General features: G+C 37.6%; 2 protein-coding genes across 2 annotated transcripts in view; both read left to right on the forward strand.

Annotated features, from left to right (window-relative positions):
* The first annotated feature begins 6171 nt into the window (after positions 1 to 6171).
* On the forward strand, positions 6172 to 143339 carry LOC150088174 (uncharacterized). The gene is made up of 6 exons (XM_090370601.1): positions 6172 to 6649; positions 59505 to 59624; positions 78748 to 78791; positions 113211 to 113364; positions 127337 to 127441; positions 143243 to 143339. Exons 1-6 carry the CDS (start codon positions 6251 to 6253, stop codon positions 143321 to 143323), a joined length of 903 nt encoding a protein of 300 aa, XP_090226727.1. The 5' UTR covers positions 6172 to 6250; the 3' UTR covers positions 143324 to 143339.
* Positions 143340 to 212120: 68781 nt separating this feature from the next.
* Positions 212121 to 235938, forward strand: part of LOC150088175 (uncharacterized) — a 32291-nt gene continuing 8473 nt past the window's right edge. The window contains exons 1-2 of the mRNA XM_090370057.1: positions 212121 to 214207; positions 219040 to 219148. Of these exons, the coding sequence (XP_090226183.1) occupies positions 212121 to 214207; positions 219040 to 219148 (2196 nt within the window). The remainder of the gene's footprint in view (positions 214208 to 219039; positions 219149 to 235938) is intronic.

The following is a 235938-nucleotide window of genomic DNA, read 5'->3' on the forward strand; positions in this document are numbered from 1 at the left end:
ACTGATCAGAGTCATTAGGTCTATAGCACACTCCTACTCTCAATTTTGATCTCCCAATGCTTATGTCACACCAAACTGACTCGACACTGCATTGTCCAGCGATGTCGACTGGCTTCACTTCCTTGAATTTTAAAATGTAAGGTTAAAGGGTGGAAAGATCTGTGCATGATGTGAGGAATAGCGATCGTTCGGGACTCATTTTCAAACTTGCTAGGAATAAGTTCAATATAAGTAACGATGTATACTGTGGAAGTGAAAGGAGTGGAATTCTTTGATTGGGTAACAACGGAAAAGGCAATTGTACTGAAGCTCTTTAGGAGGGATCGTCAAGAGAATGATGATGAATGGCAAAAAGAGGTTAGAAGACTGAATGTTAACAGGAGAGACTGCTTCTACAGGGAGGTAAAACACACAAATAGAAAGGTTGCAACAATTTTTGCTGATGCTATCGATGCAGAGTCAGGTGGGTCGGAAAACTGCTAGCTTGGGTGGATACAAGGAATAATAGATTAACAGTAGCCGATGGCAGACGTAAAAGTGATTCTTCAACTACTATTGAAATGCAATTGAGCAGCTGCCTGGAAAGCAAGGCTATTGGAATTTTCTGGACTGGTGGGAGTCCTCGTAGAACAAGTAAATACATGGGCTGTGTTAGGGTAACTAAGATCAGAAATAGGTGCATATATACTTTCATGTACACCACTGCTAGGGGTATAGTTAATAAATTCGATGAGGTTGAAGTGCTAGTCAAAACATCAAAGGCAGATATTGTTGGAATATCAGAGACATGGTGTCACACAGACATAAGCAGTGCAGAACTGAAATTTGGGGAGTACAATGTGTACAGAAAGGATAGACAGGACAGGAAGTGAGGATGGGTTATGTTGTTAGTTAAGAAACACATAAAATTTAAGTAAGAGCATCCAATTAATGTTGGTGACAATGCAATGTTGAGCCTGTTTGGTGTGACATAAGCACTGGGAAAGGAAAAATGAGAGTAGGTGTGTGTTTAGCCCTTGTGAATCTGAGGAGTATAATGAGAGATTGTGCAGAGAAATAGAGTGGGCCAGTAAATTAGAGTGTCTTATAATGGGGGATTTTAATTTCCCGGATATTGACTGGAATTTGTGGGTTGGTCACCCACACACTAGCAAGGCTTTTGTGAATTTATTAGATGATTGTTTTCTACAGCAGCATGTTCGGGAGGCAACTAGAGGGAGTAATACTCTTGATCTGATTATTCATGCATCAAGAATCTGCAGATAAAGAAGTATTAGGTAGCAGTGATCACAGTTTGCCGAAGTGGGATTTACTCAAAGCGAAAGCTACCATCAAAAGGGTAAAGGGAAGGGTTTTTGCTTTCGTAAAAGTGACTAGGGGGGTCTGAGACAGTATTTAAATTCTATACGGTGGAAGCTTATGCTGCACCATTATAGTAGTAGTAGTAGTGGCATGTGATGCAAGGAAGCAAGTGTATGAGTTTAAGCTGCATTAGCCAAAAAAAAAAAAAAAAAAATTCACACCATTCCCTCTAAATGCGTGTCCAGTTCCTTCTTAAATTTATTTAACCTATCAACTTCCACAACGAAAGATGGAAGTTTGTTCCAGCAGTTAACCACCCGCTGGCTAAAAGCAAATTTCCGCACATCTATTCTACATCTGTCTTTTTTTAATTTGAATTTATGCCCCCTTAGCTTCGTAATCTGAACAACTGGAAGGATCCCATCAGAATTCAATGTGCTCAATCCATTCAAGGTCTTATACACCTCAATCAGATCACCGTGCAGGTGCCTAGTCTCCAGCCACTGCAATTTGCAGAATTTAAGTCTTTCTTGGTAAGAGGATGCCTTCATTCACTCACCAATCTTGTTGTCCTTCTCTGTACACGCTCAGTGGTGGATTACCCATTAAGGCAATGAGGCACGTGCCTAAGGAGCCCCAGGCTTTGGGGGGACCCACAAGCCAAGACATTTTCCTATAGTGTTCTAAAATGGATTAATGTTTTCAGTAAACATCATAAAAATCTTGATTAATTTAAACGAAAATTTAAGCAAAAAATTCAAAAGTACAAAATTTCATTTATTTGCCACCTAACTTTTAATTATTTTTTATTCTTTTTTTTTTTTTATTATTAATTATTTTGGTGGCCCCAAATATAATTTGCGTAGTGGCCCCAACTATCAAAGCGATAACTACCATCAAGGGTAAAGGGAAGGGTTTTTGCTTTCGTAAAAGTGACTAGGGTGGTCTGAGACAGTATTTAAATTCTATACGGTGGAAGCTTATGCTGCACCATTATAGTAGTAGTAGTAGTAGTAATAGTAGTAGTAGTAGTAGTGGCATGTGATGCAAGGAAGCAAGTGTATGAGTTTAAGCTGCATCAGCCAAAAAAAAAAAAAAAAAAAAAATTCACACCATTCCCTCCAAATGCGTGTCCACTTCCTTCTTAAATTTATTTAACCTATCCTTAATCCGCAAATGTATTTGCTCAAGCAAAACTACATCCTTCCTAAAATGAGGCCTCCAGACCTGTACGCAGTACTCAAGGCGTGGCCTGACCATTGCCTTATACAGAGGGACAATCACCACCTTTTCGCTGCTAACAAAATTCCTATATATCATTGACAGAACCCCATGACCTGCCCTGGCAGCCTGTCTGCATTGATCAGAAAACTTCATATCTGACTGCACAATTACTCCCAGGACTTTTTCAATTTCTACCACCTTAAGTGTAGTACCACAGAGTTAGTACGTTTCTCTGACGTTACTTCTACCCATATGCAGTACTTTGCATTTGTCTAGGTTAAACTTCAGTTGCCACTTCTTAACTCATCTGCCCAAATTATCTAGATCTTGTTGCAGTAGCACACTGCCATTACTGTCATTAACAACCCTGCCAACCTTTGTATCATCTGCAAACATCGACACAAAGCCTGATATACCTTCATCAATATCATTGATAAATATACAAAACAACAGAGGACCCAACACTGAACCCTGTGGGACTCCACTAATAACATTAGTCCAGGAAGAGGAGCACCCATTCATTACTACCCTCTGTCTTCTCCCTCTTAACCATCCTTTTATCCATTGTAGCAACTTACCCTTAATACCATTCTGCTCCAATTTGTACAATAGTCTTCCATGCGCAACAGTGTCAAAATCTTTCCTGAAATCCAAATATATATGATATGAAAATTATTTTTTGCAACCAGTTCCTTTGTAACCACATCATAATATTCTATCAAATTTGTCAGACAAGGCTTTCTCTTAACAAACCCATGCTATGTCTGAATTATTGCTGCAGGATCATCTTGTCTAGATGATCCTGCAATGCATCTTTAACCAGTGACTCCATTATTTTATCTGAAACAGAAGTTAAACTAACTGGTCTGTAATTACTCGTGTCACCCTTCGATCCCCCTTTGTGAATTGGGGATACATTTGCACATCTCCAGTCCGTGGGACCTCCACTGAGTCCGAGGATGCTCTCATAATTATGGCCAATGGTTTGCTTAGTTGCTTTGCCGCCTCCTTTAATATAACTGGATAGATCCCATCTACCCCAGGTGCATTTCTTATGTTTAACTTCAACAATATCTCCTCCACTTTGCTCTCAGTTATTACAAAATTATTAAGCACCTTGCTACAATTTGATAACCTTCTGGCATTTTCAAACCTTAATAATAACTCCTCATGTGTGAATTGTAGATGCAAAATACGCATTCAGTTTGTTTGCTCTCTGAGCAGGATCATCCCCCATGGGCTCACATCTGGTGAGTGTGGGCTTGGCACACCCAGGGTCCTGAGCTGGATATCATCATTCTTCTCTTTCTTGCTGATTCCCTTTTGACCCTCTCTCTCTCTTAAGTGTGACTCGGGAATTTTTTTTTTGGCTGGTGCAGCATAAGCCTCAGGCTTCCTTGCACCATAAGCTAATAATAATAATAATAATAATAATAATAATAATAATAATAATAACAGTCGAACTATCGATATCAAGTGGACCAATCAGATTCATCCCCTTCCTTTTAGAGTTTATATAAGTAAAGAAATCCTTGCTGTTTTTCCTAGCATCTTTTTGCCAAAGATTTCTCGTAATCTGCCCTCGCCTGCCTCACCTCCTTTGTGACCTGATTACAGACTAACTTATATCTGCCATAGGCTTCTGAGGCGCTTGATAATTTATGTGCATCCCATGCATTTTTCTTCTCTGTCACGAGTCTCATTAGTTCATTTGATAACCATTTAGGTCTAAATCTTGAACAATATTTCTTAATAGTTATGAAACTTTTAGTAGCATCCACGATTAATTCCTTGGATACTTCGCACAACAGTAGAATTTACTGTTGGTAACATCGGGTTAGTGCTTTAACTAGCGAACATTGACTGCAATACGTTTATAAATCCAGGCAGTGCTCTACCTAGGTACGGGCTCACCGGATTTTCGCCGGAGGGTCGAAAATGCAAAGGCCCCTGAATTCCGATGGTATTTTAATTTTTCTAAAAAATATAAAAATAGTTGTTTCTAAATATAATACTTTAATTTTACAAAAAAAAAATTCAATATTGCAGTAAATTTATTTATTTTTTAATGAGATGTTAAAAGAAATTAATTTTTACCTATTTTTATTATTTAAACCTAGTTTTAATGCAACAAAAAACAACAATAATGCAGATTCACATTTAAAACTGTTCGCTTTGATCTGAATGTAACGATATCAGTTATGAGATATTGCAACTGCATTAAATGAAATCAAGGAACAGGTCAGATGTAAATATGAAAAATGGCAATCTGTATTTCAGTCTGCAATGCACAAAAACCATGCATGGGGGGGGGGGCCGGATTTAGGTATTGCGGGGCCCCTAAGCACAAAATGTTTTGGGGCCCCCAAAAGTTTAATTTAAAAAAACCTAAAAAATACACTTATTATTATTATCTCTTTATTTTTTTCCGGGGCCCCCGATGGGTGGGGCCCCTTAGCTACTGCTTATTTTGTTTATACGTAAATCCGGCTCTGCATGCAATAAGATCTTGTTTCGATCCGGCGAGTGATACAAGAAACTTTCATGGGACGGGCCGTTTTTCACATCGTGGCTGAGTTCGTCTGTCTGAGGCGAGGAGGGTAAGTTTTAGTTTCTCCAGGAACCCAGATGTTTTCGTCCGGCAAAAAAAAACCAGACAACCCGACCAGAGGATGCACACAATTCATGAACATAATGCACATGGGCGAATAAGTTTGCTTCCCTTAAACAGATCAGATGTGAAATCTTTATTTTTATCAAAACTTGCCGATGGCGCCAATTTTCGGGCTCACGTATGATTCTCAAATATCTTTTGCCGACCCTGAACATAAAACATGAGCCGACAGCCTTTTGTGCGCAAGATAGCCGAGTGGTCAGTCGCGCGGGTACATTAGTACACATGCCTTGAGTGACCAGGGTTCAAACCCGTGGCTGCTAAATACGGTGCTGTTTCTTGTTTTCCTCTCTATCATGTGAATTCCTCTGACCGCGTGGTCGTCCCGGAGTATAAACAGAAAATTTATGTCATAATATGAAAACTGTGGCGCAAATATTTTGAAAAGTGATGTACCAATTATACGAGAAAAAGAGTACCCGTTTTTAGCTGATCCACCCTCATAATTCTCGGGCCTGCATTTGCAACATATGGTGAACATGACATGAAAATTTTGTTTGTGCGTCGCAATTTATATGTTATTTTAGTGTCTGTAACAAATACGTTATAAAAATGCTTCTAATGTTCTAATTATTAATGCAGTAGTAAAATTTTTGTGCGTGCTAATATTAAATGAAAATATGTGTAGAATGTGGTGCGGAGTGTGCTAGCATCACGAATTAACCTGGTTTGTAAATATAGCCGGTTTGTGTTTTTTTTTCTTCGTCCATTTATGGAAAGCTTTTCATTGGGATATTTCCTTGCCTTATATAATTTATTGAAGTTATGATAATTAGAAAATAAAAAAAAAATATATAGAGCGGAAAACATCTCCATAAGCAAATTTGAAAAGTGAAGATTTTATGGAATACTCCTGAATACAGAACTCAGCTTCCTTTGGTGAGACGTCAGTCAGCTGTGATTAGCGAAACTGCTTTCAATATTAGTGTTACTAGGACTTCTAGACAGCAAGTGTAATACATAATACAGCAATTGTGGTTGCAATGACATCATTTAAGTAGTGCATCTTAATTGAAGAAACTTACATTTGATATTGTTTTTAAGGAGAGAATGGCTTCTAGTTCATTAAGTCAAGAAGATTTCGATCATGAGTTTGAGCTTTCATCGAGGCGATCTCGAATTAGAAGTGCACGTACAAATACCAGGAGTGTGCCATCATCTCGAGCAGCTTTAGATTCAGGTAATATGGCTGATGGCGAAGTTGGCTCAAGTGTTGCCGGATCTGTATCTTCTACAAGTTCAGGTCAAGTAGAATCTGTTGACATTAGCTTGTGTGTCAGCACACTTGGTATAGTCGATCATGATGCCTCCCCTAAACCTACTACTAGGTCCAAGGACAAGCGATGTCCTAGACCTAATCATGTAAACAAAGGGAAAGCACAGCGAGAGAGGAGAAAATTAAGAGAGAAAAGGCGAAGCACAGGTGTTGTACATCTTCCGTCCACAGAGGTAAATATTTATGTTGGTCGTGCAATGCAGCACAGTAATTATTGTATCAGTATGATGATGCTAAGTACAATTACAGTCATTTTAAAGTTTAATCAAAGGGGGAAAAAAACGTATGCGTTTTAAAATTATTATGAAGCTTTTTAGGCGAAAAATGCACGAACAAAATAATATACAGATAAAATTCACTTCATATGCATAGTATTGACGACTGTTACTCTGTTTCTTAGGCAGCTTATCGAGTCTCTTTCCTCCCTCGCTCGAAACTAATCAGACATCAACCTTTGCTGAAGTTATGTTTGAGTGTAAAATCCAATTATGAATTTTATAATTAGTAATAAATACGTAGTGATAACTATTCGTTATCAGTCGAAAAGCTTATTAATTTTAACCAGTTAAACATTGAATAAAGTTTCACCTGAAACTTTCAACTGTCACAATTGGAGCAACTTATAAAATGCTGATTTTGAATTTAAATTAGTGTGGCAATCGATGTCTAGATTAAAATAATAATATTATTATTATTATTAACCATATGGTGCAAGGAAGCCTGAGGCTTATGCTGAACCAGCCAAAAAAAAAAAAAAAAAAATCCCAAGTTACCCTCAGAGTGAGAAAGAGACAGACAGAAGTAGAAAGGAATCACCAAGAAAGAGAAGAATGATGATATCCAGCTTGGGATCCTGGGTGTGCCAAGCCCATACTCACCACATGTGAGCCCCCTTTTTTTTTTTAAAGTGATCCATATGAAAATGTAATGTTATGGTGTGTGAAAGATATAATATGCACAGAGTGATCTTAAATTGTTAAATTGAAGAATTTCTATGAAATGGCACAGATAATAATAATGAAGTGAATAGGTCCACCAATATTTTATGTTTGGAGTGTTGACAAGTAGATGACCATAAGTTACATGATGTCATTTCCTAGCATAGTTTTCAGAAAACACAAAACAAGAATATAAAGATGTTTTCATAGTTTTGGCATTTGCAAACTGGCGGCATAGTTCCTATAACTTGAAACCAAAAATATCACTAATTGTTTATTTCCTAGAATTCAAGGTAGCATACCGCAGTTTTGAGAAACGTTTAACAAAATATTTGAGCATGGACAAAATCATACATCATTTTAATGTTGTTACATGTCAAATAGCATAACAGCTGTTGTCTTTTGAATTTGAGACATATCAAGAGTGTTTCATTCTGTCCTTCAGTTGCAAGATGAGTTCTTCCATCACATTGGCTAATTTTTTGATATTGTTTTCTTTGTGTACCATACCATTAGTTTTCCCCGGTATCTTTCTGTTATTTAAGGCTTTCACTTCACTATGTTGTTATTATTATTATTTTATTAGCCATATGGTACAAGGAAGCCTGAGGCTTATGCTGCACCAGCCAAAAAAAAAAAAAAAAAAAATTGCCGGAGTTACCCCCTGAGAAAGAAAGGAGAAAGAGAGAGAGAAAAAAAAAAAGAAAGGGAGAGAGAAGTACAAAGGAATCACCAAGTGTTGTATATACTGTATAATAATATGATTTAACCCCGGGGGCTCACATCTGGTGAGTATGGGCTTGGCAAACCCAGGGTCCTGAGCTGGATATCATCATTCTTCTCTTTCTTGGTGATTCCTTTGTACTTCTCTCTCTCTCTCTCTCCCCCCTTTCTTTCTCAGGGGGTAACTCGGGAATTTTTTTTTTTTTTTTGGCTGGTGCAGCATAAGCCTCAGTCTTCCTTGTACCATATGGCTAATAATAATAATAACAACATAGTGAAGTGAAAGCCTTAAATAACAGAAAGATAACTGGGGAAAACTAATGGTATGGTCAGGGCTAATAATAATAATAACAACATAGTGAAGTGAAAGCCTTAAATAACAGAAAGATAACTGGGGAAAACTAATGGTATGGTCAGGGCTATTATCCAATAGGCACTATTCACTATTCCCTGCACCTACAAAAACAAAAGGGCCTTCAAAGAAAAAAAAAGTTGACTTTTTTTTTTTTTTTTGTAATTTATATAATAAAATTTGACACATTTTTCTTCTTGAATAAATCTATATGCAACGAGGACAGGCATAATATGCTATTGGATATTTCCATTTCTGTAAAAACGTGTAAAGCTTTTGAGATTATTTTATGTTCCGGTGTTTTTTTTTTTTTTTTTTGTTTTGTTATTTTGGTAAGAGAATTATTTTTAGGAGAATAAAAAAATATAAAGTTACAAACTAATGAGGTACTCCATATGAACTTGTCAGGATCAAAACATTTCTGTGATATATTGAAATTTATGATAAAATGAGGTTCAGTAGGTAGATAGGGGTTTTACTGTGGTTATTTGCTTGTCATTGCTTTAATGATTTCTTCAGTATACAATAATTAGCATAAAAATATGCACATGTAATGGTATTAGTACTACTACTTTAAACGTTTTTAATTCATAAGGGCAAAAGAAATATTACATTCAGCATAGTTAAAAAATCAGCTGTTAAGGCCTGTTTACATACTGTTTTGCTATCTGAAAAAAATTATTCAACATAATTCTGATTACCCATCCTCCTGTAGACTTATTAAAAAATAAAAATCAAAACAAAACAATATGCCTAAAAATGCATCCGCCTAACCTAAACATTTCTGGTCCCTATGAAACAGAAGTGCCTGGACCTACGGGAAAAAATCCGGCCTTGGTTCTGGTTGTAATCATTCATTAGAGCTGGAGGGAAACTGAATTACTGGATGTTCCCCATTACTAGATGTTATGAAGATTGTAGAAAATACAATAATGTGAGTAAATGGGCCTGTTTCACTGGAATCCATTGTATATAAGAAGATAATTATGTATATCCAGTAAAACATAACTTTAATTATAATAAAACATTAAATACAAACTATTTGTATTTAATGTTTTATTATAATTAAAATTATGTTTTACTGGATATACCTAATTATCTTCTTAAATACAATAATAATAATAATCTCAAGTACATAAGTATATAAGATTAATCAGGAGACCTTAGAATAGAGACCAGCAAAGTTTTTATCTATGAGAAAGGTAATAAATTAAGATCAAAATTAGAAGTTTAGATGATTAATTATTAAGTTTACTGAAAGCCCAATGTACATTTTTACATGAACATATATTTTTTAAACAAATGCCTGTGTTTATTTTGTGGAAACTGGTCCTACCTGCTGAAATAGAATGTTTATGCCTGCAAAGAAGCGTGAAAAGCTGTTGGTTTTACGGGCATGTGATGATCGAGATGCAGCCACAGCAATTCAACTTTATGAGGAATGTGTTTTGAATAATAAACATCTAGACCAGCAAATAATTTTGAGAGTAGAGAGTTAACGTTGGACCTGAGGAAGGTTTGTCATTGTAGCTGTGGATAGTGAACATTCTCACACCTTGAATACCACTGGAAGAAAAGATTTTGATTTGAATCATCACCCAATACAAGCACTAGGGTGTGATAGTAAGGTAATTCTTCTTCTTCTTCTTTGGTCCTTAGCTAGCAGCTGGGGAGGCGGTTGGCCACGCAACCAGTATGCTGCTGTAGGTGCCACAGGGTTTCGGACTTGCTCTGTGATGTTCTTCCATACCTTACGATCCATGGCGTCAGTCCTGGCCTGGTTAAGGTCGAGACGTCGGCTCTTCAAGTCATTTTCCACTTGCTTGGCCCACGTTTTCCTAGGCGCGGTCCGTTGGATGCTCCATTGGGTGGGTCGTTGTCTCCAAAGGAGTGTGGATGGTATTCTGTTCGTGCCCATTCTACATACGTGGCCAAACCATCTAAGCCTTCGCTTCTGGATTTGGTCGGCAATGGTTGGTTGCTGTTGGCATCTGGCGCGGATGGTATCATTAGTGATGCGGTCGCGAAGAGAGATGCCCAAGATCTGCCGCAGGCATCGCATTTGGAATACCTCAAGTTTGTTCAAATCTAACTTGAGACAAATCCATGTTTCCGATCCGTAAAGAAGAATGGGCAGGATCAAAGTCTGGAAGAGTCGGATTTTAGTCTTTGTGGAAATGTTGGTCCTCTTCCACAGACACCATTTGAGCGAGGCGAACGCAGTGGCCGCCTGTCCAATTCTGCTGTGGATTTCCATGGTGGATGCAACTTTCTTCTCCTGGACCAGCGACCCAAGGTCCTGCACTTGCTCGATCTGGACGCCTTCGAGATAGATGGTGGCTTGCGACCCATCTGTTGTCAGGGCCTTTGTCTTACCAGCATTGATCTTCAAACCGTATGGCTGGGCAATGCGGGCAATGTCGTAGAGGATGTCCGTGGCTTCAGCGTCGTTACCGGCAAGGTAATTACACCAGTAACAAAGCGAAGTGTAGAATATTGTGCATATAGATTGGCCAATACCCCTATCATTTTATAAGAGTGCATGCCTTATTCTGAGGCGCCTCCGTAGCCAGGTGGGAAGGAGCAGCAGTGCGTAGCACACCCTTCTTGATTAGACCGGGGTTCGAGCCCGTCACCACCAAATACGGAACATGCGGAAAGGTCAGGGAATGACCACCGCACCGGAGCAATATGGCCTTAGTTGCTAATGCTCCTAAAAAACCAAATAACAACAACAACAACAACAGCCTTATTCTGAAGGATGTGCTGAGAGGTGCAGGCTTACATCAACCGGTGTTATACCACCCCTTTGCTTATTGGAGGCTTGAAGTGGTGAAACCCACATTTATTCCCTAGAGAAAAGTTTTCGGCATCCCCCACCCCCATACTACCTCTTTAACCCATGCATGGTACTAAGTACTATAGGTTTTGATACCTTTTGTGTTTGGGGTTTCATGAAAAAAAAAAAAAAAACCAACAAACTATTATAATAATTCTTTAGTTTGGTCTCTGGCAGGCATATGGAGTCATAATGGGCAATATTGGGCTCAACATAAGTTATTGGATGATGCATCTTCTCTGATTTTGCCACTTTTCACATGTTGAGAGAGAGAAAGAGATCCAGATTGAATTGCTGTCAGCAATGTTTAAGCAATTCTTAAAGGCCTCTTTAATTGAGGCATAGTTAACCAATCTCAGGTAGAGGCAGCAGAGTTTTCAGACTAAAGAACATGCAAAAGCTCATGAACACACTTGTACTGACATAAGTCATAATTATATATATAAATAATTATAAGAATAATAACAAACTGGATGATGTACACTCTCATTTTCTGCACAAATTTAGATTTAAAATATGGGCTGGCATTATTAGCACAGCTGCACTCTACAGGCATTATTAGCACTCTACACAGCTGCACTCTACACTCTTTATTAACACTCTACACAGCTGCACATATTTCACCTTGTTCTGAAATGACCTGCTTTTTTAGAACAGCTCCCTTGATAACTGTAGATGGCTGTTGTTCCAGCTGATGGTGCTGTGCTCAATTTTTTGCCAGTCAGAGTTCATTTTTATGTGAGATATCAGTGTAAGTGGATTGGTCAAAGAGGATATGTAGCATTGCCTCCCTTGCTGAAAAATTTCCCAACCCCACGATTTTTACATTAGTTATTATTTTTTAAAGTTCCATTCAATGAATGCACCAGGAAGTGATATTACACAAATTTAAGTGATATTTATTTGTAAATGATAAACAGTAGTTGAAAAAATTTAGGCATATGTAACTTATTGACCCTAAGTTGCATGTTTGCTGACATCAATCAAAATTACACTATTATATTGTTGGTTTGAATTATTGGTAATCATGATAATGTTTCTCATTTGCTGCCACTACTTGTGATTGACAGCAGCTGTCAGTCAAATTGCACACACCTTTTAGCAAATTTCCTTAATCTTGTGTACCATAATGAATAGCAGAAATTTATTAATTTCAGCTATTAAGAAAACAGAGACTGGTAAACAAACACATTGTATTTTATTTTATGATCAATAATAAAAGCAATATTCTGAGGAACGATGGTTGCAGGTAGATGTGTGGAAATTTGCCTTTGGCTAGCAAGTGCTTGATTGTTGGAAAAAATTTTCATCTGGTGTATTAGAGGTCTGTAGTTTGAATAAATTCAAGGAAGAATTAGACAAACTGTTAGAAGGGATTGAAAGATGCAGTGGAAAGTGGTTAGAAGGGATAGTCAGGTGCAGTGCCACTACTGATGCTGATGTTAACCTGACAATGGTTGCACCCTGAGTTGTAACAAATACTGTCACTAGCACCTTATATGCCTAAATTTATTAATTATTATATATATATATATATTTTTTTTTTTAAAATTAATTTGAAAATTATGTTGTTTTCACTGAAATAACTTTTTATTAATTCTGCCCTCCAAAAAAAAAATAAAAACATTATAAACATAAAATATTAATCCCTTATATTTCCCAGTGTATAAAACTATTAATAGTTTTATACACTGGGAAATATAAAGGACCTGTGTGTACCAAGCCCATTCTCACCCCCCCCCTGGGGGCTCACATCTGGTGAGAATGGGCTTGGCACACCCAGGGTCCTGAGCTGTATATCATCATTCTTCTCTTTCTTGGTGATTCCCTTCTATTTCTTACTCTTGTTCTTTCTCTCTCTCTCTCTCTCTCTCTCTCTCTGAGGGTAACTCAAATTTTTTTTTTTTTTGGCTGGTGCAGCAAAAGCCTCGGCTTCCTTGATGATAATAATAATATGAAATTTAAAAATTGTACATGCACACATATTTCTGAGTAATGTATTATATATATAAATATTTTCAAAAAATATTTATTGAATAAATATTAAAGATATAGTTTTTATATATATATATAAAATTTATATTATCAATTAAATTTATTTACAAATGTATATAAGGAAAAACATGTTCAAATACATAATTTTGAAATTAACTTGAAAATGGAATCAATATGAGTCAGTATTGGTTTAAGTTGAATTTATATAAATATTAACCCTATGCTTGCCAGTGGCATCTGACAGAAGGCACTTTTTTAAAAACAATTTTCCTTTTCTTTTTTTTTAAATTTAATTTATAAATGAAATCAAATCCTCCTGTATATATTTTACCAGCATTTTCTAAATTATTATGTGGTATTTTCTGGTTCCATTTTCATATAGATATGACAAGGTGTGATATTGTTGTTATGGGTGCATAAGCAAGGTGTGATAGATAGTTATGATAGGTATCACCACCTCAGAGTAAAAATGCTGATGGAACTGATATTCAGGTCACATTTGTGAGTCAAGTGGACAAAATTTTGATTATGTCCTGTCATTTTGTGACAAACAGATCCTTTGCTTGCACCTTCACAATGGTGAGACTGTTAGTAACCCTGGGTGTACCCCTGTGTGCAAGTTTTGAAATGCTGCACCTGGTATAGTGGAGGGGTTCACACAGATTTGAACCAACATAAGCGTGGGTTGAAGTGTGGTGTCCATTCCACACAGAGGAATGCCATCCCTGTGTCACCAAGTGATACTAGGTGGTAGATGACTCATCAATCACTGCAATACTCTACCATCATTTTGCTTATTGGCAGCTTGAAGTAGTGAAACCCATGTTTAGTCTCCAAAGCAAAGCTCTGACAACCCATCTCTTACACCATGCAGTATGATTGATGTATTTTGAGTTTATGAAGGTCATCACTGTGAGATCCAGTCTTACATCTTGAGGGTACAGCTCAAAAGGTGTTTGCAGACAAGCTGCTAGATAGTCCACCAGATTGAACATATTTGTAACTCTTTAGGCGGTATCTACATGAGCTAGTGTATAATCACTGTCTCTACTCTGCCAGATTGTGACTAGAGGGAATCTGAGTAGTGTGTATGCAGAAGGGGAGGCATTGTTGAGGACACGTTATGTCAAAGAGTTGGGTATATTCTTGCTGTGTGCTGCATGCCATATCCAAAAATTTTATTTCATATAGTATGCCCCCCCCCCCCACTATTTCTTTACACTGAATACATCACGCATAATCAAACTAACAGAACAAACTTAACTGTGAAAAGATCTAAATCTCCTAAAAACTTACTCATTCATTTCACAAATATGGTGGACTCCACTTTACGATATTAATCCGTTATAGAGACATCGTATCATAAAAATATCGTAATGTGAACCCAATAACACATTTTGTAATTATTGTTTTTTGGTGATTTGTTCCGAGACATCGGAAGTTGAAATATTTGCTATGTAACTAGGCTATTTATCTCTCCAAAAGTTGATTTTTATAATAGAAATTGTACATATTGATTAAAACTAATATATTGATGAAAGCACAACACAAAAAATGAACTAAAGGATGCAAAGATAAAACACTGGGCCAACACATTTACAAATGCTGCTATTGGCTGAGAGGAAGGACCATGTGGTCCGGTTGGAGACAGTCATAAACTCATCTGCTAGTAATGTGAAATAAGTAGGCACTGGTTAACGTGATCACTAGTTAGTGGAATCAGCCGCTTTAATTTCAAAAAACCGAATTCAAATCATTAAAATGCACTACACTTTCATTGTTATCATATGTTCAGTTATAAGAATCAATTTTGAAAGCCTTCATGATATTTTTTAAAGCACATTTCTGGAGGTCACAACCATAAAACAATAAAAACAATTTGCAGTTTCCGGTTTATTGGGCTTTTCTGTTAGTGCAATCTGTTATAAATGGGTAGTAAATTCAATCTTATTGCATTTGCGATAATACTGATAACTGGAATTCTGTTGGTTTTTACATTATTGTGGTGAAATGTGTTTCCCTTTCCTCTTCAATCATATAAAAAACATAAAAAATTATCAGAATCTTCTCTTCGTACCGACTTTTTAAGCTTCGTAAACTTGTTACTCCATATCTCACTAGCATGTATCGTGTTAGTTGCAATTTGTTCGTTCCATGTTCTTGATTGCTTATCTTTTTTATTGTTTTAAATTTTACAACCCCCAAGAAAATGTTAGTGAACAGAAATATCAATTAATTAGTATTTGCACATTACAGTAGTAATTAAGCTATGTATGTAGGTATAACTTTATTTTTATTTTACTAACCTGTGGAAAATATTCCTCCGATTTTCACGTATAATTTAATTTTGAGTAATAGTGAATCATATAGGGAATGGTATTTTATTATGGTGAGTCCATCGTAAAGTGATTTGATTGTATAGTGAACCAATTGTAAAGTGGGGGTCCACTGTATACAGGGTCTCAATTTCAATCTTAATGATGCCCATTTTGACCTGCAGCCTGTCAAATCCCACTTTTTCTGACAGGATCTCAATTATTGGTTGCTTTAATGCTCATCACAGTTATTCCAATTATTTGCTGTGGGATTCCTTTCACTTCAAGGGTGATACTTGTGCATATGTTTACTCTGATATTCCTTGTAAAATACTTAATTAGCATTAGTAAGGGGACATGATGCAAGAAAGCAAGCTAATGTAACATCAGCCAAAAAGAAAAAGAAAAAGAAAAAACACTCTTTTCATTTCACCCATGCACTTGCTCCAAATGTTTGTCTAGTTCTGCCTTGAATCTGTTTAAGCTATCAACATCTACAATGACAGATGGAAGTTTGTTCCACCAGTCAAACATCCGCTGGCTAAAGGCAAACTTCCGCACATCTATCCTACAACTGTCGTTCCTCAATTTGAATTTATGCCCTCTCAGGCGATTATTCTGACCAAGAGGAAGAATCCCATCAGCATTGAGCCTGCTCAAACCATTCAAGGCTTTTTAATAAACCTCAATCAGATCATCTCGCAGGTGCCTAGTCTCCAGACACTAATTTGCAAAACTTAAGCCTTTCTTTGTAAGAGCAACCCCTTGTTCCATTCACTAATCTTGTTGCCTTTCTCTGTACTCGTTCCTACATCCTTCTTAAAATGAGGCCTCCAGACCTCCTGTATACAGTACTCTAGGTGTGGCCTGACCATTGCCTTATACAAGGCGATAATCACCTCCTTATCCCTGCTAGAAAAATTCCTGTATATTATTGACAAGACACCATGAGCTACTCTTGCAGACTGTCTGCACTGCTCAGAAAACTTCATATCTGCCTGCACTCTCAATGTTGAACTTCAGTTGCCACCTCTCAGCCCATCTCTGTGCTCAACTTTTCTAGATCCTGTTGCAGCAGCGTACTGTCATTAGTGTCATTAACAACCCAACAGACCTTGGTATTGTCTGCAAACTTGGATATTAAGTCTGATAAACCATCATCAGTATCATTAATGAATACAGAAAACAACATGGGCCCAACACTGAGCCCTGGGGGACTCCATTAATAACATTAGTACGCAAAGAGCAGTGTCCATTGATTACCACTCTGTCTTCTCCCGCTCAACTATCCATTTATCCATAGCAGCAATTTGCCTCCAATGTGACACTGTGCTCCAATTTGTGCAGCAGTCTTCTATGTGTAACAGTATCAAAAGCCTTTCTAAGATCCAAATATAGCAGCCTCTCGATTTACCGGGATCGGATTAACCGGGACACTTCAAGACTCCAAATTAAAAAAAAAAAAAAAAAAAAAAACAACAACCAGAAATCATAAAATTCAAGTAATAACTAGAATAGGTATAAACAGATGTTTTGCAAGTCGTAAATAAGCGACAAGAATTGGCGTTAAAATAAGTCGTAATTGGGAGATTAGTGTATCTATTATCTTGCAACCCCCGCTGTCTTCACATCCGCAGCTCAAAAAAAAAAAAAGAGAGAGAGAGAGAGAGAGACCAAATGTTTGTTTTAGTGCGTCGCATCGATTGTTGTATTCAATTAGCACAATAAAAGGCAAATTTTGTTTCGTTATTTATGTGAGGGATATCGGAATCTTTATTATTATTATTTTTTTTTTTTTTGTTCAGAAATCGCGAAAATGATGGGCAAACGCAAGGGTTGCGCTTTCACAAAAACTTGAAATTATTCAAAAGTTTGAAAACGGTGCATCCGTTAAATCTTTAAAGAACCATTCTAATGTTGGTGATCAAACCATACACGACACTGTAAAAAATAAAGGAAAGCTATTAGATTTACAATCGACATCGTAAAAAATAAAGGGAAGCGTCGTATCGGACACGCGAGTAGCACGTGGTAAGTTTTTTCATCTATCGCAATACTTTTTACGTAGGTTGCTGAACATTTTTCGATACAGTTAGTCCCTGACTTACGTTACGTTATTTATATATTTTTTATATGACTGAAGATTTCAGTGAAGGGGACACACACATTTCACTATAATACTGTAACTTAAAAACCCACAGAATTCCAGCTATTGGTATTATCGCAAATGCAATAAAATCGAGTTTACTACCCGTTTATGATGAATTGCAGTAACAGAAAACCCCAGTAACCCGGAAAGTGCAAATTATTTTATTGTTTTATGGTAGTCTTCTTCAAGAGGAGTGTTTCCATTTATAATGGGTTTCCTCAGCCTACAAGTTATTTTTAGTAGGAATTTTTCCCGCCATAAAGTGCGGTTCAAGGTGTCTCGGTCGGTTAAGCCTCGGGCTGTCACGCAATCCCGTACTCCATCCATCCCTGTCCTCTTAGGTCTTCCTCTTCTCCTTCCACAAGGTATCTATTCTAGGATAGCCTTTGGGTATCCTTTGGGTGGTAGTGACCTCCAGAAATGTGTTTTAGTAAAATGTGAGCTTCCATGGGGGTGATAATAGTGAGTTTTCGCCTTAACCCTGTGAAGTTCTTTTCAGAAAACTTATTTTTGACTGTTATCATGGTGCAGACTAAGAAAATAAGTGACAGCGGTACTAGTAAATCTATCAAGAAAAGGAAATAGATCAAGTTGGATCAGAAAATTAAAATAATAAGGAAGTATGAAAATAGCCAAACATTAACAAGTATCACAAGGAATACAGATTTGTCAGTGGCAACGGTGAACACAATAATAAAGGAGAAAGACAAAATACGAGAAGCAGTGAAGGGATCAGTACAAATGAAGTCAACTATAACAACCAAAGCTACGAAACACATATCAGTTTTTACAGTACAAAATCATGCATTTTTTCTTTCTTTTGTTTTATTTTCTTATGTGCCACTCTGGCTACTTCATCGCCATCCCCAGATAAAGTCTTTAAATTGAATTAATTAAAAATATATAACTATTTTTCTTCACTCTTCTGATGATATTATGTGGTTTTTGTAATTTTGGCATATCGGGAATATAGTAGCAATGTTTTATTAGTTATTCCAGAGTTACTTAAGAAGTCCTGGAAAGTATCTCTTACGTATGTCGTGGACTTGCTGTATTTTTGGATTAATCAGGAAATTGATTATCCAGGAATTTTTTTTTTTACCCTCTATCCTGGAAAATTGAGAGTCTACTATATACAATATCAAAATTATTTTTTGCATCCAGTTCCTTTGTGACTACATCATAGTATCCAATAAAATTGTTCAGACAAGACTTCACCTTAACAAACTCATGCTGTGTCCGAGCTATAAGTGAAGTCTTGTCTAGATGATCCTGCAATGCTTCTTTAACCAGTGCCTCCATTAATTTCCCTGGAACAGAAGTTAAACTAACAGGTCTGTAATTACCTGTGTCTCCCTTTGATCCTCCTTTCTGGATTGGGGCCACATTTGCACATCTCCAGTCCATGGGTACCTCCCCTGAGGCCAAGGAAGATCTCATAATTATGGCTAAGGATTTGCTTACTTCCTTTGCTGCCTCCTTTAATATAACTGGATAGATTCCATCCACTGCAGGTACCTTTCTTATGTTTATCTTCAACAATTTCTCCTCCACTTTACTCTCAGTTATTACAAGATTATCTAGCTTACTGCCAGAGTTTAATAAACCTCTGGCATTCCCCTCCCTGAATAACTCTCACGTGTGAATGTAGATGCAAAATATTCATTTAGTTTGTTAGCTACCTGAGCAGGATCATCAACACTTGAACCATTGATATCAAGTGGACCAATCTGATTCATCCCCTTCTAGAATTTACATAAGTAAAGAACTCTTTGCATCATTTGCCAAATATTTCTTGTAATCTGCCTTTGTCTGCCTGACCTCCTTTGTGACTTGGTTACAGACCAGCTTATATCTATCATAGGCTTCTGTGTCATCTGTTAATTTATATGTATCCCATGCATTTTTCATCTCTGCCACATGTCTAATTAGTTCATCTGACATCCATTTAGGCCTAAATCTTGAACAATATTTCTTACTTGGTATGAAAAGATTGTAGCTTCCAAGATTAATTGTTTATTGCTTCCCATTTTGAATTTGCTGTTGGTAACATCTAACATCATTAGTTGGTTCCACCATATAGAATTTCAATACTGTCTCAGACCACCATAGTCACCTTTACGAAAGCAAAAGCCCTCTTCCCTTTACCCCTGATGGTAGTTACCTCTTTGAGTAAATCTCACTTCAGCACAATCTGATCCTAGTGGTTCCTTATCTGCAGATTCCTAATGCATGAAGAATCACTACTGATAATCAGATCAAGAGTATTACTCCCTCTAGTTGCCTTCCAAACATTCTGATGTAGAAAACAATCATCCAATAAATCCACAAAAGCCTTGCTAGTATGTGAGTGATCAACCCACAAATTCCACTCAATATCTGGAAAATTAAAATTCCCCATTATAAGACACTCTGGTTTACCTGCCCGCTCTGTTTCTCTGCACAATTGCTCATTATACTCATCAGATTCCTTAGGCCTATAACATACACCTACTCTCATTTTTCCTTTCCCAATGCTCATGTCACACCAAACAGACTCAACATTGCATTGTCCACCAACATCAGTTGGATGCACTTACTTAGATTTTATGTATTTCTCAACTAATAGCATAACCCCTCATACCTGCCTGTCCTGTCTATCCTTCCTTTACACATTGTATTCCCCAAATTCCAATTCTGCACTGCTTATGCCTGTGTGACACCACGTCTCTGATATCCCAACGATATCTGCCTTTTATGTCTTGACTAACAATTCAAGCTCATCAAATTTATTAACTATACTCTTAGCATTGATGTACATGCAAGTATATATACACCTGTTTCTACTCTTAGTTACCCTAACACAGCCCATGTATTTACTTGTTCCACTATGACTTCCAGCATTCCTGTAAATCTCCATTGCCTTGCTTTCCTGGCTGCTGCTCAATTGCATTTCAATAGAAGCAGTGCAAGTATCACTTTCACCTCTGCTAGTGGCTACTGTTAATCTATTAGTCCGTATATCCCCCCAAGCTAGCAGTTTTCGACCCTCCTAACTCTGCCTTGATAGCATCAGCAAATATCCTTTCACCCTTTCTATTTAAGTGTATCCCATACCTGCAGAAGCAGTCTCTCTTGTTAACAAGCACAGACCAGGCTGAGAAAAATTCTACCCCTTGAGCCTTGCACAGTCTCTCGAGGGCCAAATTGATCAACAAGGCTCTCATCATATACTCCGCCCTATCATGTCTGGGCAGAATTGCAGACACTTTCAAATTCAACCCTAACTCACGGTTTTTTTCAACTTTACATTCATTAATTGAATTCATAAATTCGATTAATTAATGAATTAATTTCATTAATGAATTAACATAATGAATGTTATAATGAATAATAATGAACAATAATGAATTTACATTCATTAATTTTGAATCCCCAGTATTTGATCTTCTCTGAATTTGAATCTCGATATTCTGTAGTCCAGCTGAGAGAGAGAGAGAGAGAGAGAGAGAGAGAGAGAGAGAGAGAGAGAGAGAGAGAGAGAGGGGGGTGATTTTAATGTTCACAACTCCAGCTGGATTCAATTTTCTAGTTACACGGACCCAGCCAGTCAAAATGAAAAAGCTTTTACGATTTGTAATGACTTCATAGTGTCCTTTTACCTGCCAGAATACCAGACAAATCTTAACCACATACTCAACATTTTTCTTCCCTTGAACACCAGCAACTCTTCCACTGGTCCGCTTAATGGTCCTCCAGCTACTTCAGATCATAGCTTGCCAGTAGATTCTTGTGGAATTTGTCAAGTAATTTTTCAGTTTTGTTGCTGGTTAGCATTCCTGTAATGCTAACCAGAAATGGGATGGTCTGCTTGATTTCTATTCTTATTTTACTTGGCTGGATTATTGCTTTAAATCTTATGAATTCAATGTTTGCTCAGATTAAGTCAGTGAAATTATTCTTTTGGGAATGAAATCCTGTATTCTGCATCACACCCTAAAATCTCGTCTCTCCTCTAAACCTTTCCAGTAATTGTGCCAAGGATCTTTAAGATAAGAATGTGGCATATCACATTCTTGGATACAAGATTTGGATATAAGTCAATGTGGCATATCACATTGACTTGTATCCAAGTACTGGCTTCATTTGTTTCATTTTCTTTCTAAACTAAATTTTGTTTAAATTGTAAAAAGATAAAATAAAACAAAAAAAAAAACCCAATCGAAACTAATTTTTGAATAAGAGTTTAAACTTTCTTTTTGCCCAGATCGCAGTTGAACATTCTGGTCTCTTGCCAAAGCTATTGGCTGCAATTCTGTCTATTAGTGCTTCTGCCTCTTACAACCGAAATGTTCTCTTGCATTTTCGGCTAAAGACAAATTTGTTTACTGGCATTCTGTTTTTCTTCTAGCTCTTATATCAACAGTCTTGGTAAATAAATCTCCTTCTAACATACCCAGTGCACTCAATTCAGTTCTTCCCGTGGTCTTCTGGCATAACATTGTTAGAAGAATTCTGAACAATCTTGATGCTAAGAAGGTGACATAATGATGTTAGAAGAATTCTGACAAATTTTGATACTTAGAAGACTTGGGTCCTGATATTATTTACATTTTCTTTTCCACTGGCATTTTTTCTTCTGCTTAGAAATTTGCTCATATCCAACCAGTTCCTAAAAAAAGGATGAAACATTTCTCTCTCCTGTTATTTACCTGTTGCTCTTGCCTCTACTCTTTCCCAAGTAATGGAAAAATCCAACTGCAACTCTTAAACTGTCTTGAAACCTTTCATCTGATCAATGGTCACTAATATTGATTCCATAAATGTCACTCCACTGGTGATATATTGGCTTGTGTCTCATCTTTGGACAAATTTGATAGTAATATTTGGTGAAATTCAAGCAGCCTTGCCATTTCTAATGCTTTTGATTGTGTTTTGCTTAAAGGTCTTCTAAACAAGCTTCTCATCTTATGAATTGCTGACTATTTTTTGCAATTGAGTATCCAGTTTTCTCTCCAGTCGCTCTCTGTGGGTAATGGCAAGTGGCTGTCCTCTGTCTTTTGACTTCTACATTGATGTTGGTGTGTCCCAAGGTTCAGCTCTTTCTTACATTCTTTTCCTTTTATGTATTAATGGCCTTCTTTCACTGACTAGAAATTCTGTCCATAGTTTTACTGATGACAGCACATTGCATTCTACCTTCCAGTTTGAGAAACTTTCCCTTCAGAAACCCTAACTTTCAAATATCCACCATGAATTCCTTAAATTCCTATTTCCAGGAAATTTTCCAATGGGGTAAAGAAAACTTATTTAACTTTTATCCTTCCAAAACTCAGTCTAGTCTTATTTTTTATAAAAAAAAAAAAAGGCCTTTGTTTACATTTTCATCTCTGATACTGATATTTCTAGACAAGATCACATATTCCTATTAGGGATTACCCTCACTTTTATTCTCTCTTGGAATAAGAGAGATTAGAAGTCAGGGTAATCCTTAATAGGGATGTGATCTCACACTTGGCATTATTATTTTTCTGAAGAGCTGCTTGCTGTACAGATCTGAAATCTGCCCTGCTGTGGAATATTGTTCCCCTATTTATGGCGGTGCACCAAACCTCCCTCAATCTTTTAGACCCTATTCAGAAGGAGGCAGTTCAGTTAATCAGTGACTTGTCTTTTATGGAGTCTCTCATTCCACTCTATCTCAGAGATATTCAGTTTCTGCTGCTTTTCTATAGATATTTTCATCTGCACTGTTATTCTAAATGTTATTCATGATTCTCCTTCTCTCTTCCAAACCAATGTAAACATGCTGCAAGCAGTCAGCATCCATTTGCTATTCACCCCAAACTAATAAAACCAACTTTTCCCCTTCTTCATTTGTTTTTCCCTTTCCACATTTGTTTTCTGTAAAAACTTTCCTTCACATGTATTTCCCAAAAATTACAACATGTAGAAATTATTATTATTATTATTATTATTATTATTATCCATATGATGCAAGGAAGCCTGAGGCTTATGCTGCACCAGGAAAAAAAAAAAAAAAAATGTTCCCGAGTAACCCTGAGAGAGAGAGAGAGAGACAAAAGTAGAAGGGAATCACCAAGAAAGAGAAGAATGATGATATCCAGCTCAGGACCCTGGGTGTGCCAAGCCCATACTCACCAGATGTGAGCCCCCGGGGTTAATTCAAGTCTAATACTAAAGTACTTTCTGTCTTCTCAGCCTACAGCTGATGCATTGTACCAAGTACTATAGGTACTAATTCCTTACATATTTGGGGGATTCATTAAAAAATAATGATATAAAGATGAAACTGTTGATCTTGATCTCTTCCATTTTCCAGTTTAAAAAAACCATTAAATGCAGAAATTTCCAAACTCGCATATGTGCATATATTTATTTTTATTGAATGTATAAATAGTTTAAAAAAAAATAAAATAATATACTGTATATATATATATATATATATATATATTATATATATATATATATAGGTGCAAAACCGTGTTATACGGCACTAAGGACCTGTAGAAAAAAGTTAGGTTCCAAAAGCTAACAAAAAAAAAATCATTTTTTTTATAACAATTAGAAGCTTAATTTTTATTAAAAATAGTAAAAACTGAACAAAGGTCTTAAACTGAGATACATATATGTCGGATAATGTACATTCATTTAATTTTCTTCCTCTTCACTGCTGCTAAGCAAAATCAAATGAGAACGTTTTCTCTGTTGCAGAATATCTTCACCTTTTGAATTTTCTTCTGCAGCTTCTAGATTTCGTGTATCTTTGAAGTTCCATTTGAACTTTGTGCTCCTTTTTGATCTGCATTCAAAAATAAGATTCTAATTACTTGGCTAAGTTTATGCCTTCCTGTACGCTTTTTAGTGTAAAATTTGAAACTTCAGAATTTTCATCTGCACTATCATCCTCTAAATTGATTTGCTTACCTCCGATGCTATTTCCACTAAATCCGTTTCGCCAGCCTCTTTTTCTTCAAGTAATTCTTGAACGTCTTCAGTAGTCATACCACGAAAATCTTCCTCTCCTATCGACTTAGCAAGTTCTGTTATTGCACCTATTCCGTTTTCTGCTGGTTCGACCATATTTTCTGAATGAACTGACTCTGCCTGTACATTTTTCCAACATGGACATGTTGACAGTTTTACTTCTTTGAGCGTTAAATTCCAGCACAGTCCACAAATGTTTCCATGCCTCCATCACTTCCATAGATTCAGAATCAATTTTTTCCAAAATCTATTGTAACGATTTTCTGATGTAATGAGTTTTAAAGGTAGATATAATGCCTTGATCAAATGGCTGAATTAAATAAGTTGTATTAGGTGGTAGGAATATTACTTCAACTTTTGGGATGACTTAAATCTTTTTGATGGACTGGCATGTTATCCAATAGTAATAAAATTTTGAAATCTAGATTTTTCCACTTTTAAATTGTTTTCCACAGCTGGTACCATTCTTTAAATAAATCAGCAGTTATCCAAATTATGCCTAAATTCCTTATTCATAATTAGGGCTGGAATTAGGTAATCTCCAGTGGCCACTTAACAGTAGCCACTGCAGAGGTGAAAGAGATTCTTGCACTGCTTCTATTGGAATGAGCAGAAGCCTGAAAAACAAGATGCAGGATATTTCAGAGACTGCCGGGAGTCATTGTGGTACAAGTAAACACATGGGTTGTGTTAGGGTAGCTAAGAATAGAAATAGGTGCATGTTTACTTGCGTGTACATCAATGCTAGGAGTTTAGTAAATAAATTTGATGAATTTGAGGTATTGCTCAAAACATAAAAGGCAGATATTGTTGGAATATCAGAGACGTGGTGTCACACAGGTATAAGGAATGCAGAACTGGAATTTGGGAAGTACAATGTCTACAGAAAGGATAGACTGGATAGGAAGGGAGGAGGGGTTATGCTATTAGTTAAGAAATACATAAAATCCAAGGAAGTGAAGCCAGTGGACATCGCTGGACAGTGCAGTGTTGAGTCAGTTTGGTGTGACATAACTGACTTGGTGTGACATAAGCATTGGGAGATCAAAATTGAGAGTAGGAGTGTGCTATAGGCCTAATGACTCTGATGAGTATAATAAGAAACTGTACTGGGAAATAGAGTGGGCCAGTAAATCAGAGAGTCTTATAATGGGAGATTTTAATTTCCCAGATATTGACTGGAATTTGGGGGCTGGTCACTCACACACTAGCAAGGCTTTTGTGGATTTATTGGATGATTGTTTTCTACATCAGCATGTTTGGGAGGCAACTAGAGGGAGGAATACTCTTGATTTGATTATCAGCAGTGATTCTTCATGCATTAAGAATCTTCAGATAAATGAACCACTAGGTGGCAGTGATCACAGTGTGCTGAAGTGGGATTTACTCAAAGAGGTAACTACCATTAGGGGTAAAGGGAAGGGTTATTGCTTTCTTAAAGGCGACTACGATGGACTGAGACAGTATTTAAATTCTATACAGTGGGACCAACTGATGATGTTACCAACAGCAAATGCAAAATGGGAAGCATTCAAAGAACTTATCTTGGAAGCTACTAGGCTTTACATACCAACTGAGAAATATTGTTCAAGGTTTAGGCCTAAATGGATGTCAGATGAACTGATGAGGCATATGGCAGAGAAGAAACATGCATGGGATACATACAAATTAACACATGACACAGAAGCCTATGATAGATACAAGTTGATCTGTAACCAAGTTACAAAGGAGGTTAGGCAGGCGAAGACAGATTACGAGAAATCTTTGGCAAGGGATGCAAAGAAAAACAGCAAAGAGTTCTTTACTTATGTAAACTCTAGAAGGAAGGGGATGAATCAGATTGGTCCACTTGATATCGATGGGTCAACTGTTGATGATCCTGCTCAGGTAGTTAACAAACTAAATGAATATTTTGCATCGACATTCACACATGAGGAGTTATTTAGCGAGGGGAAAGCCAGAGGTGTATTCAACTCTAACAGTAAGCTAGAGAATCTTGTAATAACTGAGAGTAAAGTGGAGGAGAAATTGTTGAAGATAAACACAAGAAAGGCACCCGGGGTGGAAGGGATTTATCCAGTTATATTAAAGGAGGCAGCAAAGGAAGTAAGCAAACCCTTAGCCATAATTATGAGAGCTTCCTTGGACTCAGGGGAGGTACCCACAGACTGGAGATGTGCAAATGTGACCCCAATTCACAAAGGAGGATCAAAGGCTGACACAAGTAATTATAGACCTGTGAGTTTAACTTCTGTTCCAGGAAAATTAATGGAGGCACTAGTTAAAGAAGCACTGCAGGATCATTTAGACAAGACTTCAGTTATAGCTCGGACACAGCATGGTTTTGTTAAGGGGAAGTCTTGCCTGACCAATTTGATTGGATACTATGATGCAGTCACAAAGGAACTGGATGCAGGGAATAACTTTGATATTATATACTTGGATCTTAGAAAGGCTTTTGATACTGTTGCACATGGAAGACTGCTGCACAAATTGGAACAGTGTGACATTGGAGGAAAATTGCTGCTGTGGATAAAGGGGTGGCAGAGGGGGAGAAGACAGAGAGTGGTAATCAATGGACACTGCTCGTCGTGGACTAATGTTATTAGTGGAGTCCCACAGGGCTCAGTGTTGGGTCCATTATTGTTTTCTGTATTCATAAATGATATTGATGATGGTATATCAAGCTTAATGTCCAAGTTTGCAGACGATACAAAGGTAGGCAGGGTTGTCAAGGACACTACTGACACTATGGTGCTGCAACAGGATCTGGAAAGTTGAGCAGATGGGCTGAGAGGTGGCAAATAAAGTTTAAGATTGACAAATGTAAAGTACTACACATGGGAAACAGCAACCCCAGAGCAACATATCAACTCTGTGGTACTATACTGACAGTGGTAGAGAATGAAAGGGACCTGGGGGGTGGTTGTGCAGGCAGATATGAAGTTCTCTGACAGTGCAGACGGGCTGCAAGAGTAGCTCATGGTGTATTGTCAATGATATAAAGGTATTTTTCTAGCAGGGATAAGGAGGTGATTATTCCCTTGTATAAGGCAATGGTCAGGCCACACCTAGAGTACTGTATACAGGTCTGGAGGCCTCATTTCAAGAAGGATGTAGAGCTGCTGGAACGAGTACAGAGAAGGGCAACAAGATTAGTGAATGGAACAAAGGGGTGCTCTTATGAAGAAAGGCTTAAGTTTTGCAAATTACAGTGTCTGGAGACTAGGCACTAGCGAGATGATCTGACAGAGGTGTATAAAGCCTTGAATGGTTTGAGCATGCTCAATGCTGATGGGATTCTTCCTCTCGCTCAGAATAATCACCTGAGAGGGCATAAATTCAAATTGAGGAAAGACAGATGTAGGATAGACGTGCGGAAATTTGCCTTTAGCCAGCAGGTGGTTGGTTGGTGGAACAGACTTCCATCCCTTGTTGTGGAAGTTGATAGCCTAAATAAGTTTAAGGCTCAACTGGACAGGTATTTTGAACGAACAGAGGGGTGAAGTGGAAATGGTTTTTTTTTTTTTTTTTTTTTTTGGCTGATGCTGCATAAGCTTGCATTCTTGCATCAAATGCCTCTACTAATGCTAATGCTAATCTCATGCCACCATAGCATCTCTAGCACTCTCTCTGTATTGCTAAGAGAAATTTGTATCTTGCTGTTTAAATTAGCATTAGCATTTTTAGCATTAGTTGAGGCTTATGATGCAAGGAAGCAAGTTTACACAGCATCACCCGAAAAAAAAAAAAAAAAAAAAAAAAAAACCCTCCCATTTTGCCCACCTGATCACTCCAAATGTTTGTCTAGTTCAGCCTTAAATTTATTTAAACTATCAACTTTCACAACAACAGATGGAAGGTTGTTCCAACAATCAACTACCCGCTGGCTAAATGCAAACTTCCGCACATCTATTCTCCAACTGTCTTTCCTCAATTTGAATCTATTCCCCCTCGAGTTCTTAGTCTGAGCAAGCTGAAGAGTCCCGTCAGCATTGAGCCTGCTCTAACCATTCAACGCCTTAATACACCTCAATCAGATCGCTTCACAGGTGCCTAATCTCTAGATGCTGCAACTTGCAGAACTTAAGCCTTTCTTCGTAAGCACACCCCTTTGTTCCTCTCACCAATCTCGTTGCCCTTCTCTGTACTCGTTCTAGCAACTCTACATCCTTCCTAAAATGAGGCCTCCAGACCTGTATGCAGTACTCAAGGTGTGGCCTGCCCATTGCCTTATACAAAGGGATAAGGCAATGCACTGCTCAGAGAACATCTCTGACTGCACAATAACACCCAGGTCTTTTTCATTCTTCACCTCCTTGAGACGCTTCCATAGCCAGGTGGGCAGGAGCAGCAGTGCGTTGCACATGCTTCTTGATTAGACCAGGGTTCGAGCATTTGACCACCAAATACAGAGGATGCGGTAAGGTCAGGGAATGACCTCTGCATATCCCTGGAGCAATATGGCCTTAGTTGCTAATGCTCCTAAAAACCAAATAAAAACAACATCCACCTGCTTGAGTGTAGTACTACACAGTTGGTATGTTTCTTTTGGGTTGCTGCTACCCATATGCAGTACTTTGCATTTGTCAATGTTAAACTTCAGTTGCCACTTCTCAGCCAATCTGCCTAACTTTTCTAGATCCTGTTGCAGTAGCATACTGTCTTTACTGTCATTAACAACCCTGCCAACCTTTTTATCATCTGCAAACTTGGACATTAAGCCTGATATACTATCATTGATAAATACACAAAACAACAATGGGCCCAGCACTGAACTCTGGGAGACTCCACTAATAACATTAGTCTACGTAGAGCAGTGTCCATTTATTACAACTCTTTTCAGTCTCCCACTCAACCATCCCTTTATCCATTGCAGTAACTTGCCCTTAATGCCATACTGCTCCAGTTTGTACAGTAGTCTTCCATGTGCAAAAGTATCAAAAGCTTTCATGAAATCTAAGTATAAGATATCAAAATTATTTTTTGCATCCAGTTCCTTTGTGACCACATAGTATTCAATCAAATTGGTCAGACAAGACTTCCCCTTAAAAAAAACATGCTATGTCTTAACTATTACTGCAGTCTTGTCTAGATGATCCTGTATCACCTCTTTAACCAGTGACTCAATTTTTTTCCCCCCAAACAGAATTTAAACTGACAGGTGTATAATTATTTGTCACCCTTTGTGAACCCCCTTCGTGAATTGGAGATACATTTTCACATCTCCAGCCCATGGGAACCTACACTGAAGATGCTCTCATATTTATAACTATGGGTTTGCTAACTTCTCTCGCTGCCTCCTTCAATATAACGATAGATTGCATCCACCCCAGGTGACTTTTTTATATTTTACCTCAACAATTTCTCCTCTACTTTGTTCTCAGTTATTACAAAATCACTTACTCCCCATATAGAATTTGATAAACATCTGGCATTCCCCTCCTTGAATAGCTTCTCATGTGTAAAGATGCAAAATACTCAATTCAGTTTATCAGCTACTTGAGCATGATTATCAATAGTCAAACCATCTATGTTAATTCTTTGAGCAGTGCAGACGGGCTGCAAGAGTAGCTCATGGTGTCTTGTTAATGATATACAGGAATTTTTCTAGAAGGGATAAGGAGGTGATTATTCCCTTGTATAAGGCAATGGTCAGGCCACACCTTGAGTACTGTATACAGGTCTGGAGGCCCCATTTCAAGAAGGATGTAGAGCTGCTGGAACGATTACAGAGAAGGGCAACAAGATTAGTGAATGGAACAAAGGGTTGCTCTTACGAAGAAAGGCTCAAGTTTTGCAAATTACAGTGTCTGGAGACTAGGCACCGGCAAGGTGATCTGATAGAGGTGTGTAAAGCTCAATGCCGATGGGATTCTTTCTCTTGCACAGAATAATCTCCTGAGAGGGCATAAATTCAAATTGAGGAAAGACAGATGTAGGATAGATGTGCAGAAATTTGCCTTTAGCCAGCGGGTAGTTGGTTGGTGGAACAGACTTCCATCCCTCGTTGTGGAAGTTAATAGCCTATATATAAATTTAAGGCTCAGCTGGACAGGTATTTTGAACAAACGGAGGGGTGAAATGGGAGTGGTGTTTTTTTTTTTTTTTTTTGGCTGATGCTGCATAAGCTTTCTTTCTTGCATCATATGCCTCTACTAACGCTAATACTAATTGGACCAATCTGATTTATCCCCTTCCTTCTAGAGTTTACATATGTAATGAAATCTTTGCTGTTTTTCTTTGCATCCTTTGCCAAAGATTTCTCGTAATCTGCCTAACTTCCTTTGTGATTTGATTACAGACTAGCTTATATCTGCTAATAATTTATATGCATCCCATGTATTTTTCTTCTCTGCCACAAGCCTCATTAATTCATTTGACATAAGGCCGGAACCTTGAGTAGTAGTTCTTAGTTGGTATGAAAAGCCTAGTAGCCTCTAAAATAAAGTCCCTGAAGACTGATGATGTTACCTACAGTGAATTCCCATTTAGAATTCACTGTTGGTAACATGATCAGTTGATTCCACTGTATAGAATTTAAAAACTGTCTGAGACCACTGCAGTCACCTTTATGAAAGCAAAACCCTTTTTCCCTTACCGCCGATGGTAGTTACATCTTTAAGTAAATCCCACATCAGTACACTGTGATTACTGTCACCTAGTGGTTCCTTTATATGCAAATTCTTAATGCATGAATAATCACTGCTGATAATCAGATCAAGAGTAATACTCTTTCTGGTTGCCCCTCAAACATGTTGCTCTAGAAAACAATCCTCCAATAAAACCAGACAAGTCTTGCTATCATGCAAGCGACCAACCCACAAGTTCCAATCAATATCTGGAAAGTTAAAATCCCCTATTACAAGACATTCTGATTTACTGGCCCACTCTTCCTTCTCCACAACTGTTTGTTGTACTCATCAGAGTCATTAGGCCTATAATGCACTCATACTTTTATTTTCCCTTTCCCAGTGTATATGTCACACCAAACAGACTCAACATTGCACTGTCCACCCATGTCAACTAGATGTACTTCCTTAGATTTTGTGTTTCTTAACTAACAGCATAACCCCTCCTCCCTTCCTACCCTGTCTAACTTTTCTGTACACATTGTACTCCTGAAATTCCAATTCTGCACTTCTTATATTTGTGTGACACCATGTCTTTGACATCCCAACAATATCTGCCTTGGATGTCTTGATCAGTACGTCAAATTCATCAAATTTATTTACTATGCTTCTAGCATTGGTGTACATGCAAGGATACATGCATCTGTTCTTACTCTTAGTTACCATAACGGAGCCCATGTATTTACTTGTTCCATGATGACTCCCAGCTGCCCTTGAAATCCCCAGCAAATTACTGGGGATTTCAAGAGCAGCTGCTCATTAGAATAGAAGCCTGCTGCTCATTACAATAGAAGCAGTGCAAGAATCACTTTTGCTTCTGCCTACAGCTATTGTTAATCTTTTAGTCTGTGAATGCCCCCAAGCTGCTGTTTTTCAGCCCACCTAACACTGCCTTGATAGCATCAGAAAATATTCTTGCACCCTTTCTATTTAAGCGCATCCCATCCTTGTAGAAGTAATCTCTCCTGTTAGCAAGCATAGACCACGCTGAAAAAAATTCTACCCCATGAGCCTTGCACAGTCTCTCCAGGGCCGAATTGATTGACAAGGCTCTCATCATATAATCCATCCTATCATGTTTGGCAGAATTGCAGACACTTTAAAATTTAACCCTAACTTGCAACTTTTTTTCAGCATTGACCTGTACTTTTTAAGTAAATCTGCAGATCTCTTACTGTTAAGGTCATTAGTGCCCAAGTGTACAACAGTATCACCTTTTGTGCCCTTAAAAGATGATATCTGTGCTACAACGTCATCAACTTTTGCCCCTGGCAGACATACCCTGGTCCTGTTTCAGCTATCCTTTTTGCATAATATATTCTCGTCTCCCTGACAATAGAGTCACCAATAATAACTACTTCCTGTAGGACCAGTGCATTCTGCTTTGGAGATTGCTGCTGTGTTGCCTGATGCACATTAGTGAGCTCTGGAGTTGAGTTGGTCAGCGGAGAGCTTGATGAGCCCCTGATATTAATTTCTTTGAGGGCATATACCCTACACCTCAAACTCTCATAGATACCCATCAGAATGCTGAGTTGGCGCCTAATTTTTTCACAACCTCTGCACCTAGGACACACAAAGACATCCTCCTTAGCTAGATCATATCCTGTTCTAGACAGGTCTGCGAACATTTCTCAAATTTGCACATTTTTGGCCCCCTTTGGTTCTCCTGCAAGCCATAGTACTACTGCTACTTCGTGCTCGCTGCTTTGCTGCTGTAGTCTGGGCCATCATTCTTTTTAAGTATAATTTAATTAAAAATGAAATTTAATAAGATTAATAAATTTTACTCATTAATTGATAATACTATACTAATCTAACAGATTTCTAATACAGTGCTACATATTTTGCTATTTAGTTTTATGTTAAAACTTTACGCTATGAAGTTCGGGATTTACGTTATGCTGTTCGGATGTTCGGATCGTATAACAATGACAGCAAGTTACAAATTGTAAGATCTACCTACATTAAGTATTAACTTTCAAAATCTCTATCCAAATTCAAATAAACCAAGGAGCTTGACTAGGACTATAAAGCTACTTAGAGAAAATAATTTTGTATAACAATAAAGTCAATAAAACGATTAAATATATATAAAAACTTAGCATTCGCCGGTGCTGTAAAAATCTTGACCAAACACAGTAATAACCTTGTACCCCTCTTGATATCTCTAGATCTTTTTTATTCTCTACTATCAGTGTGATACCACGCAGTTGGTATGTTATTCTGGGAATTCTATTACTCATGCGGTCCCTTTATTTGTCAATTTTAAACTTAAATTTCCACTTCTCAGCCCGTCTGCTTAAATTTTTTTTGATCTTGTTGTATAGCATACCCTGATTTCTGTCATTAACACTTCTGCCAACCTTTGTATCATCTGCATGCTTAAAGCATTAAGAATAATATGCCTTCATCAGTAGTGTTACCACAGTAGTCCAGGAAGAGCAGCACCCATTGATAACTACTCCGTCTTCTTCCACTCAACCAACCCTTCATTCATAGAAGTATCTTTCACCTAATGCCATACTGCTACTATTTGTACAGCAGCCTTTTGCGTTGAGCAGTGACAAAAACTTTACTGAAATCTAAGTATACAATGTCAAAATTATTTTTTTGCAACCATTTCCTATGTTAATAAATCACCTTGTCTAATCAGACTTGACAGACAAGATTTCTCCTTAACAAATCCATGCTGCAATTGTCGTATAACTGCATTCCTGTCAAGTGATTGCGTATAACTTCTTTAACTACTAAACCATTATTAAAGTCAAGCTTATAGGTCTAATTACGCACTTGCCCTTTGATCCCCTTTTGTGAATAGGAGAAATATTTGTACATCTCAGATCACTTGGGGTCTGCTACTGTTAATATTTGGATAGATTCCTTCAGCTCCAGCTGTTTTATTTTCAACAATTTCTCTTCCATTTCCTTTTCTGTTCTGTTATCACCAAAACATTTACCTCCTGGTTATATCATGGTATACATCTGATATCCCCCCCATCCCCTGAAGTTATTTAGCTTTCATTTGTTTGAAACTCTTGGCAGATCTTGCCAGTATTGGCTGTTACAGTCACATTAGACCCCCATAAAGTGTTCCCTACATGTATGGAAGGCTTGCAGTCGTGAAAATTTCATAAAAAGAAAGGCATGATATTTGCCATTCCCTCACCATGGGAATCTCTGGATCATATTAACGGTGGATACTTTTGTTCAGTTAGTGTAGCAGGTTTAACACGAAGAACAAGCCGAGTGTGTACTCCCCAACAACGTTACTTCAACTGTAAGGCCTCCCCCATCCCCTGAAGTTATTTAGCTTTCATTTGTTTGAAACTCTTGGCAGATCTTGCTAGTATTGGTAGTATTGGCTGTTACAGTCACATTAGACCCCCATAAAGTGTTCCCTACATGTATGGAAGGCTTGCAGTCGGGGAAATATCATAAAAAAGAAAGGCATGATATTTGCCATTAGTAAGTGTAGTAAGTTCAGTAAGTGTAACAGGTTTAACATGAAGAACAAGCCGAGTGTGTACTCCCCAACAATGTTACTTCAACTGTAAGGCCAGTACCCTGAACTATCAGTACTGCCTCCACCAGTTGTTCTGGAACATATACCATCAGATCCTGAATCTGACACTTGTATACTATAGGATTGTATAAACTATTGCGTCGAAGAAATTCACAACTCTGAACAACAACGACATAAACTTGTGGTGTATGCAAGCATTACTTACTCATACCATCAGGTTAATTCATATCTGTATTAACCTTATCTCTTTCTCTCCTGCCATCTAACTAGCAGTTTCCCCGAAACTCTAAGGTTCGGGTTCCAGTATCCACAGTGATACTGGAAAAAAACCCACGACACTTTTGTTCAAATTTATTGCATTATTTAAAAAAAAATAGATTCCTTTTATGTACACATTCAGACAACACTGATAAAAAAATGTCTCCCCAAAAGGTCTGCAGAGCCCCCTTGGAAATCCACAAGTCTTTTAGCATACAATTCTCCTACCTGCTTGGGCAGATTTGCAGATAGTAGTAGTAGTAGTGGCACATGATGCAAGAAAGCAAGTGTAGGAGCTTATGCAGCATCAGCCAAAAAAAAAAAAAAAAAAATCACACCATTCCCTCCAAATGCCTGTCCAGTTCCTCCTTAAATTTATTTAACCTATCAACTTCTACAACGACAGATGGAAGTTTGTTCCAGCAATTAACCACCCGCTTGCTAAAGGCAAATTTCTGCACATCTATTCTACATCTGTCCTTTCTTAATTTGAACTTATGTCCCCGTAGGTTGGTAATCTGAACAAGTGGAAGGATCCCATCAGAATTCAGCGTGCTCAACCCATTCAAGGCCTTATAGACCTCAACCAGATCACCGCGCAGGTGCCTAGTCTCCAGCCACTGCAATTTGCAGAACTTAAGCCTCTCTTGGTAAGAGAATCCCTTCATTCCCCTCACCAATCGTGTTGCTCTTCTCTGTACACGCTCAAGCAAATCTACATCCTTCCTAAAATGAGGCCTCCAGACCTGTACGCAGTACTCAAGGCGTGGCCTGACCATTGCCTTATACAGAGGGACAATCACCTCCTTTTCCCTGCTAGCAAAATTCCTATATATCATTGACAAAACCCCATGACCCACCCTAGCAGCCTGTCTGCACTGCTCAGAAAACTTCATATCTGACTGCACAATTACTCCCAGGTCTTTTTCATTTTCTACCACCTTAAGTGTAGTACCACACAGTTGGTACGTTTCTCTGGGGTTACTTCTACCCATATGCAGTACTTTGCATTTGTCAAGGTTGAATTTCAGTTGCCACTTCTTAGCCCATCTGCCCAAATTATCTAGATCCTGTTGCAGTAGCACACTGCCATTACTGTCATTAACAACCCTGCCAACCTTTGTGTCATCTGCAAACTTCGACATTAAGCCTGATATACCTTCATCAATATCATTGATAAATACACAAAACAACAGTGGACCCAACACCGAACCCTGTGGGACTCCACTAATAACATTAGTCCACGAAGAGCAGCACCCATTGATTACCACCCTCTGTCTTCTCCCACTTAACCATCCTTTTATCCATTGTAGCAACTTACCCTTAATACCATTCTGCTCCAATTTGTACAGTAGTCTTCCATGCGCAACAGTGTCAAAAGCTTTCCTGAAATCCAAGTATATGATATCAAAATTATTTTTTGCATCCAGTTCCTTTGTGACCACATCATAATAACCAATCAAATTTGTCAGACAAGACTTTCCCTTAACAAACCCATGCTGTGTTTGAATTATTGCTGCAGTCTTGTCTAGATGATCCTGCAATGCATCTTTAACCAGCGACTCCATTATTTTACCCGGAACAGAAGTTAAACTAACTGGTCTGTAATTACTCGTGTCACCCTTCGATCCACCTTTGTGAATTGGGGACACATTTGCACATCTCCAGTCCGTGGGAACCTCCCCTGAGTCCAAGGATGCTCTCATAATTATGGCTAAGGGTTTGCTTAGTTGCTTTGCCGCCTCCTTTAAAATAACTGGATAGATCCCATCCACCCCAGGTGCCTTTCTTATGTTTAACTTCAACAATTTCTCCTCCACTTTGCTCTCAGTTATTACAAAATCATTAAGCACACTACTACAATTTGATAACCTTCTTCCATTTTCAAATTGTAATAATTCCTCACGTGTGAATGTAGATGCAAAATACTCATTCAGTTTGTTTGCTATCTGAGCAGGATCATCAACAGTCGAACCATCGAAGATATCAACATTCTGTCATAACCCTTGTCATTCTTTCAGCATTGTTCTTTATTTATTCAAAAAATTATCATTTCATGGGTTTAATATCATTAGTTCCCATGTGAATGATAAATGCTCTTCTTTATCTCCCCTAAAAGCTAAAGCTGACAGTCTGTTGATAACATCATCAATTGTTGCTACTAGTCCACTCATATTTATTGCAATAAAATGTTACTCATTCCACTTATAATGGAATCTCCCAATAAAGCTAAATCCTTTTGAAACAGAGCAGTATGCAATTGACTATTCTGTTTGGATGGGCACCAAATTGGAGGGAGAGGGTCCATCATTTGCCAGTCACTAGGTACTTGATTCCTTAATGAGTTTCCTTTTGTATTTGTCTCTAGGGCAACACCCATTTCTTCAGTGACTCAAATTAGTAATAGTAATTAAAAAAAAAAAAAACTCACTTTCCACATCACCTGTCCATCACTTCTAATAGTTTGTATATTTATTTTTGACTTTATACAAAGTACCCACTTCTACAACACCTGATGGAAGTTTCTTCCAATAATCAACTGCCCATTTGCTTAAAGTAAACTTGCATGCATTTATCCTGCAAACATTCTTCCTCAATATAAATTTGTCTCCTCATGTGTTATCTGAACTAAAGGAAGCCATCAGCATTTTGCTTACTCAATCCATTCAAATTCCTAAACACTTAAGTAAGATCCTGTGGGTGCAATTTGCAGAACTGAAACCTTTCTTGGTAAGAGTATCCTTTTGTTATCCCTCACTAATCTTGTTGCCATTCTCTGCACCCATTTCAACAGATTGCATCCTTCTTAAAATGCAGCTTCCAGACCTGTATGCAGTACTGAAGATGTGGCCTAATCATTGCCTTATTCAACAGGATAATCAAGTCCTTATCCCTTCTGGCAAAATTCCTGTATGTTCCTGACCAAACCCCATGATCTGTCCTGGCAGCTTGTCTTCACTATTCAGAAAACTTTGACTATACAATTAGCCTGAAACCATTTTCATTTTCCATTACATTCAGTGTTGTACCACATAGTTAATGTGTTATTCTGAGATTACTGAAACCCATATGCAGTACTTTGTATTTGTCCATGTTAAATTTCAACTGCCATTTCTTAGTGTACCTGCCTAATTTTTATGCATCTTGTTGAAGTGGCATACCCTGATCATTGTCATTAATCACCCAGCCAATCTTTGTATCATTTGTGAATGTGGACATTAAGCCTGATATGCTTTCATCAGTATCATTAATAAATATTGAAAAAAAAGAGAAAAAATGGGCCCAGCACTTGACCACCTGGGGGCTCCACTAATAACATTAGTCCAAGAGGAGCAGTGTCCATTGATAACCACTCTGTTTTCTTCAGCTCAACCATTCCTTTATCTATAGTAGTAACTTGCCTTTAATGATACTGTGCCAATTTGTACAGCAGATTATTATATGGAACAGTATCAGAAGCCTATCTGAAATCTAAGTATATAATGCAAAAATTATTTTTTGCATCCAGTTCTGTTGTTGCTGTGTCATAGTATCCAATCAGATTGGTCAGAGAAGATCTCCCATTAACAAATCTTGGCTGACTACCATATGTCTGCATTCCTATCTAGATGCATTACTTCTTTAATCAGTGACCTCTGTATGCTTTCAGTCACTATCATTAATAAATGTTTAAAACAATAAAGGGGCTCAGTGAAGCCTATGGGATTCCACTAACAATATTAGTCCAATAAAAGCAATGCCCATTTATAACTCTCTCCCTCCCCCTCCCTCCAAATAATCTTTATGATTTTTTTTTCTCCAAACACTGCTTTCAAATACAGTGCATATAATTGCTAGTCCTATGCGGAACCCCATCAGGCCATGTAATGCTCTCCATTTTGATTTTTAGGCTACTGAATGTCAAAATATTTTAATCAATTTCACCTCTGCCTGCTGTTAAATTATTAGTTTCTACATTCCTCCCCAGAAAACAAGAATTTTTTTGACCCACCTAACACTGCCTCAGCAGCATTGGAAAATATTTTGCACTTGTTCTATTTAAGTGTGCCCCTTGTAAAAAACAATCCTGTCTGATAACAATCACTGGTCATGCTGAGAAAAATTCTACTGTGTGAATCTTGCTCAGCTTTTCCTGGGTCGAATTTATTGATTGACAAGGTTCTCATTAAACTCCCTTCTGTTGTATAGTGGTAAAATTTCAGATACTTTCAAATTCAGCTCCTAGCTCCTGGCTTTTTCTCAACATCATTTCATACTTATCAAGTGAAGCTTCAGCGTGCCTATGCTTATCATTATTAGTACAAATATATACAATAATAGCATCTTTTGTGTCAGATGATGATAATTGTTCTAGAATATGATCGACTCCTGCCTTCCCCACAGCAGATATACTTTGGTTCTATTCCACCATCCTTATTGCATAAAATATTTCCTGTTTCCCTGACAATAGAATCACCAAGCATAACTACCTCCTGCGGGATCTTTATCCTGTTTGTGGTGATCCCACCATGCAGCAAGATGCATGAAGTAGCTTCTAATGTTAATGTGGGTGTCTCAGTGCTTGATGAATCTTCTGATTTAATTCCTTCTGGAACAATGACTTTCTTCAAGCATTCAAATTCAAAAAAATACTAAATTTCCACTTAATTTTCTCACTGTCTCTGTACCTAGCACACAAAGGCATTTCCTGTGGCATTATGTCCAGCCACATAATGATAATTATTATTTTTAAACGCGCCCAAGTGTAACGTATAAAAGTATATTATGTCTGTGTAAGTGTGTATTCAAAGGCCAATTTGCATATATGCAGGCTGAATGACTTTGAATAACTCATAGGGAACCTTACTCCCTCTGTCTGAGATCAGCTAACTGTAGCCTCAAATAAAATGGTTGAAGGATATAGTTATGTATGCAGAATTAAGATGTACACTGCACTACATTGAATTAACTACATTGTAACATAACATAATTAATTGTCAACAGAAACATAGGTAGAGTTACTATCCCCCATTCTGAATAACTCTTTTCAGTGTAATGTCAACTAGAATCAGTGACAGACAACAAAATAACAGCTGTTGGAATAACCCACAAAATAATCATAACTCCAAAAGTAGTCTCCAGACACTTCCAGTTTAGTTAAGTTTTCAGACCAAGTTGACAATTTGGCCAGAGGCAAAAATGCCTCCAGCAGCAGCAGTTTACAAGAGCAACTTCCCCACTCCCTCGTGTTTTTTACAGCTAGCAGTAAAGAGAAGCCTTATGTCAATCAAGAAGATGCCAAACTGACCACCTGACCCTTCTTTCATTGGATACTCTTTCTCGTTCTGCTTCACTGTGCCATGACGGGAGGACTATATGCACTATTTATTCTGGACTTTAGGCAACTTAGGAAGTAATTTCAAAATTGTATATTTATTCCAATTCCTGAGATGAAGAAACCACGGTGTTTCAAAATGTATGGGTTCTTGTTAATGTTCAGTTACTAATTAATTAAATTTCTAAATTATATTAATTCAGTGCAGTGTAAGTCATAATCAAACTACAGCCTCGATTGAATGGGATTTTAGAAATTCCTCCAGTCACTGGTGGGAATTGAGCTCAGACCTTACAAAATTAGAGGGGTGGCAAAACATCATACCATCACAAAAGAAATCAGCTATAGTCAGATCTGCATATATGCTACACACATAATGCATGCAATAAGGCCTTGTTTCATAGAAGTGTCATTTCCATAATTAAGGCACTTAAAATTATTCCTTTACTATGGATTACAATGTTTATTAAGCAAAAAAGTCTCCAAATTATTATAAAAAAAAAGTCCTGAATTTACAAGCAAGTTGAATATCCACCACTGTGGATATTACTGTAATGCTGGATACTACAGAAATTAAGTAATATCAGAGAATAAAGAATGTTGCTTGTAAATTTCACACCTCTAACACTCTTTTACTCAAAGGTATTCACACTTTTGTGGGTTCCCATTTAAAATGATCACATTTTACTTTGATGTTGATAAGAAACACACACACACACACACACACACACACACACACACACACACACACACACACACACCCCTCCAACATGTATCAGGACACCTTAAAGGTTAATTCCAAAGGTAACATGACAAGTAGATGGCAATACTATTTATAAGTAGGGTCTAAAAGGCATGCACACTAAATGACAGGTAGGAGGGATAGAAAAAAGACCTACATACTTTCATAAGTGGTGAAAGTAGTTGTTAATAGTAGTTATCAAATATAAATAATAGATATATCCATTAACCAAATAGCAGAAAGAGAGTACCCAGAATCAGCTGTTGGAAACAGAATACACCACTGGAACAAAGACAGCAATGTCACCATTCATCTCAAGCATGTAAACTACCACTGGTGATCCTATGTTAACTGCTGATATAGATAGAGAAAGTTGCAATGGCCTTAATTAACTGACTCAAGAGAGAGTTGACAGAACTGTGATAAGTGTAAAACCAATAATCATCAGAGAATAATTTGAATGAGTTACCATGGTTAAGCAGCTGATTGCAAGCTAAAATTATTTGCTACTTGTACATCTCCATTTATCCTGAAAGAGAATGGAAGCATAGTACATTACAGAAATAATAAAAAGCAATATGAAGTTAGCATTAGCATTAGTAGAGGCATATGATGCAAGACAGCAAGCTTATGCAGCATCATCCAAAAAAAAACAAAAAAAAACTTCCACTTCACCCCTTCGTTCGTTCAAAATATCTGTCCAACTGAGCCTTAAATTTATTTAGGCTATCAACTTCCACAACAAGGGATGGAAGTCTGTTCCACCAACCAACTACCCACTGGCTAAAGGCAAATTTCTGCACATCTATCCTACATCTGTCTTTCCTCAATTTGAATTTATGCCTTCTCAGGTGATTATTGTGAACAAGAGGAAGAGTCTCATTGGCATTGAGCATGCTCAAACCATTCAAGGCTTTATACACCTATCAGATCACCTCACCGGTGCCTAGTCTCCAGACACTGTAATTTGCAAAACTTAAGCCTTTCTTCGTAAGAGCAACCTTTGTTCCATTCACTAATCTTGTTGCCCTTCTCTGTACTCGTTCCAGCAGCTCTATATCCTTCTTGAAATGATGCCTCCAGACCTCCAGACCTGTATACAGTACTCAAGGTGTGGCCTGACCATTGCCTTATACAAGGGAATAATCACCTCCTTATCCCTGCTAGAAAAATTCCTGTATATCATTGACAAGACACCATGAGCTACTCTGGCAGCCCATCTACACTGCTCAGGGAACTTTATATCTGCCTGCACAATTACCCCCAGGTCCTTTTCATTCTCTACCACTGTCAGTGTAGTACCACAGAGTTGATACGTTGCTCTGGGGTTGCTGTTTCCCATATGTAGTACTTTACATTTGTCAATGTTAAACGTCATTTGCCACCTCTCAGCCCACCTGCTCAACCTTTCCAGATCCTGTTGCAACAGCATAGCGTCAGTAGCGTCCTTAACAACCCTGCCAACCTTTGTATCGTCTGCAAACTTGGACATTAAGCTTGATATATACCATCATAAATATTATTTATAAATACAGAAAACAATAATGGACCCAACACTGAACCCTGAGGGACTCCACTAATAACATTAATCCACGATGAGCAGTGTCCATTGATTACCACTCTCTGTCTTCTGCCCCTCAACCATCCCTTTATCCATAGCAGCAATTTGCCTACAATGCCACACTGCTCCAATTTGTTCAGCAGTCTTCCATGTGCAACAGTATCAAAAGCTTTTCTAAGATCCAAGTATATAATATCAAAGTTATTCCCTGCATCCAGTTCTTTTGTGACTGTATCCAATCAAATTGGTCAGGCAAGACTTCCCCTTAACAAAACCATGCTGTGTCCGAGCTATAACTGAAGTCTTGTCTAGATGGTCCTACAGTGCTTCTTTAACCAGTGCCTCCATTAATTTTCCTGGAACAGAAGTTAAACTCACAGGTCTATAATTACTTGTGTCAGCCTTTGATCCTCCTTTGTGAATTAGGATCACATTTGCACATCTCCAGTCTATGGGTTCCCCCCCCTGAGTACAAGGAAGCTCTCATAATTATGGCTAAGGGTTTGCTTACTTCCTTTGCTGCCTCCTTTAATATAACTGGATAGATCTCATCCACCCCAGGTGCCTTTCTTGTGTTTATCTTCAACAATTTCTCCTCCACTTTACTCTCAGTTATTACAACATTATGTAGCTTACTGCCAGAGTTGAATACACCTCTGGCATTCCCCTCGCTGAATAACTCCTCATGTGTGTCGATGCAAAATATTCATTTAGTTTGTTAGATACCTGAGCAGGATCATCAACAGTTGAACCACTGATATCAAGTGGACCAATTGATTCATCCCCTTCCTTCTAGAGTTTACATAAGTAAAGAACTGTTTGCTGTTTTTCTTTGCATCCTTTGCCAAAGATTTCTCATAATCTGCCTTTGCCAGCCTAACCACCTTTGTGACTTGGTTACAGACCAGCTTTTATCTATCATAGGCTTCTGTGTCACGTGTTAATTTATATGTATCCCATGCATTTTTCTTCTCTGCCATGTGTCTCATTAGTTCATCTGACATCCATTTAGGCCTAAACCTTGAACAATATTTCTTAGTTGGTATGCAAAGCCTAGTAGCTTCCAAGATAAGTTCTTTGAATGCTTCCCATTTTGAATTTGCTGTTGGTAACATCATCAGTTGGTCCCACTGTAAAGTGATGAATCATGATACAGTTCACTCATCAGATGGAGGCACCTGAGGTATATGCCCTGAGAATGGTTTTATCCAGATTTTATTGTGCCAGAAGTTAAATGCAGTGGTGGCCTTTTCACATGGTTTGAACTTGGTCTGTCATTTATAAAACCATGAATGCAATTGTCTGTTATGACGATATGAACAATAGTGGAAGTCCTTTAAAGAAGGGTCATATTTATATTAGCATATTTGGGAGAGTAATGTGGAAACATGCCATTTGCAATACAGAGCTCAAATATGAGTGCAACTTAACATCTTTTGGATGTTGTGAATATCTGTGAATAATAAATCTTGTTCACTGTTAATAGAGGTAAGAGTGTAACAAAGGTAAGCCACTTTGTTTTCTGTGAGTGAAGCAAAACAGCATTCTACTTAAAAAAGAGCTAGAAAGGAAAAAACTAAGATTATTACTACAGAATAATTTCTTGTGCATAAATCTTTTTTTGACTGAATTCAAAAAAAGGCTTTGTTATGTGTGCCTTTTCTTTTTTTTAACTTAAGAAATTGGGCTAAGATTGACCAAGAAATTTAAAATTTTGCTTGTTTAAAAAGAAAACAAACAAACAAACTGGATTATATTTTACACCCTCTTGTGCTTGAGCTGCAATACCATTAAGAAAATATTGCACGAGGGGGATGCTGAAATAGATAAATGCAAAGTTCGCCAGGCTAATAGAGCAGAAAAAGATAGTATGGCCAGTTACAGAGAGAGAGAGTACTGAAGTACTGAAGACTACAACAGCTACACGTTAATCTGTAATAGTATCAGAAATAAGGTTAGGGAAGCCAAGGCTGCATATGAAAAAGCACTGGCTAGGAGAGCAAATAATGGGGAATTTTTCATGTATGTGAAACGAAGAAGAAAGCGAATCAGATTGGACCCTTGTGTGCTTGGTGTGGGAAAGTGTTAGATAACCCAGCTGATGAATTGAATAGGTACTTTGCATCGGTCTTTGCTGATGAACTCTTCATGTTAAGAAGAGGCTGTGCCATATGAAATTAGTGATTTTGAAATTGCAGATGACTATTTATTAGAAAAACTTTTGAGCATAAGGCAAGTAAGGTTCCAGGAGTTGATGGCATATATTTTTTTTTTTTTTTTTTATGTGAACCCCAAAACACAAGCAGTATTAGAACCCATAGTACTTAGTACCGTGCTTGGGTTGGAGGTTGAGAAGACGAAAGAAGATATTTGTCGACATTGGACTTGAACTTCTGTAGATTATAATTTTCAGGAAATATATGAAGGAAGGTTGTTCCAGAAAACGGCAGTTGAATGAATAAATGAGAAGATGAAAAGTTGGTTCTGTGGGTTTGAAGTTGGACAGTAAATAGATGTTGGCTGGTGGCGGCACGTGTTCGGACTGTTTTGAAAGACAGAGCGGGAATTATAGAAGCCAATTCAGAAGAACAGTGCCCATGGAAGTATCTGTAGAAGAGGCATGCAGCAGAAACAGTACATCTATGAGAAAGCGAGTGGAGAGACTCTGTTAGAGATGAATCATTAATTAACCTAACTGCCCTCTTCTGAATGGAATCAAGAAGCCTGAGAGGGGTTTTGGGGGCACCACCCCAGATGTGGGAACAATATTCCATGGCAGGGCGGATTTGCGATTTATACAGAGTGAGCAGCTGTTTGGAAGAAAAGTAACGCTGAGAGCGAAAGAGAAAACCAAGTTTTTTAGATGCAGAGGAAGCAATATTTGTAATGTGCTTGTGCCAAGAGAGATTAGAAGTCAGGGTAATCCCCAAAAGAGATATCATTTTGCCTAGAAATCGGATTGTCACTAAAGATAAGCATAGGAGCAGAAGAATTTTTTTTGCGAGATATAAGACAAGACTCAGTTTTAGAAGGTTAACATTAGCATTAGTAGAGGCATTTGATGCAAGAAAGCAAGCTTATGCAGCATCAGCCAAAAAAAAAAAAAAAAAACACTTCCACTTCACCCCTCTGTACGTTCAAAACACCTGTCCAGCTGAACCTTAAACTTATTTAGGCTATCAACTTCCACGACAAGGGATGGAAGTCTGTTCCACCAACCAACCACTCGATGGCAAAAGGCAAATTTTCGCACGTCTATCCTACATCTGTCTTTCCTCAATTTGAATTTATGCCCTCTCAGGTGATTATTCTGAGCGAGAGGAAGAATCCCATCAGCATTTAGCATGCTCAAACCATTCAATGCTTTATACACCTCTATCAGATCACCTCGCTGGTGCCTAGTCTCCAGACACTGTAATTTGCAAAACTTAAGCCTTTCTTCATAAGAGCACCCCTTTGTTCCATTCACTAATCTTGTTGCCCTTGTGTGTACTCGTTCCAGCAGCTCTACATCCTTCTTGAAATGAGGCCTCCAGACCTGTATACAGTACTCTAGGTGTGGCCTGACCATTGCCTTATACAAGGGAATAATCACCTCCTTATCCCTGCTAGAAAAATTCCTATATATCATTGACAATACACCATGAGCTACTCTTGCAGCCCGTCTGCATGCTCAGAGAACTGTACATCTATGAACTGTACATCCCTTTCATTCTCTACCACTGTCAGTGTAGTACCACAGAGTTGATATGTTGCTCTGGGGTTGCTGTTTCCCATGTGTAGAACTTTACATTTGTCAATGTTAAACTTCATTTGCCACCTCTCAGCCCATCTGCTCAACCTTTCCAGATCCTGTTTCAGCAGAATAGTGTCAGTAGTGTCCTTGACAACCCTGCCTACCTTTTGTATCGTCTGCAAACTTCGACATTAAGCTTGATATACCATCATCAATATCATTTATGAATACAGAAAACAATAATGGACCCAACACTGAGCCCTGAGGGACTCCACTAATAACATTAGTCCACGATGAGCAGTGTCCACCACTCTCTGTCTTCTCCCCCTCAGCTACCCCTTTATCCACAGCAGCAATTTGCCTCCAATGTCACACTGCACCAATTTGTGCAGCAGTCTTCCATGTGCAACAGTATCAAAAGCCTTTCTAAGATCCAAGTATATAATATCAAAGTTATTCCCTGCATCCAGTTCCTTTGTGACTGCATCATAGTATCCAATCAAATTGGTCAGGCAAGACTTCCCCTTAACAAAACCATGCTGTGTCCGAGCTATAACTGAAGTCTTGTCTAAATGATCCTGCAGTGCTTCTTTAACTAGTGCCTCCATTAATTTTCCTGGAACAGAAGTTAAACTCACAGGTCTATAATTGCTTGTGTCAGCCTTTGATCCTCCTTTATGAGTCACATTTGCACATCTCCAGTCTGCGGGTACCTCCCCTGAGTCCAAGGAAGCTCTCATAATTATGGCTAAGGGTTTGCTTACTTCCTCTGCTGCCTCCTTTAATATAACTGGATAGATCCCATCCACCCCACGTGCCTTTCTTGTGTTTATCTTCAACAGTTTCTCCTCCACTTTACTCTCAGTTATTACAAGATTCTCTAGCTTACTGCTAGAGTTGAATACACCCCTGGCTTTCCCCTCACTAAATAACTCCTCATGTGTGAATGTCTATGCAAAATATTCATTTAGTTTGTTAGCTACCTGAGCAGGATCATTAACAGTTGACCCATCGATATCAAGTGGACCAATCTGATTCATCCCCTTCCTTCTAGAGTTTACATAAGTAAAGAACTCTTTGCTGTTTTTCTTTGCATCCCTTGCCAAAGATTTCTCGTAATCTGCCTTCGCCTGCCTAACCTCCTTTGTAACTTGGTTAAAGATCAACTCGTATCTATCATAGGCTTCTGTGTCATGTGTTAATTTGTATGTATCCCATGCATGTTTCTTCTCTGCCATATGCCTGATCAGTTCATCTGACATCCATTTAGGCCTAAACCTTGAACAATATTTCTTAGTTGGTATGTAAAGCCTAGTAGTTTCCAAGATAAGTTCTTTGAATACTTCCCATTTTGCATTTGCTGTTGGTAACATCATCAGTTGGTCCCACTGTATAGAATTTAAATACTGTCTCAGTCCATCGTAGTCGCCTTTACGAAAGCAATAACCCCTCCCTTTACCCCTAATGGTAGTTACTTCTTTGAGTAAATCCCACTTCAGCACACTGTGATCACTGCCACCTAGTGGTTCATTTATCTGCAGATTCTTAATGCATGAAGAATCACTGCTGATAATCAAATCAAGAGTATTCCTCCCTCTAGTTGCCTCCCGAACATGCTGATGTAGAAAACAATCATCCAATAAATCCACAAAAGCCTTTCTAGCAGGCTTTTGTGGATTTATTGGATGATTGCTAGTGTGTGAGTGACCAGCCCCCAAACTCCAGTCAATATCTGGGAAATTAAAATCTCCGATTATAAGACTCTCTGATTTACTGGCCCACTCTATTTCCCTGTACAGTTTCTTATTATACTCATCAGAATCATTAGGCCTATAGCACACTCCTACTCTCAATTTTGATCTCCCAATGCTTATGTCACACCAAACTGACTCGACACTGCACTGTCCAGCAATTTCCACTGGCTTCACTTCCTTGGATTTTATGTATTTCTTAACTAATAGCATAACCCCTCCTCCCTTCCTATCCAGTCTATCCTTTCTGTAGACGTTGTACTCCCCAAATTCCAGTTCTGCATTCCTTATATCTGTGTGACACCCGGGAGCGGATTAAGGTCGGTTGAGGCCCCGGGCGCAGAAGAAAATATTGGGCCCCATTAAAAAAAAAGGGTGAGACAAGGAAAATAAAAATACATATTAATCAATTTTTTAAATAAATAAAAAATATTATGTACTATTAATGTTTTATTTCCAATAAAATTTGAATATAATATATGTATAATATAATTAATAATAGCATAATTATAATCACGAAGTTTTGAACTAATATGTTCAACTAATTTGTTGGGGGTTTTGGGTGGGCCTTCAGAAGTCGGGGCCCAGGGCGCGCGCCCGCCATTAAATCCGCCTCTGGTGACACCACGTCTCTGATATCCTAACAATATCTGCCTTTGATGTTTTGAGCAATACCTCAAATTCATCAAATTTATTTACTAAACTCCTAGCATTGGTGTACACACAAGTATACATGCACCTATATCTATTCTTCGCTACCCTAACACAACCCATGTGTTTACTTGTACTGCAATGACTCCCAGCAGTCTCTGAAATATCCTGAATCTTGTTTTGCAGGCTTCTGCTCATTCTAATAGAAGCAGTGCAAGAATCTTTCACCTCTGCCAGTGGCTACTGTTAATCTATTCGTCTTTGTATTCCCCCAAGCTAGCAGTTTTCCGACCCACCTAAAACTGCCTCGATAGCATCAGCAAATATTCTTGCACCCTTTCTATTTAAGTGTATCCCATCCCTGTAGAAGCAATCTCTCCTGTTAACAAGTACAGTGCAGGCTGAAAAAAATTCTACCCCTTGAGCCTTGCACAATCTTTCCAGGGCCGAATTGATCGACAAGGCTCTCATCATATACTCCCTCCTATCGCGTCTGGGCAGAATTGCAGACACTTTCAAATTCAACCCTATTTCACGGCTTTTTTTCAACAGTGACCTGTACTTGTTAAGCAATTCTGCCGGTCTCTTTGTCTTTGTCTAAGTTGTCTTTGACCCCCTGGAGAATTACCTGAAGATCGGCATTTAAGGAATTGGTAGCAGATTTTCGAGAAGTTGAAGCTGATTGAGCAGGACAAGGTTTCTCAAAATGGAAAGTGGAATGCAATGTGTTATCATCGGCAAAACTATGGATAGAATTTCCAGTCAATGGAAGAATGTCATTAATATACAAGAGGAAAAGAGTGGGGGAAAGAACTGAACCTTGGGGGACACCACCATTAGTGGAGAAGTTAGAAGGCAGAGAGCCATCTACCATCACCCTCAGTGAGCGATCAGAGAGAAAACTGAATAACCAATTAATAAAAACAGTCGGTAAACCATAAGATGGAAGCTTGTTTAGAAGATCTTTTGCCAAACACGATCGAAAGCCTTTGAGATGTCAAGAGCAACTACTTGTGTTTCACCGAACCTTTCCATTGAATTAGTCCATAAATGGGTAACATAAACCAGAATATCACCAGTGGATCGACACTGACGGAATCCATACTGGCGATCGTTGATCAGACGGAAGGTTTCTAGGTAGTTTAAGAGTTGGCGGTTAATTGATTTCTCCATTACTTTAGAAAGAGTAGAAGTAATTGCAATGGGACGATAATTGGATGGGAGGGATTTGTCACCCTTTTTAGGAACTGGCTGGATATGAGCAAATTTCCAAGCAGAAGGAAAAACACCTTTGGAATAAGAAAGTGAAAATAGGTGGCAAAGAATAGGAGTAAGTTCAGTAGCACAGGTTTTGAGAACAAGTGGAGAAATACCATCAGTACCTGGAGCTTTTTTAGCATCAAGATTCATCAAAATCCTTTTGACGGAAGACCACAGGAGGCATTGAATGGAGCGTGTTGGGAATGGTGTGAGGTGTTTACCAAGATCGTTAATGCATGAGGTGGAAGAAAAATGGGATACTAGCAAGTCAGCTTTATCCTTGGTTGAAGTGACAACAGAACCATCTGGTTTGGGCAGAGGTGGGATCAGAGATGGGCAAAAGTTGCGGCCAATAGCTTTGGCAAGAGACCAGAATGTTCGGCTACCATTATGGCAAGAAGCAAGTTTTCTACTCTTTGCCTGTTCAAACTCTAGTTTGGACTGGTTAAAATTGGACCTAATGGATGTTTGTTACATTTTTTCAGTATTAATAAATATTTCAAAATTTATATTTTTTTAATAAAACATCTTCCCACTCTATTCCATTTCTTAAGAAACTCCCCCACCCCTGCTCCCAGCTTGAGCTAAGGTGTGGCTTTTCGGATTCTCTCTTTTTTTAATTAGATCAAAAATTGCTCTTCACTCAAAGAAGGTTGCTGACCCCTGTGATAGTGGATCTGTTTCCCATTCTAGTCAGGACAATGCACTTATTGCTACAGCTTATATTCCCCACCATCTGGGTGTATCTGTTCATCTTGCCAAGTGGTGTATCTTTACCATATTGGTTGTGTGCAGCAACAAGGCAGGGAGCTGCACACAACCGATGTTATGGTCGATGCTGTCTGAAGTTAAACTGACTACTCTATTATTATATAATGCAAATGTGGTTTATCGTGTTTCCAGCCCAGATTGTGGTTTTTTTTACATTAGTGAGTCTGAATGTAGACTCTGTGATCATTTTTCCCAAGCTTAATGGGACTATTTGCCAGGCTGATTTTGGCTGCTCAGCCATTGAAAAGCATTATTAGTGTGAGCAGCATTTCAATTATAATCCATGACCCAATGCTGAAATATTAGATTGTTCCCATGATTCTTGCTGTCTCTCATGGTTTGAGGCACTCCATATAGCTGTGAATGGGTTTCCACCATTAATCGCAATGCTGGGAGCCGCATATATCTTAATATGGAGACCCTTATCTTGCAATATTACAAGAGATAGTGAGTTAACAATATGGCTAATGTGCGCTGCACTGTTTCAGCAGAGTCTGACAGCAAAATGTCATCTTTCTTTCCCTTTCCCTCCTTCCCCTTACCCTTTCCTTTTTACTTTTTATCGTCCACGATCTGCACCTGAATGATGTTAGTGCATCAACGTGTAGGGCTTTGCCTCTGCATAATATGATGACCTAGTCTCCTGTATCTTGTTTAAGTTGACAAAGAGGCACACTTCCTTGAAAGCTACTTGATGTATTTTATCATTTTCTTTTCTCAGTGCATTTATTTATTGCTTTTACCATATCTTTGTATAAATAGTTTATCGTTTTTGTTTATTGATTTTACTATACATTTTTCCATTTTAATTGTATTTTAATAAACTCTGTTGTATTTTATTTTAACTGTTTTGTCTGTTGTTGTTAAAATGATAAAATTTATTTTAACATGATTATTCTTGGCACCCAAGGCGTTTTTTCTAATACTCTATCAGCATGGTAATTCAGTATGAAAACACAGAATGTAAAGTTTATAAAGTTAGACATATAGTTCAGAATAGTGTTTTCTCAATCTTTTTGGAACTGTGGATAAATAGCTGACCAATGGGTGGATCCCTTTTGAAGTGTTATTAATTTTGTGGATCCCCTGTTAAAATCAGAAACGGGGAGTGAGGTTATAAACCAATCCTTCTGTTTTTATTTGTCTCTGATACTATTTTATTTGAGAAAATGTATATAATAAAAGTGAAAGCTTAATATGATACAGAAATAAAACAAATCGATTAAATTTCCTTTATTAAAATACACTTATTAGCACTGAACAAAATAAAAAAATTAACTAATGTGATTTTTGTTCTTGAACTTTTTTTACTTTTTTTTTTTTTAACAAATCCAACTTGTGTTCAGAGGCATAGTTTTGATTTCTACAAAAATAACTTCAGTACATTTATTTCTTTTCTACTACACAAGCGTCACAAAATACACTACTTGATTGTTCCAGTTTTTGACCACTTTATGAAACATTTCAATAATATAGCTAACCAGTGGGCGAGAAATAACCTAGGTAAATGTATGACCTGTTTTCAATTTACCAGGCACCATAAAATTGTGACTTGTGAAAATTGTCATAATTATGAGATCATTATCCTGTTGTTATAATGCAATGGTTAGGCAGTATGTTGGATACTGTATACAGGTCTGAAAACTTCATTTTAGGAAGGATATAAATCTGTTGGAATGGGTGCAGAAAAGGCAAATATTAGTCAGGGGCACAAAAAGTATTTCTTATCAGTAAAGACCAAATTCTTTAAATTGCAGCACCCGAAAAAACAGGCACCTGCAACAATGCTTGATTGAAGTGAATCAATCTATTTAATCAATCCAAATTGATTTAAGGCTTTAAATGGATTAAGTAAACTAAATGCTAAGGTCATCCTTACTCTTTCTTGGATAACACACATATAAGGTGACAAATTTCAATAAAAAAAAAAAGATGATCACAGGATAGAAGTGCAAAAATATGCTTTTAGCAAGAGCATAATTGATTGTTGGAACAAACTTTATTGTGGAAGTTAATAGTTTAGATAAATTTATTATAGGGGATGGATGGATGATACTGTATGCATCACTTGCCACTACTAATACTGATAATACTATCTAATTTTAATCTGTGATATGTCCATATACAGTAATCCATAACTGGTTCAAAACAACTGTAGGCATTTTATTTAATTGAAGAATGGTATAACAGTAACAGTGGAACTTTATTGCAAACAAAAAAGGATTGTGAGGGTGGAGCATATTCTCTCAGATTTACCTCTGCCTGCTGTGCGTAACACAGCAGGCAGAGGTAAATCTGAGAACATTGACTTTCACGTATTACTTCATATCTCTCTCTCTCAATGGTTAAGATTACTGCATATAATCTTGCAAATTATGGGGTTGCTGAGATGGACATTAGCTGTTTCAAACATCTCAAAAGAGGGGAAAATCCAGGAAAGAAACAGCACTGTCACACCCCAGTCAGCTCCCTGTCAATATTGTATCTGAACCAAAGATATAGCATAATGTTTAATCCAGAGGCTTTGAAGAATCATTATCAGCATGCCTTCCAATAGTAGTGGTAGCATGTCATTCTGTAATGATGTGTAGGCATTAGAGGTCAAACAGAAACAAATATTTTAAGTTATGAGGTATCCAAGTGGTGGCTCACCCACCTTTAGTGTAAATTGTGTATAAACTGGCGTGTTCTTTTATTAGCTTGTATGTTTGCTGGATGAAAAATCAGTTTTTATGGGAGATAAACTTACAACTTTTGTTTGAGGTTGACTAACTTGGTGACTGCCCAGGGGCTCACATCTGGTGAGTATGGGCTTGGCACACCCAGGGGCCTGAGCTGGATATCATCATCATCATCATCATTCTCTTTCTTGGTGATTCCTTTCTACTTCTCTCTCTCTCTCTCTCTCTCTCTCTCTCTCTCTCTCTCTCTCTCTCTCTCTCTCTCTCTCTCTCTCTCTCGGCACCTCCATAGCCAGGTGGGCAGGAGCTGCAGTGCATGGCACACGCTTCTTGATTAGACCGGGGTTCGAGCCTGTGACTACCAAATATGGAGGATGCGGAAAGGTCAGGGAATGACCACCGCATATCCCCGGATCAATATGGCCTTAGTTGCTAATGCTACTAAAAATCAAATAACAACATCTCTCTCTCACTCACTCTGGGTAACTCGGAAATTTTTTTTTGGCCGGTGCAGCATAAGCCTCAGGCTTCCTTGTACCATATGGCTAATCATCATAATAATAATAATTGTGCTACCTGCAATGTATAGAGTCTATTGGTATGTGGGCTGAGATCATGTCATACATATTTGTCCAAGAACAGGAAGTGATATTATAAAGCATTCATGCACTGTATCTTGGAAATGGTACCTTAATCTAGGTGGAATCGGGGATAGCTTTGGTGGGCTTTTGCAATTCCCTTTTAAATTTTTGGTTATTATTCAAGCCCCTTGCTAAAAAATGTGTGATTAAATTTAAGACTTTAAATCGGGGATGATCCTTAGCTGAAATTATTCTTGAGTGATCCTCTTTTTAACAAATTGGCAGCACAGCCCTGTCTAAATTCAGAAATTACCCAGAGTATTTTTGTCTTATTTTTCTTCAAGCATTTGATGTATAATGTTTTCATACTTGATTTATTGTACATCTCTATATGTGTTTATATAATTTTTCCTTTTCTCTCTTATGTGTTCACTGCATTGGCATAAATTCTTCATGTGATTCTTCATGCATTAAGAACCTGCAGATAAATGAACCACTAGGTGGCAGTGATCACAGTGTGTTGAAGTGGGATTTACTCAAGGAGGTAACTACCATCAGAGGTAAAGGGAAGGGTTTTTGTTTTCGTAAAGGCGACTATGATGGTCTGAGACAGTATTTAAATTCTATACAGTGGGACCAACTGATGATGTTACCAACAGCAAACTCAAAATGGGAAGCATTCAAGGAACTAATCTTGGAGGCTACCAGGCTTTACATACCAACTAAGAAATATTGTTCAAGGTTTAGGCCTAAATGGTTGTCAGATGAACTAATGAGACATGTGGCAGAGAAGAAAAATGCATGGGATACATACAAATTAATGGGTGACATGGAAGCCTATGATAGATATAAGTTGGTCTGTAACCAAGTCACAAAGGAGATTAGGCAGGCAAAGGCAGACTATGAAAAATCCTTGGCAAAGGATGCAAAGAAAAACAGAAAAGAGTTCTTTACATACTTGAACTCGAAAAGGAAAGGGATGAATCAGATTGGTCCACTGGATATTGATGGTTCAACAGTTGAGGATCCTGCTCAGGTGGCTAACAATCTAAACGAGTATTTTGCATGTACATTCACGCATGAGGAGTTATTCAGGAAGGAGAATGATGTAGGTAAAGTAAACATTGGCAGTGAGCTGGATGATTTTGTAATAACTGAGAGGAAAGTGGAGGAGAGATTGTTGAGGATAAACATAAAAAAGGCACCTGGGGTGGATGGGATCTATCCAGTTATATTAAAGGAGGCAGCAAAGGAAGTATGCAAACCCCTAGCCATAATTATGAGAGCTTCTTTGGACTCAGGGGAGGTACCCATAGACTGGAGATGTGCAAATGTAACCCCAATTCACAAAGGAGGATCAAAGGCTGACACAAGTAATTATAGACCTGTTAGTTTAACTTCTGTTCCAGGTAAATTAATGGAGGCACTGGTTAAAGAAGCACTGCAGGATCATCTAGACAAGAATTCAGTTATAGCTCAGACGCAGCATGGTTTTGTTAAGGGCAGGTCTTGCCTGACCAATTTGATTGGATACTATGATGTAGTCACAAAAGAACTGGATGCAGGGAATAACTTTGATATTATATATTTGGATCTTAGAAAGGCTTTTGATACTGTTGCACATGGAAGACTGCTGCACAAATTGGAGCAGTGTGGCATTGGAGGCAAATTGCTGCTATGGATAAGGGGATGGTTGAGTGGCAGAAGACAGAGAGTGGTAATCAATGGACACTGCTCAACGTGGACTAATGTTATTAGTGGAGTTCCTCAAGGTTCAGTGTTGGGTCCGTTGTTGTTTTCGGTGTTTATGAATGATATTGATGATGGGATATCAAGTTTAATGTCCAAGTTTGCAGATGATACAAAGGTTGGCAGGGTCGTTAAGGACAATACTGACGCTATGCTGCTGCAACAGGATCTGGAAAGGTTGAACAGATGGGCTGAGAGGTGGCAAATGAGGTTTAACATCGACAAATGTAAAGTGCTGCATATGGGAAACAGTAACCCCAGAGCAACGTATCAACTCTGCGGTACTACACTGACAGTGGTGAAGAATGAAAAGGACCTGGGGGTAATTGTGCAGGCAGATATGAAGTTCTCTGAGCAGTGCAGACGAGCTGCAAGAGTAGCTCATGGTGTCTTGTCAATGATATACAGGAATTTTTCTAGCAGGGATAAGGAGGTGATTATTCCCTTGTATAAGGCAATGGTAAGGCCACATCTTGAGTACTGTATACAGGTCTGGAGGCCTCATTTCAAGAAGGATGTAGAGCTGCTGGAACGGGTACAGAGAAGGGCAACAAGATTAGTAAATGGAACAAAGGGTTGCTCTTACGAAGAAAGGCTTAAGTTTTGCAAATTACAGAATTTGGAGACTAGGCACCGGCGAGGTGATCTGATAGAGGTGTATAAGGCTTTGAATGGTTTGAGCATGCTCAATGCCAATGGGATTCTTCATCTTTCTCAGAATAATCACCTCAGAGGGCATAAATTCAAATTGAGGAAGGACGGATGTCGGATAGATGTGCGGAAATTTGCCTTTGGCCAGCGGGTGGTTGGTTGGTGGAACCGACTTCCATCACTTGTTGTTGAAGTTGATAGCCTAAACAAATTTAAAGCTCAACTGGACAGGTATTTCGAACGAACGGAGGGGTGAAATGGGAGTGGGTTGTTTTTTTTTTTTTTTTTTCTTTTGGCTGATGCTGAATAAGCTTGCTTTCTTGCATCATATGCCTATGCTAATGCTAATGCTAATTAGTTGTCATTGCTGCTTCTCACTGTGAAATCCACTGTTGTAATCTCATTAATTGGCATATAAATTTATTTAGAAAAGAATTATATCACTGCATTGAAATAATTTTTCTAGTTATGTCTGTATTTCATTGCTTCTCACATATTGGATTTTTTTTTGTTTATGATGACTGATTTTTCTTTTCACAAAGTTCAGGTGATTTTGATGTGTTTTTTTTGGACAGTGTGTATCGTTGTGAACAGTAGATTTTTAGGGGTAATCCTGAGTTCATGTATGTGCTTGTACATTCCCCCCCAAGCCTATGAAAATTCTGAGACATTAGAAAATAGTAGTATGACTTCCTTTTCACGAACTTCATGCAGATTTTGTTTTGACATTAGTCACTATTTTTATTTAATGTAATAAATTTATTACAACTATAGATCACAAAATGAAGAAAGTTATATTTTCATTTTGTCCTTGCTGTTTTCTTTTCTTTTGAACAACTGTTAACCTACAAATCATAAATCCTGATTGCTTTACAGAGCTCTTACATTGAAATGGCTTGAAAGCTTCTCTGAAAATCATCAGCGCTCCTTAAAAGAAAGCAGTTAGATTAATTAATCACACCCCAAACTGATGCAGTCAATTTCATTCTACACAGATTTGCAGTTTTTACTACATGCCTTTTCTGTACTGGTTTCCATGGGCATTATTTTTTTGAATTGTCATCTTTATTTCTTCAACCTTCTGAATCTATTAGAATACAACCTTGAAAAATCTTTTTACAGTTGAACTTAAAACTTACTGGACTAATCTTTTTTTTAGATATTTATATCTTTTATACACTCTGCTCTCTAGATAATCATCATCAGTATATGTTTTCACTAAAATTATAATTTTTGAAGTTCGTCTAATATTAATAATTTCTTTCTTTTGTTATATTTTGTATTTTAATCAATGAGAGAGAGAGAGAGAGAGAGAGAGAGAGAGAGAGAGAGAGAGAGAGAGAGAGAGAGCAAAACACAAAAGGCAGTATCAGTGACCAGTAGAAGAAATTTGGTTTTTTTTCCACCTTCTGATGTCATGCACTGAATTATGACCACCTACCTAATACTTCGTAGATCCTCCTTTTTCCCTCAGTACAGCAGCTATTCCATGTGGCACTGATTCAACAAGATGTTGGAAGTGTTTGGGAGGTATGGCCAACCAAGCTGCATGTGATGCGGTCAGCAATGCAGGTATGGAGGTGAGTAGTATATCCAGACTCCTAATATGCCTTTCCATAGTGTCCCACAAGTACTCTGTGGGATTGATATTGGTGGAGTTCGGAGATCAATCGGTATGCTGGAAGTCAGAACTGTGTTCCTCAAACCATTCCTGCACAAGTGCCCGATGGCTCGGCACATTGTCATCTTGGAAGACACCATCACCATTTGGGAAAAAGTGTAACATAGCGGGGTATACACAGTCAGCAAGCAGTTGATGATAGCGAAGACCACTGATACTTTGTTCCACATGCACCGGGGGTCCAAGTTCCTGCCATTGAAACATGCCCCACACCATACAACCACCTCCACCAGCAGTTGTATGGTTGTGCAATGGTCATGCCAGATATTGTTCAGGGCTGGCCCATGTTGTATTGGGTAATCAACTCTTCAACAGTGCTGTACAACTTGTCGGACCTGGTGCTCACCTCTAACATCAACCTTTCACTAAACTTTGCAGTTTTGCCATTGGGTCATTGTTTGACCATTTTGACGCCAGTCCTGGTACACTTTAACTATAGTGGCTCTCGAACACCCCACCAGTTCAGACATTTGGGAAATCAAGGCACCAGCTCGTCGAGCACCCACAATCTGTCCTTTATCAAAGTCTGATAAATCCTTCCTTTTACCCATCATGCTCAGAATTTTAACCTACTGAACCACTGACACCTTATCTGTGCTACGTAGGTTGACTAACTCCGGACTCTTGTACTTCACGTGGTCAGCGGGTCGTATTCAGTTTTCATAGGGGTGGTCATAATTCAGTGATCACTCAGTTTATATCTTAATATTAATTAGTTTTTAAATGACAGATCTCATGGCAACATCTGTGTAGCTATTGAGTAGACAAATGCCTCGAGTTGAGTAGTAAATGTAATGTACATTCCTTAAAGTAAATGTAACAAAACCCAGTTGTGAACTGATAATTTTAAGTTATCATTAAAATTACAACAGTTAAGATAAGATAACTGCCACAGGTGTGACCATTTAATGCATAGATTAAGTTATGTTGTTTCATCCAATTGTTAATATTAGTTTTGCTAAAAAGTCTTTATGTATTAATGTATTCTTACTGAACTGTTTGCCCCTACTCTAATTTTTAAAGCCTAAACTATGCAAAAAATTAAGCAGATTGGTATATCTATTTTAAAGAATTGCTGTATTTGTTTATTTTAAGCTTCTTTACTAACATTTTTTAATAGTTAAAAAAACCCCCAAAAAAACTACCCCTTACAGATAAGAAATTTATGTGATTACTGCTTTGCAGAGCACTGGAGGTAGCACAGGAGAGGATGAAGATGAACTTAATTTGTGTTCAGAAACCAGAAAGAATACTGCTTATAATGAGATGCCACAGGATAAGGATGAAATATCAAATGGCCCACAAGTAATGATTAGTTTATATTATATTTTATTTATTTTTTTGAAAATGACAGCCTTTTTACCTTGTAGTTGAAATATATCAACTTTAGCCGCCTTATTTTTTATTTCTATTTTTTTTTGTTGTATCTATAAGTCCATTGTATCTATAAGACCAATGTGCAATAACTGCATATGTCATTGCTGTGGAAATTTTAAAACTTAATGACATTATAATTATTAATATTTAACTTATCTATTGGAAGTTTTAAGACAGGCAGGCAGTTGAAATGAAATTAAAAATGAGAGAGAGGAAGATCACAATATATATATTAGGTTTGAGAATTACGAGAGAGTGATGTTGCATACCATCAAAGAGGACTATAGTTTCAGCTTGGCTGATTAAGATATACCCAACTGTGTTCATCAGTTGAAGCATTTCACATGCAAAGCAATCCTCCACAGGTGATTAAATATAAACAGGGGCCAGGTTCTCATCCCTCACACCTGGATAACATTATTTAGTAATAAAAGGATATTATGCTTCCACAAATAGCATAACATTTCGACAATTGGAATTTCTCAGTAACACTCCCAATCCAGTCCATAACTATCATCAGAATAATTATCAGTATTCTACAGAGGTAATAATAACATACCAGCCAAAAAAATAAAAAGTTACATTTCCGACCCATATAATAATTTTTCTAATTCTTCCTTAAATTTATTCAAACTGTGCACTTCCACAACACCGGATGATAGTTTATTTCAACAGTCAACTACTTGGCAGCTGAAGTTTCTACCTATCCAACCTGCTACCAATCTTCTTTAATTTAAATTTATCATCTGAGCAAGAGGAAGGATACTATCAGCATTTAGCATACTTAATCCATTCAAAGATTCAAAACATCTCAATCAATTTCCTCACAGGTGCCTAGTTTCCAGATGCTGCAATATGCTGTAGCACCTGTTCCAAAAGATCCACATCCTAAATTGAGGCTTCCAGACCTGTATGTAGTTCTCTAGGTGTAGCCTAACCATTACTTTATAGGACAGGATAATCGTCTTATTCTTGCTCGCAAAATTCCTGTATATCATTCACAAAATCTCATCAGCTGTCCTGGCAGCCTATTTTAAGCAATCAGAGAACTTCATTTATCTTTAACAATTTCTCCTCCACTTTGCATTCAGTTATTAAAAAATCATCTAGCTCATTGCCAGAGTTTAATTCACCTCTGGCATTCTCCTCCCTGAATAACTCCTCATGGTGCCTCCGTAGCCAGGTGGGAAGGAGCAGCAGTGCGTAGCACACGCTTCTTGATTAGACCGGGGTTCGAGCCCGTCGTCACCAAATACGGAGGATGTGGAAAGATCAGGAAATGACCACCGTATATTCCTGGAGCAATATGGCCTTAGTTGCTAATGCTCCTAAAATCCAAATAACAACAACATAACTCCTCATATGTGAATGTAGATGCAAAATACTCATTTAGTTTGTTAGCTACCTGAGCAGGACCATCAACAGTTGAACCATCAATATCAAGTGGACCAATCTGATTCATCCCCTTCCTCCTAGAGTTTGTATAATTACTTATGCAAACAGCAAAGAACTCTTTGCTGTTTTTCTTTGCATCCTTTGCCAAAGGTTTCTCGTAATCTGCCTTTGCCTGCCTAACCTCCTTTGTGACTTGCTTACATACCTACTTATATCTATCATAGGCTTCTGTTTCACCTGTTAATTTATATGGATCCTGCATTTTTCTTCTCTGCCACTGGTCTCATTATTTCATCTGACATCCATTTAGGCTTCATCACTTATTAAACCTTGAACAATATTTCTTAGTTGGTATGAAAGGCATAGTAGCTTCCGAGATTAATTCTTTGAATGCTTCCCATTTTGAATTTGCTGTTGGTAACATCATCAGTTGGTCTCACTGTATAGAATTTAAATACTGTCTCAGACCACCGCAGTCACCTTTACAAAAGCAAAAACCTTTCCCTTTACCCTTGATGGTAGTTGCCTCTTTAAGTAAATCCCACTTCAGCACACTGATCACTGCCACCTAGTGGTTCCTTTATCTGCAGATTCCTAATGCATGAAGAATCGCTACTGATATTCAGATCAAGAGTATTACTCCCTCAAGTTGCCTCCCAAACATGCAGCTGTAGCAAACAATCATCTAATAAATCCACAAAAGCCTTGCTTAGTGTGTGAGTGACCAACCCACAAATTCCACAAAATATCTGGGAAATTCAAATCCTCCCCATTATAAGACTCTCTGATTTACTGGCCCACTCTATTTCTCTGTACAGCTGTTTATTATACTCATCAGAGTCATTAGGCCTATAACACAAACTGACTTGACACTGCACTGTCCAGCCATGTCGACTGGCTGTACGTCCTTGGATTTTATCTATTTCTTCACTAATAGCATAACCCCTCCTCCGTTCTTATCCTGTCTATCCTTCCTGTATACATTGTACACCCCAAATTCCAGTTCTGCATTCTATATATGTGTGACACCATGTCTGTCATTCCAACAATATCTGCCTTTGATGTTTTGACCAACACCGTAAATTCATCGAATTTATTTATCAAACAACTAGCATTGGTGTACACGCAAGTATACATGCACCTGTTCCTATTCTTAGGAAGTTTAGACTGGATTGCAGGAAGTTTTATTTGAGCCAGCGAGTAATAAATTACTGGATTAAGTTACCTGCATGGGTGGTAGAGGCTGACAGTTTGAGGAAATTCAAAGGTCAGCTGGATAATTACCTATGGGAGGAGGGAAACACTTAGGTTGTCCATTTCCTTTTCTCTTATTTAATAATTATTATTATTTTAAAAAAATATATTTTCTTCTTTTTATTATTATTTTATTCTTAAATTTTATTTTATTTTTTTGTTATTTTATTATTATTGTTATTTATTTTTTATTATTATTATTATTATTATTTTTTTTGGCTGATGCAGCATAAGCCATAGGCTTCCTTGCTATGACCATGTGGCCATTACTAATACTAATATCCTAACACAGTCCATGTATTTACTTGTTCCGCAATGACTCCCAGCATTCCCTGGAATCCCCTGCACCTTGTTTTCCAGGTTGCTTCTCATTCCAATAGAAACAGTGCAAGAATCACTTTCACCTCTGCCAGCAGCTACTGTTAATCTATTAGTCTGTGTAACCTACTCAAGCTAGCATTTTTCCGACCCACCTAACAGTGCCTTGATAGCATCAGCAAATATTCTTGCACCCTTTCTATTTAAGTGTATCCCATCCCTGTAGAAGCATTCTCTCCTGTTAACAAGCACATACCAGGCTGAGAAAAATTCTACTCCTTCAGCCTTGCACAATCTCTCCAGGGCCAAATTCGACAAGGCTCTCATCATATACTCTCTCCTATCGTGTCTGGGCAGAATTGCAGACACTTTCAAATGCAACCCTAACTCATGGTTTTTTTCAACAGTGACCTGTATTTGTTAAGTAATTCCGCCAGTCTCCTACTCTTAATTAATATCATTAGTGCCAACGTGAACAACAATATCATTATGCCTTTAAAAGATGATATCTGCTCTACAATGTTATCAATCTTTGCTCCTGGCAGACATACCCTAGTCCTGTTCCACCTATCAAAATTTTCAACTCTTTTTAGATAATTTAAATCTTAATATATATTTTTAATTATTTAATTTGCTTATGTTCTAATATCTTTTGCTATGCACCTGAAATCCAGAAAGCCTTTGGCCCCAAGCTTTCTGGACAAGGCATCCTTTATGTATATAAAATGTACTGTAATAGCAATATAAAAAAATATGCATTAAAAAAGGTGGGATTGTTGCAAAGCTCTCACTGATATTAATTTTGGAAAATACTCTTTTTAAAGAGTATTTTAATATTAAAGTAATTTATTTTTTGATAAAAATTAAAATTATCCATCCAGATAAACATTATATTTCTACATAGTATATTTGGTCGTACTCTGTATTACACAGAATTGATTGCCAGTTTGAATGTATAAAAGATATTAAAAAACACTAAAATATATTGATTTATACGAAGAAAATTTTGCCAGAAATGTATCCCATAACCAAAACATGTATCCCTTTGCTAGAAATTCAGTAAAGTACGGCAGATATGAAAACTCAAAATATTTTACATATTGACTAAAAATTTTAAAGAATTTAGTGTCTGTAGTCATAATTTTGAAAAGATTTCAGTATTTGAATGGTTGAAGGTTATTCCAGTGGTTTCCCTTAATGCTGTATAATTGAGATTCTTCTCAATCTTTTGTTACTGTTAAGATTCTTTTAACTGATTTCCTCTTTAATCCTTCTATTTCTTTCATGTAGAATTGACACATTTAGCTGGTTTTCATTTTAGTGTTTTGTCATTTTGTTTCTATAATTATACTCATCTGATGTCTGCATTGCATCCCTGCTAGTTGCTTAATCATCATCATGAACTTGATCTGGCTTAGGTCTTTTAAGACCTGTTCCGTTGTAACTCTTGTAGGTGGTCTTGATCTCACCATTGTTGTCTTGGTTGACCCATATCTCTTTTGCCTGTAGGTTTGTAGTTAAAGGCTAATTTTGAGATCTGGTCTGAGTTTATTCTTTCTATGTGACTGATGCATTTTTTCTGATACCATTTTACGTCATTTACTATTTTATCTACTCTTAATTTCTCACGAATATCTAAATTTATTCACAAAATGTATCCCCAATTCACAAAAAGGGGGATCGAAGGGTGATACGAGTAATTACAGACCAGTTTAACTTCTGTTACGTGTCAAATATTGGAGTCACTGGTTAAAGATCCATTGCCGGATCATCTGGACTAAGCAATAATTCAGACACAGCATTGGTTTGTTAAGGGAAAGTCTTATCTGAAAAATTTGATTGGATACTATGATGTGGTTACAAAGGAACTGGATGCAAAAAATAATTTTGATATCATATACTTAGATTTCAGGAAAGCTGTTGATACTGTTGGGCATGGAAGACTACTGTACAAATTGGAGCCAAATGGTATTAAGGGTAAAAAAAGTAAAGTAAAGTGCAGCCATTATCAACCCACTGCAGGGTGGAAGCCTCCTCAACAATTCATGCTGAGGGAAATGGACCATAATCTGCCACGCTGGTCCAGTGCGGGTTGGCAGATCGATCGTATTCAGCAGTCAGGGGCTTGAACCCCGGTCTACTCAAAGAGCGTGTGCTACTGCACTCACGCTCCTGCCCACTCGGCTACGGAGGCCACGGTATTAAGGGTAAGTTTGTTTGTTTGTTATTTGGTTTTTAGGAGCATTAGCAACTAAAGCCATATTGCTCCGGGAAATGCGGTGGGCATTCCTTGACCTTTCCGCATCCTCCGTATTTGGTGGTGACGGGCTCGAACCCCGGTCTAATCAAGAAGCGCGTGCTACGCACTGCTGCTCCTTCCCACCTGGCTACAGAGGCGCCGCTAAGGGTAAGTTGCTACAATGGATAAAAGTGTGGTTGAGTGGGAGAACACAGAGGGTGGTAATCAATGGATGCTGCCCTTCGTGGACTAATGTTATTAGTGGAGTTCCACAGGGTTCGATGTTGGGCCCACTGTTGTTTTGTATATTTATCAATGATATTGATGAAGTATATTAGGCTTAGTGTTGAAGTTTGCAGATGATACAAAGGTTGGCAGGGTTGTTAATGACAGTAATGGCAGTGTGCTACTGCAACAGGATCTAGAAAATTTGGACAGTTGGGCTGAGAAGTGGCAGCTGAAGTTTAACATTGACAAATGCAAAGTACTGCAAGTAACCCCAGAGGAACGTACCAACTATATGGTACTACACTTAGGGTGGTAGACAAAACCCCATGACCTGCAAGAGCAGGTCATGGGGTTTTGTCAATGATATACAGGAATTTTGCTAGCAGGGAAAAGGAGGTGATTATCCCTTTGTATAAAGCAATGGTCAGGCCATGCCTTGAGTACTGCGTACAGGTCTAGAGGCCTCATTTTAGGAAGGATGTACATTTGCTTGAGCATGTAAAGAGAAGGGCAACAAGGTTGGTGAGGGGAATGAAGAGGTCCTCTTACCAAAAGAGGCTTAAGTTCTGCAAATTGCAGTGAGTTGAGCATGCTGAATTCGGATGGGATTCTTCTACTTGCTCAGATTACGATCCTAAGGGGGCATAAATTAAAATTGAGGAAAGACAGTTGTAGAATAGATGTGTGGAAATTTGCCTTTAGCTAGCGGGTGGTTAATTGCTGGAAGAAACTTCCATCTGTCGTGGAAGTTGATAGGTTAAATAAATTCAAGGAGGAACTGAACAAACATTTAGAGGGAATGGTTGTGTAAATTTTTTTTTTTTTTTGGCTGATGCTACATAAACTCATGCTTGCAGGCTTGCTTTCTTGCATCACATGCCTCTATTACTATTTCTTTGATGATATAGTCTTGTAAAGCCTAATAACTGTCTTAAAAATTTCATTTGTGCTGCTTCTAGTTTTTGTGCATCTTTTTTTATTTATGACTCAAGTCTCACAGTTGTAGAAGAGGGCTGTTTTTGAAGTGATGTTGTGTAATCATAATTTTGTTTCAGTTGTCTTTTTTTTTTCCTTTCATTTTATTATATTTTTGTAGTTTAGTGTGGATGCCTTTCCCTTCATTTGGTATTAAATTGCCTAAATAGATATTTAGGCAATTTAATATCAAATAATAGAACAAATCAAATATTTGTTCTATTATTTTGTCATCAATAACAATTTTGATTCTTTGTATGTTTTTTCCACATAATCCCATTGATTTTGTTTTTGCAGTGGAGATTTTCATCTTGTACTTTTTGTCTATTTTATTCAGTTCATTAGCTGCTAGGCGCCTCCGTAGCCAGGTGGGCAGGAGTGCGTAGCACACGCTTCTTGATTAGACCGGGGTTCGAGCCCATGACCACCAAATGCGGAGGATGCGGAAAGGTCAGAGAATGACCACCGCATATCCCCGGAGCAATATTATTATTATTAGCTATATGGTACAAGGAAGCCTAAGGCTTATGCTTCACCAGCCAAAAAAAAAATTCCCCGATTACCCTGAGAGAGAGAGAGAGAGAGAGAGAGAGAAGTAGAAGGGAATCACTGAGAAAGATGATGATATCCAGCTCAGGATCCTGGGTGTGCCAAGCCCAAACTCACCAGATATGAGCCCCTGGGATCTTGAAGGCATATGTCACATTCTTTAAAATAATTTGTAAATGCTTAATGCACAAAAGCATGGATATAATGCTTTGAACCACGGAAATAAGAAATTCAAAATATAATAAAAACATGTTTATTTTTTAAGCTTACAGGTTAAAATCTTACAAAATGCTTCAAATTTACCTCATATGCCTTACTAGTCGTAAGTACCTCATGCTACCTGTAACACTGCCATCTATCAATATGGCCTTAGTTGCTAATGCTCCTAAAAACCAAATAACAACAACAATTAGTTGCTATCTGTAGTTCGCCTTCCGATTTTGCGCTTATAACTTGATCATCAGTATATAATATAGTTTGGATTTTATTCCTATTGTTCAACTGTATTCTGTTGTTAATTGTTTGTTTCCATTCTTTAATAATTTTATTGATGTAGATATTAAATAAATTTGGTGATAATCCACATCCTTGTTTGACTCCTGTATTGGTGTTAATTGGGTATGATAGTTCGGCCGTTAGAATATTTTATGCAGACTTTTGAGTTTTTATATAGGCTTTGTATCGCTTTCAGGAGTTGGGTTGGGATATTTTCTTCGTGTGGAATCTTCCAAAGTTTTTCCCGGTTTACATTTTCATATGCTTTTTAATAATCCATAAACAGCAGAAATGTTGGTAGGTTAAACTCTCTTCTTTTCTCCAAAATTTGTTGTAATGAGAAAATGGCATATATTGTGCTTCTCTCTTTTGTGAACCCACATTGTTCTTCTTCTAAGAATTGTTCACTGTATTTATTATGTTTATTCTTTAATATATTAGAGTCTAGCTTTGAAGCTAGTGATAGCAGTGTTATCCCTCTGTAGTTGTTAGGGGTTATTTTTGGAGCCTTTTTTGTGTAAATTGATTACTATTCCTGTTTCTCAATCTTTGGGTATTTGTTGCTTATCCAGTATAACCAACAAATACCCATATATGTTAAATAATTTTAGTAGTGTGTTTTTTAATAAGGTGCAACCATATTTAAATAGTTCTACATTCAAATTTTCTATGCCTGGGCTTTTGCAGTTTTTTGATTTTTGTAATATTAACTCTAGTTCTTCCATTGTTATATTTTCTTCAACTTCGGTTACCACAGATTCATCTTCCAATTCCCTAGTGCCAGAGCTATACAATAGTTTGGAATAGTGTTGCTTCCATTCTGTTTGAGAGATGGAGTTGGTTTTTATTTGATCATTTGTGTCTAGTTGTAATTTTTTAAAAATTTTGAGACCTCTTCTCTGTGGGCCGTTATATCACGTTCTAAGGATTTAACAAATTTATCCTAGTCATCTCGTCTGATTCTTCTGGTTAGTTTTCTGGCTTCTGCTCTAAGCTTTTTATATTTTATGCCTAGATGTAGGTCTTTAGTTTGTAGGAACAGTTTATAGGCCTTTTTTTTTTTCCTCATCAATTATTTGTTTCAATTCTTCATTCCAAGTTCTTAGCCAGTTTTTATTTTTTTTAGGTTTATATCCAAGACTTTCTTCAGCATCTCCCAGAATTGATTTTTTCATGTTTGACCAGATTTCCTCAACATTATCACTCTCATCTGATTTGAGTTTATCTTTCAATCAACTTTCATACAGGAATTTAGTGCTTTCATCTTCCAACAAATGTATTTTTAATTTCTTATTAGGTTTTGTTGGTATTTTCTTCTTTTTATTAAGATAATTTCTTTTTATTTTGAAAGTGCTTTCTAGTAAGTAGTGATCACTGTCAATTTCACTGCCTCAGAATATTCTAGTGCAGTGGTTTCAACCATTTTTTTTAATAATGGCACCCCTAAGTAATTTATTTTATTTGTGGCACCCCTACTCAATTTTCTTCCTGTTAGATCCAATTCTCTGTGTGTGTGTGTGTGTGTGTGTGTGTGTGTGTGTGTGTGTGTGTGTGTGTGTGTGTATATATATATATATATATACACACACCCTGTACCCTCCTTTTTATTTTTTATTAAGTAATACTTCTTTTCCAACATTATTTAAATATAATTATGTGTGTGTGTGTGCGTGTGTGTGTGAGAGAAGTTATGTAGAGAAATAGAGATAGAAAAAGAGTATCAGAACAGATAGCCTCAGCTAATTATTGAGTGGATCTAGCCCTAGTTAACGTTCCATTCAATGTATTCATATATCTATAATTAGCTACATCATTTTCGGTCCTTGAGGTTGTCACAGACATTCTCTCAGATATGCCAGACAAGCTGTTCTTGCTACCTGGGAGTCTAAAACGCTGATGGAACTGATATTCGGGTGACACTCAAGTCAAAGTGGACCCAATTTCGGCGAAGTCCGGACGGTCTATGACAGCCAAATCCTCTGCTCGCACCTTCACGATGGTGGGACTGTTAGTAATCCTGGGTATAACCTTCATGCTCAAGTACATGGTGGGTGACCACCCAGGTGTGAACCAACGTAAGCAGGGGTCGAGGTGTGGCGCCCACACCACATGGAGGAACGCAGCCCCTCTATGTTACCAGGCAGTACTAGGGGGTAGATGACTCTCATCAACCGGTGAAATACCACCACTTTGCTTATTGGAGGCTTGAAGTGGTGGAACCCATGTTTAGTCTCTAGAGCTAAGTTCCGGCCAACCCTTCCCTATCTCTTCCATCATGCAGTATGATTGATGATTTTTGAGGTTATGATGAATGTCGTGGCGAGATCCAATATTCCTTACATTTCGAGGGTACAGCTCTAAAACGGTGTTTGCAGGCCGGCCGCTAGTTAGCACACCGGACTGAACCTATTGGTAACTCTCTAGGAAGCTTCCGGATCAGCTAGTGTATAATCTTGCTACCTCTACTCTGCCAGATAGTGACTGGAGGGAGTCCGAGTAGTGTGTATGCGGGGAGCATTGTCGAGGCCACGTTATGTCAAGGATCTGGGTATATTCTTACCACATGTATGCCATAGCCAAAAATTTCATTACTTCATACAGCATGTCCCACCCACTTTTTCTTAATATTGAATACACCATGAATTGTCAAAATAGTAGAGCAAGCTTATCTGCGAAAAGATCTAAACCTCCCAAGGACTTCCTAATTCATTTCACAAATATACGATGTCCATTTCAACGAAATCTCAACGATGTCCATTTCCACTTGCAGTCTTCCAAACCCCATGTACTTTTTCTGACTGAATCTCAGTTATCAGTTGATTCAACTACTGCTCATCTCAGATGTCCAAATTATTTGCTGTATGATTCTTTCGCCTCAAAGGTGGTACTTGTGCATATGTCCGTTCTGATATTCCCTGTCAGAGACTTGGCAATTTGGAATCTCCTCTCTTTGATCTTCTCTGGCTTAAAATCTCTCTACCTCATTGTGTAAAATTCATCTGTTGTCGCTACCGTTCTCCTAACTCCACTAATCACTTGGAGCTCTTTGACTTCCTCTCTTTGCAACTTGACTTTCTCCAGTCCAACTTTCCTAACAGTGAGGTAATTTTCCTTGGTGATTTTAACGTTCACAACTCCAGCTAGCTTCCGTTTTCTAGTCACACCGACCCAGCAGGTCGAGATGCTGATGCTTTTGCAATTACTAATGACCTAGCACAGATTGTTCATTTACCTACAAGAATACCGGACAATCCTAATCATACAGCCAATACGCTTGATCTTTTTTTCACAAACAACCCTTCTAAGTACAAGGTTGAAGTGAGAGGTCCTTTAGGCACTTCAGATCACAACTTGGTGATTGTCTCTTCTCCAATGGAACCTTTATCTCACGGCTATTCCCAACCTCGTATTGTTTGGCATTACAAGAATGCAAAATGGGATGACCTGCGTGACTTCTTTTCTTCTTTTCCTTGGTCTGATTACTGTTTCAAAACTTCTGATGTCAACGTTTGCTCAGATCGTGTCAGTGAAATTATTCTTGCAGGAATGGAATCCTTTATCCCACACTCCACTTTAAAATCTCGTCCTTTATCTAAACCTTGGTTTTCCAATAAATGTGCTAAGGCTGTCCAAGAGAACGTTGCATATCATAATTGGCTTGTTTCTAATTCTTCAGTTTCATTTTCTGCCTACACCAAAGCTCGCAACAATTGTAAAGCAGTTATTAATCAGTCCAAACTAGAGTTTGAACAGGCTAAGAGTAGAAAACTTGCTTCTTGCCCTAATGGTAGCCGAGCATTCTGGTCTCTTGCCAAAGCTATTGGCCGCAACTTTTGCCCATCTCTATTCCCACCTCTGTCCAAACCAGATGGTTCTGTTGTCACTTCAGCCAAGGATAAAGCTGACCTTCTAGCATCCCATTTTTCTTCGAGCTCATGTATTAATGATTGGTAAAACACCTCCCACCATTCCTAACACGCTCCATTCAATGCCTCCTGTGGTCTTCCGTCAAAAGGATATCAGATGGATTTTGATGAATCTTGATGCTAAGAAAGCTCCAGGTCCTGATGGTATTTCTCCACTTGTTCTCAAAACCTGTGCTCCTGAACTTACTCCTATTCTTTGTCGCCTTTTTTCACTTTCTTATTCCAAAGGTGTTTTTCCTTCTGCTTGGAAATTTGCTCATATCCAGCCAGTTCCTAAAAAGGGTGACAAATCCCTCCCATCCAATTATCGTCCCATTGCAATTACTTCTACTCTTTCTAAAGTAATGGAGAAATCAATTAACCGCCAACTCTTAAACTACCTAGAAACCTTCCGTCTGATCAACGATCGCCAGTATGGATTCCGTCAGTGTCGATCCACTGGTGATATTCTGGCTTATGTTACCCATTTATGGACTAATTCAATGGACAGGTTCGGTGAAACACAAGTAATTGCTCTTGACATCTCAAAGGCTTTTGATCGTGTTTGGCATAAAGGTCTTCTAAACAAGCTTCCGTCTTATGGTTTGCCAACTGTTTTTAGTAATTGGTTATCCAGTTTTCTCTCTGATTGCTCACTGAGGGTGATGGTAGATGGCTCTCTGTCTTCTAACTTCTCCACTAATGCCGGTGTCCCTCAAGGTTCAGTTCTTTCCCCCACTCTTTTCCTCTTGTATATCAATGACCTTCTCCCGTTGACTGGAAATCCTATCCAGTTTTTCCGATGATAGCACATTGCATTCAACTTTCCATTTTGAGAAACCTTGTCCAGCTCAATCAGCTTCAAGTTCTTGAAAATCTGCTGCCAATTCCTTAAATGCCGATCTTCAGGTAATTCTCCAGTGGGGCAAAGACAACTTAGTTGATTTCAACCCTTCTAAAACTCAATCTTGTCTTATATCTCGCAAAAAGGATTCTTCTGCTCCTATGCTTATCTTTAGTGACACTCCGATTTCTAGGCAAAATGATATATCTCTTTTGGGGATTACCCTGACTTCTAATCTCTCTTGGCACAAGCACATTACAATTATTGCTTCCTCTGCATCTAAAAAACTTGGTTTTCTCTTTCGCTCTCGGCGTTACTTTTTCCCAAACAGCTGCTCACTCTGTATAAATCGCAAATCCGCCCTGCCATGGAATATTGTTCCCACATCTGGGGTGGTGCCCCCAAAACCTCTCTCAGGCTTCTTGATTCCATTCAGAAGAGGGCAGTTAGGTTATTTAATGATTCATCTCTAACAGAGTCTCTCCACTCGCTTTCTCATAGACGCACTGTTTCTGCTGCATGCCTCTTCTACAGATACTTCCATGGGCACTGTTCTTCTGAATTGGCTTCTATAATTCCCGCTCTCTCTTTCAAAACAGTCTGAACACGTGCCGCCACCAGCCAACATCCATTTACTGTCCAACTTCAAACCCACAGAACCAACTTTTCATCTTCCTCATTTATTCATTCAACTGCCGTTTTCTGGAACAACCTTCCTTCATACATATTTCCTGAAAATTATAGTCTACAGAAGTTCAAGTCCAATATCAACAAATATCTTCTTTCGTCTTCTCAACCTCCAACCCAAGCACGGTACTAAGTACTATAGGTTATAATACCTCTCGTGTTTGGGGTTCTCATAAAAAAAAAAAAAAAAAAAATTTACTATTTTATTTTATTTTATTATATTTTATGTATTTATAGGGTACAACAAAGAAGACCAGCTTAGGTTACCTAAAAAAAACTTGGCCCTTTGATCTAATGGGTATAGTGTTCACCCCCTAATACTTATATTCTGAATTCTCCAATTTATCCAGCTGGTATTATATTTAAAAAAATTAAGGTTATATATATATATATAACCTTAATTTTTTTAAAATTATAATACCAGCTGGATAAATTACTGTATATATATATATATATATATATATATATATACAGTAAAATCTCGTTAATACAAACTACTTTTATACAAAGTACTTGTTTATATGAAACTACCATTCCCCCACGAAAGGATAGGCTTTTCTATGTAAATATATTTGTTTATTTCAAAATTCGGTTAATATATATTACAAAGTTCTTTTTCACCCCGTGAGAAATAAGTATTGTGATTTTGTACATTTAATACAAATCCTGGCAGAGCTGTCCGATTATTGCCCCTATTATTACCTCTGGCCACCTGGCTCCCTACTTCCTGTAGGATGGCACTGACTTGTTAGAAATTAGTTTTGTGAAAACAAAAGCAGTTTATGGTAGCTACAACAGCAAGTGTACTCTGAAAAACATCTTTCTGTAGAATGAGTTGTTAAATTAACAAAAGAATAAAAAGTTTTTCTAAGTTGTTTATATGCACTCCCATGCTCTCCAAGGGAATAAGGTCAATTGCAATTGTTACCCCAGTTCAAAGTCTTTTGCTACCGTATACAGCAATCTAATTTTTGTGCCATTTTATCTGAGCTAATGTCTTTTTCGGAACTTGTGTCTTTAAATTAATTTAAAATTTGTTTATATTAAATCTTATCTAGCAGTGTTATGGTAACAAAATGTAAATGGACGGAATTAAACCTGGAAATTAAACTAAAAATTATACAAGAGACTGATAGGATGGAAAGAAGCAAAATGGACATTGCAAAGGAATACAACATCCTTCTACCTACTTTATTAACAATACTGAAAAATTGAAAAAGACAGTTCGTGACATTGGAGCAGCGATGAAATTTGTGGTGCAAAACACGAGGAGCTTGAAACAAAACTTTGAGTGGTACCAACAAATGCATGCATCTAATTTGCCAATAACCAGGTCTGATTTTTCAAGAAAAGACAAATTATCTAGCTCAGCAACAAGGAATTAGCAACTTCAAATGCAGCAGTGGCTGGCTCCAAAGATTTAAAGGCAGGAATAACTTGGTTTCGCAAAATGTTTGTGGTGAGACTAGATTAGTTGACAAAGAAAAGGCTGCAGACTGGTTGTGTTCTGTACAGTTCTTGAAAAATATGAGGCAAAGGATATTTTTAATCTTGATAAGACAGGTTTATTTTATAATTTGCTGTTCGAGGAGAGTCTTGTCATGGTGAAAAATTTAGTAAAAAAGATACTGTTTCGTTATGCTACAATTCGGATGGCAGTACAAAACTACACCCACTTGTGATTAGTAAGTTTTTCAAGCCAAGACGTTTTAAAGCAGTTAACCAACTTCCCTGTAATTATGAGGCCAATAGAAATGCTTGACTTACACTCAAAATTTTTCAGTCTTGGTTATCAAAAATGGACAGAAGAATGGCTTCAGAAAAAGGAACATTTTGATGATTCTAGATCGTTGTACAGTGCATTCTGTCGAGACACTTAAGTTGACAAATATAGGGCTGTTGTTTTTATTCCCCAGTACCATCAGTTTAATGCAACCACTGGATCAAGGCATTATTTATAACCTCAAGAGAGCATACAGAGCCTGCCTGATAAGGTACTTGATCTGCAACATAGGAGGGAACATTTACAGCCAAATTGGAATGTCTTGGATGCTATCTGTAATCTTGTTATTGCTTGGGACAATATTGCACCAAGTGTAATAATCGCTTTGGAGAGAATATCATTGAAAAACATGGTCCAGCAGAAGAATGTGAATGGATTTTGTTGGCAAATTTGAAGAGCTTGTGAAGGTGGATGATGAAGTTGCTACCACTGCAATGCCAGCACCAGAAGAGCTGCTGAGCACCACAAAATGATGATGTTTTTGTTACCAGCGACAGCAAAAGTGAAGAAGCGCACACACCACCATCTAAAAAAGATGCCCAAAATGTATTGAACATAATAGAGAATGTGTTGGCCTGCAGTAACGTTGATAAAGAAAACTATTGTATTTGATAATGTCTGTGCTGTAGTTAAAAATGCATATAGGACAAAAACTGTGCAATCAACATTGGATTCTTTCTTTAAATTAGATTAATTTATTAAAAAGTTAATGGTTTGTATGTCTCCTTTTATATTAAGATTGTAATTCTTTTTACTGTAATACTAAAATATTGTTTATATCAAAATTTATACTGTACAATATTTTCATTTCCGTTAATTGCTTTTTTTTAGTTTATCTTACAAATAAAATAAAATAAAATCTTTAAAAAATATGTTATTCCTATTACTGTATTATTAAACGAGGTTTTTATTTTATTTATATTATTTTATTTTATTAATTTAAATTAATTTATATTGGTCTTAGATATACAATATGTACAAAAAAAAAAGGTACAATTTTGACACTTTTGGGGGATGTTGTTATTACAAAACATGAAAATTTAGGTCCCTTGAACTTTGTGTTAACGAGATTTGACTGTGTGTATATATATATTTGGGCGTCTCCATAGCCAGGTGGGAAGGAGCAGCAGTGCGTAGCACACGCTTCTTGATTATACCGGGGTTCGAGCCCGTCACCACCAAATATGGAGGATGCGGAAAGGTCAGAGAATGACCACCGCATATCCCGGAGCAATATGGCCTTAGTTGCTAATGCTCCTAAAAACCAAATAACAAAAGTGTATGTGTGTGTATATATATATATATATATATATATATATATATATATATATACAGTGGATTCCGGTTATTTGGGCCACTGGTTAATCGGAGCAGCCGTTTATTTGGGGCAAATCTTAAAAAACAGAACCCAATCGAGAAAATAGCCAAGGTTTACTTCACTTAATTGGGACAACGTGCCGTTTAATTGGGGCAGGAGACCACAGCACTGGAGATTACCCTACGATTGTCTCCGACCGTACCACATGGTTTGGTCAGATTTCTGGAGGTCACAACCATAAAACAGTAAAAACAATTAGCAGTCACCTGTTTATTTGGCTTTTCTGTTTGTGCAATTTATCATAAACAAATAGTAAACTCGATCTTATTGAATTTGCGATAATACCAACAGCTGGAATTCTGTGGGTTATTACGGTGAAATGTGTTTACACTTCCATGAAATCTTCAATCATAAAAAAATTAATTTTCAGAATCTTCTCTTCATTCCTATTTTTAAAGCTTCGTAACTTGTTGCTCCGTTCTAACTTGCGTGTATTGTGTTACTTGCAATTTGCGTGCGCCGAGTTCTTGTTATTGATTGCTTATCTTTTTACTGTTTTAAATTTTAACCCCCACCCACATTTGTGGGTGGGGGTTAAACAGAAAAATGTCATCTAGTTAGTATGTACATATTACAGTATGTATTAATTATTCTGATTATCGCTTATATTCTTCCGATTTTCATTTATCATTTAATTTTTTAATTGGTATGGTAATAAAAGGTAAATTTGTGCTTAATATATCTTTACTTTTATAACCTGTGGATAATATTCCTCCTATTTTCTCTAATTAGAATCTATTTTTAATAGAATTAAAATTCAAATCACAAAGGTGATCAATGACCGGTGCTTACTACACATCTTATAGTGAATGGTACTTTACTGTGGTGACTCCATTGTAACATGATTTGATTGTACAGTGAACCAGTTGTAAAGTGGGGGTCCATTGTATTTTTAACTTTTTTAATGTGAAACTTCGGATAATGGGGGCAGTCGCTTAACGGGCCAAAATGCACTAGTCCCGATGTGTCCCAAATAACCAGAATCGACTGTATATATATATATTGGAATTATGTCAAATGATGTTTAGGTTTAAATAAATATTTAAATAAAACAAAAAAAGTTGGGGTCACTACAAACCTGACACTCCCAAGTATATATATATATATATATATATATATGATAGTTATTACAATATATGATATATGACATATGATAGTTATTACAATATATGATATGTGACATATATGATAGTTATTACAATATATGATATGTGACATATATGATAGTTATTACAATAATATAGCTATAAACAAAATTACAATTCACAATACAAATTATGCATATAATTTTATTCTTTATATAGAGGTACTAAATAAACATCAATTATAGATCACCATAAAATTAAAAAGAAATGGTACACCTTTTTATAATGAAATAAATATATAAATTTTAAAAAAATAAGTTTAAGTAACTTAAACCCAAATTGCGTGGCACCCCTGGAATGTTGTTGCGGAACCCCGGTTGAAAACCACTGCTCTAGTGTCTCTAGTTTTGTTATTTAAATTTTCGTTATTGATAATATAATCTTTTATAGACTTTGTGTTTCTTGCTTCTCATGTGAATTTATGGATATTCTTGTGTCTGAAAAAAGTATTTGTAATTTTAAGTTTATTAAAAATGCAGAAGTCTATCAAGCATCTTCCCTTATTGTTGACCACAGGTTGGCCTTCTGATCCTGTACATTTTTCTATTGATTGAGCACCAACTCTTGCATTAAAACCTCCTGCTGGTATGAGGTATTCTTTTTTGTTAGTTTGGTCTACAATCTCTTGTAATTTGTCATAAAATTCTAGTTTCATCAATGTTGCCTTCTACTGGTGCGTAGATGCCAATGATTGTTGTTGTATATGATAGAATTTTTAGTCTTAATTTCGATATCCCGAGTGATATCCAAGAGTAGTCTAATATTTTGTTTTTCCATTCTTTCCTTATTATAACAGTAACTCATGATGATGCCCACATTTCACTTGATATGTTTAAGTGCATCATTATGAAGTTACCTATTTCTTTGGATCCTTTGTTGTTTTTTTTTGTTTCGGTAATGACTGCTTTGTCAATATTTCTATTTTCTAATTCCATGGTCAATTCATCCAATTTATGATTTATTTCCCTAACGTTCCAAGTTGATACTTTAATGTCCTTAATCGTAGTTCTATATCCATTGCCTAGGTCAGCGGTTCTCAAACTTTCTGAGCTCACGCCTCCCTTGACCTGTAATATTTTCCCAGTGCCTCCCTTGAAGTAAAACATCTATAATCTTACAATTTCTTATTTTTAATATGTTAATACAATAATTCAGACTCGTGCAAGGTTAAATAACGTGCGAATATACCTGAACCAATCGCTTTAGTAACCGGATCCCAAAAATACGGTCAGGGAACACAATGTGTTCTCTTCATCAAAAATACTCCAGATATTTTCTATTATTTACATTAATAATACAGATCAAATAGTAGTAGATACCTATTAGTAATAAAAATCATTCTCAATATATTTTTAATATTTTCATGGAAATCTTACATAAACTATTACATTGTCTACGATGCCCCTGATAAATTATGGCACCTCCCCAGGTGCCATATACGCATAGCAATGCCCTCCCCAGGGCATTGCTATGCATAGTTTGAGAACCCCTGGCCTAGGTCGTTATCCTTGAGATTCGGCCAGTTTTTTTCCTTTGAGCTTATTTGAGCATTTGGAATGTCCCCTGGATAGGTTACCAGCCTTTCACGGGGTAAGTCTAGTGGTGGTGGTGGGCTGCCACCTTATAGCCTCTGGACAGGCTTCAGCTAGTTTCTTAATTGATTTTTAAATAATTAAAACTATAGAATTATTAAAATTACATAAATGGATTAGTTGTTGAAGCCCTGTGAGTGCTTAAAATCAACAGATATGTATGTGTAAATGTAAAATTTTGGATGGATGATACTTATTGTTTTGATGTTCTTGGAATTATTGCACAGAATTTAGTACTTATACTGAAGATATATTTGTTTTTAGTCAACAAGCCAATCAAGAGTTTTTCCTCCAAGAATTAATAAAAGGTAAGTTTTTAAAATAATAATAGAATAAAAGATATGATAAAAAATGTATATATATAAATATTATAAAAGAATAATAATTTTAGATATTTAATGTATAGGTAGTCATTTAAATACAATTAATTTTAAAAATGTATTATTTTAAATGGACTTTGAATATTTCAGATATACTAGTTTGAAAATATTAAATAATTTTAATGGGATGATTTCATCATATAATGTAGCACTTAGAATGTAGAATGACTGTTTAACAAACAACTGTGAAACATTTTTTAGTTTTGAAATAATTATGATGAATAACAAATTAAAATTAATAAAATGTAATTTTGAATAATTTTAAACTTATTTAGTTTTAATCAAGTAGAGGATTGTTATTTTCTATTCATTTTTATACATATTGTTAATTTCTATACATATCAAGTATACATACGTATAGAAATTTTAATATAGTTTAAAATTGTTATACTGAAATTGTTCTATTGAATATTGCTGAAAATTAAAAGAATGATTAATTGAAAAGAATTATTTTCAGCGAAAACTTTTCATTGAAAACATTTCATTTATAAAAAATACTACACATTCAAAAATATTATATAGTAGATACAACTTATAGTTACTTTCACATATTAATACATGAATTTTTGCTTTTAACGTTGACACTTTAAATTCTCTCCATTAATATGGAAATTCAACTTTAGTGCAGTTGAAAATATATGGATTCAACTAGCATCAAGCTGAATTTGATTACTACTTCTAATGCGTTTTTTTTTTGATGATCAAGAGCTTTAGTTTACATGATTGTAAGCCAAAGAGCTTGAAATTATGAAAAATGCAGCCTCTTTCATTACTGCCTCTTACTTTTTGCGTGTGTATTATATATATATATATATATATATATATATATATATATATATATACAAATACAGTTATTACTTTTATTTATTTATTTATTTTGTGAAACGTCACTGGAATGCTGTATCAGTTGCAGTTGCCTTGTTGGGAATGGGATGGGAGGGAAACTGTGAACATCTGATTCATTCAAAAATGTGAACAATGTAGAGGAGGAGGAGATGTTGAATTCTTTTTTCTTATTTTTTAAAACGCATATTTTTATTCAAGTGGATGCTTCCATAACCATATTTATAATTTGGACTATATAATGCCATTTGTAATTTTTAAAAAAAATGTTTCTTTCATTATAAATTTAGGCATGGTAGACTAAAAATAATGCGTTATACTGAATTTTTTCACTCAAAACTATTTCACTCAAACGAGACTTACAAAACACTTATAATAAGGGAATTCAGCCAGGACCTAGAAATATTTTGGTTATAGTAAAAATTTCGTTAAAATGGTATTCATTGTAAGAGAATTTTACAGGAAGTTCAATGTGAGCTGCATGGTAGCTCACATTGAACAGTGTCTCTACAAATATTTTATCAGATGTTTACAGGATAAGATAGTTCTGAAGGCATTTTATAAAGAGGGAAATGTCACTCATTTTGTAATCATTGAGTCCTGCTGGATTGGTTTCTTAATATTTTGAATTATATTTAATTTAAAATTAAATTTGAATTAAATTATAGAATATTATGTTGTTTTTTTTTGTAAATTGTGACAGATCTTAAAGAATTCCAGATTTGTAAAGCGCTATATTTTGCAACATTTACTGTCATTCACTCAGAGGTTTTATTTTTTCCAGCAGCTTGAATGCAAGGTGTCAGGATTCAAGATCTGCTAAGGGACACTCATGGAACAAGCAAATACATGGGCTGTGTTAGGAGCTCTGTAAATAAACTTGATGAATTTGAAGTAGTGGTCAAGTCATCAAATGCAGATATTATGGGGTTATCAGAGACACAATGCCCCAAGGATATGAAGGATTTAGAATTTGAATAAGGGGAGTATAATGCATACAGATAAAGTACTAGTGCAATGTTAAATCAGTTTGGTGTGACATAAGCACTGAGAAAACAAAAATGAAGATAGGCATGAGTTATAGACCTAATGACTGTGATGAGTACAATGAACAACTGTGCTGACATATACTAGTAATGACTTATAGTGGGGGATATGAACTGGACCCTATGTGTTCACAAAAGTCTTGCTACTGAGTCCTGTAGCAAGACTTTTATGAATTTATTGGATAATTGTTTTTTCTACACCAGCCCGTTAGAGAGGCAACAAGAGAAAGCAATACTCTTGATCTAATAATCAGCAGCCCTTCATGCATTAAAAATCTACAGATAAAAGACCCATTAAGTGGCAGCAACCACATTGTATTGTTGTGGGATTTACTTAAAGAAGTAACTACTGTTAAGAGCAAAGGGAAGGGCTTTTGTAAAAGTGACTAATGTGGTTTCAGGCATCTTTTGAATTCTATGCAGTGGCAATCACTGAAGATACCAGCAGCAAATTCTAAGTGGGAAGGATGCAATCATAGAGGCTACTAAGCTGTTTATACCAAATAAGAGATATTATTCAAGACTTAGACCTAAATGGATGTCAAATGAACTGATAAGACTTGTGGCAGAGAAGAAAAATGTATGAGGTGCATATATATTATCAGGTGATACAGAAGCCTATGGTAGATATAAAGTAGTCTGCAATCAAGTCACAAAAGAGGTTAGACAAGTTAAGGCAGATTACAAGAAGTCTCAGGCAAAGAATGTGAGGAAAAGCAGCAAAGACCACTTTATTTATGTAAACACTGTAAGGAAGGGGGTGTATCACATTGGGCCATTAGATATGAATGGTTTAACTTTTGATCCTGCTCAAGTTGTTGGCAAACTGAATAGGTACTTTGCATCTAAATTACACGTGAGGAAATTTTTTAGGGATGAATATGCCAGAAGTGTGGTCAAATTCTGACAGAGTTGAATGATTTTGTGATAACTGGGAAGAACTAAAAAGCTGCGAGCTGATTTCCAGTGGCAATTTCAACAAGATTCTCCAAAAACAAGCACTTTTGCCATGGTAGAAGAAACTCTTTAGCACAGGAAGTGTAAAGGATAAACCAAGAAGTAGGCGACCTTCAACAAGAGCAGTGCAGACAAGTTGAGGAGTCTGTTGTACTATTGCCAATGAATTCAATGCATAAAAAAGCGTAGGAACTTCGAATCCCCTGCTTGACAATGCAAAAACATGAAAATTGACTTAAAAAATTGCATCCATGTTATCCTCCATTTGTTCAAGAATTATCTGACAGTGATTTAATTCAGACAGAGGCATGTTCCAGATTACTTCAAACTTTCTGCACAATTCCAAATCATGGTAAAGTCATTTTTAGCGATGAATGTGCCATATATTGGAGTTGTTGGTCATGAAATGTGGTGTTTTGGTTGAAGGAAAACCCTGACTTTTATGAGGAATTAGAACACTCCCCCCTCAAGTCCTGATATGGGCCGACAAATTGTTTGGACAGTGGATAGCAGGTTAACAATTGAAGTGGATAATGGTTAAAGTGGATAACAAGTGCTACAAAAAAAAAAAAAAAAAAAAAAACAGAAAAGTCAAAGCCAGATTGAAAATAATGGAAAATGACATAGCTTGGACCACTGGACTGCGAATTGGAACACTGAATATACTTTCTTTAACAGGCAAGATGGAGGAGTTAATTGATATGATGAATAAAAGGAAATTGGACAATTTCCAGTGAAAAAGAGGAAGAATGGGAAATCACCTAGAGTTGATGAGTTACCAGTTGAAGTTATTAGGGCAGTATTGCCCTAATAACTTCAACTGCAGGCAATATTGGATTAAAAAGGCTGTATGATATTGTCAGCCTAGTTTGGAAAGAGAAAAGAATACCAGATGATTGGACAAAGGGAATCATCATACCAATTTTTAAGAAAGGGTCCAGAAGAGAATGTAACAACTATAGGGGAATCACTTTATTATGCTACTGTGCCAAAATTTTTGAGCGAATACTTAAGCCAAGATTAAGGAATAAAATAGAAGAGAGAATGAGGAAAGAACAGTATGGATTTAGAAGAGGAAAGTTAATGATTGACTTGATATTTGCTGTAAGAGAATTGCTAGAAAGACATTGAGGAGTTTGCCGAGAGCATCTTTCTGGTATTTTTAGACCTTGAAAAGGCATATGATAGTGTGCAAAGAGAAAAAGTGTGGGAAAGTCTTGAGAAAATGATAATAGACAGGGAGAAGGTTGTGATGATTAAAAATATGTATTCAAAGTGTGAAAGTTGTGTGAGTACAAAATTTGGGGACTCAGATTGGTTTCTGTTATCCAGTGGATTTTGAGAGGGTAGTGTATTGTTGCCATTACTTTTTATTATTGTCATGGACAATATCCTTGTAGCAGTGATAAAAAAGGTGGAACAACTGTGTTTGCAGATAATGTCCTCTGGGCAAACAAGGAGGAAGAACTTCAAGAAACACAAACACATTGGGAAAGTGTAGTCAGTGAATATAGTCTAAAGATAAGTAGCCAAAAAAGCAAAGAGATAGTGATGGACAGAGTGGGAGAAGTGAGTGTAAAAGGGATAAAATTAGGGAAAGAAATGTTGGAAGTGGTGAACAATTTTAAGTACCTACGGAGTAGGGCTTACAATATTGGGGTCCCGGTCATTTTTTTCTGGTATTCAAATCCCGGTATTGATACAAAAATACCAGTTTTTTCGTACTAATTTAAAAAATAATTATCCATGATTTATTCACATAAAGGTTATAAAATCGACAACAATAAATCATTAATACTGTTGAATTTGGAAATGAGGGATTGTTATACACAATCCCTCATTTCTGTTAGTGGCAGTACAAATGCAACGGAAACCTGAAAACAACATAAAACTGTAAGACATAAAATCTCTTAACTGTGTTGTTTTGAAAATGGTACTTAGATAAAATGGGAGATTATTTTAGAGTAAGGTTGAAGTTGAAGAAACACGAGAAATAAGGAAATGTTTAGTATTGAGTTGGTTTGTTACATGGAATTGTTAGCATTAAGTTAGCGACTTATGGATTGCTGTTGTGAAGAGAATTGATATTGGTGATTAAGAGAAATATGAGGAAGTGATTAAGATTGAATTAGTTTAGTGTTTGAAGTTGCAGAGAGAGTTGATTGTTAATTGAGAGAAATTTTATGGAAATGATAGCATCTATTAACAGATTAAATGAGAAAAATGAATAGATTAGATGTAAATGAACAACCCCAGTTATGCATTGTAAGTAGATTTGTATGATAAATGACTTGTTTTATATTTATGTCATTGCTCTTGAGAAACTGACACCTCACATATAGTATATATAATATATATACTCGTGTAAGGGGAAAATCCCTCAGCTCCTGGAAATTCTCATTTTTTAATGCAGTCAGGTAGCTTGTGGGGCTTAGTTTTTGAGGAAAGCTGCTGTACGAAAATCATAACAATAGCCACTGACGGCGATACTAAGGTACAGGAAAATAAAAATAAATAAATAAATAAATAACCCTCCCCACAACTTAGATTTGGTTTCCTCACCAAGCTTAACTGTTAGTCCCTTTCTTTCGTTAATATGGATGTAGTGCCATAAAAAGTCAAAAAGGAAATATTTTTTATTTTTGATAAAAAGGAAATAAGATCTTTTGAAGATGAGGGAATAAGGGGGGGGGGGGGTTAAACTGCAACTCGTCTATGACTATCTCAGTACAAAGCACCAACCAGCACAGAATCCAAAAGGAAGTTTTCTGCTGCTAATTAAATATGTACCAAAATTAGATTCAGTTTAAACGATAACATTATTGAGTTTCTTAAGAGCTCACTTTATTCGGACAGGTAGTGTGGATGCTTATTTTTTGTTTTTAGAATAAATGTATGTTTAATAATTTTTGCTAGAATATTTATTATTGTAATAAAAGTTTGATTTAAAATGTGAATTCAAGTAATTACTGTTTTTTCCTTACTTTATTGCACCTAATTGTCATCAAAATGTATTGCGAAAAATGTGTTTTTTTTTGTTTTTTTTTTTTTTTTTGGAATACCCATATTAATACTGGTATTAAGATTTTGACCAGTATTGTGAGCCCTACTAGGGATTAGCAAAGGATTGTAGCCTTGATATAGAAATAACAAGGAGAATAGCAGCTAGGCAGAGTTTCTTCTGTAATGTTAACAGCATGTTATGGGCTAGGGAAGTTCCAATGAAGTGTAAAAAGCTGATAAATAGGACATATTTTGTTCCTATTTTGACCTATGCTGCTGAGACATGGAGGATGAATAAAAAGGTTACCAGCAGAATCCAAGCAATGGAATCCCACCCTGGTCTCACTTTGGGACTTGATGGCACTAGTAGAGGGGATAGAAATGGGAGTATTACATGTTCGATCTTTATTGTTTTGCTTAACTATGCTAGCTAAAACTTGAAGAGACAAAATTAGAAATATTGACATTAGAATGAACTTGGGAATAGAAAATTTGAGGGAGAAGATGACTGCATCATATTTGAGATGATTTGGACACATGAAGAGAATGAAGTCAAACAGGCCGAGAGGAAGACCCAAGATGGAGAGATCAGATTAGGGAAGATATGGAAAAAATGGGAATTGAGTGGGAGAGAATGACAGAAGATAACATTTGGGAAGATAGAAAAAGATGGAAGGATTTGATTCACCTGGCTTAACCTTAGGTTGGAACAGCAAGGAAGATACAGAAACGGTTGTTTGGACCTTACTTTTTTGATGCTGTGGTTAATCGCGACTGATACCTGGACATGTTAAGGAACTAGTTTGTACCCCTGTTGAATAACCTTGGAATCAGAGAGGAATGCTGGTTTCGACAATGGAGTGCCAGCACATTATGCCATCCCAGTACACAAATATCTCAATGAGGTGTTACCACAATGCTGGGTTGACAGTGAGTCACCTGTGTTGCCACCTCAAAGCTCTGACCTGTCATCATACAATGGTTCATTATGGGGATTCATAAAGGATACTATTGCACACCAACAAAGTTATAATACCACTGATGAGCTCAAAAAAGCTATAAGATTTGTTTGTTTTCAAATGCTGAATTAAGGAAGAGTTGGACAGACTGTTAAAAGGGATGGGATGGTTAGTTCTATGGGAAGTTTTGGCCTCTTTTTTTTTTTTTTTTTTTTTTGTTGATGCTGTATAAGCTTGCTTTCTTGTATCATTTGCCACCTTAATAATAATAATTTGGGGGGCCACCATCAGGTTTATTATCAAACAACCCATTGGACAAGAGAATTTTATTTATTTATTTTTTTATCATAATTCCAAAAATGAAAGATTATTGGAACTTGCAGTATACTCTAGTACTGTGTATGAATTTGAGGGTTAAGAAGAAAGAAGATACTTGTTGACATTGGATTTGAATTTATTTTAATTATAATTTTCCGGAAATTCATAAGAAACAAGACTTCTAAAGAGCAAAAGTTGAAGGAATAAATGAAAAAGAAGAATTACCATTAATTTGGAGAGCCTGGAGAAAAACTGTGAATAGATATTGGTTAGCTGATTTGCAAGTTCTGACTTGTTTGAAAGAAAGAGCTGAAAATTATAGATATTAACTGAAGAACATTGTTCATGTTCCATGTTCTTCTAACATACATGAAAAATTGGAAATATTTCCATAACAAAGAAATTTTTGCAGTAGGAACTGAATGTGGAAAATAACAAGTGGCATGAGTTTGTAAGAGGCAGTCATTAATTAACCTGAATTGTCTCTTTCATGTAGATTTCAGGAATTTTAAATAGGGTATTCATAAAGATGTGGTTCCTGTATAGGGTTTGTAGAGTTAGCAGCTGCTTATATAAAAAAAAAAAAAACAAACAAACAAACTATTGCTTAGAATCAAAGAGAGAGCATAGTTTTTAAATGTAGAGGATGTAATATTTGTGATATGCTCATTCCCAGAATCAGGGTTCTTCCCCAGCAAATAAAAGTGCTCCTGCCAACAGAAAGCTGAGTTGTACTGAAGGTGAGCATAGCAGTAGAGTAACTTTTTGTTGTTGTTGTTATTGTGAAAAATAAAATGCAACTGAGTTTCAGGTTTAAAGTTGACTTACGTTTTGACCTCCCTATTAGGAATAACAAAACAGCATTTAAGGAATTAATGGTGGATATAAGGAATGCAGAATTGGAATTTGGGGAGTACATTGTGTACAGAAAGGATAGACAAGGTAGGAAGGGAGGAGGAGTTATGATATTAGTTAAGAAACACACAAAATCTAAGGAAGTGCATCCAGTTGATATGGGTAGACAGTGCAGTGTTCAGTCAGTTTGGTGTGACATAACCATTGGCAAAGCAAAATTGAGAGTAGGCGTGTGTTATAGGCCTAATGACTCGGACGAGTATAATGAACAACTGTACAGAGAAATAGAGTGGGCCATTAAATCAGATTGTCTTATAATGGGAGATTTTAATTTTCCCAGATATTGACTGGAACTTGTAGGTTAGTCACTTACACACTAGCAAGGCTTTTGTGGATTTATTAGATGATTGTTTTCACAGAAACATGTTTGAGAGGCAACTAGAGGGAGTAATACTCTTGATCTAATTATCAGTAGTGATTCTGTATGCATTAAGAATCTGCAGATAAAGGAATCACTAGATGGCAGTGATCACAGTGGGCTGATGTGGAATTTACTCAAAGAGGTAACTACCATCAGGGTTAAAGGAAGGGTTTTTGCTTTCGTAAAGGTGGCTATGGTGGTCTGAGACAGTTTTTAAATTCTATACAGTGGGACCAAGTAATGATGTTACCAACAGCAAATTCTAAATGTGAAGCATTCAAAGAATTAATCTTGGAATCGACTAGGCTTTTCATACCAACCAAGAAATATTGTTCAAGGTTTAGGCCTAAATGGATGTCAGATGAACTAATGAAACGTGGCAGAGAAGAAAAATGCATGAGATACATATAAATTAACAGGCGACACAGAAGCCTATGGTAAATATAAGCTGGTCTGTAATCAAGTCAAAAAGGATGTTTGGCGGGCAAAGACAGATTACGAGAAATCTTTGGCAAAGGATGCAAAGAAAAATAGCAAAGAGTTCTTTGCTTATTGTAAACTGTAGAAGGAAAGGGATGAATCAGATTGGTCCACTTGATATTGATGGTTCAACTGTTGATGATCCTGCTCAGGTGGCTAAAAAACCAAATGAGTATTTTGCATCTACATTCACACATGAGGAGTTATTCAGGGAGGGGAATGCCAGAGGTGAGTTAAAGTAAGCAAACCCTTAGCCATAATTATGAGAGCTTCTTTGGACTCAGGAGAGTTACCCATGGACTGGACATGTGCAAATGTGACCCCAATTCACAAAGGAGGATCAAAGAGTGACACAAGTAATTACAGACCTGTTAGTTTAACCTTCTCTTCCAAGGAAATTAATGGAGACACTGGTCAAAGAATCATTACAGGATCATCTAGATAAGACTTCAGTTATAGTTCAGACACAGCAGTGGTTTGTTAAGGGCAAGTCTTGTCTGACCAATTTAATTGGTTACTATGATGTGGTCACAAAGGATATCTCCAAATAGGCCTACAAGGCTGGGACAATTCATATTGAACACTTAGACTTTACACCAGCCGGTATTCAAATAAACAAATTTCAATCCTGAAACTAAAACACTTTATTTACAATAAAATAAAATACAAGCATATAAAATGAAATAAAATATATAGTAGTCTAAAACTGATGTGATTTAATTTACAATAAAATAAAAAATATATATATAAAATAAAATATGATGATAAAGGTGATAAAAACAGTTAATAAAATACCGTAACAACTATAGCTTTCGGAGACAGCGGTCTCCTTTCTCAACAGCATATTTCTGCTGTGTGGCACATCCTTAAATAACAGATCCACGGCACTCATCACATGGTTCCTTGGGAATATGGCTGGAATTTCCCATTTATGCACCGGAACCGGAAATGGCTCGGGAGCACGCTAGCTGAAGCCGTTCATCTCGCCCAAGAACAACGGTTTCAAAGAGGGGATGTAAGCGTACACCCTTGTCTCTATTAATGGAATTGCTAGCTGCCCCCAATATGTAAACTCTCAAGCCATTTACGGTCCCAGAACCCCTGTGCATGATCCGTGATGACAGCATCCTGCAGGGAGATTTGATGTTGTTTCTCCCAGAAGTGTTCTGCCACGGCAGACTTCCCATAGTTTGCAGACTTTATTGCATTCATATGCTCCCCCAGACGGTCTTTCAGTCTTTGCCCCGTCTCTCCTACATAACACAATCCGGGCATTTAATTTCGTATACCACCCCACTGTTGGCTTCTTTCGTTATGGGGTCAATAAAAGGGGAGAAGCTATTAAATACATCAAGTATCTGATCCTCCCCCCCCTTTTGTATAATGGTGAATGTGTCATCAACAAATCTTTTCCATTTATGCATGGGAAATTCCAAACCCTCAAAAATTCTAACTTCCAACTCTTCCATAGCTAAGTTAGCCACTATGGCACTAATGGGGGAACCCATGGCTGTGCCATGGACCTGCTTATACATGACATCTTGGAAAACCATGGTGGTACTGGATAAACAAAACTCCACACCCTCACAAATATCATTAACACTAAGAGGAGACCTAGTACTTAACAAAACATCCTTTTCTAATGCCATTCTAACACATTACTCTGAATTTAATAGGGATAAAAGTGAACAATGATGTAACATCAAAAGAAATCATAATTTCGTCTTCTTGTATAGTCTGTCCTTTTATAAAATCCACAAACTCTTTGTTATTCTTGATAACAAAGTTGGAAAGTCCTACTATGGGTGCGACCAACTTGGCTAGGCATCTTGATAGAGCATACGTGGGACTATTTACAAATGATACAATTGGCCTGAGTGGTACGCCCACTTTATGTATCTTGGGGAGCCCGTAGAATCTGGGTAAGCGGCATCCAGCAGCATGTAATGACCAATATACCTCCTTGGATATCCATCCTGACTTGTGCCAACACTGTATAAGGTTATTCACTTGTCACTCCAAACTAACCAACGGATTTCTACGGACGACTTTAGACGTAGTGGTATCTTGCAATAATTCCAAAGCTTTATTAAAATATTGCTCCTTGTCTAAAATAACTGTAGCTCTACCCTTGTCCGCGGGAAAGACTATGATTTCGTCATCTTGTTTAAGTTCCCTCAAAGCCCTTTTTTGACTAGTTGGAGGGGGCTGACTTGTCCTGGCTCAGGATAGACGCAGTTCTAATGCGTACTTCATCAGCCAGGATCGCTGGTAACTTATAAACAGCTCTCTCGATGCCCATGGCTATTTCCGCGATGGGAGGTTTGTTGGGCATCAGAGCAAACTTGGTACCCAAGCTTAAAACCCCCTCCTGTTCCTTAGCAGCTTTCTACTGAGATTACAAATAAAATTAGTATTAACATGGTCATGTGTAATCACTGTCTCCTCTAATAATCTATTAAATTTGCTGATTTGCCTCTGTTTATATGCATCTGAAACCCTAGTTGTTTTTTCCAAGACTAATTTCACTACCAATGATTGATGTACAGATATATTATTAACACATTCTAGAGCCGAACCAATTTGTCTTCTGGTAATTAGCATTAGTAGAGGCATTTGATGCAAGAAAGCAAGCTTATGCAGCATCAGCCAAAAAAAAAAAAAAAAAAAAAAAAAAAAAACCCACTTCCACTTCACCCCTCTGTTCGTTCCAAATACCTGTCCAGGTGAGCCTTGAACTTATTTAGTCTATCAACCTCCACCACAAGGGATGGAAGTCTGTTCCACCAACCAACCACCCGCTGGCTAAAGTCAAATTTCCTCACGTCTATACTACATCTGTCTTTCCTCAATTTGAATTTATGCCCTCTCAGGTGATTTTTCTAAGCTAGAGGAAGAATCCCATCAGCATTGAGCATGCTTAAACCATTCAAGGCTGTATACACCTCGATCAGATCACCTCACTGGTGCCTAGTCTCCAGACACTGTAATTTGCAAAACTTAAGCCTTTCTTCGTAAGAGCACCCCCTTTGTTCCATTCAATAATCTTGTTGCCCTTCTCTGTACTCGTTCCAACAGCTCTACATCCTTCTTGAAATGAGGCCTCCAGACCTGTATACAGTACTCTAGGTGTGGCCTGACCATTGCCTTATACAATGGAATAATCACCTTATCCCTGCTGGAAAAATTCCTGTATATCATTGACAATACTCCATGAGCTACTCTTGCAGCCCGTCTGCACTGCTCAGAGAACTTCATATCTGCCTGCACAACCACCCCCAAGTCCCTTTCATTCTCTACCACTGTCAGTGTAGTACCACAGAGTTGATATGTTGCTCTGGGATTGCTGTTTCCCATGTGTAGTACTTTACATTTGTCAATGTTAAACTTCATTTGCCACCTCTCAGCCCATCTGCTCAACCTTTCCAGATCCTGTTGCAGCAGCATAGTGTCAGTAGTGTCCTTGACAACCCTGCCAACCTTTGTATCATCTGCAAACTTGGACATTAAGCTTGATATACCATCATCAATATCATTTATAAATACAGAAAACAATAATGGACCCAACACTGAGCCCTGAGGGACTCCACTAATAACATTAGTCCACGATGAGCAGTGTCCATTGATTACCACTCTCTGTCTTCTCCCCCTCAACCACCCCTTTATCCATAGCAGCAATTTGCCTCCAATGTTACACTGCTCCAATTTGTGTAGCAGTCTTCCATGTGCAACAGTATCAAAAGCCTTTCTAAGATCCAAGTATATAATATCAAAGTTATTCCCTGCATCCAGTTCTTTTGTGACTGCATCATAGTATCCAATCAAGTTGGTCAGGCAAGACTTCCCCTTAACAAAACCATGCTGTGTCTGAGCTATAACTGAAGTCTTGTCTAAATGATCCTGCAGTGCTTCTTTAACCAGTGCCTCCATTAATTTTCCTGGAACAGAAGTTAAGCTCACAGGTCTATAATTACTTGTGTCAGCCTTTGATCCTCCTTTGTGAATTGGGGTCACATTTGCACATTTCCAGTCTATGGGTACCTCCCCTGAGTCCAAGGAAGCTCTCATAATTATGGCTAAGGGTTTGCTTACTTCCTTTGCTGCCTCCTTTAATATAACTGGATAGATCCCATCCACCCCGGGTGCCTTTCTTGTGTTTATCTTCAACAGTTTCTCCTCCACTTTACTCCCAGTTATTTCAAGATTCTGTAGCTTACTGCTAGAGTTGAATACACCTATGGCATTCCCCTTGCTGAATAACTCCTCATGTGTGAATGACGATGCAAAATATTCATTTAGTTTGTTAGCTACCTGAGCAGGATCATCAACACTTGACCCATCAATATCAAGTGGACCAATCTGATTCATCCCCTTCCTTCTAGAGTTAACATAAGTAAAGAACTCTTTGCTGTTTTTCTTTGCATCCCTTGCCAAGGATTTCTCGTAATCTGCCTTTGCCTGCCTAACCTCCTTTGTAACTTGGTTGCATATCAACTTGTATCTATCATAGGCTTCTGTGTCACGTGTTAATTTGTAAGTATCCCATGCATTTTTCTTCTCTGCCATATGCCTCATTAGTTCATCTGACATCCATTTTGGCCTAAACATTGAACAATATTTCTTAGTTGGTATGTAAAGCCTAGTAGCTTCCAAGATAAGTTCTTTGAATGTTTCCCATTTTGAATTTGCTGTTGGTAACATCATCAGTTGGTCCCACTGTATAGAATTTAAATACTGTCTCAGTCCATCGTAGTCGCCTTTACGGAAGCAATAACCCTTCCCTTTACCCCTAATGGTAGTTACCTCTTTGAGTAAATCCCACTTCAGCACACTGTGATCACTGCCACCTAGTGGTTCGTTTATCTGCAGATTCTTAATGCATGAAGAATCACTGCTGATAATCAAATCAAGAGTATTACTCCCTCTAGTTGCCTCCCGAACATGCTGATGTAGAAAACAATCATCCAATAAATCCAAAAAAGCCCTGCTAGTGTGTGAGTAACCAGCCCCCAAATTCCAGTCAGTATCTGGGAAATTAAAATCTCCCATTATAAGACTCTCCGATTTACTGGCCCACTCTATTTCCCTGTACAGTTCCTTATTATACTCATCAGAGTCATTAGGCCTATAGCACATCCTACTCTCAATTTTGATCTCCCAATGCTTATGTCACACCAAACTGACTCAACACTGCACTGTCCGGCAATGTCGACTGGCTTCACTTCCTTGGTTTTTATGTGTTTCTTAACTAATAGCATAACCCCTCCCCCCTTCCTATCCTGTCTATCCTTTCTGTAGACATACTCCCCAAATTGCAGTTCTGCATCCCTTATATCTGTGTGACACCACGTCTCTGATATCCCAACAATATCTGCCTTTGATGTTTTGAACAATACCTCAAATTCATCAAATTTATTTACCAAACTCCTAACATTGGTGTACACGCAAGTATACCTGCACCTGTTTCTATTCTTAGCTACCCTAACACAACCCATGTGTTTACTTGTACCGCAATGGTTCCCAGCAGTCTCTGAAATACCATGCATCTTGTTTTCCAGGCTTCTGCTCATTCTAATAGAAGCAGTGCAAGAATCTTTCACCTCTGCCAGTGGCTACTGTCAATCTATTGGTCTTTGTCTCCCCCCAAGCTAGCAGTTTTCCGACCCACCTAACACTGCCTCGATAGCATCAGCAAATATTCTTGCACCCTTTCTATTTAAGTGTATCCCATCCCTGTAGAAGCAATCTCTCCAGTTAACAAGTACAGTCCAGGCTGAAAAAAATTCTACCCCTTGAGCCTTGCACAATCTTTCCAGGGCCGAATTGATCGACAAGGCTCTCATCATATACTCCCTCCTATCGTGTCTGGGCAGAATTGCAGACACTTTCAAATTCAACCCTAATTCTCGGCTTTTGTTCAACAGTGACCTGTGCTTGTTAAGTAATTCTGCCAGTCTCCTACTCTTAATATTATTAGTGCCAACGTGTACAACTATATCACCTTTTGTGCCCTTAAAAGATGATATTAGCTCTACAACGTCATCAACCTTTGCCCCTGGCAGACATACCCTGGTCCTGTTCCACCTATCTTTTTTACAAAGCATGTTCCCCGTTTCCCTGACAATAGAGTCACCAACAACTACTAGTTCCTTCGGGACCAGCGCATTCTGCCTTGGGGGTTGTCTCTGTGTCACGCGATTCCCAAGTGCAAGCTCTAATCCTTAGATCATCATGTAGTTTGTGGATCCATATACACAAAATCCTTTTTTGGAACTATTGGTAGCTCTAACTAAACGATCATCATCAAAAGGCATCTTTATGCGGAACCCATATGGAACTAGGCCAGGTGCTGTACATCTGTACGCAAATCTTAAATGCTGTTTCTGTTTGGCCTCTGTCATGCTATATCTCTCAAATTCGCGGATGCGCCGCACTACGGAGTGACCATAGTTATTAAGGATATCTCCAAATAGGCCTACAAGGCTGGGACAATTCATATTGAACACTTAGACTTTACACCAGCCGGTATTCAAATAAACAAATTTCAATCCTGCAACTAAAACACTTTATTTACAATCAAATAAAATACAAGCGTATGAAATGAAATAAAATATATAGTAGTCTAAATCTGATGTGATTTTATTTACAATAAAATAAAAATATGTATATAAAATAAAATATGATGATAAAAGTGATAAAAACAGTTAATAAAATACCGTAACAACTGTAGCTTTCGGAGACAGCGGTCTCCTTTCTCAACAGCATATTTCTGCTGTTTGGCACATCCTTAAAAAGTCCAATTCAGCCTTAAATTTATTTAGGCTAACAACTTCCACAACAAAGGATGGAAGTCTGTTCCACCAACCAACTACCCGCTGGCTAAAGGTAAACATCTGCACATCTGTCCTACATATGTCTTTCCTCAATTTGAATTTATGCCCTCTCAGGTGATTATTCTGAGGAAGAATAATCACCTGAGAGGGGAAGAATCACATCAGCATTGAGCATGCTCAAACCATTCAAGGCTTTATGCACCTCAATCAGATCACCTCGCAGGTGCCTAGTCTCCAGACACTGTAATTTGCAAAATTTAAGCCTTTCTTCGTAAGAGCAACCCTTTGTTCCATTCACTAACCTTGTTGCCCTTCTCTGTACTCGTTCCAGCAGCTCTACATCCTTCTTAAAATGAGGCCTCCAGACCTGTATACAGTACTCAAGGCGTGGCCTGACCATTGCCTTATTACAAGGGGATAATGACTTCCTTATCACCATTACAAGGGGGTAATCACTTCCTTATTCCTGTTAGAAAAATTCCTGTATATCATTGACAAGACACCATGAGCTACTCTTGCAGACCATATGCACTGCTCAGAAAACTTCATATATCTGCCTACTCAATTACCCCCAGGTCCTTTTCGTTCTCTACCACTGTCAGTGTAGATACCACAGATTTGATATGTCACTCTGGGGTTACTGCTTCCCATATGTAGTACTTTACATTTGTCAATGTTTAACTTCATTAGCCACCTCTCAGCCCATCTGCTCAACTTTTCTAGATCCTGTTGCAGCAGCATAGTGTCAGTAGTGTTCTTAACAACCCTGCCAACCTTCCTATTGTCTGCAAACTTGGACATTAAGATTGATATACCATCATCAATACAGAAAACAACAATGGACCCAACACTGAACCCTGAGGGACTCCGCTAATAACATTAGTCCACGATGAGCAGTGTCCATTGATTACCACTCTCTGTCTCCTCCCACTCAACCATCCCTTTATGCATAGCAGCAATTTGCCTCCAATAGCACACTGCTCCAATTTGTGCAGCAGTCTTCCATGTGCAACAGTATCAAAAGCCTTTCTAAGATCCAAGTATATAATATCAAAGTTATTCCCTGCATCTAGTTCTTTTGTGACTGCATCATAGTATCCAATCAAATTGGTCAGGCAAGACTTCCCATTAACAAAACCATGCTTTGTCCGAGCTATAGCTGAAGTCTTGTCTAGATGATCCTGCAGTGCTTCTTTAACCAGTGCCTCCATTGATTTCCCTGGAAGACGAGTTAAACTAACAAGTCTATAATTACTTGTGTTGCCATTTTATCCTCCTTTGTGAATTGGGGTCACATTTGCACATCTCCAGTGCATGGGTACCTCCCCTGAGTTCAAAGAAGCTCTCATAATTATGGCTAAGGGTTTGCTTACTTCCTTTGCTACATCCTTTAATATAATTGGATAGACTTTAGTTCAACTCCACTAAGTGTATAAGTTATTTTGGGGTTACTGTTCCTGAGGTGTTATATCTTAAAATTTGCTGGATTAAAGCACAGCTGCCATTTTTTTTTGACCGTCCCTGAAGTCTATCTAAGTCACTTTGAAGAAGCTCTACTTGGCAGTGATCATTATCCACTATTTCTTTCAAAACAGTCCGAACACGTGGAGCCACCATCCAACATCCATTTACTGTCCAACTTCAAACTCACAGAACCAACTTTTCATCTTCCTCGTTTATTCATTCAACTGCCGTTTTCTGGAACAACCTTCCTTCATACGTATTTGCTGAAAATTACAGTCTACAGAAGTTCAAGTCCAATGTCAACAAATATCTTCTTTCGTCCTCTCAACTTCCAACCCAAGCACGGTTCTAAGTACTATAGATTCTAATACCTCTCGTGTTTGGGGTTTACATAAAAAAAAAAAAAAAAAAAAAGCATCACACACATTCCATCTTGCATGTCAGCACACTTCTTTGTCAAATTGCAACGCTCCTTATCACCCAATCACTCCAAAAGGAGGTGCATATTGGATGTTCAACAACAGCCTTATATAAGATGGAATATATCTCAAAGCTACATAACCTAATATCCAATCTCACCCAACTCAAAGACAGAATGGAACCCATCAACACATGGTGGCCCAGATTTAAAAGTGAACTGAAATTCTTACAAATCTAGAACCATCAGAAGAGTCAACAAAAGCATGTTAACCTCTATCAATTTGAGCAGGGACTAAAGCAACTCCTACCTGATAGCAAGCTGATCAGTCAACTTTACAGGCCATTCAAACTCACATGGAATATTCTGCAAAAAGTGGCCTACTGAGATCAAGACACTCACATAAACCTATCTGATGCCCTTGCCAAGTATTTTTTTCTCAGTAGAAACAGACATCACAAAGCAAGTATCAAGAAATATATAGCCCTAAAGAAACATCTACAAAGTCAACCAAGGAAGTTGTTTTAGGAATTAAAAAAATCTCCCCTTATGGCTCAGTGCAGTACAGAAAACCAATGATTCTACAAGAACTGAGAGCAACATGCAAAGAGCCAAAGAACAAATATCCAGGTCTAGATGGATTGACTTCAGAATTCTCCTAAGCCTTTTGGGATCCACTTGGAATGCTACTCTTATGAATGCTTGAAGAAGTACAATCCCATGGACTGCCTGGTTCAGTCACTACCTCTGTTGCATGACTTATTCCCAAGAAGGAGGATCTCAGAAACCTCTAAATCTGGCACCCAATATCCTTAATGAACAGAGATTGCAAAATAATTTCCAAAACCATTGCCAGTCGATTGAATTCCACTCTACCTGATACCAGAGGGCGCGGAGAACCTGGCCACCCGCAGAGGTAGTCTATCTAAGACATCAATACCAACGGCTACGCAATGCCTACACTGAAAAAATAAAGAAAAATAAGAAAGCCTCCTGGGAGTGACTAGTCTCTGCAACCGGAAATGAGGACCCCTGGGGGGTTGTATACAAAATAACCACAAATAAGCTCCCCAGGGGGGAAATAATGACGGCAACAAAAACGCCTCAAGGATCCCTCACTAAAACATGGGATGATTCAATTAATAATATTCTAAATACAATCATTCTAGAACCCCCAGACAACCTCAGTGACAAGCAAGAAGAAATCTCCCAAGCGAACGAGGCATACGCATCGCAACAAATGGAGCCCCTTCTGAAGGAGCTACAAAATGCTGCGGCACAGATGCGAAATAGGAAATGCCCGGGACCGGACCTCCTGGAGCCGGAGCTGATCAAAAAGGCTGTGGAACACATACCTGGCCTCCTGCTCAAACTTCTAAACTGCTGCCTGCAAGCGGGGAAATTTCCGACATCCTGGAAAACCGCAAATCTGAAACTCATCCTGAAGAACCCTAACAAGCCACCAGAACAACCGGATTCCTACCGACCGATAGCTTTACTGACTACCCTGAGTAAACTATACGAAAGGCTGTTGCATAAAAGAATTATGAACCACTACAAAGCTGCAAACCTAGAATCACCAAAACAATATAGATTCAAACCGGGATTATCAACCATAGAAGCAGTCCAAAACGTTATATTCAAAGCAACCCAATGCGACAGGAAGTACTTCCTAGTCATTGCAGTGGACTTCGCAGGGGCGTTCGACACCCTGTGGTAGCCGAGCGTCCTCGGCCGGCTCCGGGAAGCAGCGCTCCCAACAAACCTCTACAAGTGTATAAAGGATTACCTAACTGACCGAAGAATTGAGGTGGTAACACCTTTTCGAAAAGTGGCTCGATGGGTCCGCAGGGGCTGCCCCCAGGGCTCGGTCTTGGGGCCACTCATGTGGAACATTGTCTTTGACGACTTCCTGGCTCAGGACTTGGGCGAAGTGAGCTGCCAGGCCTTTGCTGACGATTTGGTCCTGATGGTGGAGGCGGACTCCAGATCGGGCCTGGAGACTCATGCAAACCAGGCAATACAGGTGTTACAGGATTGGGCAAAGCTACACATGTTGAAGATCTCACCCACGAAGAACGAACTCGGTTCTACTGAAAGGAGTGCTTGACATCCACAGACCACCGCAAATAAAGATAGCAGGAGCAACCATCAAACTTGCAAAACAAATGCGATACTTAGGAATTACAATCGATAGTAATTTATCCTTCACCCCTCACATCATCCACCTGAAAGAAAAACTAAGGAATTACGCAGCATTAATAGCAAGAGTCTCACGCATTGACTGGGGATTAAACAGAAAAACCCTGTCCCTGTATTACAAAGCAATTTTCATCCCAGCCATTACCTACAGATCCCCGATATGGTACAAAAAAGCAGGAACAGTAGTAAATAGAAGATACCTGGACACAATCCAGCGTAGCATTATGCTCATCATCTCTCGTGCATGCAGAACAGTGAGCACGCACGCCCTCCAGGTCTTGACAGGAGTCCTCCCACTGGACTTGGAGGTGACTCGCTGTGGGCTCATGTACCACCTGTCTAAGGGAACACCCACTACCATCTATGGACTCACCCTAGAACCAAACAACAACCGCAAAGCAGAAAAGCATAGAATCGTGGCTCACCTGCTACAGCTGTGGCAGGACAGATGGACAGCATCAAACAAAGGCGAAGTGACGAAGAAATTCATACCACTGGTTGGCAAGACGTATCCAGAAGCCCTCCCCCCCCCATGGTTTAACCCGTGGTTAAATGCAACGTACTTACTAACGGGCCATGGCCCATTCAAGGCAAAATTGAACATGCTGGGCATAACGGAGGAGCTAACTTTCAACTGTGGTGAGCCTGAAACATGGCATCATATAATGCACGACTGTGAGTGCTATGAGGAACACAGAAGCCTGCTAATAACTAAAATACAGTACATACCAAAAAATAAAGAACACCATCTCTTGGACACAGAAGACGACTACGCGGCTTTCAGCCAATTTGCACGAGAAGTCTTTGACCGAAGAAGAACGGAAATTGCCATCCACAATGAATGAAAGTAAATTACATGCTCGAAGAAAATCGACCACCCCACAAGACTGCAAAGAGTAAGAGGAAATCAAAATGAGCGTGGAAGAAGACAACCCCGACCAAAGTGAGGCCATAAATGGATCAAAGGACCCAACAGGACCCTACAAAGATCAAGAAAATAGCAAAGTGACAAGGAACCTGGTCAGACACTGCCATAGGAACTAACCGACGAAGATGATTACATGCAAACAAACCAAGTGACAAAAAGCCCGGACTGGACATAAATGCAGGAACTACTTGCATTACACTATATGGCGGTCCGAATAGGACTCCCTAGTCCCATTCAACTTTAATTCCCAATCCCCAGGCAGGGGGGAGACGGTTTCCTGTTTTCCCCCTGCCACTCCCCGCTTCTCTACCTCTGGTGGGGCATGGGCCTGCCCCACTGCTTTTGGGGACACCTACTCTATTGTCCCCATACTTCTGGCTTTTCCCCCCAGTCTTTAGTCTCCCTCACCTACTCTGTCTATACACCAGCGAACGTCCCACACAATGTTAAAAATTAAAATATGTCCAAATTCAAACCGCGCACGCAAAACTCTTTCGGCTTAAACCTTTTTCAGCGATTATTTTATTTTATTTATTTATTTATTTTTTAAGGCCCTAGCCACTGAAATCTCAGGAAACTAGGTAGCAGGGCCTGCCAGAGTAAAATATCAATTACTGGGTACCTGGTCTGCCTCCACGAGGCTAAGTGTGGACAACGTTGGGCCCCAGCAGGGGTCTAGCGGCTAAATGGCCAGAAGAACAACGAAACACAACACTACACTTACAAAATCCATACACTTTTAAATCTCTGGCCTTTACAGTGAACCGTTACACCTACAATGAAAGCAACGCGGAGTTGGGGGAAACCTCCGGTGCTGCTAGACACGAATACACTTTACACTTTAATCAACAAAAAATGCACTCTATACCATGAAGATCAATACACAACTATCTTCATCTGATCTGTGACTTCCTCTCCACTGCAACATCCAACAGGAATACCTAACACTAATTAGCTTTGACCAGGAAAAGGCTTATGACAGAGTAGAGAACAGCTACCTTTTTGACACTCTGAAAGCATTTGGACCCTACATCATCCACACAATCCATCTGCTATACAAAGAGGCCAAATTGTACTTGAAACTGAATAATAAGCTCACCCGCACCTTGCCATACTCTAGAGGGATAAATCATGGCTGTCCACTCTCTGCACAACTTTACATACTGGATATAGAACATTCCTAAAAAAAATTTCCACCAGTCTACTATTCCAATGAATGCTGCTGAATAATTGTGGCATCATCTGCTGCTCTGCAGATGATATCACAATTATTATATGCAATGAGAGTGAGTGAATTTGAAATCATCCAAAACACATAATCTCTACACTGAAGCATCAGGTGCAAAACTAAACAACTAAAAGACCAGTGGTCTCTGAGCTGGGTTGGAAAGCCAGAACTGACTCCCCCATCCAATGCAAATGTTAGAAGAAGAGGAAGAAGAAGAAGAAGAAGAACTCTTTATTGCATACAAAATGCACATGCTGTACACAACCCTTTATGGCTACAAGCCAGGGGTTTACAGTAAAGGCTAATACAAGGTTACAAAGGCTAATACAATATTACAGTAAAGGCTAATACAATGTAATAAACAAGGATGAGATAGGAGAAAAAAATAATATTATTACTAATTATACAAGTGTAGGAAAGCAAATGAAAACTTTACATATGAACATATATACACAACAGCATGTTATCATGTTAAATTATTCTCCAGGGAGCAGTCTTTTTACAGTGCTGGAGTCATCTAAGCAGGAGCAGAAAGTTGGAACAATGTAGTGAGGGATCCATGGAAGTGATGGATAGGTCCTTGGGAGCAGGTTCTAATGTCCTGTGACATGGTCCTGAGAAGGAAGTGGATGGAGTAAGTTCTGCCTGTATTTTTTATCCAATGCGAACTTGTGGAGGTCGCCATCCGAGGAGTATATGTACTGCAGCATTTGCACGGTTAAGAACTGATCGGATAACTTTAACTGGATTGGCCCGAAGTCTTGGGACTGGGATCCTCCAACCGCAATCAGCCCAGAAGTCTGGGTCCGAAATAATGCCAACGATCATTTTTACAGCAAAGACGAGTCTTCTCTCATGGATAATGGCAAGAAGACAGCTGATGTTTAGAGCTGCTGCCATCTTTTGGTACAGGGGGAAGCCGAAAATTCCATATGGCCCACTTCAATAGCCAAAATTCGCCTGCAAAAATCCGTCTCAGATGCGTTGCGGCAGTTGAGGTCCAGACTTCTGCTCCAAAATGAATGACTAGATAGACACATGTCTTAATATACCTGCATGCAATGGCCTGGTCATGGACATGCATAAGTTGTTGCCTAAGCATCCACAGGAGTCAACAGAATTTTTTTTTGCAGATGGTCTATGTGTGGTAGAAAGGAGAGCTTCTGGTCAAAAATAATGCCCAGATCGGTGTGTTGCTGAACAGCAGAAATCGCGGATCCTCTTATATTGGGTTGCACCATTGTTGGGTTCCGTTTGAGCGAGAAAGTCAACTGTTTCGACTTCTTAGGATTGATGTGAAGGCCGAAACCGGAGAGGAAGGCCTCGAGGTTCTGTATTTTCTGTACGATTAAGACATTTGTATAGTCAGCAGTGTCTCCGGGGTTGATAGCAGTGAACAGCTTTATATCATCAGCGAAGGTGATAAATATCAGTTCGGCCCGTCACGAAAGGCAGAAGAATAGTTGAGAACAAAATACCAGAGAGGACCCCACCTTGTGGGACTCCAGCTGTAATAGTTCTGGTGTAGCGCAGAGCACGTCTCCGCCAATGAGGTGTAATACTCACGTAATAGACTTACCAACGCATGAATGGATACGGAATCAAATGCTGCCTGGACGTTGATATAAGTAACAGTGATTTCTGAACCGTGCTCAAAAGCCTCGAGGATCTTGGTAGTGGTGGTGACTAGATTTGTAGCGGTGGATCTTGACAGGGTGGCATAGTGGATCTGCGGTGGCTGATGTGGCATTATTTGCGTGGTTAACGTTTTCAGAAGAGATTTCTCAAATATCTTTAATAGGTTTGATGCAGAAGAAATAGGACGGAAGTGACTGGGCTGAGAAGCAGAGCGTATTTTTGGCAGTGGTCTTACTAGATAGACATGCCATATAGGAGGGAAGAATTTTTGATGGATTTTGTTGAATAACGACAGAATGGGAACAACAATAAATGTACTCGGGCATTTCAGCATAAAGTGAGGAATCCCGTCAGCGCCGGATGCAGCCATAGGTGCTAAACTATTTATTGCATCAATCAGTTGATATTTGGTGAGTTGAACTGAATTTAAGGGGTCTGTTCAAATCGGACTGATTGGGAATTCCATTGGTGTAGTGGATTCTGGCTGAGCTGCAAACCTAGTTATGTGGTCGAGCCAACTGCTCAGATTGAGTGAGTCGATGGCGTCCTCTGATTTGCTTCTATGGAAGGGCTTCCCTTTATTTATGGTAGCCTCTAGGTGAAGTTTTATTGTCTCCCTCTTGTTTCTAATAAAAAGAGCCCTAGCTCGAGAGAATGCAGTTCTGTCCGACGGTGAGCCGGAGTTTTTCCACCGCTTGTGCATGTTCTGTTTGACGTGGAAGCTTTCAGAGACTTTTGGACTCCACCAGGCCCTTGAATGCTCTGTAATGGTTAGCTTCTTTGTTGCAGCATAGAGAGAGAGAGATAGTGGATATCCATCTTGTCATTAGGTCAATTCCAAGTTCAGGGTCGCATTTCTCAAGGACATCCCATGGAATTGCCTGGGCGGCATAAACACACCTTTCGGGATCGAGGTATTTGGGCGCTGTAATTGTTTTGGCTGTGACTTTCCTCCTGCCAGAAGTGATGAGCATTTCTGTTTGCACAGAGAGAATGATCAGACTGTATGTTGCTTGTCGGGTTTTGATTAGCTACACAATTTTCTTACGCAAACACGAGGTCCAATGTGCTTTCACCCCTTGTGGGTGGTGTGCTCACCAGTTTAAGACCTAATATGTCTAGATGCTGACTCAGTCTTCTCTTGAGACTCCCCAAGGTATTTGGGAGATTGAAATCCCCACACACGATATGCTTCAGTGATGAATGGAGATGGTTAATCAGCTAATTGAGGAGTTCATCAGCTACTTGTGCGTGTGGAACTGGTGGGATATACACTGCGATAATGTTGAGAGAAATGTTCTGGCTGTTGTTGTTTTTAGGTTTTAGTGTGACTAGAACTGCCTCAAAAAAATCAGACTGGCTCGATACTGAGTGGAGGATAGAAAATACCTGCTCATTGAACAAAATTGCTACTCCTCCTCCCCTGCGGTTTTCTCTAGATGTACACACCATCTGATATCTTGCAGGCCAAGTAGAAGAAAGTGTTTCTTCACTGGGATCAAGTCAAGTTTCTGCGAAGCAAACCACGTCCATTGAACTGGACAGCAAGAGCTCCTCAACTTCATTCAATTTGTTCCTCATGGATTGCACATTTTGAAATAGGAGTTGGAATGAAGCGGGTCTCCTGACCTTGACGAGGGATGTATACTGTCTGGTCCACCTGTGATGAAGACGGACAGGGATCGTAAAATTCGTAGATAGAGATGATGGAGATTTTGAGTAGTTTTCAATCACCGTTGAGTCCCTTTTCCGTAGGTATGTTAAAGGCGAAATATGGAATTGCCCTTTTGCTATGGCCAATCCCATGTAGAGCAGTTCGGTTGTTAGTTGGGAATGGATATACATCGTCTAGTCAGAGTCTGGACACCTCTGACGGGTATTGCTTCTTTTCTGCTTCGTGTTTCATAAAATGGCCTGATGATGGTGCTGAGGGGCCATTTGGTACACGTTCCAATCCTTTCAAACTGGCTTCTGTCACAATAGATGCGAAAAGAAGCATAAGATGTGCTATGAGTGTTCAGTTTCTGAATCTGTAAATTCAACTGGAGTTCCTCAAACAGTACATCAGTGATGAGTTTTTCTGACGTATCCGTAGCCAAACGTGATACAAACAAACTGCTTGGGGAGAGTTGGGGTGATGAACCAACCGGTTTGAAAGGCTGAAGCTTCGAAACTAGTGCGGTGCCCATCCAAATGTTTTTGTTCCTATTCGAACTGTTTTGATTGGTAGTCTGGGCATTTTCCGGTTTGGCATCCAACACCAAGTTGGTGGCAGACCTGGTAGTGGTCCGGGTTTGTTTAGGGCTAAGTGACGAGTGAATTCCTGCGTGCAGTTCAAGGGCGTGTGATGTGGCATTTTGGTTTCTGTACTGATCAGGACTTACTTAGTCGGGTGGCACATGAACACCATTTGTTTCCTTGGGCAGGTTTAGCTTGAGCACATTTGAATATGATTTAGCTCTCTCAGAGGGGTGTTCAATGCAATATCTTGTTTCTCTATTACGCTCATGTTCCAGCGAGTGACACAAATATCTGGGAGTGTATCTAGGCAATACCCCGAATTCCTCCCAAAAAAACTGGTGTGAATAGATAAACCACTTCAGTGGAAAACTAGGGAAATGAAGAAGACTGTGTGCTAGATCTTCGCTGAGAGGCAGAGTGCTAGTTATCAACCAGATTGCAGCAAGTGTTCTTTGGCATGCTCTCAAAGTTCTAACTCCATCAACTCCAAGCATCCATCAGAAGCTTCCTCTGGAAGAAATCCAACTGGATATCCTTGTCTAAACTCTGCCAACCGCTCACTCACAGGGACAGGGGTTAGTCTTCTCTGAAGACAAAATCACAGCATTCTGGACCATTTTTCTAAAGACACTAAATTAAACATACATACTCTGTCACTACAGATAAACTACTAGCAACAATCACTACGGCTAAGGTGCCTCCATAGTCAGGTGGGCAGGAGCAGCAGTGCGTAGCACACGCTTCTTGATTAGACTGCGGTTTGAGCCCGTGACCACCAAATACGGAGGATGCGGAAAGGTCAGGGAATGACCACCGCATATCCCCGGAGCAATATGGCCTTAGTTGCTAATACTCCCAAAAAAAAACACTATGGCTAACTCTGTCAACAATCATAAGAATGGATATGGCCCAGCATCACTCCAACTACCTTCTTTCTATAAAGATGCACTCTAAGAAACTAAATCTTCATCACTCCCTTGATGGAACATCACTTCCTGCCATACTCTCAGAACTACTTTTCCCTGTACCTGCAACTGATGACCATTTCCTTTTTTCTCCATGGAACTGGGCACGACCAAGGACCATAGGTGACCTCCTATCATTGAAAGGCTCAGAAGATTTGTCTGTTAAATGTAAGGAAGAAACACAAACTTTTGAAATCAGCAATTGCAAAAGTTGCTTCCAGACATCAGCAAAAGAGATTGAAAATGTCACCAGAAGCCATGATATCTTTGCCACCTACTTGTTCCAAAAAAGTATATCAGCTAATTATGTCATGTCATGCAGTTATGATTTTTCCATCGTCCACCTGCAGAGCTCTCTCCACATCCTCTTCCACACACCACGAACCACCATCTTACTTTCAGTGGAACCTTCCTTAGAGGCAGCAATATTCTTAATCCCAGTTACGCTACACTGGTTCAGATTATGTGCCTCAAATTACTGCTTCTGCATCTCTCCAGGAACTCTGGAAAACACATACCTGGCCTATCCTGTGAACAAAATGATTGAGTTATGCACTGGATGCTGCAAGGCTTACCTACAAGCACTTCCACACTCAGGAGAGGACTACTAGTACCTACTTCACTCTGAACAGACAACACACACACCATATGCAACTACTTATCGATTGCTGTGAAGGCCATCATTTACAACTTCTACTTAAAACATACAAGAGCAGTGACAATGTGCCTTCTGTTCACACATCAGCAGAACATCTCAAGTGGAGCCTATGGAGGAAGTTGCAGACCAGAATTCTGCTCATATTTCACCATCACAGGCCTCAAGTTTTCATTCCTCTCAACAGAGAATGGAACAGTGTAGGTCATCTTTTCATCATCACTGAAGAGTCTATCACAGAGGTTCCCAAACTTTCTCAGTTCACGGAACCCTTAGTGTCCCAGTAATTTTTTCACGGCACCTCTAGGCCAATAGAAATACCTAACACAGTGGTTTTTGATCTTGAGAGGGAGATGTGCTTCTTGTCAACCAGATGGTGGTAAAAGTGCTATGGCACACCCTCAAAGTTCTACCTCCACCTACCGACATCCTCCAACTCCAAACTTTTGCCCAAAACTTCCTCCGGAACAAAACCAATTGGATATCCTTCTCTAAACTCTGCTAGCTGCTCATTCATGGGGAACAGGGATTGGTCTCCCTTCAAGACAAAATCACAGCATTCAGGACCAATTTTCTTCTAAAGATACTGCAAATGAAGCAGACATACTCTGTCACTAGGGATAAACTATTAGCAACAGTCACTAGAGGGATAACTCTATCAACAATTCTAAGAATGGATATGCCACCAGCATCACTCCAATTATCCTCCTCCTATAAAGATGCATTGCACCACTGGAAGGAGCTAAATCTTTATCACACACTTGTTGGAACATCACTTCCAGCTGTACAACATTTGATCAGTCTCTTCTTTTGGTCACATTCAACATGTGATCTTAAGAAGAGAATGATCAAGTGTCAAGACTAATTTCTTGAAGTGAAAATGTTCTCTCCAAGGTTACTTTATCTTAATTGTAAATAGAATGTAAATAGATTATTATACACTGAAAATGTATTTACTGTAAATACATGTACACTGTGCTGCCACTTTATTAGGTACACCACTGCTGTGCACACAAATGGTTCATCCCGCAACGTTGCAAGTCACATGACCACAGTTGTGGATATTAATGCAGCAGAACAACCTTTCTAATATAAGTTAAGTGTACAAACCGTAGTAAGAATGGGAAAAAGGAATGATCTAACGGACTTCGAATGTGGCATGGTAGGTGCAAGACGTGCTGGACAAAGCATCTCTGAAATGGCAGTTCTCCTGAACTTTTCACGCACCACAGTTTCAAGGGTGTATCAAGAATGGTGCAACGAACAAAATATTGCAACGGATCACTAGTTGCACTTTGTTGCGAATGGGCTAAACAGCCAACGGCCACATCGCGTACCTTTGTTATCAATGAAGAATGAGAGCATGCCTCCTGTGGGCACAGCAACACCAGCACTGGACTATCGAGGATTGGAAAACAGTTGCTTGGTCTGATGAGTCAAAGTTCCTGGTGCATCATGTTGATGGAAGGCTCAGAATTTGGCAAAAACAACATGAATCCATGGACTCGTCATGTCCGACAACTACTGTGCAAGGTGGTGGGGGCAGTGTTATGGTGTGAGGAATGTTTTCTTGGCACACATTGGGTCTATTGATACCCATAGATTCATGTCTGAATGCCACATCGTACCTAAACATAGTTGCTAACAAGTGCATCCGTTCGTGTTGACAGTTTATCCTCAATCAGATGGTTACTTCCAGCAGGATAATGTGCCGGTGCAAAAAGCCCAGATCACTATGGAATGGTTCCAGGAACATGGCAATGACGTTTCTTTGCTGCAGTGGCCCACTCATTCTACGGATCTCAATCCTATTGAACATCTTTGGGATGAGTTGGAAAGTGCTGTTCGCTGCATGCCTAAACCTCTGTCAAATCTCAAGGAACTGTGACACACTCATGTCTGCATGGTACTCCACTGCTGCAAAACATTTTCGGCATCTTGTTCAATCCATGCTTAGATGAATTCAGGCTGTTTTGAAGGCTAAAGGAGCCTCAACACGCTACTATGTAAGTGTACCTAATAAAGTGGCAGCACAGTGTATATACAGGCAGGTTCCACATTACGAGATTTTTTTCCAAGTATCAACAAAATCGAAAATATGAACATTAATTGTAAAAAATGAATGTTAAACATTCATAAATACTGCATTTCAAACCACGCACTTTGGCTATACAATACAGTGTACCCCGCTTTACGATATTAATCCATTCGAGAGACACCATCGTATCGTGAAAATATTGTAGTGTGAACCCAGTAGCACACTGTGCTTTGGTAATTGTTCCACAACCTCGGAAGTTGAAATTTTCGCTATATAACTAAGAGGTGTTAGTTCTAGGTGGTAGATGACTCTCATCAACCGGTGCACCACTTTGCTTATTCGAGGCTTGAAATGGTGGAACCCATGTTTAGTCTCTAGAGCTAAGTTCCGGTCAACCCTTCCCCATCTCCATCATGCAGTATGATTGATGACTTTTGAGGTTATGATGAACATTGTGGCGAGAACCAATATTCCTTATATTTTGAGGGTACAGCTCTAAAACGGTGTTCGCAAGCCAGCCGCTAGTTAGTACACCGGATTGAACCTATTGGTAACTCTCTAGGAGGCTTCCAGATCAGCTAGTGTATAATCTTGTTCCTCTACTCTACCAGATAGTGACTGGAGGGGGTCTGAGTAGTGTGTATGTGGGGAGCATTGTCGAGTCCACGTTATGTCAAGGATCTGGATATATTCTTACAATGTGTATGCCATATCCAAATATTTCATTACTTCATACAGCATGTCTTGCTCTATTAGTTTGTCATTGCCAAACTAATCGAGCAAGCTTATCTGCGAAAAGATCTAAACCTCCCAAACACTTCCTAATTCATTTCACAAATATACGTGGTCTCAATTCTAATCTCAACGATGTCCATTTCCACTTGCAGTCTGCCAAACCCCATGTACTTTTTCTGACAGAATCTCAGTTATCGGTAGATTCAACTACTGATCATTTCAGATGCCCAAATTATTCGCTGTATGATTCCTTTTGCCTCAAAGGTGGTACTTGTGCATATGTTCATTCTGATATTCCATATCAGAGACTTGGCAATTTGGAATCCCCTCTCTTTGATCTTCTCTGGCTTAAAATCTCTCTACCTCATTATGTCAAATTTATCTGTTGTCTCTACCATTCTCCCAACTCCACTAATCACTTGGAGCTCTTTGACTTCCTCTCTTTGCAATTTAACTTTCTCCAGTCCAACTTTTCTAACAGTGAGGTAATTTTCCTTGGTGATTTTAATGTTCACAACTCCCGCTGGCTTCCATTTTCTAGTCACACCGATTGTTCATTTATCTACAAGAATACCGGACAATCCTAATCATATAGCCAACACGCTTGATCTTTTTCTCACAAACAACCTAAGTACACGGTCGAAGTGAGTGGTCCTTTAGGCACTTCAGATCACAACTTGATGATTGTCTCTTCTCCAATCGAGCCTTTATCTCATGGCTATTCCCAACCTCGTGTTGTTTGGCATTACAAGAATGCAAAATGGGATGACTTGCGAGATTTCTTTTCCTTGGTCGGATTACTGTTTCAAAACTTCTGATGTCAACGTTTGCTCAGATCGTGTCAGTGAAATTATTCTTGCAGGAATGGAATCCTTTATCCCACACTCCACTTTAAAATCTCGTCCTTTATCTAAACCTTTGTTTTCCAATGAATGTGCTAAGGCTATTCAAGAGAAGAATGTTGCATATCGTAATAGGCTTGTTTCTAATTCTTCAGTTTCATTTTCTGCCTACACCAGCTTTTCCAACTTTTCTAACAGTGAGGTAATTTTCCTTGGTGATTTTAATTTTCACAACTCCCGCTGGCTTCCATTTTCTAGTCACACCCGATTGTTCATTTATCTACAAGAATACCGGAGGTTATGATGAACATTGTGGCGAGAACCAATATTCCTTATATTTTGAAGGTACAGCTCTAAAACGGTGTTCGCAAGCCAGCCACTAGTTAGTACACCGGATTGATCGCAACAATAGTAAAGCAATAATTAATTAATCGAAACTAGAGTTTGAACAGGCTAAGAGTAGAAAACTTGCTTCTTGCCCTAATGGTAGCCGAGCATTCTGGTCTCTTGCCAAAGCTATTGGTCACAACCTTTGCCCATCTCTGCTCCCACCTCTGTCCAAATCAGATGGTTCTGTTGTCACTTCAGCCAAGGATAAAGCTGACCTGCTAGCATCCCATTTTTCTGCCAACTCATGTATTAATGATCTTGGTAAAAAACGCCTCCCACCATTCCCAACACACTCCATTCAATGCCTCCTGTGGTCTTCCGTCAAAAGGATGTCAGAAGGATTTTGACGAATCTTGATGCTAAGAAAGCTCCAGGTCCCGATGGTATTTCTCCACTTGTTCTCAAAACCTGTGCTCCTGAACGTACTACTGCTCTTGACGGCCTTTTTTCACTTTCTTATTCCAAAGGTGTTTTTCCTTCTGCTTGGAAATTTGCTTATATCTAGCCAGTTCCTAAAAAGGATGACAAATCCCTCCCATCCAATTATTGTCCCATTGCAATTACTTCTACTCTTTCTAAAGTAATGGAGAAATCAATTAACCGCCAGCTCTTAAAGTACCTAGAAACATTCTGTCTGATCAACGATCGCCAGTATGGATTCCATCAGTGTCGATCCACTGGTGATATTCTGGTATATGTTAACCATTTATGGACTAATTCAATGGAATGGTTCGGGGAAACACAAGTAGTTTTTCTTGACATCTCAAAGGCTTTTGATCGTGTTTGGCATAAAGGTCTTCTAAACAAGCTTCCATCTTATGGTTTGACAACTGTTTTTAGTAATTGGTTATCCAGTTTTCTCTCTGATCGTTCTCTGAGGGTGATGGTAGATGGCTCTCTGTCTTCTAACTTCTCCACTAATGCTGGTGTTCCCCAAGGTTCAGTTCTTTCCCCCACTCTTTTCCTCTTGTATATTAATGACCTTCTTCCATTGACTGGAAATCCTATCCATAGTTTTGCCGATGATAGCACATTGCATTCCACTTTCCATTTTGAGAAACCTTGTCCTGCTCAATCAGCTTCAACTTCTTGAAAATCTGCTACCAATTCGTTAAATGCCGATTTTCAGGTAATTCTCCAGTGGGGCAAAGACAACTTAGTTGATTTCAACCCTTCTAAAACTCAGTCTTGTCTTATATCTCACAAAAAGGATTCTTCTGCTCCTACGCTTATCTTTGGTGACACTCCGATTTCTAGGCAAAATGATATATCTCTTTTGGGGATTACCCTGACTTCTAATCTCTCCTGGCACAAGCACATTACAAATATTGCTTCCTCTGCATCTAAAAAATTTGGTTTTCTGTTTCGCTCTCGGCGTTATTTTTCTTTCAAACAGCTGTTCACTCTTTACAAATCGCAATTCTGCCCTACCGTGGAATATTGTTCCCACATCTGGGGTTGTGCCACCAAAACCTCTCTCAGGCTTCTTGATTCCATTCAGAAGAGGGTAGTTAGGTTAATTAATGATTCATCTCTACCAGTCTCTCTGCACTCGCTGTCTCATAGACGTACTGTTTCTGCTGCATGCCTCTTCTACAGATACTTCCATGGGCACTGTTCTTCTGAATTGGCTTCTATAATTCCCGCTCTCTCTTTCAAAACAGTCCAAACACATGCAGCTACCAGCCAACATCTGTTTACTGTCCAATTCAAACTCACAGAACCAACTTTTCATCTTCCTCGTTTATTCATTCAACTGCCGTTTTCTGGAACAACCTTCCTTCATATGTATTTCCTGAAAATTATAGTCTACAGAAGTTCAAGTTCAATGTCAACAAATATCTTCTTTCATCTTCTCAACCTCCAACCCAAGCATGGTACTAAGTACTATAGGTTCTAATACCTCTCGTGTTTGGGGTTTACATAAAAAAAAAAAAAAAAGAAAGAAAGAAAAAAAAAGAGTTCGTTTTTATAGCGTAAATTGTATTAGTTGCCAATGGAAATCATTAAAATGCACTGCACTTTCATCATTATCATATGTTTTGTTATTAGAACCAATTTTGAATGGCTTTGTGATATTTTTCTAAAGCACATTTCTGGAAGTCACTACCATAAAACAAACAATTTGCACTGTCCGGTTTATTGGGCTTTTCTGTTACTGCAAGCAGTTATAAATGGGTAGTAAACTCCATGTTAATGCATTCATGAAAAAATACTGATAGGTGGAATCACAGAGTAGTAAGATACAGAGTGGACACTCGCATAGGCGATAATGTTAATTTCTTTTTTTTTTAAGCTTTGTAAACTTGTTACTCCGCACAAATCGTGTTAGTTGCAATTTGTGCTTCTGTTAAAGAATGCCTATGCATGCTATTGAAATTTATAAAGAAAAGAGAAGATTATCTTGGAGACAAATGCCTCTTGAAGCATTTCTGAAGAAGACGAATCCTTGTGCAACAAACCGAGTGTCAAGCCAATAATGAGTGATCAACGAGTGTGCATTTAGTCAATGATGAAGAATAAACATTCTTTAAAATTTGTAAGTCATAAATAATTTCCTTATTATTATAATTTGCTTGATTTTACAGGTTATGTTTTCATTTCTTTGGATAAATCAATCATTGTTTAAACACAAACTAATTAGCTAACTAATTTCATTGTTGAGAACGTAACCCGTATTTTTAACATTATGTCTATGGGAAATAAATTCCTGCTTTACGAGCATGCGTTAGGAACGAATTAACTTGTAAAGTCGGGAACTACCTATATATATATATGTGCATCATTCCAGTAGTATGTAATAAAGTCACTGCAGTAGAGTCAATTTTGAAATATTCTGTGCTGCCAACTTTGTGTGCAATTTTTAAAACATTGATTTTTTTTGTTAGTCCTTCGGATCTGGATGCTGATGATGAAGATAACCAAGATTATGATAGTGCTGTCAATCAATCAGATTCCACTGTTAGTCTTATTCAAGATGATCATGTAACTCCCATGGTTAATGGTCGACCTATAACACCTTGCACCAGTAGCATTGAAGAGGTAAGTAAATATAATTATTTTTTAACTGAAAGAAATAACATTATCACTGTAGATGATAACATTAATTATATGATTACAGTTAACAGAAGCATAAGTTTTCAATTTGAGCAGTACTTTGAATCACCATATGGCTACAAAAAAAAAAAAAAAAAGAAGTAAACTAGAAGAAACTATTTACAGTAAATGAACAAAGTTTATAATACTATACTTAAAGGAAATGATTATCAGTTTAGGCATTGGCTTTCAGCGCCACTTTTCAATTTCATATTTTCAAAAGTCTTCATTCCTCTGGACTGCAAGATCACCAACCTGATGGTGATTGATACTGCAGTCCATGCATAAACAATTAGGATAGAAAATTTCTATAGTGACCTGAAAGGTCTGCTAATTAATTCAAATGCTTAATAAAATTTTCTTAAAGCAAAATTCAAAAGGTTGTCACTGTTGCAGTTAAAAGAATTTTAAAATTTGACAAACCCTTACTATATCCCTTTTAACTTAAAAACTTAAAAAAAGTTTTTTTTTTTTAAAATAATTTTAACTATGGCTTCCCTGTTTTATTTAACACAGGTCCAATCACCTAAGTGAGCTGTAATTGAACTTCTTGTGTAATGAACTAATAAAAATAAACATTCTTGTTAAAAAAGCAAACTAGAATGAGTGTATTTTCTTCATAAATAAAATGTACAATAACGTTTACCAAGAAGTGTAGTGAGATAGTTTAAACATTTTTTTAAGATTTAAAAACTACAAATGATTTGGTGGCTGCCTGTTTAATTTCTAAAAACTAAGCAGTATTTTTGACATTTTAAAACTAGGAATAATAATGACATTTATTGCCATGCAATTCCCTTTAATTCACTTGCATTGTTTCTTTTAAAAGCACTTATGTTAATGCCATGTCCATTATTGACCACCTTTATAAGAATGATTGTCTTGATAGCAGGTGATTCCGTGTCAAGTGGCCTAATTTTGAAGATGGCCCCTGCTTGGCCATCTTCGATTTTGTTGAAACTTTGAGTAGATGTTTAAACAGGTTTCCAAAGAAGCTGCGCAAAAATTCAGTTCAAAAGATATTATGCTTGAGACACTAGCACCTTTTTAGGAGTTCACTTGTGTTATGCAGAGGAATTCAGAAAAAATTCAGTTTTAAGCGTTACTGTTGCACAACATTGAGAGGTATTGCTCTGAAACTTGGTATACCTAGTTAACTTTTGGCAGAGAATGCAAAACTTTTGGTGTCCATGCTCAAAAACCACATTTTTTACAATGCGGTTTAAAATTAGCACCAAAAAGTTGTTGCGACAAATTTAAGCAAGACTTTGAAATAAAAACTTTTGATACCTTCTTCTTTGGGCATTCCATTTAACATCTGCATGAATTCAGCACAACTAAATATGAGCTCTTATACTTGTTTGCTGGCTGAGATATTTTCCTTCAAAGATAGACTCAATATTTGAAAGTCAAAATTTGACCTATATTTAGGGGTAAATATTTTAATGTGGGACACCTTCCATTCTCTCGTTTTTGCCACCATTGGAAAGAGCAGGTTTTAAGCTACAAGAATCATGGTTTTTCAGTTTTGTATCTTGCTACTTAAGGCCTAAAAAACGGTCTTAAACATTTTATATTTTCCACATAATGTTTGCGTACCTATTTGATGGTGAGGTTTCACATCTCAATAAGGACAGAACTATTGCATTTACAAGAGTGAAATTTTTTATGCAGTTTACTCTGCCCTTTGGTTAAAGGAGAAAGGATATATTGCCAATGCACAAAAAGATCTGTATTTTTTACATTAGGGGTGCAAATGGCAAGAAAAGAAATTGCATGGGTTTGTTTAGTGCAAGTTCCCAAGCCTGAAAAGTGGTCTTTATTCAGGATTCCAAGCATAAAGATGATGTTCTATTGGTTTCTAAGCTTGAAAGAAGTTATAACTGTAACAAACTTTATTTAAAACACAATACAATTTGAAATAAGCAAGTGAGTGTGAGGATATTGAATCACTGCTCTGTAATGGACGGGAATTTTTCATTGATGGTTGATATTACTACTTCAGGCAAGCTATATTGTCATCCCATTGTTGTTTTTGGAGGTGGAAGATTGGCAATAATTTGTTGTTCAGGAATCCAGCAGACATGTATAGCAGGCCAGTGAAATGAGCGAGTTACTCATTTCACTGGAGTAAATTCCACTTCAACACACTGTGTTGAAGTGGGATTTACTCAAGGAGGTAACTACCATGAGAGGTAAAGGGAAGGGTTTTTGTTTCGTAAAGGCGACTATGATGGTCTGAGACAGTATTTAAATTCTATACAGTGGGACCAACTGATGATGTTACCAACAGCAAACTCAAAATGGGAAGCATTCGAGGAACTAATCTTGGAGGCTACCAGGCTTTACATACCAACTAAGAAATATTCTTCAAGGTTTAGGCCTAAATGGTTGTCAGATGAACTAATGAGACATGTGGCAGAGAAGAAAAATGCATGGGATACATACAAATTAATGGTTGACATGGAAGCCTATGATAGATATAAGTTGGTCTGTAACCAAGTCACAAAGGAGATTAGGCAGGCAAAGGCAGACTACGAAAAATCCTTAGCAAAGGATGCAAAGAAAAACAGAAAAGAGTTCTTTCCATATTTAAACTCAAGAAGGAAAGGGATGAATCAGATTGGTCCACTGGATATTGATGGTTCAACAGTTGAGGATCCTGCTCAGGTGGCTAACAATCTAAACGAGTATTTTGCGTCTACATTCACGCATGAGGAGTTATTCAGGAAGGAGAATGATGTAGGTAAAGTAAACATTGGCAGTGAGCTGGATGATTTTGTAATAACTGAGAGGGAAGTGGAGGAGAGATTGTTGAGGATAAACATAAAAAAGGCACCTGGGGTGGATGGGATCTATCCAGTTATATTAAAGGAGGCAGCAAAGGAAGTAAGCAAACCCCTAGCCATAATTATGAGAGCTTCTTTGGACTCAGGGGAGGCACCCATAGACTGGAGATGTGCAAATGTAACCCCAATTCACAAAGGAGGATCAAAGGCTGAAACAAGTAATTATAGACCTGTTAGTTTAATTTCTGTTCCAGGTAAATTAATGGAGGCACTGGTTAAAGAAGCACTGCAGGATCATCTAGACAAGAATTCAGTTATAGCTCAGACGCAGCATGGTTTTGTTAAGGGTAGGTCTTGCCTGACCAATTTGATTGGATACTATGATGTAGTCACAAAAGAACTGGATGCAGGGAATAACTTTGATATTATATATTTGGATCTTAGAAAGGCTTTTGATACTGTTGCACATGGAAGACTGCTGCACAAATTGGAGCAGTGTGGCATTGGAGGCAAATTGCTGCTATGGATAAGGGGATGGTTGAGTGGCAGAAGACAGAGAGTGGTAATCAATGGACACTGCTCAACGTGGACTAATGTTATTAGTGGAGTTCCTCAGGGTTCAGTGTTGGGTCCGTTGTTGTTTTCGGTGTTTATGAATGATATTGATGATGGGATATCAAGTTTAATGTCCACGTTTGCAGATGATACAAAGGTTGGCAGGGTTGTTAAGGACACTACTGATGCTATGCTGCTGCAACAGGATCTGGAAAGGTTGAACAGATGGGCTGAGATGTGGCAAATGAAGTTTAACATTGACAAATGTAAAGTACTACATATGGGAAATAGTAACCCCAGAGCAACGTATCAACTCTGCGGTACTACACTGACAGTGGTGGAGAATGAAAAGGACCTGGGGGTAATTGTGCAGGCAGATATGAAGTTCTCTGAGCAGTGCAGACGAGCTGCAAGAGTATCTCATGGTGTCTTGTCAATGATATACAGGAAGTTTTCTAGCAGGGATAAGGAGGTGATTATTCCCTTGTATAAGGCAATGGTTAGGCCACATCTTGAGTACTGTATACAGGTCTGGAGGCCTCATTTCAAGAAGGATGTAGAGCTGCTGGAACGGGTACAGAGAAGGGCAACAAGATTAGTGAATGGAACAAAGGGTTGCTCTTACGAAGAAAGGCTTAAGTTTTGCAAATTACAGAGTCTGGAGACTAGGCACCGGCGAGGTGATCTGATAGAGGTGTATAAGGCTTTGAATGGTTTGAGCATGCTCAATGCCAATGGGATTCTTCATTTTGCTCAGAATAATCACCTCAGAGGGCATAAATTCAAATTGAGGAAGGACGGATGTCGGATAGATGTGCTGAAATTTGCCTTTGGCCAGCGGGTGGTTGTTTGGTGGAACCGACTTCCATCACTTGTTGTTGAAGTTGATAGCCTAAACAAATTTAAAGCTCAACTGGACAGGTATTTCGAACGAACGGAGGGGTGAAATGGGAGTGGTGTGTTTTTTTTTTTTTTTTGGCTGATGCTGAATAAGCTTGCTTTCTTGCATCATATGCCTCTACTAATGCTAATGCTAATACTCCATGATGATGTTCTTCAATACATCATGTTCTTCAAATGGAATTTCACAAATATTTTCAATCCACCGATTTTTGTCATAAATACAGGCAATATTATTGGTCAGGTTGTAAATTAACAATTGGCACATTGAATATTGGTTTCACTAGTCTGATCTACAAATGTGATGGTGTGTCATTTGATACTCTGCAAACATGAATCTGTCTTGCATCACTAGGAATGAACTGACGATTTTCTCTTGTTCCAGCAATAGTGACCGTCCATGAATCTTTTCTCTTGAAATGGCCTTACTTGCTCAATTTCCTCTCTAGAAATAAAACAGAATTTTATTCCAGTCACATGCTTGTCACAAAATTCAAACATGTTTCTTGGTGTCAGGATTTGGTTTTCAATTGGCCATTGGAGACTTCCACGTGCTGCCAATCATTTTATTGTTCCACCAATTTAATTATATAGTGACTTGCCATGGCTAGTGCCAAAGAAATTCCATTCAGCACTAATATCAAAATCCTTTTGATGATGACACAAATTAATAAAATTCTTGAAATTCTTGTATTTTGCTACAGAACCATCACTGAAGTAGTAAATGTGCCTGATTTCTGTCATGAAACTCTTCAAATATTCAATTAAGTTGGTTAGAAAAACATGCACTGCAATTGTGTCATGTCGAAGGCAGTCACTGATTATGCAGAAACTTATATTCTGAAGTTCAACATCCTTGTAATAAATGACAAATGAATGCAATGTATCATGGCTATTCTCCGAGTGGAACCCTTGAACAACATCTTGCACAACAAATGAATAATTTTCTGCAAAATACATCAAGATGACCAATTCTCCTGTCATTAGGCTTTCCTTTGTTGACTTCAAATGGTAGCTTTGATGTTTAGCAATGTAGTGATGACAGGAAAGATTAAACATCTTTGTACTCAACTCTTCAATAAAATCTTCTGTTGTTAATTGCTTTGTGTCCAGTGTATCTCTGTCATTGTTTAAATTCATTAATATCTTCTGGTTCATTGTTTTCAAAAATATTCTCTAGAAACTTTTTTAATTCATCTGTTCCTGGACATTTTTCACACTGATGAAGCATACAATCTTTTGATTCCAAATCACACTGTTTTACCAATGAGAACCGTGTAATCACATTCAACAGGACTTGCTGCTAGCATTAACTTGAAATTTTGATGGATTGTGCATACACATACAGAATATGTTCCTGGTGCACCGAATTGACACAACGACAGATGGAAGTTTGTTCCAGCAATTAACCACCCGCTGGCTAAAGGCAAATTTCCGCACATCTGTCTTTTCTTAATTTGCATTTATGCTCCCTTAGGTTAATAATCTGAACAAGTGGAAGGATCCCATCAGAATTCAGCGTGCTCAACCCATTCAAGGCCTTATACACCTCAATCAGATCACCATGCAGGTGCCTAGTCTCCAGTCACTGCAATTTGCAGAACTTAAGCCTCTCTTGGTAAGAGGATCCCTTCATTCCGCTGTAGCCTAGTGGTCAGGCGCGCAGGTGCATAAGTACACGTGCCTTGAGTGACCGGGGTTCAAGCCCGTGACTGCTGAATACAGTGCTGTTTCTTGTATTCTGTGTATCTTGTAAAACTCCTCTAACCGCTTGGTCGTCCCGGAGTATAAAGAGAAAATTTATTTTTATTTATTCCCCTCACCAATCTTGTTGCCCTTCTCTGTACATGCTCAAGCAAATCTACATCCTTTCTAAAATGAGGCCTCCAGACCTGTACGCAGTACTCAAGACGAGGCCTGACCATTGCCTTATACAGGGGGACAATCACCTCCTTTTCCCTTTAGCAAAATTCGTATATATCATTGAAAAAACCCCATGACCTGCCCTGGCAACCTGTCTGCATTGCTCAGAAAACTTCATATCTGACTGCACAATTACTCCCAGGTCTTTTTCATTTTCTACCACCTTAAGTGTAGTACCACACAGTTGGTACGTTTCTCTGGGGTTACTTCTACCTATATGCAGTACTTTGCATTTGTCAAGGTTAAACTTCAGTTGCCACTTCTTAGCCTATCTGCCCAAATTATCTAGATCCTGTTGCAGTAGCACACTGCCATTACTGTAATTAACAACCCTGCCAACCTTTGTATCATCTGCAAACTTCGACACTAAGACTGATATATACAAAACAACAGAGAACCCAACACCAAACCCTGTGGGACTCCACTAATAACATTAGTTCATGAAGAGCAGCACCCATTAATTACCACCTTCTGTCTTCTCCCACTCAACCATCCTTTTATCCATTGTAGCAACTTACCCTTAATACCATTCTGCTCCAATTTGTACAATAGTCTTCCATGCACAACAGTGTCAAAAGCATTCCTGAAATCGAAATATATGATATCAAAATTATTTTTTGCATCCAGTTCCTTTGTAACCACATCATAATACCCTATCAAATTTTTAAGACAAGACTTACCCTTAACAAACCCATGCTGTGTCTGAATTATTGCTGCAGCCTTGTCTAGATGATCCTGCAATGCATCTTTAACCAGTGACTCCATTATTTTACCCAGAACAGAAGTTAAACTAACCGGTCTGTAATTACTCGTGTCAATCTTCGATCCCCCTTTGTGAATTGGGGCTACATTTGCACACCTCCAGTCCGTGGCGACCTCCCGTGAGTCCAAGGATGCTCTCATAATTATGGCTAAGGGTTTGCTTAGTTGCTTTGCCGCCTCCTTTAATATAACTGGATAGATCTCATCCACCCCAGGTGCCTTATTATTATTATTAGTTATATGGTGCAAGGAAGCCTGAGGCTGATGCTGCAAATTCCCGAGTTACCCTGAGAGAGAGAGAGAGAGAGAGAGAGAGAGAGAGAGAGAGAGAGAGAGAGAGAGAGAGAGAGGTAGAAAGAAATCACCAAGAAAGTGAAGAATGATGATATCCGGCTCAGGACCCTTGGGTGTGCCAAGCCCATACTCACCAGATGTGAGCCCCCGGGGTTTATTTGTTATGTTTAACTTGAACAATTTCTCCTCCATTTTGCTCTCAGTTATTACAAAATCATTAAGCACCCTGCTACAATTTGATAACCTTCTGCCATTTTCAAACCTTAATAACTCCTCATGTGTGAATGTAGATGCAAAATACTCATTCAGTTTGTTTGCTATCTGAGCAGGATCATCAACAGTCGAACCATCGATATCAAACGGACCAATTAGATTCATCCCATTCCTTTTAGAGTTTATATAAGTAAAGAAATCCTTGCTGTTTTTCTCAGCATCTTTTTCCAAAGATTTCTCGTAATCAGCCTTCGCCTGCCTAACCTCCTTTGTGACCTGATTACAGACTATCTTATATCTGCCATAGGCTTCTGAGTCGCTTGATAATTTATATGCATCCCATGCATTTTTCTTCTTTGTCACAAGTCTCTTTAGTTCATTTGATAACCATTTAGACCTAAACCTTGAACAATATTTCTTAATAGGTATGAAACTTTTAGTAGCATCCACGATTAATTCCTTGAATGCTTCCCACTTAGAATTTACTGTTGGTAACATCGTCAGTTTATCCCACTGTACAGAATTTAAAAACTGTCTGAGACCACTGTACTCACCTTTACGGAAGCAAAAACCCTTTCCTTTACCCCTGATGGTAATTACACCTTTAAGTAAATCCCACACATCAGTACACTGTGATCACTGCCACCTAGTGGTTCCTTTATCTGCAAATTCTTAATACAGGAATGATCACTGCTGATAACCAGATCAAGAGTATTACCCTCTCTGGTTGCATCTCGAAAATGCTACTGCAGAAAACAATCATCCAATAAATCCACAAAAGTCTTACTAGTGTGTGAGTGACCAACTCACAAGTTCCAGTCAATATATGGGAAATTAAAATCACCCATTATAAGACATTCTGATTTACTAGCCCACTATTTCTCTGTACAATTGTTCTTTGTACTCATTCGAGTCATTAGGCCTATAACTCACTCCTACTCTTATTTTTGCTTTCACAGTGCTTATGTCACACCAAACTGACTCAACAGTGCACTGTTCATCTATATCAACTCGATGCACTTCTTTTGATGTCTACCTTTGTTGGGTCTTTCAGGTAGTCTGTCATTGACAAATCAATTGGTTGTAAACTTTTTTTCGCCATATGATTTTTCTTCTAGAAAGGATTGCAACATGAACGCTGAAAAAAATTCAAATTTTGTCAAAAGCAAAGCTTCATGATGTAGACATTGTCTTGTTCACCTAGTTTAAATCCACGATGTCGATCTATGAGCTGTTGTTCTTCAAATTCAAATTCTTTAAATAATTTTAACCCAGTTTTGTATAGGATAGCACATGACATTTAGAATTATCCATATCACTGATGGTGCATGAGTCAAACAATAAAAAATAGAGAAACAAAATAAACAAACTGTTCATCATGAAGATAAAACACATTAATAACAGCATGGTTCAAATAAGAGCCATTTATACTTTTTTTGTATGTTTCTAGAATGTTCATCAGTTTTTTTTTGTTTTTTTTTGGAATTATAGAATATTCCATAATTTTTGGGTATTTTGCTAGAATATTCCAGAACTCTAGAATATACTCTATTTCTAAATTATTCTAAACATTAGGCAGGATTAAGGAAGTGTTCTGCAACAAAAAAGATCTCACAAAATAACAATATGGCACATAAAACTATTTGATGATTAGGCTTAATTTTAAGTCCTTAAATGCAAAGACACAAAACAGATAAACCATGATCCTTGTAGCTGAAACTCTGCTGTTTCCAGTGGTGGCAAAAACAAGAGAATTGAAGGTGTCCCACATTAAGATATTTGCCCCTTAAAATAGGTCAAATTTGACTTTCAAATTTTGAGTCAATCTTTGAAGGAAAATATCTCAGCCAGAAAACAAGTATAATAGCTGATATTTAATTAGGCTGAATTCATGCAGTTGGTAAGTGGAATGTCCAAAGAAGAAGGTACCAAAGGTTTTTATTTCAAAGTTATGACTTTTAAAAGTCTTTCTTAAATTTGTCGTGGCAAATTTTTGGTGCCAGTTTTAGACCGTATTGTAAAAAATGTGAAGGTTTTTGAGCCCAGACAACAAAAGTTTTGCATTCTTTCTCTGCCAAGTTTACTAGGTATAGCAAGTTTCAGAGCACTGCCTCTCACCATTGTGCAACAGTAACACTTAAAACTGTGAAAATGTTTTGTGATATATTCTGCATAACGCATGTGACCTCCACAAAAAAGATGCTGGTGCCTCAAGCATACACCATATTTTGAACTGAGTTTTTGCACAGCTTCTTTGGAAACCTGTTTAAACCTCCACACCAAGTTTCAACAAAATTGAAGATGTTCGAGCAGGAATCCCTAGGCCACTTGACATGGAATGAACCTAAGCGTCTTGCCAAAAAATCCTTGAATCAAGCTTGTTCTACCTTTTTCTTGATTAATGCTTCTTTAGTTTTATAAAAAATATATCTTTTAATTTTTTCATTTCATTTTTGAAAGTTTCAAAAATGAAGTGTTTCATTCCTTTATAATAGAGCTACATTTAATTATCCTTTTCAACTTGAAATCCTTGTTCTCTTATAACATTTAAACTTAGTTTAGTTAAAAAATATTTGCTGAGAACTCTTCTTTCTTCTCTGTGTTGTGCACTCCTGGTGTGTGTATTATAGTTTCAAAAGTAGTGCAGCCTGTGTGAGACAGAGCTATTTAGTTAAAAAAAACATTTGCTGAGAACTCTTCTTTCTTCTCTGTGTATTATAGTTTCAAAAGTAGTGCAGCCTGTGTGAGACAGAGCTATTGTATTATTGCTTAAAGTGGTGATTAAATTTTTTGTCTAAAGTGTTGAACAGATATAAACCAGCTAGTTAATAAGTAATAAATTCACAAGTAAATACAAATGCAGTTCTGTATTTCCTAAAATATGTATTGTTTTAGCATTAGTAGAGGCATATGATGCAAGAAAGCAAGCTTGTGCAGCATCAGCCAAAAAAAAAAAAAAAAAAAAAAAACCCTTCCACTTCACCCCTCCATTCGTTTGAAATACCTGTCCAGCTGAGCCTTAAATTTATTTAGGCTGTCAACTTCCACAACAAGGGATGGAAGTCTGTTCCACCAACCAACCACCCGCTGGCTAAAGGCATATTTCCGCACATCTATCCTACATGTCTTTCCTCAATTTCAATTTATGCTCTATCAGGTGATTATTCTGAGCAAGAGGAAGAATCCCATCAGCATTGAGCATGCTCAAACCATTCAAGGCCTTATACACCTCTATCAGATCACCTCGCTGGTGCCTAGTCTCCAGACACTGTAATTTGCAAAACTTAAGCCTTTCTTCGTAAGAGCAACCCTTTGTTCCATTCACTAATCTTGTTGCCCTTCTCTGTACTCGTTCCAGCAGCTCTACATCCTTTTTGAAATGAGGCCTCTAGACCTGTATACAGTACTCAAGGTGTGGTGTGACAATTGCCTTATACAAGGGAATAATCACCTCCTTATCCCTGCTAGAAAAATTCCTATATATCATCGACAATACACCATGAGCTACTCTTGCAGCCCATCTGCACTGCTCAGAAAACTTCATATCTGCCTGCACAACCACCCCCAGGTCCCTTTCATTCTCTACCATTGCCAGTGTAGTACCACAGAATTGATACGTTGCTCTGGGGTTGCTGTTTCCCATATGTAGTACTTTACATTTGTCAATGTTAAACTTCATTTGCCACCTCTCAGCCCATCTGCTCAACATTTCCAGATCCTGTTGCAGTAGCGTAGTGTCCTTGACAACCCTGCCAACCTTCGTATCATCTGCAAACTTGGACATTAAGCTTGATATACCATCATCAATATCATTTATAAATACAGAAAACAATAATGGACCCAATGCTGAACCCTGAGGGACTCCACTAATAACATTAGTCCACGATGAGCAGTGTCCATTGATTACCACTCTCTGTCTTCTCCCTCTCAACCACCCCTTTATCCATAGCAGCAATTTGCCTCCAATGCCACACTGCTCCAATTTGTGCAGCAGTCTTCCATGTGCAACAGTATCAAAAGCCTTTCTAAGATCCAAGTATATAATATCCAAGTTATTCCCTGCATCCAGTTCTTTTGTGACTGCATCATAGTATCCAATCAAATTGGTCAGGCAAGACTTCCCCTTAACAAAACCATGCTGTGTCTGAGCTATAACTGAAGTCTTGTCTAGATGATCCTGCAGTGCTTCTTTAACCAATGCCTCCATTAATTTTCCTGGAACAGAAGTTAAACTAACAGGTCTATAATTACTTGTGTCGCCCTTTGATCCTCCTTTGTGAATTGTGGTCACATTTGCACATCTCCAGTCCATGGGTACTTCCCCTGAGTCCAAGGAAGCTCTCATAATTATGGCTAAGGGTTTTGCTTACTTCCTTTGCTGCCTCCTTTAATATAACTGGATAGATCCCATCCACCCCAGGTGCCTTTCTTGTATTTATCTTCAACAATTTCTCCTCCACTTTACTCTCAGTTATTACAAGATTCTCTAGCTTACTGCCAGAGTTGAATACACCTCTGGCATTCCCCTCGCTGAATAACTCCTCATGTGTGAATGTCGATGCAAAATATTCATTTAGTTTGTTAGCTACCTCATCAACACAACTGTTGATGATTGATATCAAGTGGACCAATCTGATTCATCCTCTTCCTTCTAGAGTTTACATAAGTAAAGAACTCTTTGCTGTTTTTTTTTTTGCATCCCTTGCCAAAGATTTCTCATAATCTGCCTTCGCCTGCCTCACCTCCTTTGTAACTTGGTTACAGATCAACTTGTATCTGTCATAGGCTTCTGTGTCACGTGTTAATTTGTATGTATCCCATGCATTTTTCTTCTCTGCCGTATGTCTCATTAGTTCATCTGACATCCACTTAGCCCTAAACCTTGAACAATATTTCTTAGTTGGTATGTAAAGCCTAGTAGCTTCCAAGATAAGTTCTTTAAATGTTTCCCATTTTGAATTTGCTGTTGGTAACATCATCAGTTGGTCCCACTGTATAGAATTTAAATACTGTCTCAGTCCATCGTAGTCGCCTTTACGAAAGCAATAACCCTTCCCCTTACCCCTAATGGTAGTTACCTCTTTGAGTAAATCCCACTTCAGCACACTGTGATCACTGCCACCTAGTGGTTCATTTATCTGCAGATTCTTAATGCATACAGAATCACTACTGATAATCAAATCAAGAGTATTACTCCCTCTAGTTGCCTCCCGAACATGCTGATGTAGAAAACAATGATCCAATAAATCCACAAAAGCCTTGCTAGTGTGTGAGTGACCACCCCCCCAAATTCCAGTCAATATCTGGGAAATTAAAATCCCCCATTATTAAGACTCTCTGATTTACTGGCCCACTCTATTTCCCTGTACAGTTTCTTATTATACTCATCAGAGTCATTAGGCCTATAGCACACTCCTACTCTCAATTTTGATCTCCCAATGCTTATGTCACACCAAACTGATTCGACACTGCACTGTCCAGCAATGTCGAATGGCTTCACTTCCTTGGATTTTATGTATTTCTTAACTAATAGCATAACCCCTCCCTCCTTCCTTCCTATCCTGTCTATCCTTTCTGTAGACATTGTATTCCCCAAATTCCAGTTCTGCATTCCTTATATCTGTGTGACACCACGTCTCTGATATCCCAACAATATCTGCCTTTGATGTTTTGAGCAATACCTCAAATTCATCAAATTTATTTACTAAACTCCTAGCATTGGTGTACATGCACCTGTTCTTTTTCTTAGCTACCCTAACACAACCCATGTGTTTACTTGTACCCCAATGATTCCCAGCAGTCTCTGAAATATCCTGCATCTTATTTTCCAGGCTGTGGCTCATTCCAATAGAAGCAGTGCAAGAATCACTTTCACCTCTGCCAGTGGCTACTGTTAATCTATTAGTCCTTGTATCCCCCCCCCAATCTCGCAGTTTTCCGACCCATCTAACAGTGCCTCGATAGCATAAGCAAAAAGGGTGCATTCTTGCACCCTTTCTATTTAAGTATATCCCATTCCTGTAGAAGCAGTCTTTCCTGTTAACAAGTACAGACCAGGCTGAAAAAAATTCTACCCCTTGAGCCTTGCACAATCTTTCCAGGACCGAATTGATCGACAGGGCTCTCATTATATACTCCCTCCTATCGTGTCTGGGCAGAATTGCAGACACTTTTCAAATTCAACCCTAATTCACGGCTTTTTTTCTACAGTGACCTGTACTTGTTAAGTAATTCCACCGGTCTCCTACTCTTAATATCATTAATGCATATTATAAATATTTAAGCACTTCCAAGCAGCCATATGTTTTTAGAATTGAATACCATTTACAATTAAAAAAGTGATGGCGTGTGTAATGGAACAAAAAACATATATATATTTGCATAGCATATACTATTTCTATGATGAAGAATCTCAAATGCCTAAATAGCCTTGGGAAAGGTGGATATACATTTATGTTAAAGTTTTTTTTCTTTTTTACCAGCTTTTGGAGAGAGCTCAAGAAGAAAATAGACACCTTTTAGAGCTGATAAAGCAAAAAGATGACAAAATTGCTTTCCTGGAGCAGAAACTTAATTCATTACTTAAGGTATAGTATTAGATGTTTAAGATACTTTTGATAAGCATTGCAGAAATTTAAGTTTTATTGTTACCATATTTTAGAAAAGTAACAATACCAAGTTCCCAGATCAGTTTTTGGAAGAAAAGATGACAAAAATTGTTGAATTTAGAAATATTTCAGGAACTTCACAGCATGAATGTAAAATATTGAAAGTCACTAGTATATGTAATGACCTAAGATCTGTTGATTATGCTTGTTAGGAATATGATATTTTCTTGAATGAAGTGTAAACTGAGAGTTTACACATATCATGTTCTTCTATAAACTATGAATAGCAATTACGGTAGAATCGGCAGGGTGTTTGTTTTTTTTTTTTTTTTGTTTTTTTTGTGAAATATAAACTTTTGGAACACTTTAGGAAGACCTCTTCCCCAGCAAAGAGCCATGGGGGAGGGGTGTCTTCCACCAGGAAATTTTTTTAGAAAATCAAGGTGCCAACAGCATTTAGTAATAATAATTAATTTTTATTTTAAAAGAAATATATATTTTTTAAAATTTAAATATGTGATTTTTCTTTTTAACTTCTGGAATACTGTTCCAGCAGAAAAAAGTCATAAGGATCAGTATGTGAAAGCTGCAAAACTTTTGTTTTAACTAGATCAAATGCCTGCCAAAAATGGTTCTGCCTTTATATTTAAATACTTGATATTAGGGCTTACAATACCGGTTAAAATCTTAATATCGGTATTTCAGTATTTTTAATCTATGAAATCAGGATACCAGTATTCCAAAAACAAACGCTTTTCTCAATAAATTTTGATGACAATTAGATGCAATAAAGTAAGGAAAAAAACAAGTACTGTAATTACTTGAATTCATGTTTTAAATAAACTTTTATTGCAATAATAAATATTCTGAAAAAAATCATTAAAATACAGTTATTCTAAAAGCAAAAAAATACATATTGTTACTGCAAAGTTTAGTTATGTTTAAGCATCCACACTATCTGTCCGAATAAAGTGAGCTCTTAAGAAACATAAGCAATCAATAGTATGATCATTTAAAATGATCTAATTTTGATACATGCAGTATTTGATTAGTGGTAGAAAATGCTCTTTCAGATTCTATTCTGGTACTATTGTACAGAGATAATCGAAGATGATCTCAGTCCATATTTTCTAGGCTTCGAACTTTTTAAGCAAAAATAGTTAAAAGTATTTCATTAATTTTCGACTCAAGTTCATCTTTTAAAATCTCATTGGAGTCAGGCAATTTCTTATTTTGGAAAGAATTTGCTGAACACTGATGTTCTGTTCAATGTTGGTCTTCCATGGTTGAATTATGTTCATCATTTTCTGAAGGAGAAAGAAGTTTTATTAAGCGAAGTATAATTTTCCCTATAGTATCTTTACTGAGTCCGGGAGAGAGCAAAGAGTGGAGGTAAGGAATAAAAAGAGAGCAAAGAGTGCATTTAAGGAATTCTTCACATATATAAATGCAAAGAACAGAAGGACAAATCAGATTGGACCCTTATGTAATGGGTGTGGGATAGTATTAGATACCATAACTGAAGTTGCAGATGAACTCAACAGTTACTTTGCATCGATATTTACATAAAAAAAACCCTTTGTGTCAATGAGATATTATGGAAGTGAAGTTGAAAAAAATTTAATTAATGATGTTGAAATTTCAAATGATTATTTAATGAGAAAACTTTTGTGCCTACAGGTGAGTAAGGCTCCTGTGGTTGATGGCATATACCCTATAATCTTAAAGGAGGTGGCAAGTGAGTGCATTGAACCATTAAGCCTAGTTATGAGAGCATCACTGGACAGGAGAGATTCCGTTGGATTGGTGTAAATTGGAACATAAAGGCAGTTCTAGGAGTGTAACGGGAAATTACCGACCGGCCAGTCTAACTTCAAATTCAATTCAGTAGTAGGGAAAATCATGGATGCAATGATCAAGGGTGGAATTCAAGATCATTTAGATGGAAATGGAATTCTGTAGGATAAAGGGAAAATCATGTTTAACAAATCTGGTTAGCCATTTTAACAGGTCACTCGTGAGCTGGATTTAGGGAATAATGTTGACATTGTTTATTTGGATTTCAGCAAAGCATTTGACTCAGTCCCACATGAGTGGTTACTTTATAAGTTGGAGCAGGCTGGAATCATAGAGAAAATCCTTAGATGGATAGCACGATGGCTTGAGGGCACCAGGCAGAGCATTGAGATATATGGTTATTCCTCAAATTGGGGTAATGTAAGTAGTGGGGTTCCCCAAGGATCAGTATTGGGACCACTGTTGTTTTTCATTATCTTAAATGACATCTATGAAGGGATGGAGGGCATGAGGTCTAAACTTGCAGATGATGTAAAGATCAGTAGATAGTTAATGATCGCCACCAAGCAGAGCTTCTTCAGAGTTACCTAGATAGACTTCCGGGATGGTCAGAAAAGTGGCAGCTATGCTTTAATCCCAAAATAACTTATACACTTGGTGGAGTTGAACTAAAGTCAGTAGTGGAGTAACAGGACTTGGGAGTTACGATACTGTCAGACATGAAGTTGTCCGAGAATTGTCGACAGGTTGCAATGTTACATGGTGTCCTATCGATGATTTATCGAACATTTGCTAGTAGAGATAATGATGTCATAATCAGATAAAGGTGATTTTATAACCTTTATGTGATTAAATTATAAACAATTATTTTTAAAAAAATTAGTACCAAAAAACCGGTATTTTTTGTATCAATACCGAAAAAAAATGGCCGGGATCCCGGTATTCTAAGCCCTACTTGATATACAGTTTGATATAAACAGTTAGCTGACAATAGTCAAACCCATTAAAACATTTTGCACATTTTTTTATTTGCCTATTGGGGTGTTGAAGGTTATTCTAATGTTCTTCACTTCCATCATTCTCTTTTTCCTTAAAATCAGTATTATTACTTAGCTAAGATAATAATGCTAATCTCATACAAAAGGAGCTTTAGAATTCTTTGCATTATCTGAGAATTAATATATTAGAAGATATCTTTAAAATGCTTAAATTTTAATGTTTATAGTCACATCATCAATTTTATTTTGTTGAAAGAATGAGGGGAAAAAATTTTGTATAGCTGGATTTAAACAATCCTATCCCTAAAAACAACATACACATATAGGTTATCCACTCAGCCATTACAACACATGCAAAAAATAATGCTAAGTTGGTGTTACTACCTTTTATTCTTTGTATGTATAAAAATGAGGCAGAATTATGTATACAACACCTTAAATAGCCATTTTGAGTTGAGAGAATGACCAATTAAATTAAAAAATTGTTCATTTTAAAGCCAAAATAAATAATTAGGTTTAATTAATTTTATATTGCAGATTTCCTGGTGGCTATTTATTACACCACTCTGTATGGATTTCAATGTTTGTAAACTAATAGATATTTTTAACTCAGTTTTTCATGCTGATTTCAGAAATGCTATTCGTTTTTTCTATCATATACTGTTTTTGCACAAATCACATAAGTTGATGTCATGAGTATTATTGAATATTAGCATTAGTAGAGGCATATGATGCAAGAAAGCAAACTTATACAGCATAAGAAAAAAAAAAAAAAAACACTTCCCATTTTACCCATCCATTTGCTCCAAAAGTTTGTCCACTTCTTCCTTGAATTTATTTAAGCTATCAACTTCCACAACGACAGATGGAAGATTATTCTAGTAATCAACTACCCTCTGGCTAAAGGCAAATTTCCGCACATCTATTTGACAACTGTCTTTCCTCAATTTCAGTTTATGTCCTCTCAGGTTTGTAATCTGAGCAAGAGTAAGGATCCCATCAGCATTGAGCCTGCTCAATCCATTGAAGACCTTATACACCTCAATCAGATCACCCTCACAGGAGCCTCATCTCAAGACATTGCAATTTGCATAGGGGCACCCCTTTCTTCCCCTCACCAGTCTTTTTGCCCTTCTCTGTACTCATTCTGCAACTCTACATCCTTCCTAAAATGAGGCTTTCAGACCTGTATGCCGTACTCAAGGGCCTGGCAATTGCCTTATACAAGGGGATAATCGCCTCCTTATCCCTGCCAGCAAAATTCCTGTATATCATTAACAAGACCCTTTACCTACTCTGGCAGCATGTCTCCACTGTCAGTAAACTTTATATCTGACTGCACAATTACCCCCAGGTCTATTTCATTCTCCACTACCCTGAGAGTAACACAACCCAGTTATTAATAACATTACTGTTATGAAAAACCCTACCAACCTTTGTATCATCTGAAAACTCTGACATTAAGCTTGATATAACTTCATTAATATCATTGATAAATACAGAAAACAACAATGGGCACAATACGGACCCCTTGGGAACTCCACAAATAACATTAGTCCACGAAGAGCATCATCCACTGATTACCAATCTGTCTTCTCCCACTCAACCATCCTTTTATCCATTGTAGCAACTTGCCCTTAATGCCACACTGCTCCAATTTGTACAGTAGTCTTCCATGTGCAACAATATCAAAAGCTTCACTGAAATCCAGGTATATGATCATCAAAATTATTTTTTGCATCCAGTTCCTTTGTGACCACATCATAGTATCCACTCAAATTGGTCAGACAAGACTTCCTCTTAACAAACCCATGCTGTGTCTGAACTATAACTGAAGTCTTGTGTAGATGTTCCTGCAGTGCTTCTTTAACCAGTGCCTCCATTAATTTTTCTGGAACAGAAGTCAAACTAACAGGTCTGTAATTACTCATGTCACCCTTTGATACCCCTTTGTGAATTGGAGATACACCTGCACATCTCGTCTGTGGGAACTTCTCCTAAGTCCAAGGATGCTCTCAGAATTATGGCTAAGGGTTTTCTTACTTCCTTTGCTGCCTCCTTTAATATAACTGAATAGATTCCATCCACTCCAGGTGCCTTTCTTATGTTTAACTTCAACAATTTCTCCTCCACTCTGCTCTCAGTTATTACAAAATCATTTAACTCTCTGTTGTAGTGTGATAAACATCTGGCCTTCTCCTCCTTGAATAACTCCTAATGTGTGAATGTAGATGCAAAATACTCATTTAATTTGGCAGCTATCTGAGAATCTACAGTCAAATCACTGATATCAAGTGGACCAGCCTGATTCATTCTCTTCCTTTTAGAGTTTATATAAATAAAGAAATCTTTGCTGTTTTTCTTTGCCTCATTTGCCAAAGATTTCTCATAATCTGCCTTCCCTTGCGTAACCTCCTTTGTGAATTGATTACAGACTAGCTTATATCTACCATAGGCTTCTGTGTTGCCTGATAATTTATATGCATCCCATGCATTTTTCTTCTATGCCACGAGTCTCATTAGTTCATCTGACATCCATTTGGGCATAAATGTAGAACAGTATTTTTTAATTGGAACAAAAACCCTAGTAGCTTCCAAGATTACTTCCTTGAATGCTTCCCATTTAGAATTTGCTGTTGGTAGCATCATCAGTTGATCCCACTGTATAGAATTTAAAATATCTCTGAGACCACTGTAGTCACCTTTACAAACAGCAAAAACCCTTCCCTTTACCCCTGATGGTAGTTACATCTTTAAGTAAATCCTACATCAGTACACTGTGATCACTGCCACCTAGTGGTTCCTTTATCTGTAAATTCTTAATGCATGAATAATCACTGCTGATAATCAGATCAAGAGTGTTACTCCTGCTTGCCTCTCTAACATGGTGCTGTAGAAAACAATCATCCAATAAATCCACAAAAGTCTTGCTAATGTGCTAGTGACCAATCACAAGTTTCAGTCAATATCTAAGAAGTTAAGACACTCTGATTTACTGGCCCACTCTATTTCTCTGCACAATTGTCCATTGTACTCATCAGAGTCATTAGGCCTATATCAAACTTCTACCCTGATTTTTGCTTTTCCAGTGCTTATGTCACACCAAGCTGACTCAACATTACACTGTCCATCAATGTCAACTGGATGCATTTCTTTAGATTTTGCGTTGGAATGACGGCACTGAACTGATACATATCAAACTCAGACACTTCCCGTTGCACCTACCTAACTTTGCAGAAAGCCCTTGTTCTGCAAGCTATTTTCCTTTCCTTGGCCTTCAGTGGGCTCCCAGACCAGGGGTGATTCCTACTTCTTCCTTCCCACCTCTTCTTTCCTCATCCTCCTCCTTTTGCCTACTTTGACTCCACCACTTCTACTATCTTCCCTTTTTTTTTTTTTTTTTTTTTGTCTCCGTCCAGAAAGCTCAAGCGACCCTGGCAGAGATCAGCCAGAGTATCAAGGCAGCCTGGCTCACCTTCCAGTGGTGGTGGGCAATGTAGGGTTCCACTAGGGGGCCTGCGATCAAGTAGCCAGAGACACAACAACAGAACATAACACAATACTGCATAAACCAGACACTACACTTTTTTCTGGCTTATGCAGTAGTTCTGCATTCCATCACAGAGTACATACGGCGCAGATGTGAGAAACTACAGGTGGCGCCTAACTCTAAATACTATGCCACTATGATAAATTAAACACACAGTAAGACCGTACCAACATTAAATACGGTAATAATAAAGTACAGCAGACTCTCGATTTACCAGGATTGGATTAACCGGGACACTTCAAGACTCCAAATTGAAAAAAAAAAAAAAAAAAAATCAACCAGAAATCATAAAATTCAAGTAATAACTAGAATAGGAATGAACAGATATTTTGCAAGCGACAAGAACCAGCGTTATAAGTAATCGTTGGGAGATTAGTGTACCTATTATCTTGCAATGCCTGCTGGTTTCACACTTACTGCTCAACAAAAAAAAGAGACCAAATGTTTAGTTTGATTTAGTGCATCGCGTCGATTGTTGTTTTCTGTCGCACTGCAAAAGGACAAATTTTGTTTTGTTATTTATGTCAGGAATTTTTTTTTTTTTTTTTTTGTAGTAACTATTTTTTATTTATTTATATATATATTTTTTTTCTGTTTAGAAATCGCAAAAATGATGGGCAAATGTAATAGTTTGCTTTCAAATTAAACAAAAACTTGAAATTATTCAAAAGTTTGAAAACGGTGCATCCGTTAAATCTCTAATGAACCATAACCAAACCATACATGACATTATAAAAAAATAAAGGGAAGCTATTCGATTTAAAATTGACATCGTAAAAAATAAAGGGAAGCATCGTATTGGACATGCGATTAGTACGTGTTAAGTTTTTTCATTTTTTTCCCGTGGTTAACTGCAGGTAACTGAATCAGCGGATACGGGAGCACAACTGTACATCCTCAAATTTATTTTCTATTCTTTCATCACTGGATTTAAACTAAATTTCCTCATCAAAAACTTCCTATGGATTCATATACTACACCCTTTCACTTTTGGATTCACATTTGAAACTAACTTTGGATTTATGCCACTCTATCAACAATAGATTTATTTTTACAGAAATGATTACTGATATTACTTCAGTTTTGTTTCACTCCATCTTGGACTACAGGTTTTAATTCTTAAGTTTTAATCTGGCCTCTCCATCTCAGGATTTTATGTTGTTCTTTACATATGTAATTACTCATTTCATGGATATTAAAAATTTTTATCTGTAAGCTATACCCCCTAATTTGTATAATTTTGATTTATATACTAGGTTTATACAACATCCTTTTTTTTTGCCTAAGTATATAGTAGCCATATCACTTGGTCTACTTTCTATTCATTTTATTACGGCTATGTTCAATACTTTTTATTTATATACGAACTGTTTTATTTTTGTATATCTTTTGACTTTATATTGGTGAAGTTCTTTTATTCCAACCACATTTCTATGTTATTGATATACTCTCTCTTTTCTAATGCTACTCTTATGTATCACTATACTCTTATTTGTTCAAAATATGACTATAGAGGTCACTATTTCCATATCTATTTCCACTTCTTCACAGCACTCTATCAAGTCCATTATGCTGCTATAAATTGTTTTATCCTGTAGCTAAGTCACTAATGTAGTTATGCTTTAGATACATTCATCTACTCTACTAAATATGTGTGCTTTATTTTCCCGCTGTCTTCCTTCCACTATGTTTTACTTGAAAACTCCAGGTATCATTTGCTTTCTTATTATACTTTTGGTTTTGGTATTGTATTTTTCCATATTTACTCACAAATCTACATATATTTCATAACCTTTTTCCAACTCTGAAAACACTTAATTATATTTTTTAGCCTTATCCTTATTTTTACCTTAATAATTTTCATATCATTGACACTGCGTTGGGACTACCTTGCCGTACTGTAAAAGAATTGCTAATTTTTTTTCTTTTTGGCTTTATTTTCACATTTCTTCTACTCTTATGGACAAGTATAGAAACACAGTTCCTGATACATGGTCAGGTGTAGTCCCCTGATGAATTACTTGACCATGTATCAATATTTACTTCTGCTCACATCAGATTTTGCATTTTTGCCCTCCCTGTATTCAACTTATTTACTTATAACTAAATTTTCTGGCCCATATCTGATGACAGCTATACCACATTTTATTTGTCTTTATTTATTTTATTATTTTTTAAAATTTATTTTGCTTAATTATTTGGTATTAATATTTTTACTTTACAGTTCCTTCACCTCCAAATTGGCTTTGCAATTCAACCCATAATTTTCTTAATTCATCATAACTTTTACGATATTAACATTCTTTTGCCTTTTTCAAATCTACATTACTTCTTTTTTCTATTTTCCTTACCCTTCTAGTCCTTGGCACTTTGTGTAATTCTCACCTCCATCTATGCAAACTTTATCAGACTTATCTATTCTTACATGTCATATATATACACACCGATGAGCCAAAAGATTATGACCACCTACCTAATATGATGTTGGTCCTCCACATTCAGCCAAAACAGCTTGTACCCAGTGAGGCATGGATGCTACAAGATTTCTAAATGTGTCTTGTGGTATCTGGTACCAACACATAACTGGCAGATCCTTTAACTCCTGTAAGGTCTGTGGTTGAGATGCTGCAGATCGGAGTTGCTGTTCCAACACACCACAGATGCTCGATGGGATCGATGGGGAATTTGGAGACCAGAGCAATACCTGGAAGTCTTCCTCATGTTCCACGAACCAGTCTTGAACAATCCAGGTGGTGTGGCATGGCACATTATCCTGCTGAAAGACTGCACTGCCAGAGGGGAAGACCGTTGCCATGAAAGGGTGTACCTGGTCAGCAATGATGTTTAGGCAGGTAGTAGACATCAGAGTGCCTGGCACGTGGATGACTGGACCCAGGGTATCCCAGCAGAACATCGCCCAAAGCATGACACAGCTGCCACTGGCTTCTTTTCGTCCCTCGGTGCATCCAGGCACCATCACTTCCCCAGGTAAATGACGCACATGTACCTGGCTGTCCACATGGTGCAACAGGAAACGTGATTCAGCGGACCAGATGACCTTCCAATCACTCAAGGTCCAGTTTTGATGTTTGCGTGCCCATTGTAGGGCTGTCGCTGGTGAACTGTGGTTAGATGTGCACTCTGAGTGGCTTGCAGCTATGCAGCCTCATTTTCAGCAGGGTTTGATGTACTGTGCGTTGTGACACATTACTCCCATCACCAGCATTCCAATTACCGGCAAGTTGTGCCACGTACCATCTGGGAGAGCCTTTGCTCACCTCAACCATCAACGAGCCGTGGATGTCCAACACCTTGCTGGCGGTTCGTGGGTTTTCCCTCCTCGGACCACTTTCGGTAGGTACTAACCATGGCTGAACGTGAGCACCCCACCAGCTGTTCCATTTTGGATATGCTCTGACCCAGTCATCTAGCCATTACAATTTAGCCTTTGTCAAGCTCAATTAAATCCGCTGCCTTTCCCATCTGAAGAGCAAGGGTAACACTGATTATCGGAGTTCAGTATCAGGTTTTTTTATACCATGTCATGGCCCATGCACATGATGTAGTTCACCTGCAGTTGCTTCGATTTGTGCGCCTCCGTAGCCAGGTGGGAAGGAGCAGCAGTGCGTAGCACACGCTTCTTGATTAGACCGGGGTTCGAGCCTGTCACCACCAAATACGGAGCATGCGGAAAGGTCAGGGAATGACCACCGCACCGGAGCAATATGGCCTTAGTTGCTAATGCTCCTAAAAACCAAATAACAATAACAGCTTCGATTTGCATAACGACTCACTGTTCATAATGTTTTGGCTCATTGGTGTATATATAACATAGTCAAGAGTGCACATTCATAACAATTAATTAGGACATCTTATTCATTTGCTCACATAGTCAATTCCACTCATCATAGTACACTGAATATAGACAGTACACACTTTTTTTTTTTTTTGGAAGTTAAATCCGCTCATATTATCAGTCATCCATGAGGATTTCCACACGTGGGGGTTTGCATCCCACCCATGCAAATCCCCCCCACAATTATTATTCACCAATGCTTGCTTGCCCTAAAAATTGCACATGTAGGTGCCTCCGTAGCCAGGTGGGCAGGAGCAGCAGTGCGTAGCACATGCTTCTTGATTAGACCGGGGTTCGAGCCTGTGACCACCAAATACGGAGGATGTGGAAAGGTCAGGGAATGACCACTGCATATCCTCGGAGCAATATGGTCTTAGTTGTTAATACTCCAAATAACAAACCAACAACAACAGCCCTAAAAATTGCACATGTAGCATTTATACCAATACTTTCAACTGGCATATTTTCTTGTGATCATTTCTTTCATTGGCTCATTTTCTGCAAATTTACCCTTTCACACAGACACACACTTTCACCCAACTCACATATACTCATACACTCACACATGCACCTAGCACTCAACATTTTTATTCACTTTATGCAAGAATGTTCCATTCACACACAGACAGGGCACTATAGGTCAATTTAGGTGTGCTCATGTTTAGATCAACATTGGTAGGGCGAGAGAATTTCCCTGCAGGGCCTCCACCTAGATGTGGGCCTGGTTAAATAATCTTTGCTATCTTCCTCAATGGCTTTCACAGGCATTGTCTGCCTTGTGGTCTCTATAATGCAACTGTGGATTTCATGTTAGAAGTAATTTTTTTTAGAGCTGGTTATTTTCATTTTTGGAGACACTCTGAAGCTATTGTGCTTTATTTTCTTACAAGGAGACAAAAAGATATATCATTTGTTTACCTATGATAAGTATAACTGAAGTTACAGTAGTTTAAAGTATTGTGGCGAGAAAGTGGGGGTTGCAGCACTTATGTATATCACATACACTATAATTGTTATCTTTGCTACTTTCACAAAGTAAAATCCATTCACAATCGTTCAGAGTAATACTACAGATAATAATATATTACAACTATAATCAACTTAAAACTGACTAGTATCCGTATTCACCAAGTACCAAAACCGGTGATTAACAATGGCTGCCATGTCAGCAATCGCTATACTATAACAACAGCAACAAACATTGTCTTCATTGCAGTGATAGTGAAGAGGGGAAAAACATCCAGTACTCTACAAACACTGAGTCAAAATTAGAAAAAATATACTCACCTGAAAGCTGAACAGTTCCTGCATTCAAAATTACTTTTTTCCCAGAAACTGTGAAAACCTTTAGAAAATCCAAAATTTCATGGAACTGGACCATGCACACTATAGTGGTCTTACCCCCATTGCCTTGTACAGTGGGATAATCACCTTCTTATCCTTGCTAGCAAAATTCCTGTATATCATTAACTAAACACCATCAGCTGTCCTGGCAATCCGTCAGCACTACTCAGAGAACTGAACTCACATATACTTTTCCAGAAAAAATAATGATGTCAAAAGTAAGTAATGCAATATCATCCAGTCTCCACACGAGTGGGGCTATGAGGCAATCACATCATGGATTTGTTAAGAGAGAGAGATCATGCCAGCAAATTTCTTGATATCTTAATTGCAACTTTGAAGTAATCACAAAGGAATTGGATGTAAAGAATAATTTTTAAATCTTATACTTAGATTTTAGTAAAGTTTTTGATACTATTCCATATGAACAATTTTTCTATAAATTTAAAGAGAAAGGCACCTGGGGTGGATGGGATCTATCCAGTTATATTAAAGGAGGCAGCAAAGGAAGTACGCAAACCCTTAGCCATAATTATGAGAGCTTCCTTGGACTCAGGGGAGGTACACATAGACTAGAGATGTGCAAATGTGACCCCAATTCACAAAGGAGGATCAAAGGCTGACACAAGTAATTATAGACCTGTGAGTTTAACTTCTGTTCCAGGAAAATTAATGGAGACACTGGTTAAAGAAGCACTGCAGGATCATCTAGACAAGACTTCAGTTATAGCTCGGACACAGCATGGTTTTGTTAAGGGAAAGTCTTGCCTGCCCAATTTGATTGGATACTATGATGCAGTCACAAAAGAGCTGGATGCAGGGAATAACTTGGATATTATATACTTGGATCTTAGAAAGGCTTTTGATACTGTTGCACATGGAAGACTGCTGCACAAATTGGAGCAGTGTGGCATTGGAGGCAAATTGCTGCTATGGATAAAGGGGTGGTTGAGAGGGAGAAGACAGAGAGTGGTAATCAATGGACACTGCTCATTGTGGACTAATGTTATTAGTGGAGTCCCTCAGGGTTCAGTGTTGGGTCCATTATTGTTTTCTGTATTTATAAATAACATTGATGATGGTATATCAAGCTTAATGTCCAAGTTTGCAGACGATACAAAGGTTGGCAGGGTAGTTAAGGACACTACTGACGCTATGCTGCTGCAACAGGATCTGGAAAGGTTTAGCAGATGGGCTGAGAGGTGGCAAATAAAGTTTAACATTGACAAATGTAAAGTACTACATATGGGAAACAGCAACCCCAGAGCAACGTATCAATTCTGTGGTACTACACTGGCAGTGGTAGAGAATGAAAAGGACCTGGGGGTAATTGTGCAGGCAGATGTGAAGTTCTCTGAGCAGTGCAGATGGGCTGCAAGAGTAGCTCATGGTGTATTGTCAATGATATACAGGAATTTTTCTAGCAGGGATAAGGAGGTGATTATTCCCTTGTATAAGGCAATGGTCAGGCCACACCTTGAGTACTGTATACAGGTCTGGAGGCATCATTTCAAGAAGGATGTAGAGCTGCTGGAATGAGTACAGAGAAGGGCAACAAGATTAGTGAATGGAACAAAGGGTTGCGCTTACGAAGAAAGGCTTAAGTTTTGCAAATTACAGTGTCTGGAGACTAGGCACCGGTGAGGTGATCTGATAGAGGTGTATAAAGCCCTGAATGGTTTTAGCATGCTCAATGCTGATGGGATTCTTCCTCTTGCTCAGAATAATCACCTGAGAGGGCATAAATTGAAATTGAGGAAACACATGTAGGATAGATGTGCGGAAATTTGCCTTTAGCCAGCGGGTAGTTGGTTGGTGGAACAGACTTCCATCCCTTGTTGTGGAGGTTGAAAGCCTAAATAAATTTAAGGCTCAACTGGACAGGTATTTCGAACAAATGGAGGGGTGAAGTGGAAGTTTTTTTTTTTTTGGCTGATAAGCTTCCTTTCTTGCATCATATGCCTCTACTAATGCTAGTTTGAACAGTGCAGCGTCAGGGCAGATTACTACTCTGGATAAAGGAACAGAATAGCAGGACAAAGAGTGGCTATAATTATCTACTAATTTTCATGTATTAATGTTATGAGTAGAATACCATGAGGACTCAGTATTCAGACCTCCCCTTACTATTCTTAAATTATTTTAATTTTGATATTTAAGTATATGATTGCCATAATGATGGGTAGGGTAGTTAATGACAATAAATGGTTAATCAGGATATGTTACCTCAAGGAAATCTAGACGAACTAGGCAAATGTGTTAAAAATGGCAGTTGAGGTTTAACATTTAACATTGATAAATGAAGGTACTGAACTTGGGTAGTAGAAATCTTTGCTGATATGTATCAGTCTTCTGGTTGATAATAAAAAAAAAAAATACCTACGGATTTTATAGTCAGATATGAAGTTCTCCGAGCAGTGCATACAGCCTGCTAAAATAACTGATAGGGTTCCATCATTGATACAGAAATTTTACTAGAAGGAATAAAAAGGCAATTATTTTATTGTATAAGGCATAACAGTTAGCTGCATCTTGAGTTCTGCATACAGGTTTAGAAACCCCATTTTAGTAAGGATACAGATCTTTTGCAAATAATGCAGAGAAAAGCAGTAAGATTAGTAAAGGACACAAAAGGTTATTCTTATCAAAGAAGCGTGGTGTAAGTGCATCATATTGAAGCTAGACATCTGTATGGTGACTTAAAAGTGTTTAAGGCTTTAAATGGCTTGAGTAAACCAAATGCTGATGGCATCCTTACTCATTCTCAGATAGCACACACAAAGGGACATACATTTAAATTGTAAAAGGATGGTTGCAGAATAGAGTGTAGAAATTTGCTTCTGATCAGAGACTAGTTGATTGTTGGAGTAAGCTTCCACATATCGTTGTGAAACTAGATAGTTTTAAGGACTTGACAAATTATTAGAAGGAGTGGGCAAATGAAGTTGGTTTGTTTGATGCTGTATAAGTGTTATTAAACTTTTGAATGAGTTGTGAAATTTAAAAATGGGCTGACCTCCATTGATAATACAGAACATTGATTAATTTGTAGCTATATCAGTTGAAAATGTTGCACAAGTTTGCTAATTCACCACCACAAAATTGGCATTTCACCAAATATCACATGACAGAACAACTAGGACTCTTTTCTGGAACTAAGGCACTTTAAGTGATAACCTTAACATGTGTCAGATTACAGCAAAATTTGGGTGAGGTGTACTGAAAAATATGATCTCAGTCCTCCATTCTCTTATTCACATCTTGGTACCCATGGTTTCTTTAAATTTCAATTTTAAAGAGATGAGATTTAATGACATTTTGGGAATTCAGAAAAAATGATTAGAGGCACTGCAAGAAATAATTAAACAGAAGTTCCAGAAGTGTTTTCAGCAAATGGCAGATCACTGTGCAGGGAACAAGGGGACTTCAGATGGAATAGCTAAAAGAGAAACTTTTTTATTATTATTACAGTAAATAAAGTGTAAAAGCTATTCAAAGAAATAATTGTTACTTTGAAGAACCATAATTTGACTTAACAGAATATCCTCTCGTAAATTGTCATCTGGGCTATCTCCATTATTCTGCTTGATAAGTTTCACTCACAACAGAGCCCAACTGACTTAAGTTGCTCATACACCCTAAACAATATTAGCCATTTGATGCAACTTTTGATAAATCAATAAATTTTTATCCCAAAATTCTAATTCCCCTTTATTGTTCCTGTTATTTCCATTGAAAAAAGATAAAATATTGTCAAGCAAAGTGTTAGAAAAATCATATCTTTCTTCACACTATTTATACCAACCAAAAAAACAGGATTGAAATAAATAATTGTTTTTGGTTTAGATTTATTTTCCTTTTCAGTTCAATTTTAGATTCACACTGACTTTTTTTTTTTGGTTCTGCCAGTTAAGTGTCCTAATTGATTTTGCTGTGAGGTATAACACCTACATTTATTTTAGGAGAGTGGCTGATTACTGAGGATGAGTTTTTGTTGGAACAAAGCCTGGGAACTTTTTCACTACCAGCTTTTACAAGATATATTTCAGTGTACATGCATACAAACATGAGATCATGCTTAACAGGTTTATACAGATCTTTCTCTGTATAGGCAAGATATATCTTAGCATTTGAATTTTATTACATTCACAACTGCATAATTTATTTTTTGTAACAAAAAATAGTAGCATCTTTTTTTTTTTTTTTTACTTAGTATATTCTTTTGGCTGTTTTAGGAATTGGCAGTAATTGAAAGTAAGAATCTACATGAGGAAAACAAAGCTCTTCTGAATGCCCTGGCAGAATTTAGGAAGTGAATAAACTACTCAGAAGAATGGTGGTATGCCTGTTACTGCATTAATCTCTTCCTTTGGCAGCTTCAGGCTTAAAATATTTTTGATATATGTTTCTCATAAATGTACGTGTTTACATATAGCAGTTACAAAATGTGAGACTCTGAAGTGGCTTTAACTTTAAGAGTATGTATACAATTGGAATATACTCAATTTAGTCATGCAAACATTCACCAGGGTTTAAAAATGTAGGTAGTTAATGTTTAAAATACAGTAAACTCCTGATAATTGGGTTTGTAGAATATCCATGCAGGATATTTTATTTGTTTATCTTTTTAAGTTTTGTTATCTGAAGAATTTACTGAACACTTATGAAACATACAACTGTTATTAGTAAACTGAATCTCTCTCTCCCCTCCCCACACACTTCCAGATTTGTGTTTTCCTTAGTTTTATGGTTCCTTCCAAGTAACAGTGCACAGTTTCTTTATTTTTTATTGCCACCGTTACTTATGATCTCCCCCTACCCCAACCACCACAAACTCTTCCTGTTTACAATAATCTAATTTTAATAAGGGAGAGAAATTATATTCAGCCATTAGTTGTTGGAGTAGGGTTGCTGGGGTAATGAACTGTATTGTACTGTACTGTACTGACACAGACCTCAAATCCAGCATCTTCCCCCCCCCCCTAGCACATACTGGTTTTTTGAAGGTTATGCATATTGCCTAAATATTCGGAGGTAATTCACCATTTTTATTGGATCATAGAGTAACTCTGATTCCTAGAATCTAATTCCACAGAACAATAGTTGCCAGCATTAAGCTAAAATGTTAACTTTAATGCTGGATTGGTCCTGTGGATAGTGTACTTGTCTCAGAAATAAAGGTCTTGGGTTTGAAGGTTACCTCAATCATCAGTTTTGTCCAATATGAGGTAATAAATAGCATAATGTGATATCAACAGTCAAATTGCCTAAAAAAACTATATATATGCTACTGTACTATGTTATGAACTAGTATTGAATCTCTCCCAAAATGAATGATTTTATGTATTGCAAGAATGACGTACAGTAGGAAATAGATAAATTTTTAAAAGAACAATGCATAAATTCAGCACCTATGGCACTTTTTTTTAAGTTTGGCCAACCTATATCCCGTTTGTGTCCCCCAGAAAAATACACTCAGAGAAATATTCAAAAAGTGTCAGATTTTGAATGTTCTGTATGTGGTAATTACAATAACAATCTCTAATTAATTAATCTTAATTTTAGTGGAATTCTGTTAATCACTTATGAATAAAATAAATATTAGGCAAAAATGTGCAACAATAGTCAAATAAACTGGTATTGTAATGCCAATCCATGGATAATTTTTCCTATTGAAAATTTATTACTTCACAGTCATTCACACCTGATGTAATAAGTAAATTGGATTATCTCCTTGTTTTTTGATTATTTGTTCTTTGTTCCCACCATCAACCTCCTCCATCCTGAATAATTGGGAGTTTACTGTATGTTTACTACATAAGAGAACATAATTGTGCATGATGAGCTGTGTGATCTCTGAATACATTCCTTTGCTAATTGTAGTAGGCACTACATTTATATTTTGAAACTTTTAAGTATTTTATGCATATAAAGTCAGATATTTTGTGTATGTTTATATGTACTTAAAACTAAACTGTCATTATAGAAAAATTCCTTTATTATTATTATTTTTCTTAAAATTTTTCACTTGTGAAAATGTATTAGAAAAGTGATCTCTCATGTAAGCATAAGAACAAATGTATTCCTATTTTTTTAATTAGTATATCTGATTTCTCTTTTGTGAATATATTTTTACTTCTGCTATACGTTTTTAATAATAATTGTTTTCTAAGGTGCAGAAAAAAACAAGTTACTGTAATTATAAATGCAGTTAAATATAATCAAAAATTAACTAATTATATCTACACGATGTTTCAAAAATGATGGTCAATAATTTAAAGGTGAAAAGTACAAACTAAAATAAGCAAAAAAGTCCCAGTGAACATCGGGCCAAAAATGAACCGTTTTCAAGATAATGCACATTTTCTGTTAAGATCTGCCACTGACTATGGAAGTACTCTGGGAGGGTAGTCCGTATTGCTGAGACCTTGTATACACTGGATATGGGGTACAGTAATTGGCGATGTAAAATTCGCCACACACTGCTATGACTTAGTACGCACTCTTGCAGAGCAACCCTCCTTGTTGAAATTCCTGGATTTTGTTCTATTCTTTCTAACACCCTTTCCTCAAAATCAGGTGTTAAGCTTCTTGGCCTACCTGCTCATACTCCATGTGCAAAGTGCCCATGTTTTCTAAGGCGTTGATGTACCCTGATGAATGTGCACCTGTTGGGCTGCCTTCAGCGGGGAAATGCTTCTTGGTACAAACGGCAGCCTCGAGTGCACTGCCATTGGCTTTACTATACATGAAGTGCATGTCCATATACTCTTTGTTGCTGTAACCTCTTTCCATGTTGACTATCCTTTGACAAGTACTAGTATGCCTGCTATGTCTCAGAGCATTGAGAAAGGGAAAGAATGAGCATAACCTAACCTAAACAAACAACAGTGGTGGATCCCAACTAGAAATGTGCAATATCTCAAAAACAATTCACTTCCTAATAAACCCATGTTTATTAGGCTTTTTTTGCATATTGTAGTCTGTACAGTTCACCTTTAAATTATTGACCATCACTTTTGAAACACCCTGTATATTTATCAGTAACTTTTCGGCACTGTCTTGCCAACATTTTTGAAACTATTTCTGGAATGGTTTTTATTAATTCAATAAATGCATTCTTATAATTAATGATAACTAATTGTATAGGGAAACTGAATTCTGCCACGTGCACGGAAGTTGTAATAAGAAAAAGTGGAGAATTTGAAGATATTAATCATCACCAATGGAAAAGCTTGTCACAATCAGCAAAGTTAACCAGTAGTTCTTTATTTGAGTGAACACTCCCCCATTTATCAAGGATTTTCTTCAAATTTTTCTAAGAATTATCAGGCCATTAAAGTTAGTGTTCCCCCTTATTGACCCAACACAAAATATATATGTACTCATACATTTTTAATTTTTTTATTTACAAAGAGCAGAACACAAAAAAACAAAGTTAGTTGATAGTTAATACTGTATAACATTTTTTGTTCATTCATAAAGAACTTTTCTCTTAGCAGAGAATATTGGATCATTTTCCCAAAGATCAGTGTGTTAACTACACACTGAACAAGGTGCGAAGCCAGCAGTGAAACTGGCTCTGAATCTTGTTGTTCCTCTAGCCATTTTATTGCAGTTTCTAATTTAGTGCTTTCTGAATTAGCAATTTCTTGGTCTATTCTGTCTTCACTCTCCTCACTTTTGTGAAGTCAGTGATGTTTTCATCAGTCAGTGCAATGACACATTGGTCTCTCCTTTCCAGTAGCAATCTGCTATTAATGTTTTTTCTATAACCCCTGTCCAATGTAAATTACCAATTTACCTAAGATCATAATCAGTTGCCACTGCAGTAGGCTAACTTCTTTTTTCATCATTTTCTGTTTAATTCTCTCCATTTTGTTTAAAGTATTACAGGTGACCCCCGCTTAATGCTGATAATTCGTTCCGGAAAAACAGAGCGCTAAGTAAGTGCCACATTCCCATAAGGTAACATATGTATTTGTGAGTTGCGGTCGGTGCCATAGGATATTTCCTAATCAATAATAAACAGTAGTGAAAAGATGCACAAATGTTCAAAATATTTAATATTCAAATATTTGTACATATAAAATATTCTGCATTACATACATATATAATTATGTGGTAACTACTTACATATCAAAATTAAACTTAAAATTCCAATTAAAATGATGAATTTCATTGATCTAAATTGGTTTTAATTGATGAATTTAATCATGAAAAATGTGTCGATTTTGGGTTGTATTTTGTCCCTCTTTCTGGTAAACTAAAAGGGGTTTTAATTTAAAATCCCCCACAGCATTACCACCCAACAATAAAGTCAACCGATCCTTTGCCTCTTTGAAACCTGGCATGTTTTTTTCTTCTCTCAATATGACACTTCTTTTAGGCATTCGTTTCCAAAAAAGTCCTGCTTCATCTATGTTAAAAACTTGTTGAGAAGTATAACACATAATACCCCTCTTCAATAATTTTAACAAGTTCTTTTTTGAAAGTTTCAGCTTCTTGATTGCACTTGTGGCTTCTCCCTGGATTTTAAATCTATTCAACCAGCCCTTACTAGTTTTAAATGGTTCCACTTTTTTTTTTTTAGGTGAGCTTTCTTCGGATAATCATTATAGGCTAATCTTTTTTTTTTTTTTTTTTTTTTTTTTTAATAATATTTAACTTAACTGAATTCTGCGTTGGATATTATCTTCAATAAAATTAGTTAAAGTCTCTCCATTTCAATCCTAATAGCCGGCCTATTCCTAGTTGCTTGCAGTGGAACGACTGTCTTTCCCACTGCTAAAATTAATTCTTTATTTTTATAATTGTTTGTTTATTTATTTATTTTTTTCTTACAGTTAAACCTGCCAGTCCTAATGTAAAAATTTTACAACAAATTTTACATTTGTTGCTGACCAGAATCGATTTTCTTCAAAACGTCTAATTTTAATTTTCAAATTCAGTCTTTTTTTTTACATTTGTAGTCTTCATACTGCGTCCAGATGTTGTTGCTTTTTCATTCTTATCCACCATTATTAACTTTTCAAAAATGTAACTGCGTCGGTTGCATTAATTACGATTCAATGTTTGAGTAAACTCCGTTATGCACTATGTTTAATACTGTACTGAGTGATGACTAAACTTTGGATATATGCATATAATGCGAATATTACAAGCAATATACCTGATCATTTTTTAAAACGTTGATCTCGGAACTATGTAACAAGTCACTGTACTACAATTAAATTAGCCTGCAAGAAAATTTAACTGAGCGTGGGAAAATTTCTCAAGTCGGCGTGGGAAACGTTTTAATGCTGTTTTGCTATTCATTTTCAAGCTATCAACTCCATCAGATAAAACGTTTTCGTTAAATATGCCAAAAATGCAATCTGTACACTGGTAAAAGAGCGTTATAGTGATTTGTGAGAGCATTATAGTCAGATACCAGTTTATAATAAAATAACAGCGTTATAGTGAATCAGCGTAAAGCGAACTGCGTTATAACGAGGGCCTGCTGTACTTTGTATCTATTTTAGTGGTGGTATCCTTTGAAATCCTGCAAAAAAAAATTGTGTGCCATCTAAGCAAAGTTGGTATTTTAAAAATTCAGAACTTTACTCTTTTTTTGATAGTAGCATGGATGATCGAGGAGAACGGTTTAGAGCTCTGATATATTTCTTGGAAGATTGACAAATCTTTACTTTCCCATTCCTTGGATATGAAACTACCAGCAGACTGAGAGAACCAAAGAGTTATTTAAAAGCAGTAATGCATTTAGTTCCACATGTTTCTTTTTAAATACTGGTTTTACAAACTTGTTATGACACCAGATCAAAATAAGTTTATGGTCATCCAGTTCATTTGAGTTGCTTATGTAGTCTAGGACGAAGTTTCAGATTTACCAATTGAAAGCATTTTGGACTCTTTATCCCAGTGCACAAATGTGGCAGACTTATATCCCATTGTTCTTGCTTTGTTTAATGGGTAGCATCACTCCTCTATCACACCCTATGGAAAAGGCCTGAGTCAAATTTCTGTCATGAACCAGAGGTGGATGAAAAAAATAATTTTGAGACTAAAAGAATTATGTTTTTTTTATTTTTTTTTCCCTTCCACACCTTGGTCTTAGTCAATAGTTGCATGTGTTTTTCTTCTTGAAACTGGTTCTCCATACTCCAAAACTAGGCTGCTAGAACAGCTTATGGGGTTCCATCAGTCGTATATAGGAATTTTGCCATCAGGGACAAGGGGGGGGGGGTGAATTATGCTATCATATGAGGCAATGGTTAATTTGCATCTCGAGTAATGCATACAGATCTGGAAGTATCATCTTAAGAAAGAGGTAGAAACATCCATTGGGGTGGATATGGAAAAGGGCAACAAGATTAATCAAGAACACAAAAGAGTACTTTCAACCATAAAAAACATCATTTATGCATATTGGAACAGTTGGAACCTAGGCACTTCCTTTTCTCATAACACTTGTCTATCCCCCTAATTTGTTTAATTCTCCTTAAATTTATTCAAACATTCAAATGGAGAACATATTTCTGCATGTCTGTCCTGCAACCATTCTTCGTGAATTTAAATTTATAGACCATAGATGAGTGATATTAGCCAATTTATACCCACCTTTATAGTCTTGTATGAGCAAGATTAAAGATGCTATCAACATTTTGTTTCCTCAATCCATTCAAAGCCTTAAACACCTCAATGAGTTCTCCTCACAGGTGTTTAGTTTCAGATGCTGAAATTTTGCAGAACTGAAGTCTTGTGGTGAGAGTACCCTTTTCTGTCCTCAATTAATCTAGCTATTCTCTGTACCCATTACAACAGCTCCACATCTTTTCATAAAATGAAGCTTCCAGACCTGTATGCAGTATTCAAATTGCATCCTAACCATTGCCTTATATAACAGAATAATCACCTCCTCTCTGTTGGAAAAATTCCTGTATATAATTAATGAAACCTCATGAGCTGTCCTAACAGCCTATTGCCACTGCTCAGAGAAGTTTATGTTGGACTGTACAGTTACCCCCAAGTCTTTTTTCTCTACTACTTTGTGTGTGATACCATACAGCTGATAAATTAATCTGGGATCACTGCTACCTCCATGTAGTAACTTGCATTTATCAATGTTAAACTTTAATTGCCACTTCCCCATCCATCTCCCTAATTTTTCTAGATCTTGTTGCAGTAGCATATCCCAATTACTGTCATAACTACCCTGCCAAACTTTGTATAAGCTTGATATGTCTTCATCAGTATCTTTAATAAATATTGAAAATAGCACTGATCCCCATAACCCCACTAATAACATTGTTCTACAAAGAACAGTGTCCATTGATAACCACTGTCTGTCTTCTCACCTTCAACTATCCCTTTATCCATAGCAGTAACTTTCCTCTAATGCTGCTCTGCTCCAATTTTATTTTGGGTATTCTTTTTGTGTCTCAGCAGAAAAAGAACATATATATGAGAGAGAGAGAGAGAGAGAGAGAGAGAGAGAGAGAGAGAGAGGTTTGGGTTATTAATTAACCTGACTGCCCTCTTCTGAATAATCTAAAAGTCAGAGAGGTTGTGAAGGCACACCCCAGTTGTAGGAACAACATTCCATGTTACAACAGATTTAAGATTTGTGAGTAATTTGTGAATAAAGAAAAGTAATGCTGAGACCCAAAAAGAATACCCACTTTTTTGATGCAGTGGAAGTAATATTTGTGATGTTCTTATGGGGGGGGAAGAGAGATTAAGTCAGGGTAATCCCTAATAGAGATATCTGATCTTATCTACAAATCTGCATGTTATTCAAAGATAATCATAAGAGCAGTACACTTTTTTTTGCAAGATATGAGACAGGACTGAATTTTAGAAGGATCAAAATTAGCCAAGTTATCTTTGTCCCACTGAAGAATTATCTGGAAATCAGTATTTAAGGAACTGGTTGTGGATATCTGAGAGGTTGAAGCTGTTTGTGCAGGGTGAGGTTTCTCAAACTGGAAGGTGAAATATAATGTTCTATCATCAATAAAACGAGGGACAGGATTTCCAGACAGTGGAAGAAGGTCATTATATACAAGAGGAAAAGAGTGGGTGAAAGAACTCAACCGTGGGGAACATAACATTAGTGGAGCAGTTAGAAGACAGAGAGCCACCTACTATCACTCACAGAGAGAGCAGTATGAGAAAACTGGATACCCAATTGCAAAAAACCATTGGCAATCCATGAGATGAGATGCTTATTTAGAAGACTTCTATGCCAAACATCAAAAGCCTTAGAAATGTCAAAAACAACTGCTTCAGATTCAGAACATTGTTCCATTGAATTTGTTCATAGATGGGTGATATTAGCCAATATATCTGCATTACTTTGGAAAGAGTAAAGGTAAGTGCAATGGGATGATAATTGGATAGGAAGGATTTTTCACCTTTTTTAGGAACTGGCTGGATGTTATTAAATTTTCAAGAAGGGAAAAAAAAACTAGTGCAATAAGAAAGTGTAAAATGGTGACACAGAACAGGAGCAACCTTAGGAGCACCAGTTTTGAGAACAGGTGGAGAAATCCCATCAGGACCTGGAGCTTTCTTGGCATCAAGATTGCTCAAAATTCTTCAGACTTCCGTTTAATGAAAGATCAAAGAGGTTGAGTAAGTTGTACTGGGAACAGTATCCTTTGGTTTTTTACCAAGGTTGCCAATACAAGCATTAGAAGAAAAGTAGAATGCAGTATGTTAGCTTTATCTGTAGCTAAGGTGACAATATAACCATCAGGTTTTAAGAGAGGTGGGAATATAGATTGACAAAAGTTGCAGCTAATAACTTTGGTAAGAGACTAAAATGCTTAACTACCATTTGGACAAGAAGCAAGTTTATAATCTTAGCCTGTTAAAAATCTAGTTTGATTAGTACAGTAGTAGCTCAAAATTTTTTTGTGAGCTTTAGTGCAGCAGAAAATGAACCTGGAGATTTGGATGCAAGCCAATTATGATATTCAACATTCTTATGCTATACAGCTTTAGCACATTTATTGAAAAACCAAGGTTTATATGAAGGATGAGATTTTAAGGTAGAATAAAGGATTTCATTCCTACAAGAATAATTTCACTGACATGATTTGTGCAAGCACTGAAATCAGGAGATTTAAAACAGCAGTCTAACCAACATAAATCTCCAAATCATCCCATTTCGCTTTCTTGTAATATGAAACAATGCAAGGCTGAGAATGGCCATATGAGAAAAGACTGCGCTGGAGAAGGAATCATTACCAAGTTGTGATATGAGGTGTCTAGATGATCGCTCACCCTGACAGTGTACTTTAAAGGGTTGTTTGTAAGAAAAAGATCAAGAGTGTGGATAGGATCATCTGGTATTCTGGTAGGCAAATGGACTGTATGATATCCTTACTAATTGTAAAATCCTCAGCATCTTGACCTTCTGAGGTTATGTGGCTAGAAAACTGAAGCCAACTGGATTTATGAACATTAAAATCACCAAGGAAAATTACTTTACTATTAGGAAAGATGGACTGCAAAAAGTTGTTCTTGAAGAAACGAAATCGAAGAGTTCTAAGTGTGACAGTATTATTCCGAGAATGACAGTATTATTCTGCATTACAGGCAACAGATGAATTTGGCAGGATGGGGGTAAGATGTTTTTAGCCAGAGAAGATAGAAAAGAGATTCCAAATTAGTAATCTAGTAGTAATAAAAAAAAATGGCACAATGCTACTTAAAGAAATGTCTATCTGTGCATTAGAAACACAATGTGTATGTTGGTATTACTAGATTATTTAAAGTAGAGCCATCTAGTGAATGGTAGCCAAATTATGATTACAGAAAAAAAAATTACATCATTTTATTGACTAATCACATAATGATACACTTTTGAATCTCAGCATTGTTATATTGTAAAGATAATGAATAATGTATTCACATTCAAAACAGAATCAAGACATTGAAATATGTGGTGCCTGTATTACATATGGATAAATCAATTTGGGAATCAACTTGCCTTAATTACTTTCCCATATACAAGAAAGTACGTACGTAATTAACAAGTCCTTTAGAATACTTTAAACTCTGAAAGAATATAAATTTGAAATGTTCCAAATGAGTGGCAAGTAGTCAGACTAGACTGTGAGACAAGCAAATTTCTTAAAAATACATCTACTGGATATTATAAGATAGAAACAATATTTGAGAGCTTAATTTATATATTTTATTTTTCTATTAAAATTCATGTATACAGTAAAAATATATATATTTTTAAATGTAGTCATTTCAAAATCATGACTTATAGGTTTACTTTAGCTATATTTAACATGTCCAGTAATAAGTTAAGGTAGCATTTTATATTTTTATATATAGTTTTTCTTCTTTTACTGATGAAACATCGGTCAGTAAAAGCAGAAAGAAAAGTGTAATTTTTAACTCCCCTATACATTGCTCAAACTAGGTATTTTTGCACCTAGAGGAAAATGCCCTCATCCCCAGTTATAGAATGCTTAACTGTGGATTGTAATGCTGCTGACTTTGTGATGGAACTTTGGGCAAGTGAACTAATTTCTTTAAAAGATCTCTACTGAGTATTTTAAATATCTAATTTTATGATCATTAGATATTCAGTTGCTTTTTGCAAGGGTGTTTCCTCCCCATTACCTGTTAATGTTACATAGCATCTAAGCCAAGGTTTGCCCCCCCCCCCAGGTTTCTCTTATATGTATTTACCAGTATGCATTACAAAATATTTGATCTTCAGATAATTATTTCAACATCTGTTAATGTTATTCCACACAGTAATCAAATAATCACAAGGTAACACTGAAGAGTGAAATGGAATCAAGAATATAAAGGGGGTAAAGCACTTCCTTGCAGGATAAGTTTAATGTTAGAATGTAGGATGGAAAGGACTTGCAGTGTAAGTAGTAACACTAACCAGAGAGCACTGTATTTTTTTTTCCCTTTTTCTTGCAAAATAGATTTTTATATTGTAGGGATAAGTGAAGACCCAAAAAGTAATAATAATTGATGTGAATGGTTGTGCATTTTAAAGTGTTAAATTTTATTTTATTTTTATTATTTTTTTACTGAAGCATTTTGTTACTATATGAAATATGTTACTTTGCAGTTTATTGCACCCTGCCTTATTGTCTGTAAAGTGAGGTCCTAGATAGCACCTTGTCTATAAAGTGAGGGTTTTGCATTGCATAGCATGCTCTCATTTGCAGTTAATCATTTTATGTTCTGCCTGTAAAGTTTGTTTTGGCATTAATACAATTTTTATATCTGTTTAAGGATATAATAAAAAATATATGCGATTATGACAGTGCTCGGTATCAAACTGATACTGATACATTCAACACTGTGCCTTGTTCTTCTTAGTGACGTGCACTGTTTTTTGCATTTTTTTTTAAGGGTCAAAGGGCATGAATGACGTTCAATTTATTTCTAATTACATATAGTTCATAATATTTAATTTGATATGTTATTTGCATTTGTGTTGCATATACCCACCCAAAAAAAATGAGTGAACAAACTAATGTCTTATTATATTAATAGATATTATTTTAATTCTAAGATTTATAGTGATTGCAGTTCTGCCCACAAAACCACAAATTCTGCCCCCCCCCCAATGCGGTGGACTTGATATGGTACTTTTACTACTGTATTGCATACACCTATACCTTTTGAACCATTAAGTGCAAAGTAATTTTAGGCAGCATTTTTCTAAGAAAAAAAAAATGTCTTATGGTTCTGAAAATATGGTATATATCTGTATTTAGTTTAATGGAATTTGTGTTAGTGGTGAAATTTTGATAGCCTAAATACTTTTAATATATCTCAATATTAATCTATCAGAGCTAGCACAGTAAATAGCACACACAGTATGGTAAGAAAATAATGAGACTGAAATAAATGAAAAATAATGCATAGGACATTTTATTAATAATTTTTATTAACCAAATATGGTTAATTTGGTCTATTATTTTTATTAGCCATTTCCCATTATTAATGAAATATACTTATTACAGCATTTATATAAACTTTGGAAAAGACTTGCAAAACTCATCACAAGCTTACTGTTGATGGGATTCTTCCTTTTGCTCATCCTACACACACACACACATAAGGGGGCTCATCTGCTTTTAGCATTAGCATTAGTAGAGGCATTTGATGCAAGAAGGCAAGCTTATGCAGCATCAGCCAAAAAAAAAAAAAAAAAAAACCCACTCCACTTCACCCCTCTGTTCGTTCAAAATACCTGTCCAGCTGAGCCTTAAACTTATTTAGGCTATCAACTTCCACGACAAGGGATGGAAGTCTGTTCCACCAACCTACCACCCGCTGGCTAAAGGCAAATTTCCGCACGTCTATCCTACATCTGTCTTTCCTCAATTTGAATTTATGCCCTCTCGGGTGATTATTCTGAGCGAGAGGAAGAATCCCATCAGCATTGAGCATGCTCAAACCATTCAAGGCTTTATACACCGCGATCAGATCACCTCACTGGTGCCTAGTCTCCAGACACTGTAATTTGCAAAACTCAAGCCTTTCTTCGTAAGAGCACAGCTTTGTTCCATTCACTAATCTTGTTGCCCTTCTCTGTACTCGTTCCAGCAGCTCTACATCCTTCTTGAAATGAGGCCTCCAGACCTGTATACAGTACTCTAGGTGTGGCCTGACCATTGCCTTATACAAGGGAATAATCACCTCCTTATCACTGCTAGAAAAATTCCTATATATCATTGACAATACACCATGAGCTACTCTTGCAGCCCATCTGCACTGCTCAGAGAACTTCATATCTGCCTGCACAACCACCCCCAGGTCCCTTTCATTCTCTACCACTGTCAGTGTAGTCCACAGAGTTGATACGTTGCTCTGGGGTTGCTGTTTCCCATGTGTAGTACTTTACATTTGTCAATGTTAAACTTCATTTGCCACCTCTCAGCCCATCTGCTCAACCTTTCCAGATCCTGTTGCAGCAGCATAGTGTCAGTAGTGTCCTTGACAACCCTGCCTACCTTTGTATCGTCTGCAAACTTGGACATTAAGCTTGATATACCATCATCAATATCATTTATAAATACAGAAAACAATAATGGACCCAACACTGAGCCCTGAGGGACTCCACTAACAACATTAGTCCACGACGAGCAGTGTCCATTGATTACCACTCTCTGTCTTCTCCCCCTCAGCCACCCCTTTATCCACAGCAGCAATTTGCCTCCAATGTCACACTGCTCCAATTTGTGCAGCAGTCTTCCATGTGCAACAGTATCAAAAGCCTTTCTAAGATCCAAGTATATAATATCAAAGTTATTCTCTGCATCCAGTTCATTTGTGACTGCATCATAGTATCCAATCAAATTGGTCAGGCAAGACTTCCCCATAACAAAACCATGCTGTGTCCGAGCTGTAACTGAAGTCTTGTCTCAATGATCCTGCAGTGCTTCTTTAACTAGTGCCTACATTAATTTTCCAGGAACAGAAGTTAAACTCACAGGTCTATAATTACTTGTGTCAGCCTTTGATCCTCCTATGTGAATTGGAGTCACATTTGCACATCTCCAGTCTGTTGGTACCTCCCCTGAGTCCAAGGAAGCTCTCATAATTATGGCTAAGGGATTGCTTACTTCCTCTGCTGCCTCCTTTAATATAACTGGATAGATCCCATCCACCCCGGGTGCCTTTCTTGTGTTTATCTTGAACAATTTCTCCTCCACTTTACTCTCAGTTATTACAAGATTCTCTAGCTTACTGTTAGAGTTGAATACACCTCTGGCTTTCCCCTCGCTAAATAACTCCTCATGTGTGAATGTCGATGCAAAATATTCATTTAGTTTGTTAGCTACCTGAGCAGGATCATCAACAGTTGATCCATCGATATCAAGTGGACCAATCTGATTCATCCCCTTCCTTCTAGAGTTTACATAAGTAAAGAACTCTTTGCTGTTTTTCTTTGCATCCCTTGCCAAAGATTTCTCGTAATCTGCCTTCGCCTGCCTAACCTCCTTTGTAACTTGGTTACAGATCAACTTGTATCTATCATAGGCTTCTGTGTCATGTGTTAATTTGTATGTATCCCATGCATGTTTCTTCTCTGCCATATGCCTCATTAGTTCATCTGACATCCATTTAGGCCTAAACCTTGAACAATATTTCTTAGTTGGTATGTAAAGCCTAGTAGCTTCCAAGATAAGTTCTTTGAATGCTTCCCATTTTGCATTTGCTGTTGGTAACATCAGTTGGTCCCACTGTATAGAATTTAAATACTGTCTCAGTCCATCGTAGTCGCCTTTACGAAAGCAATAACCCTTCCCTTTACCCCTAATGGTAGTTACCTCTTTGAGTAAATCCCACTTCAGCACACTGTGATCACTGCCACCTAGTGGTTCATTTATCTGCAGATTCTTAATGCATGAAGAATTACTGCTGATAATCAAATCAAGAGTATTCCTCCCGAACATGCTGATGCAGAAAACAATCATCCAATAAATCCACAAAAGCCTTGCTAGTGTGTGAGTGACCAGCCCCCAAATTCCAGTCAATATCTGGGAAATTAAAATCTCCCATTATAAGACTCTCTGATTTACTGGCCCACTCTATTTCCCTGTACAGTTTCTTATTATACTCATCAGAGTCATTAGGCCTATAGCACACTCCTACTCTCAATTTTGATCTCCCAATGCATATGTCACACCAAACTGACTCGGCACTGCACTGTCCAGCGATGTCCACTGGCTTCACTTCCTTGGATTTTATGTATTTCTTAACTAATAGCATAACCCCTCCTCCCTTCCTATCCAGTCTATCCTTTCTGTAGACGTTGTATTCCCCAAATTCCAGTTCTGCATTCCTTATATCTGTGTGACACCACGTCTCTGATATCCCAACAATATCTGCCTTTGATGTTTTGAGCAATACCTCAAATTCATCAAATTTATTTACTAAACTCCTAGCATTGGTGTACACGCAACTATACATGCACCTATTTCTATTCTTAGCTACTCTAACACAACCCATGTGTTTCTTGTACCGCAATGACTCCCAGCAGTCTCTGAAATATCCTGCATCTTGTTTTTCAGGCTTCTGCTCATTCCAATAGAAGCAGTGCAAGAATCTCTTTCACCTCTGCCAGTGGCTACTGTTAATCTACTGTTAATCACCAAACTGACTCGGCACTGCACTGTCCAGCGATGTCCACTGGCTTCACTTCCTTGGATTTTATGTATTTCTTAACTAATAGCATAACCCCTCCTCCCTTCCTATCCAGTCTATCCTTTCTGTAGACGTTGTATTCCCCAAATTCCAGTTGTATTCCGTCTTTGTCTCCCCCCAAGCTAGCAGTTTTCCGACCCACCTAACACTGCCTTGATAGCATCAGCAAATATTCTTGCACCCTTTCTATTTAAGTGTATCCCATCCCTGTAGAAGCAATCTCTCCTGTTAACAAGTACAGTCCTATGTGCTATGATAGTACAGGTTGAGTATCCCTAATCTACAATGCTTGAGGCTGGAAATGTTTCCGATTTTGGATTTTTTTGGATTTTGGAATACATGGCAGGATGGAGTTGAAGCAAGGTGGAAATAAAATTTAGATTTCATGCAAAAAATTCAGTTTTATTTACCAAAAAAAAAAACACGATGGTCTCTGCTTCCAAAAGAATATAAATGCAACAAATACTAATTCAAAATTCATATTTCATGCGAAAAAAATTCGAACGTCACAAGCGGTTGGGGGACCAGGAACTTAATCCTTCAGGAATGAGGAGACATTGTGCTGAATGGCCTTTTTAAATGTTTTTTTCAGAGTCATTTGCCTCATTAACAAACGTTTTTGTTGTAGAGGTCTCTTTTATTTTATAAACTGAAATTAGTTATTGTTCTGTTATAAAAGCACACTGCTCTAGTCCTTCAATGAATTCATCACACTTTTTCACCATGTTGTCTATAGGCATTTTTACTGCAGTGTTAACAATGTCATCATCACTTTTACCACCATTGCCTTGATTCAAAACCATGTGAGCTGTTTCACCATCAGTCATTGAATGAATAACTGGAGCCTCATTATCAATGTTAAAGACTTCAATATCCACTTTTTCCAGCTTACAGACTCCGAAGGCACTATTTTTGCATATGTATGGAGTTCAGACGTCATCTTTTTCTCAAAATCATTAGTCACTGCGGTCCAAGCATTTGCAACAGTGTATACGGCATCCTTCAGGTTAAACTCCTTCTGGAAACTTTCCACACCTACGCCTCTGTTCGCTTCTGCCAGCATGCTGTTCAAGAAAGTGTTTTTATATTTACACTTCATTGATCTAAGGATACCCTGGTCACATGACTGAATTAATGAAGTCATGTTTGGGGGATAGTACATGGAAAAAACATTATTTTTGATGAGCATTTCAGCTGGAGGACGAGCAGAACAGTTGTCAAGAAATAACAAAATCTTGCAGTCATCATCCAGTCCAGCTTCCCTGCAGTGGGCATGGGTTGCTGATACAAAATGTTTGTGAAACCAATCAGAAAAGATGTTCCTGGTGATCCATGCCCTTTTGTTAGCATAATAATGGACTGATAAGAAATTCCCTCCTTTAAAACAGCGAGGATGCAAGCTTTGGCCTATCACAGCAAGTTTACACTTACAGTCTGCTGTAGAAATATATTCATACTGGATATTTTTATTTTATTCCAGTCTCATTGCTTTCTTGCTGAATTGTGTGTAGGTTGAAAATTTTAAATGTTCTATTTATTTTTTTGATTTTATCTGTTGCTAATTGGGGACCAACAGGTTAACTCCAATTATCTGCATAATGTGAATTTATCTTCAAAAATATAAACCAAAATGTGAATTTATCTTCAAAAATACTGACAGTTTAACATAAAGGGGTTCTCTAATAAGCTCTGGCCTAGGTATCAAGTTGACTTGGTAAAGTGTCAGTCTCTATTGAGTGTTGAACTTAAACAGTCAGATTTTTATATAAAGAATAAAAAAATGCACATTATTGAAATTGAAGTTAGGTTCATTAAAGTGACAGGCAACGGTCACATGAGCACTGTGTAGTGCATTATTATTGGTATATGATATAGTTCATATTGAACTGTGAAATTAGAAGCCAATGGAAATTTAATGACAGCACTATATTTTGAGCATATAGTGCGCTGGTACATTTATTCTGTTAATATTGCATTCTCATTGAATTTTACTTCATCTTTGTGTAAGTGAAATTATTCAGCTTAATATATAAAAATGTTCTATGCACTTAGCAGTTCAACATCAGTAAAAAAATATGTGGCTGGAGATACCGTAAAACTTGGATGTTATAGAATGTTACTTAAATTTCTTGTGTACAAGTGGCATCATATGCAAATCGGCTTACTTTTTTATATTAAGGAGAATATGAAATGTATAGTTTTTTTATATATTTGTGAATGGTAACTATAAAAATGTTATGCATATTTTGTAGTTTAAAGTTGTATGTTTTGGTAAAGTAATATATTGTGCATATTTTGAACAGGGTTGCAGAATAGAATGAAGATTCATGATACCACCTTTTAAAAGTAAATTATTAATTCATCTTTCATTTGCTTTAAACATGAGTATACTTCAGCTCTTCCTTGAAGTATAGATACTATAATTATCAATAATAACATCATGAAGCTTAGAATTCATTGCATCTGCTATTAATAGTATATTTCTCTTTAGATGGGGAAATTTATATTAATAATTTTTCTTTAATACAGTAGAATTTCCCATTTTTGTAATTAAAGGAATATCAGTCACACAAATGTGGGCCTAGTTGATTTTTTAATAAGTATAAGAATCACCAAATTTACTCTTTTTCAAGAACTAAATGGAATTTTCGTTAATTTTGCAGCATATTTGAAATGGGTCATGGCATACCAATGTGCCAAGGCACACTGGTGGTGGGAACCACTGCTCTAGACTGACACATTTTTGCCATTGTTGTGGCAAAATACAGCTATGCCAAAAAGCAACACCAACACTTGTTCGAGTTTGTCATCGAGAATCCCATCATTGAATTTCTTTCTTCGTAGGTTCTTCATTAGTCCAAATGAGTAATGATCCCTGGGGACTAAATCTAAACTGTAAGGGGTTCATTATTTCCCAATGCAATATTGCCAATGCATCGTTGTCAAATTTGTCATATGTGAATGCGTTTTCATACACCATTGAGAAGTAAGCTACTGTAACATTGAACATTAACTGTTGTGTGAAGCAGCAGAAAATCAACTGTTCAGAATCTCAGAGACAGTTACCATGATCATGCCAACACAAGGCTATCTTGAATTTTTTGGGTAGTGGTGGTCTTTTGTGGCATAGTTCCATACTGGACCTTGTTGATTTTGAAGTGAAGTAGTGTACACATGCCTCATCATAAGTCATTAATCATTTCTGATATGCATTCCTCTCTACCAGCAGACACAGTAACATGTGCCTTCAAATCAAAAGTCAACATTTTTGGGACCTGCTGTATGTACACTGGGCAAGAATAATTGCCTCTACACTTCTAATGCAATAATACATATAATTTGTCTATTTCCCAAAATTATCACCTTGACACAATGAATGTTCATATTTATGACAGCTGTCAACTATGCAAGTTTTATGAAGGCCATGATATGTACCGTGGCCTTCAGAAAACTTGTACCAATTGTAAACAAGTGACAAGGTCTCTTCTCCCTACTGTGCACTTAACCTGTGGAGAATTTCACACTAGTTTCACCTCTTTTAACAGAAATATGATGATACGGTGTGGACAAAGTCTGATGACATTTTTACTGCTTCTAATGTGCATGTGGTAGGGGCACGTGTCAAAGATTGGGAGCAGCGTTCTCACCATCTATGTTTTGTCATTCTGATGCATATACCTTTTTTAAAAAAACCTTGAACCACCCTCATAAAATACAGGTTTTATAATAATTGCAGTTGCATTTTTAAAGTGAATTATAAATTCACTACAGTTATTATCAGTATAAATCAATCATTATAAAATCTATAATAATTTCACAATAGGTTTATAACTATTATACAAGTGTTATCCTGTGTCTTTACTTTGTAATTCCATTTGGCCTTTACAGTAAATTGGTATCTATGGACTAAGACATACCCTAGTTATACCACTGCACATATACACACAAAAGAATGAGCTTTTAATTGGTGTTAAATCAATGAACCATTGATGTAATACTAATTAATTTCAGATTGCATCATTCACTCAAAGATAGAAGATAGGATTTCTATAATTAGTTTGATATTATAAAGTTTTTGCATGTTGTGCAATTTTACAGAGTACAGTTTGTCTTGTGACATGCAATAGAGGTTTACACTTTTTTTTTTAATGAATTTGCAAACACCCAATCCAGTGTAATATTTTATGAATAAAAAATTAAATTGACTGGTTCAGTATCTCAACAGTTTGAAAAATTATTGCAAATCTCTTCCTACAGTACTTTGTGATCTTATGAAAAACTTCAATTGTTTTCAGCCAGCTGTATTTAATTTGTGTTATTTACACAATCCGCTTGCTTTGTCATAAGCTTCCTATTTATGTAAACAAACTAGTCATACTTCTTCACATATCTGTGTAAAACATTACTGTAAATCTGCATTTTACAATAGTGTCCCCCCACCCCAAACTTCTTATTACTCATATCTTTTGAAGGTTTTCATGTGAGCAGATTTATGAATGGCAATTTAAAAAAGAAACTTTATTTTGAATACTTTCAACTTATGCAGGTGGTACATTTATTTCTTTATTTATTTTTGTAATATCTATCTATACATTAAAAAAGTTTTCCTCCATGATATTTATTTGAGCCAATGAGAGAAGAGGGCGGGGCAATCACGTCACTACAAATGTGCAGGTAAATAATTACATTGTTGTCTTCCCTTGAAGATATGCATTTGGATTACATTAAACCATCACAGCATTTAAAAATAAAAATAAACACCTTAGTCAACCATGATAATATTAGGAAACATGCAAGACAAAGCACAACAACCTCTGATGTCTCATCAACTTGCACAGAACTCAAGACTTCACTGTGTATGGCCAACATTCTCCTCTTCGGGGAGATCAATCACATGTGACTTTATGGCATTAAAGAAACAACTGACTCTCTTCTTGTTCCTCAAGCATCTATCCCAGCCAAGAGATTTAAAACAAAGTTCACATTCTAAAAATCCTACAATGGCAGTCACTACAGGAATATCAAAGGTACACAACAGAATAGTCCTAGACGGAATCACAGGTAACCTTTTCCAAGAAAATTATCTCAGAATGTAATATTCCAAACCAAGAACTAACCTAAGATTAGAGACCTCAACAGGTGACGAGATGGTCAACCTGTAAGTAGTAAGAGAAATGATTTTTGCATTTTGGAACATAGAAGCATATTATATGGCCAATATTAGATATTTTTTGGATAATTTTTTTCCCTCCTCAATCAAAAATAACAGAAATATCAATGATAAAATATTTTCATATCACAAATAATTATTTAAAAAAACTTAACTTTCATACAATAAATAGATATATATATGATCATTTCTTATCTTAAAAAGAAAAAAAACATCTGCAATAAGGCCTCTGAGGTTGGGATTATTCATACTACCAATTTTAAACACACACGCCAACCCAACCGTTTATGACTGGTTGAATAATGAAATAAAATAAAATAAAATGATAGAGAAGACTGTAAAATAATATTTACAAAAAACTTTTAGTCATTTACAAAAAACTAAACTATAACAAAAGTAAAATAAGTAAATAAGTTAAAATGCATTAAAATATAAATATAAAAGCGATAAAAAGACGATAAAAAACACTAGAGCTTTCGGAGGTGTCTTCCTCCTTCCTCAGTAATAGTGAGACTTAAATGACACATCCTTAAATACCAGGTTCACGGCACACGTGGATGACCAGGTGCATACTCAGCATTCCTTTCACTTGTACCGGAACCGGAAGTGGACTGGACACGTGGAAAATTAAAATGTTTGTTTCTTGTCAAAACCACCGCCTCAAAAAGGGGGTGAAGCCTAACTCCCCTGTCTCTGTTTATACTATTGTTACCAGAGGATCCAATCCACAGACTTTCCAGCCACTTGCGGTCCCAGAATCTATGCGCCCAGTCAAGGATGACAGCGTTGTTCGGGGGAGATCTGGTGTTGTTTTTCCCAATAGTGCTCGGCAATGGCGGATTTATTGAGCTCTGCGGTCCGTATCGCTCGTGAATGTTCTCCCAGACGGTCCTTGAGACGCCGTCCTGTCTCCCCCACGTAACATTCCCCACAATCCGGGCATGTGATCTCATACACGACCCCACTACTAGAATCCCTAGTAATGGGGTCTTTGACCTGTGACACTACTGTGTGCAACCTCCGGCCCGGAAGCTGCACACAGCGTGTCTGAAAGTCGCGAAGCATCCTCGCAATGCGATCTGACGATTGTACATATTTGTTTATTAAATTGAAGCTCACAGCAGTCATCACATGTGAAGATTTATTAATAATTTTTTTTTCTTAGGTTAGCAATGCAATATTCACTCTTAAGATCTGAAAGTTAATTTTCATATCATTAATAGCTTTTTTGCATTTTAGAATCAAGTTTTTTTTTTTTTTTTGTTTTTTTTACATCACAATGTCTTAAAAGCCTATGAAATGGCATCAGTTATCTAACTGTGAATTTTTTTTTTAATAACCAATTGTACTATTTATAGGAAATATCATATTCATAATTTCAGTATTTATTTTTTTATAAAAATATAACAAATAATTCTTGTAATGCTTATAATTTGGCTGACCCTGAATATATCTCCTTAGTTTTTTCACTAGTCATAAAGTTCTATAAATATTTTCATAACATTTTGTTTTGCTTCATATGTTACTTCTTCATCTAGATTTCTATGCATTTGTTTTAATGGAATAAGAAAGTAAGCTTCTCTGAACATACCAGAGGAGCAAAAAGTCCTTCTGCATTGTATTTGCACTGTGCTTGAGTAGTCTCTCTCTCTCTCGCACACACATGTACTTTAGGCAGCATACCTGACTACTGCATGTAGTCCCAACTTTTCAGTATCTGACTGCCCTTCAACCAGTTTCATTATTAACTGCTTGGATGCTTGCAAGTATTGTGAAAATAGCAGTGTCAATTGAGACCTAAGATGTTTTGTTACACAGAAGTCACCAAACAAATTTAGAGAAATGTATCCAGAAATTAATGTACCACATTGCAACACTGCAGCATTTGATTAACATATTTACGAAAACTAGATGAGTTCCAGACACATTGAAGTCTGGTAGGCCATCAATTTTAACAGAGGACAAAATACTGGATTTTTGACTGCATTATGAGGACTCCAAAAAAAAGTTACTTCTGCAAATTGCCCCAGCAAGCAGACTTTTCATATTGCTCAACAAGGAAAGTGCTTAAAAAAACACTTGAAGTCTCATCTATACAAGATAACATCAATTCAAGAACTGCAAAAATGTGACCACATAAAGCACATATAGCATTGCTGATAATTTAAAAGCATAGAACCTTTCTCAGCAGTGAAGCATGGTTCTATTTATCAGGGTATATCAACTCTCAGAACAGTTATGTAGGTGTGGTTGGCATTTGGGCAACTGCATGTATCAAAAGTTTGATATATGGCACATGATTTGTGAAGGTGAGTAATAGGTATTATATTCTTTGAGAACACTAATAAGCTCAAGGATGATTATGTACCCTTTCATTGCACATTTAACTGAGGATAAAATTACCTAGCATAGTGCTACAGTGCACATAGCTTATGTATCCATTGTGTTTCTGCATGATGTGTTTGGTGACTAGCTAATTTCCAGGGACACTTGGATACTGAGATCACCACATCTTATTCCCCATGATTTTTATTTCTGGAGAGCAATGAAAATTGTTTTGTGCCAAGGTAATCATTGATATGAGAGCAACAATCACAGGTCTTCAACAAGAATGATTAGAGAGCGCTATTGAAGAGGTTTATTAAAGAGCTATTAAAGAGAGCGCTGACTCTCTTTAAAAATTACAGCTGTGAATTACAGGCTCTGAAAAAGCGACAAGTGTTTGCCATTTTATTTACCTAATTGTTATTTTATATTGTACTTTATAAGTAGCCTTATAGTTCTAGTTACGCTGGTTATTTTTAATTTAGATAAGATTTTTTGTTGATTACTACTTAATATACGTAAAACCGTTGTTTCGTTCGAATTTTACAGCCATTGTTTTTGTATACAGAGCGGCAGGGAATTCAAATTTTTAATAGTGGTAACTAGGCAGCTCTAACAAAATTATATAGCATAATACGCATCATTACATTTAGGATTCTATTAGATAGTGTAGTATTGACAATTGATTAATTAAATTTATTGATCTTATTAATTTAAAATATCATGCCCCAGACTAGAGCAGCAAAGCAACAGGCAGAAAGTGGCCAGAGTGCTTAAATCGGGGGAGAACTGAGGGGGGGGTGATTCTCCGATGCATCACAGCGTAAAAAAATAAGCAACTTGTGAAATGTTTTCCAAACTCTTTGGAACAGAACATAATCTAGCCAAGTGCAGAGAGTGTCTAGAAATTAGGCGTCAACTCAACGTTCTAATGGGCATCTATGAGAGCTTGAGGTGTAGGGTAGATGCCCTCGAATAAATTAATATGAGGGGCCTGTCAAGTGCTCAGCTGCCCAACTCAAAGCCAGAGCTCACTCCTGTGCATCAGGAAACACAGCGGCAATCTCCAAGACAGAATGTGCTGGTCCCAAAGGAACTAGTTATTATTGGTGACTCTGTTGTCAGGGAGATGGGTAATATATTGTGTAAAAAGGATAAATGGAATAGGACCAGGGTATGTCTGCCAGGGGCAGACATACCCTGTTGAAGTTGTGAAGCATATATCATCTTTTAAAGGCACAAAGGATGATATTGTTGTACACGTTGGCACCAATGATATTAAGAGTAGGAGATCTGCAGAATTACTTAACAAGTACAGGTCAATGTTGAAAAAGGTTGCACATTAGGGTTAAATTTGAAAGTGTCTGCAATTCTTATCAGATACGATAGGAGAGCCTTGTCAATCAATTCGTCCCTGGAGGGAATGTTCAAGGCTCATGGGGTAGAATTTTTTTTTAGTGTGGTCTGTGCTTGTTAACAGGAGAGACTGCTTCTACAGGGATGGGATACACTTAAATAGAAAGGGTGCAAGAATATTTGCTGATGCTATTGAGGCAGTGTTAGGTGGGTTGGTAAACTGCTAGCTTCAGGAGATTCACAGACTGAAAGTAGGCAAAGGTGAAGGTGATTCTTGCACTACTTCTATTAGAATAAGCAGCAGCCTGGAGCGAGGGATGCCCGGGGGTTTCAGGGACTGATGGCAGTCATCGTGAAACAGGTGGATATATGGGATGTGTTAGGGTAACTAAGAATAAGAATAGGTACATATATATCAATGCTAGAAGGATAGTAAATAAATTTGATGAATTTGAAGTGTTGGTCAAGACATCAAAGGCAGATATTGTTGGGGTATCGGAGACGTGTCACACAGATAATTAGGAATGCAGAATTGGAATTTGGGGAGTACAATGTGTACAAAAAAGGATAGGAAGGGAGGAGGGGTTATGCTGTTAATTAAGAAAAACATAAAATCGAAAGAAGTGCATCCAGTTGATATAGATGGACAGTGCACTGTTGAGTCAGTTTGAGGTGACATAAGCACTGCACCATGACTCCCCACCATGACTTATGGAAGTGAAACTTGGGCACTCACCAAAAGAATGGAAGAGAAGCTAAGAACTACACAGCGAAGAATGGAACGAATTATATTGGGAATCAGACTGTTAGATAAGAAGAGAAACACATGGATTAGGCAGCAAACTCAAGTAAAGGACATTCTTATCAAAACTAAAGAACTAAAATGGTCTTGGGCAGGACACATAGCTCGAAGACATGATGACAGATGGACTAAGAAAATAACAGAATGGTACCCAAGAGGAGCCACAAGAAAACCTGGAAGACAAAGGCGGAGATGGATAGACGAAATTCATGAGTTTTTGAGTAGTAAATGGATGGCCAGTGCTCAAAACAGAAGGAACTGGAAAGTTGCTGGAGAGGCCTTCATCCTGCAGTGGATTGAAAATGGCTGATGATGATGAAGCACTGCAAAAGTAAAAATAAGAGTAGGAGTGTGTTATAGGCTTAATGAGTACAATGAGTAAAGGTACAGAAAAATAAGAGTGGGCTGGTAAATTAGAATGTCTTATAATGGGGATTTTAACTTCCCAGATATTGACTGGAACTTGTGGCTCGATCACTCATACACTAGTAAGACTTTTGTGGATTTATTGGATGATTGTTTTCTGCAGCAGCACGTTCGAGAGGCAACCAGAGGTAATACTCTTGATCTGGTTATCAGCAGTGATCACAGTGTACTGATGTGGGATTTACTTAAAGAGTTCTTCTTCTTCTTAAAGATATAATTACCATCAGGGCTAAAGGAAAGGATTTTTGCTTCCGAAGGTGACTAAAGTGGACTCAGACAGTTTTTAAATTCCGTACAGTGGGATCAACTGATGATGTTACCAACAACAAATTCTAAGTGGGAAGCATTCAAGGAATTAATCATGGAAGCTACTAAACATTTCATACCTATTAAGAAATATTGTTCAAGGTTTAGGTCTAAATGGTTGTCTAATGAGACTTGTGGCAGAGAAGAAAAATTCATGGGATGCATATAAATTATCAGGCGACAGAGAAGCCAAGGCAGATATAAGCTAGTCTGTAATCAAGTCACAAAGGAGGTTAGGCAGGCGAAGGCAGATTAAGAGAAATCTTTGGCAAAGGAGGCTAAGAAAAACAGCAAGGATTTCTTTACTTATATAAACCCTAAAAGGAAGGGGATGAATCAGATTGGTCCACTTGATATCAATGGTTCGACTGTTGATGATCCTGCTCAGCGAACAAACAATGAATATTTTGCATCTACATTCACACATGAGGAGGTGCTTAATGATTTTGTAATAACTGAGGGCAAAGTGGATTAGAAATTGTTGAAATGAAACAAAAGAAAGGCACGTGGGGTAGTAGTAGTAGTGGCATGTGATGCAAGAAAGCATGTGTATGAGCTTATGCAGCATCAGCCAAAAAAAAAAAAAAATCGCACCATTCCCTCCTTAAATTTATTCAACCTATCAACTTCCACAACGACAGATGGAAGTTTGTTCCACCAATTAACCACCCTCTGGCTAAAGGCAAATTTCCACACATCTATTCTACATCTGTCTTTTCTTAATTTGAATTTATGCCCCCTTAGGTTCGTAATCTGAACAGGTGGAAGTATCCCATCACAATTCAGTATCCTTATATACCTCAATCAGATCACCACGCAGGTGCCTAGTCTCCAGCCACTGCAATTTGCAGAACTTAAGCCTCTCTTGGTAATAGGATCCCTTCATTCCCCTCACCAATCTTGTTACCCTTCTCTGTACACGCTCAAGTAAATCTACATCCTTCCTAAAATGAGGCCTCCAGACCTGTACGCAGTACTCAAGGCATGGCCTGACCATTGCCTTATACAGAGGGATAATCACCTCCTTTTCCTTGCTAGCAAAATTCCTATATATCATTGACAAAACCCCATGACCTGCCCTGGCAGCATGTCTGTATTGCTCAGAAAACTTCATATCTGACTGCACAATTACTCCCAGGTCTTTTTCATTTTCTACCACCTTAAGTGTAGTACCACACAGTTGGTACTTTTCTCTGGGGTTACTTCTACCCATATGCAGTACTTTGCATTTGTCAAGGTTAAACTTCAGTTGCCGCTTCTTAGCCCATCTGCCCAAATTATCTAGATCCTGTTGCAGTAGCACACTGCCATTACTGTCATTAACAACCCTGCCAACCATTGTATCATCTACAAACTTCGACATCAAGCCTGATATACCATCATCAATATCATTGATAAATATACAAAACAACAGTGGACCCAACACTGAACCCTGTGGGACTCCATTAATAACATTAGTCCATTAAGAGCAGCACCCATTGATTACGACCCTCTGTCTTCTCCCACTTAACCATCCTTTTATCCATTGTAGCAACTTACCCTTAGTACCATTCTGCTCCAATTTGTACAATAGTCTTTCATGCGCAACAGTGTCAAAAGCTTTCCTGAAATCCCAATAGATGATATCAAAATTATTTTTTGCATCCAGTTACTTTGTAACCACATCATAATATCCTATCAAATTTGTCAGACAAGACTTTCTCTTAACAAACCCAGGCTGTGTCTGAATTATTGCTGCAGTCTTGTCTAAATGATCCTGCAATGCATCTTTAACCAGTGACTCCATTATTTTACCCGGAACAGAAGTTAAACTAACTGGTCTGTAATTACTTGTGTCACCCTTCGATCCCCCTTTGTGAATTGGGGATACATTTGCACATCTCCAGTCGTGGGAACCTCCCCTGAGTCCAAGGATGCTCTCATAATTATGGCCAAGGGTTTGCTTAGATGCTTTGCCGCCTCCTTTAATATAACCAGCAATTACCACCCGCTGGCTAAAGGCAAATGGGTGCATGGGATCTATCCAGTTATATTAAAGGAAGTAAGCAAACCCTTAGCCATAATTACGACAGCATCCTTGGACTCTGTGGTGAGGTCCCTATGGACTGGAGATGCGCAAATGTATCCCCAGTTCACAAAGGGGGATTGAAGGAGTAATGAGGCAAGGTGAAGGAAAGAAATACGACGGTAATAGTACCTCAATCAGCCTTGAATACTCTAATAATTTAGGAAGTATAAAGAGAAGAGCAGCAAAGCATAGGCCAAAAGAATATTCTGATATACAGGGAATATAAATGCCCATACCATGAAGTGGGGTTCTGGTAAGGTATAAAGCAATAATGGGAATGCAGAGAATACTAAGAAAATCCTAAAGGCAAAGAGAAAAGCATCAAATAAGGGAATGAATAAATAATATCCAGTAGTGAGTGCAAGGAAGTCACAGGCTTTTGCTGCACTGGACAAAAAAAAAAAAAAAAAAAAAAAACACCACCAAGTAGATAAAAAAACAAAAATTATATGCTTCCATTCTCACACAGGTAAGTATCCAGTTGACCTTTGAATTTATTCAAACTGTCAGTCTCAACTACTAGCAAGGGCAACTTTTTCCAGCTATCAATGACTCACTGGCTAAAAGAAAAACTTCCTACAATCTAATCTAAACCTCAAGTCCTGTAATTTGAATTTATGACCCATATTTTTGGTATCTTTCAGAACAGTAAGAATTCTACCTTCATTTTACTGATTCCTCTCACAGCCTTATAAACCTCAATCAGGTCACCTCTTAGGCAGTAGCAGCTCATGGGTGGGGTGGGGTGCTGCTTCTTAAATTTACATTAAATTGCCTTGGTTATAAGACATGTAGACATACACTGTGCTTCCACTTTATTAGGTACACCCCTGCTGTGCACACAAATGGTTTGTCCCACAACTTGCTAGTATCAGTTGAACATACAAACCTAGCAAGAATAGGGAAAAGGAGTGATCTAACGGACTTCTAACTTGGCATGGTAGTAGGTATGACACATGCTGGACAAAGCATCTCTGAAACGGCAATTCTCCTGAACTTTTCACGCAACAGTTTCAAGAGTGTATCGAGAATGGTGCAGCAAACAGAAAACATCCTCTCAATAGCACTCCTGTGGAAGAAAATCGCTTGTTGATGACAGAGGAGGATGGCTATAATTGTGCAAGCAAACAGACGGGCTACAATACCGCACATCACATCAGAACACAACCTGGGTATGCAGAACAAAATATTGCAATGCACCGCTAGTCGCACTTTGTCGCAAATGGGCTATAACAGCCGACGACCTCATCGCATACCTTTGTTATCAATGAAGAACAAGAGAGCATGCCTCCTGTGGGCACAGCAACACCAGCACTGGACTGTTGAGGATTGGAAAGCAGTTGCTTGGTCTGACGAGTTGAAGTTCCTAGTGCATCATATTGATGTAAAGCTCAGAATTTGGTGAAAACAACATGAATCCATAAACCCGTCATGTCTGATTACTACTGTGCAAAGTGGTGGGGGGCAGTGTTATGGTGTGGGGAATGTTTTCTTGGCACACGTTGGGTCCATTGATACCCATAGATTCACGTCTGAATGCCACATTGGTCAGCAACAATGTGGCATTCACGTCTGAATGCCACATTGTTGCTGACCAAGTGCATCCGTTCATGTTGACAGTTTATCCTCAGTCAGATGGTTACTTTCAGCAGGATAATGCATCAGTGCACAAAGCCCAAATCACTATGGAATGGTTCCAGGAATGTGACAATGACTTTTTCTTTGCTGCAGTGGCTCATTCAGTCCCCGGATCTCAATCCTATTGAGCATCTTTAGGATGAGCTGGAAAGGGCTATTCGCTGCAGGCCTACACCTCCGTCGAATCTCAAGGAATTGCGTGACACACTCATGTCTGCATGGTACTTCATTCCTGCAGAAAGGTTTTCAGCATCTTGTTCAATCCATGCCTAGACAAATTACGGCTGTTTTGAAGGCTAAAGGGGACTCAACACACTACTAGGAAGGTACCTAATAAAGTGGCAGCACAGTGTAGACAGTAATAATAATTAGTAAGTTAAAAAAACTACAAAACATTAACTAGACACTTACCATTAACAGACTTGGGTAATCTTGAAATTTTATTTAAAAATAAAATCCATTCTTTGGTTTTTATTTATTGAAAATAGATTAATAACTTTTACATTCAAGTTTGGTGCATTGTTCAAATCGGCACTGCTTGCTCCACAGTTCCTTTGTCTCATTTTAACACCTCTGAAAAATGCTTATTGGCAACCAAAATGCACAGTTCCTCCTACAGTTAAACTTCAAAGTTGAAAACGATTTTGTGTTTTTATTCGTTTATTATTGAAATGATTACTGGAAATAGAGGATGAGTATACTATATGGGTGATCTGTTAATAAAAATATTCATTGCGTTGTATTGCTCTTCACAAAATTTCATATAACTCCGTTGACTATATATTTAGATTTAAAAAGCTAGGGGTGCTGCAATTCCACAGTGCCTACCAACGAGCTGCCCCTGCTCTTAAGTGCCTGGTTGCCAAGCTCTGTAGCCAACATAGACTCTTTCCTCATACAGTCATCCTGTCAATCTCACCATTCGAGTTTTCCCATCTTTGGACGCTTTCAAGAAGCTCAATGTCCTTTTTCAAATGAAGTCTCCACGCTTGAACACAGTATTCTAAATGTCGTCTTACGATTGCCTCATACAGTGAGATTATGACATCCCTATCTCTACAGGATAGCATTCAATAAATCATTGATAGGACACCATGGGCTTTCCTGGCTGCCTGTTTACTCTGTTCAGAAAACTTCATACCTGCCCATATTGTAACTCCCAGATCCCTTTCCTCCTCCACTGTTTTTAATTTACCCACACCAAGTGTATAATTTATTTGTGGTTTGCTATTTCCCAAGTATTAAATGCATTTAGCAGTATTAAAACATAGCTGCCACTTCTCTGACCATCTTTGAAGTCTGTTCAAGTCATCCTGAAGGAGTGCTGATCATTAACGACTCTGCCAATCTTTATGTCATTTGCAAATTTTGACATCACACCTATCCCTTCATTGATATCATTTATGAAAATGAGAAAAAACAGTGGTCCTAGAACCAATTCTTGAGGGATTCCACTCCTGCTGTTACACCAATCTGAAGAATATCCATTAATCACAACCTTCTGCTTTTTTCCCTGCAGCCACCCAGCAATCCATCTTAGAATCTTACCAGTAATCTGAACCTGTTCAATCTTATACAGTAACCTCTAGTGAGGGACCGAGTCAGATGTTTTGCTAAAATCCAAATAAACTATTTTGAAATTATTCCCTAAATCTAGCTCATCAGTAACTGTGTCAAAATAGCCTATTAAGTTAGTTAAGCATGATTTACCTTTAACAAAGCCATATTTGTGTCCTTCAGAATGCCATATCTATCTAAATGTCCCAGGATTGCACTCTTAATCATTGCCTCCATGATTTTTCCTACCACTGAAGTCAGACTAACCAGCATGTAGTTACCAACTTCACTCGTAGAACTACTTTTATGTATTGGTGATACATTGACACTTCTCCAATCTTTATGTCATTGTTGTACTCGGAATCTCCTGAGTCCAAAGATGTCCTCAAAATTAACCTCAATGGTTCAATACACTCTCTCGCACAACTACAGAGAAAAAAAAAAAAAAAAAAAAAACTGCAGCCATTATCAATCCACTGCAGGATGGAAGCCTCCTGAACAATTCATGTCGAGGGAAGGACCATAATCTGCCACATTGGTCCATTGTAGATTGGTAGATTTAGCAGTCAGGGGCTTGAAACCTGGTCTACTCAAAGAGCATGTGCTACTGCACCGCTTCTGACCTTTATGCTCAAAAGTTTTTCTAATAAACAATCATGTGTAATTATGACATCATTAACTTCATATGGCGCAGCCTCTTCTAAGCATGACGGGTCTTTCTTCAGTAAAGACAGATGCAAACTACCTGTTTAATTCATTCATAACATCAGTTGGGTTGTCTAAGACTCTGCCACACCCAGTGCACAAGGGTTCATTCTGATTTGCTTATTTCTTCCTTATATTCACATACATGAAAAATTCCTTGTCTCCATTCTTTGCTGTCTTAGCCACTGCTTTCTCATAAGCAACCTTGGCCTCCCTATCTTATTTGTGCTACTATTACAGATCAATTTGTACCTAACAGGTACAAGTTAATCTGTAATACATTGCTCTGTAACTGTTCCCTGCTCTCTTTTTCTGCTCTATTTGACAAGCCAGCTCCACAGTCATGGCCGACCGGGCTAGCCGAGTGGGTAAAGTACCTGCCCGGCAACCCAAAGGTCGCGGGTTCGATTCCCGCCTCGGGCTTGGATCAAAGTACTGCAAAAACCTTGGGAGGTGCAATATGGCCACAGAAGCCGATGCGCCAACAACTACCAAATCAAAAAAAAAAAAAAAAAATCCACAGTCATTCATTTCGGCATCCTCCTCCTGCAATATTTTCTGAAAGGTATGTATGCATTTATGGCATCTGATTTTTGTTTTAAAAGCATTCCATAATTCAAATGTATTTGCCATCCCTCAGCAATCTGCCCAGTTCACAGATGCCATATAGTACCTTAAAATGATCACATCCTGTACTTTAAGCCCTGTGGTATCATCTGATTTGTTAGTAATGATGAGGTCAAGAATATTTTTGCCCTTAGTACTTTCTCTAACATGCTGGTACAAATAATAATCATCTAGTTAGTTATTACAATGAAGCTAATACTGTATTTCATATTTACCATTAGAAAGACACAATGTATCTAGCAGCCTATGTGTTGTTAAACTCAACAACAGCAATCATCTACTTTTTTAAATAAAGTGTTTTTTCCATCATGAATTTCCCCTCCCATTTATTCCAGTCAATCTGGGGCAGATTAAAGTTACCCATAATACGATATTCACACTTGCTTGCATATTTTATCTGCCTATAGAGACTCTCATCATATTCATTACAATTTTCTGGTCTGTAGATTGTTGTTCCTGTGCTTCTGACTAACTCTCACTACACAGATTCTATGCTGGCATATGTAACTTTAGACTCGGCAAAAGCTCTTTTCACACTTGGGCGGGCTGTTTTGATAAGAAGCATGACCATCCTATCTTCCGTATCTTTCCTAAATACCGTACATTATACATACTGTAGTGGAACTCATCATCACCAATTTCTGGGTGGCACCACCTTTCTGTTAGCACTTGTATATTAGCATTAGTTTTCCTAACCAGGAGTTTCAAATTCAGCAATTCTATTGACAACACCAGACATTACTATAGACACAGTTGAGATTAAGTAATCTTCTATAATTTACTACTCTGACACACCCCATGAAATTATTTAGATATGTATCGCAAGCTATATCTTTCCTCTCATTTGAAACATTGCTACCCTCAGAACATCTTATCAACATTGGCTGTTGTGGCAACAAAGAAGAATTCATAAGGTGAGTGCAAGCATTACTTTGACCCATATCATCAGATAAGCACGGATCTAACTTACTCTCCCCCCCCAACTAGCAGTTTCCCTGAACCCTTAAGGTATCCTCAATAATGCTGGCAAAAATCCTTGCATTCAGATGAATACCATCTCTACAAAATAGATTCCTACTACCTACAAATGTGGGCCGTGCTGATAAAAATTCTCTCCCCCCCCCCCATAGAGCCTTGCAGATCCATCAAGTCTCGAGTTAATTCACAAGGCTTTCAGCATATAATCCCTCCATTTGTGTCTGGGCAGAACTGCAGACATACACATTCTGACCTAACTCACAGCATTTTTAAACATAGTTCTATATTTCTCCAACAGATGGTCAGGTCATGTATGTTTAATATCATGTTTAATATTAGTTTCCACATGAATAATAATTCTCTCTTTACCTCCCTTAAAATCTCACAATCTGTTGACAACATCATCAATTGTTGTTCCTGGCAAACACACTCTGGTGTTCTATCTTTATTCTTAAAAATGTTATCCATTTCCTTGACAATAGAGGCACCCAATAAATCTAGATCACCTTCGACCAGAGTAGTCTAAACTGGACTATTCTTTTCTGGGACCCGAATTTGGGGTGCATCACTTGGCAGGTCAGGAGATACTTGAGTCCCTGACGAGCTCCCAGTTGCATTTACTTCTAGGTAAAGCACTCGTTTCTTCAGTGACTCAAATTCTTCTCGTAACATACAAAGTTGTAATGTGAGATCGGTACACCCCTTACATTGGTTGAAAGAAAAGAATTACCAGATGAACTTGGTCTGTCTATTAGACCAGCCTTAGAATACATGCCACAGGCTATACAAATGATGAAGTTGTGACTCACACCAGAAATGCCAGCAGGCATTTCCATTTGAGTCCCAATGTTCCTGGACTTTGTATTATAAGTGGATCTTGTAGCAACCATAATTTAAGTAAAATCTGAACTTTACAAAGATTATGAAATTAAAATTTACAACATATTACAGAATTTATGTTAACAAAATATCGCAGAAATTAAACTGTTGACACAACTTAAATCATTAAAGAGTTAAATTTAAGCTATCGAACAAAAATTATCAAATTCCCACCAAAATATTGATGGCAAAGGCTATCTGAATATTAAGCTGTAACTTTCTAAATACAAAAATAAACTAACCTACATGCCTATTGGAATTCAAACTATATATTAACTATAGTTTAGTATATTAAAAAAAAAAAAAAAAAAAAAAAAAAACCTTCAAACTTACTTCAAAAACTAACTTGCAATTAAGAGCTTCGGAAAACACAGCCACATGCTGTGGCCTCCAACAGTAGCTATAAATTAAATGTAAATTTATTTATGAAAACCAAAGGAAGGCCATGCATAATAATACATTATAAAACAATACAAGTATAAAGGAATACAGCTTAAGGCTAGAATTTTATTTTTTATGAATACAAAATAAAAGAGAATCCATGACTATCATCAATACTTATAAAAGAATATGGCTTAAAACAAAGAGATGCTACAATAACAATGCAGTTATAAAAGAATATAGCTTAAAACTAAGGATGCCAAAATAAAGGAATACAGCTTAAAACAAGAAGAAAAAAAAAAAACAAGCTACATTTTATGAAATATGGTGAATATCATTAAAACAGGGAAGACTATAAATCAGTTACTAGTAAGATTTACTAGTAATATTTAAGAACATAATCATGACTATAAATTGTACAGTTAAATACTTATTAAGAAATATTTATTTAGAAAAGGGTTGGGGTCATGCTTCTTATCAAAAGCAGCCTGAGTGCAAAAAGAGCTTTTACAGACAAATTCTGTGTGGTGCAAAGGTATGACAAGAGTAGATTTGTGCAGGCGAAGTTTTTTCCTGCTCCTGGAATAGAGAAGTTTTTTCTGTTTTATTAGCTTAAATTGGCATATTAACTTATTTTCTAGAGTAGCTTTATATTCCTAGTTACGATACTTAGTTTAAAGTTTAACTTAGATACAGATTTTGTAGGTATTACTTAGTATTGGTAAGGGTATCAAATCCACATGTTACAAGTTGCAGCTCCACTGAACGAGAAGTTTTTTAGCCATATTTAGCCGCTTTATTGACCAACTGTTATATCAAATCATTTTCTATAAGTAGCTTATAGACCTAGTCAGGATCCTTAGTTTATTCTGAATTGAGACAGTGAGATTTGGAAGTTAATTAATATTAAGTGTCCGTAGATTTACCATTCGTAACTTGCCGCCATTGTTATATGACACATTATGTCCCGAACTAGATGCCGTAAGCTTAGCTTAGTATAGTACAGTAAACCCCCGCTATTCGCGGGGGTTACGTTCCTGAGAAATGTCACGAATACTGAGTTATAAAGGGGTTCCGTTCCAAAGTATGAAATTTATAAGAAAAACTAGTCTAAAATTTTGACTATGTATGTATTATATGTACCTTCATAATATGACTATGTACATAGACAGTACATAGTTAAATGCAAGCATATGGCATCGAAATGAAAATAAGAAACAATTTAATAATAAATGTAATATTTATTAGAAATTTCAAACAAATCTTTCAAACCAGCGCCTTTGCTAGCAAAATAACTTATCCCGCCAGTGCTATCACCAGTTTCGCTAAAGTGTTGATAAAGGAGTTTTGCCTTTTCACGAATGATGAGTGAACTTAACAGAATTTTATTTTGAGTTCAGTCTTCTATCCACAGATTTAAAGCCTTTTCCATTTTTTCTTCTTCTCTGTCATCACGAGTTACAGGATTTTTTCTTCCGATTTTTTGATTAATCGTACCCTTGACTCATTGATTTTATGTTTTGCCACTGAGACACTTTCACCATTAGAAATTTTATCTAATAACTCGATTTTATTCGCTAATGTCATCACCTTCTTTGATATTTTCACATTTCTCTTGTTATTCGTAGCCGTATTTTTGTAGGGGGTTAGAAAGAACTTGTCTACAATAAAGTCACTTTCTTCCTTTAACACACTCGAAAAAGTCTGTTTTACACTGCAAAATGGTAGATTTATCATTTTTGTAAGCATATCAATTTATAAATTGATAAATTTATTCAATTTATAAGCATATAAATTAAAAGCAAATGACGAAACCTTCCATGCCAAGCGCATAACACATACTGAACAAGGATTAGCGAGAAACATCCACGCTCGCGATTTTGTCACCCCTCTCCCCCCACCCACTGAACGCTGTTTTGACCGGGAAAGATACTTTTAGCCACGCCCATGTTTTTTATGGCGGAAAATATTCACGGTGCTTTAAAATTCACATTTTTTTAGGTTTCGTTTTATATTAAATTGGCGATTGCGAATACGCGAAACCGTGAATAGCAGGGGTTTACTGTATATAATATAGTCAATCAATCAGTAAAATCTATTAATCTTGTTAAACTTCATTGTCAATTAAATTGTAATTTTTAACTAAATACATATAACAACTTAGATTACAAACGTAACATAATTAATTAATACATAACTTGATCCGGAAGTTATATAAACGGAACTTGTAGATAATACTCGATACTGAAAAATATATATAGCGTTATAACTGTGTTGGGATACAAGTTTAGGGTTATAACTTTGTATTGAAATTAAATCGAAATCATGACTCAGACCAAAGCAGCAAAGCATAAGGCTGGCTCAAGCTAATGGGAGTTCTGTGGCTCAGGGGAGAACTGACGGTGGCAGTTCCCCTCTGAATCACAGCCTTTTAAAATGCACTGCCTGCATGATGTTTGTGGAGAAGTCGGGTATGGGGCATGATATTGCCATGGGGGATGACTTTGTGTGTGTGTGTGTGTGCGCGATGTAAGGAGTGTAAGGAAATCAGACGACAACTCAGCGTTGTTATGGGTCTATATGAGAACTTGAAGGACAGGGTGGATGCCCTCGAAGGATCTAAATTGAGGGCCCATTAAGCTCTCAGCTGCCCACATCAACGCCAGAGCTTGCACTTGGTCATCACGCAACACAGCGGCAACCCCCAAGATAGAATGCGCTGGTCCCACAGGAACTAGTAGTTGTTGGTGACTCTATTGTCAGGGAAACGGGGAACATGCTTTGTAAAAAGGATAGGTGGAACAGGACCAGGGTATGTCTGCCGGGGACAAAGGTTGATGACATTGTAGAACGGATATCATCTTTTAAGGGCACAAAATGTGATATAGTTGTACACGTTGGCATTAATGATATTAAGAGTAGGAGACCGGCAGAATTACTTAAAAGTACAGGTCACTTGAAAAAAAGCCAAGAATTAGGGTTGAATTTGAAAGTGCCTGCAATTCTGTCCAGACACGATAGGAGGGAGTATATGATGAGAGCCTTGTCAATCAATTTGGCCCTGGAAAGATTGTGCAAGGCTCAAGGAGTAGAATTTTTTTCAGCCTGGTCTGTACTTGTTAACAGGAGAGATTGCTTCTACAGGGATGGGATACACTTAAATAGAAAGGGTGCAAGGATATTTGCTGATGCTATCGAAGCAGTGTTAGGTGGGGCGAAAAACTGCTAGCTTGGGGGTGGGATACAAGGACTAATAGATTAACAGTAGCCACTGACAGAGGTGAAAGTAATTCTTGCACTGCTCCTATTGGAATGAGCAGCAGCCTGGAAAACAAGATGCAGGATATTTCAGAGACTGCTGGGAGTCATTGCTGTACAAGTAAACACATGGGTTGTGATAGGGTAGCTAAGCATAGGAACAGGTGCATGTATACTTGCCTGTAGACCAATGCTAGGAGTTTGGTAAATGAATTTGAGGTATTGCTCAAAACATCAAAGGCAAATATTGTTGGGATATCAGAGACGTGGCAGAGAAGAAAAATGCATGGGATACACAGATATAAGGAATGCAGAACTGGAATTTGGGGAGTACAATGTGTACAGAATGGATAGACAGGATAGGAAGGGAGGAGAGGTTATGCTATTAGTTAAGAAACACACAAATTCCAAGGAAATGAAGCCAGTCGACATCGCTGAACAGTGCAATGTCGAGTCAGTTTGGTGTGACATAAGCATTGGGAGATCAAAATTGAGAGTAGGAGAGTGCTATAGGCCTAATGACTAATGAGTATAATAAGAAACTGTACGGGGAAATAAATCAGTCTTATAATGGGAGATTTTAATTTCCCAGATATTGACTGGAAATTGTGGGTTGGTCATTCACACATTAGCAAGGCTTTTGTGGATTTATTGGATGATTGTTTTCTACATCATCATGTTCGGGAGGCAACTAGAGGGAGTAATACTCCTGATCTGAATATCAGTAGTGATTCTTCATGCATTAAGAATCTGCAGATAAAGGAACCACTAGGTGGCAGTGATTACAGTGTGCTGAAGTGGGATTTAGTCAAAGAGATAACTACCATCAGGGGTAAAGGGAAGGGTTTTTGCTTTCGTAAAGGCGACTACGATGGTCTGAGACAGTATTTAAATTCTATACAGTGGGACCAACTGATGTTACCAACAGCAAATTCAAAATGGGAAGCATTCAAAGAACTTATCTTGGAAGCTACCAGGCTTTACATACCAACTAAGAAATATTGTTCAAGGTTTAGGCCTAAATGGATAACAGATGAACTAATGAGACATATGAAAGAGAAGAAAAATGCATGGGATACATATAAATTAATGGGTGATATGGAAGCCTATGATAGATATAAGCTGGTGTGTAACCAAGTCACAAATCTGCCTTTGCTTGCCTGATTAGGCAGGCAAAGGCAGATTATGAGAAATCCTTGGCAAAGGATGCAAAGAAAAACAGAAAGCGTTCTTTACCTATGTAAACTCTAGAAGGAAAGGGATGAATCAGATTGGTCCATTGGATATTGATGGTTCAACAGTTGAGGATCCTGCTCAGGTGGATAACAAACTAAACGAGTATTTGGCATCTACATTCACACATGAGGAGTTATTCAGGAAGGGGAATGCCAGAGGTGAAGTACTCTGGCAGTGAGCTAGATAATAACTGAGAGGAAAGTGGAGGAGAAATTGTTGAGGATAAACATAAAAACGGCAGCTGGGGTGGGTTAGGTCTATCCAGTTATATTAAAGGAGGCAGCAAAGGAAGTAAGCAAATCCCTTAACCATAATTATGAGAGCTTTGTACACAAGGGGGTACCCATAGACTGGAGATGTGCAAATGTGACCCCAATTCACAAAGGAGGATCAAAGGCTGACACAAGTAATTATAGACCTATGAGTTTAACTTCTTTTCCAGGAAAATTAATGGAGGCACGGGTTAAAGAAGCACTGAAGGATCATCTAGACAAGACTTCAGTTATAGCTCGGACACAGCATGGTTTTGTTAAGGGAAAGTCTTGCCTGACCAATTTGATTGGATACTATGATGCAGTCACAAAAGAACTGGATGCAGGGAATAACTTTGATATTATATATTTGGACTTTAGAAAGGCTTTTGATACTGTTGCACATGGAAGACTGCTGCACAAATTGGAGCAGTGTGGCATTTGAGGCAAATTGCTGCTATGGATAAAGGGATGGTTGAGGGGGAGAAGACAGAGTGGTAATCAATGGACACTGCTCATCGTGGACTAATGTTATTAGTGGAGTCCCTCAGGGCTCAGTGTTGGGTCCATTATTGTTTTCTGTATTTATAAATGATATTGATGATGGTATATCAAGCTTAATGTCCAAGTTTGCAGACGATACAAAGGTTGGCAGGGTTGTTAAGGACACTACTGACGCTGTGCTGCTGCAACAGGATCTGGAAAGGTTGAGCAGATGGGCTGAGAGGTGGCAAATGAAGTTTAACATTGACAAATGTAAAGTACTACTTATGGGAAACAGTAACCCCAAGAGCAACGTATCAGCTCTGTGGTACTACACTGACAGTGGTAGAGAACGAAAAGGACCTGGGGGTAATTGTGCAGGCAGATATTAAGTTCTCTGAGCAATGCAGATGGGCTGAAAGAGTAGCTCATCGTGTCTTGTCAATGATATACAGGAATCTTTCTAGCAGGGATAAGGAGGTGATTATTCCCTTGTATAAGGCAATGGTCAGGCCACACCTTGAGTACCGTATACAAGTCTGGAGGTCTCATTTCAAGAAGGATGTAGAGCTGCTGGAACGAGTACAGAGAAGGGCAACAAGATTAGTGAATGGAACAAAGAGTTGCTCTTACGAAAAAGGCTTAAGCTCTGCAAATTACAGTGTCTGGAGACTAGGCACCGGCGAGGTGATCTGATAGAGGTGTGAGCGAGGTGATCTGATAAAGGCTTGAATGGTTTGAGCATGCTCAATGCCGATGGGATTCTTCCTCTTGCTCAGAATAATCACCTGAGAAGGCATAAATTCAGATTGAGGAAAGACAGATGTAGGATAGATGTACAGAAATTTGCCTTTAGCCAGCAGGTAGTTGGTTGGTGGAACAGACTTCCATCCCTTGTTGTGGAAGTTGATAGCCTAAATAAATTTAAGGCTCAGCTGGACAGGTATTTTGAATGAACGGAGGGGTGAAATGGAAGTGGGTTTTTGTTTTTTTTTTGGCTGATGCTGCATAAGCTTGCTTTCTTGCATCAAATGCCTCTACTAATGCTAAAGAGTGAGAATGAGAACTACAGACCAGAAGATTGTGAAGAGTATGACAAGAGTGTCTACATGCAGATGGAATGGGCAAGCAAGTGTGAATGGGTGACTTTAGTTGGCCCCTAATTGATTGGAAAAAGTGGGAGGGAAGTTTACCACAAGGAACAAACTTTAAGTAAACTAGCTGATGTTAGAGAAAATACTAGAGGAAAGAATATTCTTGACCTCATTTTTATTCATGAAGACAGTTGTTATGAGGAAGGTGAAAAAAGATGTTGCAGTAGTTAAAGAAAGGCATAGGTTTTAATTTCTTTCAGAAAAGGGGGACTATGACAGTTTAAGGCATTACATGGCATCTATTAACTAGGCAGATTGCAGAGGAAGGGCAAATACATTAGAATTATGAAATACCTTCAAAGCAATAATCACAGAAGCCATAAATGCATACATACCAATAAGAATATATAACACGAGGAGCAGGATGCTGAGATAGACAAATATGGATCTTGCTTGTCTAATGGAGCAGTAAAAGATAGCATGAGACAGTTAGAAAGCGATGAAAAGTACTGAAGCCTAAAATAGCAACAAGTTGATCTGTAATTGTACCACAGATAAGGTTAGGGATTCCAAGGCTAAGTACAAGAAAGCACTGATCAAAGAATGAGGCCAAGGAGTTTATGTATGTGAAAACAAGAAACAAATCACATCAGATCCTTGAGTACAGGGTGTGGAAAAAAGTCTTAGATAACCTAGCTGATTTGCTAGGTTATCTAAGACATGATTACTTCATAACAGTCTTTACTGATAAAAGACCCTTCACAATACTAAGGAGAGGCTGTGCAAATGAGGTCGATCCAAATGAAATTAGTAATTTCAAAATTACAGATGACTGTTTATTGGGAAAACTTTCAAGCCCAAAGCCAAGAAAGGCTCCTGGAGTTGATGGCATATACCCAGTAATTTTGAGGGAAGCAACCAGAGAGTGTACTGAACCATTGAGGTTAATTATGAGGGCATCATTGGACATGGGACAGAATCCTTTGGATTGGAAAAGTGCTAACATATTGCCAATACCTAAAGGAGTTCTAAGAGGGAAGTCATTAATCAACAGGCCAGTTAATCTGACTTAAGCGGTAGGATTAACCTTAGAGGCAATCCAGGGACATTTAAATAGAACTGGCATTCTGAAGGACAAACAGCTGGGTTTGTGAAGGGAAAATCATGTTTAACTAAATAAACTATTTTGACACAGTTACTCATGAACTAGTTATATGGAACAGTTTTGACACAGTTTAATTTAACACTGCATTTAACTCAGTCCCTCAAAAGTTTACTGTATAAGCTGGAGCATGTGAGGATTGCAAGGTAGAAGGCAGAGGGTTGTAATTAATAGATATTCTTCAGACTGGCATAACAACAGAAGTGGGATCCTCAAGGATCAGTACTGTTTCTGATTTTCATTAACGTCAACAAAGGGATAAAGGGCATGATGTCAAAATTTGCAGACGTAAAGATTGGGAGCATGATTAATGATCAGTGCCAAGAAGCGCTATTTCAGGATGACGAACAGACTTCAAGAATGGTCAGAAAAGTGGTGGCTATGTTTTAATGCAACAAAATTTAGGTCTTACACTTGGGGAATAGCAACTCCAAGAAAACTTACACATTTGGTGGGGTTGAATTAAAAACAGTAGAGAAAGAAAGGGATTTGGGAGGCAAGATACAAGCAGTGTAAACAGGCAGGCAGGAAAGCCTATTTTGTCCTTCAGTGATTTATTGAACATTATTGAAGATTTATTGTTCATAATCCCACAAAATAAAGCAATTGTAAGATCCTATTTGGAATACTGTGGTCAAGTATGGAGACCTCATCTGAAAAAAGACAGCTTCTTGAAAGGATCCAAAAACAGGCAACTCGCATGGTGAAATCAGAGATCAGCAAAAAGACAACCGTACAAGGAAAGCCTGATTATGTGGGCAACAGATCTCAGCAACTATGCACTTTAAATGACACCTGATTGAGGCTTATAAGGTTCTGAGAGCAGTTAGTAAAATGAATAAAGGTGGAAATTTCACTGTTATAAGAATTACAGAACTAAGGGTCATAAATTCTAATAACAAGGCTAAGAATTTTAAAGTAGATTATAGGAAGTTTTCTTTTAGCTAGCGAGTCACCGATTACTGGAAAAATTTGCCTGTGCAAGTAGCTGAAGCTGACAGTTTGAAGAAAGTCAACTGGATAATTATCTACATGAGAAGGGAAGTGCACAATTTCTGTTTTCTTATCAAGGCCTCTGTAGCCAAGTGGTCAGGAGCGGGAGTGCAGTAGCACACGCTCTTTGAGTAGACCGGGGTTCAAGCCCCTGACTGCTAAATACGGTCGACCTGCCAACCTGCACTGGACCAGCGTGGCAGATTATGGTCCATTTCCCTTAGCATGAATTGTTGAGGAGGCTTCCATCCTGCAGTGGGTTGATAATGGCTGCAGTTTTATGTAGCCATATTAAGATGCTTAGAGATAAAGCCATATTTAAATTTGTTATTCATCAATTTAGCTTTTAGATACCTATGATATTCAGTTATATTATACATACTATTACAAACTGATTAAACTGAAACATAATATTACTTTGTATTCTTTTTTGATAGATTGGAATACCAATAAGACAAATTAATAGTTTTGAAGTTAAAATCTTTTTCTTTTGTTATATAGTTTAGTGTATGCTATATTCATTATATATGTAGTTATGAAAGAATGTTATCACTGGTACATTCAACTACTATATCTAAGGGATAATGTATAGCTATGTCCTTTAAAAAGTTAGGTTCATTGATTACAGTAAGATCAGCAATGAATAGATAAAGAATTAGATTGTTACTTAATTTGCTTTCAAAATAATGCAAATAAAGGTTTGCAAGAACTACGGGGCCTCATGTAATTTATACAAAGCAACTAAATAAACACAGATTAATAATATTATCCCAATAATTATATGTCAATATATACTCAAATGTCTGATTATCAGTAGTAGTAAATCATGCAAGAAAGCAAGCTTATACAACATCAAAAAAAAAAAAGCCAACACTTCCTATCTAACCTGTCCATTCCCTTTAACACATTATCTAGTTCTTTCTTGAATTTATTCCAACTACCCTCCTCTACAAAACAACATGGCAGTTTGTTTCATCCTTCTCTTAAAATTGAATTTTTGATCCCTCTTGTGTATAGTCTGATGATGAGAAAGGATTCCATCATCACTGAGCTTACTTAATCCAAGCAGCTCATTCAGATCTTCTCAGGTGCCTAGAGCAGGAAAGTCTTCAGTTTTCTCCTTTCACCACTCTTGTTGCTGTTCTCTGCACCTGTTCCAACAGATCCATGTCCTTCCTAAAATGAGGCTTCCAGACCTGTATTCAGTACCCAAGATCAAAATCCTAAAAAAAGGGGGTATTAGAACCAATAGTACTTAGTATCATAGATAGGTTGAAGGTTGACATTAGACTTGAACTTCTGTAGATTGTAATTTTGACAGATTTGGGAACATGCAGATCAGCTTTATCTTTGGTTTCCGTGGCAGTACACAGACTGAAGTGCTTAGGTTTTCACTATTCTCCAAAATGATAGCTACACTGCATATTATTACAGTAAAATTTTAAATTTGAAAGTCAAACAGGAAATGCTAGAAATGTGCTAATTTTTGTCCAAGTGCTACATAATGAAATACTGTTTTTCTTACAAACCATGTTCAATATTTAAGAATTAAGCACTGAATGATAAATACAGTATTTCTGAAATGAATTATTTTCTTTAGTGAGCATACGTTTATTATTTATTATTATTATTAGCCATATGGTGCAAGAAAGCCTGAGGCTTATGCTGCACTAGCCAAAAAAAAAAAAAAAAAAAAAAATTCTGAGTTACCCTGAGAGAGAGAGAGAGTAGAAAGGAATAACCAAGAAAGAGAAGAATGATGATAACCAGCTCAGGACCCTGAGTGTGCCAAGCCCATACTCACCAGATGTGCGCCCCTGGGATTTAATATGATTCAGTTGTGACTATTCGAATGGTTTATATACACATTAGCATGAGGGGGAAAAATTCAATAAAAACCTTGTTCCAGTGATATTTTTTTATGAAAACCCCAAACACAAGAGGTATTAGAACCTATAGTACCATGCATGGCTTGAAGGTTGAGAAGATGAAAGAAAATACTTGATATTAGACTTGTTTTCCAGAAACATGAGGTTGAATGAATAAATGAGAAAGAAGAAAAGTTGGTTCTGTGAGTTTGAAGTTGAACAGAAAAAGGATGTTGACTGGTTGCGGCAAGTGTTCAGACTGCTTTGGAAGAGACAGCGGAAATTATAGAAGCCAATTCAGAAGGACAGCACCTGTGGAAGTATCTATAGAAAAGGCATGCAGCAGAAACAGAACATCAATGAGACAGAGTGGAGAGACTATTAGAGATGAGTCACTAATTAACCTAACTGCCCCCTTTTGAATGGAATCTAGAAGCCTGAGAGAGGTTTGGGGGGGCACCACCCCAGATGTGGGAACAATATTAGCATTAGCAGAGGCATTTGATGCAAGAAAGCAAGCTTATGCAGCATCAGCCAAAAAAAAAAACCCACTTCCACTTCACCCCTCTGTTCGTTCAAAATACCTGTCCAGCTGAGCCTTAAACTTATTTAGGCTATCAACCTCCACCACAAGGGATGGGAGTCTGTTCCACCAACCAACCACCCGCTGGCTAAAGGCAAATTTCCGCACGTCTATCCTACATCTGTCTTTCCTCAATTTGAATTTATGCCCTCTCAGGTGATTTTTCTGAGCTAGAGGAAGAATCCCATCAGCATTGAGCATGCTTAAACCATTCAAGGCTTTATGCACCTCTATCAGATCACCTCGCTGGTGCCTAGTCTCCAGACACTGTAATTTGCAAAACTTAAGCCTTTCTTCGTAAGAGCACCCCTTTGTTCCATTCACTAATCTTGTTGCCCTTCTCTGTACTCATTCCATGGTAGGGCGGATATGCAATTTGTACAGAGTGCTTTAGAAGAAAAGTAACGCCAAGAGAGAAATAGAAAATCCAGTTTGTTAGATGCAGAGGAAGCAATGTTTGTAATGTGCTTATGCCAAGAGAGATTAGAAGTCAGGGTAATCCCAATAGAGATGAGTGTCATCAAAGATAAGCATAGGAGCATAAGAAATCTTTTTGTCAGAACTGAGTTTTAGAAGGATTGAAATCAACTAAGTTATTTTTGCCCCACTGGAGAATTACCTAGAGATCAGCATTTGAGGAATTGGTAGTGGATATTCAAGAAGTTGGAGCTGTTTGAGTAGGGCAAGGTTTCTCGAACTGGAAGAAAGGTGGAATGCAATGTGCTGTCATCAGCAAAACTATGGATAGGATTTCTGGTCAATGGAAGATCATTAATATACAAGCAAAAAAGAGTGGGAGAAAGAACTGAACCTGGGGGAACACCAGCATTAGTGGAGAAGTTAGAAGACAGAAAGCTATCTACCATCACCAGCAGGGAGCATTCAGAGAGAAAACTGGATATCCAATTACAAAAAAACAGTTGACAAACCATAAGATGGAAGCTTTAGAATACCTTAATTCCAAACAAGATCAAACAGCCTTTGAATTGTCAAGGGCAACTGCTTGAGTTTCACCAAACTTTTCCATTGACTTTGTCCACAGATGGGTTGCTGTTTTGGGTTTTATTGGTGCATCAGCAACCCATAGATGGGTAACTTAAGCCAGAATATTGTTGATCAGATGGAAGGCTTCTAGATAGTTTAAGAGTTGGCGGTTCATTGATTTCCCCATTAATTGAGAAAGATTAGAAGTGCAATGGGATGACAATTGTATGGGAGTGATTCAACTTCCTTTTTAAGGAACTTGCTAGATGTGATTAAATTTCCAAACAGAAAGGAAAACACCAGTGGAATAAGAAAGTGTAAAAGGGCGACAGAGAGCAGGAATAAGTTCAGGAGCACAGGATTTAAGAACAAGTGGAGAAATATCATCAGAACATGGAGCTTTCTTGGAATCAAGACTTCAAAATCTTCTGACATCCTTTTGATGAAAAACCACAGGAAGCATTGATTAAAGTGTACTGGGAATAGTCGGAGGAAGTTTACCAAGATCATCAATACAAGAGTTTAAAAAAAAAAAAAAAAATAGGATGCTAGCAGATCAGCTTTATCTTTGGTTTCTGTAGCAATAGAACCATCTGGTTTTAACACAGGTGGGAACAGAGATGGGCAAAAGTTGTGGCCAATAGGTTTGGCAAGTGACCAGAATGCTCAATTACCATTTGGACAAGAGGCAAGTTTTCCTCTCAGCCTGATCCAAATCTAGTTTCGACTGATTAATAACTGCTGTACAATTGTTGAGAGCTTTAGTGTAGGCAGAAAATAAACATGGAGATTTTACAATATGCAACATTCTTCTCATGAAAACCTTAGCACATTTATTGGAAAACCAAGGTTTAGGTAAAGAACAAGATTTTAAGGTGATGTGTGGTATAAAGAATTTCATCCCTACAAGAATTTTTTCAGTGACAGGATCTGAGCAAATGTTTTCATTAGAAGATTTCAAAGTTATCTGACCAAGGAAAAGAAGAAGAGAAATCTTGCAAGTCATCATTTTGCATTTTTGTAACACCAAACAATACGAGGTTGAGAATGGTCATGAGAGAAAGGCTCCATTGGAGAAGAGGCCAACACCAAGCAAGTTGTGATCTGAGGTGCCTAGAGGACCTGAACTTAGAAGGGTTGTTTGTAAGAAAAAGATCAAGCATGTTGGCTGTGTATTGAGGATTGTCTAGTATTCTAGTAGATAAATTAACAATCTGTGCAACGTCATTAGTAATTGCCAAAGCCTCAGCATTAGCTGCATCCATGTGACTAGAAGATGGAAGCCAGCTGGAGTTGTAAACATTAAAATCACCAAGAAAAATTACCTCACTGTTAGGAAAGTTGCACTGGAGAAAGTCAAGTTTCAAGGAGAAGAAGTCAAAGAGTTCCAAGTGATTAGTGGAGTTGGAAGAATGATAGAGGCAACAGATGAATTTGACAGAATGTGGTAGAGAGATTTTAAGCCACAAAAGATTGAAAAGAGAAGATTCCAAATTACTAAATCTCCAACAGGGAATACTGAATGGAGATATTCACAAGTACCCCCACTGAAATGAAAGGAATCATACAGTGAATAATTTGGTTCATTCAACCGATAACAAAAATTACATGACATTTGGCAGACTTAAGTGGAAATGGACATCATTGATATTAGAATTGAGATCACATATATTTGTGAAATGAATGTGGAAGTGTTTGGGAGGTTTAGATCTTTTTCGCAGATAAGTTTGTTCTATTATTTTTTTTTTTTATGTGAACCCCAAACATGAGAGGTATTAGAACCTATAGTACTTAGTACCATGCTTGGGTTGAGACAATTCATGGTGTATCCAGAAGTAAGAACAGGTGGCGAGGACATGCAGTATGAAGTAACAAAATTTTTGAATATGGTGTACAAATGGTAGGAATATACCCAGCTCGTTGGCTAACATGGCCTCAACAATGCCCCCGCATACACATTACTTGGGACTCCCTTCAGTCACTATCTGGCAAAGTAAAGATGCCAACCAGGCTAGCCGGGTGGGTAAAGTGCCTGCCTGGCAACTCCAAGGTCACGGGTTTGAATCCCGCCTTGGGCTTGGATATTACGATGGTGCCATACTCTCCGGTTGGACTTCACGACCATGATACACGAAGGAAGCAGGAAAAAAACCGGTTCTTTTGTGTATTGCTCACATCATATGATAAAAAAAAATAGAGTAAAGGCAGCAAGATTATACACTAGCTGATCCGGAAGCCTCCTAAAGAGTTACGAATAGGTTTGGTGCGGTGAACTATCTAGCAACCAGCCTGTGAACACCGTTTTAGAGCTGTACCCTCAAAATGTAAGGAAGATTGGATCTCACCACAATGTCCATCACAACCTCAAAAGACCAATCATACTGCAAGATGGAAGCGATTAGCTTTTCTCTGGAAATTAAACATGGGTTCCATCACTTCAAGCCTCCAATAAGCAAAATGGTGGTACTGCACCAATTGATGAGAGTCATCTACCACCTAGTATTGCCCGGTAACACAGGGCTGGCATTCTTCCATGTAGTTGGGTGCCACACCTGAACCCCTGCTTACATTGGTTTGCACCTGGGTGGTCACTTCCAGTATGCTTGGTGCAGTATTTCAGGACTTGCACATGGAAGTTATACCCAGGTTACTAATAGTCCAAGCAGAGGATTTGGGTGTAGCAGAATCACGGTCACTACTGTGAACTAAAAAAAAAAAACACCGAGCCAGCCTTCAACTCAAATTCTCAATTTCTCTGGGCTCAGGTAGTTGGCCCACCTATTTATTCTCCACCCTCCTTAATACTTTTATTTAGTTCATGATCTATACATTTATTGATTGGCTCTAACCGCTTTCACTCTTAATACTAAAATCACCCATTTTAATCCCTTTTTACAATGTGACATCTAGTTACTGAAATCAATAGAAACTTGAGAACACAAAACAAAGTGGACCATTCAGCTGAAATAACAACGAGATCGGAATAAAATAACTACATGAATATAGAGTGAAGAAGAAGAAGACCACTCTCTGAATTTGAAACTGGAAGCGAAAGAAGTGTGGTCCCTTAGAATAATTACTGTCCTCCAGACTATTTACTCATAGCTGATCTCACATCACACGGAAACTATGAAGGTAAGATAGGAAAGTACTGAGAATCATAGGCATGCGCAGCCTAAAACAGGAAGGGAGTCAACCACATTTTGGGGCCTCCCCATAAAAAATAAATATATTTTTATAAATACAATTTTGTATATATATTAAAACTTTATTTATTTAAAAAATAAATTTATATAATTTATTTTAAAAACATACATTAAAATACATTATAATAATTCTATTATTATAATAATAAATATATTATAATTCGTAACTAATAAATATTCTAAATGTTTTGGAGGCTACCATCGCAGTGGCTGTCTCATATGAAATGAGTGCGGAAATTCAAATATCTGAATAAGTTTTACACATAAAAAACACGAATAAAATAAAAAATATATATTTTATTATTTAAATATTTATTTATTTTAATTCTTTAGTTTTAAAATTCAACATTTTTTTTTTTTTTATGATTTAACAAAAATGTTTGACACATGAGGCTACGAGGGCCCCCTCTGTGCGCACGCCTATGTTGAGAATTACAACCTTATAAATACCAATCATGGGCAACAATTTCAACTGTGATGAAAGACTACTGTCCTCCAAGCAACAATTGTTAAGTTTGGGAAATGTCGCGCTACACTATTATAACGGTAAAAAAAGGAAAACTACAGCCATTATCAATCCACTGCAGGATGGAAGTCTCCTCAACAATTCGTGTTGAGAGAAATGGACAATAATCTGCAATGCGGGTTGCCAGATCGACCGTATTTTGGAATCGAAGGAGGCTTGAACCCCGGTCAACTCAAAGAGCGTGTGCTACTGCACTCCAGCCTCTGACCACTCGGCTACGGAAGTCCATATTATAACGGTACTTGATGCGTATTGCTGCATTTTGAATACAAACACTTTTACTTTAATGCGGCATAAACATAAAACTTTGCATTTCATTTATACGCTTTAAAATCGTCACAAATAATAAAAAAAAAAAAAAAACGGTGAATAAAGATATACTGTAAGTCTACCGACTACATTGTTTTTCAATTTCAATGCTTGTGTGCGGACGAAACATGAGTGACATTCAACCGCGCCAAACTCTGTAGACAAGCAAAATAATAATAATAACATAATAAGCGACGCTACTTTACGGTCGTCGACAGTTTCAGTATACGAATCATGCTTGGACTACGTGATCACAATAGTTGCATGCTATATATGGGAGTCAGTAACGCATTATAGCTCAACTTACACCTCATTAAAACATTTTTCGCATAACGTAACTTAGTACCAAAACGTTTGTCTTTATGCGGATAGCTTTAATCATACATAAACTGCATCCTGAAAACTGTCTCCAGTCTGCATGAAAATATCTGAAAGTTATTAGCCAGAATTCACTCATTCGCCTAGTCTTTTCCTCCTTCACTGAATATAGATTTCTGAGATCATATCTTGGATGGACAGGTATTTTGTACATACTTAAAAGACTTTATATCAAGCACTTGGAATATCGTTGATCATTTTAACTGAGGTCCAAGGTCACAGTTATAGTGCCCCACACTCTAGTCTTTAAAATTAATAAATGCCATGAATGATGATGATTGTGTAGCAGACTCTCTGACTGCAAAGGGAAATGACCTTGTCGCTGCTAGCGAAGAAGTGCAGACATTTGATACATGGACGCTTCAGTTTGTACTGTTCCTTAAACTCACACCCCCAACGTTGGGGTGGAGCCGTCCGGAGGAAGCGTGCAGACCGCTTGTTGTTTTGGAAAGCACCGTGCTACTACAAGGGGCTAATCAGAGGTCCAAGAGCAGGATAACTGTAATAATGATAGTAGGACACAGGAGTCCATTGACTTCTAAGGTAAGATTTACGATCTTCAGTCGAATTGTTCCGATAATTTAAAATTAGCGTGGTAATAAGTAACAGTGCGTCAGTAGTTTAGCTAAAAAAAAAAAAAAAAAACTGTCAAGTTCAGAAGATCCACATGTGAGAAACTGGAGCTAGCGAAAAATCAAACTTGAGGTCTCAGACAGAAGACTATTAGCGGCGAGGAGGGGTGGGGGGTGGAGAATTGCAAGGAATAGTTGTTCAGGAAGAAAATATGACTTGTTCTCGTTTTTAAACGAATGGGTATGAAAGACATTTCCAGGAAGGGAAAACATATTCACAACTAAACTAATAGATTCTTAAACTGATAACTGTTTTGAATATTTAGAATATTGGTAATTTAATATGAAAAATTTATATTATATTCACAGAAAATAATATACTTGTAAAAGAAATATACTATATGTGAAAGTTTAAGCACTTAAAATACACACACATACATAAAATTTCATCATATATATATGATGCAATTTTTTTGAAAGATGTGATTATTATTATTATTATTATTATTATTAGCCATATGGTGCAAGGAAGCCTGAGGCTTATGCTGCACCAGCCAAAAAAAATTTCTGAGTTACCCTGTGTGTGTGTGTTGTGTGAGAGAGAGAGAGAGAGAGAGAGAGAGAGAGAGAGAGAGAGAGAGAGAGAGAGAGAGAGAAGTAGAAGGAAATCACCAAGAAAAAGAAGAATGATGATATCCAGCTGAGGACCCTGGGTGTGCCAAGCCCATACTCACCAGATGTGAGCCCCTGGGGTTATCAATATATGCAGAAAATATCTTAATTGTATATTGTAAATTTTGAAGAAATCCAGCAAATGAAACGAGCTACAAACATGTTTCCAGTAACCTTTGTTTAATGTTTAATAAGGAATCCACCGGAACGGTGGATTCCTTATTAAACATTATGCGCACATTTTCACATTTTTTATGAGGTAGTGGAATAACGAAAAAAGAACGCAAATATAAGCATAATGATGAAGAATTACTGGACTAAAACATCCAAAAATATATGGAAACAAATTAAACCAAAAAGCCTTTTTTTTTTAAGCAGGAATGCCATCTGAAAAGGAAATACATGAAGAGAAACCTTCGCCACATCATTACTTTTCAATGTCCCCCACATCCCTGGGTGGGGATGTAAGCGCCTCCCACACAGACGAAAACACAACTCGATGCGTTAGCAGATGCACGTAATGCTTAAGGCAGTTTCCCAACGTGGAGCTTGCTAGAAAAGTTTGGTAAATATAGCAATGAAATAATGCCGTCTTTTTTTTTTTTTTTTTTTTCAGAGTTTTTACCATTTATTTTCCTTTCCTTCTAATTTCTTAAAATATTTAAAAAGAAAACTTGGTGGATATTGTTGCTGCTTATGCTTATAAGGTTGATTATGGCGTTATGCTAAGAAAGTTGCCGATACAAATTGAAATGATAGGGAAAAAAAAAACTAACAACTACAAATGGTCAACGAAGAAAGCACTGGAAATTTTCATTATTATGACAAGTACATCATCGTCCGGATTGATGCACCTATCATGATGTAAACAAGGATGCGGCAGCACGAGATACACACTACTGACTAATATGGTACAACTTTCGTATGTTTATTGACACTCGTAGGCAGCTGAAATTTTGCAAACGTCATTATTCCATATGTTCTTGTGATGTGCAAAATTTGCGGGTGATGTTTCGACAGGACCACTTGAGTGGTTATTTTGTAAGTCTCTAATGAGACGTATTTTATCAGAAGTATCCAGTGCGCCTTTGGGAGGAAAAGCATTTTAATTTCTTATCGCGTTTTCTACTACGTACACTGAAAGCATAAGCTTTACAGTCTTCCAGCAAGAGTAGAATTTAAGCCTCTTCTGCAGAAACGAACTTAACAATTTTCTTTCAACAAGCAGAGAATTCAGATTTTATTGTAAACTTCTTACTTATATATTCGTATATGTTATGGAAACTTTCAATAATTAATCCCAATTAATGTATAACCTGTTATTACCAAAGATATTCATGTAAAAAAAGATACCAGACCAATGCACCCCCATACAGATCTAAGCTGAGTAGCATGTCCTCCCTGGACAATATGTTTCCACTTAACTCCCTCCAAATATTTAATAGGTTATCTAAAGACGCTGAGAAGCTGTGCAAGGACAAAACCTACAGATCTTCCACTCTTGCAGATATGCAGGCCCTCGTCATGCTCTAGGTGAGTCTCTTGGAGATGCTGCTCTATCCGCGCTTTGTATCTTAATGTTTTTATATCTTTGCCAGAGGCTGTTTAAGGCCGTCTATTGTATCTGGACTCTGTTCACAACGCATTTGTTTGTCATTACTGTATTTAATTTCTGTACGTAACGCGTGTCCTCTAGCTGAATAGCTGTAAAGAGACATTTGGTCGGAAATAAAGTGATATTAATAATAATAAAAGAAAAAAATTGACAATCTTTTTCTTTTCGTTAAAAAAAGATTAACACTCTTTTTTTTAACTAAGAAAAAACTTCAGGGCCGGATGGGCGAGTGATCTAGTTACTCTTGGTTGGTTGGTCGGATTTTTTTGCAGCAAAAGAATGTATTTTCTGTACCTTTCTCCATGAGAAGTTACAATGCATTGAGCAATTCGGAATAACACTTAGTAATAACAATAATGCTGGGAGTCATCATGGAACAAGTATATACATGGGTTGTGTTAAGGTAACTAAGAGTAAGAACAGTTGCATGTATACCTGCAGGCACACCAATGCTAGGAGTATAGTAAATAAATTTAATTAATTTGAGGTGCTGGTGAAGACATCAAAGGCTGATGTTGTTGGGCTATCAGAGACAAGGAATACAGAATTGGAATTTGGGGAGTACAATGTGTACAGAAAGGATAGATAGGACAGGAAGGGAAGAGGGGTGAGGTTTTTAGTTAAGAAACACATAAAATCTAAGTGCATCCAGTTGACATGGGTGAACAGTGGAGTGCTGAGTCAGTTTGGTGTGACATAAGCATTAGGGAAAGCAAAGTTGAGAGTAGCAGCGTGTTATAGGCCTAATGACTCTGATGAGTACAACGAACAACTGTACAGAGAAATATAGTGGGCCAATAAATCAGATTGTCTTATAATGGGGGATTTTAACTTTCCAGATATAGATTGGGTTGGTTACTCGCACACCAGCAAGACTTTTGTGGATTTATTGGAGGATTGTTTCTACAGCAGCATGTTTGGGAGGCAACCAGAGGGAGTTATACCCTTGATTTGATTATCAGCAGTGATTATTCATGCATTAAGAATCTGCAGATTAAGGAACCACTAGATGGCACTGATCACAGTATGCTGATGTGGAATTTACGTCAAGATGTAACTACCATCACGGATAAAGGGAAAGATTTTTGCTTTCGTAATGGTGACTATAGCGGTCTCAGAGATTTTTTTAAATTCTATACAGTGGGACCAACTGATGATGTTAGCAACAGCAAATTCTAAATGGGAAGCATTCAAGGAATTAATCTTGGAAGCTACTAGGCTTTAAATACCAACTAAGAAATACTGTTCAGGATTTAGACCTAAATGGATGTCAGATGAACTAATGAGACTCGCGGCGGAGAAGAAAAATGCAGGAGATGCATATAAATTATCAGGAGATACAGATGCCTATGCAAGGAATTGTTCCGGAAGAAAATATGACCTGTTCTCGTTTTTAAACGAATTGGTATGAAAGACATTTCCAGGAAGGGAAAACATATTGACAACTAATAGATTCTTAAACTGATAACTGTTTTGAATATTTAGAATATTGGTAATTTGATATGAAAAATTTATATTATATTCACAGAAATATAGTCAAGTCACAAAGGACGTTAGGCAAGCAAACGCAGATTACGAGAAATCTTTGGCAAAGGATGCAAAGAAAAACAGTAAAGACTTCTTTACTTATGTAAACTAGAAGGAAGGGGATAAATCAGATTGATACACTTGATATCGATAGTTCGATTGTTGAGGATTCTGCTCAGGTAGCTGACAAACTGAATACGTATTTCGCATCTAAATTCATACGTGAGGAATTCTGTAGGGAATGTGAGCCCAGAAGCTTATCTAACTGTAACAGGGAGTTAAATGATTTTGTAATAACTGAGAGCAAAGTGGAGGAAAAATTGTCGAAGTTAAACATAAGGAAGGCACCTGGGGCAGATAGGATCTATCCAGTTATATTAAAGGAGACAGCAAAGGAAGTAAGCAGGCCCTTAGCCATGATTACGAGGGCATCCTTGGACTCAGGGGTGATCCCCACGGACTGGAGATGTGCAAATGTTTCCCCAATTCACAAAGAGGGGATCGAAGGTAATACGAGTAATTACAGACCTGTTAGTTCTGTTCCAGAGAAAATAATGCAGTCACCGGTTAAAGAAGCACTGCAGGATCATCTAGACAGGACCGCGGTTATAGTTCAGACACAGCATGGGTTTGTTAAGTGGAAGACTTGTCTGACCAATTTGATTGGATACTATGATGTTGTCACAAAGGAACTGGGTGCAAAAAATAATTTTCATATATACTTGGATTTTAGGAAAGCTGTTGATACTGTTGCACATGGAAGACTACTGTTCAAGTTGGATCAGTAAGGCATTAAAGGCAAGTTGCTACAGTGGATAAAAGGATGGATGAGTGGGAGAAGACAAAGTGATAATCAGTGGACGCTGCTCTTCTTGGACTAATGTTATTTGTGGAGTTCCCGTGGTGTCCGTATTGGGCCCATTGTTGTTTTCTGTATTTATCAATGATATTGATGAAGGTATATCAGGCTTAATGTCCAAGTTTTCAGACGATACGAAGGTTGGTAGGGTTGTTAATCATAGTGAGGAAGGAACGCTACTGCAACAGGATCTGGAAAAGTTGAACAGAGGGGCTTAGAGGTAGCAACTGAAGTTTAACATTGACAAATGTAAAGTACTACATATGGGTAGCAGTAACCCTAGAGTAACATACTAACTGTGCGATATTACACTCAGGGTAGCGGAGAATGGAAAAGACCTGGGAGTAATTGTGCAGTCAGATATGAAGTTTTCTGAGCAGTGCAGACAGTTTACAAGAGTAGCTCATGGAGTCTTGTCAATGATATATAGGAATTTTGCTAGCAGGGATAAGGAGGTGATTATCCTGTTGTATAAAGCAATGGCCAGGCCGCACCTTGAGAACTGCATACAGAGAAGGGCAACGATTCTAGTGAGTGGAACAAAAGGTTGCTATTACCAAGATAGGCTTAAGTTCTGAAAATTGCAGCATCTGGAGGCTAGCACCTGCGAGGTGATCTGATTGATGTGTATAAGGCTTTGAATGGTTTCAGCAGGTGCTGATGGAATTCTTCCTCTTGCTCAGATTCCGCACCTGAGGGGGCATAAATTTAAATTGGGGAAAGACGGTTGTAGAATAGATGTGAGGAAATTTGCCTTTGGCCAGCGGATGGTAGATTGCTGAAACAAACTTCCATCTGTCGTTGTGGAAGTTGACAGCTTAAATAAATTCAAGGCTGAACTAGACAAACTTTTGAATTGAATGAATGGGTTAAACGGGAAGGTTTTTTATTTATTTATTTTTTGCTGATGCTATAATATGCCTCTACTAAATGCTAATGCTAAAAGTGTTGCTCAATGAAACGAATTTAAAATATGGAAAGAAAGAAATGGCTATCATCCTTATATTATGAAATATCACACATGAGCTATTCAGTTTTATCAAAAATAAGAAGTGCAATATAATCATGTTGAAGTATACAATGGAATGAACATTATTTTAAAGAATATTAGCGACTCCTGTTAGTAAAATAATAACGTAGACGTGTGTCTTGCATCAAAATTTGAATACGTATCACAGCCTGGAAAAATGAGAAGCGCACGCGCATAGTAACCTCTCTTGACCTATCTGTTATAGAAACGGCTCTTTAACTTCTAGAAATTCACGTTGCTCTGCATTCGAAGTTTATTTTGTACACCGCACTATTTTCTACACTGTTTTATAAGATTAAGATTATTCAGTTTTGAGATCATCTTATAACATTTGTTTGCGTAAAAATTTTTAACATCCGGTTTCAGCTCAGCATATTGCACCTAACTATCAGTATTATGAAAAACAATGTTGTTTGTTCATGATTTATGCGTGATTGAATGTCCTAGTAGTTTTAAAAAAGTTTACATTGCCAGTGCTAGAATTATCACCTATAATTTACAATAAGGTCAGTTAATCCTGCATATTTACAAGGTGATGGAAGGTTGTGTCGCATCATATGATGCAGTGGACATTATATAAGGAAATGTTTCACAGTGAGTTGACAGCAGCAGCAGTGGAGACATTCTGATTGTCTTTCGTAAGTATAATGTGTGAGATGAGTATGGTCAATGAATAATCTTGTTAGAATGACTTCTTCGTACCGATTCATATGGAAACTCGACTTTCATGACTGAAATTCCTGTTTTATTTGCAGACGTTTATTATTTGGTTTATTTTACAAGATTTGTGACTATAGAGTGTTGGACGTCTATAATCAGAATGTGGGATTTTAAAAAGCAGTTGATTTGTACTTGTGGGATTCTTTGTTGCTCGATCAGCACGTTCGTTTCCATCAATGCCAGCTTGGGATCTAATTCACTTGCCTTTTGTTATTTTTGAGCTTTATTAGATGAGCTTGAATCTGGCGAAGTACAGAATGAGATGATGTGTGCTTTCGTTGGAGAGCATGTATTACACTGAATGAGTTTGTGTATGAGATATTTCAAAAGAGAAGTGTCAATGTATTTCAAGGCTATAAGTATGGCAAATAGCTCAGCTGAATAGCTACTACAGTCGTTTGGGAGTAATTGTGAGATGACACGTGTCTGTGTGTGTGGCACTCATTTGGGTATCTGTTTTAGAGCTATCTGTATATATTTGAAAATAATATTCGGAGATCTGTAGCAGCATTCGGAAGCAGTGATGTATAGATTCAAGCCATTTAACAACACTTTGTCTACATGAGCTATAGCTCCCCATGTTATTGCAGAAAGAACTCGAAGAATATTACCTTCAGGGGCTCACATCTGGTGAGTATGGGCTTGGCACACCCAGATTCCTGAGCTGGATAGGATATCATCATTCTTCTCTTTCTTGGTGATTCCCTTCTACTTCTGACTCTCTCTCTCTCTCTCAGGAATATGTCAGAATAAGTAAGTCAGAATTTATTTATTTATTTATTTTATTTTATTTTATTTTTTTTTGGCTAGTGAAGCATAAGCCTCAGGCTCTTCCTTGCATCATATGGCTAATAATAACAATAATAATATTTAGTTTTCTAATACACGTTGAGCTTTTTGATAAAAAAAGCTTAAGAAAGAAGTTAAGCTTAACAAGCAGGTCAAAGAAATGTATGCTATTTGTTAGAGGTATCGGTTTATTTTCTAGTCTTATTTCTGGATCTGGATACTATTTTCGCGTTCTACAGAAACGTATGGCTGTTTTTTTGTTTTTGTTTTGTTGTTGATATTCTGTATCCATTATTTTTGTCCACAATTCTATTTTTTAACTGCACTTTGCAGTTGCCTTTCAACCATATTCATGTTTTGTGAATGGGCTGAAATGACAACGTCCTCTGCATAAAGGAACGTTTCAACTGTGTTCTAATTCTTGTGTAATAGAATTTATTTTGATTGCAAACAAAGTTGCCCTCAGAAACTCATTCTTGAACTTAAGTTTATGACAGGGCGTTTTGATTGGTTCTGTGTTTAAAAAAAAAAAATTGTATTAAAACTGATAAGTCTATTGTAAACCAATTATGGAGGTCATTCAGAATGCCATGTCGCCAAATAGTGCCAAAAGCCTTTCTATATCAAAAACTGACCATAATTAATGCTCATTCCTCAGAAAAGTATTTCGAATATTTGTCTCTGCTTTTATCATGGGGACCAGCGATGGCCCCATGATAAAAGCAGTCTATTTTTTACGAAAGCCACACTATTTTATGTTTTGTGCATAAAAGGTTCCAAGAACCACGTTACTCGATTATTTATCATTTTCTTCAGGGTTTTCCCTTAGATAGTTTGTTAAGTTTACTGGTCGATAATTTGTGGGATTTATCTTTTCCAGATTTGGGGAAAGTTATTACTATAGAGTGATGCCAAGAGTTTGGATAATAGTTTCTCATATAAATTCTGGAAAATTCTGTTGTATAATAGAAGTAAAATATATAGAGGCTTGTCACTAAATTGCGGTATCATTTGACAATGAAGTCCATCAGGTCTTGCTACACTTCTCCTCCACTCAGCCAGAGTTTCTTTCATTTCATCTATATTGAAAGGCTAATTATATAAAAGTTGTTGATTAGTATTAAAGTGTAGTTTACACTTTTCAGCTATGAATTTCATTTTTTGAAACGTTGGTATGTATGTTGATACAGTTTCGAAAGTAGCCGCCAGGTAGTGTCGAAAGCCCTTTCTATGATCAAAATCTGACCATAATTAATGCTCGTTCTCCAGAAAAGCATGTTTGCGATTTCCTCAGATTCAGTAATATCTTGTTCATTCCAGTTTATTAGTGGAGTTGGAAATGAAAGATATCTGATCGTCACAATTTCGGGAATTTTTGGCCACCTCCTCAGTCCACACCTAAACCTGTGCGAATTGTTTGTGGAGTTTCACGAAGGAGAAGTTATCCCTGTAGAAAATAGCTAATCCTATGGACCTGGAAGTCATGATTTTTCAGTTATCGGAAGACTGCATAAAATATGTATCGTGCAGTCATAGTGCGCGCTGTTGTTTGGTTTTTAGGAGCATTAGCAACTAAGGCCATATTACTCCGGGAATATGCGGTGGTCATTCCCTGACCTTTCCGCATCGTCCGTATTTGGTGGTGACGGGCTCGAACCCCGGTCTAATCAAGAAGCGTGTGCTACACACTGCTGCTCCTTCCCACCTGGCTACGGAGGTGCCTCATAGTGCGCGCGTTAAGGTTACTACATGTTGATGTGATAGCGTGAAAATATTTTCCAAGCCAAGTTAAGCATCAAGATTCATAAACATTTGTAACATATGGCCAAAAAATTAAGTTATACAGGGTGTCCCAGGAGGAAAGGTCAATATTCCAGGAGGTGAAAGGATAGGTCATTTTAAGCAAAAAAGTTAATATAAACATGTGCCCTATCCCGAATGGTTTCCGAGATAGGGCTACTTTAATGTACATTTGTTTTGAAATTGGCTCACAATATTTCCCTTCCCTCCCATCAGACTGCGCCATTTGATTGTCTTTTGCCAGTTGTCAGTTGATTGTTGTGAATCAGTGAGTAGCGTCAGTTGTCAGTTCTAATTGTAGAAGTGTTTGCTAAAAATGCCGCACATTTTTACTAATGCCGAATATGCAGATATGCTGTATGGTTACGGATTTTGCGATGGTAGTGCGCCTGCTGCTGTTAAAGAATACCGTCGGCGCTTTCCTACACGTCCAATTCTGGATCGTAGACTGTTTTCCAAAGTTTTCAACACATTGCGTGAAAGTGGTATGCTTCACAGTGCACATGTTTCATCTGAATAACGACGTCAAGAAAATGTGCAGGAACGGGAACACATTCTGAACATGGTTCAGCGTAGTCCTACAATTAGCATGCGAAGACTTTCTGCACGTCTTGGTATTTCACGAACACGTGTATGGCGAACACTACATGAAGAGAGCTCGTATCCATTTCACTCACGGCGAGTGCAAAATCTTCACATAAGCGACAGTGCCACGCGTCTTGAATTTTGTCATTAGTTAAATGCCAATCATGAAGTGGCCCAGCTGACTTGTGCTATTGTAACCATTAATATATACTGAAGTGCACCAGTCAGAGACTAGCTGATGAAGAGGCACTTCGCTTCGAAAGCTACTATATATTTTAACGCTTTTATTATATATATATTTAACTATTTTATCTTATTGTATTTTAACACTTTTATTTTATTTCTGTTTTATCTTATGTATATATTATATTGTTATTTTAATAAATTTATTTTAACCAGTTAGTCGGTCGTCACAAGAAACTGATGATATAATGCAATCCAACGCACAAGGCCTGTTTTCTAATGACTTATCCTTTCATCACCTGGAATACTGACCTTCCCTCCTGGGACGCCCTGTATATAAAACATTTCGATTCGTTAAAATTTCGTGCACTAGCAAAATACTGGTGGCCTGTTTTGAAATTGTCCCATTTTAGAATCATGAATTCTATAGAGAACAAAGGGATTAAATTTGCTGATGCTGAAGTAGTAGTGGAATGTGACAAGAAAGCAAGTGTATGAGCTTATGCAGCTTCAGCCAAAAAAAAAAAAAAAAAAAAATCACACCATTCCTTCCAAATGCCTGTCCAGTTCCTCCTTAAATTTATTTAACCTATCAACTTCCACAACGACAGATGGAAGTTTGTTCCAGCAACTAACCACCCGCTAGCTAAAGGCAAATTTCCGCACATCTATTCTACATCTGTCTTTTCTTAATTTGAATTTATGCCCCCTTAGGTTCGTAATCTGAACAAGTGGAAGGATCCCATCAGAATTCAGCGTGCTCAATCCATTCAAGGCCTTATACACCTCAATCAGATCACCTTGTAGGTGCCTAGTCTCCAGCCACTGCAATTTGCAGAACTTAAGCCTCTCTTGGTAAGAGGATCCCTTCATTCCCCTCACCAATCTTGTTGCCCTTCTCTGTACACGCTCAAGCAAATCTACATCCTTCCTAAAATGAGGCCTCCAGACCTCTTTGCAGTACTCAAGGCGTGGCCTGACCATTGCCTTATACAGAGGGACAATCACCTCCTTTTCCCTGCTAGCAAAATTCCTATATATCATTGACAAAACCCCCTTACCTGCCCTGGCAGCCTGTCTGTATTACTCAGAAAACTTCATATCTGACTGCACAATTACTCCCAGGTCTTTTTCATTTTCTATCACCTTAAGTGTAGTACCACACAGTTGGTATGTTTCTCTGGGGTGCTTTTACCCATATGCAGTACTTTGCATTTGTCAAGGTTAAACATCAGTTGCCACTTCTTAGCCCACCTGCCCAAATTATCTAGACCCTGTTGCAGTAGCACACTGCCATTACTGTCATTAACAACCCTGCCAACCTTTGTATCATCTGCAAACTTCGACACTAAGCCTGATATACCTTCATCAACATCATTGATAAATATACAAAACAACAGAGGACCCAACACTGAACCCTGTGGGACTCCAATAATAACATTAGTCCACGAAGAGCAGCACCCATTAATTACCACCCTCTGTCTTCTCCCACTCAACCATCCTTTTATCCATTGTAGCAACTTACCCTTAATACATTCTGCTCCAATTTGTACAGTAGTGTTGCATGCGCAACAGTGTCAAAAGCTTTCCTGAAATCCAAATACTGTATATGATATCAAAATTATTTTTTGCATCCAGTTCCTTTGTAATCACATCATAATATCCAATCAAATTTGTCAGACAAGACTTTCCCTTAACAAACCCATGCTGTGTCTGAATTATTACTGCAGTCTTGTCTAGATGATCCTGCAATGCATCTTTAACCAGTGACTCCATTATTTTACCCGGAACAAAAGTTAAACTAACTGGTCTGTAATTACTCGTGTCACCCTTCAATCCCCATTTGTGAATTGGGGATACATTTGCACATCTCCAGTCCGTGGGGACCTCCCCTGAGTCCAAGTATGCTCTCATAATTATGGCTAAGGGTTTGCTTAGTTGCTTTGCCGCCTCCTTTAATATAACTGGATAGATCCCATCCACCCCAGGTGCCTTTCTTATGTTTAACTTCAACAATTTCTCCTCCACTTTGCTCTCAGTTATTACAAAATCATTAAGCACCCTGCTACAATTTGATAACGTTCTGCCATTTTTAAACCTTAATAACTCCTCATGTGTGAATGTAGACGCAAAATACTCATTCAGTTTGTTTGCTATCTGAGCAGGATCATCAACAGTGGAACAATGGATATCAAGTGGACCAATCAGATTCATCCCCTTCCTTTTAGAGTTTATATAAGTAAAGAAATCCTTGCTGTTTTTCTCAGCATCTTTTTCCAAAGATTTCTCGTAATCAGCCTTCGCCTGCCTAACCTCCTTTGTGACCTGATTACAGACTAGCTTATATCTGCCACAGGCTTCTGAGTCGCTTGTTAATTTATATGCATCCCATGCATTTTTCTTCTCCGTCACGAGTCTCATTAGTTCATTTGATAACCATTTAGGCCTAAACCTTGAACCATTTAGGCCTAAACCTTGAACAATATTTCGTAATAGGTATGAAACTTTTAGTAGCATCCACGATTAATTCCTTGAATGCTTCCCACTTAGAATTTACTGTTGGTAACATTGTCAGTTGATCCCGCTGTACAGAATTTAAAAACTGTATGAGACCACTGTACTCACTTTTACGGAAGCAAAACCCTTTCCTTTACCCCTGATGGTAATTATATCTTTAAGTAAATTCAACATCAGTACACTGTGATCACTGCCACCTAGTGGTTCCTTTATCTGCAAATTCTTAATACACGAATGATCACTGCTGATAACTAGATCAAGAGAATTACCCTCTCTGGTTGCCTCTCGAACATGTTGCTGCAGAAAACAATCATCCAATAAATCCAGAAAAGTCTTACTAGTGTGTGAGTGACCAACCCACAAGTTCCAGTCAATATCTGGGAAGTTAAAATCCCCCATTATAAGACATTCTGATTTACTAGCCCACTCTATTTCTCTGTACAATTGTTCATTGTACTCATTCGAGTCATTAGGCCTATAACACACTCCTACTCTTATTTTTGCTTTCGCAGTGCTTATGTCACACCAAACTGACTCAACAGTGCACTGTTCATCTATATCAACTGGATGCACTTCTTTTGATTTTATGTTTTTCTTAATTAACAGCATAACACCATTTCCCTTCCTATCCTGTCTATCCTTTCTGTACACATTGTACGCCCCAAATTCCAGTTCTGCATTCCTTATATCTGTGTGACACCACGTCTCTGCTATCCCAACAATATCCGCCTTTGATGTCTTGACCAACACTTCAAATTCTTCAAATTTATTTACTATACTTCTAGAATTGGTATACATGCAAGTATACATGTACCTATCCTTATTATTAGTTACCCTAATACATCCCATATACCCACCTGTTTCACAATGACTGCCATCAGTTCCTGAAACCCCCAGCAACCCTCGCTCCAGGTTGCTACTTATTCTAATAGAAGTTGTGCAAGAATCACCTTCACCTCTGCCTGCGGCTACTTTTAATCTTTTAGTCTGTGAATCCACCCAAGCTAGCAGTTTTCCGACCCACCTAACACTGCCTCGATAGCATCAGCAAATATTCTTGCACCCTTTCTATTTAAGTGTATCCCATCCCTCTAGAAGCAGTCTCTCCTGTGAACAAGCACAGACCTCGCTGAAAAAAATTTTACCCCTTGAGCCTTGCACATTCCCTCCAGGGCCGAATTGATTGACAAGGCTCTCATCATATACTCCCTCCTATCGTGTCTGGGCAGAATTGCAGCCAGTTTCAAATTTAACCCTGATTCACGGTCAATGTTGCAATTTTTTGCAACATTGACCTGTACCTGTTAAGTAAATCTGCAGATCTCCTACTCTTAATGCCATTTGTGCCAAGGAGTACAACAATATCACCTTTTGTGCCCTTAAAAGATGATATATGCTTTACAACGTCATTAACTTTTGCTCCTGGCAGAAATACTCTGGTCCTGTTCCATCTATCCTTTTTACACAATATATTCCCCGTCTCCCTGACAATAGAGTCACCAACAATAACTAGTTCCTTTGGGACCACCGCATTCTGCCTTGGAGGAGATTGCCGCTGTGTTGCCTGATGCTCAGGAATGAGCTCTGGCGTTGAGTTGGGTAGCTGAGAGCTTGACGGGCCCCTCATATTAATTTCCTCGGGGGCATCTATCCTACACCTCAAGCTCTCATAGACGCCCAATAGAACGCTGAGTTGATGCCTAATTTCTAGACACTCTCTGCACCTGGCACACACAAAGACAAAGTAGCCTATCTCAAAGACGAAATCCTCTTTTGCCTCAACTGATTTATACTCTGATAGCTGAATAAGTGAAATAATTATTTTTTGTTGTTGTTTCTTATGCTAGTCTGTAGTTCCGTAAATTCGATGGCTGTGGAGGCAACTAAACGTTAGTTCAACTTTAAAAACGGGGGTAAGAGGCTTGTGCTGATATAAATGGGCGAATTGATTTTTGCAAAGGTTTCAATAATGGCGACGGTAGAGTAATGGGCTTCAAAGTCCTTGAAAAGTTTTAGATTTTTTTTTTTTTTTTTACTTCTGTATGAGATAAACCGAATAATCAAATCTTTTTTTGTGGGAAGGGGAGACATTCTGAAGAAGCATCTGTTGAAAAGGCAGATAAAAGTGTCTCTAATAAAAACAATTGAAAACTTTTCAGAATAAAGTTGGAACTAAATCACGTCTAGGAGATTTAGCAGATGCACGCACTATTTTGGTACTATTTTTCATTATTGCTACTTTTGTATTCTGTCCTTTTACAGCTGTGTCAGGAATTGTACACTTTTAATATTTAAGGTAAAGTCACTAGCTCCTCTGAAAAAGTCTAAACTACCTCCGCTGACAGAATCTAAAATTTTATTACAGATGCAAATTTTCTAGGCAAAATTTTTTTATTGATTTGGATGAAGGAGGCACGCACTTGTTCGTATTCTCTAATGTTTACTTTAGTTGGAGATTTTTTAAAATTTTGTTCAGAAAACAGTTAATTCAAGGTCCCATCATGCTTTAGAAATATGCAATACCTTGAGAAACTGAAGATTATATTCCGCCTTAGTACTTTTTTTTTTTTTTTTTTTTTTTTTGTGGTGGGGAGGGGTAAAAAAAGGTAAAGTGCAGCCATTATCAACCCACTTCAGGATGGAAGCCTCCTCAACAATTCATTCTGAGGGAAATGGACCATAGTCTGCCACGCTGGTCCAGTGCGGGTTGACAGATCGATCGTATTCAGCAGTCAGGGGCTTGAACCCCGGTCTACTCAAAGAGCGTGTGCTACTGCACTCCCGCTCCTGACCACTCGGCTACGGAGGCCTCTGTGGTGGGGAGGCTACGGTGGTGGGGAGGGGAACCAAGTGCAAGTCCAGCTTTCATGGATTTGAAAAGGTGAAAGCATAAATTGTTCTCTTTACAGTTAACGTAGAGGAAGAAGATATATAAAAATATATTCAAAAACACGGCTTTAGAATAATTTTAGGAGGCTCTTCTGGATCTGGCCTTTGGCCTGAACAAACAGCGATACGATATAACCATTTTCTTAAAAAATCCAAAGGAATCTGAAAAACAGCTCGCGCCAAAACTTGAAAGTAATTCGAACACAAGTAACGGTTTCAGAAATTTAAGTGAAAAAGTCATTCGTTATTCATATCTTTAAAACTCGATTTACAATACAGTTTTAAAATTGAAATATAAAACTCTATTCTTTATTTCGGGATACCTGTGTGGAATCTCAAAGCTAGCAGTAATCTCAATTTGCTTGATTGATTCTTTAAACACAGTTATCTTGATTTATGTTTCTTACATAAATTGTTAAATGGTATAATCATATAGCGTGATGTCCTTAAGCCTGGTTTATTTTTATGTTCTTGTTAAAAACACCTGGACAAAAAATTTATTTTCTTTCAGCTACTCTGATTATTATAAATTCTTTCCAACTGCTACATAAATGTCAAGTTACTCTCACCTACCAATAAATAAGTAATATTTTCCTAATTCTCTTCAGAAGTATACTAAGCGGCCACTTTATTAGGTACACTTACCTAATAATGAGTTTACCTTACCCCTCCCCCCTTTAGCCCACATAAAACATCCAGGATTCGCCGTGTTTGGGCTCAAAGGTATCAAACGCGTGCCACAGGGATGCTAGTCTGTAGTTCTGCAAATCAGATTGGCTGCAGATCTCTACTCTAAAGACCTCATTCCCACAGGTTCTCAACTAGATTGAGATTTGGTGACTGTGGAGGCCACAGCAGGGCTGAATCACTCTCATGTTCCTGGAATCAGTTCTGTATAGTTGTGATCTTGTGGTATGGAGTACTATCCTGTTCGAAAAACCCATTTGCAGATAGATACATTGCAGTCATAAAGGAATGTACTTGAATCTGCAGCCATGAAGGAATGTGCTCAAAAACAATTTCCAGATAATCTATGGAATTCAAATGTTCTATTACTGGTATCAAAGGTTCCCAATGTGCACCACGAAAACATTCGCCACATCATTACACCGCCAGTATATCAGCCTGCACTGTTGACACCTGGCAGAACAGGCCCATTGAGTCGTGCTATTTTTGCCATATTACTGTCCTCCAATCAGCGTGAAACAGCAAAATTCGGGGTTCGTCAGACCAGGAGACGTTTCTCACATCCTCCACTGTCCAGCGTTTATTTTCTCCGAGTTTAATGTTACCCCTCATGTTTTTTGTTAATGAGAGGGGTGGAACCCAGTACGATTGTCGGCTGCGATACCGCCATGCGTGATACCATTTTGGGAATTATGTGTTAATTCTGAAATGCCACTTTGGTTACCATTGTTGTTTGACTAATGATAGTCTTCGTGGGTAGCAGAGTGGTAATTTATAGTCACCGCCCGCCCAAACCAGGTGGAAAAGGCCTAAGTTCAAATCCCGTCAATGGGATTTGAACTTAGGGAGGAACTTTTCACGGGAGGAACTTTTATGGGATTTTTACTCATTTGCTGAGACATTCGGTCTCAGGCGAGAACAACGAGTTTTCCCCAAACCGGAAACTTGGGTTTTTCGTCCAACAAAACAGAGAAACTGACCAAAGAACACAAGAAATTTAGACGTATAATGCAAGCAGGCAGATAAGGAAATTCTGTGGTGGTTCTAATATGACATTTTTTTTTTTTTTTTTTTTTTGGCCTTTTTGTTATCTTGCATAAGTCTTGTTAGCCTCCGTTGATCTCTCATCCACGAGCAGTTTCCGACCACGGGATTGGCGTTGGCTGTATGTTATTTCGTTACTGGACCAATCTTGATACACCCGACACACAGTCTATGAAAATCTCAGTAGGTTTGCAGTTTCCGAGATTCTTATACCGGCATATCTTTCAAGCCAACTTTCATGCCAGGTTCAAATTCACTTAAATCTTTCGTCTTGTTCATTCTGGGACTGAACTGCACACATCGGAATTCCAACGTATCTGTTCACCTGTTCTGTATCGCATGGTACGTACACGTGATGCTGTTACTGAAAGAGCGCTCCATCTCATGAAAAGTGCAGGTGTACCCGATAAACTGGACACTCAGTGTATTTAATGTTTAAGAAAGGCGGGTAAAGAACGGTTAACCCAGCTAGTGTTGTATAAATATAAATTGATATGAGCATTAAAAAAAACTGATGGGATTTGATATTACCAAAATCTTTATTATTGTCACCAAGAGAAATTTATCGAACGATTTTTAACATTTTGCTTATATTCAGCATGTACAACTGTATGAAAAATTTTACTTTTCTTTGAAGAAAATGTTTTATATTAAACACTGCACGAAATGAATAAAATCCTCGACGGTAATTTTGTTTATATTTTACAGGTTCTCGAGATATGAATATCAACAATGCCATCAAGAATACCATAAAATTTTCTTTGCAGAAAAAAAAAAAAAGGAAACATTTTTCAGATTCTTATTTGAGTAATGCTGTTTTATAAATCGCACCAGTAAACTATTAACGCTTATGTTTCCGTGCCTAAATGGAAGCAAATAACATTATGGAAGAAAGTATTATAAGAAATCCATGCAAAACTGTTGTAGTAAGTGCTCTAACGTGTGAAACTAGTTCACTGGATAAAGACTGTTCTAAAAAAGAAAAAAGCCCGTCCCCTCAGTATTTCAGTATGGAAAGTTCAGTGTGTCCTAAAATAAGTAATAATACTTTCGAATGCTCGAGCAATTTTTCTTCCTCTTCTGATAGTATAACTTACGTTTTTATAGGACCTTCTACGGGCGTGAACATAGCACAGACATCGCGTGCAAACAGCAGACAAACACCTCGCCGTGGAAGCCTTCTGTCCACTTCGCTAACATCTTTATCCGAAGACAGCTTAGAGAGACTGTCTGATCAGCAAAGCCTTAATATATCTTGTCTTAGTCCTCGAACTTTGTCTTTGGATTCCGTTGTTACTGATGGACTCTTATGCCACTTGAGTTCCTACGTGATTCCATCTGAATCGTCGGAGGAGAGCAATCGTTGCTTTTGCACGAATACTTTTCAAAAATTTCCTGTCCTTATGGAACGTAATAAATCGAAGTCTGATTCACTTGAACTCATACAAAATGAGGCACCCTTCACATTATCCGAGGCAAGTACAGCATTTAATAAAAAAGAAATTGATGCCACTGACAAGATTTCTGAACTAAAAATGGATGAGGATGAAGCTGATCCTTGTAATCGAACTAATCCAAAGTTCAAGGATGCAAAACACGGAACGTCTATTTTAGATATTAATCATTCCGGTGGAGACGCATCAACAAACTCTTATGAATCAGGAGTGCAAAACCAACAGACACAAACTCTGTTTTTATATCCGCTTAGGAAGAAAGAATCACCTCCCGATGTAACAAACGACAGTTTGCCCAGTTTCTTGAAATACCTGACAAATGTTATGTCAGAAAGCCTTCGACTCCTTCGCCTGGTGAGAGAAAAGACTTTTAAAGACCAGTTTGATGTTGGAGGATTATCTTTTCATAATGCTGCAGTGTCTAATATACTAGGAGAGACATACAATAGCTCAGAGAGACCTAATGGGATTTTCTCCAATCAAACTAACTTGCAGCTACATTTCAATAAGGATTTTTTTCGCAGTCTTCCAGATGATCAAATCTGTAGATGTTGGAGGGCAGAAAGTGCTGCAAGTAAAAATTCTGACAAGAAAAAATGGCTGACATTTCCTTACATGCATAACAAACATTATCACGGATTTAAACAACCCTTAACGAATGGCCTACATTCAAAATACTGTTCTGCTCATAATGATCTGGGCAAGGAGGCTGCTGTACCAAACACACACAAACAGGATGAAGAGCCAGCTGGACATACATATCAGCTAAAAATACCTTCACTATCTATTCCACAAAAAAAAGGCAGCAGTCAAGAGTATAAGCCTAAGGATTACCTGGAACATTTAGTAGCAGTTCGCCGTCGTGTCGTTGAAACCACTTTAAGAAGCTTGTGCGATAAAGCTCCTTATCAAATAAGAAATGAAGGATGCTGTGAAATAAATTCCGGTAAGGTAATTCCAGATAATGAGTGTTGGTGGAGACTTCAGGGGACAAATAGTAAACAATATGAAAGAGTGATGGACAGTAAACACGATGCCATGATATTAACAGGAGATTATAAAGAAGGAATCCATCCTCACAAAGACACAAAATCGAGGTATGAAACTTGCCACACGATGGAAACGACAGTCCCATTATTAAAGATGTGTAGAAGAACTCATAAAGTGAATGGATTTATTGATAACGTACTGAACCATAACTATTTTTCTAATGAACATAGACGCCCAGAAAATGAAACAAACATTGTTGAAAAAGAAGGCTTCAGAGGAATTAAAAACCAGGGATATCCTGCCAACGAATCCGTAAAGTCCAAAAGAAAATGGAATAAAAGAAATTCGTATTTAAACTACTGGAACAGCACTGAGAATGCTGTACATATGCGTACACCCTTAAAAAGAGAATCAAGAGAAAGAACCATCAAAATCAAGCTGTGTGCAGGAGAGAGGAGGTTAGATGAGGTGCTTGCGTGGAGCAGAAGGTATGCGAAGTCGCCAAAGGGGTAAGATTTGACTGATTTTTGTTTTTTGTTCACTGCAACTTGAAATAGTCTTAAACAAATGCAACATGAACGTGATTGGTAAGCGACATTGTCAAGTTTACTCTCGGCGAATTACAATGCTCCATGCGAACTCAATAGTTACCCTATTCTGTATGTATTAGCACTTCTTATTTAAACCGGAGCATGTATAGAAGTAGTTTAAAATATGATGGGTCTTACCAATTCACGGTGGTGTTACATTTTTCAAAAAGATATGAAGATAGTCATTTTCATATCCAGTAGAGGTGAACTAAAAGTCTCGCAGACTCGCCAATACTGGTCTTGGACTTAAAACGTTTCTTAAATTTTCTTCGAAATGGATATATTACTATATCCATCATTTTGGCTTCTATTGCTTATATATTTGTACATCACATAAACTCTTTTTTAAAGTTTTCCAGACTTTTGGTTCATACTGTAGAACTTTTTCGTAACACAATATACTGTATGATTGATATTATAATTAATTGAGGACAAATATATGCTAGTATTCTGAAATGTTAATGTCACTACTTTAACTCTTTTCAGTTTGTTCACCTTATATTCATTTAATTCACTTGATTCTTTGAGACAACCATATATACCGAGATGACTGTATATAAGGAAGGACTAAAAATAAAATAAATTTTCTGTTTATACTCCGGGATGACTAAATGGTCAGAGGAGTTCACAAGATAGACAGAATACAAGAAACAGCACTGTATTTAGCAGTCAGGCTTGAATCCCGGTCACTCAAGGCACGTGTACTTAGCACCCTTGCGCTAACCACTCGGCTACTTAACCCAGTAGTTTTCTTTGCACATCCTACATACTGTTTAGATCGCAAGGTCACAAGTGCAACGCTTTTTTTTTTTTCTCTCTAGATCAAACATTCCGAACCAGTGTGCCGTGAAAAAAATAACTCAAGGTGTACCTCAAAATTTTAAAACATTCTGCACTACCATCGATGTATGGCTCCGACTCATCGACCACGATCGACATAACTCAATACAACGCACCGTTCAATATAATTCAAATAAATTATTGGTATGCACCATGAAGGCTGGTGCAGGGATGTATTTTTAGAGGCCACTACCTTTCCAATATATTTTTTAAAGTTGTTCTAACGTCTGTTTCATACTGTACAGTATATAAGCTGAAACTAAAACCTTAAGCTGAAAGTTGTACAAAATTGAAAGATAAGAAATATCTCTGTCTGTCTATCTACTGTAAGGCCCAGAAGTGAAAAACTATGTTGTGCCCCATCAGTCAAGGTCTCCCATATCGTTACTTAACATTCGTATCACATTCTTGGAATATTAAAATTTTAAATTTTTTGTAATTACTGCTTAAAATAAATAAATGCTCAAATAAGTTTTGTATTCATAGAAATATCATTTAGCTTGCTTTTAAAAAGTTGAACAAATATAAGGATCAGCACTGAATACGTACCAGGAAGAAGAGCAGGGAGAAGCAGGTGTGTTGCAAGAAGATTGGGTGATGACTGCCGCGAAAGGGGGAAAAAAAAAAAAAAAAAAATTGGAAGTACTGTATTGCTGTAGAACAGGGCTTCCCAAACGGTTGTTCGCGAAAGTGTTCCAGAAGGTTCGCACTAAAAATTTTGTAATGGCGCCTACTCCGATTTACATAGGTATATTATTGTAAATTACAAAATATAGCTAATAATAAACAATAAAGTAGAATAAAATTAAATAAAAATTAAAGAATTGCCAAGGAAAGAAACCACAATGTTGGAGATTGTTATGCTAACAGGTAAAAGATTCAGTTTTAAGAAAGACATTATTTGCATAATTTTGAAAGGCCTGAAATATATCAGCAGAAGAGAAAAATTTGGATTCAGAACCTGGAAGGACAACGCTAGTAACGGGAAAAAGCTGTTCCCTGAAAGTATTATAAGTTTGACATTGAAATAGGACATGCGACATCGCGAGATGTCTCATGTAATCTTTCTCCTTCAGCTCTTTGTCAATGTGGCCTTGTGGCCACAGTGACAAAGAGCTGAAGGAGAAAGATTACACGAATCCAATATATATATATATATATATATATATATTTTTTTTTTTTTTTTTTAAGCTCTGGATTGGGCCCCCAGAGGTTTTTTTTTTTTTTTTTTTTTTTTTTTTTAGGTGTTGTTGTCTCATAACCTGAGACCTTATGCGTCCCATCTACTGGAACTGGCCCACCTTCCCGTGGTGTGGACGAGTATCTAGAAGCAGCCTTCCTGGTGATAGCTGCTTCTGGGTAGCCAAGAGGTCAGCATAACACAACAACATAACATGCATTAAACTACACGAACATTGCACTATATTACACGCTGGCCTGTTTTGCAGAGTCTGTTCAACGTACAAAGAAACGAGGTGGATTTGAACGGACGTTCTAGGAGCCACCCTACCTATACACACACATGTCACATACACGAATCCAATTTGGCATTAAAAGAGCCATGACCTTAAAGAGAAAAGTTGTATACATACTGGGAGTGTACCATTTAAGGTTAGTCCTATTTGCAAATGAAACATCAGGGATAAAATGTTTAGTAGTAAGTTCTCTATCAGATAATAACCAGCGAGATGACCACCTGGCCAAGAGAAGATTGAGACACCCTTGTTTTTCATCCTTAGGTTATCCTCAAGTTAAATGAGTTGGAGATCCATAGGCATAAAACCAGAAAGGATTTGAAGTGTTGGGGTTGAAACAGTACGACATGCGCATCAAAGGCCAAGTAAAAAACCTAGCCTTTTCTGAACGGTCAGGAGCTTAGCACTTTGAACTAGACTGCATCACAGTGAAAACGGAAATCTCAGAGTTACTCGTCGAATATTTTCCTACAAATAGCGTAGTATGAGATGGTAATATTCGGAATATATGGTCTCCTTCTGCAGTCCAAAAACATGGATGATTTAAAAATTGCATGGTCCAGAATATTATTTTATTTGCGCCACTTTTTATATCATTGAACTCTGGTTTACAAAGGGTACTAGGAAAGTTTTGCAATACAGCTTTGTTTATTTAATTTTTTCAAAGTAATTTCCTCTACATTCAATGCACCTCTCCATCCTCCGAAACCAATCTTTAAACCAGTTCTGCCAAGTTTCACTAGGGAGTAAAGCACACTCGTTGTCCCAAGCCCGTAGAAGGTCCTCATCACTGGAAAATCGCCTCCCTTTTAGCTTCATTTTCACATGCGGGAACAGTGCAAAGTCGCAGGAAGCAAGGTCTGGACTGTAGGGAGGGTGCTCGAGAAGTTTCAGTCCTGTCGTGGTCAAATATTCGGTGCAGGCTTTGGCGCGGTGAGCTGCAGCATTTTCGTGATGGAGGTACCAGGTGTCCATTCTTGACTTTGGCCGCAGGTTCTTCATAGATCCAATGACTTTAGGCAGGCATTGTTCAGTATACCACTTAGCTGTGACTGTCTTCTGCGTGTCGAAAACGACACGTTCCACAATTCCACTCGATTTGAAAAATACAGCTATCATTTTCTTCTTTACAGATCGGGATTTTCTGACAATTACGGGTGTGTCGTCATCATCAAAGACCCAAACTTTGTTTTGAGCCTTGGTCGGCAGATCGTAATAGTACAGCCAAGTCTCGTCACCTGTCACGATGTTGTTCACATACCGAGATTATCCCTTATCAAACTTTTTTAACATCTCCCGGCACCAAGTCACACGTCGTGTCATCTGCTCTTCAGTCAGTTGATGCGGCACCCAGAGAGAACAAAGTTTCTTCACGTGCAAATGATCTTGCAGAATCGAACGAATTGCTGGTGCATTTAGGCCCAAAGTATCCTCTATCTGTTGGTAGGTCACTCGCCTGTTTTCGTCAAGCATTTTCCTCACAGCAGTAACGTTTTCCTCCGTAACTGGCGTTCGTGGCCTTCCCAGCCTCTCAGAATCCTCCAGAGTGAAATTTCCCCTTTGGCATTCTCTATACCACCTGAATATCGTTGTACGATGTGGACAATCATCATCTAGTGCAAGAGTCATTTCTTCTAAGCACTGGTCTATGGTTAAACCACGCACGAAATTATACCGCAAAACTGTCCTTATCTCATTTCGTGACCACGATGCCATTGCAAGCACTTTACGCTCTCACTACTAATGAATAACTGAGCCCATCGACTTAGCGCGGCGGCTACTATGTACGTATGAACATGTCTCAACATGCAGCAACAAGCAGCTTCCTGTGATTCATTGTTGCGTCATATTGCAAAACTTTCCTAGTACCCTTTGTACATGGTGCAAACCAGTTAAATTTCTTATGACAGTAGAGTGTGAGAAAGGATTATTTCCAATATGATAACGAGACAAATGTTGCTGGGCCCTCTCATATAATTTTTTTTCTTGTGAGCGGCTTCGAATGGCTGCCATGAAGCTGCCCGTGGTATTATATCTTGCAGCGCCCCCCCCTCCCCTCTGTACACATAATTGATCTAGGGCCCAACGATTTCCATCTCTTCGGTCCTATGAAAAAACACCGGAGTGCAAAACATTTTGAAAATGACAAAACACGAAATGGTAATCAATTTTTTCATGCAAAGATCAACAAAAATGTCATCGTGTGATATATGCTTCCAAGTTTGGTGATTAATGAGGATAAACAAAGAATTTCACCTACCCTTATTGCAATAAACATTCCTTCCATTTTCATAACAATTGTTACCTTATTTATTGAAAATTCCTTGTATTTTATCAATGCTAAAATGTGAACGAAGTATAAAATATTAAATGGTTAAGACTGACATGAGGATACTAAAATGCAAGAATATAAATTACTTACCTCTCCTGCATTAGACTGGATTTGGAGAAAGAAGATAACAGCAGTTCATCAGGAAAAGGAAAATTCGGAAGTTCAAACGAAAATTTTTCAACTTCAGGCCTCTCTGCAAATCGACCTATAAAGGTATTTGTTTCATTTAAAAAAAAAAAAAAAGTACTTCTTAACTACATAAACTCTAAATTTTTATTAATATTAATATAGGGTGTATACTTTAATATGAAAGATATACAAGGGCGTTTGAAAAGTTCGTAGCTTGAGTATGAAAGGGTAGTGGTTCAATCTTAAAAATTGCTGTACTTATTTCAGAATCAACAAAATTGTGTGGAAGAGGAAAGATGGAAAAAAAAATCAGTCACCGTGCAGTCATCCAATATTTCGGAAAAAAGAGACTTAACGCCAAAGGCAATTCATGAGGATATGGTTATATTAGGGGAGGATGCCCCTTCCTATTTCATGGTTAAGAAGTGGGCAGCAGAATTTAAACGAGAGAGAGAGAGAGAGAGTCTGGAAGATTATCTACGCTGTGGAAGACCTGCAACGTCCATCACTCCAGATGTTGACAGTGTGTATGATCTGGAGATGACTGATAAATGGCTGAGTACAGTTGGGTACTTTGCCAGCGTCTTTAGGCATCTCATCTGAACGTATATGCCACATAATAACAGAGACTCTCACTATGAAAAGGGTGTCAACACGATGGGTCCCAAGTTGTTGACAGCAGATCAAAAACGCGCAGGAGCTGTCAAATTAAATGAACACGTGATACGTTTTCATGCAGATCCGACAAATTTTCTTGCGAGGTTTGTGACCATGGATTAGACATAGGTCTATCACTGTGACATTATGTCACCTGTCCTTTCTTTATTCCTAGAGGTCTTACACAGCAACCCCCCAGGGTTTTGTTCCCGAAATCTGCACCAATTTTTTTGCCAAGAATTCTGTTTATGTTCCATAATCGCTTTATTATACTCTTTTTTTTTTTTTTTTTTTTTTGTTCTTGTATACAGTTCTTTGCTATACTTCCTCTGCTGGCTAGGAAGTCAACATTGATACTGTCTTCTGCATAATTAGTCTCTCTGCGAAGTAATGAAAGTTCCTCTTACCACCATGTAACTATTATTTAACCTCTTTTCTTCCTTTTGTCTGCATACTGTATTGCTCTGTACAGAGGACTTTGTATATACACTGATGTTCAAAGAAAGTGCATCACCCCTTAAAATTGTAATTGTCGTCTGAATAACCTAAGTATATGTCAATATTCACAGATTGCATCACATAAGATTGGCACGCGCAGGTGATGACGTACTATTGCATTAGCTGTTACTTTCAGCTATATAAGCACGCTCTGCAAGAGTTGCAATCATTAGTTACGTGCAGTTGACGCCACGAAGAAAGAGTGCTATTGTTGCTTTTTTTTTTGTTATTTTTTTATTGTTATTTGTGCTTATGCCTTAAAAACCGTAAACTTCTTCGATGAGCTGAAAAAAGAATGGGAAGAACATACAGGAGTGGTAGCAAGTGCAATAAAAGTCAGAAGACGCCTCTTCAAAAATGGACTTGTAGCCCGTCGTGCTAAGAAGAAGCCCCTCCTCACACAAAAAATGAAAAAGGCCCGATTAATTTGGTGTAAGAAGCATGTCAAATGGAAGCCCGAGCAGTGGAAATCAGTTATTTTCTCGGATGAGAAGAAATTCAATCTGCATGGCTCTGATGGGAGACAAACGATTCGCCGCAGACGTGGTGAAGAATACCACCATCCAGACTGTATGATGTCTACAGTGAAATTCCCTACCAGCCAAACAGAGGCGTAGCTAGGTTTTTGGCGCCCTTGGCAAATTCGTGGCTACGCGCCTTTTTACGATAATTAGTAAAACCATCCTAAAAAGGCGCGTAAATTAAATTATCATAATAAATAATAATAAGTACAGTCTGACCTTTGTTTAACGAACTTCTTTACACCAGATTTTTGTGTTTAGCGAATTCTTTTGAATTTCTCTTCGCAATTACATTTAAAATAGTGTTTGTAGAACAAATAAAATTTTCTATATGAGAATAAGTGGTTAACGGATTACGAGAGACTTAACTGGGTACGCATTGTTCGCCCCTCTCGCCTTCAAGAAATTTAGGCAACAGTGCTGTTGCTAAGCACAATGGTAATCTCTTTGGCTTAAAAGATTACCATCGGCAACTTAGTGGTACCCGTAAAACCTATCCAACTTCCTGTCCCACATTCGAATCCCGTCAATGACGCGAGGAACTTTAATGGGCTTTTTTCACTCCGGGGCTGAGTTAGTCGGTCTCAGGTGTAGATAGCAAGGTTTCCCCCCCAGCAAACAGACAAATCGACCATAGAACACACACAATTAACAGACACAAGACACAGCACGGCAGATGAATTTCATTATTCGGGTGGCCTAAATATAATAGTTGTCCCACATTTGATTGGATACTATGATGTGGCCACAAAGGAGCTGGAGGCAAAAAATAATTTTGATGTGATACACTTGGATTTCAAGAATGCTTTTGATACCGTTGCACATGGAACAAATTGGAGCAGTATGGTATTAAGGGAAAGTTGCTACAATGGATAAAAGAGTGGTTGAGTGGGAGACGACAGAGAATGGTAACCAATGGACGCTGCTCTTTGGAATAATATTATTAGTGGAGCCCCCCAGGGTTCGGTATTGGGCCCAATGTTGTTTTGTATATTTCTCAATAATATTAATGAAAGTATATCAGGCTTAATGTCCAAGTATGCAGATAATACAACGGTTGGCAGAGTTGTTAATGACAGTAATGGCAGTGTGCTACTGCAACAGGATCTAGAAATTTTGGGCAAATGGGTTGAGATGTGGCAAATGAAGTTTAACATTGACAAATGCAAAGTATTGCATATGGGAAGCAATAGCCAAAGAGAAACGTACCAACTGTGTGGTATGATACTTAGAGTGGTAGAAAATGAAAAAGACCTGGGAGTAAATATGCAGTCAATTATGAAGTTTTCTGAACAGTGCAGACAGGCTGCCAGAGCAGGTCATGGGATCTTGTCAATGATATACAAAAATTTTGCGAGCAGGGATAAGGAGGTGATTATCCCTTTGTATAAGACAATGGTCAGGCCACACCTTGAATACTGCGTACGGGTCTGGAGACCTCAATTTAGGAAGGATGTAGAGCTGTTGGGGCAAGCACAGAGAAGGGGAACAATATCGGTGAGGGGAAAGAAGGGGTTCTCTCTCTTACCAGGAAAGGCTCAAGTGTTACAAATTGCAGCTTCTGGAGAGTAGGCACTTGCGAGGGGGGATCTGATTGAGGCGTATAGGGCCTTGAATGGGTTGAACAGGCTTAATTCTGATGGGATTAAGATTTTCCTATTAGAAAACAGGCCTTGTACGTCGGGTTGCATTATATCATCAAAGTTTCTTGCGACGACCGACTAACGGGTTTAAATAAATTTATTAAAATAAAAATGATATATACATGATCATGCCCAGCTGACTTGTGCTATTGTAACCATCAATATATACTGAAGTACACCACTCACAGACTAGCTGATGAAGAGGCACTTCGCTTCGAAAGCTACTATGTATTTTAACGCTTTTATCTTATTCATTTCTGTTTTATCTTATGTATATATCATTTTTATTTTAATAAATTTATTGTAACCAGTTAGTCGGCCGTCGCAATAAACTTTGATTGATATCTTCCTGTTGTTCAGATTATGAGCCTGAGGGAGCATAAATTCAAATTGAGAAAGACATTATAGAATATTTATGTGATAGAAATTGATAGCTTAAATAAATTCAAGGAGGAACTCGACAAACGTTTAGAGAGAATGGATGCGTGAAATGGTTTTTTTTTTTTTTTGGCTGATGCTACATAAGCTTGCTTTCTTGTATCACATACCTCTACTACTACTACTACAAATGGGCTCTGGTCAATCTTCTACTGTAAGCACCCTGTTAGTTTTATGAGTGTGGTTTTCCTGTATCCCAACAAAGGGTGATCTGTTGTTTCGCTGAAGTGAATATCTGAATCGTCTGCAAACCCAGACATTACGCCTGATATACCTTCATCAATATCATTAATAAATACAGAAAACAACAATGGAACCAACACTGAACCTTGGGGGACTCCACTAATAACATTAGTCCACGAAGAGCATTGTTCATTGATTACCACTCTATCTTCTCCCACTCAACCATCCCTTTATCCATTCTAGCAACTTGCCCTTAATGCCACACTGCTCCAATTTGTACAGTAGTCTTCCATGTGCAACAGTACCAAAAGATTTCCTAAGATCCAAGTATATGATCTCAAAATAATTTTTTGCATCCAATCAAGTTGGTCAGACAAGACTTCCCCTTAACAAACTCATGATGTGTCTGAATTATAACTGAAGTCTTGTCTAGATGATCCTGCAGTGCTCCTTTAACCAGTGCCTCCATTAATTTCCCTGGAATAGAAGTTAAACTATCAGGTCTGTAATTACTTGTGTCACGCTTTGATCTTCCTTTGTGAATTGGGGTCACATTTGCATATCCCCAGTCCATGGGTAACTCCCCTGAGCCCAAGGAACCTGTCATAATTATGGCTAAGGGTTTGCTTACTTCCTTTGCTGCCTCCTTCAATATAACTGGATAGATCCGATCCACCCTAAGTGCCTTTCTTGTGTTAATCTTCAACAATTTCTGCTCCATTTGGTTCTCATTTATTAAGAAATCATTTAGCTCATTGCCAGGGTTTAATACACCTCTGGCATTCCCCTCCCAGAATAACTCCTCATTTGTAAATGTAGATGCAAAATACTGATTCAGTTTGTTAGCTACCTAAGCAGGATCATCAACAGTTGAACCCTCGACATGACACGGACCAATCTGATTCATCCCGTTCCTTCTAGAGTTTACATAAGTTACTCTTTGCATATTTTGCCAAAGATTTCTCGTAATCTGCCTTTGCCTGCCTAACCTCCCTTTTGACATGATTACAGAACAGCATATATCTACTATAGGCTTCTGTATCACCTAAATTAAAAATCACAATATTCACGATCATCCGTTTATATAGCACAGCATTTATATACACATTATTTATAACTTCAAACTTATTCAGTATCTCAGAACGTACACAGTTCTTGAATGGCGAAGTGCTGTGCATTCGAGAATGTACCGATGAAGCGGTCGCCTGATTGGTCCCTTGAAAGTTGCGTTCACGACAGCAAATAGATGTATGCTGCTATGCAGTATGTACTCAGATTTAAGGATGCATGCAGGCTTGAATCGTCCTCCGAAAACACGGCATTTGGCAAAAATAAATTTTCACCCCGCCCTCTGCTCTCACCCTGATGCGACATCTAGGGGTGCCGTTTCGTCAGCTAGCCTCGGGTGTCGAAATAGCTTGACACGGAACTGATATAGTCTGTCAGTGGCGCCCCTCTGATACTAGCGCCCTTGGCATCTGTCCCAATGCCAAGGCGTTCCTACGCCACTGCAGCCATAAGATATGGGGATGCATTTCGTATCGCGGAGTAGGTCACCTGCAGTTTATAAAAGGTTCCGTAAATGCCAATGAATACCTAGCTATATTGAAAGGCAAATTTCTGCCAACCACTAGAGACCATTTCAACCTGCCAAGTAACTGTATCTTTCAGGACGACTCTGTTCCTTGTCATCGGGCGAAAAGTGTAAGTAGGCACTTCTGTAGTTATTTTGCCTTCATTTCTGCATTAGAGGTTCGACAGTAATGTGTTTACATTTGTTACAGGTGAAAAAATGGTTGAAAGAACGGTCCATTACAACTCTTAGCTGGCATAGAAACAGCCCGGACCTGAATCCTATAGAGAACTGTTGGCATCGTGTGGAATCTGCAGTTTCCAGAAAGAAACCAAAGACCCTTCGTGAACTTGAGGAAGCCATAATTCGTGTTTGGAACCACGAACTATCAGTTTATTATCTTCAGAAATTGATCTTGTCAATGCCTCGACGGTGTGCTGCTGCCATCATGGCCAGAGGCGGTTCAACTAAACATTAGTTCGCACCAGGTGAACTTTTCATTTTGTTTTCCATTTAAAATGATAAAGTGAAGTAAACTGAGGGCTTCTTATAACATTTCAGCCATAATTATGTATAAAGGTTGCAAATGCTCATTTTGGAATAGTTTGAGAGCACCTGTCAAATATTACTTAGCTTTGCCTTAACTATTAATAAATATCTTTTGTTTATATTTCTATTTGTGATGCCCTTTCTTTGAACACTAGTGTATTTTGACTACTCTGCTTCCCTCTCACAACTGACGGAATTTTTGATAACCTTTCTTTAGCATTTTTACTCAACTTTCCTTACGCTTTCAGGTTGCTTATTTAATTTAACATTTCGTTGTGTTAAAGGGGGGGGGGGACTACTACTTTCCGCATCTCCTTTTGTTCCTACCACTCTTTTTCCTTGGTTTTTGCTATCCATTCTACCAGCCAAAATAACTCAATTCACTCTTCAATAACGATAAGTGATGAAATATACTTATTGTTATTTCAGCAGTTACTTAACACGTCAGCATGGCTGACGTCATGGCAGCCATATTGGTTCCATAACATGAAGATAAAACCCACTATTTCTTGTAAACAGTTGGAATGCGTCTGGAGGGGACTCGTGAGTCCACGAGTACGGCTACTCCTCATGGGGGGCTGTTAGTATTAGATCGATTTTGTCTGAAGGTAGTATCATTTTTGACAGAAACGGACATTCTTGTTGTTAAATTCGTTTCTTGTAAGCATATGGCAGCAGGATTGTAACAGTGAATTAATTCATATATATCATCAATATTGCTGCGAAAATCTCTGCAATTCCATTGTATGATTTGTTCCATTATTTGGTTTTGTGAGCGGAAGATGAGTCTGTCTACTTTTTGTGATTGGCTTGTTTACATCTGCCGAATTGATTTTTCTTTTCGGGAAAAGGAAGGGCATCCTGGTTCAATACTTTCTTCCATATCATCATCTGCATGTATTTCAAGCAGGTCTTCTTGGTTGTTGGTATCATCTGTGTCCATGCTTGATAGGTGAGATTGCTTCACCTCAACTGGATTTGATTTTTGCAAATTCTCCCCTGCTTGATAATTGGGAAGTCTCTGAGATGGAACTGGCAGTGGTGTATTACTGCATTGGTCTACTACTTTTGGTGGAGATGGATGTGTCTGGAGGGATGGACACTTCTGTCAGACATGCTACTGATTGGTGACTAAGTAGCAGCAGCATAAGTGCATTTTGGTATACTTAATTTTACTTTTTTTCTTGCCTCTTGGTAGGAAACTTTATTTTCAATTTTATATTTTTGAATTTTTTCAACTTCCAGAGTTCACAATATTTGGAGTATGCCGGATGGTTACCCTTGAAATTAGGACATTCATGCATTCTGTTTGTGTATGAGTTTTACACCCACAGTTTGTACATGTTGCAGCTCCACGGCATGCTGTCTGGGAATGGCCAAATTTCTGGCATTTAAAACACCTTAAGGGGTTCGGGATATATGGTCGAACGCGATAGTTTAAATATTCTGCTTTGACTGAAGCTAGTAGGTTTGGAGAACTGAAAGTTAAAATTATACTCCGAGTAAGGAATAAACTGCCATCTTTTCGGATCATGATCCTTTTTTCCTGAGTGACTTTTTGATCTTTGAGTTACTGAACTATTTCATCTTCAGGAACACTCAATAAATCCCATTCAGTGATCACTCCCTTGGAAGAATTGAATATGTCGTGTGGTTTGAACTGGGATTCCACTCAAGGATGTCAGCCGTAATAATAATTCAGAGTGTCCAGAATTGTTGGTCTCTATCAGTAAATTTTCAGATTGGAGACGTTTCACCATTTTTGATGAACCTGCTGCATGTTCGAGGTATCTCTGAATGATGACGGGGGAGAGCTTGTCTACAGGTTGTGTTGACAGAGAATGTATTATAAGGAATGCTGGTGATTCCTGTCTGTCTGCCGAGGCGCCTCCGTAGCCAGGTGGGCAGAAGCAGCAGTGCGTAGCACACGCTTCTTGATTGGACCGGAGTTCTAGCCGGTGACCACCAAATACGGAGGATTCGGAAAGGTTAGGGAATGACCACCGCATATCCTCGGAGCAATATGGCTTTAGTTGCTAATGCTCCTAAAAACCAAATAACAAACAAACTATCTGCCAGTGTCTGTTTTTATTCTCTTCGAGAAAGAGAGAAGAAACGATCAGTATCGTGATTGTCAGTTTGTTGAGAGCTCTTTGGCTCTAAACGTAGAAATTCATTTGTTTCCATCTCTGCTCCCTTTAGCCCTTAGGGTTGGTTTATCCTCCAGGTTACGGGTCCAGCCATGTCGAGGCAGGAGCGGTGCCACCAGTGACCACGAGGTTGTTTAAGTTAGTAGAATTGGTTGACACCTAACAATGGAATGTAACGGAAATTCAAATGTTGTGATCAAATATTTGTATTGTTGCAATCATACTATTCTACAAATGGATTTCGCTAACATCATCCAAGCCAAGGATGTTGTCACATAAAACATCCTTCGGGCGTACAGGGTACATATGCTTTATTTTATTTATTTATTATTATATTTTTTACTGCATACTTTTTTCTATTTTAGAATCCTATTTTAGTTTGGAACATTAAGAATTTCTCGTAAAAAGATCAAGGAGCTTCAGTAATTCTACGGACCTTTTTTTGACATAATGCTCCTGGACAGTATCGCAACACACCTTCCACTTCTTTCTCTCATGTGCAAGACATTCAGTTAGTTTCAACATCCCCAGTCCTAAGCATGATAGTAGGAGGGAAGGCACTTTGAACCAAACTGACCATGGGGGGGGCGGTCTGTCAATCCCCCTTCCCCCACCCCTCCCCTCTCCGAGCTCGCGGTCTGCTTCCCCCCTCCCTCCCTCCCCTACCCCCGAAACACTTTGAACCAATTTTGTCAGCGGGTGGTCCGTCGACCTACCCCTCGCCACTAGGTGGCGCTGCCATCGAAACACTTTGAACAATTTTCAGCGGATGGTCTGGCGACCTTCCCCCCTCCCCTACCCCCGAAACATTTTGAACCGATTTTGTCAGCGGGTGGTCTTCCACCCTCCCGCTCCCTACATACGCCGCCAGGTGGCGCTTCCATAGAAACCCTTTTAACCTAGCTTACCATGGGCAGTTTTCCACCCTCCCCCTTCTCACCCCCGCCGATAGGCGGCGGCACCGTCGCACACTGTTAAAACATGCATAGTGTAACATGTCTTATGACGTCATAGTCCTTTGAGGTAATTCTTGGAATTCAAAGAGAGGGTTTTTTTAATTTTACTGCTGGTTGGTATATTTTTAAAAGAATTTTAAATGAGAAGACTATTTTAAACGTTATTTTTAGGCAATAAATTAGTGCTATTCATGAACAAATCAATGGTATTATTTTAAGCATTCATGACCAATATTTTAAACGTGTTAATTTTAGGCAATAAATTAAAGTATTCATGAACAAATCAGTGGTATTATTTGAACATAATTAAAGTAGTTTAACCTATGGTATTTTTTAAAGTATTCATGAGCAAATCAATGGTATTTTTTAAGTATTCATGAGCAAATCAGTGGTATTTTTTAAGTATTCATGAGCAAATCAATGGTATTTTTTAAGTATTCATGAGCAAATCAATGGTATTTTTTAAGTATTCATGAGCAAATAAAAGGTGTTATTTGAATATAATTAAAGTATTCATGAACAATATTTTTAACCAATGGTATTTTTAAGTACTCATAACCAACATGTTATTTTTAGGCAATAAATTAAAGTATTCATGAACAAATCAATGGTATTATTTGAACATAATTAAAGTATTCATGAAGAAATCAATAGTATTTTGCCAGTTGAAAGTGCTTTTAAATATAACTTTTGATGAAGACACAGAATTATAATGAACGAAGTCTTTTATTGAACACTGTTAACAAAATTATTTACAAAGGAATCATTATTCTGATAAAATCTTGACACAGCTCACTCTTCAATATGCACACGGGAAACTAATAATAAAAATGAGCACGTGCTTGATCTAACAACATGGATCTCAGTTCAGATAACATTGAATTTACAGCATTGAATATTTGATAAGAATCGAATTGTGAGAAGAGTCCTTTACCTTTCTCTTTCCCATCGAATTCACGAACAACATCATAAGGATATACAGTCTTTAAATATAATTCATAAATATCGATGAAAATTTTCATCCTCGGCGCCTTTCAAGAAAGTATTGGTTTGGAAGAGTTTCCTTTTTAGGAACACTTCACGAGTTTGATATAAACGTGAAACTATGATATCACCCATAAGTTTGAAGATAGCCGCTTCCTCCTGTAAAAGCTGTAGTCGTTTTTGAATGGATATGGTTTTAATTGATAAAGTTTCCACCTCTAAATCATCGAGTTTAACATCGTGAATATCGTTGTTATCTATACAACGAATAGTTAAAAAAACCGTTCCCACACACTGTTGCCAGATTTTCACTTATTCTGCATTCGGCGTCTTCTTTTTGGTTCAAATATTTTGTAAATTCCGGAAGTTTCTTTAGAAACAGCATCCATTCTTCACACTTAATAACAATTACTTGAGAATCGGGCTCCACCTGAACACAGGGTTTAAAATTTACAAATCCAACCCGGACAAGCCATTTTGAAGACAGAGCGATAGAAACTGTAATAGCAAAACTTAGACGCCATTGCTGGAGAGAGAGATGAAACGAGCACAGACAGTTCCTGGAAATGGGTCAAAAATCAGCAGTCATCGATTTCCAGATGTTTCTAAATTCTGATGGAAATTATTTTATAAAGGAAGTTGCGTTTTCTGACGGTGAAAATTTATTTAGTAATGTAATGTACCCGCCATGTGGGTGGAATGAATTACCAAACACAATTAAGAGACAAAATATTTGGATTTTTAAAAACTGTCATCAATTACCATGGAATTCGGGTTTCATTCAACAAAAAGATTTAAGGATGTGGTTGGATATGGTCACTTCAAAGTGTAGTATAATTTATGTGAAAGGAGAAGAAAAGAAACACATTTTGTCAAAATATACCAATGCATCTGTAATTAATTTAGAAAAAATCGGCTGTCCACAAAGAAAGGAAATTCAGCTTGAAACGACCCCTTGTTTATTTGATTACAATACTTATTTTTGCGCTCATATAAACGTGCAATTATTTTTTTATTGGCTACAAAACAAATTAAAATAATGTAAAAAATAAACTATTTAATTAGGAATTGTGTTGCCCCCCAAAGGACTATGACGTCATAAGACTTGTTATACGGTGCACGGTGAACAAAACCTTTCTCTTTGAATTCGAAGAATTACCCCAAAAGGATTATGATATCATAAGACTTGTTAGGCCATGCAAAGGATTTTAATCACGATTGAACATGTTTGTACGCATCTGTTTTTTGATTGGCTGAAAACTAGTGTGATATTTGGTTTAAAAAGGGTTTTTGATCTGTGCTCGTTTCATCTCTCTGGTAATTCATTCCACCCACATGGCGGGTACATTACATTACTAAATAAATTTTCACCGTCAGAAAACGCAACTTCCTTTATAAAATAATTTCCATCAGAATTTAGAAACATCTGGAAATCGATGACTGCTGATTTTTGACCCATTTCCTGGAACTGTTTGTGGTCAGTTGACGTCGATGTAGTCCCACATTTCAACATAAAATCGTCCATGTCGATAATCATACAGATCTTTGAAACATCATCGACAACAACACGTTCAATTACCTTAAAAGAAAGAGAGTGGTTATTAAAACAATTGTAGATTTTTTCAGTAATTTATTACAAATATAACCTAAAAGATAACGACACCGAATTGTTAAATTTCACATGTACAACTAAGAATATGAAAAAAACTGTCGAAAGAATAAGATTACCATATTGACAGGCTGTTTAACTTTTTGGAAAGAAAAATAAAATATATATCACAAATGTTCATTGTCCCTGTCCAGCCTTTACACATCGCAATTTTTATGAATTTGGTGTGCATTATACACAATATTCTGCAAAAGGTTACATTAACGATTCGACAGCTAAAGCTTATCGATAAACAATAAAATCGTTGTGCTATCAAAACCGTATCGTTACCATGAAAAAATAATTTCTACTCTATTATTAGTAAAAAAAAAAAACTAAAAACAAATGCATGCTGTTCAATTACGATAAATCTAAAATTCAATCTAAAACAATGAATCATAAAGATCTTGTATTTATAAAAATATCAGCAAAAATTTCAAAATCAGCAAATTTAATTTCTTATTAGAAGGTTCTCGAAGGTATCAAAAATGCACTAGTCACACCTTTACACGTCCCATTTTTCGTATGAATTTGGTGGACATTATACATAATATCCTATAGATTAACAATTTGACCGTTAAAGAATGCGGAATTTGTAATAAAAACTTATCGATAAACAATAACATCGTTGTGATTTCAAAACCACCTTGTTACCATGGATAAATAGCAATAGAAAACACATTCACCTTATTTCTATTGTTAACAACAACAAAAAAAAAATGAATTTTTATTAAACAGGTAAACTAAAGATAAAAATTCAAATATTATAAATAATACTTACAGCATTGGATTCCATATCACCAATTACAACTGACAGCAACCAAATAACAGCAAAAATCATGAAACGCAACAAGAAAAAGTGATCGTCTCTCCACGAACCATCGGATTTATATTGAGCTTGTAATCACGTGATACAAAACTGACATTCCTGAAAGAGCCATTTCCAAGAAAGCCACATCTACAAAAAGATTTCAGATAAAGACAATTGGAATGGAAAATTATTTTATAAAAGAAACTATTTGATGGAAAAATTTTGTTGAACAGCGTAACACACATCCCCGAATAGCGTAAAACTCAAACAAATACAGCCAAACCTCGGAAAATCTAAGAAAAATTATGTAAAAAAATCTTAATAAAATGTTTTTCAACATTTATTTAAGATTGAGACCCCCACCGTAATCCACACAAGAGGATTACGGTGTCCCAGCAGATTAAAGCCTCATGATTCAAAAATATATAGAGCGTCATCACCAACTCAAAGGGATTAATAATGATTATAACGTTCTTGGGTTTTTTCTCAGAATTCCAATAAGCTTACACATTAACATGAAAAAACAACGGAAACTGTGTACAAGTAATTAATGGACCCTTTAAAATTAGACAAAATGATCAGAAAGAGAGAAAATAATCGGCTTTTAAATACAGCCAAACCTCGGAAAATCTAAGAAAAAGTATGTAAAAATTCTTAATAAAATGTTTTTCAACATTTATTTAAGATTGAGACCCCCCACCCACACAAGAGGATTACGGTGTCCCAGCAGATTAACGCCTCATGATTCGAAAATATATAGAGCGTCATCACCAACTCATGGGGATTAATAATGATTATAACGTTCTTGGGTTTTTTTTCTCAGAATTCCAATAAGCTTACACATTAACATGAAAAAACAACGGAAACTGTGTACAAGTAATTAATGGATCCTTTAAAATTAGAGAAAATGATCAGAAAGAGAGAAAATAATCGGCGTTTTCTTCCATGTACCCAAGGTTTGTGAGATTTTTAATTAAAATTTGCTTACACATCACAACATTTTTGTGCTGTCAAAACATGAAATTCATTCATCACAGTAAAAATCAGGGTGGAAACACACAAAACATTGTCAAGAGACAGAAATATAAGAAAATTAAGTAAAAATATCTTAAATAATACAGCTTCAACATTTATTCAACCCTCAGACCCCAGCCACAACTTCACAGGTTCTTAACAACCCCCCTCAAAACGATTATGGTGTTAAGACACGCCTAAGGTTAAAAAAATATTAACCGTTATCATTGAAATAATCAATTTTAGATCTTTTGTGTTTCCAGGAATTCCATCATCACTCAAAATTTCAGAAATTACACATTTGGAATCAAGGGAACATATTAGAATTAGTGAAAAATAATAGGGTTTTTTTTCAAATAAAAAAGCGTTTTTTGTCTTATTTACAATCAAAATTTGAAAATTTGCATGTGTGCGACATATAGACAAATAACTTTGCTGGTTTTTACCTAGCAAAACAGTAAAAAGATTATATTTTTAATAATAAAAAAGACTTTCAAAGTACTCTGAACAGTTGAAATGTTAACAATTTTTGGACCTGTTGTTGCAGCAGAAACATGAAAATACACACACCACACTGTAAAATTAACAATGACAACAGAAACTATACTTATGAATCTATCGGTATAACAACTGATGGATTTTCATATGCACACACTCATACAAAAGATGAGCAAAAGTAATTTGAGACAAAAATCTTGATTTAACAAAGCTAGACAAAAAACAACATACAAGATGAGGGCAAAACACCATACATGTGTTCAAACAATTCTAAACTACCATATTTAAAGTGCGTGTTACAATAAGAAAAACCAGCAGTGTGTTACAATAGGAAAACTCACCACAATTTTCCAGAAACATAAGTAATTTTGAATCTCAAAGCAAACAAGAGTTCCGAAACCATTGTAATAATCACCCCCCGTTACAATCATCCTTATTGATGTATCAGCAGATACCGTGTTTATTACATAATTCGTCATTTACCAATGTAACCCCTTATTTATATTTGAAAAAGGAAAAATTCGAAGCAAACGCATGAAAATTTAAGATAATTTTAACTGGAAGCGTATACATTTGAATCGTCACACATTTAATTTCATTATTTCGACTGAAATTAGCCGATTTCTGCCGAAGGCAATTAGGCTAACACACACACACTGTGTATGCTATTTTCACATTCACGCTGAACCAAAATAAACCTGAAAAATAAAAAAAAACAGCTGCAGATCACCGGCTATTTTACACACGCTAAGACCGAACAACACCAACCTAAGTCAAAGATGGGGTGCATAAGGAACAAACTTAAAACGGGAAAATTACACCCACTAACAATGCTCCTTTTTCATTTAACCCTGATCACTGTGGGACCACAAAATAGCTTTTTTATTAAATAAAATAAAATAGCTCGTTTGCTCGTTTACACATCACAACAAAAATGTTGTGATGTGTAAGCAAATTTTAATTAAAAATCTCACAAACACATTCCTTGGGTACATGGAAGAAAACGCCGATTATTTTCTCTCTTTCTGATCATTTTCTCTAATTTTAAAGGATCCATTAATTACTTGTACACAGTTTCCGTTGTTTTTTCATGTTAATGTGTAAGCTTATTGGAATTCTGAGAAAAAAAACCCAAGAACGTTATAATCATTATTAATCCCCATGAGTTGGTGATGACGCTCTATATATTTTCGAATCATGAGGCGTTAATCTGCTGGGACACCGTAATCCTCTTGTGTGGGTGGGGGGTCTCAATCTTAAATAAATGTTGAAAAAACATTTTATTAAGAATTTTTACATACTTTTTCTTAGATTTTCCGAGGTTTGGCTGTATTTAAAAGCCGATTATTTTCTCTCTTTCTGATCATTTTGTCTAATTTTAAAGGGTCCATTAATTACTTGTACACAGTTTCCGTTGTTTTTTCATGTTAATGTGTAAGCTTATTGGAATTCTGAGAAAAAAACCCAAGAACGTTATAATCATTATTAATCCCTTTGAGTTGGTGATGACGCTCTATATATTTTTGAATCATGAGGCTTTAATCTGCTGGGACACCGTAATCCTCTTGTGTGGATTACGGTGGGGGTCTCAATCTTAAATAAATGTTGAAAAACATTTTATTAAGATTTTTTTACATAATTTTTCTTAGATTTTCCGAGGTTTGGCTGTATTTGTTTGAGTTTTTACGCTATTCGGGGATGTGTGTTACGCTGTTCAACAAAATTTTTCCATCAAATAGTTTCTTTTATAAAATAATTTTCCATTCCAATTGTCTTTATCTGAAATCTTTTTGTAGATGTGGCTTTCTTGGAAATGGCTCTTTCAGGAATGTCAGTTTTGTATCACGTGATTACAAGCTCAATATAAATCCGATGGTTCGTGGAGAGGACGATCACTTTTTCTTGTTGCGTTTCATGATTTTTGCTGTTATTTGGTTGCTGTCAGTTGTAATTGGTGATATGGAATCCAATGCTGTAAGTATTATTTATAATATTTGAATTTTTTATCTTTAGTTTACCTGTTTAATAAAAATTCATTTTTTTTTTTTGTTGTTGTTAACAATAGAAATAAGGTGAATGTGTTTTCTATTGCTATTTATCCATGGTAAACAAGGTGGTTTTGAAATCACAACGATGTTATTGTTTATCGATAAGTTTTTATTACAAATTCCGCATTCTTTAACGGTCAAATTGTTAATCTATAGGATATTATGTATAATGTCCACCAAATTCATACGAAAAATGGGACGTGTAAAGGTGTGACTAGTGCATTTTTGATACCTTCGAGAACCTTCTAATAAGAAATTAAATTTGCTGATTTTGAAATTTTTGCTGATATTTTTATAAATACAAGATCTTTATGATTCATTGTTTTAGATTGAATTTTAGATTTATCGTAATTGAACAGCATGCATTTGTTTTTAGTTTTTTTTTTTCAACTAATAATAGAGTAGAAATTATTTTTTCATGGTAACGATACGGTTTTGATAGCACAACGATTTTATTGTTTATCGATAAGCTTTAGCTGTCGAATCGTTAATGTAACCTTTTGCAGAATATTGTGTATAATGCACACCAAATTCATAAAAATTGCGATGTGTAAAGGCTGGACAGGGGACAATGAACATTTGTGATATATATTTTATTTTTCTTTCCAAAAAGTTAAACAGCCTGTCAATATGGTAATCTTATTCTTTCGACAGTTTTTTTTCATATTCTTAGTTGTACATGTGAAATTTAACAATTCGGTGT

This window comes from Mastigoproctus giganteus, chromosome 3 (assembly GCF_048544385.1).
Source record: "Mastigoproctus giganteus isolate SK-2022 chromosome 3, ASM4854438v1, whole genome shotgun sequence".
In the NCBI taxonomy this organism is placed as follows: domain Eukaryota; kingdom Metazoa; phylum Arthropoda; class Arachnida; order Uropygi; family Thelyphonidae; genus Mastigoproctus; species Mastigoproctus giganteus.

Bases quoted from the DNA above. Each gene is read 5' to 3' on its own strand.
- LOC150088174 (XM_090370601.1), top strand. From the start codon at position 6,251: ATGGCTTCTAGTTCATTAAGTCAAGAAGATTTCGATCATGAGTTTGAG. The intron at 78,792-113,210 runs GTAAGTTTTTAA...TTTTTTTGTTAG, and splicing joins CCTCCAAGAATTAATAAAAG to TCCTTCGGATCTGGATGCTG. The intron at 113,365-127,336 runs GTAAGTAAATAT...CTTTTTTACCAG, and splicing joins GCACCAGTAGCATTGAAGAG to CTTTTGGAGAGAGCTCAAGA.